The following is a 250,577-nucleotide window of genomic DNA, read 5'->3' as shown; positions in this document are numbered from 1 at the left end:
TCCTGATGAATACATCATGATGGGATAACTGGCCTGTTTTCATTCTCATCTACTATCTTTCACTGGTGCCCCATTAGCGTATATGGCTAGCGCAGATGGAGATTTTTATTAATGGATGAAAATGGAATAGTCGTCCCGCCTGCGTTATCCGGATATGCTGGCGGGGCACCAGTGAGGGATGATAGGTGAGGATAAAGCAGCTCAGTTGGCCCATCGTGATGAATGTATAAAAAATTAACTACGATGGTTTTCAGGTGGAACCGCGTGAAGGTCGACCTGTTAGAGTATATTGCTAGTAATGGGACTTTTGGAACTCACTACTAAGAATCCCTGACCCCGCACGCGCAGGTGGGGTTATCATTTTCACCATAAAAATAACCAGTTTCAGCTTTTTCTATGTAAGTACCTAAGTATATTATTTTTCATGCATTATAACTAACTTCTGTATATAACTTAATAGGCTAAGCAAGTCTTAAAACTCAATATCCACTGTCAATAAAGTAATATACGGAATGCCTATTAATTAAGACTCATTGATTCAGTATTAAGCATTTAATTAAGGTAAGCGGAACAGAATGTATTTATTACAGATATGGCTGTAAATACATGCGTATGTATGCATTACTTGTAGTTTGATAAGACGTCTCGGACGCCTTGGTAGTGACCGTAGTGGTGTTTTGTTAGTTTTCATTATATTTGTATTACTTTCGGTGGCAAAAATTCTATAGCCAAACCTAAGTTTTTAATTAGGTATGACAAATTAATGTTGTTTAAATCACCATGTAATTACATTTTTCTTATATTTATTTCTCTGAGTGTCTATCTGCCTTGTGTTAGATAGGTAAACTTAAATTTATAGACCCTCGTATTTTAAAATTATTTTATACTACAAAAAGTATAATCCAATTAACCAAGCATAATTCTACGTATTTATAATGTTTATTAAATTTAATTTAATAGTGAAAATTGTGTTATTATGTATAAAAATTGAGAAGATGAACACCACGGCTTATGATATATCATATTTTAAACCATTTGGACAATGGCCAGGTCTTTATCGACCGCTACAGTCTGTGCGAAAACAACAATCAATACCATATAGATGTTATGTTCCTATGCATTGGACCGATTGTATCATCACTCCCAAAGATATCGTGATTGATACTTCATATCTGAACACAAAAATTGGGTTGCAGCAACCAAGGAATAAACAATTGAATGGCTTGATATATCAAAATGATCGTAATTTTAACATGGTCGGCAATCTCCAACCACTCCTTCCAGTATACGACAAATCTAGTTTACCTGCGAGACCAATGGAATCGGTACATTCACTTATACCAATTAATGGAAGAAAATCATTTGACGCCAATAAAAATAATTTGTTATTATCGCTAAAACCGTCCAATACATCTGTTGAATTGTATACAAATAGTGACATAATAAAACCAAGTAACATGCCAATCGTTTTGGGACCTATAGCAAAACCGTTAGTACAGCTTCCAACTGGAGTAATTTCGAATGACACGAATAAACAAACAGCAAATAAACAAGGAAATAAATTATTACTGTTAGATAAATTCAAGGAGGCTCTGGAAAAGTTAGAACTTAAATTTTATATGGTGAGTATTAGATGCAGTCTATGTAGGTATAGTATCACTGATTAATATTTATCACTTCAAATAGGTAAGTGGCAAAAACCCCCAAAATTAAATGTTACGTCAAAGTATGGATTACAATCATGAGCATGAAATATCTTAATCTTCATAGCTCGCTAAATAATTTAAAGCTTTTTATATAAAAATATGCCCATATGGGCAACCGCTTAGCACCATATTTCGGTTTCGTAGGTTAGCACTGGCAACACATTGACAGATTAAACACCTTCATCTTGAAACTTTGAGATATTTTATATAAACATAGGACTAAATAACTATCACTTCCAAAAAGAACTGTAACAATCGGTCTTAGAAATACGTACTTGTGAATTGAGAACCCACTTTTTTAACCTAATTAGCGAGGATTTTATATTAGAAATTTATTTGATTTTGTATACCCAGAGTCCGTTGCGATAAACGTAACATCCCACCTTTTTATATTCTTATACCTACATAGTTATATGAATGTCAGTTGATGAAGCGAATCAATTTGTATCATATTTGTTATACATTTTATAGATATAGTTAATGTTAGTAATAGTTGGTCAACATAACTACTCATATAGCATACTTAATAATCTTGTGTGTTGTTTTTTACATTTTAAGTATTTTTTTACACATGTACCAAGAACTGTTGCGAGGATTAAGACCGTTCATAACTTTTGCTCACCAAAGTGTGGGTACATCGCAATGACGAGTATCTGTTAATTTTCAAAAACATTTTAATATTTTTCATTGATTTTAATTTATTTTTTAAAAAGTTTCTTGCTAACAAATTAAAATGGTAATCATGTAATAATATTTTTATAAAGCTGCCAAAACATTGCAAAGTTTTTAGTGGCAGATTTATGCAACGTATTTTATCATTAAACTTTTAGTTCGCTAGTAGAATACTTTATATAATCGAAAGTGTTGAAAATTTTCAATTGTTTTTGGAAAATTGACAGATAGTTAAAACATTGCTGTATTCGATAATGAACGCTCTTAATGATTTTTTTTGTTAATATTTTAACAAGGTTCAATTAAACAAGGTTTGAGATTCGAACCCGTATGTATTATTTATTTGGGCCGAGGATATTCCTATTTATCGTAGAAAAAGAGAACAAATACAGATAAAGGGGGAAAATTACTAACTTTTTAGAGTTCGGTTTTCTTGCCAACGGACTGAAAAAATATTTATTGTTCATGTTCTGTCCTATTAGAGGAACTATTTTTTATACAGTTGATTCGCTAAACTAAATATTACGAATATTAAAAAATCTTCTGCTAGATACAAGAAAAATCTTTTTTTAGACAACGTTTACCAAATTATCATCATCTGGTTCAGAAGGACGCCGTGAGAACGGTATTAGCTTCGTGCAATCAGCATTATTTCTGCAGCTTCATTTGATGGCAATTTCAACCGAAGTGGATAATATTACAAAAGCAGAGATCGACGATTGCATAGGACTTCATATTTCAGATGCGGTATGTATTGATATTATAGTTTACCATATAATCTTATTGTATGTATGTAATACTATCATAGATCATTAGAAAGTTCATAACCCACTTACTGGAAAATATTAGCACATAATACTATATACTGTGTTGCCTATGGTACTCTCATGTGCTGCCATTCTTGAGGACTCAAGTGTTATGCCTGTGTACTCTGTAATTTCGCGGCTACACTTCAAAATGACACACAGACATGTAAACAGTCACTTCACAGCAGAAACAAGTGGGACAGAGGTATGCATATAGACAACTTTCCGACTTTCGAAATGTAATTGCTTAACTTACATTTTAATCATCCATTCAGTCTTTAAGCGTGATTTTATTACAAAGATCTGAATTTCATTACACTGGTGGAAAGAGATTGTTAGTATTGGGGATTTAACAGTCCCATTGCAAGCAATATACCCTGTTAGGTTTATCTCCACGCAGTTCCCTTTGGAAACCATCTTGATTAATTCTTTTATTAATGCACTATGGGCTAACTGAACTGTTTCATCCTTATTTATCATCTTACACTCGCTAGTGTCCTGCCAGTGTATATTGATAGCGCAGGCAGGGTTACTGTTCTATCATACATAAAAAATATATATCTTATAATTTTTTTTTAATATATGCTAATACGTGATACGCGACCGTGCAGTTTAAATCCGATAATTAAAGATTCATTATCATCATTTTACCCTTATCCCAATTATTTATTTGAAGTTGGCGAAGTGTTTTTCTCTCCTATTCTTTTCCATTTACAATCATTTCCGCATGCACTCCCATTCTGGCCATATCGTTTTTCACACAGTGCATTCCTGTCTTTTTAGGTTTTCCTCTAGTATAATATACATACATAATTTGAAATTACGTTCCACAAAAAAAAAAAACCGACTTCAGTTGTGGCAAAAGCAACTTGTGGTGATTTAAAAACTGATTTTGATAAAATTTTTATAGGACTATTTTGAAAGTATATATTTTCAGATAAAAAATAATTTTCCAGATCAGTTTATAACTGACGAAATTATGAGTATAGAGACATAAAAATATAACCAAATTGAATTCCTCCGCCATTTTTGAAGGCAATAGAAAATATTCTTAATTATTTTCATTTGGTCATTATGCAAATGTTCGTATCGTGGGGAGAATGAACCTGAAACCTGAAATACTAATGATTATAATTTTTTGTATTATGTGTTATTAGTATGTTAAGCCACTACATCGCCAAGGTCACCATCTATACGATTAATAATATGCAAATAATTTTTACTTATATTTCTTATTAGGATAAAATAGAACTAATAAAGGCTGTATTACCAACATTACCGAATACGAACATGGACCTCGTGTTCCGGTGGCAGTCGCGGCTGGTTTTGGGGGCCGGTCAGAACGTCAGCGAACAATTCATACATGGCGCTGCTGCTGCATTACAACTACATTTAGTTCATTTTCATCCTGAAGAATCAGCTCAGTCACTTTCACAGAAACTTAATCGCATGGTAAGGTACATGCCTACTTATTAAGCGACACATACCAATGTGTCTCTTTTATTGTACCATTAATATTGTACCAACAATATTAATAAATAGTCCAGTTGGTGCAGTTATGCAGTAAACAATATATTTATTGTTTTAAATTTGAAATAAGTAAATGCATCATAATAAGAATTAAGGAGCGACAATACGACAGTTTCGTAATAGAAAGTATATGTGTTACACAGAGGATGTTTCAATCGTGCAATGAATATAAAAATTTGCAGGATAGTAGCGCGACCGGTGTGCCGTACCTATAGCATGGCTTTCACGTTACGTCTTATGTTGGTCCGCCGTTGTTTAGGCATGCGTTTGTATTAACACGCATCATCAATTTATACTATTGTTCAAATAATAAATAGTACCGACAATCATATAGATATTGTTACTAAATACTAGATAATACTTTGTACAAAAGTCGTTTGCTTGGATACCTCTGTCCTATTCTTGTTTCTACAGTGAAGCAGTTGTGTTTGCATGGCTGTGTTTTGGTTTGAAGGATGGGATATGGCAGAGAATTTATAGGGTATAAAGGAATAACACCTGAGTCCTCAGGAATGGTAACGCATGGTATCATGGGCGAAAGAGTATACTTTGTTATGTCCATAGTACTGCTCAAGTCTATATATAGATGACGGTTACCACTTTCCATTAGGTGGGCCGTCAGCTTGTTTGCCAAGGTGCAAAAAAATACATACCATAATAGTCATAGTATGCAATGCAAAAAAATTAAATGCAGAAACGTTTTATTTCCATAATTTTATCGATGGCTTTTTGTACACTGCGTAAAAGAAGTACCAAGGTTTTTACAGTAAATTCTGTCATGTTCATCTAATACTTTTTAATCTATAGGTGACGGTTATGTCTTTTCGTCAGGTATCTAAGTTGTTTAATAATATTTAATGTCAGAGAATCATTTGATACTTTTATTTCCACTAGGATACTAAATCTACACCTATAAAGTTAGCATAATTAAATATGCTATTACTTTTTTTTATGCTATTATTACTAACCAGTAATATTTAAAAAGAGTTGTTGGTATCAGCTTACTTACTATAATAAAATTAATATTAAAAGTTATAATAAATGAAGGCCCAAAATGTCTGCTTAAAGGTGATATAAGCTTGTTTACCACAAATACACCACAGTTACACTTATATTGAACAAATTAATGAGTTTTACAAATAACAATATACATTAAGATGATACGTGACTTTTCGTGCTAACATGCATTTGAGCAGCATATGGTAGTTTAGCCGGTTTGCCGGCCACCATTAATTTTCGGGAAATTCTAATCTGACAAGATTAAGAGAATAATACAGATTTGATAATAAATATCAAATAAATTTAGGTGGAAGAAGATTCAAAAGGCGCGATGCATGATACATTTGAAGAGGAAGAGTTTTCCGAAGGCTTGCGAGCTCTGGCAATGAACACGCTGTACCTCCGCGGCCGTTGGCGCTCCGCCCCCACGGTACTAAATGGTTCATGGCCGTTTCGCGACGCCGATGGCGCCCCCCGTAGGACTGTGCGTATGATACGCATTAATGACATCATGCGTTATGGGGATTTAACAGAATGTAATGCTGAGGTTAGTAAATTCTGCAATTTAACCGTAAGTAAAAAAAACCGTTCTTATATATAGTAGACTATATATATTATTTGACTAGATATACACTTTTAACGTTTTTAAAATTATTTAGGTGTGAAGATTTAGGTTTCAATTAACATAAATTTATCCTTATTAAAATAAATACAAGAAATTATTTATTTGCATCATACACTAGTATGATGTAGGTAAATAAATTCTAGAAAATATGTAATACTCTTGTAAGTAACATTAGACTTAAAAGTTCAAATGGAAATAAATTTATTCCTAACTTCATTATGAATATTTGTATACTATATAGGTACTAATATAATAATGAAGATCAATATCAAAATCCGAGATATTTAATTATTTTAAAACAGAATTTATAATCAAATAATAGAACATCAATAAAATACAATTTTAATGACTTTAGTCATAAGGGATATAAACGCAAATTAAAATAAAGTAAACTAAAAATATAACAATAAACATAAAACTATTAAGCAAATTAGCGAACTGTATCCAGTCAGTAGATGGTTTTGTTTCTTCTTGTGCATTGCCATCCTCTTCCGCGAGTTTGTGCTTAGAAGAGTCATTCGGATCGAATTCTGTGAAGACTACGTATTTTCCTGGTCCGCTAGCTAATAGTCGGTTTAAAGATATCATCCAACCTGGTGCTGGTAAGCTCCGCTTGATCAGAGACATTAACAATAATGTTACCAATATCGCCGTCAATGTTACTATCATTGAGTCACGAACAAAAAGTAATATTATAGGGGTATCTGCACCATGTTTTGGAATATCATATCCGATTTCAGTGAGAAATGTAAAGTGACCAAAAAGACTAAAGCAGAGTAACATAAGTCTAATGTTATCTTTCACACCAAGCAGCACAGAAGATAGTGTTATTAAAACTATCACGATTGATGGTACCACGACAATAGCTGCGGGCCCTGCCGCTTCTCTCTTTAATACAAACGTATACTTTAACATTGGGTAGGTGTCGTTGGGACAACAAGCATATACTCCTGGTAACCGCTCATTCGTAATTTTAAGTAATTTCCAATCGGGTCCATTCTGAAAGTCATTTGTGACAATCGGTTGGTTGCTATAGAAAGTGAAATTTACCTGTTCTCCTTTGTGCATCCAAGATCCGAAGTATAAAGTACAATTTTGTACATCATAAGGCCAGCGCGTCAATGACGTACGACAAATGCCAGAATGCGCGATATGTGGTACACAAGTGACAGTTCCTCTGTAATCTACAGTACAGGTAGTATAAAACAGATCCGATTGGTACATAGTTGCATCAGCATTGAACAACGCCATACGTGGTGTCCAAACTTCATGACTTTCCATCTGTATTTCCTTAATGTCACCGTAATCAGCTGGATCCCAACGTAAGAACTCATCCATCCAAGACATTGCCACCCAACTGTGTACAGTAAATGTCTCCTCCAATGCATCGAAGCTTAAATATTTAATTGAGAACCGAACCTTAACAGTGACTGTCTTCTTGTGGTCAGTAACTGGACGATATTCATAACTATAAGCACATAATAAATCCTTATGTAATTTTGCTTCCTCGTGCCTCGCTTCTTCACGCCCTGGAGGGCAGTCTTCAGCGTTGATGACAGGCCACGAGAAAAAAAATAACCAGATACTGACTGTTACGCCCGGATGCATGGTTGTGACTATGTCTGTATTGAATCTCTTCTAGTTTTAAATCACTAGAAAATTTGATACGGTACACCGCCCCCCAACGATAACAATTGAATGATATATACCATCTGCTGTGTGGTATATTGTATTATTATTTAGATTACGTAGTGACAACGAACTATTTATAAGTTGTCACATTTAAAAAAACCGGTCAGGTGTGAATTAAACTAATATGTCGAGGGTTCTATGTATACATATATAAATATAATACAAAATAATTTTTATTGCATTTCTCATACGAAATAGACACCAAATAATTATTTTTATTGATTATATAATATTATTATATATTTTGTAATTTCTTATTGTGAATTAATAATTGTGGTTAAAACGGAACCGCATAACTAAGTTTATTTTTGAAAGTTTTTTGATAAGTTCTCGAAAACGATGCTACTTAACATAGAAAATCGTTTTATTTTTTCTGTAATATTTACATATATCTTTATGAACTCTAATTATTTCAGATTTTTTGGTTCAGAGACTTCGGAAACAGTGGGGGGAAGGAACATGTTTGATCGTAACTAAAAAATTAAGCGTCATAAAAATAAACAAAAATCAGTTTTAGAATGTATAAATGAAGCCTTTTTATATAATACCCTACTTGTATTAGTAGGTTAATATTAAAATTTAAAGTACGCCTTACAGGCCCCCTAGCAAAGAAAATATTTTTTCAATTATTTCCTTTGTAAAATATGTGAGCCAATTATATGTAAACTAATACAATCTTGAAATCGATAGCATAAGTATTTGCTGAGATTTAACGAAGTGACGGATGGACGGATAGACGAATAGACGAATGGACTGACAAAGTCGCACCATAAGGGTTCCTTTGTACCTTTTTGATACGGAACCCTAATAATTAATATGTTACTTAGGTACAATTAACGTCCTTAGATCTGAATTTCTTGCAGTCTCTCACGAAGAATATTGTATATATTGACGAGTGTGTGTGAGATGTGAGAATAAAAACTATCCTATCTCTCAAGTTAGAACAAACGTTAGTTCAAGGCGGTTTAATAATTGAAATGTACGACACAGAATTTTTGTTTCTCAGGAATAGCGCAGTTTAATATTAAGTAGATATAATTTTATTCTATTCGCCGTATGGCCCTGGCGTAGAAGGCCGCCCCTTCCTTTCCCGTGGGTGTCGTAAGAGTCGACCAAGGGAGGACGAGGGATGGACAGCAGCGTTCTTTTTAAAACATCTCTAAAAGCCTAACTTCTTTTTCTAACCCACCTGCCAAGCGTAACAACTACTGGCAAAACTCTAATTATGGGGAAGCCTTATATATGTATTAAACAGTGGACAGTTAACGGCAGAAATAATAAAAATAAAAGAAATATTCTTAACGAGCATGTATATCTATTATGGGATATCTATGTAACAGAAAGGATAGTAATTGATAATTCCTTTTGATAGGCTATAGAGGTAGCTTATGCGACACCTGGCCTCACTCTTCTCATATTGGTGCCTCGCGGAAGATCTTTAAGAAAGCTGGCCAGCCATGTAGTTGCCAATACCTTACATGATATTACAGAAAAAATGACCACCATGAGGGTGGCTGCTACGCTACCGCTATACACACTGCGCATGACGCTGTTACTGCCAAGTAAACTGCAAACAGTAAGTAACTAGGTTTATCGGATTAAATCGATCATCTAATTATTCCACAGTCTTTGTTTTGTTACGATATAAGATGCTACCATAATTACTAATCGAAATGCTGTTAGGTAATGTTCATTCTAAACTGTTTATAAATAAATTAGTAGTTTCTATAATCTAAATAGATCAAACATTTGGTAAGCCTCATATCACACCGGCGTAAACAAATAAAGTTATGTTCTATTTAGGTAGATAATTTAATATTTCGCTCGTCACATAGCTTTTACACTGAGATAGTAGAAAGACACCATAGATAGGTAGGTAATTTTAAACTTACTCTGCTGTTGTGTTTTTTTTTAAATGGGTGATATTGAAATGGTAACCCCGCCTGCAATATCAATATATCTTGACGGAGCAACAGTGAGTAACAGGGGGAAAAGGGATTGTAAGCAATGGAGTTTGACAGCCCCATTGCTAGTAATATGCCCTATTAGGTCGACTTTCACCTGGTTCCCCCTGGAAACCATCGTGAACAATTCTTGTTAAATTCGTCACAATAGGCGAACTGACCTGCTTCATCCTCACTTTCTTCACTGGTGCTCCGCCAGCATATCCCGATAGCGCAGGCGGGGTTACCATTCCATTATCACCCATTAAAAAAAACTGAGTAACAATAAATGAGTATAAAAGCAAATCATAGCTTATCATGACGAATTTTACTAGAATTAACCACGGTGGTTTCCAGAGGGAACCGCGTCGAGGTCATTCTGATAGGGTATATTTCTAGCAATGATGCTGTATATTCCACTGCTAACAATTCCTTATCCCCGTTTTCGTTTAATTGTGATTTGAGGATATAGTCTTAATTTTGTAAGGAAAATTAAGTAAATTTTATTTACAAGTTAACTTTTGATTTTACTGGAAATTGAATTTTGAGAATTCACTTTTCAACCTGCATGTTTAGTTTTTTTTATCTTGTGGGAGTTTTTAATAAATATTTTCAATGGTGTATTCTGCGGAGTTAACTGTATTCTACGGCTTGTTTCGTATTTTAATATACGAGTATAAATATGTTTAGTCTAAAATGGAACAGACCTATATGTGTACAAAATTTAAATAAATCCGTTCAGTTTAATAAGTAAGCGTAATAGTAATAAACATCCAACATCAAAACCTTCATATCTATAATACTTATAGTTAGTTGTTTCCTACGGTTTTTTAATTAGATCCTCGTGAAATACGATGAGAATATGTGTTTTTCTAGAATATGATACATTCACCTTCCAAAAATCACTACCTATAATATTTTATAACCTTTACAGATGGGAATATCAGGGCTCTTCAACACAAATATAACGGATAATGGACAGTTGAGATTATCTCATGGTGTTCAAAGACTGATGTTTTGGGCAGAGGCAGGTCGCAATGCATTTAAAGATGATGGTAATAATTTATTTAGTATAACTTGTAAAGTAATAGCGCACTATGTCAATGTATCTTGTTAGATCTATTTTCACGCGGTCTCTCCTGGTAACTACTATGGCTTCTGGTGGATTCACAATAAGCTAATCGATTTAAATTCATTCTCACTTATCATCAATAATTGGGTCCCTGTCGGATAGTGCAAGTGGGGAAAAAATAAATACTTATCTAGTTTAATTCTTGTTTCAGCCACTTAACAACTATGCTTACATGACAGTGGGGTGCATTCCTCTAAATAAAACTCTAAAATTATAATTTCAATTTAATATTACACCGAAATCTTTATATTATAATTTTAGAATAGTTCGTAAAATAGTAATTTCGTGAAATAGTCATATTAAAAAAAAGATTAAGAGATTTTAGAGAAATGTCATTTAAGAATCGGCCTGTTTCAGTTTGAAAGGTGAGATACTAATAACAGTTATATTGCTAGGTATGAGGACACAACACCTTAATCCACAAGAATGGAAATGAGTACGTACATGTAAACATCACAGCGTGTCTGTGATATCTATGATTCTGCTCATGTCTATTGATAAAGGTCATCCATATGCATCAGAAAGATTGTCAGTTGACATTTAAAGATGTAAAAAAATGTGCAATTGATTTATTAAATAATTACCTATACGAATACCAGTTTCAACTTTTTTATCTGCTGAGAATCTTTGTTGAATAGATATAGGTGTAATTAACAGTGGATGTCTTTTTAATGTCTAGTGTTTTTTATTATTAATCAGTAATATATTACTGTAGGTACATAGTAATAACTGCCAGACAATCACAATCGCCTAGCCCTCAAGATACCCTGTATTATTAGGAACCAGGCGACGAACTTCTAGGGGTACAACCCAGATCCAATCCAAACAAGTTCGTTGTCTAAATTGGCCCTCCGGAAATGGAACCAGGGATCTCATCATTAAAGATTATTTATATAAAGCAACGTGCCCACACCGGTGAGGTCGTCATACAACAGTAGATATATTATGAAATCATATCGCAGATTAAATTAAAATTAGGCAATAGTAACAATTATATATTATGTTACAATTGCCTCATTTTATATATATTTCTATATACTATATAATCGAATATGTGGATACAGCTGTATTTTTCTTTTAGGAATTGAATGGGAAGAGACACCTGAATATGAAATGGTTGTAGATAGACCGTATATGTTCTTCGTGCGCTGGCACAATATGACACTTCTGAATGGTAATTTTGTGCTATAGCTGCATTAACTGAATTGAATTTAAATATTTCGAGGACATGTTGATTAATTAACCTTAATACTAATAGAAATAAAATTAATGAAAAACATTACAAGACTTTTATTGTACGAGTACGTAGAAAGAAAGTATAGATAGTTATTTCAGAGTTTAAAAATAAAAAAAAATGCTTACTACTGTACCTCTAAGTAAGTAACCAGAGGTGTTAACTTGTCGATTGTTTAAAGTCAAAATTCAAAAACAAACGAGCATGTAGATATAAAAGTAACTTAGAAAATTGACGAAGTTGAAGGTGATGGATAGATTGGCTTTTAGGTGCCTCTCTCCGTCTTCACTTATGAGACTAATATGGCAATATATAAGTACGTTACGAACATAAAAAACAAATAAATTCATTGATAAAAAAGAATAAAATAAATTTAAAAACAAGGCGAATTTCATATTTTCGTTATATTTTAATAAATGTGGAATTCAAATAAAAATGTAAATGTTTTTTTTTATGCAATTTAGAATGGCAAACAAGCTGACAGCCCACCTATTGGAAAGTGGTAACCGTCACCTATAGACATAACATGTTGATGATGACTGAATCTCATAGATTGTGATGAATACGTTTCTTCAATGAATAGAGAGTTCCCTCGAATTCTGATCATAGAGAAATTATGTAGGTACTAAGCGTTAAATAATTTAAGCTACCTTATTTAGCGTATTTAAGATTATTTTTTAGGGGGCTAAGTCCGGTAAAAAGTTGTATGTGTCATGAACAAGACATGTTTTTGAGCATAGCTGAAGACTTTACTCGATTTCTGGGGTGGGCTTGGATTACCTGGTCTCTCCCTTATAAATAAGCCTATAGATCTATGTGATTGTCCGATAATATATGACAAGTGCAAAAACCGTTTGCGCTATTTGTAGGTACTATTACTTACCTATACTGTTATTGGAGCGATGATAATATATACTACGACGTACATAGACAGTGGGTCAGTAAGGCATTTTTACGAAGGACGTTGCGACTTCACCGTTACAATCCCGCATCACCAGCGTCTCATTGTCACGTCGCATCGATCGACAATAGCAAATTGGTCAATATTCTGAACCTTTTAGATAGAAATCATAGTTATAGAAGTTAATATTCCGTAACAGTAGAGACATTTGGTCGAAATAAATCACAGGACTTGTATATTTCTAGTTGTATATAAATCACAAAGAGTTTTCGGATTACGAGTACCTAAACTTCTTAGGGAAACTGGTCAATTTCATGAATACATTAGTCTATGGCTGAACCTGTAGACCTCTGTTACATCAGTTTTGCTGCCAAGCTACAAATTTGCATATCAACTTAATGCAAGGCGCTCGGCAAGTTAGATTCGCCACCCAATTATGTTTCAACTTCTAAAATTGTCAAATCTATTTCATATTTTATTGTGTGTATAATACGCGATATTTTCGGCAATTTTACCGATTTTTATGATTCATATTGTATCCAATGTGGGTCGTGACAATAGTAGTTTTTTTGTGGGGCGAAAGATCTATTTAAATTCAAAAAGTAAACAATTACTAAAATTCAAAAAGTATTAATTTTGGATTTAAATATTCCACCACAGATCTATTTGTAATTTAGACTTTTTTCTGGGGTTGAGATACGGATCATGCGGTAGTAGTGCAGGAGAGCAGTATGCTTTATTATCACAATCGTTTTATGAGAAACACATCTAAGAGATATTCTAGCATACTTCCATTATGTATATGATTATGATTATGTATATGAATCAGTCTTGTTTGAAGTGTATCCTTATAGGGTAGTTAGAGAACGAATTAAATGTCAAAACAAACAATTAGATAAATAACTATTCTTAAATTGATATTTATTTCAATAAAAAACTGAATCTTTTAGGATTACCTATGTTTAATAAAATACCTAGAACAACAAAGTAAATATTTAGTCTACAGTTCTAGATATTATGAGACTTGACAAATTTCATGGAATCAGCAAGCTTTCTGCGTGTAGCTTTAGGTACTTTAGTACATATGTACTAAAGTGCACTATGCAATCCATGTAAGGATATTAGACAGATGCTGCTATTACTGTACAGGCGTGAACATATATTTGACATTTTCTTAATGGATGAATGTGGAATGGTAACCCTGCCTGCGGTATGTACTCGTATACATATGCAATACCTATACATAGCTGGCGGACACCAGTTAGAGACGATAGGTGAAGAAAAGAGGTGAGTTAGTCTATCATGACAAATTTCACAAGAATTAATCACGTCAGTTTCTACTTCCTGGGTATATTGTTAGCAATGGAGACTACCTCCTTATTACTAACAATCTCTTGTGTTAGACATTTATTTTATTAGAGTCTTTGAAATTATTATTTTTATTTTCAGTCTATATTTTGATTGGATAATATGCAGGTAATATATAAAAAGAAAAATTAATGGAAATTATAAAAAAACAAAGCTTATTCAATAGTATATAAATTTCAAGTATTTTAAAAATATTAATTTTATATGCCTAATCAACTCCTGCACGTTTGTTTTATACTGTTTCTTATTTTCAAATTTGAAGATAGATAGTGAATCGCCGAACATAGGGGTGGTGGTAGTCCCATAGATCTTACATTATATTTGGATTAAAATATGAAATATTTCTTGATTAGTAGAGAAATATTCCGATGCGCAGGATGTTTTTTATAGTCACAACTATAAGTTTGTTTATATCGGGGCGTGAAAATAATAGCTCCCTATCTCTTTAAAATAATTCTAAATACGTCATAAGTGATATTCAATAGTGAAGCCACTTGAACATTTCCAAACCTAATTATTTATAAGTATCCATGTTATTATATATTGTTATAAGTGTATCATATCAATGTATTACACTTTTATAACCCTATGATAAATGTATACTGTCACTGTCAATCTGAAAAAAGATAAGTTGAAATTGTTAAGTAATTAATACTTACCTACGTACTAAAAATAAATAACAAGAAAGGGAGTATTCAACTATTAGGTAACGCAATTTAGAATGGGAGGGGGGGATCTTTTAGTTTCGATGCGTTACAGGGGAGGAAGGGGTGTTCAAACACATTACGTAACATTATTTTTAATAAAATAAAAAACTAAGAAATTCAAATCATAATTAATAATTGGCAACACTTTCGTTTATGTTTTACGGGGAATCCCTCGACTGTATTGTACTGTCAGTGTTCGTCATTGTTGTCTTTAAATTAAAAATGCTTAATTTGGTATTACGTAACGTGTAGGGAGCAATGAGAGAATACAGAAAAATATTACGACGCGTTACATGGGGGTAGGGGTCAAAACAATCGGAGTCTTCATAGGTACTAATACTATTTCCCGTTTAAATTGTAACCTATATAGTTGTAAGTTTATTATTTTTTTAGAGAAATAAATATATGTATATTTAAATTGTGAAATTGCGCTGTATTGCCTGCAAGTAGTTGCCACGTTTGGCAGGCGTGTTTGCAACCGTAGTTAGGCCTTAGAGATGTTTTAAGAGGGTCACTATTATCCACCCCTGGACCATTAAGTTTCCTTAGTCGCCTTTTACGACCCCTATGGAAAAGAAAGGGTGGCCTATTCTATGTCTCAATATCACGGCGATGTCTTACATAATATTTAATGTTAGATTTCTTGTAAGATTTTATAAAAATAATTGTGTTCCACAAAAAATAACTGACGTCAATTGGGGTAAAACCAGTTATTTTGATTTAATAACTACTAAACCGATTTAATAAAATTTCTATTATATAGAAATTTGGCTTAGGCATGTTTCTTCAGATAAAAAAAAAGAACTTTCTAAATCGGTTTACAACTGACAAAGTTGAGGCAACAAACATAAAAAACCCGAATTAAGAACCTTCTTCTTTTAAGTGGTTTGATCATATGATTATAAATGTTTTCTGTATAAATTTCATTAGTGGATGTTATATTTTTGTAATGTAAATGAATATGGGATCTTTGACATATTGAAATAATTTCCAATCAGGGAAATTGTAAGAAATATTTCATACACATATTAAAGTAAAATAATTGAAGTAATTATCTATAAAAAAAAAAAGAATCAAACCTGTCGTAAGGAAAATTAAACTAAAGGAAACAAAACTAAATTAAACAGATATATTTTACGCGACAAACATAAATGTCACAAAAATAAATGTAAGTATAAAAAAATTACATAATATGATAATACAGTGAAAATTAGAAAACTTAATTTAGGCTTATACCCAGCATCTGTGCAAGTTGGTGGTTATAAGAAATCAGTTCCGTATTTCTCTTACAAATTATGTTAGACTAGTAAGTTGTGAATACTTCATGTGTATTTTGGAAAACTGCTTCCTGTAAAATAAGAAAAAGAACTGTATTTATACAAGAAATAAATACTAGTACTTAAATAAAATAAAAGCTTCCTATTACCTATTCGTATGTCAGAGCAAAAATACAAATACATAGCTGAGGCACTGGCAATTTTAATGATAGATAGTATTAATATGCAGATATTTATTTGACTGAAAGGAATAGAGTGTAATAAACATTTTCAACATCCTTAACCTTCATACTGTCGTTATATAACCTCGATGACTAGTACCATAACATTACAATTATAATACATAAAACAGTATCCCCACAGAAACATTGTGTATTTTATTGTTTCCAAAAACTTTTAAGTGGTTTACGTGTGCATTTGCTCTATAGGTAGATTACAAACAGCGTATTCATTGAAATTACTATTTATAAGTAATTATTCAAGAAGATAACATTTACACAATAAATGTTAAGAATTCCTTGTGCGAGTTTAACACGGATTTACTATACCACAGCGTTAGCGTTTACGTGAATCTTCTCTATATCTATCGATAGATACGATTTCGTTGGTGCACGCATGAGAAAGAATGAGACACCAGACATTGCTGTCTCGTTTTATATCCTACAAGCTTCAGCTATAATGTGTCTCACAATAGAGAATAAATCTATGTACAACTCGCACTAGCCACTCTAACATTATATTGATTAAAGTTTATTTCTATTTTTAATTAATATTATCATAATTACACACATTTGAATTGAACCAATATTAATTAAGTATATCATTATTGTGAATCATATATTTTTATTACATTAAAATATTGGTGATTTTATAATCTAAACCGCAGATATAAACACGTAAATAATTATTTATATCCGCTTTACTCATGTATTTAACATATTATAAATCAGTATAAGAAACGATAGGTATTATACAGCATTACATAAACATATATAGGAAATAAATGTGTCACTACTAAAGAACCTCTGCAGAAATACGATTTTTAAATTACACTGCCTTGTCAATTCTCTAAACTTTTTTTGACGAAAATTTCAACCGAAATTTAGTTGGACAGGTTTTGTCGGCTTACTTTAAATTAAAACTTTACACGCAAAATACATGAGTCGTGACATCTATTCAAATCCACATCTGTGATCAGAATACATCTACGTTTCTTATATTATGACAATTATGTTCACGTCTAGATTGTAAATAGCTAGTACATCTGCATAAGCTAGGAATACACTTACAATGCAGAATTACACAAAGTGAACATAACTAGCAGCTGCATCATTAATAATGTTCTTCAGCATTGATGAATTAATAATTATGACATTATTATAAGTCAGACCTTAATATACTAGGTATGTGATAAAAAATGGCAAGTTAGAAATACAACTAGGTTCTAACAGAGTATGAATACATAGAAACACGAAATTCAACTTAGTGATCTAAACAAAATAAAATATTTTAGAATAGTGTCAGTGTAACATTAATTATTATCTATTATTTTTACAATATATAACAACAAGGAAATAGTAATTTTGCAAGTTTTATCAAATAGACTTACACATGAACTCTGAATATTGAATTATAAATGGTTATTAGATTTAAAGTTCATTATAACATGTTGATGTATGTTGAACATGAGGTACAACTATTCAATCCTAACAGCACCGTAGGAGGCATTCTTTGCTAAAAATTTAAATTGAATGACTATAATAATAAGACTATAATACTGTTTTGTGAAAATTTCACAAAACAATAGTCATTAAAAACCATAAAATTTAACAGGAAATCTCTAAATTTATTTTTAGCAATGAGGGCCTCTTAAATTTAACTATTCTGTTACTGGATTGAAATTAAATATACCTACTTACCATTACTAAAACATGTCTATTATAGTTATAGATCCCTAAACAAATGTACATTGTTGAGTCATTAGTAACATAAATTTAAAATCATATCAGTATAGTGCTCATCACTCAAATTATCTCATAATTGTGTTCATAACAAATCAATCTCTAGTGGTTATCATCACTTACTCTTACCCGAATGTATAGTCTTTTGATTTGTTCCAAAATTTATAAAAATCAAAAATATAACCATTTTGTTAAATAAAAATAATACTGACTGAAATCTAAATGACAAGGGAAATTGTCACATTAAATAATTAGTGAAAAAAAATTATTGATTATAATTGTGACGTAAAAAATTATCTAATTGCGATTTTTGTTACATTTGCTTTTAACAATACCTAGAAAGAATTCAAATGCTAAAAGCCAAATAATTTAATTGCATAATGTTGTAAACATTAAGACCAATAAACTGGCCACAACAAATTACTAGCACTCTAATGAATTTAACCTGACATATCCTCATATTTTTACAATCTTATCTTAGGTATCTCATAAGTTTTATTTTTGGTCAATAAATCTAATCACTTTTTAAGCTACAGAGAGAACTAAAATTTTATATGAATACATTTTATTGGACAAAGTACATTTCTATAGTAATCAATCTTCCAAAATAATTTATTATAACATCCCTTGCCAGCATAAAATATAAATATTGATAACATACCTGAGAGAACTGTTCAATCAATACTACTTAAAACAATAAAGATAAAGGATAGTTAATTTGTCCATAATTCATGAATATCTGAATGTGATTCAGGTATAAAACATGTTATTAACACTTTTCATAAATTAAAAAGCATGTTATTAAACGGTTTTATTAAATAAATACTTTAAGTACTAAATGTATGGAATGTTCAAGCTATTTTATTATTGTTGTCTAATTGCTTGAAATTTTGTAATATTTTCTTGTAAATAGGATAGTGATGTCCTTATAATGATTATATAATTTTGAATGGATTTTAAATAATGTGCTTTGGTCATGAGTTGGGGACCACCCTTTAAACCCACTCAGTCCCCTCCCTCCTCCTCCTTATTTGCATTCATACAAATTTTAAGTTAAGGTAACTACTATGCCAAGTTCAAACTATAAACTTAAAGAGCAAATCACATGAATAAAGATATTACAGGAAAATTCTTAAATTTAAAACTAGATATTTAAACCATAGGGGTAAACATACCGTTTCTTGAAAACAGCAAACACATTTACTTATAAATGATGGACTTACAAACTTTAATACAGAATAGTCTATATAATTTGATAACTGTTAATGTGGGGGGACAGGGATTGTTAGCAATGAAGTTTGATAGCTCCATTGCTAGCAATGTGCCCTATTAGGTTGACCTCCATTGTTCACGATGGTTTCCAGGGGAACAATTCTTGTTGAATTTGTCACGATACTATACTGACCTACTTCATCCTCACCTATCATCCTTCACTGGTACCCCGCCATTGTATACCGATTGCGCGGGTGGGGTTACCATTCCATTATCACTAATAAAAAAACTGTTAATGTCAGTACAATTAATAGTCATAATAAACAAATATATATGAATTCAGTTTCAATGTACTTACTGTTAATCAATACAGAGTATGGTTTGATCATCACAATATAATAGATAAGCAAAATGTTTATAAATGTTTAGACATTTTATTTTTCAAAATGATGGTTATATATCTACATGTAGTATATAGAATCATGTAAAAAGTAAGTATTGACACATCCTATTACATATATATGAAATCAGCTTAGAAACATTAAACAGAGGTCTTGTAGTCTAGATGCCAAATATTAATTTTTAGTTTACAATATGTTATATACACATACAGATCATTAAGCGAAGTTTAATATTATATTTTTTATTGGTGTATTACATTATTATCAATCTATTAATGATGCTCAGCAATTCAGATTATATAGACTATTATTATTACATATACTAACATTTCAATAACTTTAAATGTGAAAGAGCAATATTAGGTGTAATGACTTAACATCTGATTCATACAATAATTGTAAAAAAGTGATAATTTGTTATAGATAAGATTACTATTTTAAGTAACCACATAGGAATATTAAAATGATGTTAAAACTTTTACTAAAACATTTAATGAGATTATAAAGAAACCAAAATATGGTCTAATAAACATAACTTCAAAACAATGCAAATGAAGACCCAGTAGGTTTCCCTATATTCAATACTAGCCTGAATTTAGGTAGGTAATAATGTAAAATTAGGGTTGACAATTTAGTACCATTGAAATTACCTATGTTAATGTGAAATTCCATAATTGACCCCACCTGAGTTGAGGCCTGTGTTTTCGGAAGCGCCAGATGGTGGTGGCATAGGCATGGCAATAGGTGGTGCTTGTTCACCTTTTGGACGACCCTCACCTCCCGGCTGCACGGTCACCGTTTGTACGCCATCAGAGTCGTCGCGTTCTAATGTGTGATAATCGCCTGATTCTTCTGGCGGACGCGGCTTGCATTTGCCGCAACAGCAATTACAGCAACAGCATAAACAACAGCAAAAGTAGCATCCGGTTAAGATACCACATACAAAGAATAGCGCTTTGCACCAAGTACTAGTCACTACGAAATAGGCGTTGACGTTTTCTTCACCAAATTGTTCAGCAATATATAATCCAAGGGAGCCATAATTGTCGTAGATATTTCTTTTTGTAGCATCGCTTAATATTGTATGTGCTCGATTCACCTCTTTGAATTTATCTGCTGCTTCTGGATTGTTGGGATTTTTATCTGGATGGTATTTTAAGGCCAATTTTCTGTAGCTTTTCTTCACATCATCTGCTGTTGCAGTTTTGGGGACTTGAAGTATTTGATACAAACTATCCCCTGCAGTTGAAAGCTTTCTTTTATCCATAATGTTAGATTATTTTGCTAAATATTTAGTTATTACCGAAAAATGAATCTCCCAATTGCTAATCACCAAAGAAAACTAAACTACGCCAATCCGATAGCTATGATTATGTTCTGACAAGAAATGCACAAGATGTAGAAGTAATCGTATGGTTGTGTTGCCATTTTATGTATCTTTTAGTCAACATTAATTTGAATGTCAATCCACAAACCGTGAGTATTATCCTTAATCTATGGGGAATCAAATAAAATTTATGTTGCCGTAAGCGGCGTAAGACGGCAAAAATATATCGAGTTCATTAATTCCCGTTAAATACTTATATAGAGATCGGATAAAAAAATTACCATTCCTAAGTTTTAAAAATAATATAATTAAGGTTTGTGTCCCACAAAAAAAAACTTCAATTGTGATAAATCTGTTATGTTATTCTAATACCTAAATTACTGAACCGATTTTGATGAAATTTCTATGAGACCAATCTGTTAGCATATCCTTTCAGATAAGGAAAAATTTTCTATCCACTTATTGAAATCATTGTAGATAGTATTTCTAAAACATTAAAATACATAGCTTGTATATATAAACATTAATTAAATTGTTCCGTTGTAATCTTAATTTAATTAACAATTCATACTTCTACTATTAAATTATTTTAAATTAATTTTTATGTAAATACTCGTGTCAATAAATTATATTTTAGACAAGTACAAATTAAAATATTAAATAAAATAGAAATATATACAAGAATAGCTGAAATATTTATTACATCATATTAAACATCTACATACATTTCATTAATTTAAAAATAGGTCAATAGAAAGGAAAAAGGACTATTCCCTTTCTTAACCCTAGAAAGATACTCTACGTCCGCGAGACGTACGCAGTTGTTAAATATTGTTATTTCTTTTTATCTACAAAACGCAGCGCACTGTCCATCTCAGTCAACTCAGTCGGTTGTCGGAGCTAATGTTGGATGGTGGTTCAGCAGCGGTAAGTGATATGGGTACCTAGATACAGCTATGTCGTACGTCTACGAGACGTATGATTATCTTTTGTGTGACTTTCGCGAGATTGATATTTTTTTTGTTTGTATGTTTGAATGTATATTTTTTTTATATTTAAGGTACATGTAATATAGCCATAAAATGATTAGTCAGAGAGTATTAATGAGGAGGAAATTGTGCAATTTTTGATGGGAAATGATGATGATTCTGCCCAAGAAAGTGGTAGCGAAGTGGAAAATCAACTCTTCGAAGATGATGTAAAAAGTTATACAGAAGACGAGTTGATCGATGAAGCTGTCGAAGCTACAGATAACCCTTCTGACCAAGTGGAGTCAGTTCAATCGACGGAGTCTACTGTCAATATAATTCCCTTGCTGAACACTCGCATAGTTACCCCGCCTAAGCAAACGCTTCGAGGGAAAAATAGGTACTGTTGGTCCACTGTCAAAGGTAAAAGTCACGGAAGGACATTTTTTAAATGGATAATAATGGAATGGTAACCCCGCCTGCGCTAACGGTATACGCTGGCGGGGTACCAGTGAAGGGTGATAGATGAGAATGAAAAAAAAGGCAGGTCAGTTAGCCCATCGTGATGAATACACTTGGAATTCTGCACGATGGTTTCCAGAGGGAACCACGTGGAGGTCGACCTGCTTGGGTATATTGCCAGCTATAGGGCCTTTAGTTTCCATTACTAACAATCCCTTCCCCCCTACGGAAGGACGTTAGCAATAAATATTATTCGATCAGCTAGGGGACGCCTAATAGATGGCCAATGACGATATTTTATAGCATGCTAAATATATCGTTTGTTAACTTATATATCATATATTGTCATAATGTACTCATCAAGAATGAAAAGCCATTGAACAGGAAAGACTTCATGAAGAAATTGAGCACTGAGCTAACTTCAGCTTGGATGAGAAAAGATTGGAAGTTCCGACCTTGAAAAGGTACTTACGCCACAATATTAAAGAACTGCTACCAGAAAATAGAGTGGATGATAACCCGGAAAGAGAGAAAGAGCCTGCAGCAAAAAAGAAAAGAAATTGTTTGCACTGTCCTTCAAAGATAAAAAGAATGTCCAAAATGGAATGTGTTCTTTGCCAAAAGCCTGTTTGTAGTAATCACAAAAAAGATGTGTGTTATAAATGTACTTAAATTATAAGAGATGATTGTTTCTGTTATATTAAAGACTATTTAGCATTTATACCCTCAAAAAGTGTCATTATATTTGTAATTGAAGACTGATAGCCACATAGAAACTTCCTATTAAAAAAGTTGAATTATATTTTGTGTACTTTTAAGAGAGTTTTATGTTTATTGTTTTTTCTTTTAATTAATGAATATAATAACTTAATAAATGTTTTATTACTTAGTACAATACTTAAACTAATATGCAAGACCCTATAAACAATTAGTAAATGCATATATATTAAAATATTAATTAATAACTAGGCGTACGTCTCTGAGACGTATGATTATCTTTACCGCCATACCAAATATGATTATCTTTCTAGGGTTAATAGTATTAGAAATGCCAAGCCAAGGGGTCACAGGCATAATATTAAAGTAGACTAAGAGAAGAACTCACACAAATACATAGGTAGAGCACTTTTTAAATATTCAGTTGGATATATTCAGAAATTCTTCAATTGTTTCTGAAAATTGACAGATAATAACGACGTTGGCATTCTTCGTTATAAAAAATCTCCTAATTTTAACTTCCAGGGAAGAAGCAATTTTTAATATGGAGATTAGTAGCTCAATTCTTAGAAATAAACCCTGTCAGGCGAACATCGACCTGGTTTCAAGTGACCTAATTGCATCTTTATCTAACACTCCTGGTGCTCCACCAGTATATCTATCGGTATATACTGGAGGTATATGCAGGCGGGATTACCAATCAATGTCCCTTGTATAACCCTGAGGATAAAATATGGTAATGACAGATCTTATGTATCCATCAACCTACAGTAAGAAGTTGTGGATTTTTATTTCAATGTCGTTTTATTTCAAAATTACTATATAATAATATGCTGTTTCACGGAATTACCTAACGATTATTTACAAATATATACTCCAACAGCGCGTATATTTTTTACAATATTTCTATAATTAATAATAGGTTAACATAAAAAATATGTTTATATACGAAAAAATAAAAAGTTTAATCTAGGATATTTCCATAAATGACATTATCTCACAAATAGGTACTGAACTTTACAATTTCCACGTTATTTTTTCTACACTTGTAGTGATGAAAATCGTAAAGGTTTCGATGTTTAATATAATTTGAACATGCAACTTATATAGCTTATCAATATGGTGAACTGTACTAAACGGTAACAAGAAATATCAGTACAACCAGTAACATTCATTTTACTATAAGAGCGAGCAAAAGATAAATATCTTACTCATGCTTTAAATATATACTTTGTTTGCTTCATATAGTCGGTGCAAGGGGTGAAGAGAAACGCGTAAGTGGTGAATACAATCGCTTATGGGATTAACTGAACTGAACACATTTAACAATGATATTTAACCATAGACTTGGTATAACGTACTTACGTTCTAACCTTAGATGAAGTATATAGATTGGCAATCTACGAGACAGAAAATACAATAACCTGTATATTAGAGCGAAAGAGACAATAGGATAATAATTTACACAACATATGCTCGAAGCTGTTTTGACGGGAGTACGAACGACGGGGAAACGAAAATAATTTCTAATTATTTTCACGCATTGAAGTCAAATTAGTTTAAAGTGAATGTCATCATCATCATTTCAGTCATTATGCCGCCCATTGCCACTTCAGCTCGCTTATCTTTTGGACTAGTACTTTGGGTAATACAGGGTGGCCCATAAGTCCTTAGTAATGAAAAAAATTAATTAAAATAAAACTAATTACACTATGAATAATATTTTTATTTGTAAATATAGCTAGAAAAACGGGAATTATTTTTTTGTAAATAACGTCGTCCAAATGTAATCCGTTACAGTCATGGCACTCTTGCAAACGCCTTTTGAAATTGTCGATGACTGCGCGGCACGTCACTGCTGAAATGCTTGCCATTTCTCTGCGGATGTTTTCTTTTAGGTCATTAATTGACCGCGGGTTAGAGTCGTACACTTTAGCCTTAAGGTAGCTCCACAAAAAAAAATCCATTGGAGTCAGATCCGGGTTACGTGGTGGCCAGGAAATGTCTCCTCTCTTAGAGATAACTTTGTTTGGAAAAAGTTGACGGATAACGGGTATAGCAGTATTGGAGGTGTGGGAAGTTGCTCCATCCTGTTGAAACCATGTTCGGGCATTAAAGCCTGGAAAGTTTTGCAATTTTTGTGTAAAAAACTCCTCGATCATGGCCACATATCGCTCCGAAGTAACAGTAACAGCACGCCCTCTGCCGTCCTCAAAAAAGTAAGGCCCTATGATGCCATGGGCTGACATAGCGGCCCAAACTGTAACTTTAGGGCTATGTAAGGGCTTCTGGTGCTTAAGTTTTGGATTAATCGGGCTCCAATAGGTGCAATTTTGTTTACTAACATGTCCGTTAATGTGGAAGTGTGCCTCATCAGAGAACATTATGTTATTGAACGAAGTAAACCGATTAAACATTTCATTAGCATAATTCACTCTCTGAATAGCATCAGTTTCTTTTAATTCTCAACTTAAAAGAAACTGATGCTATTCAGAGACTCAGCACCAACTGAATTTTGTAAGGGTGCATAAGTAAATCTTTCTTCAAAATCCGTTGTAACGATGTCCTGGATACGTTTAAAGCACTGGAACGCTTACGAGTTGACTGTGTAGGATTTTCACGAATAGATTGTGCCACTGTGTCGATGTTTTGTTCCGTACGTGATGTCCTTGGGCGACCTAACCGCGGTTTATCTAACGTCGAACCGGTCTCCTCGAACTTAGCAACCCAATTCTTAATCGTTTGGAGAGCTGGGGTGTCATCAAAGTTGTGTAAACCTTTGTGTTCTCGAAATTTACGCCTCGCAACGGTTGCCGAATTGTTGTTTTGATAAAACTCGCGCACACAAAACGCACGGTTCGCTCCAGTGAAACGCTCCATCGCGACTAAATTCCCAGAAACCGAAGTTACTGCCCCCGCTTCCCCTGCACCGCTCACGTGCGCCGTTTTCGTTTAATTTAAATTTTACTTTTCTAAGGACTTTTGGGCCACCCTGTAGTTATGAGTGTCTCCTTTATAACTTCCATATTTATTTAGTTATATAATTTGTGAATCTTTTTAATGTGTAAAGACTCATTTTATTTGTTAAATAATATGGTCAGATATATTTTATGCGTAATTATATAGACCACTGATAAAAACGAGTCAGTTAATTTAACAATTAACTGACAAAAAGTTGTCCGTTTTTAAAGGTCGATGCTCTATCAATATAATCTAAGCGTATGAACACTTGCTCTGTGTTATTTTTATATTAAGTTTTTATTATGAAAAGGGCACTATTAAAAAGCGAGTTTTACTACCTTAAAAATTTACTCACCGGTTCTAGCGCCACCCTAATTTAACGCCTTTTGACGCAGCCTTTTTCATACACAAAATGGTTCACCTTACTGTCCATTCCATATGCAATCTGTTGAGAGATATCTGTCATCGTCATTACATTAGACTTGTTGTGATAGCCCTATCTATATTGCACTTGAAGTTTCTTAAAAAAACACGTTAAACTAGGTTAAACTTTAAACTAGTTAAACTAATTAACATTAAACTAGTTGGTTTTTTTAAGAAACTTCTAGTGCAATATAGATAGGGCTATCACAGCAACTCACAAATTACCACTATTCATGGAAATTTTATTGTCTTTGTCAACTTTATGTCATGTCATTGTCATTTTGATTGCTACTCGTTTCTTAGGTAGGCATTCCTATTTGATTTGAATTAATTTACGAAGTGTAAGGGAGAAATTTCCTTTGGTTTTTATAAATTTTACCTATTTTAATTTTTCACCTTTTTTTTTTCCCTCTTTCATTACATGTTTTTTCGACATTATTATAAGGAATATATAATTTAAAAAAATTGGAAGTTGTTCAAATTTGTTATTTAATTGACGTACTCGTGTATTTATTTATATAATTTATTTTTCAATTGAAGCGTAATTTTTCAGAACATGCAAACAACAATGAGGTTACAAAGTATATTCAAGTTATATCAGAAGGCTCTGGTGCGTCGGCCGTACTTGGTACAAGCAGTGCAGACCGGCACCCTCATGGGCGCAGGCGATATAATATCTCAAACAATAATTGAAAAGAAACTAATTAAAGAATTGGATTACAAAAGGACACTTCAGTTTTCTTCTATTGGATTATTTGTGGGTGTAAGTATATAATAATAATAAACAATTACTATATTTTAAATGCAAAAATTAAGTACATTTTGAATTTTAACAACACATATACATGCTTATTTATTCTAATAGTAATATGTATACTATATAATAATATATATTAATTTATGCAGTGTGGTGGCAAGTGTCCTGCAGTCCTAGGATCTAAATGAGCTCAGATTTAGACGTCATTGTTTTTTATTTTTGTTGTTTATAGTAGTCATAATTAGAAACACATTTAGGAAATATTGAATGAAAGAGTTAAATAGATGGTTTTAGATGCATTTTTAAAATCCAAATTTTGTATGTCAATGTTTGAAACTTCCATTATTTATTACTAAATTTCTTTATGATCTTTTTGTTGGTCAAAGAACTGATATTTTTAAAAATATTTATGAAATATTTTAATTAAGAAAAACCAAATAGATCTTAAGAAATCAATATTTATTTAAGGATCAATTATTAATAGGTTATGTATAATCAGATGAGGATTCTTTTCTTTATGTAATTTTATTGGTCCATATTCCTGTCATAGGGGAAGGCAAAATGTTTCAGCCTTTATAATTAGCATTTCATCATATCATATTTTGAATAAATAATAAGTTTTTTAGGCTATGGTAACTGCTTACCATCAGGTAGGTCATATGCTTGTCTGCCACCTCAGTGGTATAAAAAAAAAGAGGATAAAAGAGTAACAGGACTGACTATTCAACAATAAATAATCTTTATTTCAACTTTTGTATATCAAGGAATCATTGGGTAATAATTACAATATTAATATTTTTTATTTAATAATATCTGATTGGTATGTGTCTTGAAACTTGTGAAAAAAAGTTACCAAAAAAACATATATCATAAAGAATATGAAAAAGAATAATATAAAAAAACACAAGTACATATATAAAAAAGGTCAACTGGTTAAGTTGCCAACTTTTAAATTGATTATTTGCATACAAAAAACACTTGAAACTGTGGCCCTTAGATTTTTTTATGCCAGTATACATATATCATAATCTTAATTAAATAGTAACTGTGTCTATGGCACACACTGGTATACACTGGCAAGGTGAATGATGTTGGTAAGAACAAGGTCAGCTCACATGGTTTTTGCTGCCAACATTGATTGCCATACAAGAGTGTGACAGTGCATTTACATGAGATGCTTATCATTTTCCATTAAATGGCTTGCCAGCTTACCTTTTTATGTATAACATGAAAGCAATTTAATTATAATGATTGTAGTAAATATGAGAGTTTTTTCACATTTACAATTTTAACTACATGACTTCTTTTTTCAGGGGCCTGCTCTACGCTTTTGGTATGGATTACTTAATCATCATATAGGTTCTAGTGGGAAATCAGTTACCATTAAGAAAGTATTTATTGATCAACTGGTGTTTGCTCCTGCATTCCTATTTCTAATTCTATCAGCAGTAGGAACAATGCAAGGCAAACCTTGGGATATAGTAAAAAAAGATATTCACGCCAATTACTGTGATGTATTAAAAACAAATTACTATATATGGCCATGGGTCCAAATTGTTAATTTTTATTATGTACCATTACAGTATCAAGTATTGCTTGTACAAATTGTTGCATTGTTTTGGAATACATATCTCTCATGGAAAACAAATAGAAAGCAATTGTTAGAATAAAATTAAATAATTATTTTGTATATATGATAATAAGTAAAGTCAGGCCAACAATATTAGAATTTATAGGCAAACAATCTTGTATATATAGAATAATTTTGATAGAAGATTGCCACATATATTAAAAGAGAACAAACATTTAAAATAACAAATTAATATTGTAATTTCGTGTTTTTATTATTATAACATTACCTATAGAAACAAAATGCCTTAATTTATAATATTAAATAATGTAATTATTGTATTTCAATGTTTTTTCATTAGACCATCATTCATTATTATGTAGGGTGGAAGGGTGTATACAACAGTGATTGCTAACTATATACTCTGTCATATTGGCAAATTATTCAAATAAAAATAAAATAATGGGGCATCTGATCTCACTTCATTTGCACCTATTATATCCCTAATTGTTACCCTGTCAATGTTGCGGATATCTCATTTCAGATTCTGAGCCCGCTAAGTAATTTGAAGCTTTTCATACGGGCAATCGTTTAGGACCATGTTGCTGTTCTATAAGTCATAACTGGCAACGCACAGGGGGAGAAGGGATTGCTAGTAATGGGGATTAGTAGCCCTATTACTAGCAATATAACCTGTCAGGTTAACTTCCTCGTTGTTCCCCTTGGAAACCATCTTGATTGATTTATTGTTAGATTTGTCACGGTGGGCTAACTGACCTGCTTCATCATCATGCTTAATATCCCTTACTGGTGCCCCGCCGGTGTATACCGATGGCGCAGGCGGGGTTACCATTCCATTATCATCTATTAAAAAAAACTGGCAACGCACGGGGGAAAAGGGATTGTTAACAATGGAGTTTAACAGCCCCATTGCTAGCATTATGCCCTGTTAGGTCGACCTCCACGTGGTTCTCCCTGGAAACCATCGTGAACAATTCTTATTGAATTCGTCATGATGGGCTAACTGACCTGCGTCATCCTCGTCGTCGTCTACTATCACCCTTCACTGGTGTCCTGTCAGCGTATACCGATAGCGCAGGCGGGGTAACCATTTCATTGTCATCCATTAAAAAACTGGCAACGAACTGGTTAAAGACCTTCGTCTTCAAACTTTGTGTATTTTTTATTATATCTAATTAAAGATCCAAAATTCAATCTTCGATTCAAATCAAATCGAAATTGCAAATTTCAAAAATTCTAAACTTTATAATTTACTTTTACGCCTAAACCTTATCTGAGTAGGTATCTCGCTATATAAAAAGATATATAAATCATATCCCGTAATAGTTAGATTTCTTAGTCTTTTGAGAGGAGAGGGAGGAAAGGGTATTGTTAGGGATGAAGTTAGCGCCTATTGTTAAGAATATACCCTGTCAGATCGACCTCGATTGGTGCCCTTGGAAATTATTGTGGTTTACTCCTAGTGAACTCGTAATGATGGGCTAAATGGCATGTGTTCATCTAATAATATGTCGCACAATCACACTAATCGCTAGGTTCTCAAGCTTCAAGAGTTTGAGTTTGTTTTTGATTTTCACAAAGCAGTAGCGTAGCTAGGTAACCAAAGATCCTGGGCCAAAAAATAAAGTAGACCTCAACTAAAACATTTAAAATCATTTGTTCCATTTTCGTCGTGTTCCGAATTTAACGTACTTCAGATTTGTCGTAATCCAGATTCGTGCGACTTTATCCGTTCGTTCATCTGTCTGTCACAGCATTATATCTCAGCAACTACTATTTCTATCGATTTGAAATTTAGTACAATTTTACATATCGTTGCGTACACATATTGCAATAGGAATAATCGAAAAAACATTTTTACTTTTTTTCCTAGCGAATCCTTTTTTTTTTTAATTGAATTAGATAAGAGATCGAAGTCATTAGATTAGAATCAGAGTAGATTAGAGAGAGAATATATAATATGTCAGCCAATTTCCATGCGGTCCCCCTAGGAATCATTATTTCATGATAGAGTCGTTATGAATGAGTTAATCGACCTAAGTATTTTCATCCTCACCTATCATCTTTCAGCTTCATTAGTCTCCGGCCGGCGTATGTTGACAATGCAGGCGTAGAACCATTCCATTATCATCCATTAAAAAATGACAATGACAAATTAGATAAGCATGCAAAAGGTAAGCTCGTTACTTGTTCTGGGAAACTACTACAGATTAGATTTAAAAATATTATATATATATATATATATATATATATATATATATATTATATTATATATATATATATATATATATATATATATATATATATATATATATATATATATATATATATATATATAATGAAAAGGCAGGTCAGAAAAGGCATTGTGATGAATACATCTGTACAATACGAGATTTCTTTAGGGTCGGTAACGCACGCGTAATGCTCCTGGTATTGCAGGCGTTCATAGATTATGGTAACCGCTTACCATCAGGTGAGCCATATGCTTGTTTGCTATCTCAGTGGTATAAAAAAATCGGAATTCTGCACGATGGTTTCCAGGGAGAACCCACGCGGATGTCGACTTGACAGGGTGAGCAATGGGACTGGTCTGCATTACTGATAACCCACCTTCCCCTACACACGTATTAGTTTATCTCGTTGAGTGCGATATTAGCTGACCGATTCGCACTGCTACGACTCAATTCGTTATAGGGTACAGGTACGATGACGATATCTACAAAATGATGATAGCGAGAGAATAATGTCGATTTTATCGACGTTATTAATATCTAAAACAGATTTAATTCAAATGAATTATGAGGACAAAATAGATACGAAAAAAGCGATATTATATATTTATTAATTATATATTATAGCAAACTAGCTTTTAATAAATTGCGCACCTATTTCTTAGAAAAGTCGCTTTCCCTTTCGATTTAATCTTGCTAGTTACTCTGAGTTATACATTGTTATTCGCTCTTTTATTATAGTTAATCTTTTGATATAGTAGTATTAAATGTATTTATTTACTTAATATATAATATATATGTTCATTTTAGTCTAATTATATGTTTATAATATGTGAATACATCAAGTAGGGGGAAAGGGATTGTTAGTAATGGAGACTGAGAATCCCATTACTCGCAATATATCCAACCAGATCGACCTCCTCGCGGTTCCCCCTGGAAACTATCATGGTTAATTCCTGATGAATTCATCATGATGGGCTAACTGGCCTGTTTTCATTCTCATCTATCACCCTTCACTGGTGCTCCGCCAGCGTATCCCGTTAGCGCAGGCGGGGTAACCATACCATTTTCACCCATCAAAAAAAAAATACATCAAGTATTGCTTTTTATTTCCTCTATTAAATAATGCACCACCTACTTATTTCTTGGTTTGCCCAATGGTTGACTGGTAGAGAACATCATCTGGTGTTAAATTCGCAAATGTAGGTACATAGAATTTTACTGTGAATACACAATTGAATACAAAGTTTAAATAAATAAATAAATAAAAATATTACCCAAGTTAATTCCTAGTTTAAACCACAGATAATATATTTCTATATTAAACAACGTTGTTCCATACAACTGATTTGACTTTATTCTTATCAATCATCATTCGTACTCTGCCAACTACTTCTGATAGTGTAAGCGGCATTATCATTCCATTTTCAACTTATATATTGAATTCTTTTGATTTTAACTAATGAAATGATAAAAAAAATTCATCACCCATTTTAATATTGCCCATACTATAGATAATATAAATACTCACCATAGACTTAGCATAACATACACTTACACTTCTTAATCTACGGTACTTACATATCATTACCACATAGTACGTCATATTAACTATGCTATTTCCAAAATCATATTGATACCGCGTACATCGGCGTTTCCCAACATGGGGCCCACGCCCCACAGGGGGGCAATTTGATAGTTAAGGGTGGGCAATTAAAAAATGGACTCGAATCGCTTTTAACCTCTTGCTCCGTGCCATTTAAATGCAATGCTACGACTAGATATCGGTGCCAAATTTAACAAAAAATTAAATTAAAAAAAAGCTGTAAATATTTATTAGGTATAATTTCGTTTGACGTAATCAAAATGGGGCGATTAGAGTTGTTAAGTAAACTTTATCGGGAAAATTATCTATGGGGGCATAATAATTTTAGAAATGTTTAAGTGGGACATGGCATAAAAAAGGTTGGGAAACACTGGCGTACATTACATTTGAATCCAATATATAGTTGTCGTGCGTGAGATATGATATGAGATATTACACCAATATGCATTATACCTATATATGATATGTATCGTTATTACTATTATAATATTTGTGGATATAAAAGTACTCTGTGATTTGTGGTATTGCTAATCCTTATTTTTAGTAACTTTTTCGCTTCCTGACTTAGTGCTTCTGTTTTTTGTTATTGTTATTTACACAGACCTATTAATTATTACGTTATAGTTATTTATTTAGGTAATTAAAGAAAAGGATTTCTAGTTTTTATTTCATATTTTGCAACTGAGGTAAAAATTTGAACATTGAATAAATTTATTTATATTCATAATATACCACAGCTAAAACAAATTCTAATAGGTACCGGCTACTTTTATATATTGTTTGTTTAGCGCATTCTTTTTTTGTAATTAGAAGAAACTACAGAATAACGAGACTACTTTGATTTCCCTTAAATATTTGGTAATGAAAAGTATTCGAGTAAAAATCTGTGTACTACGAACCTACATATTTAAATTTTCCTCTTATTATACATTTTGGACCGTAGAATTATTTTTATAAAAATACCGGTCTTTATTAGACCGGCTACATATTAAATACTTAGGTAAATAACTATACATTTGAACCAATCAGATAAAAAATATATTTTTAGCCTTTCAATACAATTTCATACCCCAGCAAGATACGAATTACTTACAGCAAAAGTTTTAATTTTATACTTACGTAATTAGATAAAAAGGTTATGTCTGAAAAAATATTTGTATGAAAATATAATCTTATTTACTTATTTACCTACTTATATTATTTGTAGTTCAGCTAAACAGAATTTAATAAAGCTTAGGATATTAAGCTACTTACCTATAATGTAATGGTTCTAAATGTATTATTAGAAACATAATTTGTAAACAATTATACAATTTGCTGTAAGCACATATCAAGTTTATTTGTTTGTAATGTTTACAGTACTAACATGGATTCCTTACAATTGGTATCATCAAACAAAATATTTGGAGGCTACCAGAAGGTATATGCACATGAGTCCTCAGAATTAAAATGCAAGATGAATTTTTCTATTTATTTACCGCCACAAGCTGATGGGGACAATGTAAAGCTGCCTGTTATATTTTATCTATCAGGACTCACATGCACTGAACAGAACTTCATTACAAAATCAGGATTTCAGAGGTATATTTGTTCAGTGACTATACATACTTGTTACTCTTTATTACTGAAAATATTTTTTTATTGGTTTATGCTAATTGAGTACCTGCAAAGAAATGATAGGTGAAGAAGTCAAGTACCATACCATACCATAAATAAAAAAATAAAAAAAAAAAAATATGTGAAATATTTGACTATTTCACAGAGGACTTAGATTAATAAAATAATTTCAACTTATTACAAATTTAATTTTAGATGTACATGAAAACCTGCTTTCTAAACACTATACAAAGCAACATTTATTGCAGAAGTATGAATTGTGCTTATAAAAAAAAAGAAAACATGCTCCTCATGGAGGTAATTGTTAATTATTGCTTTTGTGGTGAATGTAGTACTTATCATGTTCACATTTTGCTGAGAATATTAGAATCAGACATGGTAAGAGACAAGACTATCACCATCATTCAGATCCTCTGATTTTGATGTTTTACATCATTGGATTATCTATAGTCAGAAATTTAAATAGGTATAAAGTTTTGTTATTAACTAGATTCATGATTCTTATGAATCTAGTTAATTAAGATCAAGTAGGTGCAGTACTAGGTCCCAACATTCATAAAATTTTTTTGTATAACAGATATGCTGCTCAACATGGAATTATTGTTGTTAGTCCAGACACTTCTCCTAGAGGTGTGAAGATACCAGGGGATGATGACTCCTGGGATTTTGGAGTATCAGCTGGGTTTTACCTTGATGCTGTTATGGATCCTTGGTCCAAACACTATAGAATGGGCAGTTATGTCACTAAAGAATTATATGAAATAATTCAAAGTGCATTTAGTAATTTGGTAGATCCTACTAAATTTGGAATTATGGGACACAGGTAACATGTTAATATATCTACAATCTTCTACTTATTTTTTTAGAGATGCAATTAAAATGATGCTTGCATTTTTGGTGTATATTGGCAGGGTACCAGTGAAGGATGATGATAGGTGAAGATGGAGTTACATCAGCCAATCATGAAGAATTAACCACAATTGTGGGGTCCATTTGGAGGTCAATTTGACAATGTATCGCTAGCAATGGTTCTATTAGATCTCATTACTACAAATCCCTTCTTTCCCCCTAGTTTCACATTGATATAATATTAATATTCTCTGCCAAATTACCCTACCAAACTAGACTTATATTAGCAAAAAGATGAAACTTCTCATTTTTAGCTTATTTTAGCACAGACACATGAGGGAAAGGGATTGTTAGTAATGGGGTCTATCTTCCCCATTACTACCAATAAACCCTATCAGGGCCACCTCCACGTGGTGGTGGGAAGGGATTATTAGAAATGGAGTTTGACAGCCCCATTGCTAGCAATATACCTTATTAGGTCGACCTCCACGTGGTTCCCCCTGGAAACCATTGTGAACAATTCTTTTTTAATTCGTCACGATGGGCTGACCTGCTTTATCCTCACCTATCATCCTTCACTGGTGCCTCGCCGGTGTATACCGATAGCGCGGGTGGAATTACCATTCCATTATCACCCATTAAATAAAAAAGCACAGACACATATTTTTGTGTGTGTTATATATGAAACTAATGACATATGTGATGTCTAGTCTGTGTACAGATACAGTTTTCGATAACAACTTCCCCAGCGCAGTATAACCTCTGTTGAGTTCCTGAGAAACAAAAAACTGAAATGTGGCAGACATTTCAGTTTGTTGTTCTTTGGACATCCTTTGTCAAATAGGTTATTAATGGTAGTAGTTGTATTCGTAATTTGAATACTTATATAATGAATACCTATACTTAGATAATACTTTGCCATGTAATGTAAAATGATAATGGAATGGTCAAATTTTATCTGAATTATTGAACTAAATATTCACGTTATTTATTTTTATTATCATAAATACCTATATAACAATTTCATTATACAAATCTATATAATAATAAAATTATAAATTCTGTTAATTGTTCTTAAGATAACGTCAGTGTTGTTTATTATAACATTGCACTTAATACACAATACCATAGGGTTCTCTTTACCGCAACTTTATTTGTATTAATATTTCTATTATATAATTTAGGTGTAGTTTTTAAAAAGGGTCCCTTAAAAATATGCATATCATCAAGATGTATCCTTTATATTTTTTTTTAATCTGTAGAAAATACTCAATATTAATATTTATTTATAATATCAGCATGGTATTGCCTTATATTACTTTAAGTCGGTACAGTATATTTTAGTTAATCATACTATCATTTATTTCAATTTAGTTGCTTAATATATATTTTTTTAGTATGGGAGGGCATGGTGCACTAGTATCAACTTTAAGAAACCCAGGTTTATTTAAATCAGTCAGTGCTTTTGCTCCTATCTGCAACCCAAGTGCTTGCCCATGGGGTGAAAAAGCCTTTACTGGGTATCTAGGCAAAGATAAGAATCAGTGGGCTGAATGGGATGCTACAGAACTTGTAAAGAAATATGATGGACCTCCACTTACCTTGCTGATTGATCAAGTAAGCATTATATTATTACTAGCTTTTATTCATGACCTCGATCATGTAACCGGGCAGCTTATATCCTTTTCCATTTCATATAGTATGTGTATACAAAATTTCATAGTAATTGTTTTAAATCCTTAAGGTGCTATAAGGTAACAAACAAACAAATTGACTTTCACATTTGTAATATGTAATAAAGTAAGGATCAAATAACTAGCAGTTTTCCGTAGCTTTCTCTGTGTTAATCAGTATATAAAGTTATGTTATTATGTATGTCTTAGGATATAATTTACGCCTGTACCATATTTAATTCAAATCCATTTAGCTGTTTAAGCGTGATAAATAAAATAAATAATTTTATATTGTAGTCATGAATATGACTACAATATAAAATTATTTATAGTTTTTTGTAAATCACTTCAACAGTTGGGCAGCTTTTAGTTTTCTAGCTATAACATATTATTTATAAATAAAATGATCTATCAGTAATAAAAAATTTTTCGCTATTTGAGATATTCGATGATCCATTAGTTTTTTAAATACACTATCAAGACTTAACGCGAAGCAATTGTACGTTTCGACGTGGTGCAATCCGCGTCGAAACGGTGTACGTAATATAAGTGCCAAAAAGCGTACTTTTTAATTTAAATAATCCACCTTCTCAAGAGGTGCGCTTACCAATGAACAATAATTTTAATTAAATTTGTTATGTCTAGGGTGCTGGTGACAAATTTTATAAAGAGAAGCAACTTCTGCCGGAGAATTTAGTAGAGGCATGTCGCTCAGTTGGAGTTCCAGTTATACTGAATTTGCGGGAAGACTATGATCACTCTTACTACTACATTTCTACCTACATCGGTGAACATTTCGATTTTCATGCTAAGATTCTTAAAGCGTAAGCCTAACCAATGACGGAATGCCTGTAAAATGGTATTACACTTAAATGTGTAATGTAACTTTTAAAATCAGAAATTGCATTAATAAATGGGTTAGAAAATAAATTTGTATTGTTAAATTTTTGCATAAAAAGTAAATGTAAGCTCCCATGCTCCAGTGCAAAAGGAAATATGGAGGGTACTTATAGGGGTTTTAATCGAGTTTTGAAAACGATAATTAAATTTTTGTTAAAAAATATTGATTTTCAAAAGTTATTTTTCACTATTAGTTTCCATAAAATATTTCTTAAATATGTTTGTAATTATGAGTTCTTTAACTAATAAAAAATCCCGATAAAAAATCGTGACAAATCTATATTTGACCCCAACAAATGATATAATTAAATAATACGCATTTAAGTAAATGTTATATATTTTTTTGTAAATAAAATTATGTTTGTAATAAATCTTTTATTTTTAATTAGGGTTGACAATTGTCAAATATTTCTAACAGTTCCCCATCCGATTTTAGTTTTTACTGTCTGTTTCTTATAGGAGCTGGCTCATGTCGTATAAATAAAAGGGTGTAATATTAAATGGAGTGACGACCTGAAATGCTTTACAGGGAGTCAGTGGATACCTGCATCCGGCTCAGGACCGTTCTTTATAGCAGTCTATGGGGGAGCCTTATGTCCAGCTGTGGAAGGATAATGGCTAAAATGATGATGATGATGATGAATATTAAATGATTTAAATTAAAACATATTGAGTCAATATATAATTTTTATTAATTCTAACAAAAGAATAAATTTTACCAACAATTTAATAAAAGTATTTCTCTTTATGGATACATTATAACTATATTACTTATGTATTACTCATTATATTCTTTACTACCTGCCAGTATCGTTTTTCCGTAGAGCGTGATAATACTGTAGAAATTTGTCTCTGTTTGCCCAAATGTGTGTGCCACCCCATTCGCACCAAGCACTGGTAAAAAGAGTGAATTATAATGCATCTAAACTATTTATTACAACTTTTATAGCGCAGTGGTAGGTATATATTGCAAAAATGAGACCCTGGGTTCAATTCTTGGTCTGGTCAATTTAGGAAGTGAATTATCAGTATCCGATTTTGGATCGTGTTCTGGATTATGCCCCAAATGTTCGTCCCCTGTTTTTTTATATCATTCATTGGCTTTATAAATAACTAGGCGTATCCCGCGGTTCCGTTCGTGATTATATCGTAAGATTGAACAGCCTTTGACCTTCCTCAAGAAATAAAGTATCATATGCAAAAAGAGTTTTTCAAATAATTGTGGTAGTTTCAGAGATTAGCGCATTCGAAGACACAAACCTTTCTACTTTATTATACTAGTATATATTGAATCGGTACTACATATTATACTTACATTCCAAATAAAGCACCTCCGAGATGTGCCGCATGGTCGAAAAATTTCCATCCAAACACAACTCCAGCCAAGTCCATACTCATTATTGCTTTTATTGCCTAAAAAAAAAGGAAAATATAATAAGTTACTTTAGAAACATTATTGTGAAAAAGGAAAATATAATAAGTTACTTTAGAAACATTATTGTGAAAAAGGCAAATGGCCAAGCTAGGATAGAGAAGCAGGTGCTTCATGTTTATTTTACAAGCAACAATATATCTGCGATTCATTTATGACACTTGACAACTTATAGGACATTATATATTAGTGGGCAAGAAATTTTGTGGAGTTTTTGGTATTTTGTGATTTATAACAGTAAAATGGGCTTGCATACGTAATAATAATTATCAACAAAAAGTATTAAAATTATTTAAAACGTGTAAAAACAGTACTTGTACTGGGAGGTATGTATAATCTGATTTAATTGAACTTAATGAAAATGTAAATAAATAAATAATTGACCCGACCATAGACAGTTTGCTGATGTTCAGTAGTGGTAAAAACAAAAAAATTATTAATTAAATGTTCCCATTTGTTACTAAGAGTTTCTGTAATAATTCCAACAAAACTTGGAACTTTTTTCTCCTAATTAGTAGAATTAACAATGGAAACTGATATTTACCGTTCCAGCAGCGAACGTATACATAGGTAGGAATATTATGCTCAGCCTGGTGTCAGGATATTGCATGCATACGTACGACAATACAGACATGATCGCTCCCGACTGCAAAATAATATTTTAAGTGTTACCACCAAATTCTGCAATAATTTTGAATGTACAAACAATTTACTCTTACACGGAAGTAATACGTTGATTTCAATTTATTGAGAACATTGTTTTCCTTATCTGATGTTAATGGTAAGTATTTAAAAAAAATATAAATTATTATAATAAAGTAGTTGCAAATTAGAAAAGAAATGAATAACAATATTTTTATTGTTTGGATCGAATCCATAACGTCGAAAGATTCTGCAATTTTAATAATAAAATAGCTGTATAATAATACCTATTAACCAACTTTAGAGCTATTTCAATAGTTGATATAATAGTACTTACCGCACCGAGACTAAGACCAGGCTGATTCAAAGCCACTTTATAGAGGAAACTGGAGAAACTACTGATTACACCAGCGCTCATATACATGGCAACAAATTGCTCCTTGCCCAATGACGCAACAGCAGCTGTTGAAAAATAATTATATGGATAAATTTTGTTTATTATATTTTTATAGTAATATGTCTATCGTTTTCCTTACCTGGCATAAAACTATAAAGAACATACATATTTGCAGCCAGATGTAAGGCTGAATAGTGACTGAATGTAGATAGTACCATCGGCAGACATATTGAACCTAAAATAAAAATAAATATGTAACACAAATTTATAATTCTTGCATAAGTATAGTAAATATAGTACCTATAAGCAATTTAAAATAATAAAAAATAAAAAATTAAGATTTTGTTCCATAAAAAAATATCAACATCAATGGTGGCCAAAAAATATTTTGATTAAAGTGAAAGTATATTCTTTCAGATAAAACCATAATTTTCCATATCAGTTTATAAATGACGGTTATAAGGTTACAAACATAAAAATACTACCGAATTGAGAACTTTCTTCTTTTTTTGAAGTCAGTAGAAATCAATGTTTTAATATTTTTCAGAAAAATTTCCAATATGTACAGGACTAAAATTTATATAATTTAAATATATTAAGTTTTATAAGTAATTCAGCGTCGATGATATTTTAAATGGTAGCATACATAATTTGATTGTTATATGAAATTTAATATATTGGAATATCGAATTTAAATAATCTAATAAGTTTAATGACATGTGGGCAAGTCTAAGTACATAATAACATTACTAGTTAAAATGGTACGTGCGTATCTACTTTATAATATTATTATAGTCAGGAAAATATTATTTTAAATAATTTTGGAATAACTCACTTCCTGAAGGATTAGAACAGAAGTACTTGACCATATAAGGTTGTAATGCTCTAACACGCCAGGCGCCAAACACTAATACATTTGCCGCAAGAATGGGATAGAAGACCTTTTCATTATCTTTCAATGAATTCCACCATTTTTTCACTGGTCCTGGTTCAGATTTCTGAAAATTTTAGTTCTTAAGAAACTCGAGTTTGTTAACAATATTTTGATTTACAAAATAGTGTCTCTAATTTACACTAGAGTCAATCAGCAGTCTTCCGAAATGTAATAATATCCTTTAGTGATGTTCAATTGTATGAAAGATGCAAGCCACATAGAGAACTGCTGGAGTTTATGATTATCAACATCAACATTACATTACAGAGTAATAATAAGTATAATAGGATCCTATTTTTACTCTTGATTTATAGGAGAATAGGTGCGCCTTTTTTACCATATATCTTTAGGGCAGTGATTCTCGACCACTGTGCCGCGGCACTTTTGTGTGCCGCCAAATTTTGCAAATATTTAAAATTTTGTCATAAACTATTTATGCAGTGTGTTGTAGTAAGTAAATAATTTTTATCTTTTTCTTTGTATGCCGCCAAATTTTGAAATCGTTAAGTATGTGCGGCAACAAAAAAAAGGTTGAGAATCACTGCTTTAGGGATTACATAGGGCACCTAATCCTCAATAAGTGCTGCCCATGAACTTGATAGATTACAGAGAAAACTAGTTGTATCCCACTTGGCTTGTAGTTAGTTATGCCTCATGAAATCTACTATATAATATAAAAATAAATTTTCAAAACAGTAGTTCTAGAGATTAGTGCATTCAAATTTTTTTGCTTTTTTTATATTAGTATAAATATTGTTTACATAATGTTTTATTAGCAATTTCTTACAAACTGTGCCATAAGTTTCTTTTGTTGTATATTTAACCAGGTGCTAGGTCTCCGGAGCAAAGTAGTTGTATGTGCACGTAGAGTCTCATATTCCCAGATCACACACCCCACAAGACTTGCAGCTGATACCTGAAGTAACCAAGTTTTATTTATTTAGTAACAGTATATTTGTATGGATATATTTCTATATCTTTGATCTATCCTATATCCTTGAGTGGTGACCATGAGTAGGCAATAAATATAGAAAGAAAAAATATATATAAAATATAGAAATAATACAAAGTGGAACCTCTATAACCTATAAAATATAAAAGTGTACTTTCATTAAAATGTTATAAAAGTGGATGAGGAAGAAATGTGTATATGTGTAGAGGCTTTTGGCTCTCGGTTCTCTTAGCTTATTAAATAAAATAATTAGTGTCAAGATAAATTTCTATATTACTTTACTTCATAGACATAGTCACAACTACTACCTACACCATATGTCTGTGATGTGGTCATCACTCAAGGACACACCTCCTGCAGCTGCCATAATATATTCAGTACATAACTAATGGCATGCCTTCTTTAGCCTAAGACAATTTGAGTTCGGTGAACATTTCAACATGTAAGTAATACAGCAAAGACAATCTATATTTTAAAGAGATTTTAGAGTTTGAGTATAGAAGATTTTTTATTTATAATGTGGATAGAGGTATAATTAATGTATTGTAATTATCAAGTGATTTAAAAATTCTTACTCCAACAGTGAACAGAAAAGGTTTCAACAAGCCCTTAGCATTCAATGGGCCAGACTCAATTGGCAGTTGGTCAAGAGGATCAGGATCTAAGCGTTGCCCACGAGTTCCACGACGTGAGTTGTGGAAAGACTTGCGAAGTTGTAGACGAGCATAACTAGGGCTATGGCTCTGCTGCAGGAGTACTGATTTACTAAAACAAAATTTGTTAAAATGCTATAGATTTAATATTATTTTTGTTTTTTTTTTCTCAACTGCTGTAAAAGGAAATATTTATGTAGTATCTATGACTAGCTTAAAGGTGATGACAGACGGACATGAGCATACATTGTATTACAGAACTTCTATAAAGAGGTGTCATTAAATAGTATAAAATAAATATGATGGTCATAAACAGTTAGGTGACATATTGTCAGTTTTTAGTATAAAATTATTGTTTCAGGTTTTAAGAGACCAGCTTGACCTAACAAAACTCACAAAAATTTTCTCATAAACAAATATTTTGTTGAATCTATGAAATAAGTTTTTTTAGTACTACTTTTTTTATGATTTTAATGCTCTGTCACTCACACCTTGTAACTATTACCTATATCAAATAAACATTAGGTATACGGTTATATTATAATGGCAGTACTTACTTATAAATGCTTCAGTAAATTACATTATTATGCCTATTTTGCCCTGGATGTTTTCTATTATTAGTTGTGTAACATATTCATAAAGAGTTTAATCACTTCTTTTATGGATGTTTGATTCATTAATATTTGTTTAATATTTAATCCATTATTAATTACTGAGTTAAATAATTGTATAGCTTCTTTATTAAAGAGGAAAGGGCAAAAGTAATTCTTACCAACTGTTCGTTAATTCAGCAGCACACCAAACATTTCTAAAGAACATTTTAATTTCTATAAGTATTTTTTAAATATGTTTCATTATTAAAAATTCTTTTATAAAGTTTCCGTTTGGATAATTTAGCAAAATTTTCAAGAAATAAAAAATTAAATGTAGGTAACGAAAATATAAGGAAAAACGGGAATTCAGATGACATTGATATTTTGGTAAGGATATAATGACAGTTAAACAAATTGACATTGATAGCTAACTTTTCAATGACAGTGACAACTAAGATTAACAATTATATGCTCAGCATGTTTGTTTTTATTGTAAAATTATTGGCATTTTTTTTGAATGGTTAAATGCAATGGCGTAATGGATGTTATATCAGTGAGAGATCATAAGTGAGGATGGAATCAGGTCATTTAGTCCATGATGACGAACTCCTGGAAGCCACGATGGTTTCCAGGGGGAACCGTTTGGAGGTCGTCCTGACCTAAGATATATTGCTAGAAATGGAGCCATTAGATATGATCCCATTATTAAGAATTATTTCGTATTACTACCTAACTACCAATTTTTTGCTGTGATATTAAAATCTTTTATTATCTATATTAAAAGCAAAAAGTAAATTAACAAAATTACACTTGTCGAAATTTTATACGACAATAGGATGTTTTAATTTAAGCAACATTCTGCTGGTTCCAATTGTTATTCACTTTTATCGAAATTAGATTTTTTGGACCTCTATTTTTTATTTTCATTCGATATTTTTTAAGATAGTATTAAGGATCGATACAAAGATGAGTAGATCAAAATAGATTTTTTTATTTAAAACCTTTAGTCATTTTTTTCTTAAAAAAATAGTTTTTCTTTTTTTTTTGGAAATTACCTATTAAAATTTGTAGATAATGTAGTGATAACTTGCTCTGTGTGTAGAAGCTAATAAGCACATCAATAGATCGAGATCTTCAAGATCGATTAAACTTTTGGAACGTACATTTTCTCAGGAATCGATACCAGACTTTCTGAATAAAAATGCTTCAACAGAATAAGAGATCTATACTTTTGCCTAAGATCGGCTTTTCTACTGGGATTTGGTACCTATAGTGTTAAGTGTATAGTAAGTATAATTTTAGTGTTATCTTTGTTCTTTAAATTTAAGCTAAGAAGGTATGTATTCAAATATAGACCAACGTCTATTAAAAAATATCATGTAGTTTAATGCAAATACATATTGGAAATAGTAAATTAAGATTTTGTTTAATAAAAGCAGACTTTAAAAAGGACTAATTATGAAAGCAACACGGGAATAAACCTCATCGACAAAATGATGATTTATATCGGTCCAGAATTGTCCAAGGTATAGCGTAACATAAAATACAATAACTTGAGATTTAGTTCTACAAAAAGTTCGACTTCAGTAGTGGCAAAACCACTTATTTTGATTCAACAACTAATCTACTAAACCGATTTTGATAACATTTCTATGGGTCTAAACTGAAAGTTCATTCTTTCATATAAAAAAAAAAATAAGTCGGTATATAAATGATTTACGGTATATAAGGAGTTACGAGTGTAGTGAGTATCTTTTTTATGTGTGTTACACATAAAAAAGATACAATTGAATTTCCTTCTTTGTAGAAGTCGATTGAAAAAATAGTACTGATATATACTTTACTCTTATCTAGATACTTTTGAAGACATAATGAGAAATTAAAACTTTGTTTGTGCAACTAGAACAATAGCGGTCTACACTGCTGAAATACCGCAGTTAGAGATGAATATATGATTAACATGCAAGGGTTAAAACAGGTCAGTTGGTTCATTTTGGGAAATTCAAAGAATTAATTTCGTTAATTTCCAGAGACGATTCTTTATGTCGGAGATTTTTTTAGTATATATCAAATTGTGACGTATAACAAATTGTAGAAATGTAATTTTTTTTTCCTTTTTACTAGAAAGATAGGTTTGTGTCTGGGATTTATATTGTGATGATTTCTTCATATACAGTATTTAATAATATTAGTAAAGTATTTTAATAATATGTTATGATTTATATTATTATTATTATAAGAATAAAATTATGATTGTAATCTCTAATTGGGTAATTAGAGTAAGTTGTTAATTTTAACCCTTTCTAATTATTTAACAAATATCTACTAAGTAAAAGTCTTTAAGAGAATATCATACCCATTAAATAAACTAGCAAAAAGATGTAGCCTACAAACAATATAGTATTTGTTTCCATCGAGTATACCCAACTACCTATTCATTACCAATTGTAGTGAACACTTAATTGCCTATAAGGTATGACATAAAAAATCATATATAACTTTATATGAAACGCACTGGAGCCGGTTATAACGTGTGATTGGGGTTCTTTTACTAACGAACAAACATTTTTATTGTGCTCTTCAACATAATAAAGAGGGTTGAAGAGCAATGTGTGTATCGCGCATGCCCCACAGTACCTAGTTTAGAGCCGGTAACTCGCTTGACCCTCATCAACTTCAGTCTACAGCTGAGAAGCCTAAGGAGATAGATCTTGTGCTTTGGCATCCTCACGTTAGGAATATAAAATCCTATAATTTTTTGAAGTAAGTGGCTCTATTCTAGTTATTCTTGTTAAATTATATGATTTAATTTTGGTCATGCTTTATCTTTGTAAATATAGTGCGACGCATTTAGATATTGACAGGTTTAAAAATATACAGATGGTGTTGACGAAATTAGAAAATATAGTGACGCAAGTTATTTCAAATATGGTGAAAGATAGAAATTCAGCCTTTTTTAGTATAATTTTTCGATGCAATGTATTTATGGAAAAATGTGCCTATAAATTTATAGCACGTCTTTACATCAATTTATGGAGTCGGCAGTCAGCCGATCGATATTTTCAGTAGCCATGTGACTAGTCTATCAGACATGACTATTATTGTCGTTGTTTTCAAATGAAATGAATTTTATATTTGTATAACAAACAGATGTAATGTTTTTTTTTTTGCAGAAATGATGAAGCCAAAATCTTCAAGACCACATTACCCTCTTGAAAAGCTATATAAAAATCAACCTTTGTGACGCACGGCAATTGTAACTGGAATTACTATACTATTTTAAATTATAAGATTATTTAATTTTGGAATCGTATTTAGCTTCAGATATTAGTCTATACTTCTGTATTTAGTTTATATTATTTTTATATGGAATGACGAGAAATTCAACTGTTGGATAGTTGAGAATGGGGAGGATTGTTATGGAAAATTATTGAAAAGTAATTAGGAACTTATTTAATTAAGCTTCTTGTTAAATTACGCTTTAGAAACAATCTGGATAGGTGCTATTGGTATTGTTATTCTTCTATTACATTCTAAACAAATTCTTATTGAAGTAAAACTTCAGAAACTGCAAGTAGGCAATAGGAGCATTTCTCTAAGTGGACCTAATAGCTCTGATATCGGTAATCGATTTTATTCTACGTTGTAAGATACACTGTGAGTAGTATGATTAAAAAATTTATTAATTAATAAGGGTTTGCCATTTGGGGAACTGAATTCCCTTTAGTAAATGATATCTGTAGTTGAAGTAGCGAGTTCTGATTTCATGTCCTGTTACTGTCGTCAAATTTTAGGCATTTAAATTTTTTTTATATTTTTGTTCTGTAAGTTTACGTCTTATTTTATTTAATAAAAAATTTGTAGACATTTGTTTTAAAAAATAAGGGGAGATAGGTGCTTATATACGAAAATGCAACAGTTGTCATTGGAACCTTACTCCGAAGACTTATTATGGTTAGTAATTTGTGGGTTCGTAGTGGCTTTTATATTGGCGTTTGGGATTGGGGCCAATGATGTTGCCAATTCTTTTGGTACCAGTGTAGGATCGAAGGTCCTGACGCTCACTCAAGCCTGCATATTAGCAACTATATTTGAGATCGCAGGAGCTGTGCTAATTGGTAAGTATATTTATATCTATTTTAAAATCTGTTGAATGTTTTTTTTCTTATTTTCATTTTGTTTTAATAAAAAAAAATTAGGCCTTCATATGAAATTTTTATACGTAATAAAATTATATTAAGTTATTTTTATAATACTACTATTCAAGAAATAATATATAATCAATTAACAAAAGAAATGTTATTCTAATTATTTATTTAACTTTGATATATAGATAAAATATTGTGATTTATTAATTGTATGTATATTAAATTTTATAGGTTACAAAGTATCAGACACAATGCGCAAGGGTATACTGGATGTGTCGTTGTATGCTTACGGTGGACAGAAGTTACTAGCAGCAGGATGCTTGGCTGCCTTGATCGCTGGAGCGGCGTGGCTCATCATCGCGACGGCATTACGGCTGCCTGTTTCCGGCACACACTCCGTAGTTGGAGCAACCGTTGGATTCACTCTCGTCGCTAAAGGGCCAGTCGGAGTGCGTTGGTCGACTCTTGGTGCTATTGGTTAGTTTCTAGCCTCAATAACCTTATTTATAGTACTTAGCTAACTATTTGTGACTTCATCTGCGTGGATAATTGCGAAATATAAATTGTCTTACTTCCTGAAAACTAATGTGACGCTATCTAGAGGAAATCAATATCATCTTTATACCAAGTCTTCTGCAGGATAGACAGAGAGGACCGAGAGCTAAAGCGTCTGTACTTATATAATTCGATTTCTTGCTTCTTTCACTTTTATTGACCACAATATGTTGATTTTTTTGATATCTGCATCTATTTATTTGCATTGAAATTCTGTATCGTTAACCAATCATGTACTTATATAATTCGATTTCTTGCTTCTTTCACTTTTATTGACCACAATATGTTGATTTTTTTGATATCTGCATCTATTTATTTGCATTGAAATTCTGTATCGTTAACCAATCATGTACTTATATAATTCGATTTCTTGCTTCTTTCACTTTTATTGACCACAATATGTTGATTTTTTTGATATCTGCATCTATTTATTTGCATTGAAATTCTGTATCGTTAACCAATCATCTCACATTCTTTACATACTTTCAAACGCTTCACTGATTTTCCGTTTCATTATATTAGAAGAAGGGTAAAAATAAAGATGGACGGTATCTACTTGTGAATCAGACAATTAAATTTATTAACAATCTATTTTCAGTGCTCTCGTGGTTTATTTCGCCAGTGCTAAGTGGAACAGTTTCAGCGATATTATACTGGCTGGTACGCCGGTTCATCCTTCGTTCTAGCCAGCCGCTGGCGGCGGGTTTGCGTGCGTTGCCGTTCTTTTATGGTTCCACTATAGCAGTTAATGTACTCAGTGTTGTTCACGATGGTCCCAAATGTAAGTATTGTTATTATATTCATCACGTTTATCTTATTTTTATTGATTGAATGAATGAATGAGTATACTTTATTTGCATTATATAATAAAGCAAGACAATAAATATAACGATACAATGGTATAAGTACAGTATGGCGGTCTTATTGCTGAAAGCAATCTCTTCAAGACAACTTTAGGGTAATGGACCAATTGTTGTACACGTAGGTATGATAATAAGATAATTATTTTTATTAGTTCTTTTAAGCAATTTATAATGGCAAACAAGCAGCCGGCCCACCTGATAGAAATTGGTAACCGTCGCCCATAGATATGAGCAGTAGCATGGCCATAACAGAGTATACTGTTTCTACCGTACACGGTAGATCGTTTAGTCACTAATGATTTATGGGGATACCATAATAAAATTACTTAATTGTTTCTTTACTGTTTACAAACTTAATCAATTGCATTTCTTAATTACAGTGTTGGCGATGGATAAAATACCTCTTTGGATTGCATTAGTTGGCTCGCTGGCGTTGGGAGCTTTGGTAGCAGGAGCTGTTCGTCTTTTTCTTGTGCCACATTACCGTCAAAAACTCGTCTCACCACCAGTTAACTTTACATTAGGATTATCCAACGGTATTGTACTGCATCATAATTTATCCAGTTTATTTAAGTATTAAGAAAAGGTATAAAGAAAAGTAAAAACATATTCTTAATTTTTTTATCGACTGAAAGTACTAACATCTACGATTGAACTTATTGATGTTATCAGCACCTTAGCAGTAAGAATCAATAATATGTTGATTTAATTTCGACCATTTTCATTTTTTTTTCTAGTTTGTTATTCTGAATATATTTATTGACTAGCTGTATCCCGTGGTTTTGTCGCTGTAAATCAGTACATAATCCTTTGCCTATATCAAACTTCATTCAAATCCATTCAATAGTTTTACATGAAAGAATAACAAATATCCATCTATACAAACATATTCATAAACATTCGCATTGGGGGGGGGGGGATTGTTAGTAATGCGGACTACGAAGCTTCGCAATATACCATTATTTAGCATTATATATAATTAGCATTATATTCTGTCAGGTCGACCTCCACGTGGTCTCCCCTGGAAACCATCATGCTGAATTCCACGAGTATTCATCACGATGGACTAACTGGTCTGCCTTTTCATCCTCTCTCGTTAGTGTTCTGTCAGCGTATACTGTTAGCGCAGGCGGGATTACCATTCCATTATCATCAATTAAAAAAAAACTATCACATTTATTGTAGTAGTAAATAAAAAATATAACATTGGCCCTAAATATTTCAGTATTGTCTATATTATTCATATCTGTATTGGTCATGTTAAATGTTATTGCGATTTTTTTTTATAGAAACCACGCCAGCGAATACACCGACGCACGCAAAGAAAAATAACGTGCCGCAGCGTCCTACTTCCCTTTTGTCTGAAGATGGGAAAATTCTTGAAGCGATAGCAGAAAGTGCCGAAATGGTCACACTAAGTAATGCTGACAGAGTTTCAATAGGTGTGAGGGAGATGAACGCTAAAAATCGTGCATTATTGGCCACTATGGACGATTGCAGTATACTTTCCCGTAGCCTGAGCCCTCCAAATAAATCACGTTTGCAGTTGATAGATGCTGACCCACAATTGAACACACTCAAGTATATAGATGAAACATTAAGTTGTTGTAAGAGCTTAGACTCCGCTCAATTGGCTGGCATGGGCGAGAGTTACGACTCGAGAAATGGTTTCCTAGGCGACTCCTGTGATACGATAGCGCGTGGTGAGTTCGATAAATTGGCAGCCACTAGAATACAGGCAAATACAGTCGAGTTTGAAACACCACCTCCTCGACAAGATAAGGTAAGATTATTTTTTTCATGACAAAACCATTTGATATTACCACCATTTTATTATTACAAGTATGTCTTTTGTGCTGGTGGTAGATTTGAAAGATATAATAAAACTGTTATTAAGGATGTGATTAGGTAATATTGACTTTAAATATTATTTTGTATAAGAAACAATCTGAACCAATTCAGTAGTCCATTAATATTATCTATACCTATTCATAGCGATGCATGCACCTTTTTATACTATTTGAACATTGTCAATGTTTCTGTTTGACATCCCGGTCGGTTTCGTTCATATGTATTTTTAAATTATGTAGGTCTTTGTAAAAATTTAAATTTGGAATTTAAACTTTTTACTTAGAAGAATATCCAATATTTGTTTTGATAAAGCTAGATACTTTTACAGAAATAAAAATAACATAATATAACAGGATAATTGAATATCCACATTTCATTTGTACATTCGTTTTTAGCGTTTTAGTTTTAAGAAGCTAAAGATATATTTTTCGCTTGTTTTGGAGGTAAGAATTATGTTCTATATAAGCAGAGGTAGTATAAGTCATGTTTCCTATAGGGGCCAACAGCAAGCGCATGGAGTATAGAGTGCGAGGGCAGGAACACTCAGCTGCCACCTATAACGCCGAACTCGAGTGCGGCGCCGCTGCTTTGCGCCGCCACTCCGCCACCACCTGCACCGTCAGCGCCACCACCTGATACGTTGAGGCTGTTCTCTTTCCTACAAGTCCTCACTGCCACATTTGGTGCTTTTGCACACGGCGGCAATGACGTAAGGTAACGTCTCATATGTTTTAGCTAGAATACCTATCATCATATCAGCCTTTAACTGTCCACTGCTGAACATAAGTCTCCCCCTGGGGGAGGGGGGTTGCTAGTAGTTGCCATGCTTGGCAGGTGGATTGGCAATCGCTGTCAGGCTTTAGAAATGTTTTAAGAGGGACGCTGCTGTCCATCTCTCATCTTGCCTTAGCTCTTACGACTCCCACGGTAAGGGAAGGGGTTGCTTATTCTACCACACGCCTGGCCACATGGCCAAGAACAACGTAACACAGCCAAGAATTACGTAACTTTTATGAAGACTCATGATTTTTTATAATTTTTATCATTCCCTACCACTCGTTTGTACACATTTGCATAATGCGATTATTATTTGATATATATATATATATATATATATATATATATATATATATATATATATATATATATATATATATATATATATATATATATATATATATATATATATATATATATATATATATATATATATATATATATATATATATATATATATATATGGTTCTGCAACAAAAAGGTACATAAACACCCTTGTGGTGCGTCTATTATGTGTCCGTCTGTTCGTTTGTGAGGAAGAGGAAGATAATGGTGTTCAGTTGTTCCATTACTAACAATACCAAACCCGCTAGCAATATACTCTATTGGGATGACCTCGAAAACATGGTTTCCTCTTGAAAACTCGTAGTTAATTCCTGATGAAATTGTTATAGTGGGCTAACTGGTCCGTCACCTTCCACTTTCCATAAGGTGAACCGTCATCTTGTTTGCAATTCCAAGTTGCATATAAAAATATGTCTATTATTTTCAATTTATTTAGTAATGCCATTGGACCCCTCGTAGCCTTGTGGTTACTGTACTCGGAGGGCGCAGCACACGCTACAGCCGAGACTCCACTCGCTATTCTGGTGTTTGGGGGCGTCGGGATTGCACTGGGTCTGTGGTTATGGGGACGTCGTGTTATACGCACTGTTGGCGAGGACCTCACCAGCATCACGCCTGATACGTGAGTGATTGATAAAATAATGTTGTAATTGTTGACATTATTTGTTAATGAAAATATTGTCATTTTTTTTTTATTTCAGTAATTAGCAATTTTTTGATAATTTACTAAAATGGATTGAATTAATAATATAAATATATATGACATTCTATTTTTGTTATGAGAGGGTTTACTGATTGTTATATTCAATTTGATATCAATATTTTTAACGAAATCAGGGATTTTGAAGCGAGTCATTCTCTATATAATATAATAAAAAAGTAACAGTTAAGTTTTTTCTCCGTTTTCCTTAGTTAAATTTGCATTACGAAGTGGGTAATAGATTTAGAAAAAATACTATTTAAAAGTGCTTATAAATAAGTTTATATATGCATACATACATTAACTTAAAAAATTGAGCTTCTTTTTTGGGCAGTCGTGTGGAAAGGAAGAAATTAATGACGTATATTTTTTGTTCAGCGGGTTTACAATCGAGCTGGGTGCTGCGTTGACAGTACTGGTAGCAAGCAAAGTCGGGCTACCAGTGTCGACTACGCACTGCAAGGTTGGATCCGTCGTCTGCGTCGGCTACTTTTCGGAGAAGGCCGTCGATTGGAGTTTGTTTCGGTATTTTTTTTTTTACTTTTTTATTTCATTTTAGAATAAATAGTAAACATATTGAAGTATTTTATACTATCGCATTCATTTAGGTAGTTCAGTAAAATAGCATGCAATATCAGAGATGTATATTTTAGGAGAAATTTTTACTCAGTTCACACTGAAACTTACAGAAGTGTGGCGATAATGGAATTTGGGCATAATTAATGTTAGAAATTAATAGATACAATTAATATTAATAGAAATTTATGCAATTTTAAATATTTCTGATTAATTATTCAAAATCTGCTCAAGTAAAACATTCACCATAAAGTCAGTTACTACATACATACTAAACTATTTGCAACTAATTCATCTTTTGCTTCTAAAGTTTTCAAATAACTTTTTGCATCAAGGGTCACCATTAATAATCTGTGGCTCGAAAGGGGGGAGGGGAGAGGGTATGGAAAAAACATGAAATATCTAAAGGAAAGAGGGAGGATGGGTGTAGTATACACTCAGTATTTATTTTTTCGTTGAACACGCGATTTCTATACCGAAAAGTGGCGCGTGACCTTGAAAAGTTGTAAAAAAGAATCACGTGATTAATGGACAGCCCCAATTTCAAATTTTAAGCGATACCATAACAAGAATCCTTTTGCGTAATACATAAATAAACCTAAATAAACATAGAAAGATTGGAATGAAAATGTGACAGAACATAAACAGGAACCTTAGACAATAAAGAGTAAACAACAAAAAAACCAGCGATTTTAATCGTGACTAAACACACCATTAAATGAATGATCTACGCAATATGGGACAACATGGGAGTAAACGTGATAGGTTACGAGAATAATTATCAAAATAGATATTAATAATACCTGGTTCTATATTTTACAGAAAGTTAATTTTAGACTAAATAGATTTTTTACTAAATAGTTCTTTTTTCATTTTTGTATAAGTTCTGGACATGAAATATCTAAAGGAAAGAGGGAGGTAGGGTGTAGTGAGTGTATTTATTTTTTCGTTGAACACGCGATTTCTATACCGATTTGTTTGATTTTTTTGTATATACCAACCTAAAGGCGTAACATTTATTTCTGAAATAATATCAATTATGGTAATACATAATGACGTATTACATAAAATTCTCCTGTTTGTTTAAATATTGTTTAGTAAATTAATAAATTGTCTATTTTTTATACTATTAAGATGGTAAATAACCAGCACCTGATGGTATGCGATTAGCGTAACCTGTAAAATTTTGCGCGTAACCTCTATCCTTTTTTTAAGAACCGTGCGACTTTTTGGTAAACCTCGACAAGGAGCTTATTCCATACGAACTACCTTTATCATCAGCCATTAACTGGTGCAAAGAGGTTTTATAAAACATTAATCGTGTGGGGTTTTACATAATGTTTTTATATATATTGAATACTTGACCTAAGAAGTAAGTGTATTACTAGAGAAACCTAAAATTTTTTTTAAAGAAATATGTATCAAAAACTGATAAAAAATTTTTACTTCCTATAGTTAGTAACTTAGCTAGTACAAAACTTTTTATCTTTTTCGATTCTAGTCCCTTTTTTGGGAGAATGTATAGTTTTATGGTTAGAACACGCCAAAGGATCTTTTAATGGTTTCGATTTCATATAGACAAATAGTACATTTTAATCAAAGTACCAATTATTTTTCAGTAACATCATATTCGCATGGGTGGTGACACTTCCCGTCGTCGCGGCTATAGCGGCTCTTGCTATGTTGGCACTTAGAGAATTTATTATAACATATTAAGTATAATTTTAAAGACATAAGTATATGTAATTGAGAAAAGTAACAATGTAATACAACTTTTTGTTTTAACAGTTTCTTCGAATTAATTTAAAAGTATTCTACAGGACGACTACGGTGCTTACGTCGCAGGCGATTTGACAACATTTGTAACAAATATATGAAAGTTAATTAAATGCCAATTGTATTTAATTACATACAGATAAATGTGTATGTTAAGCCAGTATATATAAAGTTGCAAAAATAAATAAGACAAAAATAATCGTGTTTCCAATAGTCTAGTCGTCACATTTCTTATCGTCTTTGTACTTTCTGTAATGTTGGACGCATATTAGGTACATTTTATGACTAATGTCACGCTCTCAGTGATTCCATTATTTTGTATTGAAATTATTGAATTTATTTTTGATAACAAATATGGTTTGTGATTCATTTTAATAATTATTTCCATTTGCTAATTCCAAAATAGATTCATACGCTGAATGCGCAGTAAAAGTACATAGTAACATGCATTTAATTTCATCATGAAGATGTGATGTGAAACTAGTATCGTGAAAGTTTTGGTACTGATGGGGCCATAAATTTAGAAGTAGTGTCGATTACACGATATTAGTTTCACACTTTACAGGCCTCTGAAACTAGTCTCATCAAATTAATTTACAATATGAAACTAGTTCATGCACAATGCATGAAATTAGTTTACTGTAATTTTAGTTTATCGGATAGGGGTTCGGAAATATGAAAATTTAGGTATTTCAAGAAATTACTCTACACTGCATCTACCTATTTTGCTGGTTAAAAATAGTTTTTCGGATTCATGAATCTGAACTATCACTGAGAATTAAGTATATAATACAGTTTTAGTTACCTTGTGAGTAGATATAAGCATTTAAGGTATACATATAATCAGAAACAAAAGAAACAGTTTAACAAATGTCAATAGACTCTGTGCGTTGTAGAAGTCGGTTTTTTTTTGTGAAACACAATTTTAACTTGTATTACTCTTTGTTCTAAAATTGTAGGAACAAAAATTTTTGTAATCGAAGTCAATCTAATAATCATTATTTAATGTATTCTTGAACCTCTGAATTTTCTTCTATAGTTTCAACAGCACCATGATATATGCTTATGTATGTACTCGTAAGTATGCATGCTGTAACATGCGCAGAATATAATTCGCGAATGGTTTCAGTTTTGTTGCTAGATTATGCAATAATTTAATAAAACAGATTGATGATTTAGGTACTCATTTATTAAATATTGAACCATTTTGCATCATTACTAATTATGATGATTTCAAGTTCCATTTCTGTAGAATAATTCTGATGTTACAAAATTAAAATAAGTATTGATCGTTGGCAGCGTCAATTTTACTGTATGATCTCTTAGAAATTAGGATATCTGTCAAATCTAGCCAAAGTATGGTCAAAATTAATAAAAAAGAATGGATAACAATTATTGTTTTATATACTACGTTTATTTTCAAAATTACCGACAAATCATCTGTTTTTATTTTTGGAACTGTTAATAATGTTATGAAAAAAAAACATGGTTGCTATTGCTACTTAGTATTGTTTAGAACATCTAAGTGACTTTTGTCTATGATGTATTTAAAATATCTAAGTACCTAAGCAGAAGCACAGTCTATTATTATTGCATTATTGTTAAATAAATCTAGTCCAAAAATTTAAAATATATATTCATTTTACACCCATATATTTACCCATACATTATTATTAAATCTGTGAAACATATCTTGGGGCAAAAGTTTAAAGATATATATACCTATTTACGAGAATAAAAATCTCTTGAGGTGTTTGATCGACTTTAACAATATGCAATATATGCGGATTACTTATAGCCCGCATATATTGCGATGTGACTTAGCATTAAGTGTCACGGTGTTTGTTACCAAACTCCTCCGAAACGGCATAATCGATTTTTATGAAAAGGGTAACCCACCCCTAAATATTTTTTTTATTTTATTGAAAAATTTTTTTATTTTTATTTTATTATGATTTAGCATTGAAAAATACATACAAATTCCAATTTTCACGCTTTTACGATCAACCCCTGTTTTTTAATCCTGATTTTTATATACCGCAATAGGGTTGTAAGGTGTAATATAATAATTTTAGTAGGATAAATTTTCATGTATAGTTCTCGAAATAATGTATATAGTAAAACAACGTTTGATAAGTCAGCTAGTTTTATTATACAATAAATAATACATAAAATAGAATAAATAAAAATAATACATTTTGCATATTTGAATCTCTTTACATTCAGAGGGAGACTTTGTACAAAAGTAGATTGCTTGGGTACCTCTGTCCCATTCGTGCTTCAACCGTGAAGCAGTTGTGTTTGCATGGCTGTGTTTCGGTTTGAAAGGTGGGATATGGTGTGGATTTACTGGGTACAGAGGAATAACATCTGAGTCCTCAGGAATGGCAACGCATGGGGGGTATCATGGGCGAAACAGTATACTCTGTTATGTCCATGGTACTGCTCATGTCTATAGGCGACGGTTACCACTTTCCATCAGGTGGACCGTCAATTTATTTGCCATTGTAAATTGTATAAAAAAATTCAGTAAATAAATAAATAAATCTTTTTTTCACACAAAGTTGTGAATATGGACAATTTTTTTTAATATTAACTACTATGGTGGCAAACATATAGCCCGTCTGATGTTAAACCGGGTTACTTTAATTGGTTTTTCTACTTCCTGCATCCACGCGTATCTAGTAGCGGATTTTATTTAGTATACAAGATCATTTTTATTTGTTAATTATGTCAGTTATATATGAGTATTATATCATCACTGTGAATATTGTCATAGTAATATTCCACACAGGTTCTTTTAATTTAATTTAGGACCCGAAATTGAAATATACAGTACTTAGGTATTTATTTGCATGCGGTTACAGCATGATACTACAACGGGCATTCAGCAGATGGGACGTATAAAGAATAATTTTTAAATGACTTGTAGATACATAGGTAAACTAGATAACGTACTAATGAGGACATTGGATAACAAAATTGCCTGGTTTTTCAATTTGGTATTAGTCACCGAATAAATGGAATAGTATTATTATTTATTAATACAAACATCAAAATAGATTCCATCTAAGTATTTGGAAGACTGATGAAATTCTACCGTTGTGCAATAAGTTATTAATATTCTATGTGTAGTGTAACTTTATCCAGCTGATTACAAACAAATTTACAAGCTATTAATAAAGTAAGTAAAGACAAAATAAACACGAACAAAATTCTACTAACTCATCTCCAACAATATACCAGAGGGAGACTTTGTACAAAAGTCAATTGCTTGGGTACTTCTGTCCCATTCGTGTTTCAACCGTGAAGCAGTTGTGTTTGCATAGCTGTGTTTCGGTTTGAAGGGTGGGATATGGCGTGAATTTACTGGGTACAGAGAAATAACACCTGAGTCCTCAGGAATGGCAACGCATGGGGGGTATTATGGGCGAAACAGTATACTCTGTTATGTCCATGGTACTGCTCATGTCTATAGGCGACGATTACCACTTTCCATCAGGTGGGCCCTCAGCTTGTTTGCCATTCTAAGTTGTATAAAAAAAAAATCTCCAAGTACTGTCATATTAAAATCCAAAGTGTTTTTAATATAAATCTCATCTTAATAAAATTATTGTAGAATTTTGTACTATTTCCTTTTTACTAAAACTATATAAAATTACTATTTATTAGTTTTATTTCAGGCGTACGATGTACCCATTGTTATCGTGGTTTTATTTTAATGCATGATAATGGAATGGTAACCCATTCTGAGTCATTAGTATACGCTAGCGGGCCACCAGTGGAGGATAATAGGTAAGGTACGAAAGCAGGTCAGTTGATCCGTCATGACGAGTACATAAAAGAATTCACCATAATGATTTCCAGGAGGATCTGCGCGGAGACCGAGCCAGCAATGGCACCGCTAGTACCCATTACTAACAACCCCCTTACCGTGGGCCACTAAATAACCCACTGTCCCATTAGTTGATCAGATTTGCAGCTAAAAAAAGCCGCTTCTAAGTCCTTGGGAGAATCCATCAAAAAGGGATACGGGTAGGAATAGGGTAGGAATCTTTGCAATTATTTTTTACAGGATCTCACAGGTATTCTGTTTTTCATCCTAGTCTACAATAAGTTTTATTTATTTATTACCTTTATCGATTTATTAATGAAATATTATATATACTTAATATCAATTTAGTTTTTTTTTTTTTTTTTTTTTTTTTTTTTTTTTTTTTTTTTTTTTTTTATAGAACTTAGAATGGCAAACAAGCTGACGGCCCACCTGATGGAAAGTGGTATCCGTCGCCTATAGACATGAGCAGTACCATGGACATAACAAAGTATACTGTTTCGCCCATGATACCCCCCATGCGTTGCCATTCCTGAGGACTCAGGTGTTATTCCTCTGTACCCAGTAAATTCACGCCATATCCCACCCTTCAAACCGAAACACAGCTATGCAAACACAACTGCTTCACGGTTGAAACACGAATGGGACAGAGGTACCCAAGCAATCGACTTTTGTACAAAGTCTCCCTCTGGTATTTAGTATAGAGAATTACATATTTAGGCTATTTTTTATTCCGATCAATACATATAATATGTCCCGGTCAGAAGGACGAACTGCGAGCATAATCAGTATCTTCTCAATGACACAAGAGTTCTTTAGACTGTGTTAATATATGTATAATTATGTGGAAATTTATAAAGATATTTCGATACAAATATGTTACTCAATCACGCATTCACGTTTAAACAGCTAAACGGATTTCAATGATAATACACAGAGAGACCTTTTAACGGTGGAATATAATTATAAATATTATAATTTATTATAATTGTAAAAGTATGTTTGTCATTTAACTGTTTGTACATTTAAAAATTGCATAGAATTTGGTTGGATTTTAACCTAATTTATGCGAACATGTATATGCAGGATACAGCCAGTCCTTGTAGTTATAAGTGAATAAATTAGTTAACTGAATAAATTAGTATAGACCTAGTAAACACTATTTTTGTATCAGCCGATAACTATCCACTGCTAAATGTATTGTACTCAATATAGATACATGGATTTAATATATAAAAGGCCAAAGTTAATTAGGAATACAATTTTTTATTCTCCATTTTTATGACAATTTTATTTATTCTTTATTTGAAATTAAAAAATATAATAAAAAGTTTTTATGCTAGTATTAATTTTTGTTGGAGTTTCCAACATGCTCGCCACACCAGCGGTTTATTAGTGGATAAATTACCAGAACAGTAACATGTGCTACAAAACATATAACATATAACAGAAAATGTCTTTACTTCATACTAATACAACTTACATAAACATAACAAAACCATACAAAATATTACAGTTGATGGTTATATTAGTAAATCCAATATTGTGGGTGATGCCCAATTACATTACAATAAGTACAATAATAACAAATTGTATAAATAACTACACAATTGCAAATAACATATTCCCACTTCTTTTTATCATTATAAATTAAAAGAAGAAGAAAAAGAAAGTAGTTTAAAATGAGCAAATAATAATTAAATCTAGGCATCATTTATAGGAAGAATACATATACCAGATAAGGAACGTTTAAAAGTTTTACCATTAGGTATTATAACTTCGAAAGCTCTAACCTTCCCATCTCTACCTGGAAAAACCTTGCTTATTCTAGCCATAGGCCAGTGCAAAGGAGGATTGTTTGGGTCCTTTAGTATCACCAACATTCCTACTGTTTCATTAGGATAACTTTTTTGCCATTTGGATCTAAACTGCAAAGCATTTAAATAGTACTTATGCCATATTTTCCAAAAACATTGTTTTAAATGTTCACATTGTTTCCAAAAACTTAGTCTATTAATAGGTAAATCTGATACATCATTTTCAGGATAAGCTACAATAGCATTACCAGTCAAGAAATGACCGGGAGATAGATAATTAAAATCCGTTATATCAGTATTCAACCAACCTAAAACAATCTTAGAATCGGTAAAGAGATAAACATTATCAATTGAAAGTTTGAGCTGTAACATTTCATATGTCCTCCGTACTAGACTTGATAGCAATAAGGCCGCATTCAACTCTAACCGTGGTATTGTTATTGGTTTCGAAAACGAATTAATTCTGGACTTCGCACTTAAAAGAAACATGTGTACATTACAATCAGAGTCTACCGTTCTAAGGTATACACAGCATCCGTAGCCTATTTTACTTGAGGCATCAGCAAAGCCGATCAATTGCACAGCCTTAGAACCTAATGGAATTGGTATATTTCTATTAATATGAATAGGTTCCATTGCCTTGAGACCGTCAATAAAAAACAACCATTCTTCTTTAACATGATCGGAAGCAGAAGCATCCCAACCAATACCTTCAGCCCACAGTTTCTGCATAATAATCTTAGCCTTTACTATAATTGGACACACAAAGCCAAGTGGATCATAAAACTAAGCAATACAGCTTAAAATTGACTTTTTGTTACCGATTTTATATCAATAGTTTCTGGGCATGTGATATTAAACCAATCATTATTTACATCTAGATTTAAACCTAATACTTTCATGCTATAATTATCCTTTTGCAACTCTAGCTCGTCAAAATGTTGTTTACTAATTGGAATATCAGACAAAATTTCTGGATCATTAGCTGACCATTTATGTGTTTCGAAACTTCCTTTTTGTAGCAAAGACTGTAATTGTTGCTTAGCTTCTTTTATTTCACTAAGATCTGATGACGAATAGAGGATATCATCGACATAAGTACAGTTTCGCAATATAAATGAAGCTATAGGAAATTCTTGACCAAATAGTTTAGTAAGTTCGAGTAAACAACGAGTTGATAAATAACTTGAACTTTTCATACCGTACGTAACAGTATTTAAACGTATACATTTTATTGCCTCATCAGGATTATTTCGCCAAAGAATATTTTGAAGAGCCCTGTGTTTGGGATTCACCAGAATATTCCTAAACATACGCTTTATATCCGTGGAAAACGTATATTTACCAATTCGGAACAATAAAATTACATCAAAAAGCTCTTTCTGGACTGAAGGCCCATTCAGTAATAAATCGTTTAATGAAACCTTTTTATCCGTCTTCATTGAGGCATCAAAAACGACTCTTGTGCGAGTAGTTTTATTCGATTCATTAATGACCGCATGATGCGGTAAAAAATATACAGCATCTTTGTCAAAATCATAGAAATCAAAATTAATAAAATCGCCATGACCTAGCTCTACATATTCATGAATAAATTTATTATATTCTGACAATAGATTAATATTATTTTGTAAACGCCTTTCCAAACTTAAAAATCGATACCAAGCTAAAACAAAAGAATTGCCCAAGTAATTATGAATTTCATTATCCTCGACTTTAAGAGGTAAATTCACCTGGAATCTATTATCAATCAATTCTACAGAATTCTGAAAGATAGTTTCAGCTAACTCTTGTTCACTTTGATTTTCAGAAAAGGTTTGTGGTATACTCTCAGCTTCCCAAAATAATTTGATATTATCATTGATTTCAGGATCGCATTTAATACATAATAGTGATGTTACCTGTTTTGAAGCTTGCTGATATTCAAGCATTGAACCACCAATAATATATCCAAAACGTGTATTGATAATGCAGGGCGTAATGTCATCTTGACTAGGTAGCGGCCGGTGCAGATTTCGAGACCACGGTCGCTCAGACTCATTGGGCATGACAATAGCAATAGCATAGCAATGGCATGGAAAAATATGTCAGCACCCATTAAGAGATTTATTTCAGATGGAACATTAAATTGATCGTCTGCCAACACTATATTGGGAGGTAACTTCAATTGCCGAATATCAAGTTTTGTTTGTGGATGCTTGCAGGTAATTTCTTCGACTACATAAAAATTGGCAGTCATATTAAAAGAAAAATTAACAGAGTGTATGTTTAATGGAATACAATATCTTGTATTATTCTGAGCATTGCCTACACCTATTATATTTGTATTGTTGGGTGTTGGAGTTAAACCTAATTGCTGGATTAACTTGCTCGTAGCGAGGGAGGCTTGTGAACCTGTATCTAAAATCGCCTTCACTATTATCGTCTTTTTATCCTTTGTGAATAATTTCACTTTTACTGTGGGAAGCAAAACATTAGAATCGTGGCCCTTGGATAATAAGGAAACAGGACCTTCGTCACATTCGTCATGATGAACTAGTGAATTGTGTGCCTTTTTGCACAGATCGCATTTGAAATGAAATTTGCATTTTCCATTGTGCCTATTTAAACAAATCAGACATAACTTATTGTCTTTACAGAATTTATAGCGTTCCACAGAAGTTATTAATTTGAATGTATTACAGGAAAATAATTTATGATTGTTGGACTTACAGTAATGACACGTCACCGCCTTCTCACCAGCAGCCGCTACGTTGATTGATAAACCCTTGGCTTTTGTAGATGGCATCTCAGTTGACGGCGCAGCATTCTCCAATGCAAGTGCCCTCTTCTCAAGATACTCGATGAAGTGCTTGACGCTGTGTTCCTCGGCAGTATCTTTCTCCATTTGATACGACCGAGCCGTGTATGTATCTAACTTACGATTAAGAATACAAACAATTATTGGATCCCAAGTTTCAACCTTCACATCTAAGTTTTGCAGAGCAGCCAAAGTCTGCTTAAGACTCGCTACAAAATCTCGAATGTTTTCAGGGGTTGATTTGACAAGCGCAGGTAAGTCTAGTAATTGACCAATATGTTCATTTACAATACGATACCTATTGTTATACCTCTCCTCCAATAATTGTCTAGCTTGATCATAGCTACTGGCTGTTAATGGTAAGTTCTTAATAAGATCATACGGTTCGTTTTTTAAATAAGACCTAAGATAATACAACTTCTGAACATTATCTAATGTTAAGTCATTATGAATCAATGAAGTAAACAATGATTGAAACGCTACATATTCAACACAATTACCAGAAAATATGGACATTTGAATCGCGGGCAACTTAGTTTTTGATCGTGCAATAGTACTAACATGACCTTTAGAGTCCTCTACACTATAAGTCTTACGGCTAATCACTTCATTAAGAACGGTAAGAGTATATAGATATTTATCTTCAACAGCTGCTACGTTCTCGTCATCATCTGGTCGCATTGAAAGAATCCGCATATTAAATCCTTCATATTTTCGGAAGGCTGTGAGCAGTCTTTCTTTACGCGTTGTAAGGGCCTGTAAGGTACTTTCTTCTAATTCAGACTCGTTACTAACAAAACTGTGAAGACGAGTAATCGCCCCTTTAACATAGCCTCGCGAGGCGCGTAGTGAAGTTTCACTATCAGTGGCCATTGCACGACGATTGCCACAAAATTAAAATATGTAGATATAATGGAAAATGTTCAAATGTATTTATTGAATATAAAAATCGTAGTTCCCACCTCGTGTCATGAATGAATTTGCCGTTGTTCGATGTATATTTTTCTTGCAGGCCAACTGAGATAATCGTTTGTCGTCGTCTATATAAATCTCTTAATTGACAACTAAAGAAATTGTAGTTACCACTCGGAGAAATATATAATATTTACTTGTAGACTTCAACAATTGCAATCGCCTGTCGAACGCACGGAGGAGAATAGATTTCATATATGTTGTATTCTTGAAACAATGGCGCTTCTCGTATCCACGGATATTGAACTGAGATTTTTTGTAATTCGCTGTTTCTTGCCTTACGATGCTCGAAATGGACCAAATTTTGTATTGTACTCAATATAGATACATGGATTTAATATATAAAAGGCCAAAGTTAATTAGGAATACAATTTTTTATTCTCCATTTTTATGACAATTTTATTTATTCTTTATTTGAAATTAAAAAATATAATAAAAAGTTTTTATGCTAGTATTAATTTTTGTTGGAGTTTCCAACACTAAATATAACCTTCCCTATAAGAAGGGGTTTGCCAGTAGTCGCTACACTTGGTAGGCAGGTTGGCAACCAAAGTTTGGTCTTTGGTGTTGTGTTAAGAGGGACGCTGCTGCCCTTCCCTCGACCATAAGCTCCCTTAGTCGCCTCTTATGACACCCACGGGAAAGGAAGGGATAGCTATAAGGCTACACAGTTAATGATATTATTATAGAATATAATAGTAAAAAATTACCATTATAGAATATTTAATATGCAATCAGAGATAATATTTTGTAACTTTCTAAAAAGTAGTAAGTAGGTCATATCTAAGTAAAAAAATAAAACGGATTTTATAAAATATTATTTTAAAAAACTATATTATCAACCAGTAATACGGGCTGTACTTAATTTAAAAAAAAAAAACAGATCTACTAATCTAGTTTTTTTTATTTTTTTATTAATAACTTTAAGCTTTAAAAATGCTTAATCAATTTTAAAATTATTTTCTTTACCTCTAGATAATTTGATTTTTTTTTTGTTATTTTGTACTTTCTTATTTGAAAAGATCTTTTACAAACATGTTTTTTGTATATATGTAATACCAGTTAGTCTCATCTATACAGCTACTAACGCATAGTTTACACATAGCGATCAGTGACTTTTATTCGATGGCGATTAGCTGTCGGTTGTTTGGACGTAAATATTATTAGCGATTTAAAGTTGCTGGCAATCGTAACGAATCGAACTCGTTTTTAACCTGCAACGTAAAAAAAGGGATGTTATAAGTTTGGTGCTGCTGTGCTACTAGAATTATTCTTAGCAATAATTGGTCTAAATCAGATCACTCCTTGCAGTAAAATCGAATGTTTTTATCTAAAACAAATTTTTAAACATTATAACCAGAACATCGAGTTTAGAAGTCAGTCTCTGTAAATATGCAGATTTACTGGTTGAACACTGCCCTAAATGTATGCTAATACATAATAATAATTTCAATTTCACCTTATATACGAGTACCTATAACACAATATTAATTCTTATGCTTATACCTTAATAGATGCCCGATAACTTATTATGGTTGTACATTTCCCGTAATACAAATAAAAAGGTATCGTAAGAGTATTTAAGGAGGGGACCGGGTGTCCACCCCAGAATTGTTTGGTGTCTACCCCTGTATTAGAAGCAGAGTTTTCAGTTATGGGCCATGTCTAATAATACATATCACTTTTTTTAGGGAGCCCCTCCCTCATCCCTGGAAAATAATTTTAAATATACCAACGGTAGGTAAATACATTAAAAAAGTATCAATAATTTTGATACTTTTTTTGATACCTATATGCTGATTTTAGATGGCAGTGATTTTGATTACGAAGCAACTTGAAGTCGCTAGCAACATAAAGTTTTGCTGTGTAGAACACGCTTTATGGTTTCGCTCTAAGCTCTAAACATTCGAGACTGTGTTCCCTCCCGCCGCCGCCACAATATCATTTCATGGTCGGACATCGTGCTAGTAGTACGTAACGAATGTGTATATATTATTTTATGAGTAAAACAACAAGCCATTTTATTGTGTTCTTTGTTTAAAGTGTTTAAACTCTTCTTCATAAACGACTGGTAAGATATGTACTTATTTTTCTACTAATACTTTTATTTTTATACAAGTGTTTAGTTTCAAGGTACATGGAGGGTCGGGTGTAGCTTTAATAATATTAATAGACAATACCGAATACCATGCATGTGATGCTTGTTTTCAAGATGGGCATTTTTTATAAATAATTATTTATCTTACGTCTTCTATTACTTTTATATTATTTGAAATTAAACACGTTGTCTTTCTACATGGTTTCTATATTTTTTATTCACTAATTAATTGATTTTACAATTTTTTTTGTAAAAAGTTCTTATATTAGCGAGAAGGTTCAATTTAAACATTAATATTCTAAAATTAGTAAGTTTATTTCATATTTATTATAAACAATTAATATAGCAACTTTATAGATACCATACTGAAGAGTGAACATGGATGTATAAATGTAAACAAAATAGAAACGGCTTTTTATTATAATACAAAATTCATGTTGCAAGAGGGAATACCCTTGTACCTATATAAGTAGGTACTAAATTTCAATTTTTATGTTGATTGTATCTAGATGCCTTCATTAAATCTATTCTTATTCAGTAAGATTTGACGAGATTTTTTTTTATTGGGAAATATAGTCCGAAGCACGAATGTCAAGAACAGAAAAATACTACATTTGATCGGTTTTAAATAGGCGGAGGCTTAATTCGCTATTAGTTGCTTGAGCTTTTCCATAACAGTGTATTGTAGGAGATTTTTTTTTGTTTAATAATAATTGCTAAGGCTGCTAAATGTAATTGCATTTTATACTTTTATACAGTTTGGTATTTAAAATTTTTGATAGTTGAATGTTTATGTAATTATAGGTTTCTACATGTTTATCTTCGCTGATTTTTTATTTTAATTTTATGATAGAGACAAATGCCGGTTGTAGGGTTTATTTGATAATTTATTTACTATTTTTGTTAACGTTGGTTTGTTTTTGTGATTGATCAATGGTTTCTAGCATTCAGTGGCATATGATTAGATTGTAATTGTACTGTAAGGTATTGTTGATAGGTTATAATAATGTCTATGTTAGGTACTTACTATTTACTTATTCTACAGTACTTATTTATATTGTTAATTTCTAACACACAGGCATTATTTGTAACGGATTTGTTATTTTTTGTTTTTTAAGGAAAGAAATGGAGAACGACTCTTTGCCCATATATCCTAAAGTATATCCCTCGGCTCAGGTAAATATTTTTATATAATATATAAAAAGCAATCATATATCTGCTCGTTTGCCTTCTTAATAGTAATAGAAAAAAAAACCTATACAAATAATAAATAATTGAATATTGACTTCCGGCTTAAAAATTACCATATCAAATCAAAATTACGTGAGGTAACTTGCAATAAGCTGCAGAGATCGTCTTCTTATTATATTATAGCGTACTATAACGTACTTATATACTGACAGATTGACAATGCAATCATAAAAACGAGACAAGAGAAAAGTTACACTAGTGTGCGTGTTTTGTAAATGTATGCAAGTGACAAGTCTAAATTTATACGGAATCAAGTTGCAAAAATTTACGCATTTGTTATAATTTTTATTTTAATTCATGAACTTTCGGGACTTTATTTGGAATAAATAAGATTTTTTACCAATTCTTATACAAAATATTTCTGACGGTTCTATAATATTGTAATTAAAGACATAATTGCGGAAAAAATGTGTAGTTATATGTTTTTTTGCCTTATTTATGTTATATCCAAGAACAGCACACTTAATAAAGTTACTATATTCATTTATAAACCTATTAAAATTCAAAATTTAAAAAACTAATAACAATTTATTTTGTACATACTTCCAAATCAGTTTCGAGCTTATATTGTGTAGGTGTATATGCTACTTTTCTATCTTGCTTTAACATATAAGTTACGAGTATTATTTCTCTTTTACATTGCCATTCTATATAGTTTATAATCTAAATTTTATACCTTTGTAGTAAAATGATTTAACTTATTGTGTCTTCAAATAATATTTTTCCATTTATTGGATATCACATGGCGTGTATAGTTTAGTTTGTAAAATGAAATACGCATCAGCCAGCAATTAGCTAATCGTTTTATGATACCTTTTCTTGATAAAGTTTGGACATTAGACGCACTATTTGAATATCTATCTATCTATGATTTATGTCTTTCCCATATTTAGTTTTTGAATACTCGCTTTATAACTTCAGAACGTTGCAATTATATTTTGTAAAATAAGGTTTCCAAGTACTTATAATTGAAATAAAATATAAGTACCTATTAGTTTCATTAACATAGTCATCACCTATTTTGAAGTAGGTTACCACCACCACAATTCAGTCTATACACTCTTATAATATCATCCTATATTTATTTTTATTTAATAATTATTAATATTTTTTTTATTACTATTATAGATTCAAAAGAAAATGGATAGCACCACTATTCCATTGACAACTCAACCTTCTTTTAATCAAGTAATGGTGAGTAAATTATCTATGTTGGGATATTGGTAATATGTGGTAATAAATACTAATATAATAAAAAGTGTGTCTGTTTGAACGCGTTAATCTCTGAAACTACTAGTCAGATTTAAAATAATTCTTTTTGTATTTGATAGCTCATTTCTTGATAAAGATTATAGGTTTTTCATCATCTCAATATGATCATGGGCGCTTCCGCGGGCTAAGCTATTAATTTACATTAAGAATACATTTTGGTATATTACTTGATGGCAGAAATACCTACTTATTTTGGGCCTGTACATGATATACTGATAAAATTAAAATATTTATTTATTTATATGCTTTTGTACATTCACTTATTTATTATATAATATATTTTTTATTACCAGAAAAACAATGACATCATAAAAAATGTGTCTTTTCGGTGTTTATTATTATTTAGTATATTTTGTGAGAATTTAACTTGCAGATAACACTGTGTTACCTATTTCCGTTGAAGCACATCGCGTGTATTATTTTGTTTCTTTCTATATACAGGATTTTTTAATAGATGAAGATGAAATGTTAGCTCCGTCTGTGATATCGTTGATCGATATACGTTGATGGGACATCAGTGAGGGTTGTTAAGTGAGGATGAAAACAGGTCAGGTCAGAATTAATCATGACGGTTTTCAGGGGTGACTAAGTGGATCTAGGAAGAAAAGAGATTGTTAGTAATAGGGATTAACAACCCCATTGCTAGTAATAAACCCTATCAGGTCGACCTTCTAGTGGTTCCCCCTGGAAACGATCGTGGCTATTTAACCCACTTTCATCGTCACCTACCATCTATCACTGGTGTCACCCGCCAGTGTATACCGATAGCGCAGGTGGGGTATTTTAATGGGTGATAATGAAATGATCACCCCGCCTGCGCTTACGGTATTCGCTGGCGGGGCACCAATGAGGAATGATATGTAAGAATGAACGGCAGGTCAGTTAGCCTATCGTGGTGAATACACTTGGAATTCAGTACTATGGTTTTCAGGGGGGACTACGGAGAGGTTGACTTATTAGGGTATATTGTTAGCAATAGGACTGTTAATCCGCATTACTAACAGTCTCTTCCCTTTCGTTGTGGTCAGTTTTCTATAAAATAATGTCACATTTATATAATATTAATTTATTTATACAATATTTTTTTCAATTAGAAGTAACGTGAGCAAAGGTGAACTTACCAGAGGGGACTTGGCACCTCTGTCCCAATCGTGTTTCTACCGTGAAGCAGTTGTGTTTACATGGCTGTGTTTCAGTTTGAAGGGTGGGAGGATATTGAAGTGAATTTACAGGGTACAGATAAATGATACCCGAGTGCGGCGAAACTATACTTTGTTATGTTCATGGTACTGCTTATGCCTATAGGCGACGGTTACCACTTTCCATCAGGTGGGCCGTCAGCTTGTTTGCCATTCTAAGTTGCACAAGAAAAACTTATCTTTAAAAGAAATATCTTCCAGTTAACCTAACACTGTGGCATAGGAAGTCTTGAGTGGGTATGAGTAATGCAATTTATGTAACAAATTGCTGTACCAAACAATTGGAGACAATTTTCAACCAAAGTTATTTTCAAATCTAACAACTAACAATGTTGATTTTCACATCCTTTCCTGCTCGTAAATTTAAAACAGCATCTTTGTTCGAATTTAAATAGGCACTGCAATAACCCCTTTATTTATAGACAGCATTCGGGGAATTTTTAAACGAATCAATAAATGTGTGTAATATGGTGTGGGACTTTAACCAATTACCTAGTTCACATTCCTTGTGCTATTGACGTGAACATAATGTTGTTTATAAATAGATGCAGCTTAAAGGTATTTAGAGTTTGATATATAGATAGGTACGAGTTCTTTGGTCATTAATTTGTTTTTTTTTTTGGATTTTAAATGTTTTAATTTCTATTTTCATTAGCCAAATGGGGATTAGATCATTCCCTAGCAAAGAGTTACATTTTTTTTGCAAATTAAAATGGCAAACAAGCTGACAGCCCACCCGATAGAAAGTGGTAACCGTCGTCTATAGACATCAGCAGTATGTACTTACAGTATGAGCATACTGTTTCGCCTATGATACCTCCCATTCGTTGCCATTCCTGAGGATTCAGATGTTATTCCTCTGTACCCTGTAAATTCACGGCTCCCCTGGAAATTATTCACGGTTCCAGGGCTTCGATTTGGTTTAAGTCCTTAGTTATTGGGTAAACAAAATAAGGTCCCATATATATTTGAACGCTATAATTGGACAAGAGTTCCCATTTAATTATCTTATAATGAAATTAAATCAGATTAAGACAGATAATATAATTTAAACTGATTAGTTATATTTTTTTTATTTAAGGCACCAACGCTACTGGGACCTGAAAACAGCATAACAGTATGCCAATTTTGTCAGGCGTCAATAAAAACTTCAATCAAGTACACCGTTACTGCACGAACTCACATAGCTGCTGCTCTTTGCGGCCTTATATGGTAAGTAAGTAGTAGCTGGGGTGACATTGAGGGGCAGTGCTTTACCTTAAAAGGCCCAATACCCTACCTTAAAATCAAGGGCCCCAGAAAAATTAGACACATTCGATTTTTCGAAGTTACTTAATTATGGTTTCTAAAAAAGTTCTTTTACCCTACTTGCCAGCAGTTGTCTCGTTTGGCGTGTATCAACTTAAACGTCCCCTTAGTAGTATTTTTTTTTTATACAAAACTACATAATTTTATTTCTTTTTATAGCTGCTGTTGCTGCATACCATACTTGTCAGAGTCCGCGAAGAACGCCGATCACTATTGCCCTAATTGCCACAAATATCTTGGCACGTATGAGAAGTAAATATTCGAAATTTGAAGGCAAATATTCATATAATGTTTTGGTATTATATACACCTTTCTTTTTCTTAGGTAATATTATAGTTATATATTAATATTATAGTTGTTATATTATTCGATTGTGTTTATAAATAATAACCATAATATCTTATTATATTTTTAATATAATAAGCTCATTTTGTAACTGTTGAAGGTTTTCAATTATTTACCAATTTGTATGTTAACTAGTTTTTTCTTTTTTATTACAAGTAGGTAGGTAAGAACATTAATTTGACTTCTATTTGGTTTTCGAGCCTACTTCCTTGATTTTGTTTTAACTTCATTCAGTTTTTGTGCCTGTTATTCATTGAACATAGGATACAAAAAGACTGTGCCCATTTATGAACTTTGTAGTTAAACTTACATTTTTAACATAAGACTTTCTGTCAATGTAAATTTGCTTGTTGTCATTATATATAATTATTTCTAACTTAACCGTAACAAAATCCGACTGTAATATACATGTGCCATTAATATATAACTTACTGCATTTATTTTTATATCTACTTAGTTAATAAGTACTTCATGTTTGTGAATGACGGTTACCACTTTCCATTAGTTGGGCCGTCAGCTTTTTTATCATTCTATCATAAAAAAATTGAAATATTAGATAGATAGACCTTTAGATAGATATATCAAATGTTTTGAATAATATATTCATATTAATATTTTATAGATAAGAGCACAAAATATTGTAATTGTAGCATAGAAAATGTATTACTACATTAATACTTTTCTATGTTCATAATTTTAAAATTTATATATGTTCATAAACTTAAAATGTTTTATTCTACATTTTAGAATAATTACATAATATTCTGTATTTTTCTATGTGATTATTAAAATAAATTACTTCTTTCAAAAACCTTTTATTTAATGACCAGTTTCTCACTATTTATTCATTTAAAAAGACAAAATATTCAAAATTATTTCACATACCTATATACACAGGTGTATTTATTTAGCTTTGAGCTGGTGTCTCGTGACAAGAATTGTTACAAGTTATTTTTATCTGTTTGATAGGAGAATATTCACTTTCAAGTTTTCCTTCTTTATTGACATTACATGACCATAGAAAAGTAAAAATTGTAAATTGTAAAAATCTTTATTGTACATAAGGCAGATTAAATACTAGTAAATGATTTAGTATACAATGGCGGACTTATCCCATAAAGGGATCTCTTACAGTCAACCTTTGAGAAGCTGAAAGAAAACTGTAGAATGTATAAGGGTAATAACCGTACAATTAAAGATAAACTAAATAATACCCAGTAAAAAAAAAAAAATTGAATATATAACACAATAAAAACAGCTCTATATACCTACATATGTAAATAATAAAAGTAAATTAATAATAATATAACATTAATAAATTAAAACTTATACACATACACATACATATATACACATATACATACATACATATACATATATATACATACATACACATACATATATACACTCCTACATACACATACATGTATACATAATAAATACATATATTCACAATTGGCTCAATGAAGAGGGATTTTCAAAATAAAATTTTATGATACCTGCTTTAAAAGATTTCAGCGACTGTGCCATCTTTAAGTATGTAGGAACAATGAATGCGATGTAGGAAAGTAATGTTTTCTTGAAGTAGTAACTAAAATTATAAAGAATTCGTTATAATCGAGTTTGTGTATAAAGGTTTGTATGGAAATCTGAGTTTTTAAAACAATTAGAGGTGCAGTTAAATTTCCAATACTACAGTTTGACGACGTAAACGTGCATGCTATCGTAATGTTAAGCTTTGTACAGTCCATACTAGACAGTTAGATTTTTTTAATGGGTGAATAAGGAATCGCATCCCCGTCTACGTTATCGGTATACGCTGGCGGGACACCAATGATAGATGTAATGTGAGGACGAAGGCAGGTCAGTTGGCCCATCGTGAATAATTCAACAAAAATTAACCACGATAGTTTCCAGGGGGAACTGCGTGGAGGTTGACTTGATAGAGTCTGTTGCAAGCAATGGGGCTGTTAGAGCGCGTTACTAATAATCTTTTTGCCCCAGGCAGTTAGATTGTGATGTTGCGATTCTTACTGCCTAATGATAGGCATTAAATAGAAGAGGCGTTATATTTTTGACGATTTTGCCTCTTTATGTCTCCAATAACTTGTTTGGCTAATATTATACATGTTTCTTTTTTTTTTAACATATTTTAGGGTATCAAATAAAAAAACATATTATAATCTTAATAATAATTTATTTATAGATATTACACACATATAGGTGTAGTCTCACACCATTGGATAACTAGTTTTAATTAACATTAGGTCTTTTATGACGTATCACATTTACACTTTAACATACGAATTAGTTTTACCTTATTTATGTCAATATATTTACAGACAGATATCGAGTCTCTGAAGTGTTTAATTCTATATTTTCACTTGTCTAAGTTGAGTTTACAAGACAATTATAGTTATTATAAGTCCTCATCGTTGAATCCTGTCTCGTGGTCATACATACATACTTTACACGACGATGGAACTACAGTATCGTCGTTGTTGGAGTAGTGCTACACTACATTAGTTCTTAAGTGTTTGCAGCATTCTGATAACGGTAATTCGGTGTAACCTCGCTGCTAGCGTCTATGTTCATCCGCCGTACCGGTTGGTAAGCGCTCGCAGCAGCTTGGCGCGGGTTATGTGGTCGCTGCTAGCGGTCATGTTCACGCGACATACTGGTTGGTAAGTGCCCGCAGCAGCCTGGCGCGACGCGTGGCAGCGGCCTCGCGCTGTATATCTTCGCTGTTGTTGGCGTTCAGTTCGAGAGCGCCGGCGGCGGCGACCGCGCGCGCCCGCCTCCCTCCTTCCCCGCGTCGAGCGTGCAACGCCACGCATACTTCCAAAAGCGTACCGTCCCACAGGCAGCCGTAGTACGCGTCCATAGCATCCGCTGCATTCCCTGTCTGATATTCAATGCGTTGATTTATTAAATAAATTTGAGCTGTTACCAATATCGTATATATTCACTATAACAATGTAATACCTAATTAACTAATACTCCTGACTTCCCCATTTTGGGGCGCAGCTGTGAGTAAATATTTTTAAATGTACTGTTTTGAATTTAGTTACTAATAATGATGATAGAGTGAACTATGGTTGGTTTACAAGTTGAAATAGAAGCTTATTATTATCAATTCACATAATTTTTGCCAATTCTAAAATTAGAAATGTACTTTGATTGAATAGATCTCTATGGTAATGAAGAAAGTAATTTGTTTTTAATTTAGAAATTTAGCTGTACAGATTTTTAATGTTCATATAAAGAGAGATAGGCTCATCAACTTGCCTATAGTTAAAATAAGCGGATATAAATGTGTGAGTAATTTGATTGCAAGCTACGATGCTTTTTAGTATCTGACTGAACAATGGTTTTCTCGTATATCGGTGACTATACGAAGTACGAGTAGGAACGTACCTTCTCGGCGAGGCACTTGAAGGCGGTGGTGTAGTCGGGCTCGTCGGGCAGCTGGCAGAGCGCGGCGGCCTGCGTGGGCGCGGCCAGCGCTTGGCAGCAGCGAGCCGCACGCCGCGCCACGCTGCCTTCGTCGGGCGCGCGCTTGGCGAACAGCCACGAGCCGGCAGCTAACGCGCACATGTACCGCCGCAGCGCCGCACCCCATCGCCCGCCGCACATCTCCACGTCGCCGTATAACCGCAGCCTGCGACGCGCCGCAACATCCATGCTTACATTATATAGATAAGAATGCCTCCATGGAAATGCTTCGAGAACAACGGGTCAACTTTTTCATACAATTTTGCGTGATAAATAGTTATGAGTGATTCCTTTATAATTTCTTTATTTATTTTATCTTATAATTTCTGCATCTTTTCAATGTGTAAACACTCATTTATTAAATAATACATCAAGATACATTTTATGCGTAATTATATACTTAGAACACTTATAACGAGTCAGCTAATTTGATAATTAGCTGACAAAAAGTTGACCCATTTTTGAGGCTGGAGGCTCTATCTATAATAATAATATAATCTAGCATCAAGTTATGACATCTTTATCATGCATGCAACTTAGAATAGGTACAGAGACATAAGACCGAAGACCTTAGGAATGGTAATATAAGCGACAGTTACCACTTTCCATGACGTGGCCGCTGGTTTGGTTGCTGTTCATATGTATTATAAAAAAAAAATATTCTAGCGGCCCGTTTGACGAAAAGTTGGAATTGTTACCGATAGATTACATTGTAATGGACATTAAATAAAATACATAGTTAAAAAAAAGGAGTAGAACAGAGATCAATGCAGATAATTTTTGTACAAGGTCTTCTTCCGATATAAATGAGTCATATTATATATAAAAGACAGTCTTACATTTATATGTAAGACTGTGTTTTATGTATGTATATTGAAACATTGTAATATTATCAAAGTACTTATAATTGTATATTATTATTATATTACTGTTTATAATTGCTCTTCTTCGTCTAAAGGTTGCCTGGAAGAGATCGCTCTTAGCGATAAGGTCGTCCATTGTTTTTTTGTAAATGTTTGTATAATGTATATAAGTTTACTATTGTAATCTTATGGAGGAAACAATAAAGAGTATTTATCTATCTACCTAAATATTTAAACACTATTAAAGACTGATATTTAAATAAAACATAGGTACCCACCACGATGTATTATATGGGTATAACTTCAAACTCCTTTCCAACAATTCGGTGAGAGATTCAAGAATGTACTTAATGTTGTTAGTGTAATTGTTGACATTCGATATGGTCGATGGCCACAGTGATGTGTATTCAACTACGAGTTCGAGCGAACTGTCATCTATGAGAAGGTTGTGTATCCTCGCCAGGAGGGAGAACATCACACTGACAGCAAGCGGTTCCCGGAGTGTAGCCAAGAACGCGTTGAAAGCGTTTCGCGCCTCTGTGCTCGCGTTGGGCGCATCTCGAGAGTGTGAAGGCATACCGCTCGCGTTACGCTTGATAGGACCGCTCGAACCATTACTGTACACCGATAAAGCTGCAAAGTTTATTTCTTTTTTTAATTTATAAAAAAATACCTATATATAAACTTGCAAGTTCAATGAACCTTCTAATCTTCAATATAAATAAAAATTAAATATAGTTTATTGGTAAGCACATCACTCGGAAATGACTACATGGTATATAAACAATAAATACAGTTTTTAGGGAAAAACAAAAAATAAAATTAGTACTGAACAACAGTCGCATCAGCTAATTAGAAAAATAAAATACTTTGACAATATACATTTTTATACATACCTATATCCCACAGAGGTCTTGGGAATTTTCGTGTGGCTTTACCCCTCTGTAGCTCAAAGCATGCGGCACACAGAGCGGCGGCGATCTCTCCGGGACCGGTGGTCGCGACCACACCCTCCCACTCGCAAGCGTTCACTAAGCAAGTCCAGCACGCTTCTAGCACCTGTAATAATAGTTTTTATTAAAGTCATTCAATCAGCAATGTTATTTACTATATTTTGCCTAGTTAGAATTATCACTATATAAAACATACATAATATATAGTTATTTCATTATAATTTTTATAGGTAAAGTCGTAATATATACTACAGCTAATATACAATGCATTCATAAAGAATTTTCAAGAATTTTTCACTATTTTTAGTTGTTTGTATTAAACTTTTTTTTTATACAACTTAGAATGGCAAAGAAGCTAACAGCCCACCTGATGGAAAGTGGTAACCGTCGCCTATTGATATGAGCAGTACCATGGACATAACAGAGTATACTGTTTCGCCCATGATACCCCCCATGCGTTGCCATTCCTGAGGACTCAGGTGTTATTCCTCTGTATCCTGTAAATTCACGCCATATCCCATCCTTCAAACCGAAACAGCCATGTAAAGACAACTGCTTCACGGTAGAAACACGAATACGACAGAGGTACCCAAGCAATCGACTTTTGTACAAAATAAATATATGTAGCAGTACAAACACAAGTTAGACCTAGTGAATCAAAGAAAATGTATAGAAAACCCCAATCAACTAATTTCAATATAGATATAACATATTTATAGAATAATAATGAAAAAAAAATAAGAGTTACCTGTGGTCTTGGGACGATTCCATCGCCGGAGTTCGCAGCAGCTATACAAGCTTTGCATTTGTTTGCGAGCGCAGTCAAATTGATGCGGTGGTGTGGCCATTCGCTGAGCATTACATTTACTTGCAACAATAACACTTCCCAAGACAATTGGCGGCATAGTTTGTATAATGTGGAGTCGGTCCCTCCGCCTAGTTGGTTTCGAACCTCTCCCTCTAATACTGATAGTAAAGATAAAGCGGTACGGGCGCATCCTGCTTCAGCACGAGCTCGTGCAGCCCCTGATACTATATAACCGAAATCTTGCAAAAAACCTCTAGGCAGAGATGTCAAAGCATTACCTAAACTACCAGCTGGCTTCCAAGATGGACTTAATTTCCACAACGGAGACGAAGGTGCAGTCTTGGCTAGTTTCACTAAACACATTCGCACGTCGTCAGCTGTTGATGCTTCGATAAGTTGCTTCTTTAATCTCCCCATTTCTAATTCAGGTACAGTTTTTATTTCAAAGTCTGGTGTATCCCAATCATCAGTGAGTAATTCGCGTGGTAATTCCATATTCTCATCGTCACTGTTTATTGGATCATTGATTATGGTCTGTAACTCTTCATCAGATATTAACTTCTTTCTAATACGTTCAGCAGATTCACCTACATGTTTCTTTAAATATTCATCTATTCTTTCTACTGGGAGTCTACATTGAGACGTAGCTAAATGAAGGAAAAACATTTTCAAATTTGCCCAATCGTCATTAGATAATTTAGACATCAACACTGGCGCGAGTGCCCAAAATAAGAGATCAAAAAACTTTATACCGACTGTTTTGAATTTGTTAAGGAAATCAGGATGAGTTGAGGGTAAGCCTCCTTCAAGAGCATATCTTACGGCGTTGAGTGCTGACACTCTATTCAGAAGATCTCTAGCCACAGTGAATGCTCCACTAGATGCAGATCCCTGGATGTCCAATTCCACCACTTGCCTATGCACCATGGGAATCTCTTTTGTTAAATTATCTGCCTGAAGTACAGCTATAAGTCCAGCATAATGATTGGCAATGGATTCTTGCAATTTTTGTAATAATGACGGTTCTTCATTAAGTACTTCGCTGCCTAAATTTAAGGCTCTGATATAGCCTAATATATCTTCCTTGGCAACACTTGCATAATAGAAATCTCCCCACGGCATAACCTTGTGGGAACCATATCCATATAAAGATATCTCTCTTTCCAATAAATTTGAGTTTTCTCTGCAACCAAGTATGTGTTTTGCAGCCATGTCATGTTGACCATAGAAAAAGTAATTATAACAGAGGTCAAAGTGAATTTGCATTGCCAATTCATATTGATTGATGACAATTTTCCCAGCATTCCAGTCATGATTCATATCAGTGGAATCCTCATTAAGGTGGACAAATGCATCCATGACAGGAATTTTAATTTTTTTTGGCTCTCTGCGGCTTTCTGGAGTTAGTTCATAGTATGATAATATTTCTTCTAAGTATTTGATACTGTTCATTCGAGATAGCTCTGACATTCTTAAGATTTTTTCAAAATTTTGATTTAATGGTGTATACCCACTATCTGCTTGTATACCGGGCCTAAAGGTATAAAACTTAGTTAATACATTACATCTATATATAATATAATGTTGTTTCATTTGTTTAGTTAAAATTACAAATATAACTGAAGATGTGTCTGAACATAAAAAAAGTGATAAAATTTTTAGTAAATTTCACTGTTACAAAAGACTAATGACTATATTTCTACATAAAGTTAAATACTTAACACAGTTTGATTACCATCTTTTGATTTTTATAAATTAACATCTATAGTTGTTAAAACTTACACATGCATATAGGACATTTTTGTGGATTTAGCATATAATGCAGCTTTCACAGGAAATCTTAGTATCCATCTGTGGTACAAAGTCAAGGCAAACTGAACCTGAGGTTTATGCAATAAATCCTGTGAAAACTCCTGAAATGAAATAACCATACTTCAATATTTATAAGACAATACATCTGTATCAAAGTTTAAAAAAAAATTTAATCTAATTTACATCCAGTAAAAATAACTTTATACTTTTAAAAAAGAGTAAATAATATGCATTATTTATCCAATTTGTCAATGTTAAAAATTTTTCATACCTGTGGTGGTATAATAAATGCTGAATCAGATGCCATGTAAACTAGATCTTGCATTAACTGTTGCTGGATTTGAGGAGGTAGTTTAGCTTCCAACACATCTACAGAACAAAACATTTAAATATAAATGTGTGCAACAGATATTGCATTTTTCAATAGTGTATTAATAATAATAGTTAATTTGTATATTTTTTTATTATGATATTAATACAATGTTATGATATTTATCATCAAACAGAGTACTCTCGATTCCATCACTAAAATTAGGAATTATTCCTAAATCTTTTATAGCTATAGTTGAAGTATAATAGTATTTTTATTAAGTCTAGTTTATGATACTATTTTAACATAATATCATTTATAAGTTAAAGAGATTCTTAGTAATATTATTAATGTAAAAATTAATTTGTTTATAACCTCTTGGTGTTTTAAGAGCCTTTAAGACCCAAATATATATATGTGTTGTATATACATGGTGTACACCGTTGTAATATGTAATGGTAAAACATATATATATTTAGGATAAAAAAGGACTATTAAGTAATAAGCTTACTAAATATTTATTTTTAATATATGCTGTATAGTATATCTTAATTTATTTATAATGATACATACCTAAATTCCAGTGAAGAGTTGCTGCCACTTTAAGTGCTAGAATTTTAAGAGCCAGCTCTTTAAGACTGAATTGCAAAGGAGTCAGTGTAGTCTCAGAGGGTGGACTTGGTGGTGCATCTACATCCACCACTCTCTCACTTGTTGGCTTTGAATTTCCATTGTCTGTGTCCACGGATAGAAATTCTTCTATTAAATCGCATGGTGATGGTTCTATAAATAAAATTACCATTAATTTAGACAATTACACTCTTACACATAAACAATAATAGTTTATTTATTTTATTGTTATAACAAAGTTCAAAAAGTAAATTATTCACTAATGAGTAGTATGTATTATTTACAAACAAATAATAAATATAAATAATTATGACTTAACTTTGTAATAATATAATCATTGTAAATTCACTAACATAATAAAAGAATTTTATTTTGATACTATAAATGGCTGGTTTTGTTTCTTAAAATTCTTAGATGTCTATGAAATTAGTTACATATTATAGTGTAACATTGTTAATATATGAATTAATTTTGAAAACAATTTTTATTCAGATAGACCAATGTACTGTCAGTTGGGAAAACAATGATATAAGAAGTGTTTTTACAATAAGTGTATATTACAAATTCTACAAAATGATAACACTTTCATTACAGTATTAATATCATCGATTGTATCGTAAATTTTTTTGGCCATTAACACAGGGTATAATTGTCATGTAACTTTTTTATTAATATTTAGCAGAAACAATACCATCATACAATATAATTATTAAGAATGAACAAATGATGTTTAGTATGAACTAAACAGTGAGGTTATATACTGGTTTTTAAGAATATAATAAATCTACGTTAGTGGATAGCATTAGCTTACCTGGATTGGGTTTACTAAGATGTTTCTTGAGGAGGTCTTCGTTAAGTAGAAATTCGAACCATAATATAGTATCAGGGGATATAGGTACAGTGCCCGGCCGTAGTAGATCCACATCCATGATTTTTATAAGTATTTAAATCAACAAACACTATTATAAGGTATTATTTTTACCATTGAGGTAAACATTGATGGTACAAAACTATTAGTTCTAGATTTCTTGTTAATTGTAAGGCTAAAATTAACAAAAATAACAATAATAATAAAACTATAAATCAGAGAAGACAAAAGCAACAAAAAATACAACTATAACCACAACCACTAAAATGATATATGCACATCTGACTTATGACAGCTGACACTGACAATACACTCTTGACGCTAAAAAGTTATGTTGACGAGAGTCAACATTAAATTGTTTTCGTGAAAATAGGACTAACTTTAAAATAAACTGTATACTAAAATCACAACAATGAGAAAATTGAATTATATTTGAAGGTACAGAGAAATTCAATTAGACATTGAACCCACATGGTCTGTGTAAGCAAAATTCAGTGATAAAAGATTTTATACAATTTTATGCCGCCTGAGGGATAATTTATTTTTCCTATATGTGATTTTTGTTTGGCTAATAAAGTTGTTGGTTGTTTTTGTTGTTTTAAAATTTTTCCAAAATGGACAGGCAAAGACCATGGCCCATACAGCCTAGTCTTAGTAGTTGTACAGCCATTGGACCATTTGTTTTTTGCCTGTAAACAATTCGCCCTGCAGTTGCTGTAACGCTTGATACTTATTAATAAATACAACTACAAAATTATGAATATTCCGCGCTCCATCCAGAGTTTGTAAATAAATACACAAACCTATATGTGAATATGAAATTTAAATTTTTGAAGACCTCTTTTACTAAAACGGAAATAAATTAATACTAGAAATTAACTGACGACGTCGGTGGTATGGGCTTAATCCTTTTGCCTTTCCTCTCGATGGGGGAAAACAGAACAAAAAATAAATCATTGGTATGAATACATGCCAATACAATTGAGGTTACCACTACCACAGACTAGAAAGACTATAGTCAGAACTACTACTACTACTTCCTTATCATCCGTTCTACTGTAACGTAGAGTACTTGCTCTGTGCATTCCACTAATTTCATAAACAACAACAATATCTAATAATATATCTATTTAAATGTAATAACACAGCATCCTTCTTTACTAATTCTAAAGCGATAAATATAGAAATAAAAATAATACAACGTTATTAAGATTGTGTTCAATTGTGGCATTATCAGTTATTTCGATTTTCAAACTAAATTACTGAGCCGATTTTGATAAAATTTATATGGGACATAGAAGGTCTTTAACTAGTGCGTGTTTCCAGTGATTATTTATGGAACTGAAACATGTTTCTATACGGTAGCCCGTATGCAAAAGCTTCAAATTACTCAGCGAGCCATGAAGAGGGCTACCTCGAAGTTTCTTTGCGTGATAGAATCCGAAATGAGGATATCCGTAAAAAACCAAAGTCAGCTTACTTATCCTCCGGACTAAGGCTAGTCACGTAGCTTGAAGAATCAATAATCGATGGAGAAGAAAGGCTCTTGAGTGGCGACCCCGTTCGAGCAAACGCAGTGTAGGACGATCCTCCACTTGATGGAGTGCTGACTTCAAATGCATTGCAGAGAGTTAGTGGATACAGGTGGCTCAGAACCGTTCTTTATGACAGTCTATGGGGGAGGTCTAATTCAACAGTGGAAGGATCATGGCTGAAATGATGATATAGTAGAAAAAGATTTTTGAAATCGGTTTATGACTAATGGAATTATGTATTAACAAACATAAAAAAAAATACAAACAAATTAAAACTATAGTAAAATAATTACTTACAATTTTATCTAAATATTATAAAAATAAATGTAATACAGTTTTAAATGCGTAGATTAAAATACATGTCTACATAGAAGGTAGGTATTTAAAAAAGATTGCTATGAGCGTCTTAATAAGAGCATGATATTCATTGCTTTTATTAAGACTCTTAACAACATTAATTTTTACAATTTTTGTTTGTTTGTCTATACAACTTAGAATGGAAAACAAGCTAACGGCCCACCTGATAGAAAGTGGTAACCGTCGCCTATAAACATGAGCAGTACCATGAACATAACAGAGTATACTGTTCCGCCCATGATACCCCCTATACGTTGCCATTCCTGAGGATTCAAGTGTTATTTCTTTGTACCCTGTAAATTCACGATATGGGGTATGTTCCACCCTTCAAACCGAAACACAGCTATGCAAACACAACTGCTTTGCAAAAACTATTGCATCAAATTGGATGCGGTTTTCACATTTGAGTTCTTGAAGATCAACTTAAGATCTAGTGTATCCTTTATTTATATATGCCATCTAGAATTAGTCTGCTTAATGGTTTTTTTTCTTTTCTAAATTTTTTCTCTTTTATTTCGGTTCAGCTTTTGCCCGCGCCTTCATTTGCAAAAAGTCCATACAATTGTGACTTGACTTATTACGTTCAAATACCTTCTTGACTTCCCTTATGAACCAGGCTGGGAGATATTTGAACGTAATACTCAAGTCATTCTTAATGACTCACTCGCCTACTTTAATATGTAATGTTTTGTAGTATGTTGTTGTTGTAACAACTAAAGGAAGTTTTGCCAGTAATTGCCACATTTGCTAGGCGGGTTGGCAACCGTAGTTTAATTTTTTAAGATGTTTTAAGAGAGACGCTGCTGCCTATCTCTCCCCTATAAGGTCCCTAAGTCGCCTTTTACAATACCCACGGGAAAGGAAGGGGTGGCCTATTCTATGCCGGGAACTACATTGATGAATTGTACTATGTACTAATAATGCATTTATTATTAATTTTGTAGCATTAGTATTGATTATTAATTATATATATACTATGTAAGATATGAGTTTCAAGGTACTAAAACATGTCCCGCTTGATCCGCATTAATATGTGTTATCTGTCATGATAACAAGCGAATATCGATGTTTTTATTGTTATCTTTTCCACATTCACGACGTTAGTTTTGTAGAAAAAGGATATTCAGTATTTTTTTTGCTAATATTAATCCTGTTTAAATATTTATTATTAGAATTTAGTGCATTTAATCGTGGTTGCAACTTAATTGTGATTGTGATAAGTAGGATATCTCTTAGTTTATATTTTAGTGTACATACGATTTTATTAAGTGGTTATCTAAATAGTTGGTCAGTCTTTTAATAAAAGAGTGAGTAATTGTTTTATTATGCAATTCGTAACATTTAAGTATTTTAGTAATATATAAGTATAGTTATACATACATACAATAATAATACTACCTTTTTTATTTATAAGGTATACATTTAAGACATTATCAGTATTGAAATTCTAATAACTTATGTACAAACCTAATACAATACTTTAGGAAAAAAGGGATTGTTGGTATAGGGGATTTATTTTATATAATGCTAGTAATATACCCTATCAGGTCGACCTCCTCGTTGTTTTCCTGGAAATCGTTTTAAATAATTCTTTAAGAATAGGTTCGTCACTATAGGCCAACAGATCTGTTTCATCCTCATCTATCACCCTTCATAGGAGCCTCGTCAATGTATACCGATAGCACAGAAGGAGTTACCATTCCATTATCGTCCAATAAAATACAAGGCTTTTTTGTATATGCTTTAATAACAACAAATAATATATATTATTAGTATGCAAACGAAGTCGTGGTTACGACTTCATTTGTGTCACCGGGAAATGTTAGAGATGAGAAGGATTGCAACTTATGTACCAAATTTCATAATGTTTAATTGAACCGTTAAGGCATCAAGAGGTAACAAATAAACGAGCTTACTGTAACATTTGTAATATTATAATATTAAGAATCAATTACGATACGATTATTGGATTCTATTACTGACAATGGTGTTTTAAGCAATTTCATTTCTTGTTCAACCTTTTTACAGTAACAACGAACTCTATCAACGATTGTGACTTGAAAAGCTTGTTAAAATACTTAGGTTATTCTGATGATTGGAGGCAAGGGATAGTACTTTTTTAAACGGGTGACAATGGAACCACACGCTACATCGGTATACACTGGGGGGGCACCAGTGAGGGATGATAGGTGACGATGAAAGCAGGTCAGTTAGCCCATTGTGACAAATGTAAGAAGTATTAATCACAATAGTTTCCAGGGGGATTCGCGTGGAGGTTGACCTGATAGGACTTGCTAGCAATGGGGCCATTAGTCCACATTACTAACAATCCTTTTCCCCCCGGCAAGGGATAGTAGTACCCAGTTAGGTTGACTTCCATTCTCTCTCTCCCCAGGAATAACTGATCATGTCAATTTTCCTTGGATTCACTATGATGGGTCAACAAACCTGACCTTAATTATTTTAAAATCTTATGTTCATTTCTAATCTGATGTTTGTATACATATATAGTTATAATGGGAAATTAACGAACTCGTTGTGTTTTGCCGTTTCTGACAATTCTTACGACTGTACCTGTAAGTCTTCCAGACGAAGTCGAAACTGAACTTTATTGTTACGTTTTGTGGTGTCCCATAATAGTAGAGGTAGAAGTTCATAAAATTCAGAAAACATTCTGTTTCGCGGACTAAATGTAGCTTAACTCTGCTGTATGTATGTAATATTGACATACATCATTATGATAACACTATATCTATAAATATGTACTGCGGGAGATAGTAGATATACTCGTAAATAATTTAAGTACTAAAGATTGAATTACTCTTTGAAAAGAATTACTCTTTTAATTTAAAAGATATTCCATTTCTAGTAATGATGTAGACGTGAAACAGTAGGTTTTAACATAAACAGTACGCGTAGTTGTTAAGTTAGCAGTTTAACATAACTGCTTTGTACAGTAAATAGCAAAGTTAATTTACAATCATACTCATAGATAGTGTTGAACAAAATTGCATTGCGATATATTTTAACTTTTCATTTGACTATAGTGATTTGTTTTCTTTTGTTGAAAAAGATTTAAAATACGCAGTGCAGTTTTTCATTTAGTAGTGTAATTAAATCTACATTGTATATGGTATCTATAGTTTCGAAGAAATATTAGGTATAAATATAAAATGCTTTAGTCAACTGCCTTTACACTCATCAAAGTTGAAACTTAGAGGTATTGTGGGGCCCATAGAAACATTTGGGAATATAGAGGTGAGGGTGGCAGGTAAAATATTATCCCTAATAGTCTTTTGTATCAACTGTGTGTTTAGTTATTAAAACAAGAATATTAATTTTGAAGTATTTAGTAGGGAGGTCAAGGATATGGCCTGGGATAGAACTGGCTGGAAGAAGATGCATGAATTAGTTGCAGCGACATGAGGAAACTCTTAAATGGAAAGAGAGATTTTAATCAGAACACCAATATAAAATATCATATTGGCAATGCAAATAATTGATGGCTGTGGTTTCGATCCTGCATAACATAAGACATCAATGAATAATAGATTTATGTGTGTTTGTTTAACTTTAGGACTGGGCACTTTACATTATTTTAGGTTCTTAAATGTACTTCTCTATAGGTATATATTTTTAAATACATACATACCTTGACGTAAGGTCATAGAATGGACCAATCCTTCTTTTCTCGTGGGTATCGTGACAGGCGACTAGGGGAACTTAATGGTCGAGAGATGGGTAGCTGCGTTCCTTTAAAAACATCTTTACAAGCCTAACTGCGGTTGTCAACCCGCCTGCCAAGCGTGGTGACTACTGGCAAAATCCTCCAATTAGGGGAGGTCTATGTTCAGCAATGGACAGTTTACGGCTGATATGATTATGATATATTTATAAATATATATTTGTATGTTTTCAGTTGTTTAGTATTTAAAGTGTAACTTTTGCTTAATTTGGAACTAGATGACGTTGAGTAACCTATCCACAGTTATTTGTTATCAATTAAAGTCAAACCATAGTAAGAGGGGGGAAAGTGATTGTTAGTGACGGATACTGCGAATCTCATTGCCAGCAATATACTCAACCAGGTCGACCTCCTCGCAGTTCCCCCTGGAAACTCTCATGGTTAATTCCTGATGAATTCATCATGATGGGCTAACTGGCCTGTTTTCATTCTCATCTATGTATCTATATATCTTCACTGGTGTTCCGCCAGCGTATCCCGTTAGCGCAGGCGGGGTTACCATTCCATTTTCACCCGTCAAAAAAAACCATAGAAAGAGAATGCCACTGTAGTTACTATCCTTATTCTATGATGTCAATGATCACTGTGTTTATAATTAAAACCTATTTATGACCTTGGCAGTGGAGTCCAACCAGTACCAGCCCATAGGACAGATATCTCATGGAGTCAGCATCGAGATGGAGTTAATGCAAGCTGGTTCTGAGCCGATGGGAATGCGATGCATGTTCTGCCACGAAGATATAATGACCCGAGCCAGTTACAAGAATACAAGCTTGACACATATAATTGCAGCAGTGTTAGCTATATTCTTTTGGTTAGTATTTTTATTATAGAAGTAGTACAACGTAAGTACTCACATTTTTTAATCTAACAGTCGGCAAGTGGTGCGTAATGCTCTTGGTACTGCAGCCATTCATAGGCTAAGGTAACTGCTTACTATCAGGTGGACCGTATGCTTGATAGCCACCTTAGTGTTATAAAAAAAATAAATTTTTTCTTGTATATTGTTTTGACATAATTGTTCTCGTTAGCTAGTAGCGAAATTTGCTATTTATATTCGTTATATACTTTAGTTTCATGTTAATAAGTTATTAATAATTTATATTTTCGTATAGTCTTAGCATAGAATGGGCCACCCTTTCCTTTGTCGTAGGTGTCGTAAGAGTCGACCAAGGAAACTTAATGATCAGATGCATCAGATACATAGATTTATCTTTATTGACAAAAACGGAATAATAATCCCGCCTGCACTATTGGTTAATACCGGGGGGGGGGGGGGTCCAGTGAGAGATGATAGGTCAAGATAATCTAAGATTAGTTGGCCCATTGTCATGAATTCACTGCGATGGTTTCCAAAGTGAAATGCGTGGCGTTCTACTTGATATATTGTACATTGTTAGTAGGGATCAAATGACAAATTACTATGAATCTATTTTATTTTCCTATTACAGGTGGATGTGCTGTTGTGTAATACCATATGTGGTGAAAAGATGGAAAAATGTGGAACACTACTGTCCAAACTGTCATAAGTTTTTGGGCGTTCATGCAAGAACATCTGTATTATAAGGTGTATTAGGCATGTACAAAATGTAAGCACAAATGAAAACTTCTTTCCTTTTTATTTACTATATTGTTTGAGAAATAATTCTTATAAGAAGCAATTACAGTGGTACCCTGCGTTTTGTATTTTGTTAAGAGAGGGACAGGCTGACAACCAATGCTGTGCAGCTGTTCACATTGCGCTGGGACACTCACTTCCCATCCACTCATTCAAATCCGTTAAGCGTTTTGGCATGATTGATTAATAATATTATTATAGAATATTATGAAGATTCATATTTATTTAAATTGTTAATAGAATTCGTAGTGTGTATTTTATATATATAAATCTGTTAAATTATTACTTGTAATTGTATCTACCTAGTAAATTTAGGTTTTTATATAGGTATCAATATAAAATATGGGTTAATTTATATAATAACTAAAAAATCCTCTTATATTTTTAGGTATTCCTATTTTGTTTTAATCGCAATTAAAATGAAACATTCTATTAATTGAAATACATGTATTTTATTAAAAATATTATTGTATAAGAACTGGCTTTGTATAATATAATTTTGATCACAGTACATACTAGAAAAAAATAAATATAAATTTAATTGAATTTTGAAAACAGTTACAATACAGTAAATATATATATACAGTAATATTCATATGGAATGTAAAATAAGCACAGACTTAATTAAAACAGTCTACTTTTGTTGTTTAGATATATTAGTAAATAAGTATAAATAAAAGATGGTACTTTAATATTTTTTTAAAATTATTTTAATTTGGAGTTTATATTGTGATAGCCTATATTTAACTTTTATAAAAAATAAACATATCACAGAACACGATTTTTATTTTATCTTTATCATTTATGCATTAAAAATTAAGTAAGTATACAATATGTAGGGAATAACATCGCTTGTTAATTTCGCATCCATGTAATAGTCATGACAAATAGTATAATTTAGAAAAATACATGATTTAGGATATATTGAAATATTTTTATTGTATATATAGATTATCATATAACTTTGTTCTATTGTCTTTATTTGTTGATATTTTTTTTCTTAGCTCATTTCCACATGAAATATAATTGGGTCTCCTAATTTTCCGACAGTAAGCAGATATAAAATATAGTCAATTTGTCTACTAAATACAATTATATTTTTTTCAGTACTTTACATGTGATTAACCCTTCTTTGCATAATGGTGGAAATTTCGATCATAACATTGAATGCCCAATAATTATATAAAAGAACAAGTTCACCTTAAATTGATCGTGTCTGGATACCCTTTGTCCTGGATGTCCATTGCAGAAAAAAAACATAGCTGTCAAATTTATTTTTTAACAATTTTTCCTTTAATTTTTAATATGAATTATATCACTTTGAATTATTTCACTAATAAAAAAAAATCATGCAAAGAAGGGTTAACTAACAAACATTCAAATATTTATAACATTAGTAGGATTGATTCCAGATATTTTATAAAATTTGCCGCCGAGGCCAAGTACTTCATCTTTGGCACAATATGCGCTTGATATGAGAAGCTATAGTAGTGCAGTCTTTGTGATTTTACATTCTAATTACAATCTGTTTTCTTCTTACCATTGAAATTCATTTAAATGTCTTTTGAAATAGGATCCATAATTAAATCACACACATTGCGTTGGCAGAAAATAGGATAGATAATCGGCACATTATGTAGATTCGATATACAGTAGATGATTTAAATATAAGGGAAGTGTCGTTTATGTACGGAGCATACATAAACAATATGCATTTCAATTATAGAGATTCATCATTCCAAGCGTGTACATCTGATAAAAATGTAAATAGGTATGTACGTATTCGTTAACAAGTGTAGCAGTTTTGTATGCCTAGATCTGAAAGGTATTACACTAGAATAATATACACTTTTTTGCCTAATCAATCAAGTCTTGTAAAACTCAATGTATAATAATAAAATTATACATTAGGTTTTGCAATACAGAACAGACAAATTATACCGCGTTTACGTTTTCCACCATGTAATATGATACAAAAGCGACATAAAAATAAGGCAAGACCTATTGTCAATACTTAAGTATCTATATCTTTTCTTATAGTATTATATCTATATGTATAAATAACATTTAGACTTATTATTACGCACCACAGTATTTGCATAAAAGATTCAATATATATTTTTAATACTTTCGAGATATTTGACCCTGATATGTTTTGATAGGCAGTCTTCATTTACGATGGCATATGAGTGCCTATGAAAGCTTTGCATGAAGGACAGTAATGATTGGTGGTCTTGCATGACCTCATGCAGTAAGGTATGAGGCATCCACAGCAGCACCTGGAAAGGCCCAAAGATCATCAAAATATATACGAGTAGATATATCAATGTGATTGTGATCTATTTCCATTAAATTTTAATTTAGGCATTTATTAAAATATTTACTAAATCTTGAGTTATATAATTCAATTCTATAATTGAAATCTAAAATTATGTAATTGACTGGAAAATTGTGATGTGCTAATTTTAATAATTCATATCATTATTATATCAGCCTTTAACTGTCCACCGCTGAACATAAGCCTACCCCTTGGGGGGTTTTACTATGCTTGGTAGGCGGATTGGTAACCGCAGTTAGGCTTTGGAGATGTTTTAAGAGAGATGCTATTGGCCATTCCTCGTCCTACCTTCGTCGCCTCTTACGACACCTACGGGAAAGGAAGGAGTAGCCTATTTTATACCGGGACCACACGGCTAATAATTTATATGCTTTTAAATATTTGTACGCTGGAAACAGCAGAATATGATGGGAATTTATTTGTTACTGTCATCTTGTTCTACCATATTTTAGCAAATAAATTATTATTATTATTAAAAAGTTTATAAATGCAATTATTAATGAAATATTTAAATGAACAGTACAATTGAAGAATCTAAAAATTATATTGTCATGAACATACGTAATTTATATCATAATACGTCGTGCAATTAAATACGTGAGATATTCAAGACCACAGGTAATTTGTTATTGTAATCATACAATTATCAATTTCGATGATGCAACACGGGTTTGTTAATTGTATTAAATGACAAAAGGTTTGATAAACAAATGATGAATAATGATACAGTTATGACTTACCCAGCTAGAATGCAAAGAGCTGCGGAAGCGATGTGTGTCCGATTGTTTGCTACGTATTCAACTCTCGTTACTACGGACTTGTTACATGTGGCGCACGTGGTACCCGTAGGGCCCGGCCCTAATTTTCCTGGCTGTACCACTGTGACTGTAGGTGGAGAGGTGATGACTGTAGTCCTGGGTGGCGCAGTAGGAACATTCATGCCGGGTGGTGGTGGATTGCTGCCGAAGTATGACGGAGGCGGTGCCGGGAACGTCGTCGTCGATTCGTATGGAGGCGGCAAACCCATTTTGTTTTCCACTGAAAAAATAATTTAGTGTTAATTTTTCTATATGACAAAATGAAATTATTAACAAGTCTATATCAATTTAAAATCTTCAAAATTCAATACTTTTTCCGCCAACTCCAAACAGGAGATTTTCAATTCGGTTGTATTTTTTTTTATAATAATAATAACTTTATTGTAGCTAAAAGTCGGGTACACAATTTCTTATACAGTGATTACTACACTAGGCTCGCAATTATCTCAAAATTCCGTTAGTTTTAAACTGATTTTAAAAATTCTTCTTTTACTTGAAAGGATATATTAACAGATTGTTTCCATAAAAAAATTATCAAAATAAGTTTAGTACTTTAATGCTAAAACCAAAAGAACTGGTTTAGTTACAATTAAAATAGGTTTTTTTTTCATAAGAAAATTTTGGGAATTTCGACAGTTACATATGATATTTTATTATCAGACATATATTCCAGTAAATAACTATATTTGTATTGTACATTAATGTATAATCTATAAGTAAACTGACAAAAAAAAAAGGTAATCAAAAAATATTTCCAAATTTATTTGAATCCGGAATGCTAAGTGTGTGAACCTAAGCTGAACATGGTAGGTTTTTAATCACGTAAATAATAGTAATTCGTAGAACACGTGTTCCTAATTTTTTTTTCAATAGGTAAATATGGAATAGTAGAACCGCCTATGCCAACGGTATACAATGGTGGGGGACAAGTGAAGGATGAAGCGATGAGAAAAAAGCCATGTCAGCTAGCCTATCGTGGTGAATTCATTAGGATTTAAAAATGATAATTTCCAGGGAGGGACCGTGTGGAGGTTCATTTGACAGAGTATTATAACAAAGGAATTACATCCATATTATTAACAAACCCTTTCTCCTATACTGATTAAGCACATCTGTATTTTTTGTTTTTATTTGACGAATAGGTATCTACCTAAAACAGAAATAATGCTTGCCTATTTGTCTGTGTTCTTTGAAAATACTGATAATGATTACGAATCTGCTATAAGTAAACATTTTGTCATTCATCGTTGGATTACAGCATGCCGTCATACGTTTGACCTGTGCAAAGTTTATTATTATAATAAAACTTTATCATTGCTGAAAATATTAATTGACATGTTTTGTTAAATGAGTGCTTAATATTTGTTCCCTACGTTACTTAATTTTTATCTATTAAGGTTTATTCTTTATCTGTGATTCCATTACTCATTGCATTTGTAAATATTTCCGAAATAACTATTATTCTTTCAAATCCAGTTTACAATACAATTTTATAGTGCTTTATAAAATAGTAATTTTCTTATACAGAGATTTTGAGGTACATAGTTACTACAAATTGATTAGGGTGGCAAAGCGAGCAAAATGCTACGACCCCTGATGTGAGAGGGCCCGTAGTTCGAGAAGTAAAGAAGTTTCTTCAAGGTCAGCAATGCGCGCGTTATGGCTCTAATATTGCATGGTACATGGAATATTAGATGATTATTATATTGAATATTAGATTATTGGTACATGGATTACGGTAACCGCTTACCATCGGGCGGGCCGTATGCTTGTCTACCATCTCAGTGGTAGATATAAAAAAGAGATTGTAACTACAGGAAGAATCTATTTTATATATTATATATAACTATTTTTGTTAGTAATTTATGTATATAAATAAAAATTTGATTCTTCAAGAACAACCTTCACGAATTATACAAATAAACTGTCAAGATGAAGAAAAGGTATGTAACTTGGCTGTTCTATTCATCAATAATTCTTAATTTTTTTTTTATATTACGTTAATGACATTTTATTCGATGAATTTGCCATGAGCTCCAGCCTTACGCCACTGCCTATATTGCAATAGTAGATATTTTTAACGATAAAATAACCGATATTAGGTAGATAACGATAGATATCTAGTTATAGTTAGATTTCTATTATTGTTAGACAATCAAAACGCACAAATATTACGTCATAACACTATTATAATCTACTTCAGAAACGAGTTAAATTAACAACGTTGTCGAAATAATCACGTCGTAATTAGGCCGTGACGTACAAGGTTTGATGCGAACGGAAAGTGATTACCAGAATTTGCTTGAGATACAGGACAAATGATCGTACATGGTTTATTTACTGAGAAATACGTTGCCATGTGGCCTCAGCATAAAATGAGCTACCCCTTTTCGGGGAAGGCATTGTTAATAATGGGTTCTAACAGCCTAATTGCAAGCAATATTCTCTATCATGTCGACCTTCGAGCGGTTCCCTCTGAAAAGCATCGTGATAAATTTTGGCCGAATTCTTCACGATGGGTCAATTCATCTGCCTTCATCCGTGCGTGTACCAATTACCATTCCATTTTCAACCATTAAAACACTTTTCTTTCCCGTGTGTATACTTTTGTTCTAAGAGGCGACTAAGGATATCACATAGTCGAGGAATAGCCAGCAGCGTTCCTCTTAAAACACCATCAAAACCTAATTATGGTTGCCAACCCACCTGCCAAGCGTGGCAACTAGTGGCAAGAGCTGCCATAAAGAACTGCCCCGTTTTTTATGGCAGTTTATCAATGAGAGATAGTTATTGGGGGAGGCCCATGAGGACAAATAACGGCTAAAATGTGAATGATGAAAAAATGATGATGGTGATGATGAAGTGTATGTCTCGGATTGGGTATTTGTGGACTATTACAGTTATATTATTTAATAATAATAATGATATTGTTGAAACAAAATTTAGGTAATAAATAAATTGCATGCACATGTGGAAAATATGGATAAAATATAAGTGGTAATTTGTGATCAAACCTAAATCCAAAACAAGGTCAGTCCAGTGTTATGGTATATAAGCACGTTCAACATTGGACAAACATAAGTAATAATAAATATTGAATTTGATATCTTGAGATGTATGAAGACATAATAAGAGATGTGTTTGGACGAATTATGTAGACCTATATTTTTTCCAACTGTGGTACAGTGACCACAGTTGAAAGTAATACGAATATTGAATTAAGTTACTATTTATATTTATTTATTTCATTATATTACGTGATAATTTTCTCATAATGATAATAATTAAAATTTGTATAGTGATAGAAATCTTTGAATATTCAGACTTTTGTTTAGAGATGTCATTTATAATGTACATGACATTGCAAGGTCGTAATACATTTATCTGATTACGTATGTAATTATACATTTTTAGAACCCTTATAAAGTTCTCTATTCTATGATTTTTACATATATAAGGTTTGAAAATGAAATTACTTTCATTAATTTTCCATTAAAAATCAATGATATTTCAATTAATGAAATTAATGCCATAGATTGATGAATATGGGAAAACAAAGAATGTTACATCGCAACATCTATACGAGTAGGTAATAATTTAAAAATGGTACACTGACAGTAAGTAAAAATATTTATTTATTTAATACAATTGTATTATAAGACAATATGCACCTTGTTAGGTATCGTAACCTGGAAAGTGAAGCAGACATTTATTCTAATTTTTCCTTTAAATATTCATCAACTGTAAAAGGCGCTTTATTGCGTAGAAGCTATTTCAACATGCTAACATATTTAATACTTATTGTTTGCAATTTATTGCATATTTTTACTCATTAAGAATAAAAAAAAAAAACTATATTCATAATATAGTACGACGACTTTACAAGATAACCCTAGAATACTTATAATACACTATATTTTTTTATGACCGAAATTCATGTCATTATAAAAAAAAAAAAAAAAACTGGTATTATAAATACAATACAATACAGACTTTGATGAGGTTTTAAAAGCTGAATGGCAAAAAACATTTTTAACTATCTGAATTATATCAATACACAAAAGTACGCTTAAATTATAAGTATAAATTACCAAATATTCATTATTCTTATTTCTGAAATCTTTGGGAAGCAAATATTTTGAATTGGCGTTAATGTAATATAGAAAAAAAGGTTTTTTAGCTAAGCTAGAACCACGTAATGGGCATACAAGAAACTAACTAAGAGTTATCTGGTTTGGATTATTTTGACATCAGTCATGATTCGGCATTAATGCATTGCTTTTCATAAACAAACAAAATCCTTACTTTGTCTACTCAATAACGTAATATTAAATCGAAAGTTTTTCTTAATTTTATATCTTTTTTCGATTCAACCAATCATTATGGTATTTATTATGCATGTAGTATTTTTCATTAGGAAGGACACATGAAGTGATTTTATTTTGGTATTGTATGAGCCTACTATCGCTATAAAAGGCCGGTAACGTACAAGCAACTCTTCTCATGTTGCAGGTGTTTATGAGCGAAGATAACCGCTTTCCATTAGATAGACTGTCTTGCTAACAATAAAAATAAATAAATAAAAGAAGTTGCAGGCACACCTAATATATTATTTACGATTTTTTTCCGTGTTCTGCTGAAACTTTAGCTATGTATTTTGATTAATCTTGCATATCTTGATTATTCTTGATGAAAATTGGCAATGGTTCAATAGATTGTCCTGATCTGCTATATCAACTCTCTCTACATGACCCAACCAAACCATTGAGTGCCACCTTATTCCATTTGTTTCCACTAACTACAGAAAAAAAAACCTTTCTCTGGCATGCAAGCAATAATTTTAATAAAATATCTAGAGATCTCGATTTAGATTTATTTAATTTTAAGATGGAGTCCGCAAGACGTGTGCTAATACACGTAAGTCAGTGGTTCTTTGATGGTTCACCTTTCAGCGTGTGATTTCATCTTTTTATTTTGCATAACTGCCTACCTATACTGTTTGTATAACTATAATGTTGTTATTCTAAGTTTAATTTAGTTAACTGTAAGTGTTAAATGCCTTGTGTATTAGTTAAATCTTGTTTTTATTTGTGAAAACCTGTAACTGAATTTTTGTCTTTAATGTTTCTTCAAACTGAAGTTTTCTAGCCACTGGTTTTTCTTAACAAAAAATAAAAATAAATAAATAAATAAAAAATCTAGTATTTTTGTAATATGTATTTCGATATAGGGAGATAAATAAAAGGGAGATCTTAATACTCAAGGATTACTGTAGAACTTCATCGATTATCGTATATGTTATAGTCGTTGGTATGATTCATTAAAATTTGTTACTTCAATTTAGGACAAACGTGCTGCGCAAAAAATAAGCCTCGCTTATGTATATCAGTGTAGATATACACACATACACATACAGATTCTTTATCACATTGTATACAAAGCAAAATTTTAGAGAACTAAGAGAGTTATTTTAAAACCCAAGTACTTTGATACTACGAGATAAGAAAGAAACAGAAGGGACTGTTATTAAAATTCGTTAGTAACCATCACGAGAATTGGATTAGATTAAAACAAGCTCAAAGGGATGGCGTAAAACAATGGAAAACGACGACAGGACGTGAGGCACTATGTGCCAGTAGAAAAATATAGTAGATATTTTTCTACCGTGCAAATTTAGTTCTAAATAAAAATATGTCTTATTTAACGACCCCAATGCCAACTTTCGAATGCGAATCGCGAATTGAAATGTCATCAGTAAACTCATTGTATAGAGAGGTAAAAAACGACAAAATTTCGTAAAAATTCTAAGTTTTAAAATTGAATTTTTGTTTTGGAATTTATAATCATTCTCAAAACAAGAGAAAATAAGGAACGTGACTAATGTATCTGCCGAGAGCAGATTAAGTAGTTTAGCTCAGCTTATCTTAATTCTTAAGTTGTAAAAAGTTTTCAAAGTAACTTTGTTATCAACGAATTTACTAGGAAAATTATTCAAGAACATTTTTCCTACATTTATTTCTATAAACAGAAATAATATTAGATTTTTAATTGAAAAATAATCAAATTAAGTAATATCATACTTACATAAATCACACTGCTTTAAGTCTAAACCGTAAGTGTAAATAATAATCAAGTAAGCTAAAAAACATGTTTTTTTTTAATAAACTTGACAAAATAATTTTATAGAATAAAATTAGCTGTTTAAAATAAAACTCAAACCAGTTTACTTACTTGTTGCGTCCATTGTGAGGAAACCGTAACCTTCGTGCCAATTTCTTAATCCCTTCTAAACTGTTAAACAATGACCAACAGATGAACAGACAATAATTGTTAATTCTTTTAACAATCACAAATTAATTGAATTTTTATTAATGTCTTATTTAGTTCCAATACTGTAATGTTATGATGAAATGCAGCGTTATAATCACACGATATTTACGCGACGAGTGAGAGCACTGTTTGTTCGGTTCGAAGTGCGCGGGCGCCTTACGTCACGCAAAGAGGAAAAGAGACATCACTAGATGCGCCTCTACGAGCGATAGAGATAAAAATAATCACGTAACATGCGCTTTACTTATTTACCGACACAAATTTTATAGCCACGTAATTACATTAATAATTAGATATTTCGTGTAATACACGTTACACTGATTTCGGATTGGAATTCATCCGTATCCAATATATCTCCGCTATGTTTTGGTATATACACAATATTTTGCAAGCGACATGTCGAGGGTATTGTTATTGTTTAGGTCTCCTTTTGTAGAATGGATCGTTAAACTTCTTTAAGTAGATAACATTGCGAGCTGCAAATGTATGAGTAACATATTATCAATGTACTTGCAATCTCAATTAGGAATACGTAGACCACCCAAAGAGAGCCAGAACATCAAAATTGCATTAGGTACAATTTATAAAAGAAGTAATATAATCAAGATGGTGTTCCACAAAAAAAAATCTGTCTTCAATTGTGGCAAAACCAGCTATTATTATATAATAACTAAATTACTGAACCTACTTCTATAAAATTTCTATGAGACTAATATGTGGGTAGATCCTTTTAGATAAAAAAAAAAGAATTTTCTATATCGATTTACAACAGAGGGAGTTATCAAGGCAACATACATAAAAAAATACAACTGAATTGAGAACCTATTTCTTTTTGAAGTCGGTTGAAAATTAAAAACATTTTTAAATCCATTCAAGCTTATTATAATAGAGATTCCTTTTTCTATTTATGGACGAAAAAATACAGTAAATACAGAAAAAGTATTTTTTCGACCATAATTCTACCTATTCATAATACGGTGATAGGATCTTCCTTATGGATGATATATCATTGTTTTCTGTTTTTTATTTCCGCAGTTTGTTGTTATAACTTAACTGTTCAAATGCAAAGAAACACATCTAATGTGGCCTGTTTTATTATTAGTTCTTCCCTTTTGTTTTTTACTTCAGTATTATCAGAGTATTATGCAATCATGATTAGAATTTAAGATCTTGTTCATCTCTTGAGTAGGTTTGATGTGATTTTTTTTTTATTTTTGCCAGATGCCAGATTGCCAGATGTGATTTTCTATTTTTATCCAAATACCTATCTAAAAATAAAAAATGTCGTAAAAAAATATTCATATTCCTCCGCATTCATTTAATTTTTCTCCAACTTATTCAGCTTATTTCAATATCGAAAACTAAATTTTTTTAATAATTTGCGATAAAAATACATCGTTCTGTAAACTACTAGTTTATACCAGAATTGTTCATATATCTAAGCATAAATGCAACGAAATATTATTTATTTATTTACAGGAAAACCAGGGCTACTCTAGTGTAAAAAGAAATAGTCTAGGATTACAAACTAAGCCACTAATAGGTTCTCATCAATAGTAACAAAATAGATTAGAAGCACTACACATGAAGCAACAAAAACAGGAATGAACAGAAAAATTAAGAGAAATATATAAAACATTTAATGAATCCATTTTTTTTTATGTATTCACGGTTAGCGGTAGGAGTAGTAGGTAACTAATTCTACTAACTACATATAAGTATCTTTTAACTTATATTAAAACATTGACATGAGGCAGTATACTATATTAGGTATATTGCCACTCGTCTTGAAACTAGCTGAGATAGCAACTAACAGTGAGTTAAACACAGAATGTATGTCTGGAATGTAACACGAGCAATATAGTATGCATTGAGATATCATCATTCAAGAGACTAACCCAGAAATCGAATCCAGAACGCCGTTCTTACTACCTTCACTATATTATCATATCAGGCATTAACTGTCCACTGTTGAACTCTCCATAAGAGGAGTTTTTCCAGTAGTTACCAAGCTTGACAGGCGGGTTGGCAACCATAGTCAGGCTTTTAGTGATGATTTTAAGAGGAACGCTGCTGCCCATCCCTCCACCACTAAGTTTTCTTAGTCGTCTCTTACAATACTCACGGAAAAGGAAGACGTGGCTTATTCTATGCCGGGACCACGTGGCGTCGACGGTGTGAACAGTGTGCTGTTACTGCCTTATGTAGTGCTATTAGCCATCTAGGACTACTATAAGTAATTTTTTAACTTAGTTATATATTTTTTTAATTACGTAGATGTCAGCACATTGCCACTTGCTTTTCATGTTATTCCGGTAAATACTTCTATCATGTATATGGCTATGACAAAGAGACATCTGTGTATAAATCAAAGAATTACATCCCATCAGTTTTCTTATGCGGAATTGGGCGGGCGGTTATCATCTCGTTCGCGAGATGGAGATTGCAACGGCGGGCGGGGCTCAGGGGTGCGCGCGCACGGTTACATAACGACGGTGGAGGTTTTGGGAGCGCGCGCCGCGGTATGAGCGGGGCGCGGGGCGATCGATGCGCGCCCGGGGGGAGTCAGTCGAGCGGCGAGCGAGCGACATGGCGGCGCGCCCACCCCGCGCGGCGGCCCCGCGGCCCGGGCCGCGCGAGTAGGTCGCCATGCGCGATGCGGTATGAGGCAGCGCCGCGCCCGGCGGGCCGGCCCCCGCTAGCGGCGCCGCCCCCGCCATGCGAGCGCCGCCGCTGCTGCTGCTGCTGCTGATGGCGGCCGCGGGCCTGGCCGTGAGTCCGCTCGCGCGCCTCAACCCCTGGCTGAGCGCGTGCGACCTGGAGGAGGAGGGCGCGAGCGGCGTGCGCGAGTGCGGGGGCGCGGCGTGCGGCGGCGGCGGCGGCGCGGCCGAGTCGCTGACGGTGCGCGACGTGCCGCACCTGTGCGCGCTGGGGGCTGTTGCACGCGCACGACGCCTCGCCGACCTGCGGCTGCGCGCCTGCTGCGAGCGCTCGCCCGCCTCCGCACTGGACCAAGGCGCGCGCGCCGAAGTACAAGCCGGCGGGGAACGCTGCGAGCGCACGCTGCACGACCTCCTCGGCCTCGACGCGATGGTCGCGCGCGTGCACTGCGACTTTGTCGACATCCTCAGTCGCTACGACTGCGACCAGTCCTACTCCGTACACACGTGTGAACAGTGCCAGGTGAGTGGCAGTCACATCACGAGCCGGCGACGCAACATAATATCTAAGTTTACATTGTATGTGTAGTTTTAGTGGTTGCAGCAGCAATAGAATCGTAGAAAATCGATCGCCAAGGATTGAGACATGACATATAAAAAAATTAAATAGATTTTCATTGCGGAGACGTGATAGTGTTTGTTTTGTTATTCAAACTTGTTTAATAGAGGAATTATTAGGTCAATTGATTAAAGTTTGAATTCCAATTTAGCCAAATGAACCAGAGTTGAGAAAAAGATGTGAGAGATTGCGTACATCGTTAGGGCGTCTAGGAGTATACCGTGTGACCCGTTTCACTGGTTATAGGATTATATGCGTGTATTGATCCACTTGGACAAGTCACGTTTCTTAATCTAAGTAAAGCGAGGGTTAGCACAGGATCCTGCTAGGAAGTCAGAGTGTCAGACCATGGGTGATGTATGATTGATGCGTCATTGTCATAGACGAGTGTGAATGACAGTAGATTGCGGTTGGAACGTTGTATACTTAGCTTTAGTATGCTATTATTTCAGCAATCCAATAAATATTCAGTATGTGGATAAGGAAATTATTTTGAAATCATACTAAATTATACTAATTGATGTTACGTGAAACTACACAAACATGAAGTTGCGATTTGCTTGGATTTATCTATGTTAATTATGAAGAGAAATATTTTTCAGCATACAATTCAATTGCAAAGATTGTGTATTTAGAGACTATATTTTCTTTATGGGGAAAAAATAGTTGATATCAAAGGGAAATTTTTTAATGTCCTCTAGATTTCGCATTTTCAACAATACTGAATTAAAAATTCGAGTTCCCAGCATAAATTTTTGTAGATCTTTTTTTTAGATAACGGTAACGATATTATTATGGTGTAGTAAGTTGATATCTAACTTGTTTTTTCCTCTGCAATACAAATGCAATGCTTTAATCTCTGGTCAGATTGACTCTACACATAATCTGCACTGCGCAGACATGAGACCAATTTATGTTGAAAGTGTCAGCACTTTAGCATTAGGTATAGTTCTCTCTTTGTCTCTGTCTAGATCGGTATTGTTATAATTAGTAACTTGGTAGGTATTTGTTTTATAAAAATAACATTGCCATGTAGGTATTTAATTTGAAAAGGTACTAAGTAAACCGTATGTTGAAGTAACCTCTTCAATTTGAAAATATTTGCAAATATACCTATATGTAGCAAATATATACAATATATTATATGTACAGTATAATATATTGTACGAATATATAATTTTTACATTTAAAACAATCTGAGAATCTGAATCACTTTAGTTTTATTTTAAGGCAATGACGTTCATGAGCAAGCATTGAATTTATTTTATATGTTGATAAAAATTTTAATTGGGTAATAATATGTTTTTAATCCTTACTTTGAAATATTCATTAAATGATTGGCAATAAGGTATTTAAACTAATTTTTATTTTCACCCTTTTGAGGTAGGTGCAATATTTTGCTTTTCTGCTGATCTCTATTTGTCCAACCAGAAAACAATCTTTTTTTGGTGTCTGTATATTATTTAGAGCACATTTTTTTAAACAGTGACATTAGTTCATACTCAATATCTGATAAAAATAAATTATGATTTTTAATCCTCAGAATGATATATCAATAAAATCGGTTATTTGATTTTCAGACTTCCCTGTACACTCGTTCTTTATTGTCATTTTTATCACCCCACACTACATCTTAATATTCGCATGTCAATCGTATATTACCTTCATTTATGCATCGCCATTATGGTTCAACATTCAGATTCATACAAGACAATATAGGGCTCATAATATTTTTATATGTTATTATTTCCACCATAGGTTGAGAAGGTGGTTTAAATTTTTTTAAATTTGTTCGCCATTTGTATTTATTCACTATTTGTTTTATGATTCAAACCCCTAAATTCACATTTTAAAAAAGATAGGTATCAAACCATGGACACCCCCAAAATCACAGAAAAGATATTTAGTTTAATTCTACTAATTTACTTTAGACCTTTATATCCCTAACAAATAATATACAACAAATAACGACTTAAATTTATATATTTATATCAAAATTTAGTGACTTCTATAACCATTGTTACAAGTTTTAAACAACATAAAAATTTTCTCTTTATGTAGATGTAAAGAATAGGATAGCACATGGAAGGTACTTTATTCTAGATTTGCAAGTTTCCTGAAAAAATATATCATGCCTGCACGCTAGTAAAATTATTTTATTCCTGGAGTGACCAACCTGCTTGCAACACAAATGGTTGAAGTATTATAAGATTTACCAGTAAATATATCTAATAGATCCTTTTCTTTTCGCTTGGGTGTCGTGAGAGGTAATTAAAGGTACTTAATGGTTGAGGAATAGGTAGCAGTGCCTACTCCAAATAACCAAAAGCCTAACTGCGGTTGCCAACCCACTTGTCAAGCGTGACAACTACTGGCAAAACCAAGGGAGGTTTTGGAGATGTGGAGGCTTATATTTAGCTTAATAAGTTTAATAATATTAATAAGTTTAATATTTTTGCCATTCTTCGACTTGATGTAGAACCGTCTTTATTTAATGTTTTTATTTGTTAATTAATGTAACGAAATAAGTAATCCTTTTACAAGTGCCCTCATTTCCAATATTTTTTGTAATATTATTAATCATATATTGATTGATGTAAGCATTATACCCTGTACGTTGTTTTGATTGTTTACCCTTGCTCTTGATCTCTCTATCTTCTTCATTATCCTTATATTTGAGGATAAGTTACATTTATCAGTATGCTGTTGCATCTCTTGTACTCCAGCTCATATCGACTGGCTTTCTCGACTTACTGAAAATTTGCAAACTCTTTACCATAGTTTCAGTTTTTTTGCTTTCTTTTCACACACACAAACACTTTCTTTTGAGTATTCGTAGTCTTTCACTTCCGTAATAGTAATTTCTTTCAGTTAATTTACAAAAAATATAGTAATATAGGGGGTGATAGTGACTAAAGTAAAAGTGTAGTCATTTCAACTATTGAAAAGTGTTTCCGATGTATTTTGTAGACTTTGGCATCTTATTCCAAGAATTTATTTATATCAAGAATGATAGAAATCAAGCAAACAAGATTTTAACGTATATTGACTTACCATCTTTTTTTTTAAAACATTATATTATATTAGTTTTTATTTGTGACTTTGTTCATGTGATCAGGGTACATTGATTGACATAGGTTATGTCCATTTTCCCAATCTATTGTTTTCAATTATCAAAAGTAATATAGTAAATAAAGTTTTCAAATCAAAAATAAAAGCGCTAGAATAAAAAAAATATTTTTTCTGCTTTCCTTAAAAGTTCCTATATTGAATTATAGCGTTTCTCACTAGATAAATATCTGACAGTAAGAATAGATTCTACCACTTAGTCAACAATAATCACAAAATTTCCTATGAACAAAAATTAGGTAAATCGTATCTAGTCAACAGCTCGCTCGGCTGTGAATAGAAGTAGATGGAAACATATTGTGAGGACCTCAATTGCGAAGGAGGGCCTCATCGACGATCCACTGTCATTGTAAAAACCACGATCACTCTGTCAAGAGTATACGACTGAAGAGAGAGAGAAAGAGAGAGATCTAGTCAAAGTCGCTGATTATATGATGTACATTTACATTTCACCAAAGGGAGACTTTGTACAAAAGTCGTCTGTTTGAGTACTTTTGTCCCAATCAAGTTTCGGCCGTAAAGTAGCTGTGTTTGTATGTCTGTCTTTCGGTTTGCAAGGTGAGATAGGCAGTGAAATTGTAGGACTTTGGAGACATACCCAAAAGTGACAACGCATTGAAAGGCAACACAGTGTATTTTCTATGATGTCCATGGTACTGTTCATGTTTATAGGTGTCGGTTATCACTTTCCATCAGGGAGGCCGTCTGCTTTGTTGCCATTCTATGTTTTATAAAAAAAAACCTATAAAATGGTTTCTGTACGTACCTAGACATCTAGATCGCTCGTTAGCATTTATCTCGAGCTAGCGTGTCTCTAACCATTTCTTGTTCTCGAAGATGTCACCTGCAGATACTGAAAGCTTTCAAACGTTTACCACTTCGTTAACTCTCATTTTTATGTCTGTAATAGTGCACTGTGGAAAATAAGGGAGTTAAATTAGAGCCATTTTATGGTTTGTTTCTTGGCAGTGGTTTTAATGGAATTGGAAGGCGTCTAATTAGTTAATTAAAAATCAACGTAATTTATTAAACGTTACGAGCGTCATATAGTTCACTTATATCTAATTAGAAAATAGATATATTCAATTTTCTCGTAAGCATATTTCTGTACCTTAGGTGACTAAGGATATAATTTAAAATCACTACAGGAGGCGAAACTATGTACTAATTTTATTAAAAAAATTGTGATTTTATTAGATGACTAGTGATTCAGATCGACTTTATAGGTGTAGACAGCATAGAACTTCCAAAAATTTATTTTTTGAGAATGTAATTTACTTTAAAAAAATCATATTAGTTTTTTTTTAAATAGATTCTGTAGTTTTTGAGTTTATTTATAAACAAACCATCAAATCTTATCCTTATCCTGTGAAAATAGTTCCAATTTGACTTTCGTCTATTTTCATGTAATATGGAAGAGAAACCATTTGCTGTGAAAGGATCTTACATTTTTTTACATTTTATTAATAAGATTTTCTGACATAATAAATTCGTTTTTTAATTGTATAAAAGTTTATAACTCGAATTAAACCAATAGATATAAAGTAAGAAAATTACAAGAAAAGTAAATTTAACGTTTGGGGCTAAGTGACTTGTTAAATTTGGTAATATTTATTATTGTTTTAATTGAAATTCAGTATTGTAACGTAAATATTCCCATAAATTGTAGCTTTTTGTACGTCCTGTATCTTCGTTATTTATAAAGATATTTTCACGTCAGGTTTCTTATACTATTAGAAAAAGAAATATTTGCTTATATGAAGTAGTCTAAAAAATAAAATTGGTCCAACTTGTTTTATATCCTTTATCATTAGAAGTATAAACTTGTTAGTTCCTTAGAAGCAAGACATAATTATTGTCTTGGGGTAGAGTAACTGTTAAAACTACTAACGAAATGCTTAATGGTTCCTAGTTACTTCATACGAGTATCTATGTTCAAAGTAGTAACCGGGATTTAGTTAGAGTGATGAAACACCGTTTACTCATGCCATATAGATAGTCTAGTCATATAGATGGGTGTAAGATCAGTAGATGATGGTTAAACTAGGCTCAATGATTTTTAAAAAGTGGATGAGTTTGCCAGTAGTTGCCACGCTTGGCAGGCGGGTTGGCAATCGCAGTTAGACTTTTGTTGATGTTTTAAAAGGGACGCTGCTGTCCATCCCGCGATCTTTAAATTCTCTTAGTCGCCTTTTAACACATCTTATCATCACTTTATGATTACAACATCTTTCATTACATGACAATTTCTTGTGGTTTACTTCATACACCTAATTAAATTGACACTAATAAATATTATTTTTGTCGAATCAAATACTCAATGAAAATATAGTCAACTTGTAATTTATTAACAACAAAGTGGTTACTTATGTTAAAGTAGTCAAGTAAAAAAAATCAATAACTAAAATTCACAAAAATCTTCGTACTTTTACAGATAAATAATATGATTAAATTGTGTTCCACAAAAACTGACATCATTTGTGGCAAACCTAGTTATTTTTATTTAATTTCAATTTTTGATTTGGGATCAATCTGTAAGTATATCCTTTCAGATAAAAAAAATCCAAATCAGTTTATAACTGACGCAGTTATGAGGTAACAAACATTAAAAAAAAAAATAGAATCGAATCGTTTTGATTGAAACAAAAATTATGTTTAATAATATATTACACATAATACTTTATAGGCCTCCTTTTTGAGTTAATTACAACTTGTAATCATATGGGTATTGACATAAGTAAATTTTATGTGATATATGAAGTTATATCAGCCTAGTTTTTCTCCAAAGTTTCCTTTAACAAATTTTTGTCAGTAATAGTATGTTAACTAGCTTTTCGTAGACGTTGGCCTAATTCATTTCAAAATTTTCGATCACATTAAAATTTGGTGACTATGCAGGAAATTCAAATATGATATATTTTTTCAATTTATAACAATCAATTTATGCTTTGGATCGCTACGAGTATCTTGTAATAAAATCGAGTTCTTTCCAATTCAAAATGACAGGTGCAATTAAGTAAAACAAATACATCCTAATATCTTGAATTACATCGAAGCATTTATGTTCCCTTCAATAAGCACTACTCGTAAATCGCCAACTTCTGATACTATCTCATTTCACTTTTGATAGATCTCCAAATCACCACTGCATCTTTAACAATTGGAACTATCATTTCTCTTTGTAACTCTTTATTTTTTTTTAAGTTACAGGAAGTGTAAAGTTTTACACTTTACACTTTTTTTCACTTCGAAAAATATAACATTTACATTTGTGAATAAAAATCTTTTGACAAATGTAATCCTTATATGGTAGTAAATTTTTTTTTTAATAAAAAATAAATATGTTTAAAAAATGCCATCTACGAACATCAAGAAAAAGGTGTTAGTAGATGGCATTTTTTGAATTAACATTTTAATTAATAATAAAAGCAAGCTGAGTCCCCTATTCCTTGGCGCTTTCGTTTGATTTTTTTCACATCTTTTATTAATGCATCAATATCATGATCATTTAGTACTCCTTACCCGATCGATATTTATTTAATATCGTACGTATTTTGTCAAACTTTTCTTTGATCGATTGCACTCTCGATCGTTTTTGAATTTCTGATTTAGCAATTTTACAATAAGATTTTTCTTAGTTTTATTGTCTAATTTCTTATATTTATCTAATTATAATAATTCATCATGATTATCATCACATCAGCCGTTAACTGTTCACTGCTGAACATTGGCCTCCTCCTATTGGGACGTTTTGTCAGTAGTTGCCACGCTTGGCAGGCACGTTGGCAACCGCAATTAGGTTTTGGTGATGTTTTAAGAGGAACGCTATCGGGACTAATCTATTATATCTAATCTAGTCTTATCTAATCTAGTAATAACTAATTTCTGGATTTTTTCCTTCATATTTAATTCAAACTAATAATCATATAATACTAGACAATAGTTACTCGCTCATTTAACAGTAACATATGATAATGAAATAAACCTTAGCATACAAGATCATAACTCCTAGCTTCAAACAAACTTGACTGTACGAAGACTTTCGCGAAGCAGTTTTTTATTTATTTACTAGGTTTTTTTCCTGCTACTTTGTATGTGTAATTGTGACAAAATTAATATAGGACTAATACAAACTCTATCAATTATAAACAGAATTATCAAAATTAATTGAAGAAAAGTAGGTGTTTTCTTAATGATGATGAACAAGAAGAAGACAAGAATATACGGAGATAGTCTATCTTGTTGCATATGATCTAAGAACATAACTATCCATCCAGAGAGGAGTTAACTCAACTTTTCTTAATCTCAAATATGAATTAATTTATGATGTTTAAATTGATTTTAGAATTTTAATAGCCTTAATATTTTTTTTTAATAATAAATACAAAACAAAACCTTTTGTAGTAGTCCTCTATTTAATATTTATTAAATAACATAATTTTTTAAACATTGTTAAGTATATATGGTATGGTAAAAACACATTAGTAAATCCTGTAATAAATCAATTTTATTTAGAAAAGGTTTATGAATAACACGCGATTTTAAACATTTACCATAACTGTGTTATTTGATGTTTTAGCCAATGAACTCTATAAAGCTACAATAACAATTATATTAATAACACGACCAGTATTTAGATATTAGATTGTTTGTGTCTGAATCAAGCTTAGCTGGCTGCACAGATTGTTAAAGCATGTTCTAGATTTACATAAAGCCGCAGTTAATATAAATTAATAAAGTAAGTCAAACCACGAGGTCAGTTAAATAAGCAAATAAGGCTTTAGTAAATGTTTTTTAAACTACATTGTATCAGGTACCTCAGTTTCGATTTTGCATGGATCAGTCAAGAAAAAGCATATATTCTATCATTGGTATAAAGTCGCTGCAAGATAAGGAAATCTCGAAATAAAATCCTATATGAAGCCATTTTGACCAGCATGGTGATAGTATATTTTTATATCTGTATCTAACCAATAGGATATTAATGTAAAGGTGAAGTTCATTACGTTTTGTTTGTGCTCTTTCCAAATTAACTAACTGCTGAAAAATACATATACAGTTTGTAAGTCTACTAGTTTTTTTTTTACTTGATGATAATGGAGTGATAAAGACTATCACGTGGATGACGTCGTTGGAATAACTGCTATTATTATATTGTTATTAATGTATTGGATTTATTATATAAGAGTTGGTACTCGGATATAAATACATGTTGTATTTTCAACACGATATCGATGCTTCAGTCTGACCTACATAGTTACTAAGGTTTTATTTAGTAAAGCCAATGTTAACTATAAGTTTGCAACACATATCTAATGCACGTTCCTATTAAGGTGAGTATTTATAACGCGCGCAGGGGAACCTTAATCATAGTGGTAATTGGCGTTTAATCGATCCCTAGGTATTCGCACTCCTAATAAAATTCATTGCGCTTTACGGCCCTTAATTTATTACTCTTTGCCACAACGATGTTTTGTACGAACATATGGGTTGCTATACATTTGTATTAACTCCCTTAATTTACAAAATAAACGTTTAAAATAAAATTAACTGATATAAAAATATGTAGAATAAAACGATAATTCCCATTAACATAGTTTTAGTGTTATATCATATTTGAGATTTACGATCTGCAGTTAATTCTTAGTAGATTGTGAAATTACAAGACAATATTGATAAAGTTATTTTTTTATAACTTTATATAATAAATATTATAGTAGGTTACTTTCCAATTACGTTCTTATTTAATTAATTCGAAGAATAGTTATACTGACGCAGTTAACATTTTATTCTCGTAAAAGAAAATAAAATATAAAGCAAATAAAGTATGACTATAATAATAACTATCTGTAAAATATTTTTTTAAAGTAATATAGTAATATATTTAATGAATATATGACGCAAGCAGAATAAAATTATAACCTTATAATAATAGATTTAAATAATGTTTCATTGTTACATACTTACTTATTTCTTAAATTATAAATAATTTTAGTTAATCTAACTCAATTAAAATTTGACAATAATATATAAACTTGATATATTTCTCTCATTAGAGACTTCTATCTTTTTCTTTTCAAATGTATTAGTCGGTAAATTATCGTCAAATATTTTTCCATTTTCTTTTTCCATTCAAATTGTATTTTCGTAATTGCTGCTTTATTACCGAAGGATAGTGATGTTATTCTAATTATAACATTTTAACGCGACACTAGAAATTTATTTAGATATATCTGAATAATTAAAATATTATTATAGCCATATTCCTCTTTAGTATTCGTATTTCGCCACTATAATATTGATAAGTTACATTAATATTTCATTTGTTGTCCGTCTTTTAAAATTATACGAGTGCCTGTAACATGGTCCTAATTCTGTTTTTGTGCGTTAATGTGTGAAATCACAGGTGCGATACGGGCATTAATATAATGAGACAGGATCCTGGCAGGGCGCGCTTCACACAGTCAGCCGTAATCACGAACGTGATAATTCGTATACTGGGCCTATGAGTAATATTCTTCATATTTTCTTAGTGTAGACTTGGTTAGTATTTCCCAAGATATATACTTGAAATTTATGTAGTTTTTAAGCAATTTATAAAAAAAAAGAAAGTTCTCTATTAGTCTGTGTATTTTTTGTTCATATCTATTAAACGATATCTTCGTTAATTTTGATTAATTATTACATACCATATTAATTTTGTGATGTTTGAAGTTGTCGACTTTGTTTGTGGAGTAAAATCCTTCTAAATAGTGTTCATTATATTTGAACTATAAGAAAAACTGGATTGAAGTTCTCTATATTTTTGAGTAAAGTTAGAGTTTACCAGAGGGAGACTTTGTACAAAAGTCGATTGCTTGGGTACCTCTATCCCATTCGTGTTTCAACCGTGAAGCAGTTGTGTTAGCATGGTTGTGTTTCGGTTTGAAGGGTAGGATATGGCGTGAATTTACTGGGTACAGAGGAATAATACCTGAGTCCTCAGAAATGGCAACGCATGGGGGATATCATGGGCGAAACAGTATACTCTGTTGCGTCCATGGTACTGCTCATGTCTATAGGCGACGGTTACCACTTTCCATCAGGTGGGCCGTCAGCTTGTTTGCCATTCTAAGTTCTATAAAAAAAAAATGCTCGATTAGTGGTCCGGTTGGCTCTGATAGTTGAGTATTATAACAATAAAAATACGCGTAAGCTTTTCTGGTCTAACTTACGTATAATAGTAGACTTTAATCAAATAGGACAGATACTTATTATGATGTAAAATCTGCTTGAAGACTGACCAATCTGAGTTCTATAAATGTCCTTAATCTAATGTGTTTTCTAAATTGAGATCATTAGTTAACATTTAAATCATTGTCTTTTTGCTAAGCAAAATATATTTATTATGCACTACAGCGTGGAAAATATTTAGTCGCTTATATGTACGAGTATTAAACATCTTAGATAAATTAAGATTTTGCTATAGGAAAAAACAACTTTAATCTTGACAAAGTTAGTGGGGACCAACACGAGGGTAAAAGTTTTCGATTAAAGAGGAACTTTCAAAATCAGTTCAGAATTGCCGATGAAATAGCGTAACATAGGTACAAAAATATTGTCGAATAGAGAATCGCTTCTTTTAAAAATAGTCTGTAAATCTAGTAGGTAATATTTTAAATCTTTTGCTATGGCAAGCAATCGGTAATTTGTAAGAGAAATTCTAAGTACATTACAATGTAATAAATTTAAGGTATTAACCACAAATTACTTGTAATACTAGTCTTTAACCGCGATTTCGTTTGGGCGACCGGGATATCTTAATTGATTGGCATAAAAAGTGGCTTAAGTCCTTCTCCATTTGTATATCTTCCCAAATAGGATGTATGTGCCAAGTTTCGTTACGATTGGATGAATCATTATAGCATCAAGAGATAATAAACAAACAAATACAATAAAATCTCACTTTCCAAGACATAATAAATAGCAAGAATTTTAAAGTCTCCCATACAACTACACAGTATTTTTTTATTACAGCGCGATATGTGACCACACCGTCCTAAGCAACCTCAGAGACAATATTGGTTTTGAAGGGTTTTAGTTCAAATGCATCTCTGCCTAATATGTGGGGTGTCAATAACCTCTCTAAGGATACAATAATGACGTTATAAAGGCCGTTAGATAAATTAAGTATCTATGTATTCTACGCATACAAATTACTTCTTAATTCAGTAACCAATGAACCATGTGAACAAACTGCAAACATTTTAATTTCTGCTATGCAGTTGCTTTATATGCTTGTATTTATAAAAAAATAAAGGATTTTTGGTAAAATAAAGGGTTAAAAATCTATAATAAAATATCAAACTCTATAAAAGATTTATTAACTATATATAATATTTAAATATAAATTGAAAAATGTGAATTCTTGAATGATAAAATTTGAAAATGAATATTTATTTATACCTATTAACATTATTTAATTGTGATATCGTTCTTTTATTTTTGCCTGACAATTTATTACTTACTGTGAATTAATAAGTATTGTAAATATGTATCTTGTTAAACGCATCTGTATTTGTTGTTGAATAAATTATTATTATGTTTTAAATAATGATTAGTAATTATGAGAAATTGACTTGTATATATAATTTTAAACTGTCTGTATACCTATATATTTTTGTATACTGTATAGATTTTAGAGGCTAAACATGTCGAACAAAATTGTATCCTTAACATCTGCATTTATTTATACGCATGTTTCACAAATAAAAATCTTGAACTTTGGCATTACCATCAAATATCTGTCCACTGCTGAACGGTTGTTACTAGTAATTGCCATGCTTGGCAGGCGGATTGGCAACCGCAGTCAGGCTTTAGAGATGTTTTAAGAGAGATGCTGCTGTCCATATCTCGCCCTTCCTTAGTCGGCTCTTACGACATCTACGGCATAGGAGGAGGTGGCCTATTCTATGCCGGGAGCACATGGCCATTCATATTAGTTCATAGCAGATAAATATATCAAATTTCTAGGTAACTAATTGTAATGGGATAACAGAATTACAATTTTACTCACATTCATGATATCGTGACACAGCATGTTACTAGTGAAATTTCATACGCTATGCTAAATCATATGTCACTTCTACTACGTCGCTTCACAAAAAGTGTTACTAATCACGCTAAATGAAATCACAGATAGTCGATGCGAATCGGATTTCATCGTGAGTCATCGACTGCGCTCGGTCAGCAGTGATGTGAAATCGCATCAGATGGTCGACTGGGCCGTAGACAGTGAGCGAAAACAGACTTTATGGCACTGCATTAAAATGTTTATTCGCTTGCTCTTATCATAAATCATAATAGAAAAAAAAATTACTAATCATAGGAAATATAATCATCAATCAGGAAATAAAAGGACATAAAATCACTTTTTGTGATATCATTTAGAATAAAAATAATCATTTCACTAAATGAAAATGAATTAAAAATAGCAATGATTTCCATGCCTAATATAGTATATTAAGTTTATGAACCACAATAAGGACGAAAAAAAAAGAATAAGGATTCATTTATAATACATAATGCGTTAGTTAATGATGATGTTTGTTTGAATATTTGTTAGTGAGTTATACTTTAAAAATTCAAAGGATTTGATTAAAATTTTGTATAAAGCTGAGCCATAAGTATACTTGATTGAAACATATAATATTTTTAATTTACATGGACAAGGCCACGAGAAATGGCTACTAATAAATAGCTGTGGTATATCTAGAACAGAGGTCCACGCGATGGACGCTCTAGCAAACTCGAAAGTAACTCAGGGGCGAATCTCCTGAAAGCAAAGTACGTTCGGCGCCGGCTTGAGAATGAAGTTTCATTCAAAAACACGCCTGTATCGAGGTTAAGTGTTTGTGCGCATGCGTGTACCGAGCTCATGCGCACTACGTTGTTTCTCGCAATGATTTCGTAGACCATTCGTAGCAATTTGATTTTTTCATTTTATACAAATTCTCCGTCATTGATAAAGTATTGCTGTTAATTAATTATATCGAGAAACATTTTTAAAATATCTTTTTTACATAATTTATCAATTTATTTACCTATTTAGATGAATAAGGTAGCCTCTTACTACGATATTAGTTTTACTTAGAGGAACGTTAACCCATAAAGGGTTTATAAATTCACGTGTTTGGGTATATATTAAAATAATGATAGTAATGATTCTATGTTATTTTACTTGCGAATAATATTATTAGAGTCTTTATATTACTTATATTAACAGATATGTTACAATTATTTTAGAGTTTATAACCTTAAAAGAAATTTGTACTAAATAATTTTAATATGTTAAAGAACTAAAAATTATTTCAAATATTAAACACAACGTAGAGTAGTGCCGTAACATGAGACAAAGGAAACAAAAGGTAGTAAAATTACGGGTTCAAGCCAGTCAGGCGTACAGTTCTCAGGAACCTTCATTAAAATCTGCGCTTATGTAATTAGATACACTTACACTTGGCACGATTTCACAATGTTCACGAATTATCCAGTGTACCCATTAGTAGTCATTTGTACATGGATTTGAACTGGATACTGTAACAATTCAAAATATCCTTCTTGCACAATCATATTAATATAATAAATGTGAAAATTTGTAACGATGAATGGATGGATGTTTGTTACTCTTTCACACAAAAATTAATAAACAGATTAGAATGAAATTTGTTACACAAGTAGGTTATATCCTAATTTAGCATATAGGATACTTTATATACTAATTTTTATAGGCGGAGCGCTTGGATATAACTAGTCAAGTATAATGCCGTTTACTCATAAATATACGTCTGCGATTTATCTGGATTTTATAGTTGTAAAAAATTTATAACTATTTTTTAATAGCAGATATTTTGTAAAAGAAGGGTCTATATTCTACATTTCGAGACAAGTTTGTTTTTTATTTATAGATAGAAAAGCTAGCAAGCTTTTACCCGTGACTTCGTCCGCATGACCGTAATATGTTTACTGACCGGGATAAAAGTAGCTTATATCCTTCTCCATCCCCTATAGGATCAAAATTTTATAGTGATTGGTTAAACCGTTAAGGTGCTATAAGTTAACAAACAAATTCACTTTCATATTTATAATATAAGTAAGGATATAATATATTTTTATGCAACTTGAATGAAATTCAGACAGTCTACCTACTGGAAAGTAATAACCATCACCAATAGGACAACATTATGACTATTACAAAATACAGCGTCCTATCCTGTAATCTTTACTATAATTCGTAAATTAAATGTTTCGGAGTTAAAATAGATGTACCTAATACATAGTAATACATAAAACGTAATTTATGGCCAAAATAAAATCAAGAATTTAATAATTTTTCTAAATATTTTTTTTTCTCTATTCAATAAAATACGTAAGACATATTTTTTTCTGATGTTTAATAATTAGGTAACAAACTGCTATTGTACTAATTAAAACACAACAACAGAACTTCGTTAATATGTATAAATATATAATATAATACTATTGAACATTATAGTTTTAAATTGGACAGAGTTACTTACTAAGCAACTGTAGGACATACTTAAATATTTTTTTTGTAAATTTATACATTTGATACATAGGAAACACCTGGAGACTATAAACATGTCTAATTATGAAAATAAATATTTGTTTGGGAATCCAAGTCATAGGAAGGTAAGGATACTAAGATAAAGGTCATCAAATTAGTAACCAACACGCTTTTGAGTGTGCAATCCACTGCTGAACATAGGCTGCCCTCATAGACTGTCATAAGGAATGGTCATGAGCCACCTGTAATTACTTATATAGGGTTGATATTTAATAGTAATAAAAAAAGCGTTTATTACAAAAAAATCATTAAACAAATAAAATTTGTTATATATTTTCTTGATATTATTAGTACTGTGAAAGCAGTGACAAATCCGGAAATATCGAACTTGGTGACCTTAGATAGTCCTGCTACTTCCCCAAACTCAACCGTATAACTGATCGATTTAAAAAGGTGACTAAACGTAACGAGGAGCTACGGAGCTATTGGCTGGAATGATTGTACGACCGTAGGTAAGGACGGAGGTTTGAATATTGCTGCATCATGTCTCCTGCGTACAAATATCTACTTAAATAATGTTAATTATACTAGAATACTATGAAAAAATACTTAGAATGTTTATCATATAAAAGTAAATTGCGTGCCAGTTGTTAATGCGGTCCCGTAAGCTGTACGTGCGTACATTCAATTTATCCAAGTAACATAATAAAGAGAAAATAAGCACTTTAGACGCCTATGCCAAAAGAATTTAGGATGGGTAAGGGGTAAGAAAATTCACTTAATATCTGTATGGCAGTGAAGTTGGCGCGTCGCGGTGCGCTCCTCGCGGCGAGGCGGGCGCGGCGCGGCGCGGCAGCGATCGCGGAACTGCTCGCCTCTCTGACCTACTTGCATTGCGACCCATATTTCTACACATATTTGGGAATTCTAATATGACTTGTCATCGCCGTACGTGATAAGTGATATCTTAGCTTACTAAAAGTCCACCCTTCTGTAATGTTCGTTAAACAATCTACAATTACATTATGTATAATAACAAAACGGTATGCCACGGTACGTACGTAAAAACAGTAGGATACAAATATGCATTTATATTGCTCCTCTTGAAATGCTGTACTTCAAGATTTTTTCCTTCCTCGTATATCTCTTTTTCTTTATAATATAAAACTTTTCTTGTTTTATTATTTTTCATGCTGTAACATATTTCTTGTCTCTGTAGCAAATTGTTGGTGATTCTAAATAAAAATAAAACTGGTCAGTTGCGAATCATATTTACGCGGCAAGGGTTATAAGATAAAATGACATTTGTTTTATTTTTTGTATGAAATAAATACCTAGTAGTTATTATTATTAATTACTGGTAAAACATATACCAGATATTAAGTTAGACCTTCAAAAACAACACAGTTTTGTGTGATGCCGGAACAAATAGACAGACAGACAACATTTCTAAAAAAATATTGTTATGACATGAATTGGTCTTATTAATTTTTCTTAAATATCTTTTATATATCAACATTATCTACTTACAACTTGATTATATTATTATGATAAGATTTATTGAAATTCGTAATTTTGTTATTTTGATTGATAATTTTTAAAAACTGGATCGTTAAAATAAGATTGTTTTTGGAGGTTTTTGGATCATTCACATTTGTGAAGTGAAACATTTTAGATGAGGGAATGGTTTTATTTCTCATAATTTTGATCATAATAAAAAATACATTACACAGTAGTAACAAAAACTGGTATTACAATGTACAAATTAAGCTCTTTTATGATATTTACTTACAATAATAGGTCCACTTTAAAATTTTGAGTACCTTTTTGGGCTCTCTAGCAAAGAAAATATTTTTTTTTAATATTGTCATCGCAATACGTGTGTGGGCCAACAATATGTAAAATTGTTCCAAATTTCGAATTAGATTAGATAGCATTAGCATAGTTGCTCAGATATAGCGCTCTGACGACGACAGACGAATTATACGAACCATAAGGGTTCCTTTGTATCTTTTTAGTATGGAATCTTAACAATTGATAAGTTCAATACAATCGTCAGTTTCAATTCAAATCATCTTACACATTATCGTATTATCGTCATTGTCTTGCCTTTTCCTATTTATTTGGGGTCTACGCAGTATGTCTTCTTCTTTCACTAATCCCTGTCACTGCCGTTTCGGGCTCACTCCTCTTTTATGTACATCATCTTTCATATAGCATTCATCTGACAGATATTAGACTGAATCTTAAATGATTTATAGAGTATATTAATTGTGATGTAATATAAATAATTTATATTAGTCATAAAATTAACCAAAAAGTAGAATAATAATAATATTTTATATAAATAAAACAATTTAATAAATTCCGTGGAATTTAGTTTAAAGTTCCATCAAAAAGTCACAACACAAACAGTGAATTATTTAAAAAGAAGAGATAGCGGTGAATATTCAATATACAAAATAAATATTTCGTAAAGACCATACAAACAACCGACCTAACTGTATGTAGATAAATGCTTGATTGATTGAGATACAATCCTAATATAATAACAAATGTGAAGCCTGTCATTTATCATGACCCATCACTCACCTCAACCTTGACCCACAGGGAGGAAGGCGACGTTAGTAATAGGGATGCTAGTCCCCATTGCTAGCGTTATACCCTGTCAAGTTCCGGGGTCCCACTGGAAACCATTATGATTAATTCCTACTGAATTTATTACGATGTGATGGGCCAATTGACCTAATTTCATTTTATTTTGTTTCATCCTTTATTGGTGCTCTGTATTGTAACCCATTAGCATAAGCGAAACTACTGTTCTGTCATAATCTATTAAAAACCCTTAAAAACACCTTTAAATCAAATTATGACATGACTTTTTTTTCTGACGATTGTTTAACAAAGCGACTGAGAAGCTACTCTATAGAAAAAATATGTTACCGATAAAGTTCGATTCAAGATGGACTTTATTCAATAAATGAAATAAATCAATCTAGATGTGTTTGTATTTTCGACAGCAATAAACTTATATTAATTTCTGATGTTAGACTAAAATAATTAAGTTGCAAGATTAAGTTATAATATATAGCTATAATATATAGGAAATTTTTATAAATTTTATAGATTTGGACATAAAACTGTTTATATTAACAGATATGTAGGTATATTATTGTATTAAGTTTATATTAGTGTTGTCTTTGATAATTTTGGTTAGAACTTGCCGATAATTAAAATTAGATGATAATTACGTATTTAGTTATAAAGTAATAAAAAAAGTTGAGAATTAAAAAAATGACATCTGCCATCGTATTTTTTTGTTTACCTATTCAGAAAATATTTATATCGGAAGGTTCTCTTTATTTAATGGAAAATAAACTGCAAAAGAATGTTAATCAATTCGATTGTCATGTTTTTTTATTTTTGAATTCTTTTATGAAAAAAGTACTGATTCAACAATAACATTTTGTAAAATTGTTTCTGAATTTCGACAGACGTTGTCGGTAAACGGTATGAATACTCTCAATGGCCCTCATAATAGAATATTGTAATGAAAGGTTTCTACAGTTGTATAGAAAACTTATTTTTAATCATAAATATGGTAAACAAACACAGCGCTCGTCTGCTGGTAAATGGCTAGCGTAGCGCGCACGTGATGCTGGTACGTTGAAGGGGTCTTCGAATACAGGGGAGTCACGTGCACGTTGCCAACCCCGTAGAAATCTTTTCGTGTCATTTTACCCGATTACCCCAGAGTGTTGTTAATATTTTCTTGTATATTATGTCAATTTATTTAACGAAACTTTTAGTTTTAATTGATATTTTTAAATGATTTGGATAAGATGTTAAAATTGCCGTCAGTCAACATTTTCAGACGGCTTTTATTATGTAATAACACTACATTGACAGATTGGAAGATATTTAAAAAAATGGACAGTAAAGTTATCGTTATAATTAATCATAGTAGTCATAAACAGTAAAACAAAAAAATGTTAAATATTTCATTCGAAATTATATAAAAAGGCGTTATTACATATGATCGAATCAGGTACAATAGGCACCAAATTCAACTAATAAAGTATTGATTAAAAGATTAATTTTCTCTGTTAAACAGATACTCGACGTATAATGTTAAATGTTTTAACAGCTCCATGGGTAGAGGGCCGAAGATACCAAGTTGGGAAGCAGGCTAACGTTCCCGTATGCAAACAAGTCCCGAGTGACTCTTTACCTTCAAGACGTGATGCTGTTACCTCGGTAGTCATTTATGGTTGAACTAACCTGCTAAAATTGTTTACTTAGCCGTTGTCGAGAAGAATTCTTGAGTTTCTATAATACTCGTTCTTTATTTTCTTATTTAGATCGTTATGTTACAATTTAATTTTACACATTATAAAGAATACATATGATGTTCATATAGTTATTAAAGTTTATAAAATTTATTAATTAGATATATAAATATTTTTACCTAATCCCAAAGCTTTCAATGTAAGGACATTTTATTTATTAAAATTTAAAATCAATACTATCTTAAAATAAAAAAATAACAGGTATACATTTAATATTTTATTGAGGCCAGTATCTGTGTTTTTATATTATTACAAAAAAAAAATGACAAGGGATTTTTACTATTAGAAGAAAATTACTACTATTAAATTTAATAGTTATTAGATCAATTTATAATTTGGTACTTGTATTATAAGAGAGACTCATGCAAATATGATATAGGTACAGCTTAATCCCTCTTATGTACGAAGTTACTTAGAAAGTAGAGATTTCATTAATCGTAGAGGCGTGTTATTATGTTTTTAATAATTATTTTAATTTCCACCCACAAATGAAATCGGTAACTGGTCTACACTCTTTTACAACTTTGGAGGTTTTAATAAAAAGTATGCACAGAAAATACAAAAGAGGGTAGAGCCTTTAAGCGAAGGCCTGTTTAATTGAAGATATAAAAGTAGCCATTTAATATTTCCTCAGACCGTTTGTACCTACTGCATTCGTACACCCCACCATAATCCGCTGATTGCGTTAAATTATTCGATTCAATCAACATGATATCGCTTTATTTTAGATTCTGTTAGGCGATCATGCTATTAACTAGAGATTTGTAAATATGAAGAAATGAATTATTGATTTTGTTGTCATTTTATACAGCTATTATGTCAAAAATATGAATAATTGGTTGTCTTGGTGTTTGGATACTCTTAATAATTTAGTTGAAATATTAGTACATTTAGATGGACTTACTTTTATTACCACTTATTGTCCCACTACTGGGCTCGGGTCACTCTTTACAAGCGAAGAAAAAAAAATTAGGTGATAGTCTACTATCATCTTATTGTTTTGATATAGTTAAATTGCGCATTCTCTTGCAGTATTGTATTGATCATTGTTTCCATAATTATTTCTTACAACATCTAGGTACGAAAGGTACACACTGAAATCTATTCTTTAAAACTAAAAAAAGGTAAAGTACTATTTTATAGAGCATCATAAACTAAATTTAGATTAATGTTTACTAAAAGATACTAGATATTTAGTTTATGTAGGTTTTTAGAACAAAGATTTCGCTATAATTTCAAATTTAAATTTAGAAATAGGTTTGGGGAGTTGCGCCTCAGAATCGACCTCATTGTATTCTTATTAATTCTAGAATTTGATCTTGAATCACGCGGATAAAATTGTGTGTAACAACCGTTTTATAAGATAATGTAATAAGAATTAGTTATATAAAGAGAAGCTACTCTTATTATTGTCGCAAGACGCAAGTGCAGTATCGTTCGTACGGCTGGCTACGGCTCAGCGTTTACATAGTCATGTTTTATTAATGTGATCCATAAATTGCTTTGTGCTACGCTCGTTTAGTGCTGAAAATTATTAGGCCTTAGTTTTAGTGGAATACTTTAATAGGATTTCGAATTAAGTACTTGCGTAACCACGTATGTTCATACAATATATTCTTTGTGTGTTAGCCACTGTAAAGTAAAAATATGTACCTTAAGAACTCAAAATGATATGGCCTAATATGAATTATAACAATTTGTCAAGTTATAACAATAGATAATATTAAATTTTTACCGAAATAACAATATTATATTATGTGATTTAATAAAGATTAATTAAAAACATAAGTTAAAAATTCTATTAAAAAATGAAATACAAAATAAATAACCCGTCATGTTTTCTAGAGGTCGCTGCTCTCATTATTACTCAGGTATAGAGAGGTATCATAGATTTCTTAATATATTCTGTGCTGTCCATAGTGTACATGTTTATTAGTAATGATTACCATTTTCCATCAAGCAGGCCGTTAGCTTGTTTGCCATTCTGTTTCATACAAAAAGATACAAATATACGGCAGTACACCTACAATATCTCTGGTGTTGCGGGTTCTTATGGGTGTTGGTAGTCATTTACCCCCATGTAGTTTGCCCCCTATGTTATAAAAAAATCGAAAGAAATCTTCGGCAATTTGTCAATAGTAACGTGGTATATGTACAATTGAGTTACGAGGCAACTCTGAATAAAAATAAAAATAAAACTGCTATTCGCGACCGTATAGGTGGGTCAATCGTATAGTATCGATATCTCGAAACAGCCGGCCGGGCCATTGGCTAGCGGCCCTTCGCTTGCTGCTTACGCTTGGCATCTGGCCAACGCAAATACTAATTCGTTGACGTTACATAATTGTTCTGTTAGAATACTTTGGAATAATCAACCCTCTGATGCACTTTCACATACTTCCATGTTCAAGCTTAGGTTAACACGTATACATTTGTTTCTATATATCTTACGTATGTATCAAACTTAACATCCGGTTAATTAATAAAATGAATTAATTATTTTTGATTAATGAGTTAATTAATTTTGATTAATGAGTTGCTTAATAAATTAATTTAACCGTAATTGTATTTGCTTTGTGTTGATTAAGTATTCATGTATAAAAATGAAGCTGTGTATTCTATGTAACAAACACTTATATAATGATTGCTGTGCCCTTGTAGGGTTTATGTAGATACTGTTTATCTAATGCTTAAGATCTGTATTATTACAAGATGAAAATGCAATAAATGAATCAATTGAAATATATTTAATAACTATATAATTTAAATATAGCTATACGCGCTTACATAACAGATACATAACACAAGAGAAAAAAAAGTCATAATAAGGGATTTTATGTTAATATATGCTATATATATTTATATTATATATGTATATTTATAAGTATTTTAATAAGTCTTAGAGATTAGTTGTACTAGCGAAGTTTACTATGACTACTCTAAAAGCTTACATTTACATTTACCCTATTCTGTATAACATTTTTCCTACGTACTGCGAAATAGGTAATGATGTATTTTTATCATAATAGGGGCGTAATAATGGAAGATTTCCTATTTTGCTAATGTAAACTTATTTTCCTAAAAATGGTACACTTTTTGTTCAACGAATTATACTGATAACACCTTCTTCTAAAGAAGATAACAAAAAATACATAAATTTGTAAAGGGATAAGAGAATACGTAGACGTCTACGATGTTTCAATATTACTACTATATAAAGTGGATAGTAACTTTGACGCTGATTTAAAATAGCATCATGTTATATATAATAATGTAAATGATATTTTATGTAACTATATTTAATATTTAAAAATTAAGTACAATGAAGTGACGACTGAATTCATAAGCGCTTCGAACTACTATGAATACAATGTTAGTCGGAGGGCTGTAGCGGGCGGCGAAGAGGGACGGGAGTTTCGTTGTGGTTGGGGCAGTATTACCTAATATGGTGTAATATATGATGCAATATTGTCCACATGCGTTAATTAAATAACACTACGCGTTACTCTCTTCTATACTTTTGAGACGAACTCATAGACGCGATTCCCCGCGACTCATGACCACCGCAAAAAGACAGTATTAATTTTCGCGAGCTACCTACCACCCTCTAATTATAATGAACAAGTTTTAGCAACTCAGCTCACGTTACATACTGCTGTTAGTCTTTATTTTCAACCGAAACTTCTTTTTGAGCGATTCCTGGCTTTGAACGCAGCTACAAAGTTGTAGCGGTCGCGCTTAGAGACGAACTTTCTTTTACAACTTTGTTTTTAATGTCGGTTCCAAATGTTACTACTGGTTTACTGTATACATTCTTGCTATTCTAAAATATAGGATAATTCATAGTGATAAAGCCAGACAAATAATGGTAGATTGAGACTAAAAAATACACATAAGATTGTCACCGAATGCAACAATCCGAAATTTGAATCAAATAAAATGCACACAAGTTTATCAGAATTATCAGAATTTGTTTAGGTTATGATGTTATTAGTTTGAACAGCTAGGATCGTCTCGTCATTTCATATGTACCTATATAGCTATTGTAGGCAGCATCTGAATAGCGGGTATGTGGATGGTAAGCGATTCGTTTCCCTCATATACAACGTTAATTAAATTGCCTTGTTACCATTTAAATAGAATGTAAACACAGCAAAAGAGTACTTCCTACGTTTGTCGCACTAATACTATTTAATTACAAATTATTGTACATAATTGTAATGTTATCATAATTAAGGCAAATAAATAGAGATCTTAAATTTTATATGGATTCTTTCTTGACATGATAGTGAAATAAAAATACGTAATCAAATCACTTTGTGTTGTCTATGGTACTGTTCATGTCTATAGACAACGATTACAACTTTCTATCAGGTGGGCCGTCAGCTAATTTGTCATTCTCAATTTTATAAAATAGGCAATTTTATAATATATTAGTTTTTTACCTGCTATTTTGTATGCGTGGAAATTAGAAGTAAGTAAACTAATAAAGTAGTCCACTTGTAAATGGTGTATTAAAATAAAACATATACCAGCTTAAAGTTAGATCTTCAGGAATATAATAATGAAAACAACGTCCGGTTTGGTATAGGAGTTTTTGCGTAATATTGCAACATACATAAAAACAGACAAACAACATTTTCAAAAAATATTGTTTCGGTATCTATTGGTCTTATTTAGACCCATCATATAAATTTTTCTTAAATGTCACCTATACATTGAGGTGGCCTATTTATGCCCGGACCACAAGGCAATGAATGGATACAATTACGATTTATAAAAATATTAGTATATAAATAGTAACAAAAATAGTATAATAATAGTGGAATAGGCACTTTAAGGCTTTATCATTAATCAGATAAATGATTTGTTGAATACGGCAAATAAAACGGTGGTTATGGATAATTCATGAACAACAATGTTATTAGGTCCCCTTAGCGGACCATAAAAAATTAATAAACGGAAAGAGAAAAAAACTAAAGGAAGACAACAAAATCACAAACGGCACGAACTCAAAGATTGTATTACAACCAATCGGAACACAATGAAACATCGATTCCATCCGGCGTGGTTTTACGTCCAATTAGAGCTTATTAAATCGAACATCTAAAGAAATTTGTCGGCGAGTCGACTAAACTCGTAATCGATGGCGCGTGGGAAAACGGATTACTGGCGTGTCTCTAATTGGAAGCTTAATATCGCAACCCATGTGTGATGTCGCCATAATTGGCCTCCGCTCCGAAGAACAACTCGTTATTCACAGCTTTCTATGTTCTAGAATTCTGCGTAGCTTTTGATGGTTCTGACATGTTTCTTCTTTCTCTCTTGTACTTGTAATTATTAAGATAGTTAATATTAAAGTCGAATATTAACTGCCAGCGATTGTTCGTTTTTACAAATACTTGGAAATACTCGGCTGATGTAATGCAATTTTGAATTAACATTTTGGGCCCACATAATAGTCTATTTTTGATCCTACATAATAGTCTATTTTTTATCTTTGCATCCGGTCCCTGATAGTGTAGGAATTAAGAGCAGACTGCCAAAAGCTTTGTTCCTTAATGGATATATTGTTATTAAATAAATTTATCATAATTTTTAAATTCTGGAGCTAAGTAGCTAAATAATCCTTATTATTTTATTATATAAATATTTTACTTAGAAAATAACGAAACATATACAACGAAATGTACTTTCACTTACCATATGTGATTCTTAACCAAACATTTACTATGCAAATACTTATATATAATAAATACTACTTAAGTAGCCATTTATGCACTTTTAATATTAATAAACAGTTTTACAAAGTTAAAGGTTGCATAGGAATAGTCTATTATTCAGAATTGCTTTTTCATGCAACTTAAAATGTTAAATTTATGACACTAAAAATCTGCATAAACGATGTACATTCTGTCTGGGAATAAAATTTTCCTTTGTGTACTTCATCCATAGGTATCACAACACGTGCACGTTGAAGTATGGTGTAGTAATTTTACGTGTTTTTTTTTATAACTGAACTAAAATATACATCGAGGATTGTCTCTCGTCAGATAAGTCAAAATTTGTTCAAATTAGGCAAACATAAAGGGAAAATTTATCTGGCAGATATCCTTTGTCTGCTCGAGCTATAAGATATACGTTTCTTAAGTGGTGTTTCCTAACGTGGGACCCACGCCCTACAGGGGGGCAATTTGATAGTTAAGGGGGGGGCAATTAAAAATGTACTCGAAGCGATTTTAACCCTCTCGCTCCGGGTCATTTAAATGCAATACTTCGAGTAGATATCGATGCCAAATTTAACAAAAAAAGTAAATTACAAAAAATGCTGTAAATATTTATTAGGTATAATTTCGTTTGACGTTATCAAAATATCAACTGGGCGATTAGAATCATCAAGTAAACTTTGTCGGAAAAAAATATGTATGGTGGCATACAAATTTTAGAAATGTTGAAGTGGGGCATGGTACATAAAAGGTTGGGAAACACTGTCTTAAACATTTGATTCTAATAATTTATTATTATAATAAATCTGAAAATTTGTACACATGTTTGGATGTTTGTTACTCAGTTAAGATTAAACGACTGAATGGATTTAAATGAAATTGGATACACGGGTAAGTTATATTCTAACTTCGAGATATAAAGTGTCTCTAAGTACTGATTTAGCCACGGGAAACAGCTAACAGTGTTATATCTGCTTCTTAGGTTTATCGAGTTTTTGCTGCATAAAAATGACTGTTTCAAATATGCCGTTGGCCCGCAGTATACGCTAGTCGCCTACTCATGCACGCTCGCCTTCTTCACCGCAAAAGAAACTCTTGAAATTCGTCTACGACGCTCGCTTTGCCTACTTAGACCTCATTAATTTTTAACCAGTATTAAGTTAACTATCCTAATGTACTTGCAGTAAAGAGAACTAGTTTGTTAATATGAATATAACATAGACAGATTATATTATAATATACAGTGTTGTACTACTTACAAGAGTTAAAATGCAATAATTAGGGAATGTTCTACTATTGGGAAAACACTCATTAATTGTTTTGTTTTAACCCCTATATAACCATATTATGTAATCGCATATACATATACGTATTGTATTAGTTATCGATATTCATTTTTTAATACTAGTGTTCATTAATGGGGTTTAAAAATTTGTTTTTTCCTAGAAAAAGTCTTTACATTACCAACAGCTAAAAAACTTATTTCGAAAAAAGAATATCCTGTATAATAAAAACCTGTAGAAGCAGCACTACACAGTACAACGTATGTACATACCTATTATTGTGTAGCGCTGTTTTCGAAAATTATAATAAATTTAATTGATTTTGGGCAATTGATAAATTTTTCCTAAAAAAAAAAAATGGTAACCCCACTAAAGAATATTAATACTTGTTTTAAGGATTTCATTAATTAACACAGTGTATGTGAAATTTTTCAACATATACATATAGAGTGAAAGCGAAATAATTAGATATTATTTATTAGGTATTATTTATTTATTAGTATTATAATTAGATATTATAGTATTCTATGGATTATTTTTCTCCAAGAAACGTTGGGCGTAAAATAACAAATAATTACAAGGCTCTCTCATAGAAACTTGACAGCTGGATCCGCCCTGTGATGATGACAAAAAATTGTTAGTTTTTTAATAGGTTTAAGTTTTGGAAAGTGTACTGGCAATACTGCGATAGTTGATACAATTGGTCCAAAATTCGAATTATTATATAAAAAAATATGTAACAAATTAAAAAAAAAAATTATAATAAAACAAGATACCAATGAAGCGACTATTCTTATCCAAACATTATAAATGTGAAAGTAAGTTTGACTGTTTGTTACCTTTTAGCGCCTTAATGACTTGACCAGTCATGTCAGTCATGTGACCGAAGTTGCGGATAAAAGCTAGTATTCGTATAAAATATTCATGAATACAAATATAATACAAGAATATTTTTAATATAATTTGGAATGACCAACAAGCTGATTACCCACTCAGTATATATGAGCATGTACCCATGCAGACAGCTTATGAGAAAAGTCTTCCTCTAGAAAATATAAAACATCCTTACTAAACTGCACGTTATGGACGGTTAATTGGAATAATTTTAAGATACTTATAGCATGTTCGAAAATTAATGTCGCCGTTTGGTTTAAAGTGAGTGAAAAATTTGTTTGTAGGCATATGGTCTGTTTTGTGTGTTGCTTTTAGTATTTGATTGACGTCTTGAGATCTATGCCCCCATAACAGAGGTCGAAATATGATGGGTCACGTGATTGATTTAGTACGATAGATTCGAAAATTATTTTCATATTTCAACCCATGTTCTTCGGGAAAACTTATTCAGTTTTATGGATGCTATTGACGGGTATCGGACAGAAAGGATATTTCCCTTTCCGTTACGTTTTTTTATATAGGTATCTACTTATTCTTATGCCTTCTCTATTTTTAATATTTCTTTTTTTAAATTCCTTTGACGTCTTTAGTTCTTTTTATAATCTCTTAGCGTCATATTTATAGGTAGGGACAAGTACACTTATTAGTAGACATCTATTTACTCTACGGGAAGGTATCGTGTTCATTCGATCATTTTTACGGGTGCTACTATTTTGTTTTATCGGTAACATAATATACATTTGGCCATCGTTCTGTTTGAGTTGAAATCATAAAAGTTGTTCTCGTCTATTAATCCGTGGAGCGTCGAGTGGAGTATCGCGGGTGTAGTGCGGGGCGCGCGGGGTGACGGCGCCGATCAAACAGGCCGGGGAATCAATATGGCCGCCGCCCAGCTGATCCGTGACCTCCGCGCCCCGCGCCCCGCTCACCTCGCCGCACAACCCCGCCGACTTCACTCCGCCCGCAAACTTGACGCTTTTCTTTGCAACTTTTCTCAAGATGATCTTCGATGTGGCTCATCCGACTATGATTATACTGAGCTTTAATCACTACAAATTTATTATTGCGTCCGACTATATTTTTACAATTAGGGATATTATGTCATTGGGGAAACAATAATAAATGTTATATAACAAGATTCTATTAATCATTATATTATTATGAAATTATATTTAATGTTTTCTTGTAACCTTATACGAACAGTTGGAAGCTGTAGAAATGTAGGTACTTATAAATTTTATCAAAGATTCCCAGTTATTCGTATAACAGCAATGATTATTAAATTACCAAGCCCAGCGTACTTAATTCCAACATATACTCGTATTATAGACATGATAATCGTAGTTTTAGAGAACAATTTTGATGTTTAGCAAATATTGCAGACGCCTAAAATTTACGAGTCCCTCTTTTCTTGGTTATAATTTTATGACCTATACAATAAAATAACGCTGGAGTGTGTATGTTCCTTTACAACTATCATAAAATAAGGGCCTTTGAACTGCAGGAAGAGTCATTCAAGTCTGTAAAAACTCAAGAACGATACTGACGATTAACGTTCACGTTGCTTACAATATATTTCCGTTTCAAATATCTATGGCATTATATGACATCTTTAGGTTCTTTCCCGGTTAATAGGGACCGAAATTATTTTATTATATAATTTTACACCGCAACACATTATACTAATATAAAGAGGTTTTCACACTGGTGTAAATCTGGTATTGTACTTTGTTCGTAATTACTTCTAACGGCAATCTGGATATGAAATCTTCAACAGCAAACACATCACACATTGCATACTACTTCGTCACTTTACCGACACCAAGACAAATTACTGCTTATTACACTTTTTAATATTCTGATTTTTTTCTTACACTGAAGCAGGGTATTTGTTACATCATAACTATTACAATATTTTACCTGTATTACACTATATAATATTTTATTAAATTAATACATGTACAATAATTACTTTTATGTAAATAAAATTAATATAATTGGAATTATAGTCCTTTTACTCTTATGGATTTTATTACATTTCAATTAGAAATTGAGACAAATATTATTATATGAAATTGGGTAATTTTTTTGCAAACCGACGCGTAGGATTATGTACGTGCGTCTTAGAACGATTATGAATATGTGATTGCACACGAATCCACCTAATATAACATATAAATATAGCTCGTGACTTCGTCCACGTAATCAGAATATATTAATTGATGATGATAGAATAATTTGATAGAATAATATATTTCTTTATGCCGAATATTAAAAATTGCTTTGTTAATTATCCTATATACGAGTATTAAGATAAAGTATTCCTATATAACAGTTATCATTACCTTTGGAGTAGCATGAAACTATAGAGCTGTTGATTAACTGATAAGCAATAATTATGATATAATGGTAATATTCGCTATGTAATTTTATTTGACTAAGTTCTCAAAATACGTAATTTTAGGATCTAATCACGTTTAATGATATGTTAAAAGACTAGGTATACATAAAATTAAGTTGTTTGTTGACAAATTCTAATAAGTTGGTAAGCAAAATCGTTTAGAGGATTCAACAGTTATTTGCCTCTCGACTGGGCTTTGAGTTTAAGCTTTTAATATAAGCATGGCCAAATTTTTACCGCATTCCTGCTGTTTAGAGGCGTAGCGAAAGAATTTTACGAGTTGTGATTATTGGCGTTGAAGTCTAAAGACAATTAACAGGGTTGGTTTATAAAAGTATGGTTAATTAAAAGTTAAGAGGGTAAGTTAAAATTAAGCAATGGACAGAGGCTGCATCCAACTATAAAACCGAAATAAAGCATTTTTATTTCAGCTTTATTTCGTTGTTTATATCTACAGTCGGTGCCTTCTTTCGAATAGTTGTGTGAGGTTTTGTTAATAATCAAAAATATATCTATTGTCGTAGAATACAAAGAAAGCACTGTTATCCTTCGAAGTGGAGAGTCATAAGCGTAACCAGTGATATTCAATGGAATGAACATATGCAAATATATCATATTGTGTTTAAATAAAGAGTGAAATCTCTTTTGAAGCAACAAAGAACAGAAAAAAAAATTATCATAAATTATTCTATAAATTGGCTTTCTTAATTAAAAACTAAATTAAAAAAAAATAGAAGGAATAATTAGATAAACGATACCAAAAAGTCATTTATATAATTAAGTTAATACGACTAGAATAAATTAACATATCTACAAAATTTTTAAAATAATATTTATGTATTGGGCACAAGAAAGAAGCTCGATAAAGAAACGGAAAGAAGTTAGGACTGAGAAGAACAGCAAACTCGCGTCGAAGCTTCCCTTAATTCGTTAAATCGGCACACAAATGAGGGGATTTTGAATCGGATTGTTACTTATCCTGTATGATAATCGAAAACGTTCGTCGCAATGATTGAACCCAGAGGAGACAGTGAAGAAATGTCTCAAACGCAAACTAAATCAAAATAAAGCTACTTGTGGTTATTTGTCCTCATTATACATATTTCTTAGAGCTTCTTGAGAAATATTTAAAAGTGTAATCTAGTCCGATAGCTATTTTTCGTTCTTATTTCGTCTATTATATTTCTAAAAGGCAATATCCTGACTGCGTGTTGACATTGACATTATCAGAGTAAATCACCACGGATATAATTTGAATTGAGTGTTGATGTTATATTGTCGGTATTTTTAGAAAATCAATTTATGTGTGATGGGTGGTAAAGTTTGTATGGAAATATTTTACTTACACATAAAACTTATTTAATCGTCAGTATTAATTATCTTTCACAAAATTAATATTTATTTCAGTGTACTTAAAAAAAAGAGAAAATTTGTATGGATAAAAATATTTTTCAGGATATTGTTGAGTTGACAAAATTAAAGCTTTAAGGGGGTTAAAAAGAGGCGCAAAAGTATGTGAAGTACAAAGAGGTGCTTTATTAAATTCGAACTTCCTGTCCGCAGCTTTGTTTGTGTAGACTTTGTATACAGTTTGTTGATTAATACGTGAACAATGGACTTATCAACATATAAATTCGAGTACAAATTAAATTTATTATGCCATTTACAGTCAGCTTTTATATTCTATTATATTTCTATCTATTTAATTATTGGCATTTAGAAATTTGTGTAAAATTTTATATATAAATTTTACTGTTTTATGTCCTGAATAAAATAGATGCACTTTCGAACCACATAGTAATAAATGAGACAGTTATGGCCATAGGTTACAGATAAAAAATGATAAATTTAAAAATAATAATCTTATATATATAAAATATAGATTAGTAAATCTAAAATATCTATCAGGAATATCGCCTACGATTATCTGTATAAAGAGTAACAGACTACAGAGTCAACGTTTTTGTTGCTTTAGGTACTTACTGCTCAACTCCAAACATCGGCTCTCTTATCAGCATGATGAAACTTTAAAATTGCTGTTTTTCTTCTGTCCACTAGAAGACTTTACTCTAAAATGTGTTTTTAAAGAAAGTTTATAGTTTTAACGATATCCAGCTTGTAAACGTAATGGTGTATGGTGTGGTAAATTGTGGGATATTTCCGCATGTGAATTATTTACTAAATATTTTGAACCCACTTCAAAAAAGTTTAATTGTTAAATGTCTGTCATACGATATCTTCGTCAGTTGTGACTTTATTTTGATGATATTTTTTTAGATTATACTTATTCTATTGTGATATATTTTATTTAAAATGATATTAGTATAAATTGGTTAGATAACTATTTATATCATATAGGATTAAAGATTTTAAAATTTTTTTTTAATGGATGATAATGGAATGATAACCCCGGCTGCGCTAACGGTATACGCTGGCGGGGCACCAGTGATAGATGATAGGTGAGGATCAAAAGGAAGGTCAGTTAGCCCATCGTGATGAATACACTTGGAATTTAGCACGATAGTTTCCAGGGGAGACCACGGGAAGGTCGACCTGTTAGGGTATATTATTAGCAATGGAACTGATAATCCGCATTACTAACAATCCCTTCTCCCCCTCATTTTAACATTTTATCAGTGTTTTAATTAAAAGTACATAGACTACCTTCTAGTATTAAGCATACCATGTACGTATAGGTACATGCTTATATTGTAATATAAAATTAAAATAAATGAATAAAGTCATAGGAAAAATAGAACTTAAATAGGACATCACTGAATAGCGTCTTAACAATTAAACCACAATTCAATGGTGGCATTGTGTAACACTAACTGAACATTAAATATAAAAAGATCTAAATGTTTCGCTGGTTTCTATATATTACGTAATATTAAACGTAAATGACAAAGTGCAAAATACGAGCAGGAACTTATTCTGTAAGTGACGCCTTTTGTTCATTTATGAATGGCACTTTAGTTGTAAATCTAGTTATATAACATCTATTTGTCGATTAGTAACTTATTTTCTTGCAATTTGAAAGTAAAATAAATATTTATTCTTCTTTCTTCTTTCGTTTTGATGTCTTGAATATGTTATAACTATATTATTACATGGATCTCTATATTTTGTTTTTATATGCAGTTGACTTTTCAAGAAATTTTACTTGGCCTTCTTATACATTTTTTCAATGAATCAAATTACATACGTGCTCGTAGATAATCGACATGTTGTTTATTAGGGTTGTGGAAATTTTCGTGTGGTCACCGCGGGTGGTGCCGCTTATGGCCCCTGGAGACAGCCCTACTCGGCTACACGTGTCCAAGGTCTATAAGATCTAAAATCAGTAGGTATTCAACATACATGGAATTGATTTCACAACCTAGCTTTTTTCTAAGTTTAGGTCTAGAATTTAGAAGAAATATAACATTTTACTAAATTTATTATTATTATTCAATTTCAGAAGTGTTATCATATTTAAAAAGTGTCTGATAGTAATTTTTTAATGTAAATTCAAAATATCTGTACAAAAACACAACGTTAGTTGTGTTTAAAGTTTAACGGAAAATAACTACAAAATTGGGAGAGGAGAAATATGAATTTAATTGAAAATGTAAAAAAATAATAATGGAATGTTTATATTTATAACTATATAACATGTCCATATTAAACATGCAAATATATTTGTAATACTAAGTAGCGTTTACACGGACACAATTTTTTTTTTAAGTCGTGCGTTTTATAAGTGTGTAATTGTTTTAATTTCACAAAACTAATCTAATGCATAATATATTACACAATCACACGTTCATGTAGGCGTAAAACTAATGATGAAATTAATATTGTGAAACTAGTTTCATGCGAATTGGGCTTTATACACGTAGATTCAAAGATCTAGTCAATCCCATGGGTACATTTTGCATCTAATAGAATATTACTTTTCCAACATATAGACCCTGGAACGGGCTGGAAAAGAAAGAAAGAAATCAAGGTCCCTACTGAATTATACTATGTACTATGCATAATACAGTTTCAAACTAGATATGACACAAACAGGATCATTCGTATTCTATACGTATTACTTATGTAGATTGATAGAGTAAGTTCAAAGAAGAATATAAAATTTACACGACAAATCCTATAGTGAGTATTTTTGTATTTTCAATGTATCGTTTTTTAATCATTCATGAATGTTATAGATAGATAGATACTATTTGTTATTTCATTCAAAAGGATACAATAGTAAATTTATTATAAATACAAACAATTACAATAAATAACCACAGTGAGAACACAATGGGTGGCCCCGTCGCTAAAAGTGATCTCTTCCAGGCAACCTTTAGATGGAGAGGAATAATTATAAACAGTTTAATCGGAGGCACAATGAAAATTCTGTCAATTTTAAATGCATATGTATGTGTTTGAAATTTACAGAATATAGACAACAAAATAGTAGATGTAATACATGCAATTATATAAATTTATAATATAATATATCCCTACACACTATTATATATATATATATATATATATATATATATATATATATATATATATATATATATATATATATATATATATATATATATACTTCTTTAAAAATAAATTAAAATTTCTTTATTGACTTACAATTAAATTTTAATTCGATATTCACTTTTTGCAGTCTTTTATTATTAATCATATTATTTTTATAAATTTTTGTGTGACTCGTGTTAGAAACTAATTTATACTGTTTGATAGACATGGCTGTGATTAGCAGCGTTGAGTTAACTCGGAACTCTGTGGAGAAATGGTTTAAATGCAAATAAGATTACAATTAGATATTTAGATCCTTTCAGAGACTGTTTATTTTGGAACAAGGCTTTTAATACCAGTGCTTGTGTAATTAACTACTTTACAGATAGCATATTGCTCTCTTGAAAAAAGTAATGACTAATTTAGGGTATTCATTTTCGTTTAAACTTAAAGTATAAACTATTTTTCAAAATATCTAAATTAAATATCACACCGCAATTATATCATGGGTCTCTCTAATCTGAAATCAATATATACTCATATCGTTATATATTGTTTGAGATAATATAAGGAATATTTCCCCCCTTTTTAAGGACTTATGCATAGAATTCCTGGAATGATCTATGTTTTATAAATTGTAATTTACTAATATTGTTATTAATGACAATATGACTACTATTTTCATTATTAAAAATATATTCATGTTTAATTTTATAAATGAAATAAAAAAATAGTAATGATTGATGTGAAGGAACATCGTGACACGATACTTTTATATATTAAAATGTAACTCCTTTAATATTCAAATTATTTTATTTCCTTAGAAATCAGAAGTATTAAATAGGTCTTCGTCTTCCCCGTAACGGCCGCATCTGCGCATTGCAAATTCGCAAATATTATGTAACGTTTCGCATTGTGCAAGTCTTGAATAGAATCGGATCGCTTTTATGTGCCGTAACAATATGCTAGACACAATACGGTAGTTTGTCGAAATTCACCTGGTATACTGCCGAATTATAATTTTAATAGATACTATTATGTATATATTCAATTAAATAACACAATAGTTTCAGTCATAGTAATTTGGATTACTATAATACATATAGATTCATGTGCATGAGAAGAAAAATTTAGTATAAATAATAAAGGAACGAAACCCTTTCATATTATATGAATACCCATGTTATGTTTGATTTTTTTTTCATTTCGACAAAATGGCGTTTTACGACGGCCACTTGGTCTGCGATGATCAATCCAACGATACCTCAATTATTAAAATCCGTCCAACCATTTGAAAAAATGAAACATACAAATGTTCGTGGATCTTTTTTGTTCTGTCTGTCATGTAACAATGTTATTGTCTTAAACGTTTTATATCAAACTTTACGAATCACTATAGAACAGGATGTGTAGGTGTGTGTCTATGATTATTATATACATTTTGGGCTCATAAATGCTAGATTTTTCAGATAGCTTAAGATTTCGTTCCACAAAAAACGATTTCGACAAAATTAGTATTAAAGAAACCTCTCTCGATTGCAAATAGAATTGTAAAAACTTGCATAATTAGGGAGAAAAAGAGAAAAAAAAAACACAGTCAAATTAAGAATTTTTGATATTTAGAAAGTGATCTTAAGACATTTTAAAATTATTTACATTGAAAGATTAAAAATAAAAATTCTTGCATTTTTTTTTTTTTTTTATACAACTTAGAAAGGCAAACAAGCTGACGGCCCACCTGATGGAAAGTGGTAACCGTCGCCTAAAGACATGAGCAGTACCGTGGACATAACAGAGTATACTGTTTCGCCCATGTTACCCCCCATGCGTTGCCATTCCTGAGGATTCAGGTGTTATTCCTCTGTACCCAGTAAATTCACGCCATATCCCACCCTTCAAACCGAAACACGGCCATGCAAACACAGCTGCTTCACGGTTGAAACACGAATGGGACAGAGGTACCCAAGCAATCGACTTTTGTACAAAGTCTCCCTCTGGTAAAGTCTGCATCTTGTTTACTTTTATAAATAGATTTACGTATTATACCATACATTCTATATAGATATTTAATAGTGTCAAATAGAATTTAGAAAAAAGTACACCTTAAAGTTGTTTCTCGTGTTACATCTTTACAAATCTTTTAAGTCATTACTTAATTAATTTGATAATTTCGGGCGTGCGAAGATGAGTGTGATATTATGCTTGTACGCAATCAACACATAACTCATCCTGCATAAAGTTTGAAACTTTCTTCATTATTTCCGTAAATGAATATCGTTAGGGGATGAGTAAATGGAATAATAACAACCAATAATCCGCGAACGAGGGAGCGATCCATGAAAGCGGCAACACCAGTCACAAGTGCTTGACCCAAAAAACGTTGGAGTGGCGTTGCGCGCGAATGATCGCACTGATAGCCCGCGACTCTGGTACCCACACCCATCTGCGTTCCATAATCTAACCATAACCTACTTAACACATCTTACAAATACTATAGCAGACGACATGCAAAAGAAGCAGATGAAACACACATAAAAATGGGAATTACTCTTTGAAATATGTGCAATTTTACATTTAGTTATATCATCGTCACTTATTCCAAATTCTGTTTCTTTTTTTTAGAAAGCAGCTGTTAATAAAGTAAAAATTATCTGTATTATTTTTTATTTCTATTCGTCGTTCAAAACCATCTTAAAATCTTATTTATACCTACGTCATTGTTAATTATGACAATGGTCTATTACCACCTCTTGGAAGTTACCAATTGTTACCAAGAGAATATTTCGACTTAAAAACATTTATGCCAATTTTTACAAACATTTACATTACCTAATTTTACCTTCTTATCTAGTACAGTCATATTATGTTTATAATACATAAATAGAATAGTGTAAATTGGTATAACATTATTTAATCTAAATAACCTACCATCTTTAAACGGCACAGGTCTCTGCCTTATGGCACTTTATAGTGGACCCCTTTCTTTATGGAGAGACTCATGTCTTCCATAGTTTATATTGTGCTGCTTTCCTTATGCAATCTTCTGTGGTTGATTAGGAGCGGTGCTACGTTATAATTTTTATTTTCTTGCCATATATAATGGTATTCATGCTACGATGGAGATAAATATATCACTTCACAAAATAAAATCTTTATTCCGTTCCACGGAATCTTTAAAATATTAACGTAACGTTACAATACGGATAAACAGCTTTTTGAATTAACGTCATAACTTTAGAGTACTTGTTTGAATAAAATAATAATAATTAATTGTCTTTTTCCATGGTATGTGCTAATTTTGTGAAGTATTATGGTTTAAATAGTAGCTATACATCAAAACCGCTGCCCGCATTTGTTTATTTCTCCACTTAGGTACTCCTTCTACTTACGCAACGTATTTTGATAAGTTATATTTTTCGGTAGATAAACAAAATGTTTAAAAAAATTACATCCGTGTGAAGTTAGAGCGTGTCGCTAGAGTTAGTATAATATAAGAACTATTATAGTATGATGTAAAGTATGCCTTTTTAGTAAAAAAAGTAATTGGTGGTCGTTAGTCACCGCCGGTTGGTGGATGTCTGCGAGAGATCCCGCTGCCGACAGGTCGCAATTGAGATTTATGGTGGGTAGTGTCGGACATTGCAGCGCTGAACTGAGCCTGAAACGACAATATGCAGGGACTTTACTAGGATGTTATTTACCCATAAAACATGTATAAAATTGAACCAATAAAGCTAGTCTTCAATTACACAGTGAAGAAGAGTCAATGTTTGGAACATAGGTGATCTCTGTGTAAGATTTCATAGAACCAACGCTATGCATATACTAATAATGTATATCTGATTTTTTTAACGGATGATAATGAAATGGTAACGCCTGCGCTAACGATATACGCTGACGGAGCATCAGTGAGTGATGATTGGTAAGAATGAAAGGGCTGGTTAATTAACCCATCGTGATGAATATAACTGGAATTCAGCGCGATGGATTCCAGGAGGGACCAAATGGAGATCGACTTGACAGGTTATTGCTAGCAATAGAATTGATAGTCCTCATTACTAATAAACCCTTTCTCTTGTCTGATTGTTTGTTCTATAGGCGTCTATTACATTTTATAAACGAAATGAGGTAGAATAATCAAGAAGAGACAGATTTAGTCTTTAAAACATTAGCAATAATTACAAATTATAGTATATAGTCGGTTTATCTTCGTGATTTTTTAATTTAACTTCAAATGTATATATGTGTAACGTAAATAACATGGTTAATGTCGATAATGGAAGTATTATTAAATAATTCACTCAAATTATCTTAACATCGCTATAACTGGATTAAATATAAATTGATCTGCTTTGTATGAACAAATAATAATCGTGATAATTAGACATCATCATTATATCAGCCGTTAACTCTCCATTACTGAACATAGGCCTCTCCTATAAGGGGAGTTTTGCAGTAGTTGTTACGCTTGGCAACTGCTGTCAAGCTTTTAGAGAAGTTTTAAGAGGGACACTACTGCCCATCCAGAGGGAGGCAACTAAGGGAATTTAATGGTCTCTACCATTAAGTTCCCTTAGTTGCCTCTTACGACACCCACAAGAAAGGAAGGGATGGTCTTTTCTATTCCAGGACCACCCGTAAACATAGAAGGTTTAAAATAATATAACTTTAAAATGCGATTGATTGATTGATTGTGCGATTTTGTTTTACAAAAAGCAGGATGTTACTTTGCAAAGAAAAAGTATGAAATCAAATGTCACAAAATTACTATGAGATCAACACGAAAGTAAATCCGATAGATTCCAAAAAAAAAAAGATTATAACGTATCGCGTAATACGCACAGATTAAAAAAATAAACCAAGCGAATTAACGTCTTCCTTTTGGAAGTTCCTTAAAAATTGTCTCAAAAGTGTAGTTTTATTTCATAAATGAATTCGTTGTACCATAAATACACGTATCCGTAAGTGGAGTAAAATTTTTAGTAGGTATAAAAGGATATAACGTGAATATTTAACAATGATTCCATCCCCAAACACTAAGCATCTGTAAGTCAGTCATATAATATTAACAATTTGGCGTTTTCTGTGTCCACATACAACTCGGTATGGATCTTTTAATAAATAAATTGTATATCTACAGATTAAAGCACCTTGGGTTTAATTTCAAATAAATAATAAAGTACTGTCATACTCATTTGTACATTTGATTAATCTGTGTTTATGATGTGTAAGGATATATTTTTATCCGATTATCCAAGAAAAAGGTTAATGTGTTTTGAGTACAGATACACTTAAAACAGAAATATAATTTCTATTAGATAGAAATATCTCCTGATCTTCGAATTAAATAGCTAATGAATTTTAATAAATGGAGTATCGTACAATTATTCTTAATTGTGGAAGTGCTATATAAGCCACCAAAAACTGTCAAAAATAAAAAATAATCCTGCAGGCACAAATGCTTGGTTACAGAAACACGAGTGAGATACAAATAGCCATGGAGACGACTTTACATAAAATTTATTTCTGATATATTAATGTTAATAATTAGATACGTGAGTTTTTTATCGTGGCTCATTCAAATACGGACATGTCGAAAATTATGCCCAACACATAGTACAAAACAATATTAAGTACGTCACAATAGCAGCGGTAGACAAATGCTTCTGACTACACCTCTAGGGAGCATATTTATTTTTTTTTTTACGAAAAAGAAATGTTAATTGTTACTTATATATTTTTTTTATACAACTTAGAATGTCAAACCACCTGATGGAAAGTGGTAACCGTCGCCTATAAACATGAACAGTACCATGGACATAACAGAGTATACTGTTTTGCCCATGATACTCCCCATGCGTTGCCATTCCTGAGGACTCAGGCGTTATTCTTCTGTACCCAGTAAATTTATGTTTTAAATTTGTGGGATCATACCTACAAATATATACAAAATCTGTTAAGATAGTGCAAATACATATATTGTGCTTTAAAATTTAACATTTTTCTGTAAAATTTGGTAAACGCATACATTTAATATAAATTTCCAAATGGGAATGAAGCATGTGCTTACATTGGGTACTTTTAATTCCAGTCGATCAAAATATCCTGGTCACGGGTTATAAGTAGCATACAAAGAGAAAAATTATTTAATATGGGAAAAATTATATTAACGTCTTGAAAATTTTGTAATTGATTCTTAAAAAATATTTGCATAACATGAAAGTAATATTGTTATTATTATTATGTTATTGAAAAAAATCAAAGAGGGCAATGTTTGAACCCGCACCTACTGATAACACAAGCTTGAACCTTTTGAATTAATTAGTTATAGAACACTATTGCGTATTTCGCTGCAAGCTTGTCGCTCTGGGGCGCGATCGATCGTCATCACGTGTAGGGCGGAGACTGCCGATAACCGCGGTTTCCGATAGCGTGACATTACCCCCACGTGACCGCTGTTCACCAAGCAACCGCCGTGACACCAACTATTCAGAATCAATCCACGTATATTTAAATATTTTATATTTCTGTTTCACTTTAATTATGATGTTCAATATCTATTATTCATATTAGATTTTGTAATTAATAAGATTTTTAGTTTCCATCTATTGCGCCTTATTTAGTGTTTGTTTTAGAATTTATACTCTTAAGATATTTCATTGTAAGTAGTTGATTTTTAACTTTTAAAATGAATCTCAATATATATTTATCATTTTCGTTTGTTACCTCATAACTCCGTCAGTTGAATTTATAAGGAACCTAAAATAGTTTTTGACAGGTCAGGTCGCGGTCCCTATTGCTAGCTGCCAAGTTTGCACTGAGACGAGACATCGAGATTTCCATTTAGGACGTGTTATATCTAGGAAAAAGATTAGGGTTGTGAGGCCACTCAGAACGGGAAAGGTGCTGCATATTTGATGTGTACCGGCGGAGAATCGACCATTTACGTCGACGCTTATCTAACAGACTCCGGGCGACTTTACTACGGTCATCGATCGATGTCTACATTTAAATAGACTGCTTTATAAAAAAAAAAAAAAAAACTTTTATTAGTAACTTATTAGTAACGTACATGTTCTATTTTCGGTCACGATGTTTGCCATTACTATCACTACAACCGCTATAAATACATTTACGGGACGCTATTCTCAATCAGCTGATACTTAGTTTTAATTATTTAAGCTGAATTTCGCTAAATGTATTTTGACGGAAGGAGAATTTAAGAGAGAAATTAATCGCATTGTGCCTGTGTAAAAGAGAAGCAACGATAGTGAATAAAGTAGATGAAGCAAGATATTTGCGCTCGTTGTTTTTGCCAACTCTGTAAGGGACACAATGGCGTGCAGATGGACAGGTAAATAGATGATACTGTTCGGATATACATCAATAACGATATGATAGGTTTAATAATAAAACTGTAGTTTAAGAAAATAATTCAAGTACTACTAAAACTACTACTACTAAATAAATAAACTAAAATGCTAGTTAAATCGGTCACTTATGATGGTGATAGTTTCAATATTTCCTAAACGTTTCATATACGGTAATTAAAATTTGTACTAAACGCTATGTATGCTTGTGTGCTGTAACTTAGCTTTTGTATGGGTAATTAATATAATTTATTGAGTATTATAATTTATCTGATTAAAAATAATAATTTATTATTGAAATTATATTAACAAATAATATGAGATAAATGTTTCTGATGGAATAAATTTAAATAGTTAAAAATAAAAAATTTCCTTAAGATCACTGCCAGCTGGTAGGCTACCTAGGAGACTTGCTGCATTTCCACGCTGAATAGCTATGGAAATGCGTTGACCAAAGTATAGGCCAGCCTTCTGGTCGCCAGAGGTTTCTACCAGCCAGCGTGAAATCTCTGAGGCAAATAATCATTATTTATCTGATTTGTATTTACATTTACTGTAACCATGTAGGTAACATGTTACTTCTCATGGAGAAAACGACCACTTCGCCATAGTGCCGGTACTTTGAAAACGCTCCCGTATAATATTGCGAATTATAAAAAAATAAATTACCAATACATTCCATATTTTTATCACAATGAGATATTATGAAATAGTATATTCTGAACTGACTGATAAATGATAAAGAATTAGTCTTCAAATTTGTATGGTATGAATGATTAAACTGCGACGCCTGAAGTTAAACACCGACGGAAAATTTTAATAGAGCATCGTTGGAGATTCTCCGGGAGTACCTATACTTAGTACTCAGTAGAGATGTGTTTTGCAAGGACAGTGTTCCCTTACTGTAGATAATTAATTCAGACTGTTTCTAAGTTTGGTACAGCGCTCTCAGTGGACCCATGGAGTACAGTTTACTTGACGTTTTGTTTGACTTATTCACTAGATTAGTTGTTTACATTATCTCGCGTATGGTCGACCTTTGAAGCGCAGTAATTAATTCGTATAAATGACATCCTAGTTATGCTTATTGATCGAACCAATAATAATTTATATTCAGTTATGAGAGATTTCGTGAATACATTTTGAATTACATAATTAAAATTTTACTATCCTTACCAATAATTTTAGATATTATTATATTATATTACATCGAGTATCTATTTATGTTACATAAAATTTTAATATTAACTATCACAGGTACCTATAAATTACCTAGGACTTCAACGTGTTTTCTAAATATTAATACGTACGTTATAAACTTATATTCAGATAATCATAAATGTCATTTTAAGACAACTTCTGAAATCAGATCGGAACCGAGAGATAACGAAGTCCCGGCTCTCGTTAAAACCCGGATCCTAGACCTCTTACTCCACCGGATTTTTAATCTCAATAACCTGAATTCTTCGTTTTCCGAGTTTCAATCCATTCACTAAAGAACAACTTATTACAAAAATATGAAAATAATTTTCCAATCAATTGTTGAGTGATAGAAAAACTATCGACAATAATAAAACTTAATAGGACTAAATTCGTATTTTCTACGCGATGCCGTGATCTCTCGAATTATCGCTTCATTTTTTTTTTATATTGACTGTTACGAAATTTCAAAAAACGTCATCATTCAGAGAAACTCATTGGCATTTCAAACGGCAAAAACCTGCATTTATTTGATGCTGGAGTGTTCCACTTTCTATGGTGAAGTTAACAAATTGTTACAAATGGTGGCGGGTTCGACGGACGGAAGCGGGCACACAAAGCTTGTCGGTGCCTCCATTGAGAGCGGAGCCCTCCGCCGCCGCCGCGCCGCGCGCCCACCTTCTCGTAGGCCCACCACCGGCCCTCTTGTTTCCTCTCTCTGTTCTCAGTGGATCGCTGTTACTATCTAATAGCCAATTTCTCAGGTGAGATTTTGTTGTAATAATGACTTGATTGAAGTTAGAGAAATGCTCTAGTTTTATGTTGTGAAGTTTAATAGGTACATAATCATTTTAATCGTTTATCTACCTAAGTTTATGTACTTTTAGATATTTATAAATTATTTTGTGACTGGGGTGCTTTTATTTGGAGTTTTAATAATACTTTACTATTTAAGAATATGAACAGTATAATATTATTAAAATGAGAACACACTTGTTCAAAAATGAAATGACATGAGCATAGTTTGATTAAACATTTAGTTTATATGGAGAGAGATAATGAAAGAATGGTATTGAATCTGCATTTATTATTACTTTTTCACGTATTATATTATTACTTTATCACAGTAAAGTCAAAAGAATAATAATTCTTATAGTAAAATGCACAGATTCATATTAGGTGCATCTTTAAGAGAATTATTTTGGGAAAAGTTCTTTTTGTAGCGTCACATAATGAAAATTGCAACATGAATATTTCATATATTTTATCATTAGAGCATAGAATTTAAGAAGATGTATTTCGAGTGCAATCATATAAGATATCCTGTATATTCATATGAAATCCTTCCAATCATTATCACAGAGTTACGCGACAGGCCAACCTTAATTGTTTTGTACTTGATCACTTTTGGAGCATGGCTTGTCAATAAAAAACGATTGGGAAATCGTGAATGTCTTTTTTTAAAGGAGTATACCAATTGATAAATAGTAAAGTTTCATAATAAAAATAATTATTTACATTTGTTCAGGTTAATGTTACTCTAGGCTAATAATGTAGTTTATTATAAGTATTTCCCGTTTTTTTTTTATACCCGGTTACTTGTTTACGTTATTTCATCAGGGAAAGCGGTCGGAAATTATCAATCTTAAAACTCTGCAATTAAGTTCGTACGTCAAATGCACGACCAGGATCATTAATTTTTATAAAAGGAGAACTTTTGTTCATTATTCATAAAATTAAGCAAAGAATTAAGTTCCAATAAATTAAAAGAAGTTTCCTTCTCAAAGCATTTAACAAATATTTAAATGTTATGTATTTAAAAAACAATGGGAATCATACAATTGTTAATTATTGTTGTATTACTAACATATAACGAATAATAAATAACATAGTAAATGGTGGACACTGGAATTATTTCAATAATATATAATAAATAGAAGGACTGTAGGCAAGTTTAATTCGTCAAGACGGTGATTTTACTTTTCTTAAAGTGCTTATACATGTATTTAAGTTATTAGGTCTCAGTATACATTCCAATAATATCCTCAAATTGTGCCTTGCATGTCTAGTTTCATTATGAATAAGCATTTAGATTATGCCTAAAATTTAATTAGGGAAATATTGATTTTAATGTAAACGTGGTTTTTTATCTGTATGTAGATACATATATAATTATATATATTTTACTGATTTGCTAATCTCATCTATTATATTATATAGATCTATTTCTCAATTAGCATTACACAATTATTGATTAGAAATTTGATGGCTCACCTAATGGAAAAAAGTTTTTTTTTTATGAGTGATAATGGAATGGTAACTCCGCCTGTGCAATCGGTATAAGCTAGCAGGGCACCAATGGGGGATGACAGATGAGAATCAGGTCAAGTTAATTGGCATATCGTAACGAATTCCCCAGGAATAATTCATCATGGTTTTCAGTGGAGATAGCGTAGAGGTCAATTAGACAATAATGAGACCACTAGTTTCCATTATTAACAACACGGAGGATGTTAATTTAATAGAATTTAGTAACCGGCAAGCAATAGCACAGGTAATATAATACTATGCTAATATTTTTAACATACTATGTAGTTTTTTATCTGCGTTTTTTTCTGAGTAGTAATAATATGAATAAAAAAACGTTCACATGTACCAGAGATTGGAAGAACGGTTAAGACATCAAATGTAACAAATAAATTTACTTACATATTCAATTATAGTAAAGAAACTTTCTTGTCGTTATATATTTGTTAAATTCTTTATAAAACCACGTAGATACCTAATAATTTAGCTAAAACCTATCTATCGCATTCATAGAATAAAACGTTCCGAAAAGTGGCTCAGTATAAAATATTCACTTCGACGATTACCATCTAGAAATGCCGATGCCTCCTCCATTGGGAATAAAAGGCGTGAATCTATAAATAAATGAAAACATTTGCAAGACCTTATTCATTTTTTATTAGTGAAGTGGTATATGCAAAAGTCGTTACACTTAGTATTGTGTTATTGGTTTCTTGTTATACGTACCTACTTCTATCTAGATATAGAAAAATATTAACTATATCATTTTATGAGGTTAAATTGACTGAAATTTTTTTTTAATACAGTCAAGCCATATTTATTTATATGTGGCTTAATATGTATATAATATGTACACATTACATATATTTATAATCTAGAAAACTAATTTCCAATTTCATTTAAAAAAGTCACTAAATCTGGAAATTTTAAAACCTATTACTTTTAGTGAATTACACGCTTTGTAAAAAATATGTCAAAAGTCACTTCCGGTCAACTGAATTTTGATCCATTTTTAGGATTCCATACCAAAAAGGTATAAAGGAACCTTCATCGTGTGACTTCGGCCATTCATTTGTCTTTCTGTCGCACCGCTATATCTCAGCGACTGGTGGTGCTACCGATTTGAAATTTGAAACAGTTTTATATATCGAAAGCCTACACATACATATATTGGAATGTAAATAATTTAAAGAATATTTTTATTTTCTCTAGGGGGTCAAAAAGAGGTTGTCAATATTTCAAAATTTTCTTACTAATCCATGTACAGTATTGTATGAAAATATTTTATTTGTACACTTTAATAATCATTTTTGTTTGTTTTTATGTTGCGTAGTTTTTTTAATTATGGTTGAAAATATGAAAAAATCCCCTCGCCTTATCTCCGAAGTTTGAGAAGCGAAATATCTATAATTACAACATATAAAGGTATATGTGAATATGACAGGAAAAATAAAATAATATTTCGAACTACCACAATTTTTGAGCAATTATCAAAAAACCTCCAATAACAAATTTTATGCGATGCGATATATACGATTTAGTTTTTAACCACAATTATGGTCTATATATGAATTTATGATTTGTAGAATTAATAATAATAACTATTAGATGTTTATTTCGTATGCTAAATACAAAAAAGGTCATTTTGTCCCATATTTATACTTAATGTTCCATCTTAAGATAAATATGACGTAACTAAAATGTCTAGGCATACAAATAATATGATTTTGACATAAGTAGCCGGATAATAAAATTACTATAATATTGAATATAAAATACAGAAATGTACGGTTATTTTTAGTTTTCTATTATTATCGATGTTGGTGCGGTTGCCGGTAGACCCAGGTAACGGAAATGTCTGATCAACTAGGCAGAGGGATAAAGCGATAAGAGGATTACTCCATGTACCACGGCCGCTCGTTATTTATTTTGTTAATTATACCCCTTTTATTTTTCACTGCATGCTGTAAATATATCATCATATACGTTTATTTTTAATTTATATAATACCTACTGAACTTTTGGGGAAATATGATAAAAAAAAATTTTAGTCCAAATAATATAGTGTCATTGTAGTACAATAATGTTATATGTAGATATAGATACCAGAGGGAGACTTTGTACAAAAGTCGATTGCTTGGGTACCTCTGTCCCATTCGTGTTTCAACCGTGAAGCAGTTGTGTTTGCATGGCTGTGTTTCGGTTTGAAGGTTGGGATATGGCGTGAATTTACTGGGTACAGAGGAATAACACCTGAGTCCTCAGGAATGGTAATTTATGGGGGGGTATCATGGGCGAAACAGTATACTCTGTTATGTCCATGGTACTGCTCATGCCTATAGGCGACGGTTACCACTTTCCATTAGGTGGGCCGTCAGCTTGTTTGCCATTCTATGTTGTATAAAAAAAAAGTTATACTTAAATATAAGGAAGATACATTAAAGTAGGATGTTTCTCTTCGAAAAGAAACAATAATTCTTATTTTAGGATACGAGAGACAAGATAGACAATAAATTATTAACTACTTTAAATATTCAGACAACACACGTAATTGCCATAGGTATTCTGTTCGTTCATGATACTATTAACATCCTTGCCATTTTTAATAGTTAAAAAAAAAGTTGATTTGTGTTGTATTATACTAAGAAACACATTTAAATATCTATTTGTGATAGTCTAATTAAGGTTATAGAAAAAATAAATTAAAAAACTTGTCCGAGAATTTGAAAATTCATAATATATCTAAATTGATTTTTAAATTTCTAAATTATTACAAATTATAGACAACTAGATATAATCATCATACTCGTAAACAACTAGCTGACATAATGATTGAGTTAACATTGTCAAGTTCAATTTAATAAATAATAATAAAGTGGTGATTCGCTTACAGGAAAATTCTTCTTCCCCGATTTATCATTTCCGACCACGTTCAATTGTTATTAAATTTAATTTCCTCTAGTCATTACTCCAATCGTGGTCGTATAATAGCCATTTCGCACATTAATTAATTGAACTCACGGAGGCGACGAAAGCTATTCTTTAAACGGCGACATTAACGCGTTGGACACACCTATTGTGGGTTTTATTGAATTCTACAATTAATTGGGCAGCTATCTGTTATTTAAATAAAAAAAAATAATACTAATGCTCAACCTAGTTTTGTGTAAGGTTGCATTATTAAAAGCCATGTTAGGTAAGAAAGATATACTCACGTAAATAAGTCTCATAAAAGTCTATAATTGTAAATAGAATAGGCACAGGTAATTATCGCTATACCAGCTGACAAATACATATTCTTATGATGGAAAACATTAGTAATAAATCTAAAGCTGACATGTAGCAGTAGCTTGCCTCTTTTCATGTTAGATTCATCGGAATCTAACGTGGTAAATACAGCTCTCGATATGCCCACGTTGCATATCGAATTAACATGGACATATTGAGAATTGGACAGTTGTTGCATCCATTATTAGGCCATTCATTATTTAACACTAATTTTTACCTACGACTTCAACCTAAATAATAGTAGTGTATATCAAGTTAGATGATGCTTGATCCATTAAGGACTGGCATTTAGGAACAATTTATATGGTACAAAGAAAAATGTCATGGCATTTTTTCCAAATTTTTTCTTTTTTTTGGATATCAATTTGATGCAGCTTTCTCATGTTATGTGCTTAGCAACATATTTAGCGATTCGTTTTGATTTGTTTGCCATAGATAGGTTCATCATTTAATAGTTAGTTGGCAACATTGGGACATAGACTTTCAGATGTGGACTAGATTTGATATCACGGGCCTATAATTTGGGATAGTGAAGCTCTAGATCATGAGTTATTTCGTTCATTGGAAAAGATTTACTATATAAAATCAATTTGACCAATAGCATGGATTAAATTAAACGGCAGCAGAAAGAACAACTGTAATTCTAGATGGGATAGCAATAATCGACTGTTGTTATTGTGGTGAATGTAGCTCTCAATATGATTGAATCCAACGTGACAGGGGCTCAGTCTACCGGCGTCTCTCGGATTAATTTTGTTTGTTAACGATATTTATCGCACTAACGACAAAGATACTTCTATTTTGGGCATTTGTCATGTAGTAGGGTTTGTTTTATTTATATATGTTTTTAATGTATATAAGTACACTAGTTGATAATATACAGAAATTGAAAATTAAAATAGTATAAGTGACATAATGCCCTATGTAAAATTTATTGACATACATGTTCAGAATGTTGTTGTTATTTCTACATATTTTACTTAAAACTGAAACCGAGTTTAAGTAGATATAGACATAGTATAGACATACTACGACTTCGTCTGCGTGAACCGAATCTGACGAAATTAACTGGGATAAAAGTAGCCTACTTCCATCTCTATTCCGAATACTACGTATATATATATATATATATATACGTACTATATGTATATATCTCAAATATATAATACATTAAATTTATTATAAACGCACAAAGCATTAAATAGTAGGTATAGGTTATATAAAATTAAGTATTTTAGTAATTCTACTGAAACTGAAACAATCGTTAAATATAAACAGGTAATTTTGGTAATATAAGATCATATTTTCACATGATTTGATAAGCATGACACGACACTTGTTCCATTGACTCTCAATCTATCAGAGGCCGCCACAGTGGCGCTAAACTTTATCGAGATATACATATGTATCTATATTAAACACGAAAAACTTACTATATGAAATAATTAATAGATTATATATGTATAACTTATGTTGCGAATAAGGAAATCTGAATTTTACAATAAAATGGACATTGGACTTTATGTAGAAGCACTTTAGAGCACTTTGATATACAAATCTGATATGAATTAATTTTTTCACATATAGTGCACGTTTAATTTTAATTCTAACAAAATAACCAGAAATAATGTGGTTTATGTTTAAATTATTATGTTAATTAAGTAATAAAAATTCTAGTCTAACTACGACTTTAACAATTCTGGAAAAAAATAATATGACATGATGCGGTATCGCATGCGTTACACATCTCAATTAATTGAAAATAATTTAAAATATGAAATAAAATATTGTTTTCAATTTAAATAATAATATAATAATAATGGTTTATTTTTTTCATAAAAAATTCTAATTAAATAGCTCAAGTAACCTTTATTTTTCAAATTAAAATAAATATAATAAATAGGTGAGATGATGTAAAAAGTCACGATATAAATTTCACTGTAGTTCAGGTGTTCGGGATGATAATTTAGAAATATTAACAGTAGGTAGATATAACATTATTAATAGATTGCTATTAATCTACTTGGCGCGGCGGGTCACTCGGCCGACAACAGCCTCTGGCGAATCGCCTGCGATTGCCAAGTGCCCTCTTCTAACCTTTCAAATGGCGTTATTCAGCGGATTTATTTTGTACTGATAATATAAAAAAAAAATGTAAATTGAGGCCACCATTAAACGCAGACTCAATCCTCCCTCGTAGCTGTCAACATAGCTTTAACGGATTAGTTAAAATTAGTGAAATGTCAGCTGTTGTTTATAGAAATTTGATATACTCATGAATACTAGTTTTATGAAGCTATTTGGAGTAATGTCGATCGTTTATATTTTGTCGCTAAGCTGTGAAGTTCTGTATAAAATCGACAGACGTATCAAGCAATAGATTATTTAAAAAATATTTCAAAATATATTAGCGAGCTACGTATATAAAATATTTTATTATATCTGTAATTATTCTCTCACTTTTTTTTATTCATACTTATTGGTTTGGATTAATAATTTTACAAACAGGACAAGTAAACTAATAAGTGACATTTGTTTTCTACCGAATTTGGCAAACAGTAGGTAGATATACCACGGTATTTTTATATTTCATAGTTGAGAACACCTTTGGGCCTTGGATTGAGATGACACTACGTCAAAAAACGTCTTAAAATAAGCCTTCTGCTGTAGCCAGCATGTTGGTTTTTAATCAATTACATATTAACGTTATTGTCCTAAAATTTTTGAAGTTTCAGTTTCCAAATGATAAACTCTTTTATCTTTAACTAGAGTAAAAAGTACTTTATATGCTGAATCCAGGACAAAGTTAAGATACCACACCAAATTTCAACAAAATACATCTAATATTTTTAAATGCTTTGTGCACGGCTATTGTACATTTATCGTTCTTTTTATATGTGTACATACTATTGGATGGTGTACCGAATATCCAAATTATTTCAAGTCAAAATACAAGTGGTCCTTTTACTATTATTGTGTTGTTAATATGACAATGTGTACTTAAAAGACAATATGGATGCGGTTACCGTGTGCCCACTCTATGATTGATTGAGTATCTATAGGTTCGGAAGCGTTTCCCCCTTGCTAGTCCCCCACTCGTCTAGCACCCAGTACCTACTCCCGCCAGCGACGCCCGCTGAGACAACGTTGCTTGACATGTTGTTCATTTGTTCTGATTTGTTAGACATCCGGGCGCACTACCGCCACCTACATCGAACATTATGTGATTAGAAAACTAACTTCCTACCAATTAATTAGCAAGTTAATTCGCGAACCTATATAATGTAGAAGTTTAGGAGTTGCTGTTTTGTAAAGATTGCTATCGCTACTGAGAAATGTTTTAGATTACAATGTTTAATTAACAATAATAGTTTAATTAACTTTTAACAATTTCAGTTTTAACTGAACCTCTATAAGACACTATTATCGTCATCATATCAGCTGTTAACATTAAAAAATATTATCCCTTTCTGCTCTCAAATGATTGTGCAAAAATGTCGTCTCTCGCATAAAATATGAGTTTTCATATTTTTTACTTAACTATGCATGTCGTGCAGCTCAAATTTACAATACTCTATAAATACACAAGATAACAAAAGTAACGAGACCAACAAAGTATATAAATAAAAAAAAACTGCATGTGAAAATCTAATTACATTGGAGTAGTGGTTTATATTAAATATTATTATTTTACAAATTAAAACTCTTTATTAGGATAAAGTATTAAAACGTTAGAAAATGTTTATAACATTCTATTAAAAACAAAGTACTAAAAACATGCGAATTTGTTTGCAGACTACAATATTTTCGACACCTTAAATAGACTTAGGTGTTTGTAATTTTTCTTATTGAAATATTAATTTTTAGAAAAATGATTGATACATTTTTTTGTTGCTTAATATTATGTACTATACACGACAAAGTGCGGTAGTGCGTGTCAGCGAGTGTATTGAAAAAAATGTCGAGATAAAAATGAAAAAGGGCATGCTGTGTTAATTCGGACATGTGGAAAGAATGTGGGATGAAAGATATACAATGAAAAAATAAATGTCGGTCAAGTGTGAGTCGGACTCGCGCAACGAACATCAGGTACCGTACAAAATCATCAGGTTTAAACATTTTGATTTGTTTTGTTTTATGAAGTCACTACAAATTTACAGTTTTCGGAAGTTTTTCTTTACTTGTGCTACATGACAATGCTTCTTGCCAAATTTCATGATTCTAGATCAACGATAAGTACCCGTTTTAATTCTCTTTGCGGATGTAAAAATATGCGATATAAATGCAACATAAACGGCCATATTTTTTGATGGTTTCGATTAAGAAGCTTGATTTTTTCATTGCTTTAAGCGATTGCAGACCTGAGTAATATTAAATTCAACTTAATACCTCCACACGTTCCTAAGAAAAAGGCACTTGACAGACGGACGAACAGACGGACAACTAAGCGATCTTACAAGAGTTATGTTTTTTTTCTCTGGAGGTACAGGACCCTAAAAAAAAGTGCCAGTAACCTGAGAGATCCTGAAAATGTCAAAGGTCTCCGGTATATGATTATTCATAAAAATGGATGAAGCATGATACCTGAGGGAGACTTTGTACAAAAGTAGTTTGCTTGGGTAACTTTATCTAATTCATGTTACTGCCATGAAGTAATGGTGTTTGCGCAGCTGTATTTTGATTGAAGGGTGGAATATGACAGTGAAATTACAAGATAAACACCTTAATCCTCAGGAATGAGAACGCAAGAAAGGTATCATGGGTGACACAGTATACTCTGTTATGTAAAAAAGGCGCGTACAATCTTTGGTATTTGCTTCCATCAACCTGTTCTGCAAGAAGGTTGACTTAAAGGTAAAAATGCACAAATAAACTAGTAATAACAAACCATTGCAAATACTATAAGTTGTCGACCATCAAAAATGCATGGAGCGCATGTCAATAGCCGATTACATGAACAATTGATCGTAAAAGGATATCATATTGGCCATTAAGCGATCAGGGGGCGTTAATTGGGACGTCCTGGCTATAGAGCATACCATTCAACATGTGTTAAATATTATGACTTTATTATTCTACATAATGTCAAGTAATTATCCACTGTCGCTTGGGGACCACATAATGGGCCGCCCTTCTCGTTTTCCTTCTTTCATTAGCGTAATTATCATTGTTATGGTAGGATATACCTAATATATATTACAATAAAATATATTAATATACTTCTTACCATTTACTACTACTACTAATGTTCTTTGCGTGACATAATCCGAAATGAGGATATCCGCAAAAGAACCAATGTCACCGATATAGCCTGAAGGATAAGCAAGCTGAAGTGGCAATAAGCTAGTCATATAGATCGAAGAACCGACGAAACGATGGGGAAGAAAGGTTTTTGATTGGCAACCCCGTATATGTAAAAGCAGTGTAGAACGACCCCCACTAAATGAATTGACCACTTCAAATGCATTGCAGTTAGTCATGAATACAGATGGCTCAGGCCCGTTCTTTATGGCAGTCTATGCGAGAGGCCGAGATGAGATATTAATATACTTATTATCATATTACATATTTATTTATTTAATTATTATTGCATTCCATAATAATTAATTAATACATAATACATAATTAGTACATAAGGTACAAAGGTTGTTCAAGGACAACACTTTTTTCACTTTCGAAATAGTGTATCACGATAAGTACGTATTTTCTTATTATTATTATTCATTATTTAAGTATTAGTGTATATCTATTCATATCGTAATTGTTATTAGTATTATATAGTTATTTAATATATTCTGTAGTTTATAATTATTTATATTCATATTGTAAAATGTTAGATGTCATATATACTAATGTATGTATAAGAATAAAAGGAACTACTGCATCTAGTCACTAGAAATATTGTATACTCATTAATTTTGAATATGATGTATAAATTTAAATAGAGATAACATATGATATCGTAAATGGAGAAATCATACAACTATCCCGATTTTCTGTGCTTATATTGCATTCAATCTACTTGTTTTTAATCAGTAATCTATTTCTTTCGAAGTTCTCAAGTCACGATGTTAATAACTGAATGTTTCTGGGGCTCCCCTTCGCGGAACGGGTAGATATTAATTACAAGATGTCGTAGAGGCTAGATATTCATCACGTCTCCACCGGCCGACTCGCTCGGTCCCAGCGGTGTCGTCACCTTGTCTCTAGGCAGCGGTTCTCTAATAACTTCATATTATGTACTTGCACAAAATATGCGTACGACTGTTTTGATTATTAATAAATCATCCAAGATGTCTTATTGGTTTACCAAAGGGAGACTGTACAAAAGTCGTTTGCTTGGGTACCCCTGTCCCATTCGTGTTTCAATCGGAAGCAGTTGTGTTTCGGTTTGAAGGGTGGGATATGGCGTGAATTTACAGGGTGCAGAGAAATAACACCTGAGTCCTCAGGAATAGTAACGCATGGGGGGTATTATGGGCAAAACAGTATACTCTGTTATGTCCATAGTACTGCTCATGTCTATAGGCGACGGTTACCACTTTCCATCAGGTGGCCCGTCAGCTTGTTTGCCATTCTAAGTTGTATAAAAAAAAATTGGTGTTATTTGTATTCTAAAACATTACAATTTTTGATGATTTTTTTAATTATAATTTTTTTACTTATATAGATGTCGCTATAGATAGATATCACTGAGTATATTGTAACGTCCATGATACCTTTCATGTGTTTTTAATGGTGAAAATGGAATGCACACCCCGCTTGCGCTAACGGTATACACTGGCGGGACACGAATAAGTACCATAGATGAAAACGAAAACAGGCTAGTTAGCTTATCATGATGAAATTGTCAGGAATTGACCAAGATATATCGCATCGCAAGATCGCATAGAGGTCGCCCTGGTTGGGTATATTGCTAGCAATGAGATTTTCAGTGTCCATTACTAACAGTCCCTTTCTTCCCACCTTTCATGTGCTGGCCTTCCTGAGGAAGCAATGCCTTCATATTCTGTAATTTCGTTGTGATATGCATCATAATTATTTTTATCTGTTTAAAAATCGATAACACGTCATTGTTATTCGTAACCTATATAGATATCAGTTAATCATGAGTGAAATCTATATTATGTTTTAAAGATTTTTCTTTATATTACCAACAATGAGTCCTTGTTTGGAGCTGAACAAAGGACCCATGTTGTACAACGCCCATCTTGTTATCACGGTGCTGCTTTTTTAACAAAGTGCTTATAGCACGGTGTTGCGTGCATGTGGCGCACCACGCAGCTTGATAACTAATTAATCACTGCCTCAGTGAGCGGCGTGATTTCCTGCGGGAGTGAAAAATGCTGAATAACGATAAAAGTGAGAAGGGTCAAACGGACACAGCTGTCGCACCCGACTAGCTTCAGTTCAAAGATATTTTTCTAATGTTCAGATATTATATAGACCAGAATATTTTCTAAGACTTTTAGGTTTAAACTACTTCTTAATGACTCTTTTCTTAAAAAAATCTACTTCGTATCTGTTTAGTTGGAATATTTACGTACATATTTATATTTAATTTTTTATATAATAAATACAGTGGTTTTTTATTATTATACAAAAACTTACGATATGCTTGTTGTTATATATAATTTTTTTTGGATTTGTTATCACCATTGGAGCCATTTATCTGGTCTGCAGAATGTAGACTTCTTCCATAGATTGCTATAAAATAGGGTATTGAGCTATCCATTGACCCTAAAACATTATTTGAGATTATTGCTACATCTAGTAGGATTTGGGTATTGGGATTCATTCTCATAAATAATCCAATTTTCCATGTTATCTTGAGAATGTCTATTGCTATCTTCGTTGAAAACTCCTTTGAACTATTACTTCTGACATGAAATATGTATTTAATACATAAATTTTTGCTTGAAAAAAATTAAATATGTTTAAACAGTTTTAAAGAGATGTAAATATAATCACTGTATCAATGTACTAAAAACAAGTCTTTAAAAAAATATTTAAAAATAAAAAAAATCTTTGAGATCACTGCCAACTGGTACGGTACCTAAGAGACTTGCTGCATTTCCACGCTGAATAGCTATGGAAATGCGTTGGCCAAAGTATAGACCAGCCTCCCGGTCACTAGAGGTTTCCACCAGCCGGCGTGAAATCTCTTTGAAATCACTCTATTGTAGTCATTAGCAATATGTCATTAAACAAATATTTCATTGTAAATTTCAGGAAACGTATCGACGGTGGGCGTGCAGTACGATGGTGCCACTCTGGGTGGAAGAAGGTGCGGAAGATGGTAACGACGAGGGGGGCAGGTCGCGGCGCGCGCCCGCAGAGCACACGGCGCGCTGGCACGCGCGGCACTTAGAGCGCGTCGGCCACTTGGACCGGCGGCGCAGCGCCGGCGGCGGCGTGGTCGGCCGGTGGGTCCGCGCCGCCGCCGCCGGCCCCGGCCGGCCCCTTGCACGGCTCAAGCCCTGCCTCTCAGTTTGTCAGCTCGTCGAGCAAAACTGCCCTTACTTCCTGCCGGCGGACCGCGCGCCCGCCTACCCTACACAGTACGCTGGCGAGCCCACATTCCTATGCCTTGGTGAGGAAATTTTATAATTATAAACAAAAAATAATTTGTTATCAATCTGTGTTCTTCTTCATATCGCCTCTACATTAACAGTATATATGTATATATGCATATAATCATTTCCTTTTTATCAACAGTTAGTTGATACAACAACTACTTATTTCTTTATTAAAATAGAATAGAACACGTTAATTGTATAGTATAAGATAGATACTCAAGTCTATAAACACCAGTTTCTTGAATAAATACATCAGGAATTTTATCGTTCTCGAAGAAGTTCCCAATTCACGCAAAAATTGAAATCCAGACGGTAATTTTATCCTTCCAAAAACTACTTCAATTGTGACAAAATTAATATTTGTCCAACATACAAAAAGAACGATCAAAATCCATTTAGAATTACTGAAGATATCATAAGCAAATAAATAAAAACCGGTCAGGTGCGAGTTGAACTCACACGTTGAGGTACATAAATATATAAATGTGAGTATTAGAAGATAGATAATAAATATAACTTCATTTACCGCTTTTCTTATATGAAATAGACAGCTAATTGTTATTATCGATATTTCTATTAAATATTTTTTTTATTACAGGCCATAATTTAACATAAAACATCTAGATATCTGAACATCTTTACAAACAACTCATGTATATTAGTTAAATTTCATTTTATGCCTATTTTATGACATTTATTTAGTCTGTTATACAATACATAAAATACTATGTATAACATTCGTATACTTAAATGACGGAATATAAACAGGCAAATTAATACTATGAGCCAGTTTTTGCTAGTCCTGCGGCGCGGTTGCGGAGATTACGTAGGCTTTGTGGTTCCCCAGATCATGAATTAGCCATGATTACTCGCTCCCTATCGCTTGGCTACAGTTCAAAATAGCAAGCGCAAAACAAATGCATATTCTGTTTTTTAGCTGCAGTAGTTTACATTTTCCTTTAATAACTATAGATATTTTTATGAGGTATTGTTGTTTTACGGTTTTGTGTTACAATATATAATTTACTATTGAATAAATAACCATGCTGGCATATATGTCCAATTCGTAGCTTTGTAAAGAAAAGTATTCGGTCGTTATATTGTAATTAACGCAGATCTTTAAAAAATGACATATATTATATTAGTGTTCTTTAAGAATTTCTTAATATATACATAATCTTATTTATTTTTATTTAAGTATGTAATTATACATTTATGGATGAGGTATAATAATATCCTTTTTTATAGGAATCAATTCCGACATTCATTCCGACTATTGCCTAAATATAAGGTGACTTAGTTTCAACTTTCAAAAATTCGGTAGAGATTTACAAAATAAATTATGTTTCTTATCAAATGCCAAGAACTTGAATAATATGAATAAAATCATATTATGCCGACCCCAATTAATTAAAATAAATATATTGTATACATGTATTAGTATTATATATTGCATATATAGATGTAATGTTATGTAAATTTTATAAATACATATTGTTGTTTAAATATCTGTTTTGCTTTACTGCTGTCCACTTACGACTTCCTATGCCACTGTGTTAAGTTGACTAGAAGAGATCTCTTTTAGAGTTCACCTATTCTTACATATTTCTAATTGTAATTATTTCTGCTTGTTTTAATGTAATAAAGAATATTATCAGAAAGTTAACTATGATTATTTCAACTATTGCAAACTTTCATTTAACCATTTCTATATTTCCTTACTGCATTATATTGTAGAGAGTCATTGGATGGAGGTGGCTTAGGACCATTCCTTATGGCAGTCTATGGGGGAGGCTTATGTTTAGCAGTGAATAGGTCAATAATGTTTCTGTAAACTATTTTATTATTGTAAATTTACTTTAATGTAGTTATTAGGTAATAACAAAAATATACGCAGGCAGAGTTTACATTTTTGTTATTACCTGCCTATTAACTGAAAAATAGGTATTGTAAGATTTATAATTTTTATAGAAAGCTGAATGAACGATAATTTCAGATCCGCGCATTCCGGAAACTGGTGCGCAGGCCAACAAATCCAATTATGGGTCGGATGAGTGCTGCTACTGGTACTGCGAGGGCCGGCTGTGCTACCGGTGCGAGGCGAGGCTCAGCGAGGCGCCGCGGCCTGACTCGGAGCGGTGTACGCCCGTCGACGAGCGGGTGCCCTCCTGCTCAGTACCCTACCAGGCGCCCGCGGCGGCGTCCACGCTGCGAGCCTCCACACGATCCCAGCTCGCGCTCCTCGTTGCAGCGCTCTTGTTTGGACTCGTGGCGCAATCACGGACCCACTGGACAGCGGCCACGTCTCTAGTGAATGTGCGCGATTCAAGGTTATAGTTTTACGTTAACGTGCGTCGCACCCCCACGTCCCGCGATCGCCGGACAGCGATCGGAACTTCTATTAGTGCTGTACTTATGATAATAAATTACGCGCGGTTACGAGTTCGATGATCCCCGCGACTCGCGGAGCCGGATCGCGGGCGCCCGCGCCGCCGCCCCCGCGAGCGCGTAGGTGATATAGACTGTAAGTTAATATTTGTGTCCGAATGTTCGATACACCCGAAATATAGAAACACCAAATGTTCAGAAATGATTACTTATGCATTTTATCTCGTAAGCGCTGTTTGCCGAAGTTCCGGCCAGTTTGTTAATATTTTCGGCACGAATTGTAAACGAACCCATGATATTTTAATTTAAGTGAAGATGTTATATATATTTTAATTAGTACTTTACAGTTTACGTGATGTGATTCATAGTCACCCAATACCTTAACTGAGTTCATTGAATTCAGCAACAAGTAATTTATTTAGAAATAATGTTTAACAAAATTGTCAAGATTGAAAGTACTTTGAAATGAAAGGTGCGTACGATGCGTACTTTGTGTTAGGAGTTTGTGTGATGATAATTTTTATACGAACAGTATACAGCATATGTAAACAAGACAGACATCAATTAAATAGTTGCGTTAGTAAAACTTTGAAATAAAATAGTAAAATATGGAAACAGGCATCGGAACAAAAATTATTGTGAAAATTTAATTTTGATTATAGCAAAGCATCAATTGGAATGGGTTTTTAGAGATTTATTTTTGTAATGATGCATTACAAGACGGACGAGTAGTATGTGGGCGAGGGCGGTAGCGGTTGACATGGTACAAAAGGAGGTATAATTCGGGCGGGGAGTATTGGTTACTTTGATTGCAGCCGCGTACGAGGCGAGCTCAACATTTTTATGCCGCGCTCGCTCGTGCATCCTTTCGTCTGCGAGCGCCTAAATAGCTGGTCTATATATAATATTGACTAAAGTAATATAGGATTAATTAAAAGTAGTTGTTGTTTTGTAAGAAGTATGACTAATGCATATAATGAAAGTTATATGTAAATATCCGTCTTATGAACTATCAATCAATATAATGCAGATGTAATATGGTTGAAAATGATTTTTATATGAATTGATTTTTAATATATATTATTGTATATGTATATCGCGTCGAGTATATGATAATGATGAAGCAACCTTCAACATGAGTATTGTCGTTCTCATATGTATAGGTAACAGTATTTGTTAGTTTGTCTTATTTTTGAAAAATATTAAATTATAGAGGTATCGTTGAACATTATGTGATCGAAAACAAATATAATTAATGGTTATTAAGACTTTATTGAATGGACATTTGTTGAGAATATTGTCCTCAGGCGGGGATGTAGTTGTTGTATTCAAATGATAAATGATAATAATATTAAGTAAGTTATTTTTTACGTTTTTATCGTGTACATATGTCAAAACGGTTTGTTGTTTCCACTCCCATACTTAATCAAAGTCACCGAAGGTGCTAAAGGTCTATTACTGCTTCTTAAGTCTTTTACTTTGTTAACTTCTACCTGGTCTATATGTCTGTCTGTCTGTCTGTCTGATGATGGATGTGAATAGTTCGCGAGCGGCGCGGCCGTGGCGGGCAGCGAGCAGGGGACAGTGGATGACGAGCGGCGTCGTCCAAAACACGGCATCTTGAAGCACGGCACGCTCAGCTGCCTTGCACACAGGGTACACTTCGTAACGGTGTTTCGATCATCATATCACTCGAAATCTACTCCCTCATTATGTTAACAGAACATAAACATCTATTTTCTAATATTTTAAAGAGAACATTCCACTCCAGATACTAAAAATATATGTAACATGAGTCGACAGAACCGTAACAGATATAAGTCGGTCGTTATTGTTTCAATCGAATATCTAATTCGCTCGTGATCCCTAGTGCCTTCACTTTCCTTGAAGTGAAAGCGTCCCTTAACAAGGATATTTGCACCTATTCATCAGGATTACTATATTGTCCCTATTCCATTCAAATAAGCAATTATTTCTTTTTATTTCGCCAATTATGATGCTCTTCTTCGTGTTGTCTTATTAAATTCGAAATAATATTATACACTAATATCTCAGAGAGTTAAATATTGAAAATCATAGTGATAGTCTCTTCAAGAGAATTTAAAATAGGTATTAGGGTTCGAATCGTTTACAATAAAGTTCCAAGTGGATTGTTTACAATATTGTACCAATAAATACATTAATTATTGAAAATGCATTAACTCATGGATAAACTTATTATTGTATAATATCTCATTTTTTTTCTGTTCGATATAAAATATTTGTATTGAATTATATATAAGTGGAATGTTATACCAAAATTTTTCTGTCAAGTAAATATGAATAATAATAATTTACGTTTTATAGCTACCTATCAAGGGCAGACTAGTATAATAGGTATTTCATTGCTCTCTAGGGCCTCCTTCGCGATATCTACGTGTATCTATGTATAAATTAATTATCAAGGTGTCTAAAATTTAGTAATAGAAAATGAATTACTAGAACATAAAAATAATTGGAACAATTTCGAGCACTCGTTAAAACTTACACATTGACCGTACATTCCTTCTTTGTGGGTGTTTCAACTCTATACTCTTGATATCTTCACTCGTTCACTATTCTATACTAGAGTAGATATTAAAAGACCAAAGGAGAGGAGTTCGGTTCGAATGTTGTTTATACAAACAATATTTTTCTTTTGTATCTACTGTTCAATTTACCTAAACGTTCATTACAGAGCTGCGATGTATTCAGATTTCAGTACAAATTATTTTATACTTTCGCAGCACCTCCATTTTCTGCATACCGCATAGAGATCCTAAAACTTCATATAGATATTATATAAAAAAAAAATCTGGTCAATTTCCAAACAAATATTTGTTTGTGAACGTTCATTTCGTAGGGACACAAATTTAGCAATAATACGTAGTGAATAACTGATTAATCATGTAGAGTTCACAAGTTATCCATGAGTGATTCGAGCTCGTAACGAGCACCCACTAATGTCGTTGTCGGTGGAGCCGGCGCCTTCCATGGTCGTCCCCGGCCTCCCGTGGTAGTTGGCGCTCGGCCTCTGTGGTCGGCGTGCAGCGCGCTCGCAGGTCGTAACACGTAAATTTTGCAACACGTGCCCTTTCTGTAGGTATAGTCTCACGGGTGTATTTTAATGTTTCGTTGAACGTTTGATGATAGTGTGTACATTATGTTTTTGAATAATATACGTATGTTTTGATGTACATAAATAAAGTGTAAATGTTTAACGCACAAATAATATGAACAAGAAAGCTGATTATGTAAAGCAGTGTACGAAAACTTATGTATTTAGCTGTAAACTGTAACTGGGAAGTAATTGATTAGAGATACGAACTTAGAAACTTCTGTACGCCGTCTGCTGCTGTGATCTTGTTCATTTATTGATTATTACTTATAAATTATACACTTTATTGTATTCATTTGCGTTTTACAATACCACTTAGTTTGTGGCGGCACGAACTCGATGAGTCCATTTTTATTGTAAATTTACCAATAAAGAAGGATTTAACTAGCTGTACTGTTTGGAATTATATGTTGTTTCCATTAAGTTTATACAGCAACTCAGTTGACTGTCACATGCACGCACAAAACACAGAGAAATCGCTTTCGGGGTCGTCCATCGTTTATATCCGTATTTCACGATATAGTATTCAATATAGAATAATGTAAGGAAAACACCAAATGTTAGCCTTTTATGTACAACAATAATAATATCTAAATAACAGAGCTATAGGTACATGTCCACGACCATGTTGATATCGATATTTTTTTATAAAATAAAACATATTTTTTCTTATATGAATACTGCCGATTAAAAGTTGCTACTTAATTACAAATGTTTTGTCTGTGGTATTAAAGTGTAAGGGTCTGCGCAGACGATGGATATTTTATTCATGAGAAAATTTTACACTGTATAAGCAGCGTACCTACTTGCAAAAGACGTGTGCGTTGTAGGTGTTCTGTTAAGACAGGACTGAAATGTACGCCTTAAAATACCTGGGAAAATATCGAGAGAATTTTTGACACAGATAAAATGTCCTTTGTCTGCGTAATCTACTAAGAGAAACACAAATATACATATAAGGGATCTACACACGACACAACTTTACACACGATGCACATTCGATCGGTTAAATAGATTAGGATCGTGAGCTAATTCTCTATAACAGCAAACACTGCGGGAACCTTGTTGATTGTCACAAAATAATATTACGTACTTAGATTGCTTTATTAACTAGATGGGTTAAATAGGCATTCTGTTCACCGACAAATAGCATCATTTAAGTCTAAAATAACTAATTTGTAATAGTATTGTATTGTAGTCGTTAACTGTACACTGCTGAACGTAGCCTCCCCTATAAGGAGGGTTTTGATAGTAGTTGTCACGCACGTAGGCAGGTTGGCAACCGCAGTTCGGCTTTTGGTGATGTTTTAGGAGGGACGCTGCTACCCATCCCTTCACTATAAGCCTCCTTAGTTGCCTCTTACGTCACCCACGGAAAATAAAGGGGTGGCCTATTCTGTGCCGGGACCTACACGACTTTGTGCACGTAATTTAATTTTAATACCTAAACTGCTTTAAAGAAGCAGCATCTATGTTTGCTCACTAATCGTTATCTTAGTAAATAACAGTAATACGAAATAAGTAAAAAATTAGGATTATAGCAAATATCGTGCAATTTTCAGTTATCGCAAACTATTCGCGATATATGTAATGAGGCCCCGGTATACTTGCCTTCAGTTTTGCATTCAGCATTTACCGACCTGGTATAGACACATACTGACACAGACGGAGGATAGTTCACTTGTAGAAACTATGTTAGCCTGCTTCAACAAGTCTACTATCCTCCACTGGTGCTGATTAGCAGCTGACCCGTCAAATTGGCCATAGCTATCGGATGTGTTATCGTGCCGTGCGTAGATGCCTGTATATTACTAATATCACACATTACTATGAGGAACAACGAATTATTTACACGGATGTCGACTGCATGTAGCACAATTATATGTTTGATTTAATTCAACTTTAGATTAACCCGCACTGCGAATTTTCTTCGTGCAATTTTTTCTGCACAATTATGTCGTGTAATATGAATTATAACTACACACTATTGGAAAAAATAGCGCGGCGAAAATATGCTGTGCATTTTTATCGTCATCAGAAAAGCCGCTCAATAAACTTATGTCAGTGTATTTAAATAGTAAAATGGTTTTAGAATAAAAAGATAACTCAATTTATTGACACATAATAATACAGAGCATTGGAAGAGAACTACATAAAATGTCCTGCTAACTGGAATCGGATATAATTAAACTCACTATGTGATTAGAACTATTATATCAGGATACAATATACCTTCAGGGCACCATTTATTTTCTATACGTGTACATTATATATAATCAAAGTATCATTATTGCCTAGCATTTCCTTTACGAATCAGTGTGAGTTATCTTGTATTTTATCAAGCAAGCAGGCTGCGGTTTTCTTATTATATTACAAAATAATTATTTAACGCATTGAATACTATGTATGCACATTATGGTTATGAAAGGTTTTTCACCTTTCATAACCATAATGTGCTTTTATGGTTACGAAAGGTTATGAAACCTTTCATAATCATAATAATGTATGCTAATATTCATCTGAGCACCTTACAAGTATGCCTGCCTATCACAGTATTTGTCTAACGATTTCAGTTTAGAATATGTCGTACCATATAATATTAAAACATATCTAGGCTCAATTTGACTATTTACGGTTTCTTTCACACAATCTATGTCACATGGAGTGAGATAAGTACAGTCAACAATAGTTCTGCATGGCCTTCACTTTTACCAATGTTTAGTGGAAAGTGATTAGTAACATAGGATAACAAATGATCTGTATAAATGTCTTATGATGAATCAGATACATAATAATAATAATAATAGGTATTATACTATTTGTTACGTTGTTTTAAAGAAACATACCCATAAGTTATAAGAAATTTTACCATGTCATTCATAATTCAACCCCGAAAGTTTCTCTTAAAATATTTTAATTGTAGTCGATGGAATAATTACTATTGCTTTTATCGAATTATTGCAACAGTTTAATTTTGAAGTGTGTATTTGATACTTACAGAAATTTAGAAAAATCTACACTTTGGCTATGAATTAAATTATTGTTATTACTTATAATTATTATTATCGAAAATTTGGTGTTACTCACAGTAGGAAAAAAAATCACTTATCCCAATTCAGTTGCGAAATATTTGTAGTTAAACTTTACTAACGAATCGACACTTAATTGAGTTTAATACTCTTAGAATATACGGTAGCTGAATAAGGGATTTTTCTAAATTCTGCAACATGTTTAATTCAAGTGTCTGTTCATAAATTAGTATAAATATAATGTATGTAATTAGTGTTATTTCCATTTAAATATAAATGTTTTGTGTTATTTTGATAGAATTATGTTGGACCTAGTATCCAGCTGTAGCCAGCCATCGTTATATAAATAATTTGTTTAGTTACATTGAAGGACACTTTCTCACAGTACGTTTTATACTATATAAACAATGAATTCATGTGTGGTTGACGTGAATGAACTTTTATTTCTAGGACGATGTCGTTCAAGCATCGTGTTGATACCACTATTCCTAATTAGTTCTAGATCATATAAATATATGATTACGAGGACTTACAGGCATACATAATGTACGAAATATTATTTTAGATAATATAATTTGTAATGCACTAAAAATGTAATTAATTCAAGAGTTTGTCAAATTTTCCTGAGGACTGCTTGATGTATTTTTAAAAATTATAAATTATATCATTAAAGATGCCTAATTCATAGTGAGAGGTAGCGTAGTGTAAAATCTTTACTCTAAATATTTAAATCTGTAAGCACAAGTCGGCGCAACGGCGCGGGTCGCGGCGCCGACGCACACTGCCACAAGCACGCGGGGCTCCGATATATTGATATGATCTAGGATGTGTCGTAGGTGTTTCTCGAGTAGTGATCGTGTAATAAGTCTTATGTTACGCCTTCTAAATGAATATAACTCTGTTAGTGTGCGGTGCGGGGTCGCGGGCGAGTGCTAGGGCGGGCCGGCACGAGTTACGATGCTACGGCGCGGCTACATCGTAGCGACCGTAGCGGCGTAGCACGATTGCCTGAATGCCCGCCCGCCGCCGCTCGCCGCACCCGCGCCCCGCATGTAGACATCGTTCGACACTCGAAATAAGATTAATCACGTTCGAATAATCGTAGACAGATTTTGAAATTTAATATTATTTGCATTTTCCTAAGAGTTAGAACGATTGAGACAGTAGGTCGCACGACCGTGTTATGATGAATTATGGAGATGTTTATTAAAAAATACGTTTATGAAAATGGAATAAAAACGAAAAATATTGTCATATAAACTTGTAATTACTAACTTAAGAGGAATTATTGGAGAACCAGAAAAACGTTAAATAAACCGATTAAAATACATAATGTGTCTCATTTACTTCGGTTGGAATGTTACTGGCAACTTGGCCAGCCGACCTTTTTTATATATTTATATTATTCTTTTTCATAATTTTTTTGATACATGTTGTAATTTAACCTTATTTTATGATTTGTTCATTTTATACACATACAAGTGACATAGTATTTTATCTATCCAATATATCGATAAGTATAAAAATAAAGGTAAATTGTGTATAGAGTTTCAGTAAAATGTCCAAATAGTTATTAAATATTTTAATACAAAAATCGTCGCTTACATCAATATCACACTCGAACTTACATCATCTATTTATATTAAGTATAAAAACTATGACTTCTTCGATATAAATTATCGTTCTTGCAACAGTATAAAAAGGACGCATCCGTCATCACAGCAGAGCGTTCGCTATACACAATATACCGAACGCGCACACGCACACAACACACGATCACAGTCGGTGACGCGGTCCGGGCGGCATGCCGCAGGCCGACAGCTGCCGGCGCCCGGACACCGGACACCGGGCCGCAGGGGGGAGGGGGCGGGGCGGGGCGGGGGGCGTGCAGGCGGGCACGCTGCGCTACACGCGCCGCGTCCACCGCGCGCTCAGCGCCGCCAGCACTAGCGCGAGTGTCATCTGAGCGCCGCTGGATACGCTTGAAGCGCTATTGCCACCCTTATTGCGCTCTGAGTTTTCCTCATCTGCACATCATACAACCAAATATTAAAAATTAACGATAGATTACAACAGTTTAATAAAATAACATTGTGCTATTGTGCTTTCCGTGGTCTATTGTGATTTACAAACATTCTCTAGACAAAAAAAAATTAGACAACGACAATTAATTAAAAGATTGTGATAAGAGCATGCGCAGATGAAGGACAAAGGATAAAATTCCTTCTTACATAAGCCACGTGTTTACAATCAAGTATGTCTTGGAATGAAATTCTATGTACTCTATTTTGACGAATAAAAATGTTTAGGGGTTGTCGTTCGTCTGCGCAAACAATAAAACTAAACAAATATTATGATTTACGACATTCACATAATGTACCTATTCAAAGCAAACAACACTTCGTAATATACCTTTGCTCGTAACAAAAATTAAAAACAAAAGATATAGTTGGTATGGAAGTTTACGAAAGGGTAATAAATGAAAATGGAAATAAACCTACAGATGTGAGTGAGCGATGACGCGGCGGAGGACGTATCGAGCCCTCCTAATGAATACGTAGCGGCAGGAGCCACTAGTGTACGCATACTAGAGTCTAGCCCCGCTTGACTGAACGCTGACCACTGAAACATTAACTTGCTTTTAGCAAGGTTTCTTTATCAACCTCAACCGGGCCCTTAACCTGTTGTGCATACTAACTACTATATAGTAATACAATAAAATTTATATACATTATCATTGTATAACTACGTTCAATTAATTACACATGCAACACATAATTACCTACGTTACTGTCACTCGTATGTTATCACAAAATTCATCATACAAGTTGCATAGTTTATATTAAATATGATTATATATATTTTCGTGATATTGTCAAGAATTTCTGTTATAATGACGCAATTAAAATAAACGGATATACTGTGTGTAATAAAATCCATGCACGAAATTTCTGTGTTAGTGACATTCTAAATAATAACAATACGCTCTAAAACTACATTTGAATCGATATTATTTGGTCATGGTCAAATGAACCTTTCCAAATTATTATGGTTAACGAAACTCGCCTTCCCCAAGTGGATAGTGCATCCATAAAACATAATAAAACAATTCATGTCTTACGTTGTTACGTCACGATGTTTATACCCTCAACACGAATACCTTTATCGTATTCTTCGGTACATCTAAAAACCGATCATAACTTTAAAGCATAAAAAATTTATATGACCGCAACCCAAAAACCTCTACTGTGCAAATGTGATATTTGCATATTTTTTATAACTAAATAGCTTAAAATACCCAACCACTAAGTTTACCATACTAACGTCAAATATTATTGTGAGACCTAATCACATTTTCCTACAGTGGATATAATGAATGCCTTATGCCATAATGATTGTTATTTTAAAGCGAGCATTATTACTAATAAAGATTAAGCATAGTGCAATCTAGGAAGCATTTGCATGACTCCAGCACCAAGCATGTAAATAGCATGCAGTAGGTAACCATACGACATAGGTGAAATGAAATAGAACGTACAGGCAGCGTGTGATAAGCTCGCCGGTACTAAAATCACCGCTTATGTCTATAATCTCCCTGGTATTCACATATATTCTCCTAGTAACTAATTGAGTCTTTGTTCTTTATGCAATTTCTCTATATACAATGTTCAGGAACTCTCCACCGAGGCTATTTCCTGAACCAGAAGAATGACCTTGGAGCGGATGATTTTACACCTAGAAAAAAACACACAACACACACATAGAAACGTGAACCAGGCACCCCTTGCTTCACACATGTTGGTAATGATTAAACATTGTTTATACACTTGATTGCAATGGTGTGACATTTAGTAGCGACGTATATATGTTTGGTGCAACATTATTATCATATATTGTGCCAACACAGTGCTATTTTATCAAAATCAACTATTGGCCGCCAATAAAATTCGTTAAACCAATATTGTACATATTAATCATAATTGTACACAGATATAGAGATTAACGAAGTTTCACTGGTTCGGCCAAATGGTAAGTGATATTTTTTATCATAGTGGTATCTAGTGATATATGTGCTTGCTTGTACAATTATTCATATTTGACAAAACAAAGCGACTATTTATTTTGTTCAATATCAATCATTAAATTAAAAAGTATACTGTGTAATAATAAAGTCTGTATTGTATGTTTACGTTTATTGTATTTAAAAAATTGTGATTTAGTGATAAACATATTGAGTTTTATTTTTTTCTAAAGGTGGAACTAAAAGTTCGTTCTTTTAATAGAATGAACGTGTACTGAGATTTTTTTTTCAATACAATTTTAGTAATTAAATTTAATGTTAATAAAATTTGAATTTTGTTCTTTTTAACTTTTTGAATTTTACACAATTTTTTAATACAATACCAGCAGATAGGTTCGTAGGCGCCCAGAAGCCACATCATCGAAGTTCTAGCACCGTCCATCGTTTGCCACTGCTTCGCCTACACCACTCTTGTCCATACACAGTTAGTATTGAACCAGCAAGCGTTAGATAGAGAATTCTTTTTTGTATAAGGTATACCACAATCACCCTTAAATCGCCATTTTATGGAATTTCAATAACGGCTCTTAATATATTTACGAAATTCCCAAAAATGGTTATATAGCATTCTGTTAATCCACTTCGCCATTTTGTTAGTACAGTTAGTTTGTTTTAAAAAAAGGTAAAATTATGATTGGTAAGTTAGTTAAGTAAACGTATAAAATTAATAAATATGATAATAATATGAAAATTAGCACTTATATTATAGAACATAAGAAGAACGTATCAAAAAAGAATTTTGATTTGGTGGAGAAAAATAAAATTCAATTAACACTATTAAAAACTTGTCAATAAATTAACACAGAAATATAATAGTGCACTTATAAATTATCCCAAATCAAAATTCATATAATTACAATTAATATAACGACATCGACATAGTAAATAAAATCCAACAAATAATGACACAGAAAATAAAAAATATCGAAAAGAAATAACACATAGAACAAGTGCACAACATAACAATAAGCCACGTAATGAGACAAGTCGAAGGGTCGATCAGATCTAAACTAATAGTAATGAAAGGTTTACGGAACAAGGGAAGTACACACAAAAGTTTGGACATTGAATAGTAGAGCTGGCGACGGACGATGACTGCCCTTCTGTCGATCTTTGCAAATAACGGGTAGCTGTTATATTATTGCAAGTTTCACATTAGTGAAACAATATTTTTCGATATTGCTCAATTTCACTTATTAACTCATGTTCGTTTCTATTTATATATATTTAATATTTATAATGATATCAATATAATGGACTAAATAATTCTATTATTTTGTATGACTTCAGTCTCAAAGTAAACCTTTACTATTATTTCTTAAATTTCAATTTTAAAATTGAATAAATAATTCCATTTCTTACATTTTGCACCTCGTTGACATGAAGTTGTCAACAAGAAAACTTGTTTATTTGATATCACAGGCTCTTTATTTATTATATGTATTTCAATTACAACTTTTTATTTTTATTTTTTTTTAACTACACATAGTTTGAGCATTTAATAACTAGTGATATTACTTCTCAGGTAATACGGTGACGTCAGTGTTTCAAAAAGGACGTCAACATCAGTCCTTAGTCATTAAAGTCGCGATCCTAAAATGACTAAAAAATGACGTCATTTTTTAAAACATTATTTTCGTTTCGAAAATTGATGTCATTCTATATGTGACTCTAAAATGAATCCTGGATTATAAGTGAGTAATAAGCAATAATGTATCCATGGCGACATATGTGATATCAACTTGACGTCATTCTCTCGGTAACTCGAAACACTACCCGGATTAAATTCACATTTGAAATAATCTTTATTCAAACAAACTTGTTTACAAGCACCTTTAAATAGTAATTTTTTTAATCTACTGCAATGTTCAGAAAGTCGTTATCCATTGTGAAGACCTCGCAAGAAACTTAACAGTTACTCTTTTAAATCTCTGTTAACATTATGTTTTAAATGTATTATATCTGAAATTAGATGGTTATTAAAAAGCCCGTGCATAATCGACTAACACTGCACGTTTATCATTAAATTGAGCAATACCGTATTGAGTTGGAATGTTTGATTATATTTGTATATTTTTAAACAGCTACCGCACGCTCTGGGCCCCGGAACCTACCTGCATCGAAGAGGATCTCTCCGACGTCGTCGTCGTCCTGCGGGCGAGGCGACTTGATCTGTGCGTTACCTCCGACGGTGCCGCGCGGTGCGCTGCTGCAACCCAGCCACCAGAAGCCGGTCGACCGCGGGAACGCTGGGTTGTCTACGTCCACCTACATTAATTAAAGAAACATCCATTGAATTATTGTATTGTAAAATCTTTATTGTACATAATTCATACAGAATACATATCCCATAAAGGGATCTCTTACAGTCAACATTTAAGAAGCTGAAAGAAAACTAGAATGTACAAGGGGAACCGTACAGATAAAGTAAATAATACCCAGTAAAAAATTTAACATATAATACATTAAAAACGGCTACACACATACATATGTAAATAATAAAAGTAAATAAAAATATAATATTAATGAATAACAATTTGCCTACAGTCCGATCGATATATATATATATATATATATATATATATGTTGGTGCTACAAAAGTTTCAACTGGCATTATGTCTTTTAACTGTAGCTTTGCAAATATTACACCTTTTATTTGATTAGATACATTTTAGTTATAAATTATTGAAATTTATTTCTTTATTGCATCACAAATAAAGCAAATTTCGATTACACTTGGATTTCTCTTTTTTATATAGTATGACATTGATTGGACTCAGGTTCTTTATATTCTTGAAACATTTCTCTTGTGCTCCTTTGATTTAATTATCATATAACTTTACAAAAAACTTTGGATTTTACAAATTTTGTAGGACACTATCACGGAGTTAAGTTCTTCTGATTAAGAAATACCTAATAATCAAACAATTGACAAGTAACGTAATTTAATTACACACAAAAAAAAAACTTAATGGAAATGATTCCTTTTTTGAAGTCGTTTACAAAAAAAATGCAAATAACACTTACACTGAACGATCTGTCGTTAAACCGCCAGTAGGATCCTCCTTTGAAGAAGTAAGTGTATCCATTCGTATATTGTAAGGCAGCATCGATGTTGTCGGGAATACCGTCCCAGTTGGAGAGTGGTTTGGGGTAAGTGGCCTTGACGGGCGGCCGCTTGGTGGGGTCGAACCTCCAGAACTTGGAACCCTTGTAGAAGTAGATTTTGCCATTGCCAGACCATACCAGTGCCGCATCCAAGTTATCAGGGATGCCACTGAAACCTAAAGAAGAAGTATGATTAAGTTATATTATCGCGAATTAAATGTCACTGGATATATCACATAGCACTATATAGTTACAAGTTAAATAGAACTTTAATTAAATAGAAGTCTAGTAGAATAAAATACATTTTTATATTTTACATGTAATATATAAAAAATAATAAGTGGCATTGAAAAAGGAGAGCGCTTTAAACGAAAGGGTAATGAACCGAAAGTTTAAGTAAAAGGCTTGTCTTGTATTGTATTGTATCAGCCATTAACTGTCCACTGCTGAACAAAGAGGATTTTGTCAGTAGTTGCCACGTTTGGCAGGCGAGCTGGCAACCGCAGTTTGACTTTTGATAGTGTTTAAATAGACACCCTGTTGCCCATCCCACGACCATAATCTCCCCTAGTCGCCTCTTACGACACCTTACGTCGCCTTTTAAGGGGTGGCCTATTCTATGCCGGGACCTACACGGCTAAAAAAGACTAGTACAAACTGAAAATAAACGCTACCTTCATATTGAATAGATTTTGAAAAACCGAATAGCATTATTTAATTTTTGTATCGTGCTGTTATCGAATCCACAATTATCAAACGGTAAATCATAAAAAAGTATTTTTATTTTATTTATATTAAATCGCTATATAACCAAAACTAATAAATTTCTTTCACATTATCTTACATTGTCTGTGTAACGTAATTCTGTAACTAATTCTATTCAAATTAAAAGTTGCATTATATTATGCAATTTTTATTTTAAATTTGTATCATAATAGTAACCAATTTATAAATTAAAAAAAGGAAATTAATAATGAATTTGGAAAATCTTACGTAGCTAATTAGCGGTAAAAACTAATTTATTTTGAGTAATTTAAATTAATAGATACTTATCAACAACTAAAATTACAACCAAACAACCGTGTAATTGATTACGATTATACAATTAATTAACCTAGTCATACAATTCACATAGGAAAAAACAAAAGTCGTTTGCATGGCTGGTACAGGGTGTCGTAAGAGACGACTAAGGAAACTTAATGGTAGAGGGATACGCAGAAGCGGTTGTCTTAAAACATCACTAAAAACCTAACTGCTATGGCCAATCCACCTGACAAGCGTGGCAACTAATAGCAACCCCCCCCCCCCCTTTATAGGGGTAGTTTATATTGAGGAATAGGCAGTTAACCCAGGAATGGTAATATGAATACATAAGTAGCAGTAGGCAATACATAAGGGCCCTACAGTTCACGTATGGTACGTAGGTGACTTTTACCACTTTCCATCAGGTGAACCATCAGCATCTTGCAACTAGTTATGAAAACCACCCGTACAACGTGGCATAAAAAAGGAGTTCAAGGTATTAGAATATGAAAATTACACGGCATTAGCCACAATAATAAGTGCACCATATATAAGCCATAATTATTTTTTTGCTAGAATTCGTTTTCCTTGTTGTTTTGCAAAGTTTTCCTCGACATATTTAATGCGTCATTCTAAATTGCACTACGGCCCGAACTCCATTACGAATGCAGCGGAGAGCTTGTTGTTAATATTGACTGAAGATAAACGAGTGAAAATGCCCGCAGAGGTCGTTTAGCGTCGTGGGATTTGTTGTCACTCAAATATTTAAATGCCCCCGCAGTATTTGCATCAAACTGTTTGTGCACTCTTAACACGTTTATTAGGGCATTTATCATTATTATTATGGGACGTATAATGTGCTCTGTCTGAGTAATGTCTTAAACAACAAAAAATTCATTACTTAGGAATCCTGTATGTAGCTATGTATGTACTTGTACGTACATTAATTTAATACATATACACACATATTAGCAGTTACAGTATAATAGGTGGATATAAGTTTTAAAAATATATGCCAATCAGGAACAGGATTTCTCTTCAATTAATTGATAAAGATTTATGAAATAAATACACAGATAAAACATCAAATTCAACGATTACGCGTATCTGTGCGCACATTATTCAGAAACTAGGTATCACATGATTTCTATGGTTAGGTAGGTATATAAACAATTGTCACTACTTGGTTTGCGTATACCTACTTTACAAATTAATATTTTAGCATAAAAGACATCACTGATTAGAACTATAATTTACACGTTGTAGTAATTTATTGATAACAATAATTTTTAAACCTCAAAATGGTTTTAAAATATTGTGACAAGGTATTTTGTGATTTGGACATCATACCACTATGCTATTTTTTTTATACCATAAAAGTGGCAAACAAGCATACGGCCCTTCTGATGGTAAATGGTCACTGTAGCCTATGGACGCCTGCAACACTAGGGGTATCACGTGCACGTTGCCGACACTGAAGAACCCTGTATATATCCTTTCTGAAGAACTCCATACTGTAGTTACTAGGGAAAACTTCGGAAACTGTTCATGTCTATAGGCGATAGTTACCACTTTACATTAAAAGGACTATCAGATTGTTTGTCATACTAAATTGCTTAAAAATTACATTAAAACTTAAATATATCTTGTTTAATTACCTTCACTAATTTCTTTAGGGTAGTCACCGTCCATCTTCTGTCCATTGTATCTCCAGTACTTGGAGCCCTTGAAGAAATATGTCTTGCCATTTTTGTATGTGAACGCGGCGTCAATGTTTCCAGGTAGGCCGGGCCACGCGCGGGAGATCAGGCGAGGGTAGCCGGCTGCCACGCCGTCCTCAGTCAATCGCCAATAGTTTTCGCCTGTATAAATATTTATATTATCCTACTGATATCATACATATGAAAGTTTTAAAACATGTTTTTATATTTGGATGTCTGTTAAACAGTCATGCTTAAACGGCTAATTGAATTTGAATTAAATTTGGTATACGAATAATGTATATCCACACAGATAAGCGACTGGATTGTGCGGTTACAAAAGAATAATCAAATTGTATTAATAAAACTATCGCCTGATAAACAAACAAAAACTCTTTTAAAGTTAATAATTACATGCATATTCCTAATCTTTTTTATTCAAATTGAAAAAACAAGTTTTACATTAAAGTACTACATAATTGTCTTTTGAGTTTTGAATATTACCTATTATAAAGCTATAACAGTGTATGGTGGATTATTTAAAAAAATATTTATCCACTCCTTCGTGTCTCGGATAGCACGTGAAGTCATCGTCCGGTAAGTCGCAATTAGAGGTTTTCTTGTAATCGTGCGTGTAAGACGGGTTAGTAACCCTTGACACCAGAATGATTATTGCGTATTTAAGACAAAAAAAAAAGCAAAATATGATACCCTTGAAGATGAATGTAGCTCCGTCGGCAGAGTTGAAGATCGTATCGAATTTAGGGTCGGCGCAGAGCGCGGGGTCCTCGGCGGTGGGGCGCGGCGTGGCGGGCGCGGGCCCGGGCGCGGGCGCTGCGCCTGCGCCGATGTCCGTCTGCGTTTTGCGGCCGTACAGCGCCTACAGCGAAATTTACAATAGCTACTTTATGTAGTTTTTTTATGCAACTTAAAATTGCAAACAAGCAGGCGGATTACCTGATGGGAAGTAATTAAACTTGCTTAAAAACATAAAAAAACACTATTGACAACATAGTGTCATCATCTTACACCTGAGAACTAAGGTACAGAGGCATAATCTGTACCATATTTCACCCTTAATACCATTTAGTATTAACATATACTAGCTGTGTCTGTAACTTCATTCGCATGCCCTATAATAATTATCACAATTAGGATGCTTAAATCCATCCCCAGCTAACCAAATTAAAATTGCCTTGTATTTTTTAGTAACCAACCCGGTTTTGTATTAAATTAATATCAAGCCCTTTGAAATGAAGAAAGCGATGTTATATGTAACTCTTTTTTTTTTATAACCAAGTAGATTTTAACTCTATTCAATAAAAATATTTAAACATAAAACTTTCACAACGTTAACGTTAGGAATTCGTCTTCCTTACCTGTATACCCTGAATGTCGTCCTGGTCGAGCTGGAATGCCGGGTCGTAGCCTCTGTAGAACGGAGCCATAAGGGCAGAGCGAACATCGCTGTGGGACAGACCTAGAGAGTGACCGAACTCGTGGGCTGCGACCTAAAAATTTAAATTTAATTTTCGTTATTATATTTTATACTAATTGTATCCTGCGATTTCACCCGCGTAAATTGCTACATATCCTATGTGCTAAGTTAGGAGATATGTAACCTACCTATGTAGCAAATTTAATTCAAATCTGTTTTGTAATTTTTTTATGAAAGAGTAACAAATATTCATCCATCTATTCATCGTTACGAACTTTCGCATTAATTGATAGGTTATAAAAAAATCAATTTGGTGACGGAGTTAAAACATTCATTTTTGTATGTTATAAGGGTTTATGAATAATATATGTTTATAGTTAATCCGGGTAGCACATAATTTTTATATAAATATTATTAAAATATGAAAATCATAATCTAATATATTATATTAACTAAATTATAGTCATCATAAAACAATGGAATGTACTGCAACATCAAATTTGGAAATATATTTATTGATTGAAACCTACATGATAGGATACAAACATATCTACTGCCATTTGTATTAAAGTAAAGATCATGAATAACAAAAATGCCATTACGAATGCTCAATATGTCTTATATACCTTTTAACCTCTTTACGCGATACGGTACTTAGCGTTAGTCGCAATGATCTCATATAAATACAAACAACAAAGTCAATCCACATAAGCTGTATACGAGTATATACTACCTAATATTTAAAGTGATACCAGAATAAACCGATAGCCGATTTAGTCATTTTTAGGTCGTGATTGCTATTCTGGCTTGTATTTGTTTTTGTCACGTAAAATTCTCAAGTACTTATTCATTGACAAAATTTATTCATATTGAAATCAAAATTGTTAGCGTCATTTAGGTGTGTTCTTGTAGTAAGGAATCAAAGGCCACAATTTTTTGAGTATATAACTACTACATAGTAATATACTACTATATTATACACGGAGTATAACTTTATTTGTTATGAAACTTAGAAAAGCAAACAAGCTGACAGCCCAACTTATGAAAAATAATAGGCATTGTGTATAAATATGATCAGTACCATAGACATAACAGAATACACTGTTTCACTCATGACACTCCTCATTGTTTGTCTTTCCTGAGGACGAAGGTGTTGTACTTCCGTGCCTTGAATATTCACTGCCGTATCCCATTTTTAAAACTAAAATACAACTACATAAATACATCCGCTTTACGGTAGAAACACGACTGTATTATTATTATACTAATAGTTTTAAAAGGGTTAGAAATTTTATGTCTTTTTGGTTCTATTTTTTTTTAAATGTTCAATTTCATGGGTAGAGAATCCTGCCTGATATCAAAAAACTAAGATAGAACTTGTTTCTATCTTAGTTCCTTAATATTTTCTATCCAGAGATCCTGTACCTATTCAAGAAACACATACATATGTACATAGAAGACATACTGTAATAATATGAATCACATTATGATTCACCCAATTTAGACAATTACAAAATGCAATATTCTCTTCAAATATCATACTTTATTATAAATATGAGTCACATATTATATAATAATAAAAATAAATATATCTATAAAGTGGATTTACAGTTAAATTTTAATATTTACTGATATTTAAATACTATTTATTTATGTTAATATTATGGTATTTTATTGCAATTAATGTACTTAAAATTGTACTCAAAATGCGTATTCGATTTTGAGTCCGGTGGAATTTGAGTACCAAGCAATAAGTATAATTGCTTGATAAAATTACAATTTACTATAAATTCGTAACTTTATTAACCTATATTCAGTATGAGAAAACACTTAATATGCAAAAATTATGTTACCTGGAATAGATTAGTTCCCCTTCGGGAGTTGATAGTCCACGTCTCTGCATCGTCGAAATGGGCATCACCTCCGTATACCTAGTAAAATAACAGATGCTTTTATCTTATAATTAGAACTTTAATATATTTATAATATATAGATGACACATTTGGGCTGTAACTGCAGGTTTACTTTGATTAAAACTTTAGATACTTTGGCAATGTTTGTGTTATATTTTGATTGATTGATATGGTTTATACCAATACTATATATCGTTTAAATTTCATATCCCACTTATTATATATTTTGTTCCCATTTATTATTATATAATTTATATGGACAAAATCATGAAATAGAACTAGTAAGACATTTTACTCTTTTCACACATTTTGGTTTTTTATCATTTTGATGTCGTCTAAATTTAAGCGTGTCTAAAAAATAAAACGACGAGAAGCTGAAAACGATCGCGGAAGTCTACAAAGTAGAGTCTCACTCGTAAATATGTTCGTTATATATTTTTATATACGTACATTTGTAACCACAAACAAAGACAATACAAATTAAACGTTTGCCTACTTCAATTTACAATGAATATTTATTATCTGATTTGAATTTTAATAGAGTAATTTTAAATATTTTCTCGAATAGGATTACCTTAACATATCAATATTCAACGCTTTGGTACATAACAAGGAAAAAAATGTTCTTACTGTATAAGATTAAAATAAATGTTTATTTTAAACAGCAACAGAGAATATTTTTATAATGTAGGTATATTATTAGACCAGATTTATTAATTATTTTAAAATTATCTCAATGTGTTATATGTATTAATATTTAACAAGTTTATATTTTCGCTAGTAAGGCATAGTATATTATTTTTAAATAAACTTTATGAGTCAATATTGAATAATTAAACATTAATTATTCAATATTGACTGGGCCTGGACTAGCTATTTATTGGGCCCGGCATAAAAAAAGCCACCCCTACCTTTCCTGTGGGTGTCGTATAAAGCAACCAAGGGAACTTAATGGTCGAGAGATGGACAGCAGCATCCCTTTTAAAGCATCTCCATGGCCTAACTGCAGTTGCCAACCCGCCTGCCAAGCGTGGTAACTTTTGACAAACCCCCCAATGGAGGGAGGTTTATGACAATCAATAGCTGATATCTAGACGATTGAGGTTAGCTTTGTTACAAATAATGAAAGAAACGTATTTATCTCGACAAATATAATTTTTCCTAAGACGATACTTATTTTGATGATTTTTTCATCCTTAAAAAACTTGATTTGAACGCACAATTATTATTAGATATATTACATTACTGTATTATACTTACAGGGAAATAAGCATGGGCCAAAGTACCACCGGGGCCGTCAAATGGATCCCCATCTCCGTGCTCACCCGTCTCGAACCTAAATCATAACACCATAATAAATAAAAAATATAGGACTTGATTACAAGGTTCTAAATATACGATATTTAAAATTCGCATATATAAGGCTAGCTGTATACATAATAAGGGCGAAGCAATGATAAAGTATATATAAAATAAGCTAATTAGGCTGCGTATATTAACTATTTGGAATGTGATAACCCTGGATAAATATTTATTCAGTATTAGTCAGGTATTTTTAAGCTTGTGCTCACTGTTCACATTGTAATTGTAATACGATTGATAATCTAATTGAAACATTTGTTTATTTGCTAATGGTGGGAATAAATAACTGTAAATCCAACTGCACTTTTTAAACAATTATTATCAAAAATATGTTCCATAATCAACCATCAACTGTAACGTTTATTACATCACTACGATTTACATAATTTTGCATATATAATAAAATACATCCGACGCTATTATGATGTTTTCAATAGAATATATATATTGGTAACAATGGACCATCGAGTAGGTAAGGCAAACAGTAATGCAGCCGACTCAATGTTAGCCATTTGCGTTCAATTACGCAACAAAGATTACCATGGATTGTGACGAAAAAGTGTGATTACTGGTACAAATAGTTCCACTCATACAATAGCCGATGTTATGGCATACATTGTTATCTTCCGTGTATTCTCACACACATATACATATCATTATTTAGTTATTCAGTACAGTGAGAAGACGTCGTGAAGTAGTAAATCAATTTCCAATCTCACGAGACCAATGCCTATTTTTTATGTCCATTTTTATATTCCATTAATTTTATAATGATGGTTAAGGCTCTTTATCTCCATCCACATTAAATTCAAATAAATTCAGTGAAATGTGCCCACATTTAAAGGTTATGTTAACTACTTGGCAAATCTCCAAATAAGTTCCGAAAACAATTTTAAAATGGTAAAACAAAACGTTTTTGCCCTCCGCACCTTTATTCCTTTTCCTTTTATTTAATGTACACACGTATGCATTCAAACAAGCTGATCTATATTCAAGATTGCTTACAACACTAATATAAATACATAAGATTCAAAAGAAGTCGTAGCATCAAAGAAAGCAGCACATTCCAATAGCAGGACTGTTTTACAAGGACACATTTTATTATACTAACCTCACTTCAATATGGACTTGTCCGGAACGTTTCTGTGTGAAGGTCAGGTCTGTGTAATCAGACCACACGGAGAAGGCTTTGGCAAGCTCGAGGTCCACATCGGCCTGATTCAGTCTCGAAGGGTATTTGGCTATTCTATACGTTAAGTTCTTAATACGCCACCTTGAACCTAAATAGAAAAGGAATATAGAACAAAGTGTTTCGACGTTTTGATATGATCTGTCCTCCGTGTCGACCTTCGTTATATCTGACATGACATGGAGAATATTTTGAAAACTGCATAATATATTCAGTTTCTATATTTAAATACAAAGAAAATGAAGTAAGCAAACCTAAATTTATTTAGTACCTCAGTTGTTACTTTTAAAGTAAACAATCTAGACTGGTCTGTTGGTAAAGAATAGTTACCTTGGAGAGCGTATCTCTTGGCGCGGCTTTCCCCGAAACCAACTTTATCTCTTACGCCACACCTTGGTAGTGCCATTACTTCTTTCGTTTCATCGTCTAATTCGCCTGAAAAATGTAATTAAATCTCATTTTAGTAACAGTCAATGGTATCATAATTACTTACAATATTTCATTTAAATCTCATAAAATATTGCAAGAGTATCATTTTGACTAAGTATAAACTTTAACACTATTGGTTTATATGACGAATAATATTTTTAACAATCCGTAAAAAGTACCTTCGCAAAGTAAGAGAGTGAGGCTGAAAGAAAAAGAATGACTAGCCGTGTACGTGGCTCGTTATAGAATTTTATTTCGATTCTTTTTTTTTTTGCACTTAAATTCTGTATTCACTTATATTAAACTTAATTTCTGTATTCATTTTTCGCCTCATCACAGTTTGTAACCAGTTGTATTCTTACTTCATCTAGTAATGTGTAATCACAGAGAATGACGGGTACATACAACTACAAATAATGAATCCAATGGCAGAACTCCGAACTTTTTGTGACATTTGGCGTTGAGGAAGTAATTACACAGTCCCATCGACCAAACCGCTCACGGAAAACGATGAATAAACAGGAACAACGCCTATAGACTCAGACATAGAGCGGACATTGATTGCGGGCTAAATGTAACTATGACAAATCGTAAAATTCCGTAGTTTTACGAACTACCATTTAGTTGTCCTACACCTATTAACATTGCGTGATAATATAAAACACAACTATTAAAGTTTTGCATTCATAATGTGCATCAAATAAAATCAAAGAAAAAAAACAACCACTGAATATTAGAAGTTGACTAACAGATCAATGCAACATATTATGATAAATTCATAATAAAATATATTTCATTTTTTATGTATTAATTTTAAAACTGTATCTACAGTGTAAGTGAACAGTATCAACCCATGTTATTATTTATGATTTTTTCCACTACTATGGTAACAAACAAGCATACGATTCATTTGATGGTAAACGGGGTAAGGGATCGGGGATGACACGCGCACGATGTTGGCCCTTAAGAAACCTTAAGAAAATTTGGCGGAGATGATAAAGGTTTAACTGTACTTATCCTGCATCCTGCATAAGTACAGTTAAATTTTACTTACAGAATACCAAATATTTTTTTAATAAAATTGTATTTGAGTCATATAAAGCAATGAGCTTGTAACAAATTCCAACCAAACTCGTGCACTGGCTCATAATGAATTATGTATTTATATACGACCGCGGCGTTATATGCTTACATAATACACATTTGTACAGGTACCCAAGACCAATAAACTACTTCTTGTGTCAAAGCACGTACATGTCTCAAAACGATTCAAGTTCTGCCCACATAATTCTACGATGTTTAAATAAGTTGGTTGACCGTGGTGGCATATAGTAGTAATTGCAATGTCCGTATGTAACATGATAGCTGTAATATAAAAACTTCAGGGCCATTCAATTACTGATTGTCAAGAAACACGGATTATCTCACATATACCTAATAAAATTACCTATGCCACTAAATCTTCGCGTGGTAACAGAGTAAGAATATAAAGTATCACCACTCCTTTTCACACTTTAAGGAAAATAAAAAATATATACAATTCAAAAGAAGGAAAATTCTTTTTCCTGAAATCCTTACGTTAATGTTTTGATTTAAAATTTTAGCGTGAAATAAATTTGTATTTTTTGTTTGTTATTATTTGTTAGGTGCTTTAATTGTTCAACCAGTCATTATAAAATTTAGTATATGTACTATTTGAAATAGTAAAGGACATAAACAACTTTTTTATACCAGTCAATCAATAAAATTGTCACGTAAATGAAGTCGTAGGTAAAAATTAGTAAAAATCATTAATAATAAATAGGTTTAGAAAATGGAATAATTCGCAATTGACCATTGGTGTTTAGTTATTACTTAAACCACTGCTACATAATTGATGTTTCAGAATTTAATCGTAAAATCACAAAATCACAAAAAAAAATGTATATAATAAATAAGTATTGATACTTACCAGTCGCGTTCAATCCAGCGAAACTTTGGAACTCTGCGACTGCTTTTCTAAATAAACTCTCGTCTATGATATGGCCACTCGTGGGATTTCGGATCTTTGGACTTAGGTATCCGAATTTGTCTAGGTACATCTGAAATTAAAATATACATAACTATGAACTGTTGAGTCTATTACGTATCATAATAATATATTAATAGCATCCAACTTATAGAATAACTACAAAGACAGTAATATCACAGTGTTATTATAAATACTATAATAACACTGTGATATTGTTATGATTAAAATATAATTTAATAATACCTAGATATTCAAGCGAAATAATCTCGCTTGCTTTAAACTATCAATAACTTTATAAACAATAATAGGAGATATGTATATGTACTCGTAACTTACATGTATTCTTAATCATATACCTTGAGATATAAACAACAATAATAACAGATAACAAGCATATAAACAGAGGCAAAAAATCATATCTTTTGTCGATTATTACGTTCAGCAGAAGTACTTATATCTGATTGATAATTTGAACCTAACACATTTTATGGGCTAAAAATAAACTGATAACCCCGTCTGTTCTATTGGTATACATAGAAATTTGGCATATTAGGTGAAACGAGTTCAAAATTATTATTGTAGGTACCCAAATTATGAAGAGGAAAGGAGTTGGCAGTAATGAGAATACCGGCCCCCAGTGCTAGCAATGTACACCCTGACAACCATTGTGTAATTTTATGTGAATTTGTTAAAAATTAAAAGATTAAAACTGAAATACCACCTATCACCTTTCACTGGTACCAGTCAGCATACACCCGCAGTTACCATTGTATTTTCATCAAATAAAAAAAAACCGTAACATATGAATGTGTAGATAGGTTAGTGTAGTATCTATACAATGACTGATAAGTTAAAGAAAATTAAATTATAACTTATTATTTTTACTTGTGTAATTATTGTAGGTATATAGTATTTATTAACTGTAATGAAGTATGCGACAGTTGGTCCGGTATATATATAAAATCCTTCAGCTTTCTAGCATATTATTAAAATATATAAAACTCGTCTCTAAGTATCTATTAAAACATAAAGATAGAATGTATGATGACTAATGAGACAAGATTATGTCACATTTATCAACAACTTCCTCATATAGAATATGAGAAAAGTCTATGTCGCAAAACAGTTAAGTAAAGGATTTGAAATTTTAATGTTTAGTTCTCTAATAGTAATTTCAAAGAAAATTAATACTGGTACATCATTATGAACATTAAATAGCTTATATAAATAAAGATTTATCTCTATGATAATGAGGTAGATTAATAATAAAAAAAATTATACTATTATTTACATCAAACAAACAAATCCGTTATTATTTTCATGTTGGCACATTACAAATAATGTTGGCACCACATAAATCTTCGTGAATCATACGAACTTGTCATAATAAGTAAGTATGTGTATAAAATTATCAACAACAGTTGAATAGTTAACTTGAAGACTGTATCGTAACGGTAACACTTATTGCTTCACGTAAACATGTTTGCGGATTCGATTCTCTGTAGAAGTTATTTAGGAAAACATAGACTCAAAATCCACTTACAACAACAATCACAAATATACTCTATGCGTATTATAATAGGATTCATTTTGTATATATAACTAAGTTTGCACTACTCGTGCTGAGCGTGTATGTAAAGTACTATAATTGAAATGATTTTTTTTTACAATTTTTATAAAAAAAAGCTCTTTTAAACTCCTAGATCTGACATAAAATTATTCTGCAGGTACAATCTACCTCTAAATATTTGTTACATTCTAGTAATTAATTTCTCTACATACTGAACATTATATATAATATGCACTCTAAAATTACAACTATAATATGATAATATACACCCACCAATATAACAGAATACGTAATAATATACAAATAACTCTAAGTTATAGTTCTTCTATTTGGTTACAGTTATAATGGAGCATTAAACTAAGATAAGTTTATTAATTAATGACTCATAAAACGTGTGACGCAGATTTCTCGACTCGTTGCTTTCCTGTACGATGTCGGTTATCTGCTCGTAGCTACATGATGTTATCACGCATCATCGCAAGGTTACCCACCCATTGTTTATTGTCAACGCTTTTGATAAGGATAACATAAAGTAAGACGACGTAAGTATTAAGATTCAAATACTTGCTCGTGTTTCATAAAATATTCTAATTCCCTTATATTTCCCTGTTTACAATCGTGGAAATTTTATAATTACTTACAGACATTGTAACAGAAAGGCCGTAATAATTTCAAACTGAACTATAGTAAAATAAAAAACCCCGAATATTTGTCCAGCTCTATCTAGTCACAAACTAGTGAGATGGTATTATGGTTACTAGACTTCTGTTAGATAACAAAGTTTTTTATTATATAAAAGCCATATTGAGCTATACATTACAGCAAATATGTATGTGAATATAGTTCTCGAAAAAAATTCAACTCTATTCCTCTACCGTCGAGTAAAAAATAAATTATACCTATAATTCATATGTATGTGCATATATTGAAATCAAGTACCCTAGTACTTGAATATATATTTACTGGTACTTCAATATATATTAAAAAATTTATGAATTTACCACTAGTTGATAATATTTTTAGTAGATACTTATTTAAATTTAATTTTAGCACAAAAATTGCTCACAACTCGTCTATATTCTATTCTATTAAGAGAATTGGAATTATTTTTATTTTTATTTTATAATATTCCATTTTGGCGCGCAATTTTACTATTAAACTGATAAGTACAAGCCGAAAACAAAACAAAATAATTCTATTTATTTTATACTAAGAGAATTGAAATATGATATTAAGTTTTTTTAATCATTTATTATTGCAAACTAGACCCGCATAACTTCGAACAAAAATATTTGTATGAACTCTATGGAACCAGATCTTATTACACAGAGTTTAGTTTTTGATTAAATCATCATTTATTTTTTCATTTCATTTCACAGAATATTAATTTTATTATTTTGATACATCTAGGTGATTACATAGCTTAATTTTCTAGTTTCATAAATATACGGAAAGTGTTAACTCTTATAATAAAATTTTGTTTTCTTTATTTTATAAGCCTTTTTTTATTTTTAACTAACTATTAAAAAATAATAAGTATTAAATTTTTTCATTGGCTAAATGCAAAGGCAAAGTCAATAAAATAGTAAGGTGATTTTTAGCAAGAGACATTTTTGTTTAATTTTGATAAACTTTTTTAGTTTCGAGTTTTCAGAAGAATTAACTTCACTACAAATTATTTTATAAAAAATTCTTTTAATATTTCGGCAACATCGGCTTTTCTGAAGACTCGAATTAAAGCACAATTGAAAGGTCTATTGATATCGGGCGGGGGTCGCACTTGCTGAAAATTACCTTATAAGAGTGCATCAGGAACTTTATAAAATAGTCTAATTATAATCCTATAATGAATGGTCAAATATCCCTCTGTCTCGGGGATGAGAGTTGAACACGTGTACGACCTTGGCAGTGGCAGCGACTGTGGACAACGAGCGCGGCGTGCACAGCATTGCAATATTCGCGCGCGCATAATACACGCTTCTTTGTTCCCTTCCACCGCATGGGGAATACTACTAGTATTGACAACAATAGGTCTGGTATGTCTGTCACAGTCAATACCCGAAACACTGCATTCATTATTGTTTTGTACAGCCCTGAATAAATTAACTTAGTATATGCTTGAAGTAACTAATTATTCGCCAGTGAACATTTAAAGGTAGAAATGAATAAATGGGATTTCATGATTTATTAGAAAGAAAGCAACACATAATTTTTTTTATCCCTTTTAAATCCACAAGGAAAATTAGATAAATAAGGCTACCATTGTCTTATATTTGCACACTTTATATAGAAAAAAGTATACCTGTTTTTTTTATATAATTACATATTAGTCATAAATTTAGCTTACAGTTTACAGCTTTACTTTTAATTTTCATATAAAATATTGACAAATAAAAGTTTTAACTAGTATTTTTGCACAAACACACGTTCAACTATTTTATTGAAAGAGGTCTCACCCCTTCCCTCATACAGTTAATCTGAAAATCGGGCCACAAAATTAAAGTTAAAAAAAAAAGAAAATAATTCTCTCTTAAAATCTGACGATGCACATAAATTCAATATTATAAAATCGACATTTTTAAATTCTGAACACTTAGATATATAAATATAAAGAAGTTAGAAAAAAATTTGGTGTTAAATGAATTATGACATTAAACAAAGAAATACAGCCATATAATTAATATACAAGTTACTTAAGTTACTTATCTCACAATAATAGGTAGATAAAATGATGATGAACAGAATGTAATAACAGCCATTAAAAGCCATCTTAATTAAAAGCTATATATATATATATAAAGCTATATATATATATATATATATATAGCTTTATATATATAGCTAATAAAATAATAATTACTAATAAAATTTAAATAGAGTTGAAAATATCCCTTCCTTTTACGAGTTCTAAATCACAACATGTCAATGACTAAGGCCATGAGAACCTCGGGTTTTGGGTGCGCTCAGTGGCTAATGCCGCGGCGGGCGTTGACATCCGCTGGCACTGGCTTCGATGCTATGTCGTATTGTAAACATAACACACCGAGTATTTGTACAATACCATTTATAACAAAGAATGTGTGTCTATATTCTTACATGTGCAACTAAAACATAAATAATATCGCATATACATTTCAATGGCATCGCTCGCTTGCTCGAATGTTAAACAGCAAGTTTGTGTAAAGCCGTTGACAAGTTGTGAAAAGTAACGAGTTGCTGGTAAAAGCACATTCATTTATAATAAACGAATTCAAAGGAAGAGGTTATGAGTTCCAATGTTTTTTTATGCATATTTGTTTAAAAATCTTTGCTGTATATAAAAAAAAGAACAGTAGAAAAGGTCAAGATATTGAACAGTACGCGTACAATATTGATATTTTTTTATTTGTCTCGGATTAGTCTTACTAATTTCATTAAAATTGTAAGAAGTTTGTTTAGAAATAGTTTTGATAACATAATTAAGTAGATTTTAGAATAAAGAGTATACAATTTTTTATATCACAAAGGTATATTCAAAGTATATAAACACCTCCAGTAATATATTGCTTTGCGATCTCTTAAGATTGTTCTACGAGTATTTATTATCACAGTTATGTTAAACAAGCTGACGACGGTCCACTTAAATGAAAGTGATAACTGTAAATTCATTATAAATATATTCATATCAGATCTTATTTCGAGTTCAACAATGTACAAGGAGCATTTCTCTTAATGCAATAATTATGAGTTCAAAAATGTATAAAAATCGGGGTCAGTATGTCCTTATAACGGTCGGAGGTTGTGCCTGCGGCGAGACGCAGCCGCCTTTGTCAGGAACCGCTGTGCCTGTGCCACATACCTACTTCGTTTATGTAAATTTCATTGCCTCAGGACACATTGAACAGCTCAAATTATCACGCACCATCACTAACTAATAGTGTCAATAGAGAATAGCATTGACTAATACATCTTCAAAGCTGTAACTTCATAAATTAATATTATTAAAATGAATTTTTTTTCAAGTGATATTTTTCAAAATTTTAATCGATATCTAGAAGAGAGATTCCGAATTCGTTAGTATATTTTTGTATAGTTTATTGTGTATTATTATGAAATCTTTAGTCATATTGGAGTGATTTTAATAATTAATTTCTTAGTTTTATAGAGTAATGAAATAAATAATGCTAAACATTAAGGATAATAAGTTGATGTTACAGAATCTTGTCCTATTATAGATGTACAAATACAATACTATGACTCTTTTAAAATAATGTAATAAATACTGTATACACATCAAATACTAAATATTAGTTTTTATATCTATAATAAGAACTTGGGGAACAATGGAGCAAAGATTTAGGGAATTATTTAGAATAGAAACTACTTCTAATTTATATACAAACCTGTATGTAAGAGTTCTAAACTATAGATATGCTTAGAAAACAAAATACTACCTACTTTTCTATAATAATCTATATTCTTATTTACCTACAATTTACATTTATTGCAGTATTTGAAGCCATATTTAATTTTACAGACAATACCTCTATTCTGTGTAAATCGATTAGGTGCTTATTTCTGAATAAATAAATTATGGTGAATCAGGTGATTATAAATATATTCTATTTGTGCAAATGTGTTCTAAATATAATACATTTAAAGACTGAATAAACTAATAATTTACAATTTTAAAAACCTAATAATATAGTTTCAATAAAAATTTATATTAAATACCTTCCTTTACCCTTACATACTTTATTAATTTGAAGACTGCTTAGAATAAATTAATTTGATTCACTTTCTAAGAATCTGATTCACAGTTGAGCAAAATTTTTAAAACCATAAATTAACTTGCATGTTGGGAGTTGTGGCCAGATATTTGTCATCTAATTACTCATATATTCCAGTTTTAGAGATTTAAAAAAATCTATAAGCTATTTGTGTTATATGTGTAGTATATGAATTATTATCTAATAACATCTACATGGCATGCCCCTTGCGAGTTTGACGGAAATATTTGAGAGTGCGTAAATATTTTATTGTAAATACAAAAAGGGATATCTTTTTATGTTTAAATTTATTTACACATGTTTTGTTTTGTATAAAAATATGGCGTAATAACAGTGTAATTGCGTATATAAGTTGTTATTAGATATGCAAATATGTAAACACCCATAATTCACCATGATTTGTTAATCAATATAATTTTATGTAAGTATATTAAAATATAAATGACCACACTAGTGAAGATACTTATTCCACATGGAAAATGTTTGTTTATTTATGAATAATAATATACTCATGTGCAACATCAGCCATCAGTCACAGAACTATTATGAATAGGTATGTATATAAACGATTATATGTAAACCATGCGGGCATTCAGTGACGCCTTCAATTATTGCGTACTGTATTACATAAAGCCTAATTTACATTTCGAAAATGACATTAAATAAGTTTCATTATGGTAGTTTCAATAAGAGTTTTATGCTTCGCGCTATTTTTGAACAAAATTATCATTCGACAAATTTTATCACGTAAACGTGACGTAAAACTAGTGTCGTTTAAAGCTTAATGACGTGAGTATAACTTCGGCTATACTATAGATTCTACTTGTATGGCATATTATAAACTATTGAAACTTTGTGATAAAAATTCAAAGTCATGAAGTTTCGTTGTGTAGTCTTTAGTAAGTACTATTACTGAGTGACATTGGGTGTCATAAAATGTCCATGGTACTTACATCATACATTACTTTAATAGTCATACTTTTACTAAAATTGTCCGGCATTTAGGTTTGTTTACCTACACTTCTAAATATACCAGCCATGGATATCGATTGTAATGTGAGACAATGATTTAAAAAAAGTCATCTTTTTAAATGACATAATAGAGGCTAACTTTTTGAAAAAAGGAAATATTTTACGTAAATCGTAGATAATAATGTACCTACTATACAGACCTATAGAAGACTGGCAAAATTTTCTGTAGTGTGGATGGATAAATATAGTAAATAACCTTAGCCACATATATGATGTAGCTTAACCGTATGCCCACTAAGTGCAGAAAAATATAATAAAAAAAAATAAAAATAATAACAATATAAATAAAAATGTATACCCATTACACCAGCTACCTAACTACATACCAGTACATACGTACCTCCGTAAATAAGTACGGCCCTAAGTTTTCAAACTTTGAAAACCCAGCATTAGGAAATCTGTGTGTGTCGTACTGGAACAAATAGATAAAGAGACTCACCCGATTGTATTTGTTTTCTATGAATAAAACATATCTCCTAAAGTGCAAAAATACACAAGTGCGTAAAAATAAATCAAACCTAAACATAAATACAAAATAAAACATTAACTTATGAATTAAAATTAACGTCAGTCAGCTTTTATGTACATATATATACATACATACAGATATCCTTTTAAAAAATATTTTACATTTATATGTACATGTAACAACTATTACTATTTTCACATTAGATGAAATCGAAAGCCAACAATATTTTGATTGTTTTGCTAATAAAAGTGTGGACTGAACCACAAATTAAGCTAACATTAATAAAATAATTTTTAAAATATTCAATTGTAGTACATCCTTCGTTAAAGTCAACGATTAGAGTTTATATTTATTTATAAATAACTATATAAGTAGGTATATTCAGTTATATTTTTCGATGATATTGTTGATTCGATGTATGTTGCATTATAAAATAAAAATAAAACACTTACAAAAACCTAAAAATACGAATATGTTGAAGAAATTGAAGACTGAAAAGTCTTTTGGATTCTCAGAAAGAGTTATAGCTGTTACTTGTAGCACTAGTAGTAGAACGAGATGATATTTTAAAAATATTCTCTCTGCTAACCACAAAAGGAAGATAGTGTGAAAATAAAGATAAAATACAACATTCCAGTTTGATAGTTAGAACGCTTATTAGGAGTTGTTGTTTAAATTATTTGACCTATGTCACGCAACTTCGTTCTCGGAAGTACATCTGTTCTAAGCGATCATAGTGATATGCCTTACTGAGAACAAGACTGACACGTGCAAATATTCCTAAACGCTTCCTTGTATTCCGTACGTTATATTATGTTTTTTTTTTACCATCTCTAATTAAATCTAATAAATTAATTCATGACCAAGATTGAGAAAGAGCTAATGTTCTGTGTTTATTTAGAAACATCATACTAATGTTATAAAATTTTTTAAGTGGAAATATCTCCCGAGCACAGACATCCGTGCTCGGGAGATATTTAAGAAAAATTGATTTAAGGGATTTTAATAGCAGTAGAATCTAAAACAATTTTTTTTGAAATTTTACCTGTGCTATCTATATGTTTGTTCTGATATCACACAAAAACGACTACACTAAATTGAATGCAACTTTCGTAGTTGTGTTCTTGAAAGTCTAACTTAAAAGCTGGTTTATGATATATATCTTGATAGCCATCATGGGTTATTTCATTGTTCTTCCTACTTCTAAAATTGTCACGTACGAAGTAGCAGGTAAAAATCTACAAATCTAGTCTTATTAATTTATAATATAAATACCAAATAATCATATCAATTGCCTGAGCCTCATACTGCATGTTATAAAGAGACTTAAGTTCAAACTGTACCTGTGTTACTGCATTCAGTATTGAAGGGTGAAATGAAAGAAAGACAGCTAATAGTTGTGTGTATTATAACCGAAGATATGCTGTTGATATAATATTTTATTTTGTTAAGTTTATTATTATTATTATTTTGAAAAACACTAATAATACAAGCGCACACTGCAACGCTAATATCTAGAACGACACCCACGCAACGTTTTTACCATGCACATCTGGAATAAGCGTTCCGTTTTGCATCTTAAAAAACCATCAATACAATTTTAATTATTGTTCACGGAAGTTGGATATCACTAATTAAACGGTATTGATATATTTATTGCAAAACAAACTGAGATAAATATTCCAAAGATTTATTACATATTGATGTTATTTTTCTTTACTCGTGTCACTGATTGTTTACTTGTGTCTTGTTGAATTTAATTCAATACATGTAAGTGTAACGTAGTAGCATAATAATACGCTGCACGAATTAGAGCCACGTTGTTCGATATACGCAGGTACATACCGATGGGATGACAGATTTAATGCTGCGCCACCAACAACTCGTGGACTTGATTATAATAGTTAATTAGTAATTAGATCAACAGCTTTCAATGTAAACATATGTGTAAAACCTATACGATGTTATGTAATTATTGTTGTTTCCGTTGATGATGTAGAAAGACAAGTGGATTATGCATCGAAAAAATACTGAAAATGTATTATGTACATAATCAATTGTTAATATGTGACATACGTATATAAGTATGTTTATGATAAAGCGGCGAACTTTATCCTGCAATATAGTATATGCATTTATTTTATGAATTTACAATTGCACTTAAGCAATTTCAGAAATGTTTATTTAATATTATTAGGTATTTACAAGAATCTTCCACTGGCGTTTGATGCGAAAACATAATTATCATGCATTATTTAAGGAAAATAGTCGCAATAGGATTATTTATAATCGTTTATTTCTTAGTCTCCTATAATTGATGTCTGTATCATAAATAAAAACTTAAGTCGTGAATTGCAAATCTCTAAATAATGTACATATTGAAATCAGTTCAATTATTTATTACTAACATAGAGACTTCATTGTAATAAAATGAAAATTATAATACCAAATAGGTGTATAACTTTTTTCTGGAATAATAGTAAAATAATCCTTTTACAGTACATACTTTGGATACAAAGGATATGATTAATTAACATAATTTTAAAAATTTATATTCTGGCATCTTAGCACTATTAACTGATATAATTAATAGGTGTACTTATGTTGAAGAAAGAAATAAATGAATCGATAATAAATAGAGTATAAACAATATTCTGGTAAACAAAATAAGACTTTTTATTCTTGTAATCTTTAATAATGAATAGAGCTTAATTTTATAACATACCTTTGTGGCAGACGTGTATGTCTACTATTTTTATTTATATCGTGAATATTTTGTATAAATAAAATTTACTTAATTGTTGAGCACGGCTCGATCGAACGTGATGTGCTTATCAACCGCACGCGCAAAGAACAATTGTTGAGCGCAATAATTAGTTTCAATTACGTCGTGATTGTCAAAAGATTAAAATAGAATCTATCGCGTGTGTAACACCACTTTTCCATAGTAGAATGTAGAAAATTATTATTTTTTCATTATTGTCAATAGGACGATTATGCCCTTTGTCCGTCCTACTCACGTTGATCACGTGGACGAGAGTACATTGTCTCGTTTTTAAGACTAGAGCTGATGATGACCCATCATTCATTTTTACACGTGTATTATCCTGTCTAATATTCTAATTTATGACGTTTCTTTTTTTATTTTTACACTTCAGTGCATTACATTTATTAGGGTCATCTTACAGCATCTATTTCACAATTTCATATTTTGCCATGAGATCCTGGCGTAGAATGGTCTTTTTTTTATTTTCCCGTAGGTATAATAAGAGGCGACAAAGGGAACTTAGTGATCAAGGGATGGGCACCAATGTCTCTTTTAAAACGTTATCAAAGCCTAACTGCGGTTGCCAACACGCCTTCCAAGCGTGACAACTACTAGTAAAACCTTCAATAACAAAGGCAATCTATCGGGGAGCCCGATATCCAATAGTGGCCAGTTAGAAATCATGTTTTACAGTTTAGGTTTTTAAGTTATTAGAATTAGCGGTAATCACACAGACAATTTTGAAAGATTTCGTATAAAATAATACTACTATTTGATAGAACTATTATTATTTAAATTATTATATAAAATGTTACTCAAGGAGGTATCTATTCTATTTTACGGGTACGAAAAATATAACATAGAAATTACTAGATAATGTAAGTCGAGATCTTCGTAGATATCACGAAGAAAAGAAGGAAATAGATAATGACAATGGTTGATAAGCTGTGATACTTAAACGTTTTTCATCAGCTATGTCGTATTTTAGCTAATAAAACGAATTCTTTTTACAAAAAAAGCTAAATAATAAAAAAATGCAAACTATTGTTTAGATCTTAAACAATAATAATCTAGTAGATACGGTTAAAAAAATATTTATTTCGACAAATCATTGGTTTGAAACATATATGTATGTCAAAATAATCGTTTACTGTCATCCTATACCAACAATCATTACAATCAGATGGCAATAGCAACAATGTGAACAATAAAGCCGAAGTGATCAGCAGAGGACGGCGGCCATGGCGCGCGTGTTGAAGGTCGCCGCACGCTTCCTGCGTGCGTGACGCGCATTCGCACCGAACTGACCGCCCTACGTTCATCACCGCTGCACCATCTCTGTCATTACATTGCAGCAATTAATCGCTGCATTGCCAATTATTGTAAACAGAAGACTATACAAATATATTCAATAATGCAAGCACAACAAAAAGCAGCGTAAGAACAAACGGAAAGATAGACAAACTTAAAAAAAAAATAACAATTTTAAATTATAAAAAAACACCAATAATGAGCTATGACATCTGATTATATAATAGATAAGCAACAGCCTTTATTTATGTTATATTATATTGGATTATATTATGTTATAATGGATCGTCATTATGCTCAAACTTTTGCAACTAATTATAAACCACAGTCCAAGATCTGATACTAGATAACTGATAAACATACTTAATTTTTTTTCTATAGTGTTCAATCTTTATAGAACAGAAGCCGTTACCTCTGAGAACCTCTTAAAAGTTACGGTACGGTATAGTGAGGTGACCGGGTTGTTTTTTGTCTTCATTGTGCTGGCTTTTGAGGTTACAAAAGCTATTGTCCTATGAGCAATGTATGATGACGTCATAAATATGATAATATATCATAAAACGGACGATATGTACGACTACACCAGCATTTTTATGACAACAACGTTATCCTACTATGAGATAATCGCGGTTAAAGTAACGTTTAAACCAGTATCAGTTCCGAAAAAATCGACACAGACAGGCTTCCTCTTATTTTTCTCTTAAAAATCGCGAAACGAATTGTTGAACGTAGACTAACAGTTAATCTTTTTTTTAATCTTTTATAATAATAATTGTTTCTCAGGACCACGATTTTTCGTTACATTCACACGTGACTAGGGTTAAAGACACTCGGATGACAACATTGTGAGCTAAAAATATTTTGTTTTTCTACATGTTTATCTCAGGGCCCGTCGGTCAAACATGGTGAGATTAAAGATACGCGAGCTTCCCAAACAGCATTACAGGGAGGCGGTCGACATTTAGTTGACAGTTAGATATGCACATTGCATGTTAAAATACGCCATTTATCGTCGGATTTCAAGCGTATAAGATTGTTACAAACCTTGACATAGCTATACTATAGGTATAATATGAGAAACGAAATCACACATGTGTTATGTGTAAAATGTAATTCTTAATATTGTCATAATTTTTACCTCAATATTAATTGAAATTGTGTCCGCAGACAGATCTCGAACTAAAACGTCTGAGTGACCAGGTCAAACGTTATGCGAATTGTGCCACGGTGTAAAATATCATTTCATGACTCTCGCTCGTTACTCCTTTTTTTTTAAATAAAACTTTTTGGCATCTTTAATAAATATTAGAATATTTCCCAAACTATATACTTGTGGCCGTGTGGTCCCGGCATAGAATAGACCACCCCTTCTTTTCCTGTGGATGTCGTAAAAGTCGACTAAGGGACGGCGAAGAATAGGCAGCAGCATCCCTCTTAAAACATTTCTAAAGCCTGACTGCGGTTGCCAATCCGCCTGCCAAGCGTGGCAACTACTGGCAAAATCCCCCAAGGAGAAAACTTACATTCAGCAGTGGACGATTAAGTGCTGATATGATGATGATGATGATATATATTTATAAATAAATATTTATGTCATTTCATATTAAAATTCCTATATTGTTTAGGTATTGTTTAATTTATTATTGCCGAGTTTTATAAAATATTTCAAAATTTAAAAAAATATTATGTCGGTATCTACGTGACTCGTGATATATGTGGAGGCAATTCTAAAAGCTTTCCACAAACAGGCTCGTCGTTATCTAAGCAACGGACATCGATTTAGAACATTTTAAGTGAGATCGCTTGTATAGTAAGGACGTGCCTTGAATTTTTATGTCACATTAATCGTGTCATGTGTTAATAATGGAAACAAAGAACATCACAGGTTCTTGGCACTTTCTGGCTAGGCCATTGTTCTCAACGCGAGTTAGCCAGGAGAATGACCCCCTCAATAAGGGTGCGTCGAGCATAACAGTACCTATTCAAAATGACAGGAAATACCTTGTCCATGACAATGCCGGCCGGCGCACAGATAGCCACGTGGCTCGTAGGTGCATTGACTTATAAATATTCTGACAAAAGCTGCTGGAATCTTTGTAACTTATCAAGCGACTGTGATTTCGTGACTTGGGTTAATGTGGTACGCACGACGTTTGCTAGCGTTGGAGCGTATCCTAGTAACGATTTTAGCATTTCAATATTTCTTTTATGCACTGTCTAGTTACACCATTGCTGTTGACTTTTAAATGTATGTACATTGTAATTTTCATAAAAAAAGTATTTTGTTCGAAAACATCGTATTCTAACGTTTCTAGAGACATTCACCTGACACTCTGCAACATAACGTCGTCAACATGCTTCGAGCTACGAGTATAAATATAAAACGACTTGTGTAGCATAAGTTTTTGTTCATTTATTTGTTCTTTGTATACAAGCTTGCTACCTGTAATGGCTTTAATGTATACTATTAGAGAACTAAAGTGAATCGTATGCAACATAACAATAAGCATGGTTAGTATTGAGATAAATACGAGGAGCTCATTCTACAAACGTTTCATGTTCCGCTCTATCTTATTATAAGTTTTTCATTAATTGCGACGGTTTTTCCGCCTGAATCTCATTCAGTCAATTACACGTTCACTAATAACATGTTAAAAACCGGTTTTATTCCATCAGTGTCGTTGATAATTTGTATTTGTTTTTTTTATTACTATTTTAATAGGATAGTCTTTGTATTGTTTAAAGTCCTAATAGACATATAGACATAAGGAAACTGTTTTATTAGTAATAAATTTTTTACAATAATATAATTGTTTTGAAAAAATTTGAATGAGAGATAAAACCAAACGACAAATAAATATTAGAAATACGTTACTTTTACTTGTTTTGAGAATAATATGATAATATTTAAAGTTTCAACTAATTATTTAATCAATTAAAATTTAATTTTTTAACAGGCTTAAAAAAGGAAGAAGTTATTATGCTAAGCTTTAAAATTTGATATATACTTTTTGCATGTAGTAAGTATTGTTTGCAATAGTCAATTATGTATATTTACTACTACTATTAGACTACTAGACTACTTTCTATTTCTATTTATATTTTTTAAATATTTTCTGTCATAATAATTAAATATAGCATAGATTTAAAGCGCTACCTAAACTTAAGGACAAACTTATGACTTGATATTTTAGATAAGATATTCACACAAGGACATACCATTTGAGAGAGTTTAACTACGTCAATACCAATACCGATTTCTATTTTGACAAGATTAGTATTACATTACTATGAGGAACATAGGTCTTTCAATTAAGAATAATAAGATTAAAATTTATTGAGCATAACTCGATAAAAATTTCACGTAACATTAAAATTTGCGTACTAATGCAGGGCCTCTTCTTTCATTAAAAAAAGTGTGAAAGTAACAGAATAAGAATACACTGTCAATTTATATTTATTAAATCCATCATTAATAATTATTAAACTGTATAACTTTCTCCAAGATGGATTGAAAGTGAAAATTTTACAATTATGTTATATTTATATGTAACTAGTTTTAACCCACGACTTCGTTCGAGGAACCAGGTCATATTAATTGACCTAGATAACTAATTATAAGTGAGCAGCATTTGTTCCTTTAAATCAAAATTTTACAATTATTTGAACCATTAATAGATACTAAAAACTAAGTCATAATTACGAATGGGGAAAATTTGTAATAACTTCTGTACTTTCTTCTTATATATTTCTGGCAATAAATTATTCACTAACCTATTTTTAACAAACGCAATGGAAACTATCGCATAAATTAAAATACATGTTCGAATTACTTCGTAATATTCAACAATCTGGTTCGCACTGCGAAAGTGTAAACGGGTCGGGTTAGTGGAACGAAAATTTACCTTGACATCGCTGTGGCTATTTATTCCAAATTATTTCTCACAAAAAGAACGAATCAATTACAATGTGGCATTAGGAAATAGACAATATTGATATTTAATTTAAATTTTCTAATGGTACATTGCACCGGTGGAACGAACAGCTGTTCCTTTATATTTCTGTTCCAATAAGTCCTTATTTTAAAGTGATAAAATCCGTTAAGTAATTCTTGGTCATATTAGAAAGTAGATAGTATAGACAATGACAAATGCTAAAGAGTATTTATACAAGTTATTGAATAGGTACAACGTTACCGTAACACGGTCGGCGCTCTATGACCTAGAACTTGGCGGTAAACAGGCTCTACGACTGGTTATATGAGTCACGCGTAGTAAGTTGATCAGTCAACTGACTTTTCCAAGAAACGATGAGATTTTATTGACGTTTCCTTCAGATCCTCATTGCGGAGGAACAACATTTTGTTGAGTCACACAAAATCAAATATGCATATTTATGTAATAGCTTAATAATATGGATTAGGTTACTTATTATGATAATAAAAGTAAATTACTACTGTCCCTACAATATCTACTACGTAGGTAATATATGCATAATTATATTTATTAATTTTTTCTTACATTTTCATGTGAGTTATCAGTGTGTTTAAAAGTACTTTATCAGTCTAATGTTATGCCATCAAGTACACTTTTGATTAATAAAATTTAAATTGTAAATAAAATGAAATAAATTAATAAAATAAAAAAAAAAATTTTAATTATAAAGTCTTTAACAAAGCCTGTTTTATTTGATGTATATTCATTTGCAACAAATCCTTATTCCATTAATATAATATACTGCCCTGACCGAATTTATGTGTAACATAAAGTAACTCCGACTGTTATGTATGTCACGTATTCTGCTTCATTTGGTATGATTATATAGGATATTAATCAATTAATTTTATCGACTAGGACACAAAAACGGATATTTAGTCTTTGTTTGCCTGCCTGTATAACTAATTTGTTTCTTGTTTTAATATAGTGCTCTAATATTTCTTATTGGATTGTTGTTGTTAACTATATTCGATAATAATACGAATATGTTCTGCTATTTAAAAATCTTTAACATATTTTCTGAGTGTAGGGGTTTCAGTCATACAATGATTAATATTTTACGATGATTATGAAACTTCCGCTTCTCAGATGGATCAATGACCAATAAAAATAATTTTATTTTGATTTTGACATATTGTTTTAATTTTTATTAATTATATCTACAGCCTACTATTATTATTGATTGTGGTAAGGACGATAAAAGTAAGTTGTTTTCAAATTCTGATTTCAATACCATCCAAATACCTTAACAAACTTTCATATTCTATAAAATTTTAATTGATACTTTGTAATGATTTTTAAATGTTTGTTAGTCAATAATCAATTACACTGAATTGATGAATGAATTGAATTGTATCGTGGTACACAAATTGTGGAATCTCATTCTGCACTACGTTTGCCTATACAGGATCCTTGTATATTGATTGTTACTCATTTAACACATAGGTCTATTTCTTTAAACTGCTGACAAATTATAATGTGTTAATTCTGTCAACATATATGTGAAATTTTATCCAAATCTATTTATTTATTTAAGTTAATCAATGAATGATTTTTAATCTTTTACAAGATATATCCTGTTTCCGCAATTCCATAAGTGGGTATTGATTCATACACTTATAACCATCGTAATTTACAAATACTACAGTAATGACGCAATGTTCATTGAACAGTTTAATAACCAATAAATTTTCTATATGCCATATGTTCACTAGGTATAGTGAATCATGTGTGATATTATACTAACAATACCAGAGAGCAAACAAGTTGCTCTTGAGTGTTTATGAAATGCAAACTATATATCTTGGCTGGGTATGCCACATTTATGAATGAACGACTACATACTATACTATACTATCTACCTACTACGTTGGCTATTCGAATCAACTAAGTGATTTCGGAGACGACCGGTGAGCGGTGTTCTAAGAAACACTGACTCAGAGTCATAGCACTGCCATGAAACGAGTCATTTCCGATTTCATTTGATGATAAGATAAATGGATTCATAAAATAAAATACACAGATAAAGCCATAACACTTTTGTTTTTAGATTAGCGTCATTCGTGCAAAATTTGTTTAAATAAAAGCCAGCTATTGTTGTGAAAATGAAAGTTTGATATTACCAGGCGGGCATGAAATTATTTTAGAATACTGATAAATGTTTTACCATTATATATTTGTACACTTTATGCTGCGGATAATAACTTACTGATAAGTAGATCACGCAAGAAAATTATTGATAATGCATACACTTTTATCTCGAGTGTCTTATCATTTAGTCATATATGATTTAAACAGTTGGAAAAATAATTGAGTTGATATAAAATACCTATGTATGATTACCAACTTAGTTAATACACTCACAGATAATAAATTTAATAAAATGAGAACTATTTTTAAATTTAATTCCATGTTAGTAAAGTGGTTTTTAAGTTTCATTGTTTTTAAGTCAATAATAATAAATGAAAGCTATTTTTATTTGATCATACAATACGAGTTTCTATTGCTTTTTCAAATGTGCGTGTGTGTGTTTATTTTGTATATATATATGTGTGTGTGTGTGTGTGTGTGATTGTGTGTATGTGTGTGTGTATGTATGTGTATGTAAGTGTGTTTGTGTAACTTAAATTTAGAATAACAAAATACTCACAGTAGCTTGGCTGATGCCACCAAAGGCGGGTGCAGCACTACTCCTGGTTAGGTATGCTAGAACCACCATCGCGCTCCATATTATCCTTAAGCTGCTTCTCAAACTAATGAACGCCATTTCTGCGGCTAGCGTATTACCTCTTGTATTTCTTAATATTATGCTCATTTATACTTAATTGGTCTATAAAAAATATCTCTTTGATATGGACGGAATGGGCATTTAGTAGAATATTCCTAAACCACTTCGGTTATAAAAATATCTTCTAAGCAATTTTATTGCTTTTATTGTCACGATGTAGCGACGCTATCTGAAACAAATGAATGACAGTGTTCATTATCATTAGATATGTATATTTGTATATATTATCTAAGTAAATATCTACTAAGGCACAGGCATATTTTTATAAACGTCAAAATAAGCTGTCTTTAACTATTTACATATTCCGATATTTATAAACCACTATAACACTTTTCTCCTATGTATAATCGCTATGAAATATATTTTATACTATACCTATTACATTTAGTTTTACTGTAATTACGTATTATAGGTACTAAGGGTAATTTTTCATGAACAACAATATTGATTTTATATTTTTTATTTATACATATATTTCAACTAAGTATTCTATAACAACCCGTTAATGGCCCCGTAAAGAACAAGGGCAAAGGAGAATATTATCCCAGTGCTACCCTCCTGTAATAATACAACCAGTATTACCGCGTATTGTAAACAAAATAGGTGTGTTTGTTGGAGTATTTGGCGTTTCATTGTTTCTGTCTACCCCAATGGGAAAGGCCCGATGTATATGTATGTATGTTACCACGCTGACAAAGCAAATTGATAAAATTTCATGTTGGCTTGATAACACGAGTGTTTTTTTTTTTATTTCCTTAGTAATTTCTTACAATTTTCTATGAATGAAAAAGATTCCTTTTATTCATATCATAGAGTAAAAATATAAATATAACAGCTCCTTTTTATCCCCGAAATGTCGTAAGAGGTAACTCCAGGAATTAAACAAAATACAAGTTTAATTAATTATTTGAATGTAATTATTAAGATTTACATTGTGTTACAATAAATTAAATTTATTTATTTTATTTATTTATTATTTGACTTATGGTTTAATGCATTGTCTTTTATTCTCTCTGTAAAGTGCAATGCTTGACTGATAAATAGACAATGTTTTAATACTAGTAAGTAGTCCATCATATACACAAGTTTTATTATATTCATAGATCAATTATTAAAATTTTTCAAAATTATGTTATAATGTACTAATATATACAGTTTAAAAAAATAAATAAACATACGAAACGACATTACAAAAGTCATGATCTCTCAGATGAATCACATCCGCCATGACTCATACATAATAGATATATGTATAAGAAATCGAAGATCTTCAAATGTAAATATAATTAACTTTTAGCCTGACACATAAGTATAAAAATAAATTAGTTGTTATCAAAGAAACATAAACTTAATATGAACTGAAGGGGGAGGGGAAGAATTGTTAGAAATGAGGTCAAACAGCTCCATAACCCCATTGCTAGCAGTATAGGGTATTATCAGGTCGACCTCCACGCGGTTCCCTTTGGAAATCATCATGGATATTGCTTGTTGAATTTTATCACTTATCATCACTCACTGGTACCCCGCCAACATATACCGATAGCGCAGGTAACGATTACATTATCACCCATAAAAAAACAATAGACGACTTGAATTTCAAACTGCTCCTTTTTTTTTATACAATTTAGAATGCCAAACAAGCTGACGGCCCACCAGATGGAAAGTGGTAAACGTCGCCTATAGACATGAGCAGTACCATGGACATAACAGATTATACTGTTTCGCCCATGATACCCCCATGCGTTGCCATTCCTGAGGACTCAGGTGTTATTCCTCTGTACCCAGTAAATTCACGCCATATACGCCCACCCTTCAAACCGAAACACAGCCATGCAAACACAACTGCTTCACGGTTGAAACACGAATGGGACAGAGGTACCAAAGCAATATTGCTATATTTTAATTTCTAACTAAATCAAACAATAATCATCCTTATCATATCAACTGTTAACTGTCTACTGCTGCATATGGGTCTCCTCCTAATAAGGGGTTTCGATAGTAGTTACCACGCTAGGTGGCAGGCGAGTTGGTAAATGCAGTTAGGCATTAGTGATATTTTTTATTCTACTAATCTCTCTACCATTAAGTACCCTTAGTTACCTTTTACGACACCCACGGGAAAGGAAAGTGTGGCGAAATGTATGCGGGAACCACACGGCAAAATCAAACAATAATTAAAAGGAATTCTGGCGATATTTTTGCATACTTATATCTAAAATCGCAAAATGTTTACTTCATTTTATCTACTTACACTCTGTAAACGACATCGTGTTAATATGCTTTATGATAGAAAATACGTCATGTTACCAATTCCGCAGCGATTTCATAATTACGTAGCGAATAAATATATTTTTTCTTTAAAATAAAATACCTTAATATGATTGGCGATAAAATACACATATACCAATAATACATATATATATATATATATATATATATATATATATATATATATATAACAAGTTTATCAGCAAGACAATTTGTATATTTTGATGCGAATTATTTTTCTTGCGGTAAAAGTTCCTTGGTATTAAATTAACACTATACAAAATTTTATTAAAACCTTTTAGGTATTTTCAACCAGACAATAATAAATAATTTAAGATTTGTATTCTATGAAAACAAACCAAATTCAATACTGACTAAATCAATTATTTTACTTAAAAATTTAGTATTTTTGATTTAAAAACTATACTATAGAACCGATTTTAATAAAATTTCTATGGAATCAATCAGAAAAAATATCTTTTTGCTTAAAAAAGAATTTTCCAAATTATTTTGTAATATTTGTTAAAATAAAAAAGCAACGAATTTAGAACCTCATCTTTTTTGAAGTCATTTAAAAATATATATGCTCACAACTGTAATCCCTAATAGGTTACATACTCAGAGATATTTGTCGACTATGACCGTCGTGGAAAATAACTCGACGAGCCCACATTTATAATTATTATTAAAAGCATACTAGAACCCGACGTGTCAGGGGGCGAGCCTAATGTCGAAACTCAAATTTATTTGGTTTGGTAACTATGTTTTATTCACTGGAGAGTTTGACAAATATAAAAATATTATTTTAAAAATTTGGTGTTATGACCTCTAAATTGATAACTAATCTACATTACGACCACCTTTATTATAAGTAACAGACGAAGATAATACAACAAAAAATACTCTGTTATATCCGTGGTATTATTCATGTCTATAGACAATGGTTACCATTTTCCATCAGGTGAGCCGTCAGCTTGTTTACCATTCTAAATTACATAAAAAAATGAAATATCTAAATAGTAATAAAACTGTAACTAGTCGACATTTGTATTTGGAAAATATTTAAGAAAAATTGAAATGTGTTATCTTAATACAATATTTTTTATGACATTTTGTTACGCAAAAACTACTGTACCAAAATAAAGGCAGTTTTCACAATTGTGTTTTGAAGATCTAACTTCAAATATGATATATGATTTATGTTGATGCGCCATCTAGATATAGTTTATTTCTTTGCTTTTCTTACATTCAAAAGACACTTGTACGAAGTAACAGACAAAAAGGTCGTTTATCAATACATTCTTTCAACACTATTCACTCACTCAATAATGGGTGGATATATTAAATATGATAAAGTACACCTAATCACACCGTTGACCCAGTTAACTTCCCCAAGTGAGGTACCGGTATGTCAGCCAACATTATTATCATTCTTTGTACAAGATAAATTGAACTAACACTTCACTACTCATAAAGTGAAACTATACACAAATAAGATTTGCTACGCAAAAAATTATGAATTCAAATACGTAACAAAATTGATATAGAACCAATACGAAAGTAAACTCTATAGATTGATAAAATAATTATTAGGTATAACAGGTTAATACATACAAACTATGAACTTCATCCTTTTGAAATAATTTAAATTTGCAGTGATTATTAGGAGTGAGTAATATAAGAATATCTATGTATTTTGATTACATTATGTATACATTGGTCCAATAATGAATATATTAAATATTTGTTATCCAATATACAATATCGAAATGGACCCAATTGAAATGAATATAGATATGTGATCTAAAATGTGAATAGGACTCTATTTTCCGCGCTTAGCCTCTCATTTGGGCTGTTGTGCGTATGAGTCGTGGCTAGTACAGCCAACTTAGCTCCGCCCAGAAGCGCAGAAGCTTCCTGGGATCTTCACAGGCCTCACGGAGCGATCTCACCGTTCCGAGGATTTATAAATGTTGATGGCCACAGCCTCAGGATTATGTGAGCAGCCGTCTCTTCGGCGTCGAAACAGCCTCGACATAGAGGTCTGTCTGTGGTTCCTATTGTGTATAAATGTTTGTTTAATGGACAATGGCCCTATATGTGACCTGTATAAGCAATATCGAAATGGGTAATGACGTTCTTTCCACCATCAATGTCCAAAGGAACACAATATATATAGATATTGGTGTGGTACCAATTTTACCCAAGCCTACTGAATATGTCGTCACGTATATTTTGAAGTAAATCTATCTTTTCTGATAGCTTTTTTCTAATCCTTCTTTATATTACAGGGTTACCCAAAGGGAATATTTTTGTTTATTCTCTGGGTCCGATATTATAAAAATATCTATTGTATCTGTTATCTCATTGAACAAATTATTTTGATTATGGGACCGTGACAAAATAATAAACCTGTAACGCGCCGCAAATCGAGAAAGTTTGAGAACCTCTGTTATATAAGATAAAATTGAACTATCACTTCTCACGAAATGAATCTATTATATATTAAGCTATATTAATGAACTAAAACATCTGCTATATCAGATAGCGTATGGAAAATAAACTGACGTAGATGATTTTAACGATAAAGTGAAGAGAAGTCAAAATGGCAATTTTGATAAGGAGATTAATTATAATATAACTTACTATAAACGTGACTGGTTTAGTACAAAACGTATGTTGTAGAAGAAATTGTAGCTTATCATTTTCGTATGGATTTATAGCTTATCACATCGCTATCATGTCATGTGCCATATGGTCCCTTCATTGAATGGACTACCTCTACTTGGGTGTCGTAAGAGGCGACTAAGGGAACTTAATAGTCAAGGAATGGTCGGCAGCGTCTTTCTTAAAACATCACCAAAGCCTAATTGCAGTTGCCAATCAGTCTGCCATACGTGGCACCTACTAGTATATTCAATAGTAGATAATTAACGATTGATATGAAGATGATGATGGCATCGCTATTAGATTTCACTAGTTGAATAAAGAAAACATAAAAAATTACAAAAGAATTTAATGTTATATTGGCCGTATACAATTTGTTTTCAATATTTGTAAAAATCTTTATGAGTGCACAATCCATCATTTCATCCATCCATCTGTATCGCATAATATTGTTTAAGATTGTTACAATGTTGTCTTATGGGATATAAAATTTATTTACAACAATAATTGATGTTGACAGCACGATTTGCATCAAATATCTATTGATTATACAACGCATACGGGCAGAGACATCGCAATAAAGATGAAAATTTTCTATGCACTTAGTTATTTTTTATATCAAATTAAGCGCGTTTAACTGCACTCGTAGTGACATTAAGTTTAAAATACGTTAATATAAAATGTTATTTAATACATTTGTATATTTTTTTTTCGTAAATTCATTCGTATCGTAGAAGATCTAAGCAATATTACATTCTTCTAAATCCACCGGAATTAGACTGAGAATCACCACTAATTCAGTGTTGAAGTTTTATTCAAATAAGTTGTCACATACAAACAAATTAATTTGGGCTCGTACAGAAACTGAAAGCGCGAAACAAACAGAAGTGTCGCCAGCAATGTTCCGCTCGCCGGAGCGTGACGGTGCGCGGAGGTAACGCCGCTGGTTTCACTAGCGACATTGGACTCAAATTTACTTATTACCTAACTTTATTTTAGTCAAACTTTTTTTCCATAGGGCACTTGTCCACGCTAGCCATTGATTGCAATATAAATTTTGGCATCCATTTATAATTAATGTCATGACGTTTAATTTTAAACATAGAACTAATCAACTTATTTCAAAAGAAGTGAACGAAGATTGTTTATGCCATGAACAATAAACATGCTTCAGTGTCGAGCGATTTTACCTCTTAGTATTTATATAATTAAGTCACTCATTTATTATTGACTTACGTATATCGACAGTCTAAGTAATAGATAAATACCTATAATTAAAAATCAACTATATATTAAAAAATTAACAGACTATTATTATCTACATTTTTTAACTCGCTTTAAAAGCTTTAAGTACATAATATTTACATAACATTACGAGCATAAAATAGATATTTTTTTTATAATTTTATTTCTCTACCGCACTTGACTAGTGCATGAAAATGGTCTTTAAGACCAGTCATTACTCGAACTCTATCTACGTTTGTTTGAAGAGTTGTATTGTGTGTTGAGAAGTGCTTATTTATTTTTATAGACATTGTCTTAAAAACACGTTAACTAAGATTATCTTCTATACACACTTTGTAAATATAATTATTTTTAATAATCGGTATTAAGATAGTACCTACATGTAAAATACAATAAAAAAATAGAACTTGAACGACACTACTAAAAAACAAAACAACCGAGCAAAACATTTGATGATACTCGTATGTAAATAGTACCTAACTAATTAGTATGAGAGTATTATATACTCGGATGTAGGTAGTAAAAACAAAGATATAAAGATAAGACGATGGATTGTACAGCTTAAACAGCGCGATTGTCATCACGCAAGATTTACAAGCGGTCTTCTGAGTATGATGACAGAATGATGAGATACCTGAGATGCTGAGATGCATCTCAATGAAGGTGCCGCGCGCCCGAAGCAATGTTTCGCGGTAGATGCTCTCGTAGCGATGATGCGGTGACGTGTGCAATTTCGCATTGAAACGACCGTGGTCTTGTCTTCCTACTTCCGACTCCTCACAAGCAATACTAATAACGTAAGTTTATATCTATTGATGACAATTATTACGATATTGAGAATATACAAAAATGTTTATCAGATTCTGAAAATATTTAACATTCTGTCGATTTCCACAAAATAGGTAAAGTACTTTTACTCAATCGGCAGAGAGCATCTGATCTTATGAGTTGATTTGAATAAGCTAGTTGATATAATTTTGTGTAACTTATCTAAATTGGTATTTACCGCTGTTTTTACCTATTTTTGCTGTTTATGTGTATTAATACTTTGGAGCAGTTTTTAAAATAAACATAACGCTAATTGTAACAAAATTGTTATAGAACCAAATTCGTTATTTACGAAATTATAATTTGTCTGTGTTTAACGGCTAATTAAAAATAACCTTTTTTTATTAATCTTTTTTAATGCAAATAAAATATGTTATAGATAAAACCTAACCTAGAATTTTCAATGTCTGATAAATATTCGTATCTAGAACAAAATAATATTAACACAGAAACAAGTGTTATAGGTAATTAGGTTAAATAGCCATTATACAGATCCATTATGATTTAGTATCAAGTTCAATGTCCCATACGACAGTTGCAAATTGTACAAGGCGTTAGTCATTCCTATGATACTTCTACCTCAATGTCTTTGGAATACCTACACACGTTCCAAGAAGAAACTTGTTTATTTACACTGCCGTAAAATAATTACCTGTATTGGCCTAATTTATTAATGTACTTACTTTACTAATTGTCGCACGTTATGGTGACTTTGTCATGAGTATGTAAATTTACTAAGAGACTGTAAAATAATAAATCAACAAGCAAAGATTATTCTTCCACTTAGCATTGGGTCAATGTTTTGAATTTCACAGTATTTTTATTATTAAAATACTTGTAATTATTGTCTTTAAAACTTTTACAAGTATCGTCTGAACGACAAAATGATTTGCTAATTATAAAGGAATTTCTTGTACGTAGTCATATGAGAAAGGGTTGTTATCAAACTGATAAGATTTGGGCCTTTATCCGTTGAATTTACGTGATAAACGTTAAGTTTATTTTGTGATAAGACATTTTTGTTTCGCGAACAAAAATATTCCTTTTCGAACTACTCTCAGAAATATTACAATTTAATATGTTTTTTTTTTACTCAGTAATTTATATTATTCAATAGTTATAGTATATAATAGTGTCTCTTAGACATATTTATAAAGATCAGGTACGAACTGATTTCTAAAATCATAAACAAAAGGCTTTTATTTTGATTTTACAAATCATTAATTAATGCAATCTTTAATCAATTAAATGGTTATGAATATTTAATTTCTTTGTGCTTTATTTTTATATTTTATTCATAATTAAAACTTAAGTAGTTATTACATATTCATGATTGAGATTACCTAAATCGTATATAATATAATAATACATTCTCATTCATTACCAGACTAAATGAAATGTTTCCGTTTTTAAAAATATGACGTGACCTACATAGCAGTACCCTTTATTGTGTATAGTAGATATGAAAACCATAATTTTTGTAGAAAATTTGTACAATTCTTTATGTTATTACTGATACACATTCTAATCGAATAATTAATTTAAAATATGTCATATCAGATACGAGTGATAGTCACAAATAAATAATATACAATAGAATAATGTTTTTATACTGATTCTAGCTTAATTTAAATAAAGTATTCCTGTTTTTAACTAACTTTATGTATAATAAATAAAAACTTTACATCTCTTTGAAAAACTAGATATTTCCATAAGATCGCCTACTCTAATCAAATCATTTGTTTAGTGTAGGTGGATCCGATAATGATAGTCACAAGCCACAAAGTATCTACATGCAATTTTCCTTTATAAGCTGATATTCACAATAGACAGGAAAATATTTATGGTAGTAGGTATAATCTATACAATCATATATTTGTTAAATTAAGATCAACCTAGCCAAATATACTTTTTTCTATCTTTTTTTTATGTACAAAATTACATCAATAAAATGCCGTGATAAAAAATATAAAGGTAGATATACCTACTCACGTATAAATTAAACAGTTTTATGCTTTGTTGTATTAACTTTTTATTAATTTAATTGATTATAAATATAATAAGAATTGCAGTTTTCACTTATAAAGTAATAAAGTGTTTACTTAATATTGCAAAAAACAATTGGTCAAATTCAATCTAATATGACCTTCAAGTGGTTTTTTTATACGTATAAACAATAACAGTACAGTAGAAAATGTTTTTACCTGTATTATGGTCCTAAGTAGCATTCACGTAATCCTTTTATTTACTTGAAACGCTGTATGTCGTTTCACTAATGCGGTCACGTTAACCCTATCTATTAACGAAATTTTGTAAATATCGATAAAAAAATAGAGTCTATTATTGTTGGAAAACATGAAGCACAGCGCACTCGTATATCACCAAGGTTTCGTGTTTGACACTTTTTTCTTTGCAATTACACGAAATTTCAAAGAAAATGTGCGCGCGGCGAGACGAGCGACTGCGGTCGTGGAGCCTCCAGTGGCACGACCTACCGCAGTCCGCGAATTTGGTTGAGTGTGAGCCGCGGTAGAGACGCGCGCTTATAAAATGCCGGCCGCTCGTACCGTCGGTGCCTTACCCCGCTAGCCACGAAGCCTCCGCCCGCCCGTACAACTAAACTTTACTGAAGCTTATCATGCTTTCGGCGAACTGAAATCTAACGCAACGGTGGGGTCGTTGCGTACTGCCCCAACGAGCTTCAACTATACTCGAAATTCCTTGAATAACAAGTAGGTAACATGTTAGTAAGAAATGCGACATCTTATCGTACTGTGATTGATGTATAATCAACTTAAAAAAAAAGGAACTTCTCTATTCGGAAGTTATTATTTCTAAAGCGATCTTGATATTTTTATAATATAAGAACATTTTCTTTAGTATGTAATTAATTTTAAAATAATCAAAATATAGTTTTTATTTAAGAAATTTATGTTAAACTTGAATTCTACTTTGTATATAAATTCAGTTTGTTTTATTACTGTGATAACATATGATGAATACTCGCAAGTATATCTATTTAGTATACCTATATTACCTAAACACAAATCGCAAAAATAAAAACTAGCTAGATACTGCAATGCTCACAAAATTAATCCAGGAGTAATTAAAAAATAATTAAAGAAATAGTACATAATAGATGAATTAAGAACATCTTTCTGTATGAAGGTAATACTAGAAAATAGAGTCCCATGTAACTAAATGTGCTTATTCAAACATACTTTGTTAAATAAATAAATATCTTTATCTTTAAATTAAAACAACACTAACTTTTATTCGTACTGTTCCTAAAGAAATTTTGGAATAGTATCCAATATTAAAAATTCCATGTTTATAATGTCAGTTGTCTAAACTGTACATTCATACATCAATCATTTAGTTCTTTAATTTCATAAAGAACATTAATAATATATGTTACGTAAACATTTATTATCTTCTAAAAAATGAAAATTGAAATATATATTTTTTAATAAAAAAAAAAATACAGGCAAGTGCAAACAATTCAAAGCATATATGCACAGATTAATACATATTAAAGTATTGTTGTTTATAATTGTTATAAAATATATTTTATTTATGTAGCTTTAAATTAATCAATAACACTATTTACTATATAAACTAACAAATTAGATTGCTGTAGGTACATTAAACTAAATTATTAAAGTTTTCCCTCTTGAGATTTTCCTAATTGTTTCCCAAGAAACTTTAATAGCTTGACATCCTTGCGTTTCGCGTCGCTTGTGCATCATATATGACTGTTTACTATTAGATTTCATAGTACAGATGTCTAGACTTGTTTGTTTGATAATGATTATTTTTAGTTATTTATAATTAGCTAAAAATATTTTTAAATCGTTACTGTAGATAGTATAAGCATACGAATAATTTGTTCATTCTATTATTATTTTTTATTCAAATTTGTTTCATTATAATGCTTCTTATTATATCTAAATATTAAACAAATAGACAACATTCATGACTTTTATAAAATATTCTCTACAAATGAAACAAATTTATTAACTAGGTACATTAAAAATAATGAAAAGTTCCTCATTTAATGTTGATGCTTAAAAATGTATGACATATTTTAATTAAAAAAAGCAACAATTTACACATGTATTGCCAACATAAATTAAATATATAATATAAGAAAAGGTGAACTTATATAATGATTTATTGAATAGTAGATTATTTTAATAAATAATGGCAATGGAATATAACGCAAATTCCCTTAATAGGAAATAGTTATCTGAAATTTTCCAATTCCTTGAAAAATATTGTGTTACCTACAGCCTACATACTGTATTTTCCGCTATTATAATATAACATATAAAGCATGAGTAATATACCGCTTGTTAGTTCTATGGTAACCAAAGAGTCATTTACAGACAACATGGCATTTATGCTACTTAATCATACATACAAATACATTTAAAAAATTGTGTACTACGTATGTGTATAGCGTAAATATTTTCCTTTGTATTAATATGTCTGAGTTGCGGTCATAACCTGCGACATTTAAAATGTTCCCGTGTAAAGAAACCACATGAGTAATTTAATTATAAAATATTATGGTTTGATTTAGTCCGTTACATAGTGTAGTTAAAAAAGAATCAGTTGTTTCATATATTGTACTAAAGATATAAAAACAAAAGTTTTATATCAAAAATAGATATAAGAATAGAAAAGAAAAGAAAATATTGTTATTATAAATTCCTTTTTTCAAAGTATTTAAAAAGTTAGTTTTCAAAAAGCTGAATTTCAGCTTGATGACATAGTAATATTGATGACATAGTAGTATTAATACTAAATAATAGTTTTTGACCGAACTTTCGGTATCAGTTTCGACCACTTTTGACTCAACTTTGGAGTTTCGCATTAACTTCAATTGTAACAGAAAATTGTTCGAATCCGCGGCCCAAACTGAAACTGTATTCAAAAGTTTTGAAACCATTTTCGGTAGAGCATTACTAGCCACTAGAGCTAAAAATAGTATAGTTCAAAATTTGGTACTAGATACCAAAAGAAGGAACTTTGACATTTCCCTACATATACGACAGGTAATTAAATTTGCCACAAAATAACTAGTTGTTAATAAAACGCCAATCGCAATGCGTTGTAACAATCATCGATTACAAATAAGTATCTACCGAAACCCGATGACAAAGCTATTGTGTACGATGACTAAAGCTACCCCCATATGACTCCCCTGAACAGCTGGAGGCAGTCAAGTGGCGCAGTAGTAGCAGCGCAGGCAACGTGCACTGAGGTCACCGCCGAGGGCCCGGGTCAAGGATGCCGTATCGGCAGAATGACTTATCGTGGAAACCGTGCCCTTTATGTATTTCACATTAAGTTTGTAATGCATTATTGTTTCTGTAGAAATTTAAATAGGTATCTATGTACAATTCAATAAGTAAATATATATTATTAGTACTGAATAGGTTTTATATACAATTCATAAAGAAATGAAACAAGAAGCGACTTCCAAAAAAATTATTTTCAATCTGTTTAAATTATTGTAACTACTAGTTTTTTGCCTTTTTACTTCGTACGCATACTTTTCAAAAGCAGGAAAACTGAATAAACTACTTCTAGATAATGCATCGAGATAAAATACACACCAATTTTTAAGTAAAACCTTAAGTGATATAATAGAGGTAACCACATTAAATTTGGTGCAGTAATTATTACGTAATGCCGGAACAAATATACCCACAGACAGACAGATAGACAAACGAAATTTGTAAAAATTATTGATTTGGCTTCTATTGCTCCTGCTGAATCCACTTACATCAATTTTCAACCGACTTCAAAAAGAGGGAAGTTCCCAATTCGATTGTATTTTTTTGTTTGTTACTTCATAACTCTGTCAGATCTAAACTCATATAGAAATTATTTTTTCATCTGAAATGATATTCTTACAGATTGGTGCCATAGAAGTTTTACTAAAATTTGTTAAGTAGTTTAATTTTTAGATCAAAATACCTAGTTTTGCCATAATTGAAGTCGATTCTTTTTGTGGAATACAATCTTTAATTATTCTTTAATATCTTCCATGTACAGGTATCGTCCAGTTATAATTTTATTGTATTATATTAGTGTATACAATTTTATGCGGTTGCGTGCTAATTGCAAATCAATTTTCACAATTCTTTTGTAGTCAACAAGGTTTATAAATATTCTTTATTGCACTGAAACGTACAGGAATAATAAAAATTAGAAATAATGTAAGAAAAGGTGAACTTATCACTAAAAGAGATCTCTTCCAGTCAACCTAACACAGTGGTATAGGAAGTAAATGAGTGGACAGCAACAATGCAAAATAGAAATCTAAAAAGTAGTATTTATGTACAAAATTTACATTATATCTATATATGGAAAAATTATGTTGCTCTATAATTTTTTTGTACATGTGATTTCTTTTATCTCGTTTTTTGTGTATGTCTATCTATGTCAGTTGTAATTTGTGTACTGTAAGTAATGCAAATAAATTATATATCTATCTATATGTAGTATACAGTACTATTCCTACTTTACTCCTGTACTACTTCATATTAATTTTGAGACAGTTGAAGTTACCATTTTTCATCGTTAAGCAAAAACTGCTTGTTGAACATGAAATTATTTATAGACTTCAAATATTTTCAATTTAATGTATGTACAAAACATCTCGTCGTTTATTTGTGTGTATGAATTTACAACTGAAGTAGTTGCTTTTGTGACACAAAATATATTTACATACTACATTAAACAAAAAATCTTATGACCCAATAATAGATAGTCAAAAGTAAAAAAGTAACAATATAGATCACTTTTAAATGACGTATCAATATAAAACGTACACAAGATTTTAATATCTTCTAGAAACTACTACTATTGCTCTTATTGACCCACGAGGAAAAATGTTTTTTTTAAATATCTCTCATGTACAAACATCGTCTGGTTACAATTATTATTATATTGGTAAGATAATACGTAAATTATACATCAATTAATTGTGTAATAATTGTTATTCTACTTTTGAATATCATAATAAAACCTGCCTACCCCTTAAAAGATTTGTCCTTAATATAAATAGATGGTTAAAAATATATACATAACAAAATATAGAAAGGAAATATGAAGGGGGAAAATATATAAAGATATATATTGTTATTATTAATAATACTGAATATGCGGACTGTTAAAATGGATCTGACAATCCTAATATGATAGATAATTAAATTTAGGACACGAATAGAGATAGAAAAAAAAATTATTAACAATTTCACATTACACGTATTTCAGAGTATACCGAATGGGACTCCCACTAAGCAATAGAACAACGTTGATTTCCAATGAGACTACTGAATACATTATAACTTAGACGATAGGATACTTTACGTATTTTTTATTAATTATGGGGAAATCGGTTGATGGAATGATAAAATATCTTCAACCTCGAGAACGGCAATGCCTGAGGGGTAATATAGGCATATCTATATATTTTTAAGTAAATACATTTAAATGTATATGCAAATAAAATAACTGCCCATTAGGAAAGCAATTTTGACCAGACCTGGTGACAGTTACGTCTTTGTGTCAATCGAGCCGTCAACTTCTCTACCAAGTTGTATACAAAATGTTATGACTCTTAAGTAATTTGTATGGATTCGCCGTAATTGGTTAACACTTACAATATCATGACCAGAATATTATTATCATAATAATATTGGTAAGAAATACCAATTACAATCATACAGGCTTCTGAAAATTCGTGCTTATAGAAAAACGATAAAGAACGCTTGGCTTATGAGCCAGGTGAAGGTCAGTGATTCAACACAACCACTATTCACCCGTCGACCTCGTAATTCCAGGCATTTCGTTAATTTTAATAGAAAGTGTTGTTATGTTTATTACTTATATGTATATACGTAGAAATTACTGCACAAGAACAAAAAAATATATCTAAGTTAAAGCAGCGGATTCCTCTAATACTATACCATCAAAACTTACCTTCTTATTTTCTTACATATAGACTTATTTGTGTTTATTTAAAGAATAATATATATTAATAATCAATGGAAGACATATATTAAAAGGTTGGTAGATAATCTTGTGTTATAATTAGTGATGATCAAGTTGATCCGAATACTGATTCGAATACCTAATAGATAGATATTCGAGTACTCAATACACGCAATTCGGATACACCATACTCGAATACAGGATTCAAGTACTTGCAGTATTCAAATACTAGTCGTGTGTCTTTGTTTTTGTTCTACCGTTGCATTACATTTTCCTTAATTACAAAAAAGAAAAAATATTCAATATCTGAAAATTTATTAACTTTATAAAAGTAACTTCAGAAATCAATTGAAAATATACGCGAGTCTGATAAAATACTGAAATTATCATACAAGTGTTCAAGTAAGAAAATAAGTAAGTCTGAGTCCCAAGATTAGAGTCAATATTAAATTATTTTTTAATAAGTACCAAAATATTCGAATATCAAAAATACCGAATTGGCAACTCACTATATGTAATCAATGTAAAAATATATATTGAAATATTAATTTTCAAAACATGTATATAAATGAGTTACTATGAATACTAGAATACTATGTTCAGCTGCAAAAAATATATTGCTTAAATTATAAAATTATACTAAAGTCTGATTACAATTGTGCTATTTTATATAAGCGTATAAAACAGTTTTCTTTGAAAGATATGGTAAATAACTGTTTACTCAAACTCAATAAAAATATAAGATTAGATGAAATAGGTACAAATTTCATTGTTCTACTCGTATTATATTTAAATGAGACTACAGATAAAGCATTTTAATAACATATAACGTACCATATAAATATCCAGATTTTATCTACACTAATATTATAAAGAGGAAAGATTTGTATTTTTGTATGTATGTATGTTTGTAATGAATAAACTCAAAAATTACTTTGCTAATTTCAAAAATTCTTTCAGCATTAGAAAGCTACATTCACTCTGAGTAACATAGGCTATATTTATTGCTAGAAAAGATTAGGTAGCCTTACTAAAACTTTAGTAACGTAACTCAAGGTGTAAAAAAATGGTATAAAATATCTTGTGTCGCGCGCGCTGCGGAAATTATTGGTGATAGAACAAAAGTATGTTTTACAATATTGTTATGTCACAATAACCACTTTTTAAAATGCGAAGTCGGGCGGGCCGCTAGTATATAATAGTTTCATAGTTTCTAGATCAATGAAAGATGTCACGAATACAGAATAGCTAGCTAGTCATTAATAAATCACTATCGATTAGTTTATTCAAACAAATATTATTTCATATATATATATATATATATATATATATATATATATATATATGAAATAATATTTGTTTGTTGTATGTTAACTTATATATATATATATATAAGTTAACATCACAATCTCTTCACTAGTTTTGTGTTCACAATTACAATTTAATTATATATTTTTTTTATCATAATACAATACCACCATCACACATCCCGAGCGAAGACAGTAACAATATGGTCCATGAATACTATCAATCTAAAAGACAATAATTTTATTCTTTCAATGGTTGACCATACTATACCGACTCACTACGTGCTTTTTCACGCTACGTATGAAGGATCCGAGGTAATGAAATAAAAAAAATATATTCCTAGAACTCTTTCAAAGTTTGGCTTATTCCTCGTGCTTAGATGAAATAACTCTTAAAGTCTCGTTTTAAGAAAATTATATTATTAGTAAGCCTTGGCTGATTTCACGACGAAACTCAAAAAAGTATTATGGGGCTATTAGTTGAGTTGTCGCTGACGCTAATGTTACTGTTCATTCTTATTAATTTGTCCATACTTCGCATTCGTCCATCTTTTATTACAGATTTTTCTCGATATTTTATAAAGATATTACAAAATTCCGTTTGGAGTTAAGATAAAATATTCGATAACACTGTGATAAATAACATAAAAATGACAAAGCTAGTCTGTTACTACATAAGATATTTGATAATTTTGATAAAGTGCATAGTTACATCAAAATACTGCTTTTTAAGTCTATACGAAAAAAGAAAGTTATTACATGTTTGTCAGTCGTTTGTATATTGGTGCTATTGTAGGTTTTATTTATTTAGCGCCTAGCTATCGCCCGCGACCTTTTATCTATCTAAGTCGCTTTACACACTCAGCCCGCATCGCCACAGATCTCGCTCTCTGCTTCTGCGGCATGGTAATCATTGTGTGAAACACTTTATTGATTATAAAATTTCATTACGAAATATCAATCAACGAATAGTTCAACTATTTTCTGATGATCCAAAAAAAAAACAAACTAATTTAGATATCATTTATTATTGTTATCTCAAAAGTACACGGTTTTTGAACAAAACACACACGGTAACGTTACAGTTGCAGTAGATTAAAAATAAATTAAAAAAAAATATTTTTTTTTTTTAATTTTTTAAATAAAATGTTGGACCACCTGATGGAAAGAGTTATTCATCGTTTATAACCGTAAACAATATGATGCATATAACAAAATAGAATGTGATGCCCATTGTATCCCTTATGTGTTGCCATTCATGAGAATTATGGTACTATGCCTCTATACCTGCCATACCTCGTCTTTCAAATCGAAACACAGCTATGAAATCACAAGTGCTTCACGGCAAAAACACGAGTGAGACAAAGATTCAAAACGACAACTTTTGTATAAAGTCTTCGCGAAGTATAAAAATAATTATAATCAAGTTTATAATTTAATTTATTTTATATATGTACATTATTTCTATTATACAAATATATCCATCCTGACATCAATGCGTTAGTAATTATTTCCTACATTACTCAAAGTAGATTTATGTCATCTAAACCAAGAGATCAATAATTGATGTAAAGCTAGACCGTTTACCGCCGTCACTGTTGCAACAATAATATGCCGGGTTACATTGCATTAATTACTCTTAAGTACATAATAGTTACATGAACTGTTTTAACAAAAAAAAAGTGAACCGACAACTTCATTCTCAATGTTGTTTATGTAGAAGATGTTCAGTGTTTGGTAATTGTTCATAACCAAGAATAGTATATATAAACTAAATAGATATCCATGAAGAAGTAAACATAAGCTACATTTCATCCCGGTTAATTCTAGACATGCTATTGAAGTCTCAGGAAAAACTAGTTAGTAATAATTGTCTATTAATAGTCTTTTAATAAAACTTTGAAAAATACTTGTATCGCCTCACATACATTAGACACTGAATAAAACCTCAGAGTTTTAAAATTAGTACTTGCACCTCGCAATTATATTCACATCACTTTCCATCAAGTGTGCCGCCTATCTATTCGCCATTTTAAGTTCCATATAGAAAAAATTCAAATTAATAACTATTATTTATCTAAAGATGTATATCTAATGGCCGACAGCACAGCTGCAATGCTTCTGGTGTTGCCAGTGATCATGTGTGGCGGTAGTCATTTACCATCAGGTGAGCCGCATGCTCGTTTGTCCCCTGTGTTATAAAAAAATACCTATTCAGCTAAATATAAACTAATAAAACGTCCGCGTAGTCTCCACATAGAATAGGCCACCCCTTCCTTTCCAAAAAAGTATTGGGGGGAAAGGAATTGTTAGCAACGGAGTTTGACAGCCCCTTTGCTAGCAATATGGGGAAACATGTGAAAGTCGACCTAATAGGATAGGTCGACTTTCACATGTTTCCCCCTGGATACCATCGTAAACAATTCTTGTTGAATTTGTCTCGATGGGCTAACTGACCTGCTTCATCCTCACCTACCATCCTTCACTGGTGCCCCGCCGGTGTATACCGATAGCGAGGGTAGAGTTACCATTCCATTATTACCCATTAAAAAACCCTTCCTTTCCTGTGTCGTAAAAGCCGACTAAAGGAACTTAATGGTAGAGAAATGGGCAGCAGTTCCCTCTTAACATCTCTAAAAACCTAACTGTGTTTACCAGTCCACCTGAAAAATTTAGCAACTACTGGCAAAACTCCACTTATGGGGAAGGCTTATATTCAGCGGTGGACAGTTAACGGCTGAAATAATGATGATGAAATTAATAAAACACTAATATAAACAATAGGTGTATAATCACTAATATTCAATTTAACATCCTTCCGTTGAAAAGTTTAATTCACAGATACCTACTATCCAAATTCCTTTTAGCATTAGTGGTCAATTTCACATAAATCAAAACCACATCGATACCGTATTCTTATTCTTAAATATCTTAGTGACTCACATATAGAAGCCATGTTCTTGTCCTTGAAAAATTCAATTTTAAAATAGTTAAAAAATAAGTGAATGTTGACTCTAGATAGAAATTGGACCAAACGACTTCAACAATGTTTGAAAGATTTCATCATCATCTTCATATCAGCCGTTCATTGTTCAGTGTTGAACATAGGTCTCCCCCATTGGAAGTTTTGCCAGAAGTTGCCACACTTGGCTGGCGAGTTTGCAGCCGCATTTAGACTTTGGTGATGTTTTAGGAGTTTAGGCGCCCTATCTTCGTCCATTAAGTTCACGTAGTTACATCTGACGACACCCCCGTAGAAAAAAGAATTGGCTCGTTCTATTCCAGGACAACATAGCCAATTGAAAGATTTGTTTTATTGAAATTGGGCTACACTAACCTCATTGTCATTAGAACGTATCATTCAAATATATTCGAAAGCTGAGAAATTGTTTCTGAATAAACAAATTTATGGGTTTACTATTGATATAAATTTATTTAGTTCAATACTGGGCTTGGCACGTTTCACACTCTCCAATTGTAATACTAACGACATAATGTTTCCATATTGTTCTGATAAATATTATTATAATGCAAACAAACTGATCCCAATCCTAACCTGATTCCTAATTATTGTTTCATGAGTGCAATACAAAATTATTATTTGCAATAGATTAAATTAATATTGATACTAGATTAAACATTAAACCTGTTGATAAATTAGATTATTAAGTCAGTCTAAGTGACCCCTTTGAACTGGCAATAATAAAAGTAATTTATGTAGAAAAAAAAAATGTTAATTTAAGTTCCAAATAAATTGCACTTGCGTAACAGTTTATTAGAGGTAGCGGAGGTGTGACCAATCAATAACAAACCAAAAACTCTAGTCGGCACGATCTACACAAATGATTGAAACCTTTGCAATTTTATGATGACCTTTCTGTGGCCCAGGTTACCGGAAATAAATATACCAGAATAACGATAATGAATGAACTAATTAAACTTTTCTTTAATATTAATATTATCGTAAATACCTAGACACAAAATTAATATCTTAAAATTAATTTGCGTACGAAATAAAAATTTGGTGTTCCAAGAAACGAAGTTTATCGACTATCGACCATAATTTTGATACAGACTGCAGATTGGTGCTTGAACAAGTGTGTTACACTTGATTGAGCACATTTTTTGTTGGTATGAGCTCAAAACTGAATGAATGAATATGCGTCCAGAATTTTTAATTATTACGTTTTATTGCACTCCGAATTAGCTCATGCGCAAACACTCGCTGCATGCGCGTAAACCTTTAAATTATGTTTAAGTGTCTTCCTCATGTAATAAACAACACAGACAGCGAACCCGTTTTATGTCATTCAAACGAAGATAAAAAACGTCTCTGATTTTTTGTACGTTATTGGATGTAGGTATGTATAGAATTATCTCCAACTGTGAACCCTTTTCGTTAACGCTTACACACATCACATTAACATGACCAGCAGTCATCTAAAATTACAGTTTCAATTAGATATGTCATTATATCCGCAAAAGAACCAAAGTCACCGACATAGCCCGAAGTATAAGCAAGCTAAAGTAGCAATTGCCTGATCACATAGCTCAAAGACAACCGATAGAGAAGAAAGGTTCTTGAGTGCGACCCCATACGGGAAAATACAGTGTAGAACGACCTCTTACTAGATGGAGTGACAACTTCAAATACATTGCAGAGAGTTAGTGGATGCAGGTGGCTCTGGACCATTCTTTATGGCATTCTATGGGGAAGGCCTATGTTCAGCAGTGGACAAATAATGGCTGAGATATTGATGATAATGCCATTATTTATTATATATTTTAATGCATATGATCTCTATTATAAAATACAAGACAACTACTCGGGCTGAGGAGACTATTAGTAACGAGAATTAACCATTCCATTGTAAGGAATTTTGGCATATAGTCATAGTGTTTATTTCGCCGAAATTAAAATCATCTGTGTTGATATAGAATTAACCGATTACGGAGAGGGGAAAGGGATTGTTAGTAATGGAGACTGAGAATTCCATTGCTAGCTATATACCCAACCAGGTCGACTTTCTCGGGGTTCTTCCTGAAAACTATCATGGTTAATTCCTGATGAATTCATCGTGATGGGCTAACTGACCTGTTTTCATTCTCATCTATCAACCTTCACTGGTGCTCCGCCAGCGTATCCCGTTAGCGCAGGCGGGGTTACCATACCATTTTCACTCATAAAAAAAACCGATTACGGAAGAGACATTATAATGCCAAAAATTCTCTTTATTATGAAAAGAAACTTATTTGTATAAAGAAAATTACAATTTACAAAAAACTTAAAGCGTAGTTTATATATCCACAATGCTTTTAAACTCGAGTGGTGTTCGAAAGCATTTTGTTACGCTTCTGCTAGGCTATGTTATAATGCGTCGATCCTTGAATAATATTACCTTTTTTTAACCGCAGAAAAAAATACCTATAGCTTATTTATGACCAATATAGGTAATAATTTTCGTTTTACTTACTTTCCTGTTACAACTGACTAATAAACGAATATCCTTCGAAAACATAATGTTATGTAACTACAAATATTGTAATAATATATGTCATAATTTAATAAAATTCGTAGCTACATAACGTTATATTTATTTAAGAAATTATGAACTAATCTTATTGTGATATAATTCAGATTCAGACCCTTCTGAATATATTCATAAAAGAACAATACAGATATTCTATGATATATCCTTGTAGATACAAAGTCAATAGCGGTCACATGATATAAACAGTTAATGTGTGCATCATAGACCTAACAATGTATGTTCCTTTTTCAAATAGCCATTTTTAGGTCACATAAAAGAAGTGAAATCATCTCAAGAGAGGGGTAAAGATTAGTTATTCTGTACGGAGTAGTATTATTATTTCAATTGTGATAAAAGTTTTCTACCAACCCTAACAACTATATATTCTGTGCTCCCTACTACTGTGTGGTATGCAGTACCTATACATATCATAGTCCGTTATAATATTCATAAATAATACATACTTCACTTTTCCTGCTAAACTCTAAAGTTGTTTACCTTCTTGTACTTCACCATTATAAAAACTTCGACGTCGCAACGGCATTCCAGTTGTTTTTTTTTTCACCCTGAATATATCTATAGGTACCTAACGTACTGCAATAATTATTTAGGGTTACCCACTATAGACACTATAATCTCTATAACCATACTAGGACAAACCAACCTGTGAAACCAACATACATACAGAGTAAGACAATTATTTTCAACAAAAACATTATTATTTGTAAAATATAATTTTAGTTAAAATAACAGTTCAAATAAATATATTCTTATGTCGTAACATAAATACACATGTGCACACACACATGCACTCATACACACACACACACACACACACACACACACAGAGAGAGAGAGAGAGAGAGAGAGAGAGAGAGAGAGAGAGAGAGAATATATGATTTTATTAAAAAAAAATATGAAGAATAATAATATAATATCAACGTGATAATAAGTTCTTTAAAATTATTAATAATTTGTGAATTATTCATTAAAACAAGTTAATAATTAAAGAAAATATCGGTAAATATGCTCCTGTATACTATATGCATACAAAACATCTACACATTTTTTTTTTGTTAATAAAATTGAATTTCTTTTTAATAATTTAATGTGGATTAATGATACGATTTAAAAAAAACGTTCAATTCCCTGTTGCAATTCATAACTCTATATAGAATAAGTATTATATATTTAAAATTGGATATCAACTAAATAAGGTAATTAAAAATTGCTAAAAACGTTAGCTCATTATTGAACGTGGTAATGTTACTAAGCTAACTATTGAGGATTTTCCTTTTATTTTTAAATTAAAATGAGCGATCGTCAGAGATTTTTATTGCTAATTATTTTGTCCCATGGCTACACTATCGTTTTAAACTTCGACTCCTTAATCCATTTTCGTTAATTTCTCCAATAACTACCAACTGTTTCTTTAGATTAACGGAGAGTTTCCGGGCGATAAAGCCAAAGTTTTGCAATACTATTTGTAGGTATATACGAAAAACCATTTACATAGGCTGACCATTTACTGAATATTTAATACATATTTTGGTTCTAATGTATATAAGGCTGTTTGAGGATTATTTAGTGTTATAGCATATTTTAAATAACTTCAAAAAGGAGCTCTCATTTTAATTCAAAATTTGCTTATAACTTCAACTGTATTTTGTGATAACCCTGAGTCTAGACTTTAGAATTTGCGATTCGGTCATAAACAGAATGATAGTAGTAAACACGAGGACGACGGACGAACCATGCGAATTCAAATCGGGCATGTGCCATGAATGCTTGAAACATTTAAATAATGCAAACTCAACGAATATTTCAATTTTTATTGTTATTACAATGACCGTAAATCCAGTATGCCATTATATAAATTTTCTTACCTTTATACGCACATAAACTCTACTCAAGACAAATATGTAACTAACAAATCTAAAATGGTCTAATACTATATGAACTACATACTCCTACGAAATTTCTACCGGAAATACCTACTTAAGATGAATCATTCTGTAGATGACTAAACTTTAATATATATAAACAATATTACACTGTATAATACAACTGTCGATTCCACTACCTACACATCCAATTTAACTGACAATACCCATCAACAGTGACCCACATGTGCCACACTAATTACCTTGCATCTCACGCAAATAAATTATATACTTCTTTAATAGAAAAAAAAAACTAAGTAATACGACTCACAATTACTGAGAAATCTTAATCGTTGCGTGTGTACAGCCTAACTATTGAAACTCTTTCCATTGTATTTAATTAAGTTAAGCGTAAAATGTTTACAAAATGATGGCATGCGATAGCTTTTCCACGTGGATATTAAAAAATTGCTTAAATACCAGAATCTTGCGCATGGCGGATGTAAGAATAAATAGTACCTCATTCCTCTTTTAATATGTACAAACGAATTGAAATAATTATTTGCATTCAACACTGATATCTTTTATTCTGTAATAAAACATAATACACAAACAGGAAATTCCATACCTGTTGGGCGTACATTTTTATTTATTATATAAGTATGATTGTTCGGAAATTTGTGTACCTAATGCTTAGATATTTAATTAGGTAGAAGATACACTCAAATAGATTAAAAGAAAATTTTATTATTTTTGATTGTATACGCTACGTACTTTTAATTTACACATAAACTTTCAAATAGAAAGTCAATTAAAATAGTTATTATCATACAAAAGTAGATAAAAGAGTATTCCATTAATACATAATATTAATATATTATATTTAAACTCGTATCTATTTACTATATGTAAATTATTTTTACCATTTTTAAACAATAATACTACACTAAAAACTGTGCAATTTCTGCACAAAGCTGAGTTACTCGTGTGATGTTCTTTTATAATTTAAAAACAAATAATTTGGCCTCAAAACCTTCACAATGGAAATTTTGCATCGTTGTTTTCAGTGTCAAGTGGGACTGTAACAAAGAAGCCCCTGCTTATTACGCTTTAAGCTGTAACTGTAAATTTTGTAACAGTTTTGTTACATAAAGCAGTGTATAATAGCGCTCTGGGCCACTCGGTGAATCAGGCACAGGCGCCGTTATTAAAATTTGGCACATGTCGTATCGATCCGCTTCACGTCACTGTCAGTTGACGAATTAACATAATTACTACTTAGTGGTCGCCTTAATTCGTAAGAATCAATCGCTATTTAACTAAACCTATCCCTAAAATTAAAATTTCAATTTGATATAGTAACGAAATCTTTATCCTAGTGATCAATTTAAACCAAAATTCTAACTTTTAAATCAAAATTATTATAATTTAGTTTATGTAGTCAGTTTTTATTGTTGAGTTTCTGAAGATCGAAAGTTTCTTAAATTCTAGTGTATGTTTTATAGCTTATTTTGAAAATTGACACCTACAAAGTCTTGAGTAAAAGCTAGCTTTATGTTGCAAAATTAGACTCCATTGGATTAATAATGGAAGCCATTTTTAAACAATCTCAAAAAAATAAGTCCAATTTTCCAAATTTGAAGTTGACTTAATATGATGATTCTTTTTATAATCCCCTTGTGTTGGCTCCATAATAGTTTTGATATACAAAATTATAAATTACAAATTGTTAAACTGTGGACAAATCAAGCAATATCTTAATCTCGATGGCAACAGTTGACTGAAGCCTTTAGTAGAGTAATAATAATACCTATGCGTGATAACTTTACACAAATTAGCTCTAATGAAGAAATTTCAGGACGCCGTAAAAAAAGGCTATTGTTTGGTTTTTACTCATATTTATAACAAAAATATCATTTTCTAAGGGGCTCATTATATGCCTCAATTTGTAATTTCATGTTTTGGAATTTTACTTACTGTTTACTCTTTCACACTTTCTGTTTACCCCACAAGAAACTAGGCATGAAGATTTAGATGAAATAGTCCCAGCTGTGTGGTGATCTGTCAGTTATTTAAGAACCTTTGCAGATGTCTCACTATATGAGAAATAAAAATTTTAATATTTATTAACTTACTCTTTAGTGCAAGACACGTTGTACACGTGTTCTGCCCTTAATATTAAAATAATTCTCTCCCAGTCAACCTTAGAAAAGCGTAAGAACGCTCGAACGCGGAACCAGTATTAATTAATATACACATGTACTAATTTTTTTTTAATGTATGATAATGAAATAGCAACCCCGCCTGCGCTATCGGTATACACCGGCCGGGCACCAGTGAGGGATGACAGGTGAGAATGAAGTAGGTCAGTTAGCCCATCCTGACAAATTCAACAACGAATCAATCATGATGGTTTCCAGGGGGAACCGCGTGGAGGTCGACCTGATAGGGTTTATTGCTAACAATGAAATTGCTAATCCCCATTACTAACAATCCCTTCTCCCCCTGTACTAATATTTACAATAGAAACACAGATGAATTATATATAAATAACAAATAAACTTACACATATACATGATATACTTTAATGTATACGAAGATGAGATTAGTAGATAATACTTAAGTATAACAATTAATATATTTTTAGTATATATATATATTGGTATATTACTTACTAATATTGTAATATAAAAGTGAGTTTAGTGATATGGACTTTCGCAAAATAATTCAACTAAAACTAAACCAAATTCAACAAAAAAAGAATGTCTGCTTGTAACTTCTTGACGCCTTTACCACTAAATATAAACCAATAAAATTCATTATGAAATTTGACATACACGTCGTATTTAGAATACAGATACCTAGGCTACTTTTATTCCGATCAATATAACTGCATCACAGAGACGAAGCTGCGGGTAAAAACTAGTTACAACTCAATGCAACGACATACATAATTATAAATATCACACACAGACCAAAGCACAGACGGTCTGAATGATTCATTAAAACATAGGTCGCTTGTAATGTGTAATATTTTTATTTCTAAATCATATCTTACTTATAAATAGAACAACAGACCGAACCAGTAGGTACTGAATGAATAAAAAAACATTTTCCGGTTTCTAGGCAGGTTACTCCCATTAAGAAACCAATATGTGGGAGCACCGGAATTAGAACATTATGAGTCAGTGTAGCGGGTGCCAAAGACAAACTATTACGATGACTAACATCATCCTAAATTGATCATGATATCTCTTAACAACTTTCCAGCAACTATCATCATTTCAGTTGAATTGAATCATTATGTGTGTAGACATGAAAAATTTCCCTCTTAATGAAGAAAAGCAGAGCATTGTAAAAATAACTTTCTGTGGAAATTATTTTATAATAACAATATATATATATATATATATATATATATATATATATATATATATATATATTTGAAGTAGTATATTGTACTTTTAAATACGAATTGGTGAAAACAATAACGCTTCACAACATAGTTAATTTCATAGACTTATTAGTTTAATTTTCAGCGGTAGGCAACTTAAACCATAATTTGGCCTAGATACATCACACAACCATAAAATAACACTAAGTGCGTCAATAGTGAAGAAAAATATAAAATGATTCAGAACAATTTATTAAGCATCAATTATGAATCACATATTTAACCCATTTAACTATATTCTTTCCCTATTTTTAATCCTGTTACCTTATGAAGACGTATAATGTATTTTCACACTGAAATATAAAAGGAATTATTACTTTTATAGTAAATTTATTATATATATTGAAAAACCCCAGAACAAAATTTAAATGTTTTATTGTTATTTATATTACATTAATATATACTTTTCACTGTTTGTTATGAATCTCACAATATAGCTATGCTTATATCGTTGGTATTCCTAAAAATAGATATATTAATTAAACAAGAAATAGCACTGTCCTAATAAGGCGAGTTACATAAAATTCTACTATCCATATAAGCTTTTAATAGATATGTTTTACTAATTTATTATGCATAAAAAAACTTTCACATTTTTTAAATGTTAGATAGGTAGACACGAATATTTATTTATACACTGTGAACTTTATTTTATTAGTCTTTTACTAATCAAATAAAGAATCATAGTAAATGGTAAACAAATAAAATAGGAAATTTATTGGAAGTAAAATATCGTTTTGATATATCTCGTAGAATATACTAAAACGTGTTTTGTGATTAAACGTTGTGACGTAGTTGTTGAAACCTGTTTCGTCGGTATAAGATACGTCGGTACCTATCTGATAATGTAGCAGAGTCTAATGATGACAAAATATTATATAAGGATTTAATTTCAACGTCATTCCTAAGAATAACCACATTATGAATTGATGACGTAAAATATTGGAAATATCGATAGAGCAATCTCTGTTGATTTATCAGTTTTGTGTTAATATGATATAATTGTTAGACATTATGTACTGCAATTTGTCAACGTAAAATTTTTAATAGTAAATCAATAAATCAGTCATTATAAATATACCGTTTTCAGTCACAAACAATAAATAGCATTTTTATAAATTGGTGAAAATGACATGAAAGACTTCACCTGAGTTATAGGTAATGTGACGAATTCACCACGCAGGAATTAACCACGATGGTTTTCAGAAGGAAACCGTGTGGAAGTTGGCTTTTCAATTAGTGAATAACTTTATATAGTCATTTAATATCCTGTTACTACAGGATATTAAATGACTATACAAAATTATTCAAAAGTAGGTAGTAAATATATTTATTGAAGTTGTTACACGGGACACCATTGAGCATAATTTACGGATTTAATTATATCAGCCGTTAACCATCTACTGCTAAACATAGGCCTCTTAGATAAAAACAGTTTTGTCAGTAGTTGCCATGCTTGACAAGCAGGTTGACAACTGCAGTTAGGCTTTGATGTTATTTTAAGAGGGGCGCTGCCCCTCCCTTGACCATTAATTCCTTTTAGTCGCCTCTTACGACACCCACACGAAAGAATGGGATGTTCCTTCTATGCCGGAACTACACGGCAATATACCAATGAGTTCTGTCAAAAAATATAAACTTTTTTTATACCACAAAGGTAACAAACAAACATACAGCCTGTCTGATAGTGAACGGTTACTGTAGCCTATGGACACCTGCAACACTAGGGGTATCACGAGCGCGTTGCTAACTGTGAGTTAACCTTAATTCGCCCTTTTTAAAAATTAAAATTAAATATTAGTAATTTAACAATATAGCAACATCCTGTAGCAACATAGTCTATGGCACCAATCAATTAGAATGCTAAGGGTCTATAAAATATATACTTTTTACTCATATTTTTATTGTCTCTATATTTAATTAACGTCCCAATATTTTTTTTTGAATTAGAAATTTTAAAAATATTAATTTATTACATAAGCTGTAGCACTTTTCTCACTTTCAACCTATTTACTAGTAATTCTACAATTTATCGCTACGAGTACATAAATATGTTATATCTACTATGGAACACCTGCATTTCCTTCCGAAGAAATTAATGGCGATGACACATCCTTTATAACTCATATGCTGATTATTTATAAGAAGATGCACGGGTAAGACAAAGCTAAGGACCTTCATGTATTGCCAAGGGCATGTCAAACAGACCTTTTACTGTACAGTGATTGTATATTATGATAATTAATTATGTTTCCGCAATTTGTGGCTAACTTGTAACGGCTGGGTGTAGCATTGTAGGGAAAACACTGCCAATACGGCTGTATGGTGAATCAATGGCATTGTAATGGCATATTCAATAATGCTCATTAAAATACAATGCATATTTTTGAGAATGGAAATTATTTATTATTATTAACAATTCTTTTTTCAAAGTGAGAATTGATTCCGAACAGAATATTGGTATCTGATGAGAGAATAAATGATAAGCAGTGCTGCAAAATCACAAATATTTGCTACTAATGATCAAAAACCTTTGATCATCCTCCTCACTTACATTTCTGCTAAATTAAGCAGAAGTTTAAACCAGAAGTTCTGGGTGCCTAAAATGAGCAAACTACTATAAATGTTACAAACAAAACGGCGCATGACCTTTGCTGTACATAAAGAAAATTACAGCTTCGTAACTTTTTAAAATAATTGTTACTCAGCTATGGTTAAATAGATTTGATTGAATCTTGATACACAAAGGAACCATGTCTTGAATTGTAAGTATGTTCTCCTATGTCTATATCCTGAATAAATATATAGGCTTTTTAAAAAATAAACGTCCCCTAAATAAATATCCCTTATCTAGGGAGAAACTGAATTGTTTAGTATCTATCTAAGTGTGTCTGTTTATTTTTTTTTTTCTATTTTCTATTTAAAAGCAGCCATCTATACCTAGGTATTTCCTTGTTTTTTCTAAACACGATTTATCAATATGTACTTAATTACAAAGCAATAAATAAACAATCGATTTACTATCGCTGGACCATAGCCAGGCTGAGGATGCAATAGGCAGAAATCCAGCGCTTCCTAGTACACTAACTGCATTAAATTTGAATAAAATCTATGGAATATACCCAGAAGTTAGTTTACTGGACCATGTGAACTACTACAGCATACTTACATAGCGCCTGTTGCTTCTACGAATTTTGACGTCAATGACTCGCAATATTGGGAGCAAATTTAAATACCTACATCAAAGTCCAAGAGGAAAATTTATTAGACATTTGATTTTCTTCACACCATGTATGCTTATTTTCGTTTATTTTTGCATACCTACATACATACATACAAAGAAATTAATAGTCCTTGTTACCACTAAATCTGTTAAAAATAATCTGTAACAATATGTAAAAATACTTCTCCTTGTATATCTAAATTGTAATATATCCTTGAATATCTGAATTGTAATATAAAAAAAATCTCATTGGGAACCATAAAATGGAAGATCTGTATAGTATTGAGAAAATTTAAATTTAAATTTCCATTTTACTATGGAATCTTAATAATCGAATTGAGAAAGAACCAAGTAAGCACCTAGATACTTATTATCGAACATACACTGGTTTAAAAGTTACATACCAGGTAATACTTGATAATAAAGTTTTTTTTTTCTTATAAGATTAACCTACATCATAAATAGACGTTCCTAAAATTTGATATTTCATAATAGTAGACATATGTATATACATACCGAATGTGTAAATGACACCGGAAGTATGAAGTAAATAATCAGTATCTATAAATTCAATATATTTTTCCTATTATAAAATTGTAGTTTTGCAATAGGAAAAATATCTAAGAAATGCAATTTGGTACGGAAAAAAATTCACGGCCCATCTTATCAAAAGTAGTAGCCATCGCTTATAAACATACAGTTGTAAAATATACTTACGAAATCTGCCCCCTCATTTAATTAAAAAAAAATCGTGCAATAATATAAGATGAAATTGAAATCGTTTACCTTTTAAAGGACTATTCTGTTAATAAAAATGTAATTTTTCTCAAAAAACATGAGTAGAAAAACAACAAAAAAGTTTAGCTTTTCATGCTAAACCATTTATACGCCCTGCCTAGTGTTAGTGCTTAGTAAAGTTTTTTTTTTCAATCCAACAAGGGTTTATTCTTATGGAAGAATGTTTATTTTTACTTGTACAGCCCACTATTGAGATCTAATGCAGATTTCATTATATATATGAAACGACGTATTAGGGTTGTGAAAACTTTATGTCCATTGACTTTTTTATGCTAACAGTACCTGCCTCTTCAAATATTTAAACATAAAATGTATCCTGTTGAAGTTAATAAAATGTATATAATATTTTTTATTAACGTAAACAGATTATAAATAGTTGTTATAGGCACCCATGGAAAATATTAATACCTGGTTATTTACAACCAAGAACAGCTTAGAATGTTAATTAGGGCTAATTAAGTATCTGTTTAAATTTTCAATGATGTACACGAATTATGCATGGTTCAGAGTTTCATCACAAAGTAGGAAGTGATTGTAGGTACGTTGTAGGACGTTGGTCAGTTGTGTATAAATACAGTGCGTCGTATAGCGCGCTAATTCCGTGCGCCCGCGCTGAATCGCTAAATAATCAATAGCGACTCGTGCGCATCTGTATTCTGATAGCACCCGCTGTCCGGCCTGTAGCAAAACGCTAAAAATACAATATCCCTCGCACAAGGGCATCTCATGGCCAACATGACCTTACCTGAATCTCATAAAGCGACAATTAAAATGTTTGTTCCTGTATGATAAAGTCGATGCCGCTTTATGTATCACCAAACAAGCAAGGTGTGGTGGGTGACCAATAAACAAACTATTGTACAATTAATCATTCATTATATTTAACAAATCGTACTGATTCTGTTCTAATTATTACATTTGTATAGCATATTTAGGCACCTTAATATTTTATTAGGAAGACATGCTTTTTGTAGTTTATAAAGTAATAAGTTACAGTTATTGCATCTGATTCTATGACTACGAAAATTAACATGACTTTATTTCTAGTAGATCATAAACATTTAGATAGAATGTCTTTTTGCAAAATCTTTTTAAAAATAATTTAATTTTTGATGGTTATAAAATTGTTTTAATCTTGTAATATCTGTTTATATAAATATACATTTACTGCCCTTTAGCTGACTATTATATAATACGTTTTTTGTATTATATAACACTTGACACTTTCCACCTAAAGGTGTATGATCTAAAAAATTCAATTATGTACATTAAAAAAATTAAATCCTAATTGAGTATTTACTATTATACTTATTATACAATCAAATATGAAGCGTAAAAAATTGCATATTTTAATTACGAGGCTCGCCCCCTACCATGTTCACTACTATGGCAGCAATCGACACTTGTGAGCATAAATTTCTTTATATTTAATTAACAACTAATATTATTTAAGCCAGTTATATCAATAAAGCCTCTTTGAAAGACGTCCAAATCGGAATTGCTACGCATGCGTTCAGCGAGAGCTTTCTCCTGCGCTAAGGGATGCCAGGCTCCCAACGTGCAGGCGGTGTCGTCGCGGGCCACGTGGTAGTGGCAGCGGCGAGTGGCGCGCACCGAAGGTACGTACTCGAACACGCGCACACGTGCACACCGGTGCAAGGCGAACCACACCCCTGAATAATTAGTCTGATTAGATTAGATTACTGACAAATTATGTAACTACTAACTGTGTTGCAAATTTGACCACTTGAAATAAGATGTAAGAGTATTGTATTTATGATAACTAGGTATATCACACATTAAATGAAATTTCGTACACATGTGTTACATCCGAACGATACGATGAATTTCAATAAAATTTTATTAACTACCTGTCGACAGGTTAAACAATACATACACACAAAAAAGAGACAATTTAAGAACCACCACTTTTTGATGTGATGACAATTCGTTAATTTTAGTATTATAACTATTTATATATATATATACACCTTTGACTACTTAGTTACAAAACAATATTCCACACCTACTTAATTAAGTAGTTATCATATGACACAAAACATAGACGACAACAATGATTATTTAATTAAACTCATGTTTAATTAAATACACGTAATAACAACAAACGAGGGAATATGGGCCTTTTATCCTTAGATTAAACTAATTGTCATGTATGAATGACACACGTGCTATATAATATATAATTAGACCACTTGTCCCTCCGCCAGAGACTAATGAATGAAAAAACAACAAACAACGTGTTTTTATGGGTTTCATGACATCATTTAAAATACAAATAATAATAAATTAAGACTGTTTACACAATCAGTTATTTTGATTTAAAAAAAAAAAAGCTTCGAACCAATTTTGATGACATTTCTATGAAACTAAACTGTAAGTATATGCTTTTAGATAAAAAAAAAATTTTCCAAATCTATTTATAACTGACGGAATTATGAGGTAACAATCATAAAAAATACGACCGAATTAAGAACCTCCTTCTTTTTGATATTGGTTGAAAATAATACAAGTCACAACATAAACATAGAATAATAATTTGTTATTTTATTTATAAATAGGTAAAATTCTCTAATTTTAAATTTAATTCAACTCTCGATCCGCTATTCTCACATAAAAAAATTTGCACAAACTTCAGTTTAATCCAAATGTTTACTAAATACCTAATAAGATATAAAAACGAATCGATTAAACATAATATCACATAATAGGGAAAAAAAATTAAGAAGTACCTACACATTATTAAGAAGATTTTTCTTGATATCTTTATAAGTTTTTAACCGCGACTTAGTCGGCGTGATTTGAATATGTTGATTCACTAGGATAAAACTAGCCTACATCTTTTTCTTTCTATACTATATAGATATTGCATACGAGTATATACCAAATTTCAGGTCGATTGATCGAGCCATTAAAGTAGTGCTTCAATGGCTTACTTGAAATAATCAAACAAACGTAAGTACTTTAAAAAAAATACTAAAAAGAAAAAATTATGTGTGTATCATTAAGTCACTCATTAGCTATTCCCCATAATTTAACTAATATATACATATATCTAAATGGAAGGTTTTAACAATCACTTAGAAGGTAAGAATCCAATCTCAATTACTCGAATCATTTCTACATTCCTGTTTCAATAACATATTATAATTACAACATTATTTTAGTTATTTTAATTATATTAATTTGAATAATACCAAACTTGAAGTTATATATCATAACTAACAATTTTATTTTAAAAAAGAGGTTCCCAATTTGTATAATATTTTTAAGTTCTGTTACCCGATTTATCGCCTTTTTTATTACCATCTCGTTTACTCTTGTTCTCATACTAATAGAACTTGGCATTTTTGTGTACTAAACAAGATCTTAATTTTATCTATTGAAATATTTTATCTCTTTCCTATCACTAAGTATAAATGTGAAAGTTTGTAATAATATTTCAAACTTTAATGCCTACACAACTGATTAGATTTGGATGCAATTTGATACAAGATGGCTCTACATTAACTGAAATCAAGTGCACAAAAACTCAATTTACAATTAATATAATCTAATTATATAGTATTATATTGCATTATTATAAATTTTCATTAAATGCTAAATATACCTTACCTATAAATCCTGATGACGGAGGATTCCTCCTTAAGCGATATTGCGAAGAATCTTGTAGTACCGCCCAGAGGTCCCACAATACTTCCGGTCTGAGTAAATGAACATCTGCATCAGGCCGTCGCTCAAGTAATCTGCAATTCAAATTAAAAATGTATACATCCCTTAAAAACACGAATGCATATATAGAATTATTTATCTGCTACTAACTGGATCTATACATATTGTTAATTGCGTCAATATTTTATTTAGTTCCAATTTAGTATTAAAGTCGCTAAGCAGATGTGTTTTCGATTTCGGATATGATATATAAGTATTACAGCATATTGTGTAATATCTATAGTGCTGTTCATATCCAGAAGTGATGACTCCTACTTTCTAATAGGAAAAAGCTAAACAAATATAAACTAGGGCTTGTCACTTCAAGCTGCATAAAAAATTGCATAACGAATAAAATATTGTAATAAATAAAAAAATTATGTAGAGTTCAATAGTTATATTTATATGATATTGATGTAGATTATCTATCCAATATATTCATACCTACTCATTTTCATTCCCAGAATAACATACAGAGAGGAACTTAATACACACGTGCAAAAAAGGAAAACTCAAAATAAACTTTATACCAGGCCACCTATACCCAACGTGAATTAATATCCTCTAGTATCCTCTTGTATATGTAAATTAATTTCCTCTTGTATACCAACACGCCAAAAATTTTTCACTCCAGAAACACTAGCCTACTATGCACTGTTGCAGGTTCAATGCAATCTAATATCCAAACTTGATACGTAGACACGTTCATCAGTGAAAAATAAAGGATTATATTAATATAATGTTTTAACTACATCATTAGATAGTTCAGAAATTAGCACTTAGTAATTTAATCCTTATCCTTACTTATAAATGTAAAAAAGTTTGTTTGTTACCTTATAGAGCGTTAAAATTTATCCTGGTCAGTAAACAAATTCTATTTACGCGGACGAAGTCGCGGGTAACCGTAATATGTTTGCATTAAAAGCTAGTATAGTATAGTTACCGTTTATACACTGGAAACAATGGGAAGTCTGGATGATTGTACCATTCTTCTAACGTTGATGAATAATTTGCAGGATCCCATATTATAATAGAAACATCTTTATATAGTGGATCCTCTAAAAACATGAATTCTGGCTTAGTGACTACCTGGAAATAAATGTAATATATAATAAATAAATAAAGGTATAGATACATATAGTCAATTACATACATACATACATATCTGTCACGCCTGTCTCCTATTAGGGTAGGCAGAAACAAAGGAACGCCAAATGCCAATTATATCAAGTAAAACAATTCAAATTAAGCGACTGAAAGACTGAATAACTTTTTTCAACAAATGGAAATATTTGGAATATAAAGCAATTTTTTTATTATACAAACGAATTGCGAACTGTGATTCATCATCATCATCATCATCATATCAGCCATTAACTGTCCACTGCTAAACATAAGGTTCCTCTTAAGGGGGATTTTACCAGTAGTTACTACGCCTAGCAGGCGGGTTGACAACCGCAGTTACGCTTTGGTGACATTTTAAGAGGGGCGCTGCTGCCTATTTCCGTCCGTCATACCAACAACCAACCACATTCGAAAATTCAACTAAGTCCTACTACCTCTCTTTGCAAAGGTATCATTCTCTTCTACTCTCCTTCTTCCATTACACATATACATATATTTATGTATTTGTATATATATTTTCATATGTATTTACTTGATATGCAATACAGAACATTTGTTCTGTATTTTTTTTTCTTTTTATTTGCTCATTACATTAAACCGTCAATTATATTTGTGGTTATTCCTGTTAGTCAACTGACAGTCGACTGGTAGATAACGATGTATGGTGTTAAGTCTACCATTTACACTGTTTAATTAATTTTAATATTCTACATTGATAACTATGCAGATTTACCGTCCTGGAATCAAATCCGAGACATCTTTAAGGGAAGTGGCGTGTAATCTGTACACAACAGAGGTCGTCAAGTTAGCGAGAACATAAAATATAGTCAATAAAACTATATTTTTTGTTCTCACATGTTCTTAACATATGAATAATAAATTAATTATAGTCAGTCACCTGTGAATTAAGTATCCTGAAGGTGGTCTTGGCACCAACATCGTCCGTAAAATTTATTGTAGGTGCATTATTAAATCTCAACACCATGTCATGCGAATCTGAAACAAACATGATCAGTGGAAAACAAGTGTGGAATTAAGGTCCTACTAATATTATATATGTGAAAGTTTGTAAAGGAGTTTGTATGTTTTTTACTCAACAATGCTTAAACGGCTACACAGATTTGAATGAAATTTAGTACACGGGTATGTTATGTACTAGCTTAACACAAATAGAATAAGTACTTTATACCTATGTAAAGTATCTTATCATAAATATAAATGTATGAATCATTACTAACATACATTTTTTTATATTACATAAGCTACTTAAAATATATTAAATAACTAAAAATAAATGAAGATTAATATATGAATTTAAATATATTAAACATTATCATTCTCTCAACCATTCTCAATTCGGTGATAAATATAAGCCTCTCCATCAGGGCCGTGCCTGGGTATATGGCCGCCTGCGTGCCAGTCTGTATGGCCGCCCCCAGGATCACATTAAAAAAACTACTTTAATTTTTAATGTTTATTATTATACACAGGGCATCAAACCGGGAAAAAAATCAGTTTTTGGTTAACCGAAATCGGCCCAGTAAACAACTTGTAACGATTTGGCCGCCTCTTAATTTCAGCCGCCTGCGTGCGGTGCACGCAATGAACGCCCGTCAGGCACGGCCCTGCTCTCCATAGACTATTTTACTTAACAGTCCTAGACCATTTTCATCCATTGACGCTCTGCAACACAATCTGGAGGTCGCCTCACACTACATTTACCTATTCAGACCGCTACTCAAGTACTTTTCTTCCTCATCAATTTCAAACAGCGTTTATCGAATAAGTCACGTAATCACTGATCATGTAAACTATGTTGGCTTTATTTAATTGTAATAATAGCCGTAATATAAAAAAAAAATATTGTCATAATCGTTGTAATTCGAACAAGGTCCTTGGATCTGTTTAAAAAACTTTCCATCGATTGCAATCTCTCCTTCGTTGATATTAAATTAAATTATAGTTATAGAATTTTGTCCAACGTTGCCGGAACCTTGAAAAGCACTGTCTATTACGTTTCCGCTCCACTTGAGAAATTTTGAAACATGCATCGAGGGAAATTGGTTTAACCTTTTTATTGTTTCGTATAAAAATATTTATTTATTTATTCCGAATAAGAAACAGTTACACATTAAATATAATACATACAAAATATTACATACAATATATATTATATTTTTATATACGTAACCCACAATGTTATACGTATATTATTAATACTACAAAACCATGTACTAATTATCTATTCCTGTAAAATATTCATTAAAAATTTTTTGAATTAATGAGTTGTCACGGCAAATATATCAATACTTAAAAATTTATTTATTTATTAACTCTTTATTGCACCACTTAAAGAATAATACAAATATATATTAGGTATAATACTAGAAATAGATACTGTTAATGTCTTAACTACTATACTATATACTTGTCTAAAAAACTAGTATACCTAATATTTATTTTAATCAGAAGTTATTACAGATTCTTAAAAAAATAAAGATAGAAAATGTCAAGTACTAGCTGTATAATATTTATTTTATCATATGTATTTAAATTCTCGACTAACTTTTTTTCATCTATGACCCTTCACTGGTGCTCCGCCAGCGTATCCCGTTAGCGCAGGCGGGGTTACCATACCATTTTCACCCATCAAAAAAAAACCACCCCATCTATCTCGTATGAGATAGATGAGCACATTTATTTTACTGTGTTTTTAAAATAGAGGAAATAGTTGCCACTGAGTATTCCAGTCTGTAATCACTATTAAAAGGATAAACTAATAAATTTATTTAAATATAATACCTATTAGAATTTTTTGTCACAGTATTTATATTTATTCAAATTACTACAAAACTAAAAATTTTTTGCCAATTTATGACACAATCATAATCTTGAAGTTGAATATTGTACCATTAAATAACTTTAAAAATGTAAACAATAAATATATTACAACTTATGTGAAAATTTGTGTATTACTAGATAGTTAATTTACAATTAAATGAAATCAGTACTGTAAAATGATACGTACACAAGTTTTCCCCTATTATATACCGTCATATGTATGAAAGCGGAACAATGGAAGTAAACAACATTATTATCTATAAAAGAATCGATAATTGCTGTTCAATCTTGACTCCAGTGTTTTTTACTGCTAGGTAATACGATTGTTTTGACTTATGGCTGTTATAGGAAATGTCACAAAAAATCATGAAAACGTGATAGAACTTTACGTAACGTAATCTCGAATAGAGGTTAATATAAGTAACCCGTCATATTTATTACTACCTAAAACAAGTTTAGTTACTAAATGTTTAATACAAGCAAAAAAATAAGAATTTAAAATTATGCATAAAATCTCAAAAAAATTGAATTTCAAAAGGTAAGCAGTTTCAAAACATTAATGTCTCATAATCATAATATAATTCCTTGGATTTTAGTTGTTTAATCTGCTAATAATAAATCAAAGAATAATAATATAATTTTGAATTACATGCTATATAAGAATATATTTTTTTAACTTTAATTTTATACATTCTTTCTAACGTTCTTAATATTATAAACGTAAGTAAGTTTGTTTGTTACATTAACGATTTATTCAATTACTATAAAATTTGGTATTCACATACTGTATGAAATAAAGAGGGTTATAAGTTACTTTTTATCCCGATCACTAAATATATCTCAATCATGCGAACGAAGTGGCGGGTTGCTAATAATATATAATGATCATCAGAAAAACAAATGAGACTGGTCTCTACTAACTATTGCGCTTTAATTAAATAGAAATATGTTTTCTATCTATAAGTTGGTAATGGTTTTTGTACTCAAATATTATTATAGCAAATCGTGTATTAAGGACAAACATATTATTGTCATAGGCTATCCAAATAGACGATGCTACAGATAAAAGCTAATGGTTAATAAAACTGTTCAATAATTTATGTGGTGCATCAACGTCGCAGCGGACTTGTCCTATTGTTTATAGAAAAGTATACAGCGTCTTGCGACATCTCGCCACTACGACTTATTTACCATACGACAATTAGCTCGGTAATAACAACAAGAAAAAGTCGCATTTAATATCTTTACAATAGCACTTAAATCGTAGTAACATTATGTAACTAATCTTTTGTCACAATGTTACAAAGAACAAAATGAAAAAAAATAGATGTAGGATTAAGTACTCAACCGCAATAAAAATGAACGATATACTTATTTAATCTAGAGATTCTATTAAAAAAAAATTATCAGGGCATAGTTAGCTGCCTATTTTTTAATCTAAATTATTATAAATACACTAGTTAAATTCGCTCTTACTTTTTATTTACTTTTCTTTGCATATTATTCGTATCTGTCTAGTAATCTCTACCAATAAACAAGGAACATTAATAATTAGTAGAGATATAAATCGTCAAGAATATTGTGTATTGGCACGAAAATACGTTTATTATTTTAAACGTGCATGTACCTACCTATGTAGATATCACATCAATATTATTTATTATTAAATCTAAAGTTTTTACTCAGATTTTCAACAGGCAATTCATACAGGGATAAAACTGGTATGTTCATGGTAACGTACTATTTATTATACTCAGACGGCACCGCTCGTAGGATTCGGCACACAATGGTGTCTGCGATGAATTATGCAGACCCTTAGCTTAGGTTAATGACACTCGCGAGCTGCATTGTCCACAATACACTGTATTACTACACCTTATTTCTAATTAGCTGCAATCATAATAATATTTATCCAACAAAAGAAGTAAGGGACCAATTACCAACGAATACATCTGGTGCCTGAATCTGAACTTAAGGAATGGACATCAGGAGGATTCAGATTGTACTTTCTCCCGTGTGATACTCGTATCTAGTGTTTTACATCATAGAAACAAGGAAATTATAATATAACCATTTAAGGAGAGGATCAGGTGGTTCGTGGCCACCCAGGATCCAAAAGTCTTCACAAGGTCATGTTTGAGAATACCTACATATATTTTATTTTATCATTTCTTCTATGTAATTCCTTGTTCTTAGTTTAGATCTCAAATTATGAAGTATATAAATTAGCAAGTAAAAGTCATAAATGATTAGTTAGTTAGAGCGAGATGAACAATATGACATTAATATATCCTACTCTTCAAACCGAAACAGAACAATGCTAACATAACTGCTTCACAGCAGAAACACCTATGTGCACTTAGAAATCCTCGGAATGGTAAGGTCGCTCCGTGAGGCCTGTGAAGATCCCAGGAAGCTTCTGTGCTTCTGAGCGGAGGTAGGTTGGCTGTACTAACCACGACTCATACGCAGAACGGCCCAAATGAGAGGCTAAGCGCAGAAAATAGAATCCTATTTACATTACATTATCCGATGAATTACTTTATATCCAACATCTACTGTACTACTCTTTGATCTGACAGGAATAAAAATAATAAGTTCTTTATACTACGTCTATGAAAAATTAATCAGTAAATAGTTAAGAAAAGTATTTAACTTAAGTAAACGGGTAATAATTATAACGCAGTTATTACTTACTCTGTGATAACAGTATCATCTGTAGATTCTAAGCTGTAACTATTGCTTAGTCATTAATAAACACAATATTGGTTCTAGGTATAATAGATAAATAAATACCTACTCTGCCCACATGTCTATATGCAATTTGTCAAGTAGCATAAATATTGTACAATCAAACCACAATTAAAGTTGTAATCATGCAGTTTTATGCAATGAAATAGACATTAAGTTCGTTGACGCAGAAATTTTCAAGGGAACGCCATAGTTCCTTAGCCGAGTAACATGTGTCACGTCTGTTCCACGATTGGGCTATAAACTCTTTAAGGTTTTCAAGAAAGGACAAAGACCGTCCTGCGGTCATTGTATGACTAATGCAAATATTGTTTGTGATTTGTTTGAATAAATGATTCACTTTGATGCGACTTTTACCTTAATCCGATATAAAGTTTTCCTATTGTTATTATAGTATTTTTAATATAAAAGAATACGAAGACCTTGATAGCACACTTCTCTACGTGTTTGTGAGTTCGATCCTCGTACAATATAAACATTTGTATTCATATCTATATATGTCTATTTGTATAAGTCTATAAAGAATGTATTTAAGAACCTACATACATACTGCTATTAGTAAAACTAATAGCACATATCACCATATCTAATACTAGATATGGTAATGTGTGATATCGTTATAGTCGTAGAATACTGACGGATCTGACAAATATTAAATACTAGCGATCCGTCCCGGCTTCGCAGGGGTGGACATTTTTACATTTTAAAAAGTGGCCATAAGGCTGCACTGTTTTCCAAGGCCGTTTTCCCAACATTCACTGCTCTGCTCCTATTGATCGCAGCGTGATGAAAAGTATACTATAACCTGCCCAGGAGTATGAAGAATAATTGTACCAAGTTTCGTTAAAATCCGTCGAGTAGTTTGTTTCTATAACGAACATACAGACAGATAGACAAAAATTTTACTGATTGCATTTTTGGCATCAGTATCGATCACTAATCACCTCCTGATAGTTATTTCGGAAATATATTTCATGTACAGAAATGACCTCTCTACAAATTTATTATAAGTATAGTAGATAGATATATATCCGTCAGTATTCTACGACTATGACGATATTATCTTTTTCAGCCAAGCTTATATCCTGGCTATAGACAGAGGCAGTTCTCCTACTATTACTTTTTCACTTTGACCAATGTTGACCTCAGATCATTGTCTATTACATCTTCGTTTTTTTTTAATGGATGATAATGGAATGGTAACCTCACCTGCGCTAATGGAAGAAAATGAAATGGCAAGCTAGTTAACCCATCATGATGAATACACCTAAAATTCAATATGATGGTTTCCAAGGGGGACCACGTGGAGGTCGAGTTGAAGGTGTATATTGATAACAAAGGAGCTGGTAGTCCGCATTATTAACCATCCTTCTTTTTTTTCATCTTCACCTATCATCCCTCACTGATGCTTCGTCTAGTGCAGAGCTGTCCAAACCATGGTCTGCGGGCCACATACTGCCCGCGGCTTGATTTGATGCGGCCCGCCAAATGTTTACTGCCAATATTCATGTTGATGTTTCTCCTTTAGCTACTACCAATATTGATGCTGATGTTATCAAATTTGTAAAAGATAAATTAATGAAAATGTAATACAATATCAAAATAATGATATTATAGCTGCGTTTTATTTTTACAAATATTTTACGGTCCCCAATGAATTTATTTATTTTTATTGGCACTTGATCCTGTCTAGTTTGGATGGCCCTGATAGTGAATGCCCATAGCGCAAACAGAATTACAATTCTACTCATATTAGTATCATCCATATTGTCATCCCTTAAAAGAAATTCGTCGCGACGGACTTACAACTCTAGGTGTATATTCAACCTCTTTTATTGGTACTCTTACAACATAACCAATACCGCAAACTGCCCCGGGTTACTATTTCATTGGTAACGATTAAAAAAAACACCCAAGGATTGAAGTATCTATTATCGCATTACTCATTTGGGCATTTACGCATTAACAAAAAATAAATGTATATTACCTAGCAGTGTAATATCCTTATAAAGTCATCACTTTCCATTAAATATTTAAAATTCTATTCATGTACATAAGTAATATAGGCAAAATATTTATCGTTAAATTTGTACTGAACAATCAGTAAAATCCCTGATGACACTTATATTTTCGAGTAATACGTTTACGATTTGGGCTCTTCGACGAAAAGGGTGGGTCGTGAATTACAATGCATACACAAAGCAAAGATTTGAGCCGATAGCTGCACTGTGCACGGTCGATCACCTACTACAGCCTATAACTACATAACAACGGTAAAGTTGTCCTAGTATGATAACTTATTGTTCTTAATACTCATAAATATAATTTAAATATATTTTTCAAAGCTATAATATGCTCCTTTGTATTGTTTTTTTTTTTTTACAATATTGCAAGTAAATAGGTACATATAGATATAATTAAAAAAATTCCAGTTATGTTCCATAACAGCACGAGGATGCTGAAATTACAATTTCTTTCAAAAGAAAATCAATGTTCTCATTACGGGTTATTGCCCTATGTTACAAAAGAACAAAATAAGTAGTAAAGCTTAGTAAAACTCATTGAGGACGATAACTGTAAACAAAATTATTAGTATTAGCCAAGACAAGACAAGCAGGTAACTACGCATTTAGGTGAACACTCATATCGAGTGCCAACTCATCCTTATGCATTCTGATTCATCAATTAGCATTCATTGTGAGAATAAAATTATACGAGTTATTGAAAGCTCTATGTAAAATAGTTCTCTCTAAATATTACTATAATTACCGATAAATTCTCCTAATCGTGATCCCAACAACGCTCCAGCACTGGTTACTACGGCGCAAGTATTAAAAGTCCGATTTTGCTGTAAAGGATCCCGAGGTATATGAAACCCGAGACGAGCGAAAGGTTCATCTTTGGCAGTCACCGTTCGCACTTGCACAGCTTTGAGAGCACATAACACTTCCTGCCTGGATCTCTCGCGTCGCTGACCACCCACGTACTTCACATTATAAGGATTCTGAGAGTCTAAGCCAGACTTAAATACTTTACTATCACTCATTAACACCCTGTGAAATTCTTTTAACAGTAACTCTTTAAACTCAATCGTCTGCGATTCACAGTTTGGTGTTGTATAGTCATCACAAACGTATTTATCACTGTCGAACTCCAATATTGGTTTGTGTATATTTGGAAATCGAGGTCTACCTTGGCTTTTCCTGACTATATTAGTAGATGGACGGACTAAAGACCCAGAAGGCTTGCTGGACTCTTGATTACTGCTCCAAGCAGCGCCAACAGCCGACCTCCGATTTTTTCGGACTGGATCAATTTGTAATGTTGTGTAATTAGACACTATCTTCAAATTATAATTTTCCAAATACGTGTCCTGATAATTCAAGGTGGTTTTCTGCGGAGTCCCTGGTGTCTTGTTAAATAATCTTTGTTTCTCTATATACATCCAATATTGTGACCAGATGAGATATAAGTAGCCACACATACCAAAGCAAAGCAGATTTATGAAAACCCAAACCGACATCGCCGCTGCTTTCATTTTTGAAAAGACAATTGCACAAGATACGTATATATGTTGATACCTAATTATAAAAATTGTTTATTACATCAAATATAAAATCACAACCTTGACTATGAAACGCAAAGATTTCTAAAATCAGAGGGCGGAGACCAATCAGCTGATAAAGGTTTAAACTGATGTGCGCCTGCGTGAATCTTATTGCAGATACCCCAATATACATATATAAAGATACGTACGTACGATGTTATAGGTAAGCAGATACTAAAAAAATCTTTGTAGGCGCCAAGAATGCGTTTAATTGCTTGTTGTCATGACAGATGCGATTAATATGTTTAATAAAAAAAAATCGAATATCATATAGAATAACCACGACGACAGCTGTAAATTATCTCTGACTATTCAGAATTAGACTTTAATTAGGTAAATCTATTTTATTGAAATCTATATAACTAGATAACCAAGTCAATAGAAAATCTAGGTATCGTGTTGTATAGAGAAGTGAAAGAGAAAAATACGTTGACACCTGCGGTGGTTTTCTATTAAGAGTCTACATGTATCTTCGATTTATAAGATATATAAGTGTAGGTTTTTTTAATCGGTCATAATGGAATAGTTACCCCGCTGTGTTGCGCTATCGGTATACGATAGCACCAGGGAGGGATGATAGGTGACAATGAAAGCAGGTCAGTTAGCCCATCGTAACAAATTCCATTAGAAATAATCATGATGGTTTCCAGGGAGATCCGCTTGGAGTGGAGAACACCTGATAAGGTGCATTGCTAGTAATGGGTCAGTTAGACCCCATTACTAACAATCCCTTTTCCTCCAGGTATTAAGTATTAAAACTAAATGATATAAACACAAGGACATGAAAGAAACGGTTCTCATCCTTAATAAATCACAAACTGAAACCGTTTTTAAGATATCATCATATCATATCAGCTGTTAACTGTAAACTGGTGAATAGACTGCCCCCTATTGGGGGAGTTTTGCCAGTAGTTACCACGCTTGACAGGCGGATTGGCAACCGCAGTTAGGGCTTGGTGATGTTTAAAAAGGGACGCTGCTGACCATCGCTTGACCATTAAATTTCCTTAGTCGCCTCTTATTACATCCATGGGAATGGAAGGAGTGCCGAGACCACATGGCAATTAAAAGTTGTTATTTCTGTCATAAAAGGAACGAAA

General features: G+C 31.8%; 14 protein-coding genes across 43 annotated transcripts; 7 read left to right on the top strand and 7 right to left on the bottom strand.

Moving 5' to 3' along the window:
• Window positions 1–636: 636 nt before the first annotated feature.
• On the top strand, window positions 637–12,384 carry LOC113522454 (serpin I2-like). Of its 4 annotated transcripts, none has more exons than XM_052897857.1 (8): window positions 637–750; window positions 1,197–1,622; window positions 2,952–3,125; window positions 4,424–4,636; window positions 6,021–6,260; window positions 9,403–9,606; window positions 10,908–11,028; window positions 12,187–12,384. In XM_052897857.1, exons 2-8 carry the CDS (start codon window positions 1,254–1,256, stop codon window positions 12,294–12,296), a joined length of 1,431 nt encoding a protein of 476 aa, XP_052753817.1. In that variant the 5' UTR covers window positions 637–750; window positions 1,197–1,253; the 3' UTR covers window positions 12,297–12,384. The 4 variants fall into 4 exon arrangements, 3 of the variants coding, with proteins under 3 accessions (XP_052753817.1, XP_026763935.2, XP_031769835.1); XR_008253161.1 differs by adding an exon at window positions 11,821–12,020 and having other exon boundaries at window positions 649–1,622; XM_026908134.3 differs by having other exon boundaries at window positions 646–1,622.
• Window positions 6,607–8,002, bottom strand: LOC113522453 (neuronal acetylcholine receptor subunit alpha-5-like). The gene has a single exon (XM_026908133.3). It carries the CDS (start codon window positions 7,944–7,946, stop codon window positions 6,690–6,692), a length of 1,257 nt encoding a protein of 418 aa, XP_026763934.1. The 5' UTR covers window positions 7,947–8,002; the 3' UTR covers window positions 6,607–6,689.
• A 4,046-nt stretch (window positions 12,385–16,430) lies between the features above and the next one.
• On the bottom strand, window positions 16,431–21,575 carry LOC113522519 (dnaJ homolog subfamily C member 5). 2 transcript variants are annotated; one of them, XM_026908223.3, is made up of 2 exons: window positions 20,817–21,575; window positions 16,431–16,663 (listed from the first exon to the last, which is right to left on the bottom strand). In XM_026908223.3, the coding sequence occupies exon 1, from the start codon at window positions 21,431–21,433 to the stop codon at window positions 20,822–20,824; it is 612 nt and encodes a 203-aa protein (XP_026764024.1). In that variant the 5' UTR covers window positions 21,434–21,575; the 3' UTR covers window positions 16,431–16,663; window positions 20,817–20,821. The 2 variants fall into 2 exon arrangements, with proteins under 2 accessions (XP_026764024.1, XP_026764025.1); XM_026908224.3 differs by having other exon boundaries at window positions 20,851–21,575.
• Window positions 21,576–27,091: 5,516 nt separating this feature from the next.
• On the top strand, window positions 27,092–29,692 carry LOC116413627 (protein Mpv17). Of its 3 annotated transcripts, none has more exons than XM_031913779.2 (3): window positions 27,092–27,327; window positions 27,578–27,787; window positions 29,095–29,692. In XM_031913779.2, exons 2-3 carry the CDS (start codon window positions 27,581–27,583, stop codon window positions 29,449–29,451), a joined length of 564 nt encoding a protein of 187 aa, XP_031769639.1. In that variant the 5' UTR covers window positions 27,092–27,327; window positions 27,578–27,580; the 3' UTR covers window positions 29,452–29,692. The 3 variants fall into 3 exon arrangements, with proteins under 3 accessions (XP_031769639.1, XP_031769640.1, XP_031769638.1); XM_031913780.2 differs by having other exon boundaries at window positions 27,108–27,365; XM_031913778.2 differs by lacking the exon at window positions 27,092–27,327 and having other exon boundaries at window positions 27,410–27,787.
• Window positions 29,693–33,615: 3,923 nt separating this feature from the next.
• On the top strand, window positions 33,616–38,619 carry LOC113522694 (S-formylglutathione hydrolase). Of its 6 annotated transcripts, none has more exons than XM_026908468.3 (5): window positions 33,616–33,730; window positions 34,569–34,790; window positions 35,404–35,649; window positions 37,073–37,292; window positions 37,994–38,619. In XM_026908468.3, the coding sequence occupies exons 1-5, from the start codon at window positions 33,669–33,671 to the stop codon at window positions 38,174–38,176; spliced, it is 933 nt and encodes a 310-aa protein (XP_026764269.2). In that variant the 5' UTR covers window positions 33,616–33,668; the 3' UTR covers window positions 38,177–38,619. The 6 variants fall into 6 exon arrangements, with proteins under 6 accessions (XP_026764269.2, XP_026764271.2, XP_026764270.2 ...); XM_026908470.3 differs by having other exon boundaries at window positions 33,710–33,845; XM_026908469.3 differs by lacking the exon at window positions 33,616–33,730 and adding an exon at window positions 33,738–33,895.
• Window positions 38,620–38,922: 303 nt separating this feature from the next.
• LOC113522642 (presenilins-associated rhomboid-like protein, mitochondrial) lies at window positions 38,923–44,240 on the bottom strand. Its single transcript, XM_026908399.3, has 9 exons — window positions 44,031–44,240; window positions 43,181–43,370; window positions 42,441–42,569; window positions 41,555–41,717; window positions 40,859–40,954; window positions 40,660–40,784; window positions 40,225–40,326; window positions 39,564–39,661; window positions 38,923–39,142 (listed from the first exon to the last, which is right to left on the bottom strand). The coding sequence occupies exons 1-9, from the start codon at window positions 44,075–44,077 to the stop codon at window positions 39,046–39,048; spliced, it is 1,047 nt and encodes a 348-aa protein (XP_026764200.2). The 5' UTR covers window positions 44,078–44,240; the 3' UTR covers window positions 38,923–39,045.
• Window positions 44,241–46,486: 2,246 nt separating this feature from the next.
• On the top strand, window positions 46,487–57,382 carry LOC113522975 (sodium-dependent phosphate transporter 1). 4 transcript variants are annotated; one of them, XM_052897853.1, is made up of 10 exons: window positions 46,487–46,614; window positions 47,025–47,969; window positions 48,231–48,476; window positions 49,153–49,335; window positions 49,798–49,953; window positions 50,707–51,200; window positions 51,765–51,982; window positions 52,827–53,012; window positions 53,469–53,615; window positions 55,286–57,382. In XM_052897853.1, the coding sequence occupies exons 2-10, from the start codon at window positions 47,762–47,764 to the stop codon at window positions 55,380–55,382; spliced, it is 1,935 nt and encodes a 644-aa protein (XP_052753813.1). In that variant the 5' UTR covers window positions 46,487–46,614; window positions 47,025–47,761; the 3' UTR covers window positions 55,383–57,382. The 4 variants fall into 4 exon arrangements, with proteins under 4 accessions (XP_052753813.1, XP_052753814.1, XP_052753815.1 ...); XM_052897854.1 differs by lacking the exon at window positions 46,487–46,614 and adding an exon at window positions 46,730–46,810; XM_052897855.1 differs by lacking the exon at window positions 46,487–46,614 and adding an exon at window positions 46,732–46,782.
• Window positions 57,383–66,789: 9,407 nt separating this feature from the next.
• Window positions 66,790–73,139, top strand: LOC113514818 (lipopolysaccharide-induced tumor necrosis factor-alpha factor homolog). Of its 2 annotated transcripts, XM_052897894.1 has the most exons (5): window positions 66,790–66,937; window positions 68,083–68,140; window positions 69,344–69,409; window positions 71,768–71,898; window positions 72,154–73,135. In XM_052897894.1, the coding sequence occupies exons 2-5, from the start codon at window positions 68,090–68,092 to the stop codon at window positions 72,248–72,250; spliced, it is 345 nt and encodes a 114-aa protein (XP_052753854.1). In that variant the 5' UTR covers window positions 66,790–66,937; window positions 68,083–68,089; the 3' UTR covers window positions 72,251–73,135. The 2 variants fall into 2 exon arrangements, with proteins under 2 accessions (XP_052753854.1, XP_052753855.1); XM_052897895.1 differs by lacking the exon at window positions 68,083–68,140 and having other exon boundaries at window positions 66,802–66,937; window positions 72,154–73,139.
• Window positions 73,140–74,516: 1,377 nt separating this feature from the next.
• LOC113516394 (integrator complex subunit 8) lies at window positions 74,517–82,344 on the bottom strand. Its single transcript, XM_052897843.1, has 9 exons — window positions 82,022–82,344; window positions 81,154–81,363; window positions 80,542–80,639; window positions 80,241–80,371; window positions 78,399–79,992; window positions 77,594–77,756; window positions 76,976–77,330; window positions 75,757–76,000; window positions 74,517–75,244 (listed from the first exon to the last, which is right to left on the bottom strand). The coding sequence occupies exons 1-9, from the start codon at window positions 82,137–82,139 to the stop codon at window positions 75,005–75,007; spliced, it is 3,153 nt and encodes a 1,050-aa protein (XP_052753803.1). The 5' UTR covers window positions 82,140–82,344; the 3' UTR covers window positions 74,517–75,004.
• A 2,706-nt stretch (window positions 82,345–85,050) lies between these two features.
• Window positions 85,051–90,111, top strand: LOC113522824 (lipopolysaccharide-induced tumor necrosis factor-alpha factor homolog). The gene is made up of 3 exons (XM_026908652.3): window positions 85,051–85,277; window positions 88,337–88,529; window positions 89,167–90,111. Coding segments are annotated over exons 1-3 (309 nt in total). The 5' UTR covers window positions 85,051–85,276; the 3' UTR covers window positions 89,282–90,111.
• Window positions 90,112–90,305: 194 nt separating this feature from the next.
• Window positions 90,306–99,062, bottom strand: LOC113522747 (lipopolysaccharide-induced tumor necrosis factor-alpha factor homolog). The gene is made up of 3 exons (XM_026908551.3): window positions 98,721–99,062; window positions 92,412–92,709; window positions 90,306–91,612 (listed from the first exon to the last, which is right to left on the bottom strand). Exons 1-3 carry the CDS (start codon window positions 98,731–98,733, stop codon window positions 91,507–91,509), a joined length of 417 nt encoding a protein of 138 aa, XP_026764352.1. The 5' UTR covers window positions 98,734–99,062; the 3' UTR covers window positions 90,306–91,506.
• Window positions 99,063–101,393: 2,331 nt separating this feature from the next.
• LOC113522786 (uncharacterized) lies at window positions 101,394–168,588 on the top strand. Of its 2 annotated transcripts, XR_008253190.1 has the most exons (4): window positions 101,394–102,002; window positions 158,356–158,716; window positions 160,699–166,654; window positions 166,701–168,588. XR_008253190.1 is itself a non-coding variant. In XM_026908597.3 (3 exons), exons 1-3 carry the CDS (start codon window positions 101,538–101,540, stop codon window positions 161,037–161,039), a joined length of 1,167 nt encoding a protein of 388 aa, XP_026764398.2. In that variant the 5' UTR covers window positions 101,394–101,537; the 3' UTR covers window positions 161,040–168,588. The 2 variants fall into 2 exon arrangements, 1 of the variants encoding a protein (XP_026764398.2); XM_026908597.3 differs by having other exon boundaries at window positions 160,699–168,588.
• A 234-nt stretch (window positions 168,589–168,822) lies between these two features.
• Window positions 168,823–213,749, bottom strand: LOC113522981 (72 kDa type IV collagenase). 14 transcript variants are annotated; one of them, XR_008253181.1, is made up of 16 exons: window positions 213,423–213,749; window positions 204,073–204,379; window positions 193,221–193,292; window positions 185,450–185,579; window positions 183,400–183,504; window positions 182,992–183,160; window positions 181,779–181,854; window positions 180,459–180,536; window positions 178,547–178,678; window positions 177,879–178,047; window positions 177,126–177,329; window positions 174,364–174,620; window positions 173,451–173,604; window positions 170,794–170,990; window positions 169,757–169,877; window positions 169,262–169,282 (listed from the first exon to the last, which is right to left on the bottom strand). XR_008253181.1 is itself a non-coding variant. In XM_052897935.1 (15 exons), the coding sequence occupies exons 2-14, from the start codon at window positions 204,235–204,237 to the stop codon at window positions 170,395–170,397; spliced, it is 1,686 nt and encodes a 561-aa protein (XP_052753895.1). In that variant the 5' UTR covers window positions 204,238–204,379; window positions 213,423–213,749; the 3' UTR covers window positions 169,757–169,877; window positions 170,377–170,394. The 14 variants fall into 14 exon arrangements, 5 of the variants coding, with proteins under 5 accessions (XP_052753893.1, XP_052753891.1, XP_052753892.1 ...); XR_008253182.1 differs by lacking the exon at window positions 169,262–169,282 and adding an exon at window positions 170,377–170,438; XR_008253183.1 differs by lacking the exon at window positions 169,757–169,877 and having other exon boundaries at window positions 169,141–169,282.
• A 22,464-nt stretch (window positions 213,750–236,213) lies between these two features.
• On the bottom strand, window positions 236,214–249,669 carry LOC113522843 (beta-galactoside alpha-2,6-sialyltransferase 2). The gene is made up of 5 exons (XM_026908684.3): window positions 248,640–249,669; window positions 241,177–241,274; window positions 240,097–240,242; window positions 239,058–239,188; window positions 236,214–237,097 (listed from the first exon to the last, which is right to left on the bottom strand). The coding sequence occupies exons 1-5, from the start codon at window positions 249,406–249,408 to the stop codon at window positions 236,856–236,858; spliced, it is 1,386 nt and encodes a 461-aa protein (XP_026764485.2). The 5' UTR covers window positions 249,409–249,669; the 3' UTR covers window positions 236,214–236,855.
• Window positions 249,670–250,577: the final 908 nt, after the last annotated feature.

This window comes from Galleria mellonella, unplaced genomic scaffold, assembly GCF_026898425.1.
Source record: "Galleria mellonella isolate WM207_F2 unplaced genomic scaffold, CSIRO_AGI_GalMel_v1 utg38, whole genome shotgun sequence".
NCBI classification, from domain to species: domain Eukaryota; kingdom Metazoa; phylum Arthropoda; class Insecta; order Lepidoptera; family Pyralidae; genus Galleria; species Galleria mellonella.
Note: the sequence above shows the minus strand (reverse complement) of the source record. Positions and strands in the feature narration are given on the sequence as shown.

What these genes read in the sequence shown, in the direction of transcription:
- LOC113522454 (XM_026908134.3), top strand. Translation starts at nt 936, where the DNA reads ATGTTTATTAAATTTAATTTAATAGTGAAAATTGTGTTATTATGTATA. An exon ending in CACAGAAACTTAATCGCATG is followed by an intron (nt 4,637 to 6,020) that starts GTAAGGTACATG and finishes AAATAAATTTAG; the next exon opens with GTGGAAGAAGATTCAAAAGG. An exon ending in TAACAGAATGTAATGCTGAG is followed by an intron (nt 6,261 to 9,402) that starts GTTAGTAAATTC and finishes TCCTTTTGATAG; the next exon opens with GCTATAGAGGTAGCTTATGC.
- LOC113522453 (XM_026908133.3), bottom strand. Translation starts at nt 7,946, where the DNA reads ATGCATCCGGGCGTAACAGTCAGTATCTGGTTATTTTTTTTCTCGTGG.
- LOC113522519 (XM_026908223.3), bottom strand. Translation starts at nt 21,433, where the DNA reads ATGGATAAAAGAAAGCTTTCAACTGCAGGGGATAGTTTGTATCAAATA.
- LOC116413627 (XM_031913779.2), top strand. Translation starts at nt 27,581, where the DNA reads ATGCAAACAACAATGAGGTTACAAAGTATATTCAAGTTATATCAGAAG. An exon ending in CTATTGGATTATTTGTGGGT is followed by an intron (nt 27,788 to 29,094) that starts GTAAGTATATAA and finishes TTCTTTTTTCAG; the next exon opens with GGGCCTGCTCTACGCTTTTG.
- LOC113522694 (XM_026908468.3), top strand. Translation starts at nt 33,669, where the DNA reads ATGATATGTATCGTTATTACTATTATAATATTTGTGGATATAAAAGTA. An exon ending in ACAAAATCAGGATTTCAGAG is followed by an intron (nt 34,791 to 35,403) that starts GTATATTTGTTC and finishes TTTGTATAACAG; the next exon opens with ATATGCTGCTCAACATGGAA. An exon ending in TTACCTTGCTGATTGATCAA is followed by an intron (nt 37,293 to 37,993) that starts GTAAGCATTATA and finishes TGTTATGTCTAG; the next exon opens with GGTGCTGGTGACAAATTTTA.
- LOC113522642 (XM_026908399.3), bottom strand. Translation starts at nt 44,077, where the DNA reads ATGTTCTTTAGAAATGTTTGGTGTGCTGCTGAATTAACGAACAGTTG. An exon ending in CTTTTCTGTTCACTGTTGGA is followed by an intron (nt 42,570 to 43,180) that starts GTAAGAATTTTT and finishes TGGTTACTTCAG; the next exon opens with GTATCAGCTGCAAGTCTTGT. An exon ending in TCTTTATAGTTTTATGCCAG is followed by an intron (nt 40,785 to 40,858) that starts GTAAGGAAAACG and finishes ATTTTTCAACAG; the next exon opens with CTGCTGTTGCGTCATTGGGC.
- LOC113522975 (XM_052897853.1), top strand. Translation starts at nt 47,762, where the DNA reads ATGCAACAGTTGTCATTGGAACCTTACTCCGAAGACTTATTATGGTTA. An exon ending in CGCAGGAGCTGTGCTAATTG is followed by an intron (nt 47,970 to 48,230) that starts GTAAGTATATTT and finishes TAAATTTTATAG; the next exon opens with GTTACAAAGTATCAGACACA. An exon ending in TACATTAGGATTATCCAACG is followed by an intron (nt 49,954 to 50,706) that starts GTATTGTACTGC and finishes TTTTTTTTATAG; the next exon opens with AAACCACGCCAGCGAATACA.
- LOC113514818 (XM_052897894.1), top strand. Translation starts at nt 68,090, where the DNA reads ATGGAGAACGACTCTTTGCCCATATATCCTAAAGTATATCCCTCGGCT. An exon ending in AAGTATATCCCTCGGCTCAG is followed by an intron (nt 68,141 to 69,343) that starts GTAAATATTTTT and finishes TTACTATTATAG; the next exon opens with ATTCAAAAGAAAATGGATAG. An exon ending in CTTCTTTTAATCAAGTAATG is followed by an intron (nt 69,410 to 71,767) that starts GTGAGTAAATTA and finishes TTTTTATTTAAG; the next exon opens with GCACCAACGCTACTGGGACC.
- LOC113516394 (XM_052897843.1), bottom strand. Translation starts at nt 82,139, where the DNA reads ATGGATGTGGATCTACTACGGCCGGGCACTGTACCTATATCCCCTGAT. An exon ending in AAGACCTCTGTGGGATATAG is followed by an intron (nt 77,331 to 77,593) that starts GTATGTATAAAA and finishes TAAACTTTGCAG; the next exon opens with CTTTATCGGTGTACAGTAAT. An exon ending in TACCCATATAATACATCGTG is followed by an intron (nt 76,001 to 76,975) that starts GTGGGTACCTAT and finishes GGCGCGTCGCAG; the next exon opens with GCTGCGGTTATACGGCGACG.
- LOC113522824 (XM_026908652.3), top strand. An exon ending in GTGTTAGCTATATTCTTTTG is followed by an intron (nt 88,530 to 89,166) that starts GTTAGTATTTTT and finishes TTCCTATTACAG; the next exon opens with GTGGATGTGCTGTTGTGTAA.
- LOC113522747 (XM_026908551.3), bottom strand. An exon ending in GCTCTTTGCATTCTAGCTGG is followed by an intron (nt 91,613 to 92,411) that starts GTAAGTCATAAC and finishes GGGCCTTTCCAG; the next exon opens with GTGCTGCTGTGGATGCCTCA.
- LOC113522786 (XM_026908597.3), top strand. Translation starts at nt 101,538, where the DNA reads ATGCGAGCGCCGCCGCTGCTGCTGCTGCTGCTGATGGCGGCCGCGGGC. An exon ending in ACACGTGTGAACAGTGCCAG is followed by an intron (nt 102,003 to 158,355) that starts GTGAGTGGCAGT and finishes TGTAAATTTCAG; the next exon opens with GAAACGTATCGACGGTGGGC. An exon ending in GCCCACATTCCTATGCCTTG is followed by an intron (nt 158,717 to 160,698) that starts GTGAGGAAATTT and finishes CGATAATTTCAG; the next exon opens with ATCCGCGCATTCCGGAAACT.
- LOC113522981 (XM_052897931.1), bottom strand. Translation starts at nt 204,237, where the DNA reads ATGAGCATAATATTAAGAAATACAAGAGGTAATACGCTAGCCGCAGAA. An exon ending in GGCCGTACTTATTTACGGAG is followed by an intron (nt 185,580 to 193,220) that starts GTACGTATGTAC and finishes TTTTAATTTCAG; the next exon opens with ATGTACCTAGACAAATTCGG. An exon ending in ACGACATTCAGGGTATACAG is followed by an intron (nt 178,048 to 178,546) that starts GTAAGGAAGACG and finishes ATTTCGCTGTAG; the next exon opens with GCGCTGTACGGCCGCAAAAC.
- LOC113522843 (XM_026908684.3), bottom strand. Translation starts at nt 249,408, where the DNA reads ATGAAAGCAGCGGCGATGTCGGTTTGGGTTTTCATAAATCTGCTTTGC. An exon ending in TCAGGATACTTAATTCACAG is followed by an intron (nt 240,243 to 241,176) that starts GTGACTGACTAT and finishes ATTTATTTCCAG; the next exon opens with GTAGTCACTAAGCCAGAATT. An exon ending in TCCGTCATCAGGATTTATAG is followed by an intron (nt 237,098 to 239,057) that starts GTAAGGTATATT and finishes CTAATTATTCAG; the next exon opens with GGGTGTGGTTCGCCTTGCAC.